At 46.9% G+C, this 288,358-nt stretch overlaps 1 protein-coding gene, 1 long non-coding RNA gene, 1 other non-coding gene and 1 pseudogene across 3 annotated transcripts; 3 read left to right on the top strand and 1 right to left on the bottom strand.

Moving 5' to 3' along the window:
- Positions 1 to 6,869: 6,869 nt before the first annotated feature.
- On the bottom strand, positions 6,870 to 8,792 carry LOC139047076 (piggyBac transposable element-derived protein 2-like; annotated as a pseudogene).
- Positions 8,793 to 49,818: 41,026 nt separating this feature from the next.
- LOC139061296 (uncharacterized) lies at positions 49,819 to 63,682 on the top strand. Its single transcript, XR_011515345.1, has 3 exons — positions 49,819 to 49,938; positions 50,219 to 50,381; positions 63,516 to 63,682. It is a non-coding gene; the product is annotated as an uncharacterized lncRNA (long non-coding RNA).
- A 1,280-nt stretch (positions 63,683 to 64,962) lies between these two features.
- Positions 64,963 to 244,698, top strand: LOC139047075 (calcium-activated chloride channel regulator 1-like). The gene is made up of 15 exons (XM_070521025.1): positions 64,963 to 65,113; positions 79,900 to 79,988; positions 81,013 to 81,310; positions 93,166 to 93,275; positions 95,038 to 95,211; positions 108,327 to 108,454; positions 128,715 to 128,829; positions 131,384 to 131,611; positions 162,132 to 162,419; positions 171,067 to 171,318; positions 174,752 to 174,970; positions 203,362 to 203,632; positions 205,676 to 205,849; positions 207,144 to 207,419; positions 243,955 to 244,698. The coding sequence occupies exons 1-15, from the start codon at positions 64,963 to 64,965 to the stop codon at positions 244,590 to 244,592; spliced, it is 3,411 nt and encodes a 1,136-aa protein (XP_070377126.1). The 3' UTR covers positions 244,593 to 244,698.
- A 6,049-nt stretch (positions 244,699 to 250,747) lies between these two features.
- Positions 250,748 to 250,820, top strand: TRNAS-CGA (transfer RNA serine (anticodon CGA)). Its single transcript has one exon. It is a non-coding gene; the product is annotated as a tRNA-Ser (tRNA).
- The last annotated feature ends 37,538 nt before the right edge of the window (positions 250,821 to 288,358 follow it).

Below are 288,358 nucleotides of genomic sequence, written 5' to 3'. Positions count from 1 at the left end.
CGCCGAGGAAGCCGCCCGAGTCCAAGGACTCGAGGCCGTCACCTAGGCTGGGGTGCTTATGGCCCCACCCCACCCAAATCGCCGGGCATTTTCAATAAAGTTTTCATCATCATCATCGTTGTATAGGCAGCAAAATATAATATCAGTGGACGTGATTTCCCTGGAGTGAATCTACCAATATGATGTGCGCGCGATATGCTATTACTAGTTATGCTGAGACTTAGAGTGTTAGTTAGAATAACCAATATTTTTTGCTCTGATTGAACAGCGGTTTCGGTGGCTATGCCCGTTAAACCATAATAAAGTAGATTATTCCTTCGAGAGGCGTCTTTTGCATCACCGAATCGGGAGCGTAGGAACGCAGCGTCCATTGCTATACTTCAAACCGCTTCAGGCAAGTCAGCGAGTTCATGCTGTCATTTTTCAAAACTACCGGTCTGAAATTATATGGTCGCAAATCTTACTTTAATATCAGATATTGCATCCGCCACCGTTTCGTCCGTGTTTTTAACTCTGTAAAAGTGTCCAACATTGCTTTTTGGTTATCCTCCCTTCATTTAAACATTTGATTCAATCGGATAATGTTTTCTGTAATTTGGTTAATGTGTCCGAATGCTGTTCCCTCGGAGGACTGGGAATACTTTCAACTTCACCGCACAAAGGCAATAACAATGAACAAAAAGGACAAGGGAACCGCTTCTGGGCACAAAGGCACGATTATAAATGGATCGTTAGATATTAGTCTTGATATGGAAAGGCAACTGACCAGCGGAATGAACAAAAAGATACGTCAGGCCATCATTCCTGTCGTGCCCACCAAAGATTTCGTTCGGAGCACCGGCTTTAGGCTGACTCGCTATCGGCGCAGCTAAAGACATTGAAGGTGTGTAGTGGATATCATGGATATCACGTGAGAACTGACCCGTGACGCACACCGCCCTGCCAGAGGAGGGTAACAGCGCACAAAGGCTCGGAAGCTGAGAAAGCACCCGCCATCGCCGCGTCGTCGCATGGGCCGTCAACTGTACTATTGCCGGTGAGGCACTGGTCGACAGGGAGCATCTCAGTTGGTGGCAAGCAGCAGTCGCCAAGATAAGGTGAGACGGGTGAGGCATAGATGTTTGGAACACTTGCTTCTGTGATTACCGAAACGTTGGAGAGCACGCCAACATGACGAGAGAAAGCATGGCATTCCCAGCTGAGGACCAGGGCACCGTTGTTAAGCTTCCGGCCATTCCAGAAGATTCTCAAGGGCTGAATTTACTGGCAGTTTGTATCAACACTAGTTCGACGTTCGCCGAGTTCGGTCAGGATGTTATTGGTTGCCAGGAGCTCATTTTAAGATCCGGGACTTCCGAGAGAAGTTTGGCTTGCCCAGCAGATAATTTTAGCTCTGCTAGCACTGCCACTGTCTCGAGACCAAGGTTCAGTTTAATATCTCCTGATTGCAGCAACAGGAAGCCTGTAACAAGAAAGCACTCACAAGTCTTGGAAAACCAACACTGGGGGCTTGGTAGGTGTACCATAAGGTAATTGCTCATTTTCTTAGCAAATAAAGTGCGTGACGGACCGAACTGCATGGCGAAGAGCTCCGGCTTATCGGACATGGGAACGGCACAGCCACCGAGCCCACAGAATGAGTCGCACGGATACGGTGGCTTTGTAGCTGGCGTGAAGGCGGCTGTCGTCGCTGGTGGTGCTTGACAGGCTTGACCTGTGGCAGCGGAGGTAGTCCCGTCTGAGTCGTTGAGGTGTGGATAGTGTTTCGGCGATCATGCGTCGTAATTACCGCAGGGCGATCGTTTGCGTGGGGCTACGATGGACACGCAACTGACATGCACGATGAAGTGAGGGCAGCCGGAGAACGAAAAGAGCTTCAGTATAACTGCTATGAAAGCATTAACGCCTTACTGCTAGCGCCATTAGCGTTGCAGGAGCAGAAGGATCCCTTCGCTCGCTTGGACTACCTGGTTCTTTGACGGATCCTCGCCACGCGACTCTGCCAACCATTGCACGGGAGAGGCCCCCTCCTGGTATCTTGCCATACCCCCTCTGGGAGCGGCTGAATATCGGGCAGTGATTTACTTAGGCAAACCGTAAATTTCGCGGCCATAGCACGACCACTAACCAAGCTTTTGAATAAAGACGTCGCTTTCCAGTGGGGCGATAATGAGGCGTCTGCCTTCTCGCTTCTAATCGACCTTCTCACAACGCCTCCCGTTCTGGCCCATTTCGATCCTTCTGCGCCTACCGAAGTCCGTACTGATGCAAGCGGTCAAGGAATTGGCGCGGTACTGGCACAACGCCAGCGTAGCCACGACCGTGTTATGGCTTACGCCTGCAGGCTCCTCTCGCCCGCGGAGCGCAACTATTCCATCACTGAGCGTGAGTGTCTGGGTTTAGTTTGGGCGGTTGCCAAGTTCCGCCCATACTTATATGGCCGACCCTTTTCCGTTGTCACAAACCATCACGCGCTTTGCTGGTTATGCACATTGAAAGACCCTACAGGAAGACTTGGTCGCTGGGCCTTACGCCTCCAAGAATATTCGTTCTCTGTCACCTACAAATCCGGCCGACTACACAAGGACGCTGACTGCCTGTCTCGCTACCCGATAGTCGAGCCTGACGACGCCGACAGTAGTACCGCCGACGGCATTTTCTCTGTGACTGCCTTCGTTAACATCGCTCATGAGCAGTACCGAGACCTATCGCTGCGAGTACTCATCGAGCGTCTGCGCTCTACACCTACCGAAGCATCCGTTTGCCGATATGTCCTCCAGGGCGGCATTCTGTACCGAAGGAACTTCCTACCTGATGGCCCTGATCTTCTTCTTGTCGTGCCAAAACATCTATTGCAGACTGAACTCTTTGAGATGCATGACGCACCCACTGCAGGACATCTTGGGGTAACCCACACGTACGATCGCGTCCGCCGCCGCTTCTATTGACCTGGTCTCACTCGCTCCGTCCGATGCTATGTTGCTGCCTGTGATCCCTGCCAGCGTCGGAAAACACCTCAGGTGCTACCTTCCGGTTATCTACAGCCGATCACCGTCCCTGTGGAACCGTTCTTTCGTGTTGAATTATACCTCCTCGGTCACATTCCCACGTCATCCTCTGGGAACAAATGGGTAGCCGTCGCAACTGATTACGCCACCCGATACGCTATTACGCGAGCTACCCCTACCAGTTGCGCCACTGACGTCGCGTCGTATAACAATATGCTAGAAAAAATTCAGAACCAGGCATCGCGCTTCATCACAAGTAACTACGACATATCTTGTAGCATGACCAAGATTAAAGCAGATATTTCGCTCCAGCCACTTGAAACTCCTCGCACGATAAGTCTTCTTTGCCTTTTCCATAGATACGTCCATGATAATCGACCTCATGTGTTGCCGCTTGAAGTACCAGCGCGCACATCACGTCGCCAGAACAATAGCCATAGTTTCATGCGCATATTCGGCAATACACTGTCATTTAACGCATCAGCACTGCCACGTGTCATAACCATATCGAACACTCTTCCTGATAACATTGCGAGCATGACAGATCATGACGCTTTTCGCGAAGAATTCCAAAGTTTCCTGTAGAAACATTGTTTAAGGATGTTAGTGACCAGCTTTCCTTCCCTGTGACTCACATTAGCATTTTTTATTTTTGCGTGCATGAGTATATTACTGTGTTTACGCTCTCTAAACCTTAGCCTAGACAAACATTTATTAAGCTTCGCTTTACTTATCTTGTAAAAGCCTGTATTGATATTTATATTGTTTACTCTTAGACTGCTTTACTTATCTTTTGAAAGCCTGTATTGATGTTTATATTGTTTACTCATGTTGAAACACTTACTTTGTGTCCCCCCTTACCCAATGCCCTTATATGGGCCTGTAAGGTATTTTAAATAAATAAATAAAAAAATAAAGCGTTTATTAATGCAGCGGCCGGTTTGGCCGACATAAGCCTTTCCACACTTCAAGGGAATGGCGTAGACCACTCCTGTGGAACACTTGATGAACGGCTTCTCATGTTTTAGCATACAACATCTTTCATTTAGAGTTGCAGATGCGCGGGCATAACTGTGCCAGCTTCTTGGGTGCCGAAAAAACAACGGGCATCCCATGCCTGTTGGTTACCTTCTTGAGACTTTGCGAAGTCTTATGCAGGTACGGCACAACCAAAGGCTTGTTGGTCTTCCGACGGTCATCGTTTCCTCGTGTTCACAGCTTTAGCTTCTGAACGAGCATCTCAAAGACAGCAATAAAGACCGAATGGGGGAAACCCGCCGCCAAAAGTCTGCTGGCCCGATTCTCAAAACTTTTCTGCAATATGTGCGGGCACAACTTCTGAAGAGATGATTCCAAAAAGTGCGTCGCTATAGCTCTTTTTACAGTTTTGGAATGCGCTTAATCATACAGTAAGAAATCGTTTTTTGCGCGAGGGAAGTAGCCCCAGAAAACGTGTCCGGGGCTACTTCCCTCGCGCAACAAAAAAGATTTGTTACCATGTGATTCAGCACATTCCAAAACTGTAAAAAGAGCTACAGTGTCACATAGTTTGGAATCGTCCCTTGAGAAGTCGTGCCCGCACATAGTGCAGAAAATTTTGAGAGTCGGGCCAGCCGACTTTTGGCAGCGGGTTCCCCCATTCGGTCTTGATTGCTGTGTCTTAGACCCTTCTTCAGAAACTAAAACTGGGAAAACGAGGAAAAGATGACCGTCGGAAGATCGACAAGCCTTTGGTTGTGCCGTACCTGCACAAGACTTCGCACAGTTTCAAGAAGATAGCGAACAGGCATGGGGTGTCTGTTGTTTTTTCGGCATCCAACAAGCTGGCACAGTTATACCCACGCATCTGCTGCTCTAAAAAACGAGGTTGTTAGCTAAGACATGAGAAGCCGTTCATCAAGTGTTCCACAGCAGCGGTCTACGCCATTTCCTTGAAGTGTGGAAAGGCTTATGTCGGCCAAACCGGCCGCTGCAATAATGAACGCTCGGGGGACATGCCCGAAATTTAAGTAACGTAAGGGACAAGTACGCACATTTGGTCGCGCATGTAATTGAATGCACAGGATGCGAGGCTCGATTGGAACAGACGAAGATTCTCGGCGAGAGTGCCGACGCGCGTCAGTTCGGAAGCGTTCCACATACAGAAATATGGCAGCAAGAGCGTAAGCACCCCTTCTGTTTCGCTGTTTGCTGCAGAGCTAGATTTTTTGGAAGCGACTATTTACTGATGTGATAGTTGTTACTATCCCTCGCCTTTTTCTAGTTTTTTGTAATTTTTTCTCGATTTCTTGTTCTTCTGCGCCTGATTCCGTTGACTGCTGGCACGTTTGTTCATCCATGCGCAATGTCATTTTCCCTGATTCTATCACTCCCTCCCCCTTCGCTTCTGCCTTTAACCCTTACATAAGGTATCCGTCTTCCGTCGATGAAATTTAGCTGACAGTCAGCACTTGTCTCGTCCTTGATACTTTGCGGTTGCATGTGTTTGCGCTGCTACAATTTTTATGTCAAGTATGAACCAACTCGCCCAGTAAGAAGTTTTAGCAAATGTACACCGTTTGCCTCACATCCGGGGAGCTTCTTAATTTCTGCTCACTTAGCTTATGTTAAAGGAGGAACTGGTGGGGTCGACTCGAGCCTATCCCCTTCAGAAATTTTAGACGTTTTCTTGTTCCAGATCCTTTTCCGCATTCCGTTGTTCTCGCTTATTTGAGAACAAGAAGATACCCACAGATTCGGTTATTATTACCTTCGCTGGAACAACTCATCCGACAGATCAAAGCGTGACGACTCATTTACCGGGTTGAATCACGGTATCATCGCCCCATTCAGTGTATTAGGTGTTGGCGCTATGGGCATAGCAATAAGAGATGCCGATCAGTTCGTCGGTATCGTAAATATGGAGAACATCACGAATTAAACGATTGTTCATCACAGGAATAATGCTGTTGTCTCTTCAGTGGTTCTCACTCACTGACCATACTAATTGCCCTTCGAGAGCACAGGAGTTACAAATTTTAGAAGTAACTGCATAAAAGAGATGCTCAAGACTGGAAGCCAGTTCTATCATTGCGGAGCGATCTCGCGGGTATGCTGGTGCAGCACACCAACTACCTCATGCAGTTGACTCATCGGTTCATGATGTTATAGCTTTGGTAGTAGAAAGGGCAACGCAGTAGGCAATGAAAAATCCATTTGTAAGCCTATCGGAGTCATTAGCAGAAACGGTTACCACCTACATTAACCAGTTCCTTCAGGTCGTTGCCCCTCCAACCATGGTCTTTAAACTTTGAGTGCCTTGAAATGCGAATGATGCAGAAAGGTACAACCCAGGCTCTTCTAAACTTCGACCTAACGAGACCTCTCCTGTGTGTCATGAAGAACAGGACACTGATTGGAGCTCAGATTGTGGCTCTCAAGGAACGCACTTGAAGATTTGCTCCCGTGCTCTTAGCCCATTAGGGACCAAGAAAAATCTACACGACCAATTCTGTTTATTTTTGTTATACAGTGTCTCTTTAGTGGATAGAGGAAATTCCTTCAGTATCAGGAAAATATCTTCATTCTTTCAAAACTTACAGAGGTGAACTTCATATTGTACGCTGGGTTCTTCCCATTGCAAGGCAAACACTTGCGCAATGCTGTTACTTAGGTGACTGAAACTTGTTGAAGCACTCGTGTTTCGAACAAAGTGTTACCTTGCATTTCACACATGCCCGCATTGATCTTTTGTGGCAATATTGGCAGTGCAGCTGCTTTTCTAATTTATTTCGAAAGTGGCCTCCCCTGTCAAGTACAATGTCACCTACTATGGAGGCTGGCCGTTTGCAAGTCGCGTGATGTTTTGTGCCGACACGCAGGTCATACCGCGTGACATTTTTCTGAAACGCAAGGAGGTAGATTAGGTCATCTGCAACAACTTGATAAATTTTCTTTGCATTCACCACGGCTACGTTTAGCATTTGCGTAAACAAAGGCCACCACCACTTTCTGCCGCGAATGCCAACTCTATAGTGGTTTACGGCTTGATCTAAGAGGTTTACGCCTCTCAAGCCACTGATATAGCTGCTGAACAGCTTCGGTTGCGGAAGATTCACCCTTTCGTGAACTGCAGACGACCACCGCTTTACAAAGTACGTGGTTTCAATACCGTCGTAGTTCGTAGTCATTCTTATAACACTGCTGTCCTTCCACTTTACGTGAAGAACCTCACCGACGGTGTTGAAACAATAAAAAAAATTTTCCTGTGTTCTTTTTTCCATTTCTTTTTTTAGCTGGAAGAGGGGACTTCAAATGGCGGTTCTCGCAAAGAGTGCCTGTTGCCCTAAACGCCTTTTCACGCAGAGTAACAAGAAGATTCCCACTTGTAAAAAAATTGTCGAAAAAGACTATGTGGTCACTAGGATCAAAGATTGCCTCAAGCACAGAGAGAAGATCGCGAGTTCTCAGCAGATTCTCCAGAGATTTTCCACTGTAGGTATCAAAACCATAACAGTAGCCGTCAGAACTGCACACTATCCAGTTGTTGTACCCAAAGCGAATTGGCTTGCCACGCATAAATTGTTTGGAAGGATGGTGTCCAAAATATTTTACCATAGACTCGTCTATACAAAAGTGTCGGTGGAAGATACCGTTCTGCTGAAAGCGCTCGTTCAGTAGGTTCATGAGGGGACGTATTTTGAACATCCGATCAGTCCTCTCCCCAATCAAGTAATTGTTGGGTAGATGCAAAAATGTTTTATCTCAAGAAATCTATTTCGGCTCATGCACTTAGCTACGTAGGGCACTCCCACATCTTCATCAGCGCACCAGTAAAGGTTCTGAGGGAGCCTATGGTACCCAGAGAGCAAAAGAATACCGATGAACCTCTTCAGATCATCCAAATCGAGAGCAAAGCCGTGTTCATTTTTCTGCTTTGCATACTTGCCAGTCTGTATTAATATATGAGTGAGTATTTTATCATTAAGAATGGTTCTGAATACTTGACTCGGAGAATAACCGTTGTTGAAAGACCGCAACATGGCTTTGCGCTCCACTGCCCTGTCAGTTGAATTCTCCCTTGTATATTCAGGTTGATTCCTGGTCATGTTCACGGCAGGAACCTTTGCGCGCTTCAACGCAAGGGCGCAATCGCCATCTTCATCTTCATTTCGATACCAATGAACTTCGAGTTTTCCTGGAAAAAATGGTTTGATGTAAAGGACTTACACGATTTCGAAGGCTATGTCTATAGTCTGTTTCGCTGAAAACAGGAAGCCGTGACATCGGTAAGAACCTGCTCCCGCGCAAGGTGAACTGCACCTGCAAGGTGCATCGGAGTATACTCGGAGACATCTGCTGAAACTGATGCGCATATTCACAGTGCACACTGCTTCCCCCCCCCCCCACACTGAATCACCAACCTTCGTGTATTCCAAGCCCTGTTCGATTATCCCGGCTTCAGCCCCGCTACATACCGTAGAGGCTACTACAGATGAAAATAACGAGGAAAAATAGTGTTTGTTCGTGTCGCGGTCATTGACGCCGAACAAGGAGTATACGCAAAGTGCCTAACTAGGCGCTACCGTACTAAACAGAAAAAAAGTTCTTACCAGAAACGTCATTCACTGGCATAGTACCCATACAGTCTTCTTCGCCTTCCTCTTCATCTGTTTCTGCTGATGGGTCTGGAGGGATTATGACATCAACATCATCCCCAGCTCTCTGAGCAATATCTGCTGCAGCCTCGAGTGCTTCGCTGAGCCGACAGAACAGTTTCTTTCCGCAGAAAAGACCCGGATACATAGTATCGGCTGCCTGCAAGAGTGACTGCCATTGTGCGCACACGAAGTCCCGCTGTACTATAGATATTAAAGCAAGGTTTACTCTCATATAACACAAAAAGCGTGAAAGATATAAAAGTTTCACAGCACTCAATGCTTACTACTGCTCTTCTTGAAGCTATATACAAAGAGGTTTCATGAAATATTAATTATTCTAGCCAGGAGAACAAGTTTACGAAGCGCTTACCTGTTCGGTTGGCGGGAATGAAGATTAGCGATAGTTGATCGTAGACATATACTCCGAGGAGCGCTACGAACGCGCTTGCTTGATTTGGAAGTGTTGCCTGTCCCCCTGCCAGCGGAATGGAGAACTACTCAAAACGAAATACTCATATTCCAATAAAAAAGAAATGGAATTGTAGCTGTACTTTTAAAGGTGCAGTGGTCCCAAATGGTTTAACTTAAACGTTGAACACCTCCTGTCGCACAAGGATCTGCAATGGCACACAACATGAAGACTAAATAGTGCCAGAAAGATATCATTTTCTAAAAGGAATTTCAGGGGATAGCATCCTCGACAAGCCAGTTTTTGCTGTCGGTCTTAAGACAACATAGGTACGCTGAAAGTATAACTGGAATTGCCGTTGCATTATTGTGCTGCTATTGACTTATATTACCTCTGTATGTAACACTCACCGAATATCGTTTCATTGCAAGAAACATGGTCATCAGTAGAAAAGGCATTTCACCTAAATATACCGTAGATTTTGCTTGAACCGTCCCTCTGGTGTTGGCGGCCTAGTTACTTTCATCCCTTAAAAATTGCTCACCAAGATAAAATTGCTTACCAGCTTATGCTGTTAGAATGGGAAATTCTTGCTATAGACATTTTTATTTCAGTCTTTATCCCACTCACTTTAGTTCATGTTTAGTTGAGTTTTAGAGGTATTCTGAATACTCGTGTCCTAGATACAGCAATTACGACCTGTACAAAAGGATTCATTTTTGCCGGGGACTTACTCCAACCATACTTCGGGGGGCACAAGATCGATTCTAGTGGTAAACCTTTGTGGGATTGGGCTGCTAACAATAATTTATCATGAATGAACACATGAACACCGACATTTATTTGTAGTAAGTCTCCCTCCGCAATGGACCTCACCTTCGCTAGTACTATTCTTCTATCCCCACTTCGTGTGCTATAAACTCGGGCGCAAGCAGTGACCATCTTTCTATTATTTTTGAGCTTGTATGCCCAATAATTCAGATTATTATGCGTTTAAATACTGTTAATTTCAGCACATTCAAAAATGTGTTACACATTGCTTTATTGGATCAAGAATTAGAAAACGAAGAATAACTACCATAAATTTATTGCCTGTTTTAAAGGAATCCATAAAAAACTGAATTGACTGTGCCCTTCACTAAAAGCGGGTCTTCTAACCTTTGGTGGAACGCAGAGTGCTCACATTATTACAGGCTGAGAAAAGCAGCGTTGCAAAAACTACTTCATAACCAGTGTCCTAGCAATTGGAGAGACTATAGGTTCGCGGCAGCAACATTTAAAGAACAGTTGCAAATGCGAATGACAACTTTTATTCTGAGCAGTTCGAATTTCTTGCAAAGGCGACCAACAAAAAATCACTTTCTCGATTTCTGAGAAATAAAACGGTCCTCCCGGCGCAAATAAACGTCGACTCTGTCGTTCCAACACTCTGCAAATTTGCCAAGTTACTGGAACATAGTGCTAAATGTCTACAATGTCGCTTTAAGTTGACTTTTCCCAATTACGCTAAGCCGCCTACTCAATACTTCGAAGAGGTTACGATTTCAGAGCTGGAAAATGTACTAAGCGAGCTGCCTAATTAAGAACTCCAGGCTCCGATATCATCACTACTCCTATAAAAAACACCTTTAAGATATCACACGCGTTCTTTACCATGGTAAATCATTCTATAAAGAAGTTCGTGGATTCCCCCGAAATGGAGACTTGCAAAAGGTATTCCATTATTAAAAAAGCAAGGTGCCGTTTACGAATTAGATAATTTCGCCCGTTATCTCTTATATCTAACCTAGTAAAACTCATCGAAAGAATCTTGCATGACGGCAGCGATAATTCGCTGACAGAAAACATTATTTTAACCCGTGCTAAATTGGCTTCAGACGTAGGTGCTCAATTTGGTGTGCCCGTGTCGACCTCGAAAGTCGTATTCATCTGGCTCGATGTGAGAAAAAAAATGTAGCCTTGGTCACTCTGGACATGACTAAGGCGTATGACAGCGTAAATATTTTGGCGCGTGCGTTTAAGAATTTTTGGGAATTTTCGTGCTCCCTACATGGATTTGGTTGACCAACAGCCAAGATGTCTACCACAGGGCTCACTCCTATCGCCATTGGGGTTTAATACTCTACTGAGTACTGTAGCTTTGCAACAAGATGCGCATGAGTACTTATACCCCTATGACACTGCATTTTTTGCTTAATCAGTAGACTTACATGCTTTGTATCAAATGCTACAGTCTCATATGAACCACCTAGAAATGTGGTATGATGGCACTTAGCTCTCTAAATATCAGAAAAAGCGCCATCCTAGTTTTCGCTCAAAGTTTTCCCGTGCAAATTTCAGTTCTTTATCGACAAGACTGTATTCCACAAAATATTTCAATTAAATATTTGGGAGTACACTGAAAAGCTGATTTGGAGTCCACATATAAAACATATTACCTCAAAGGGAGCACGCGCAGTAAGGACACTGTGTAAACTCAGCAGCAATCGAGCAGAGTTGGGTCGGCATGATCTAATTATAATCTATTGCATGTATGTTCACCCGATAATAGAGTTTGGCTACATTTTGTGTTCTAGTGGACCTGCATACGAGATTCCGCCTCTGATACTATTAGAACGAGTGGCGTTACGCTTATGTCTAGGGCCTTCCTAAATTCGTCGCTAACGATATCTTATATAAAGGAGCACGCCTGCCTTCTGCGGTTTCATATCGTAACAGTACAAACTTTTCTAAAGATATATACATCACCACTCAGGGGATAACACTAAGTTTGGTTAATGAAACGGCCTCATTTTTTAACTATCCTTGGTATCGATCAAGTCGCCCTCAAGTTGTTTTCGCTCAAAAACTATTGGACCCATTAAACGTTCACCTAAGCCGAAGCAATCTTACTAAAGTTCTCGGTTCTAGATGTTGAAATTGAATTTGATGATAGTTTTCCAAATGATGCTAAACATCTTCCCTATCAATACTTGCATACTATTCTGGCAGACCACCGCGCACACCTGGATATAATTACCGTTATAGCATCTGATGCTTCCGTCTGTGAAGAAAGGCAGGCGAAGGCGTCGTACCATCTGATCTAAATTCGTCTTTTTTATTCCGCTACCTGACTTCACGCCTAACTTTCAGGCGAAATTATCGGAAATTGTCTTAACATTACGCAAATTACCTCTATCTATGTCATCAGCCATAATTTCAACTGATTTCGTGTATGTCTGTTCGACTATAACCACACCGAAATTGTCAGATTGTTTAAAAACATTTTATTCTCTTCTCCCAAGGCACATCCGTCTCGTCCATTTAGTGTGGTGCCAGGCCACAAAGGTCCAGCTGCGTCCCACGATGGTCCTATAATCCTCATTTTACCTGTGTCAGCTTTCATCACTGATGCGCGTTTCCGAAAATACACAATTACAAATAAGGTCGCACATCATCACTGGCAACGTCGCATTTCCCCGCATATCAGTTTTCCTTGGAACAACAAATGGTGCTCCTCTAGTAAAGTTGATGTAATGATTGCAAGACTACGGTGCCGAGTCCCCTACTGAACTTTTACCTCCAGAGGTCTGGTCTGGCTATATCGCCCTTGTGCCTTTTATGCAATGAGAGTGAATCTCTGGAACACCTATGTTTGAGATGCTGTAGTTTCATCATTCAACCAAAAAGAGTTGCAGAAGAACCCTTATAAATACTTGGCGTGAATTTGACACTTCCTGTAATTATTTCCTTTGGGGCTACCGTACTGGGTTACAGCCACAAAAACGTCTCTGAAGCCATCCGCTGTTTTCTGTGTGAGACAAATGAAATTCCATCCTAGAATTCTTGTATATACAGATTATGTTCACAAAAATATCCAGATAATTGATTATTCATACCTGTAACATTAGACACTTGAAATTCCATCTGCAATACACTTATTTCAAGTCACCCTCAATTACATAAAAAAATAAGAACAAGTACTTCACTGCCCGATTCATGGCCGATCCCCGAGAGTGGGTTGCGCCAGTTCCCCAGTCAAGAAGAACAAGAACCTGCATGGCGAAGAGCAGCGAGTTAGTGGACATTGTAGAGGCAACACCACCGAGCCCATGAAACAAGTCTCACAGACGCAGTGGATTTATAGCCGCCGTGATGTTGGCTGTCGATGCCGACAGTGCTTCACAGGCTTGATAGGATGTCGACCAGGTGAGCGGGGTTTTCACCGCAACAGTCAGGAGATGACAGCCAATGCGGGCATCGTGATGTTGAAAAAAAAAGAAAAGAATGTATTCATTTATTTAGTATATGGTTGTGACTATATTCGAATATCGTGCGGTCTTGCCTAACACGGGGGTCAGGATGGCCTTGCATAACCCTTCGTGGTCATGTGGTCGTGGGCGTCTTCTTGGAAAACTTCTGGAACTTGTGGAAGTGTCAGTGCCTCTCTCAGCTTGTGAAGTCGACGACCTCTTCCCTTTCGTGTCTTTTACTTTGGGTCCTCCACTTTTTATTTATTTATTTATAGAATACCGTCAATCCCCCATGGGGATGTTTACAGGGGTGAGCAACAAGTTACGACAATGAACACTACTAAAACGTTCTATAGAAGAAGAGCACATAACGATTCGAGACTATACAAGAATAGCAGTAGTAAATTCATGTATAATAATACACACAACGAAGACAATGTACATCAATCAGCAGGGAAACTAGAGAAAAAACATGCAGAGTAGCAAGCATCATTCAAATACAAAATGCACCGAACAAAAAGTGTAGGCGAGTGCTTTGCTATCACAAACTGAATGGGGATGGATTGCATTAGCAAAGCAATTTAATTACTTTTATTGACAACTTTTAGGCAAATACAGCATGCTAAATTAATTCCGTAAATTTTGCTACTGTTGGCCGCTCTTTCGCAGCTACATCCAGTGTATTCCGTTCATGAATTGAGCGTGAGAAGAAAGAATAGCGAAACGGATAAATGGATAATCTACAAGTTCCCATGCATGCCCTCTTCTGGTCGGTCTAGTATCACGAACTTTCAAGTCAGTCAGGGTTTATACGGAATAAGCTATGCAATAGTTCGTGTATAAGTTTTAGCCCAAAAAGCTTTGCGGGACTTTCTAGGATAGATAGCACAGCATGCTTAACAGAGCAGTAGGCGAGTCAAGTCGTCCGTATTTGTTAAGGAACCAGGCAGTATTGGCGTATTCTAAAACTAGGCGGACACAAGTGGCGTATGCAAGAAGCTTTGTTTGACTTGTAGAATATGACAAGGCCCGTTTAATGAAGAACAGTTTGTTTATTGCTTTATTTAACACTTGATGAACGTGCTCTGTAGAGATGAGATTAGACGACATTATGAGACGTAGGTATTTATACTGGTTTACGCTTCGAAGTGTCGCATCGTTAAAATAGTATGGAAAATCAAGCTTAGACGCTTTATTTGTAATGGACATGAATATGGTTTTATCAATGTTTATTGTCATTTGCCAATCTGCACACCACATAGCTATCTTATTTAAGGCACAATTTCATTTCACTTAGTCATCGCGGTGTTTTACTTCATTATACAGCATGCAGTCATTAGCAAAGAGCCTGAGCTTCACGTCAGCATGACAGTGAGTTATGTCATTTATAAATAAAAAAAACAAAACTGTAGCTCATATGGTTCCCTGGGGAACGCCTGATAACACTGGAGCAAGGCCGGAAGAGTGAGAGCCGCACTGTACAAATTGGTAGCGGTTAGTTAAGTAATTAATCCATTGGTAAATTGGGCCATCACCTAATATGTAATTAGCATTAGGAGTAGTTTATAGCGCGAGAGGCAGTCAAAATACTTCGAGGATTCGAGAAAAATGACGTCAGTTTGAATGCGCTCGTCAATGCCGAGGGACAGGTCATGCAGTGTTTCGACAAGCTGTGTAACAGTGGATAATCCAGAACTAAAGCCATGCTGATACATGTTGAGGGTATTGGTCGACTCAGCAAAACTAAATAAAATGTTTAATACAGTGAGTTCTAGAACTTTGCTGCAAGTGCAAGTGATATAAATAGGCGGGTAATTAGGAGACGCTGCTATACCTGATTTCAGTACGGGGGTAATTTCAGCAATTTTCCATTGAGCAGTAAGGCAACAGTCTTTCAAATATTCGGTATACATGAGATAAATATATTTGCTGAGTGGCTCCTCGTACCACTTCAAGAAGTTCTTGCGAATTGCGTCTGGACCGCTACTTTTCCTTTCATTGATGCCTGATAGGAGTGAACGGATACCTGCCTCCGATAAAGTAGGTGTGCCTAGCAATCTATTATCCTGATTGTAAAAAGAAGGATTTATTTTTGCAGTACCATTATGAGTTGTGAAAAGAAAGCAAAAATAGTCGTTAGAATCATGAGCTCCAGCCTGATATAGCACATATGGTGAAGCTGGATCAGTCAGGTTTGCACTCATATAGTCCCAGAATTTGTGAGGCGCATTCCTAATAAACTCGTGCAATGCAGAGCCACAGGACTTGTGTTTAGCGTTACGCACTTGTTCCTTAATTATTCTATTGAATAAATTTGCTTAAGAATGGTAGCCTGAAACATTCCGTTGCTTGCTAGTTTTTTGTAACCTCTTGATTTTACGTTTAGTATGAATTATTTCACGCATCATCCACAAAATACATTTGTGAGTTGATTTGTACACATTCAGGAAACCCAAACGGGTTCCTCGAAAGAAAACCTTCACAGTTGAAGAAAAATTCGCCCTGGTCCGGGGCTCGAACCCGGGACCACCACCATTCCGGGGCAGCCGCTCGACAATCTGAGCTAACCAGCGGCTTTGGGTTTCCTTTGTAGCATTGGCTATGGACGTGTGGATGTCTGATTGTCCCTCATTAATTACTTCTCTCCACCTTGCGTGTTTCCGCAGAACTAGTACGTCAAGCTCTAGCCTTTGCTTCGTGTCGACAAATTCGACTTCGCCCTGCCATCCGCTAGCCGCCTCCTTAGCTCATATGGTAGAGCGGCTGCCCCAGAAAGGCAGTATTCCCGGGAATGAGTCCCGGACCAGAACGATTTTTTTTTTCAACTGTGAGGCTTATCCTTCGAGGAACCCGTATGGGTTTCCTTTGTAGCGATTGCTACGAACAGGTGGATGTCTGATTTTCCCTCCCTAATTACGTTTCTCTACCTTGCCGGTTCCCGCAGAACTATTAAGTCAAACTATTGCCTTTGCTTCGTGTTGTCGACAAATTCGACTTCGCCCTGCCGTCTGCTAGCCGCCTGGTTACCTCGGATGGTAGTGGCTTCCCTGGAAAGACGGTGGTCCCGGGTTCTAGTGCTGGACCAGGACGAATTTTTCTTCAACTGTGAGGGTTTTCTTTTGAGGAATCCGTATGGGTTGCCTTTGCAGCAATTTTTACGAACGGGTGGATGTTTGATTTTCCCTCATTAATTACTTTTCTCCACCTTGCTGCTTCGCGCAGAACTAGCACGTCAAATGTACATTATTATTTCTTCGGTTAGCGGGATCTACCAGAAACCTTTTCACAAGTGAATATGCGAAAAATTTTGGCAACCACCTGTCTCATCTATCGTTGCTTTCTTCAGCATAGGAAAAATGGTATAAGTTCTGTCTGGCGATTGAGTACCCTGTAATCTGTGCACAGTCTGAAAGTTTCGTCCTCCTTCGGCGCCATTGTTATGGGAAAGGCGAAGGGCAACACCGCAGGCCGGATTGTATTGGCGTCTAGCATCTCCTGCAATTCTTTCTTCTACCGTTTCTTGCGGTCTCTTGACGTGGTATGAGGTGATTTTCGGATGACGGTCTTGTCAGTTAGTTCGAAAGGCACCTTGTGTGACTTCATCGCTTGTGAATAGCTTCCTATGCATACCATTTCAGGGTTGGTCGTTGCAATATCCTCCGCGCACTCGACAACTTGCACGTTATCTTTTCTACCCTGCTGTGTCTCTTCCCTTGATAGTCCTTCCACTAAAACCGCATTGTCCCAGTATACATTGATTCTTTAGTTTCTTTGTAGCAGGTCTGGGTCGCAGAAAATCGTACGTCACCCACTCTCTCACCAGTACTTCACTCTCTATTTCATGACCTTGGAACTTGATGTCCGCTGATTATGCATTGTCGCTTGCACCCGTAGTATTCTTCCGTTTTGCAGGGGTCTTGCATCTACAATCTTGGTATTTATTAGAGACACAGAAGCACCGCTGCCAACCCAAGCGATCATACGTCTGTTTCCCACTTTGACAGGAATGTGAATTCGGCTAGAGCAAGTTAAATAAACAGTCTTAGTTATGGTCATCGGGTTGGACTGATCACCTTCGTTTATTAGTGTTTTGTCGGCGGAAACTCTTGAGCATCCAAAGGTAGGGGAACAGGGTCGTTGTCACCGTCATTCACCCAACCTCTGGGAGCGCGCCAAGCCAGTTCTCTGTGCTGCCTGCATGGTGGCTCGGTTCTCGCTGATTACGGCTTAACCAATGCGCGCCAGTCCGCCTGAAGCGACTGCTTGAGTTAGCGGTTATATTTTCTTCTGAAGTAGACGCTTTGTCCTGAAAGAGCTCCATGAGCCTGTCTATAGATTTAGGTGATCGTACTTGCACTTGCTTCAGGAATTCTGCGTGCAGTCTAAGCATTATTAGTGCTACTACGCCAGAAGGAAGCATACGTTTGGCTGACTTTAAAAGGCGGCGTTTTGAAAAGAACTAGTCGACGAGGGAGCCCTGCTTGAATTTTAAATTCTTCGGACTGGGTTGCTTTGCAATGTCGTCAATATTTTTTTCCGTCCAGTGGTTCCAAGAGTTGCCAGCTTCTTCAATAATTGCAGATCGTACCACTACCATTCGACGCCTCTTCAGTAACTACACATGTTTGTAATCTTGTCCTTATGAGAGTGCCAGTTATTCTTCCCAGCGGCATATTCATAGAATTCAAGCCAACATTCGTGAGTTGAAGACATGCGGTCCAACGCATCGGGTTCTACAAATTTAGCCATTGGCTTCTCAGCATTTAGAAAGTTTATAATCGATGTCACCAGTTGGTTTCGTTGCCCAATCTGTTCTTGCTGTAGCTGAAGAGCTTTCAAAAACGAGGATCACCTCTTCCGTTGAAGACCGTGATCCACAGTCCCTTCGACGCATCGGTTGAAGAACTAAATCGTGGAAGATCGCCAGACGCAAGTTCACTTTCAGAGCATCTTTTCGACGTAGTTTGGCAGTGTCCATAGAAGCCTTCTCTGAAACCAGGTTCGCGAGTTCTGCCGAGTTGGAGTTCCCGAGGTAGTTGCACTGCTGGCTCATCTTGAGCTTGGTATCTCGAAAAGATTATGTTCTCTGCGGAGGTCTGCGCAAGGAAAAATGTCACCTAGATGTTGGAGTCAGCTGTCGGCTGTGCCAAAATGATGTAGCTTTGCTTGTTAAAGGACACAATAGACGTAAAGCATTGCTATGGAACTGGCGTCCATCTTGGCTATCTTGATTCTCACTTCATTCTCGTCTTCTCCTCTACCCAGGTTCCTGCAGGTCTTCATCTTCTATCCCAAAGCTCTTACTGCTTCATGTCTCTTCTTTGAAATTGTGCCTTTGTACGTTCGCGCCACATTATGCTAGTAAACAAACGCCAACTAGCCCAACCAGAAGTCCTTTTACAAAACGTTTTGTTTCTACAGACCTCCAATATCAACGCTTATCTGGAAAAAAAATCACTAGGACCACGAGCCACCATTGCCACAATACTGGCTGCACACTTTTGTTACTGGGTCGCACAACTAACGATTCAAAGAACCTCTGAGCGTAACGCGAAACCTTTGAAATTGAAAGTATTAAGTTCTTAATAACTCACAAACAGAAAAGTTGCATGGCGCTATATGCACAAACAAGAACATTATGGATATCTCTAATTAGACAATTACGGCCACTTATTACACATCCAATTGGGCCGCATTCTGAAAGCCTTTGGGCCTCGCTGAGGGCGACAAAGCTTGCCAGGCTTACACTACACTCTGCAATAACTTGCAGCTTTCTGTGCCCACGGCTGGCCTTCCTGCCCTTGCAGGAGAAGCCATAAACACGCGAAGAATATCCATTCTCTCTTTCTCCTCACTCTCGCGCCGCATTTCACTGCACTAATTGTTTGTCTTACCCTGCTAGGTTGAACATTTAAGCCACATAGCTTTCGGGGGCGAGCTCCACCACTAGAAAAGTTGGCACCCCCGTCGGCGTGAGGTGGCATGAGGGATGACGTGGACACAGCGGCAGCGTCGGCTGCTTTGGAAGCGCCGAATTGAGCTGAAAACGAAACATTATAGTCCCACATGCACCGCTGTTCTGATTAAATGGTGAGGCTTTACCGCCTTGGGTTTCAACTTGGCAACATTTGAAACTACTATAATAGGTAGTGGCTGCCTTTGGAGGTGTGCAGCATGGTAGGCCACTGCTCGGTGCCGCAGTGCCGGACGCACGCAACGGAGCCTGGTGTCAGCCTTATTCACACGTAGCCGAAGGGAAAGGAGCTGCGTCTCGCTTGGCTGGCGAAACTTAGAACCAGCAGACAGCCATTGGCTGCAATTCGGGTATACACTAAGCTCAGTCGCGAGGAATATTTCTGCTAGGGCGCCGGGACTGCGCGACATTCGGTGAGTAGCATAAAACGCTTTGTGAGAGGGTCGCCCGCGCTCGCTGCCCGGCTAACATCAGGACAGTTCGGTCTATGAACTTGCTGATGCTAGGTACTGGCAAGTTCACTGGAACGGAAGGAGAGCGGTAAGACGGAAATTAAAGAAAGGCCTGGCATATGGTCATATTTGTGTTGTGAATTAATGCACTGGATTGCAAAAAAGAAGCAGAGAGAAATCGAACGCTGAGAAGACCAGTAAACGTACAGTGCAACGCACATTAGGAATATCAATAAAATGTCCAAGAATTTAGAACACAAACAAGGTTGAATCGTCGCGACGGCACATCACAGTCTCTATAACGAATAGTTTGAACAGTTCTGATAGGGTCTTCGCAACAATGGTTGCTACTGTGCTGCAAAATGCTCACATGTGGCGGCCTAAAGCTCACGGCACGTTACGAAAACGTGCTTTCAGCGAAAGCAAAACACTGTGCGCAGACATGCATGCAGACGCGCAGTCGGTCGTTTGCGAATCCCTGCGATCGCTGCAACGAGGCAGCATTCTGTTATGCACCCTTTGTTTACACAGACAACCAACTATAAGAACATATTTCACATAGTTTACTTTCAGCGTTTGCCTACCATTCACGCAAGAAGCCGGTTCGGGAGACTTCATCAAGGCGACCGCGCATAGTGGCGTTCACTGAAGCTATTCGGTAAATAAATAGCATCTGTAAACTATTCTGTGCTTTCAGTTTGGCCGTGATTGTTATAACGACTGTCCAAAGCCTCCCTCATTTTGCGAGTACCTACATAAATTTCCAGGAGGGCTGCCGCGTGGTGTTTTTATTGAGCGCCGAAAGCGACACCTATGAGGAGCGCGCCGCGTGATCCCTCATACTATGCAAGGGAGGCGCTTCCGACAGATGGCGATTCGATAACTTCTCGCCCACAATTCGCCGAAACGCACCCTGTTTGGTTTTAGGCGACGCCTCCAATTCCTCAAGCACCACAACGAAGTTGTTGAGATCCCGGCCATGACGGCCACATTTCGATGGGGGCGAAATGCGAAAACACCCGTGTGGTTAGATCTAGGTGCATGTTAAAGAACCCCAGGTGGCCGAAATTTCCGGAGTCCTCCACTACGGCGTGCCTCATAATCAAAAAGTGATTTTAACACGTAAAACCGAATAATTTGTTTCAGTTTTTGAAGTTCTGCGCAATGGCCTGTTCCCTTATCTAGCGCGCTGCGGTGTGGCATCTTCCTCAATTCGTCGCTGCGCCGAACACTTAGCTCACTTTTTTTTCGCGCCTTCTGAAAAAGTGTTGCCATGCCTGGTGGTCATCGAATGCGCTTTTGAATGTCCCCAGCATCGGGTTCCTGCCCTGCTTGAGCGCCATGGCCTTCACTCCTTTGTGATTCCAGAACGTCGGTAAAGTGCAGAGGTGCCAGGGAGTTTCCCCCACGCCTCCTGGACTTTTGAGGCTGCTTAATCAAGCCTCGTCTCCACAAGGAACGTCCTCCGGAATAGTCACTCTATCTACGTTCGCCGTGTGATTGCTCAATTCTTCCGACGCGATTCGTTCTTTAACAACCTTCAGTAAGTCTTAGGAGCGTTTCGAATGTGGCAGCTCCAAATTAGTCTCTAATTCGTTGGCTAGCCCTTGCTTCTCAATGACGCGGACGCCTCCTCGCTAGCGCTTTCACGTTCCCCCGCTTTCACTAGCTATCTGCTGTGCTTCCTGAGTGTGTGTGTAGCTAGGCATATTCTTCCCTTCGTTGCTGTGCTTTATCTCCGCCGCCACCACCTGAGCCTTGTAACGTGAGACAGCTTGGACCGTATCGTCGCCAAAATTCAGCCCTTTATTCTTCAACAGCATTTCCGACCAATTTCAAAACAAGTAGATATAATGTTTTGACACATTTTACAATATAGCCCCTTCATTCAGCAGCAGTGTGACTCCTCAATCCTCGCCCTGGCTATGGGCAGTCAAGCATTTTTCTGCTCGGCCACTTACCGATCCACGTACATTCCCCGGTGAAATTCTCAGGTTTGTCCTCAGATTGTCGCAGCTGAGTCTGGAAGTGCCTTGTATGGCATTCCATTCACTGCTAGGTCGCGAACATAGGGTCCACGCCATGTTGCGTCGTTGCCATTCACGAAAGAAAAAAAAAACAATTCTAGGCTTCCAACAGCCGATCGCAAGGTGCCCAAACTCGTGGCACCAAAACAGACAACAGGTTTTCTAGCTTGAAACGCATTCTTTGTTTTTCTTTCGTCCTTTGCGGCAGTGTTAATTTGTACTGACTTATCGGTCTGCATTTCTTTTGTGCCACCTCCAGCTTCCTTGTTGTGCAAGGGGCACCGGTTTTTGTCTTTGCTGAACTAAGTGAAAGGCCTAACACGTATATTTAAAGGTTTGTGATGTGCGGCGAATTCATCTGCTAGAACTGTAGCACGTTCCGAGCCTCTTTCGCACAACCTATCTTGAATACACTCAAGGACCAATAGAACCGCTTCTTGCAGTTTAATTCAACAATCTTGTCGTGACAGCCGAATGCATCTTCCTATGAAATCTTGAAAAGACTCCCCTGATGTCCGAGCTTCATCGTGAAAACGACGGCCGAAAGTCACTATGGAGAGCCAATATTTCCTTAGTCACGCAGCTCTTACTTTCTACTAGTCATATGCATCGCCTGTCGTTAGCCTTATAATTATTTCCGCTGCTTCGTCAGGAAGAACGGTCAGAATCTTCTGTGGGCGCCTTTCTAGTGACAACCCCTTTTTCTCGCAGGTTCGTTCAGAAGTGACGAGAAGCAAGCCTATGTCATCGCTCACCTTGTGCGATGGCATGAGATCCCTTATTTTGACTCCTTATTCGCCTGAACGTCTTTCATCGATTGACAGGTTATTTGCCGATTGCCTCGCCAGATCCCGCTGAACATATAGTTCCTTTAACGTTAGTATGCGGGCTCTCTGTACCTCTCATTCCTTTCTTTCTGCAGTTTCCTTTTGATCAGGTCTCTGCTTTTCATCTGCCGCATTTGCACAGCTTCTTGCTTTTCTTTTTCTATTCTTGTCGTTTCTTCTGCAGTGTTCTGTTGAGCTTCTTAGCGCGTTTCTCTACCTCTTCCCCATGCTTCTGAAATTTCGTCCTTGCACTTCTAAATCACCTCAATATGTTGCGGCTTTCTCTGACTTTTCCGGAACTTAGTTCCCAGTTCTTCACAAAGTAATACCAACCCTAGCATTCTCATTTCGACCAAATTCGTGGCCAGTTCCGAATGAGGACTTCTACTCTGCGGTGTCTTGTGGAAACGTTCGGAGGGAGCCTGCATCTACAGAATCTAATTTGCATTTCAGAAAACACACGAGATCAAACGTGACAAACTCTCTAAGAAAGTGAAGCCCTCACGTTCCTGCTCATGCGAGGACGAAGGGTGGGGTATCCTACTGCTGCCAACCATCTGATAGGATATGGATCAGGTGAAGTGGCTCTTCATCGCAAGAATCAGAAGACAGAGAATAAGGCGGGCATGGTGATGAAGAAACAAAGTGTAGACAAGAATTTATTCACTTCAAGGGTATATAATTCTGACTCTGTTCGAGTTTCCAGCGTTCTGCCTAGCACGGGGGCCAAGACGGCATTAAATAATCCCTCGCAGTCTTGTGTTTATCGACGTTCTTTTTTTTGGAAAGCTTGTGGAACTTGTGGAAGCGTGAGTGCCTTTGTCAGGTTGCGAAGTCCACTATCTTTTCCCGTTTTTGTGTTCTACTTTGGGTCCTTCCCTGTGTGTCTCTTTAGGGCGTAGAGGGGTGACGCTATTTCTGCAAAGAGGTTGATTATCTCGACATGTGAAAGCCTGCTGGAATATTTCCAACAATTAACAAGTCCAAGTCCAGGCTGATCATACCAGCATTTTCGATGATGAGGGAAATCATCTCAACATGGGAAATAACACTTGAATATTTCCCACACTTGACAGATCGAGGTCTAGGCTGATCATAAAAGCCTTTTTCTGGAAGGACAGAAATAATTTCGTCATGGGAAAGCACGCTTGAATGTTTCCTAGATTTGAGAAGTCGATCATAAAAGGCTGGAACGGACACCAGAGATAGCGGCGGTGATACCGCCTGCGGAGTTGCAGCGTTGATAAAGGTTGGAGGATGATGCGTCGTAACGCCACAGGACCATCGTTTGCCTGCCCAGTGGCTTGAAGAAAGATTATAGCGGCACCTGTTGTCAGGGATGCACTGTTTGCATTAGGCCGAGGACATAAAAGAAACCCTCTGATAGCGCACTCTTATCGATGTTTGCAATGGAAGAGAGCCATTGCTGTCGTTATTGCGCGCACGCGGGACAAACGCAAAAGATATAATCAAGTATTTCTGGTATCTTACAGTATTCACAGTTTGGGCTAGTATCACTGCAACCTATCAGGTGTCTATAACAGCTGGTGAATGCTCACACCAAGGTAAATCCGCTGCACCATGCTTGTTTGGTTTCTTTTGAGCCCGTGAGGCATGTGGAAATATAATTTCTTGGTCCCATACATGTACCCGCTTGTGTCGTCGAACTGTTTGGGTCCAGGTCTTCATTTTCCCTTTATTTAAACGTCTTTACACCTTACGGGTTTTCGCAAGACTTTTCCGTGAAAGGCTTGTCCTTGCTTAGAATTGACAAATTCGACTTCGCCCTGCCAACTGCCAGTCGCCTGGTTAGCGTGGATGGTAGAGCAGCTGCCCCGGAATGGCGGTGGTCACGGGTTCGATTCTCGGACGAGGGAAAATTTTATTTCCACTGCGAGGCTTTTCTTTCTAGGAAACCCGTATGAGTGATTTCCGTTGTAGCAATTGTTATGATTAGGTGGATGTCTGATTTTCCCTTTATTAATTACCGAGCATTTTAGTGAATTGTATGGCACCTAATTCATTTCTAAAGGAAACAGAGACAACGGCGTTTTCGAAGTTTTAATAGTTTACATTTCCGTCTATCTGAGTGTTTTTTCTTTGGTTTCGTTGTTGTGTCAGTGCTATCTCTATAGCGTTTGCGTTTCTGCAGTGATTGCCTTTGTTTTGGTCAATTTTTATGCGTTATACTGTTTTCGTACTGACTGATGTACAACTCTTGCTTGGTCCCGGAAAGGGTTTGCAGTATCTGTAATTATTAAAATAAAAATGATGTGGTAGCTCGTGGTCAGCAATATTTGGATGCGGAGAAGATTATGCAGGTATGGTGAGGTCAGTATTGTTTTCTTTCTAAATAGATGTGACATCTTTTCAGGCAGATAACTACGCACGATTATGAGCAAGCGCACATATTTTGATTAACAACAACAGTGATCGGGGCGAGACAGATCTGGGGGGAGGGGAAGAGGGAAGCGCACACATGGAAAAACGCAGTTCACTGTTTGTCCTCAGTTAAATTATACAATCAGACTCAGCATTCTACGAATTGCTTGCCGTCAAGCAGCAACCTGTAAAAGCGAAGTTTAAATGTTCTGCAGCTCTGTTGTTTATGAAGATAGTTTCCTTCGCGCCTGTCGAACTATGGCTGAGAAGTCCCCGCCAATCAAAAAATTCGTGCCTGTGAGCTCAGATGCCACTGTAAGGATTCTTGACATATCTTTAAATATTGCATAGTTTCCAATAATAGGTCTAGTTTTGTCTCGTTGGTAGCGATCAAACTGGTGTGCATGATCCAAGCCGTCTGTACTTAACGATACACCGAGTTTTTTTTGAGCAGACTTATACTACTTTTGTCTGCGACTGAAACCAAGTCTCGCGTTTTGCGTCTTGAATACCAGAAAAAAAACTAAGTTCGAACGACTCAGGCGATTTTCTGCATAATTGCATTTTCGTAAGCACTTTCAGTTCATTGGAAAGTTTTGCAAGGCTACCATTCACCTCCGCCATGAAACCTATTTCGTTTGGCTCAGTCAACTGGAAAACATTCTCCAAGGCATCTGCACGAGCCCAAAGGCTGCTCACTAGGGTCTTGATTGTATTCTGTGATGCTCAGAATAAAGAAATTTCGGGCAGAATGGAACTTAGCGATGTTTCTGTATGGGATATAGCCCTTCTAATAGTTTCAAGGGTGGCAGTGAAACTTCATTTGGTTAACTGTTTGAGCTTAACCGGCTTAACCGGCCGTCCTGGACGAGAAAAAATTCAAGAACCAGAAAGCACGCCTTCGCTCATAGCTTTCACTGGAAGCCTTTCCCCGTAAAAATTGCGTTTGCATAAGGTGCATTGACGGAAAGCGGCAACTGCGTGCCTCGTCTACATGTAGCGCCGCACACCGTGGCTCTTCCAGTCGGCGCAATGGTCGGCGCCATGCCTCAGTAGATCACTAAATCAAACCACGTATACAATACAAACCGCGCATACAAATGCGCCAAAATTTCGCGTGTGCGACTGTGCTAACCGCAGATAATTTTTCCTCTTTGAGGCTCCTAAAGCTACGTAATAATTGGAAAACAAAGATATTTTATTTATTTAGTGATCCTGTCAATTCCATCAGTAATTTTGACAGGGGTGGGTTAATAGGTTCTGTAGATATTTGTAAGACAGGCATTTACATAGAATACAAAAGGCTACTTAGTAAGAGTAAAGGATAATGGACCTATGTATACGGCAATGAGCATGGCAAATACATAACGGACAATCAACTTATTTCAATTGTGTATGATATTTTGCAAAAAGAGGAAAAAGGAAGGAAAGAAACAAGCATATGAGATATACAATTCATAGCATAATCCATAATTTCACATCACAGATTTTTAAAAAAACGCGTGGTAATTAAAACAATGATAAACCTAATGATAAAACATCACTCAGTCGTTGCTGGCAGTGCAGTTTTGCCAACAAGTTGAAAAAACGCAAGTTCAACAGAGATAACGAAAAAGATAAAAAGAATGAAGAAATAGTAAGAGTGCGCACCCTCGGAAGAATTATGACTGCCAACATTCACAAGCATTCGTACAGACATTGCAGTCGCCTTTAATAAGCACAATTGGTATATTGCGACCTTGTGCACCCAGTAGTGCTTAGGCCAAGTTCCCAAGATATTCTTCTCCGACAGCGGTCTCGCGTCGAGGCGTTTAAAGTACACTCTAAGTCATGTCCTGCATAGCGTCCTCCGCATAAACGTTACGTTCTCGGTTTATCGCGGATCATCGCATATAAGCGTTCTTTCAAGTGAGGTCGTGCGTGACAAAACGCGGCGGATTCGATGCTCATGGCTGCATGCGCCCAATGCGTAAAACGCAACGTTTATTTCCAGCTCTGCAAATTTGGCACCCAAATAGCGCGCACAAGCTTTGAGAGAGCGTTACAATGTGAAAGCTCCAACGAGTGATGAGGGAGAAGTGGCTAGGGGAGAAACAAAAGCGAAAGGCCAAATTAGAGAGCGTATAGACTGAAAACGAAGTCGTCGCCTGTGCGCGTATAGCTCTGATGGCGGAGCAGGAAGAAAGACTGCGCTGGCCGCGAAGATGCAGCAATATGGCTTGAGCCCGTGGACGCGGCGATTCTTTTCGATGGCAATTATCGGCATTTCCGTGTACCAGCGACAGTGGGCGACTGTGTTCTCGTTGTGAAGGCGTCCTGCCGGGTCGATCTACGCTCTAGGCGATCTGAATGATGTTCAGATCCGCCGATGTTGCCGGAAATCGCAAGAAGCTATTGGAACTTCGATAACTCGTGCGAGTGCCACCGCAGCCCGACAATAAGCAGCGGTGAGCCGCCATGGGCGCTGCATCGTTGGGCCCTGGAGTGTGTCTGCTCTACAGCTGCGAACCAGAGTGGATAACGTAAGTTGATTTTGCGCACCATACTGCGAAATGCTTCATTTCTGCCATTGCATTATTATGAGCCAGCAGATAAAGAGTCTCTGCGATAAAACGTGTGTTGGTGTAGTAATAACGAAGACACCCACATTGAAGTTTTGGCTTGTGAACTACCTACAACTGCAGGCGTAGCTCTGTTTCGGTTTCCTCAGATTGCATTAATGCAGGCAATATTTTTCGCTTGCGTAGCCAAGTATCCTACCTTTGAAATTTCACATTTCACATTTCACATAGTAGGTGCGGGTTCTTTTGCCATAAGTGGTGTAAATGCGGGGTATGACATACTTTTCAGAAGGACGGAGAGGCCGTTGCAGATTTTAAAGGAGCTGTGAAAGAAATGCTTCTATAATATGTAAAAGATAAATTGCTTGTGTACAGGTAGCATGGCAAAATATACCATACTGTCTCTGGCTGACTTATTGTGATAGTCTGTTCTGTTTGCGAGATTTGTTGCAATTCTGTGCACTATGCGGCTTAGTGTGTTTAATTTATATAGAGATACGGTTCCATAAATTGTTGTAGTTTCAATTGTTATCGTATTATGGGCTCTCGCAATCCATTATATACCATTTTTCTAACTGGTACATCAACAAAGAGATCGTAGAGCATATATATAAGCACACACTAGGCGTAATCACTTGGCTAATGCTGCAATAAGTTCCACGACAGTTTCTCGTCAAATGTGAACCCACGCTACCTAAAATTGGATTTAACTTCCAAAGGCCGGCATGAACAGCACGTACAATTTCTCACATTAAGGGGTATATATATATATATATATATATATATATATATATATATATATATATATATATATATATATATATATACAGTAAAAGCTCGTTAGTTCGACCAAACGAAAGTGAAGGAGCGCAACAGTACACTGCGATTTGGAAGCAGTAGGGCATGTCAGAAATTTGGCGTGTCAGAAAGTGATGGCGTGTGCCGCGGGCACACGCCCTCTTCAAGTCGAAACTATGGGTCCGACTGTGCCACACCACCGATGTCCACCAAAACGAAGATTAGACGAGGCTTAACACCATCACAATGAATCGCGACGGCCGATACATCCTAAGCTGAAAACAGAGGTGCACAACCGATGAAGACTGCCGAGACAAAGACGCTGAACATGTGAAGGTGGCGAAGGCCCTCATTCGTTGGTTCTTGATTGCAAGCGCAGCTGCGACGTACTTGATTCGCTGTGTTTTGGAGCTTGCCGTGCCATCTCCACACAACTTTAGCACCTGTAGAAGATTTGCAAAGCCTCCGAGTTTCGCAACGGGCAAGAAGTCTCGGAGGTTACGTAGAACGGAGAGGCGGCAGCCGCCGCTGCCTTCTGGCTGACCCCGCGTCGATAAGATTTTTTTTCGATTTTGCCTTCTCTCGCCGTTCTCTCCGTTTCGGAGGCAATACAGCCTTGTGTGTAGGCAGTAGGCGCGCTTCTCTGGCCGTGTGTCAGGCAAGCGTAGTTCGAATTATCCATAAATTCGAATCATTGAAGTTTGAACTAGCGAGCTTTCACTGTATATATATATATGTATGTAAATATATGTGCTATTTAGATAGCATATATAGGTATATATGAGAGTTACGGTGGCGTAGAGGTACAATACCCACCTCGCATGCAAGAGGACCATGGCTCGAATCCCGGTGCCACGCAATTTTTCCCCGGATTAAAATAAAAAATCAGCGTGTTGATAAAATTAGATAAACAGGCCTGAACCGCTAACGATAACCGATCAACATTGACCAGAATTGGTAACGCACTCCCTCACCAGAGTAGGATTGGCCACCCTGGTCAAGTACTTGGCCACAACCTCCAATATGAATAGAACAATGAAACCCCGGCCCTCAGACTCCAGCGACTGCCAAGCAACTGGCCACGGCGGTGGTCAGACCTGTGATGCAGAAGGGGTGCTAAGAATAGCTGGTTTTGAACAGGCCGCCATTGGAAGCTGAAGCTCGAAACGTTTAACGCTCGAACCTTATCTAGTGAGGCGAGCCAAGCAGTGCAAATGGAGGAATTGGAGGGCATTAAATGGGATAAAATAGGGCTCTGTGAAGTTAGAAGGACAAAAGAAGCATATGCAGTGCTAAAAAGCGGGCACGTCCTGTGCTACAGGGGCTTAGCGGAGAGACGAGAACTACTAATCGGATTCTTTATAATAATGATATAGCGGGTAACATACAGGGATTCTATGCCAATAATGAGAGGGTGGCAGGTCTTGTTGTGAACCTAATAAGAGGTACAAATTGAAGGTCGTATGGGCCTATGCTCTACATCCAGTCATGATGATCACGAAGTCGAAAGCTTCTATGAAGACGTTGAATCGATGAAGAGTAAAATCAAAACACAATACGTCATACTGATGGACAACTTCAATTCCAGAGTAGGCAAGAAACAGGCTGGAGACAAGTCAGTGGGGGAATATGGCATAGGCTCTTGGAATGGAACGAGAGAATTATCAGTATAATTGGCCGAACAGAATAATATGCGGATAATACCTTCTTCCGCAAGCGGCATAGCCGAAAGTAGACGTGGAAGAGCCCGAGTGGCTAGACTAGAAAAGGAAAAGACCTTATACTCTGCGTAAACCCTGACATCATTCAAGATGTGGACGTGTTAGTCAAGGTGCGCTGCAGTGACCATAGAATGGTAAGGCCTCGAAAATAGCCTAGACATGAGGAGGGGACGGAAGAAACTGGTGCTTAAGAAGCTGATGAATGAGTTAGTGGTAAAAGGGAAAATAGACAAATTCCACATCAAGCTTCAGAACAGGTACTCGGCTTTACATCAGGTAGAGGACCTTAGTATAGAAGAAATAAATGACGATATTATAGGCATCATTAAGAAGTGTGCAATACAAGTCGGTGGTAACTTCGTTATACAGGATACCACTGAGGTGCCGCAGGAGACGAAAGATCTGATCAAGAAACGCCAATGTATGAAAGCCTCAAACCCCACAGGTAGAATAGAACTGCCAGAACTTTTCAAGCTAATCAACAAGTGTAAGAGGGCTGACATAAGGAAGTACAATGTGGATAAAATTGAACATGCTCTCATGAACGGAGGCAGCCTAAAATCAGGGAAGAAGAAACTAAGAATAGGCAAGAATCAAATGTATGCGTTAAGAGACAAAGTTGGCAATATCATTACTAATATGGATGAGATAGCTCAAGTGGCTGAGGAGTTCTATAGAGATTTGTACAGTACCAGTGGCACTCACGACGATAATGGAAGAGAGCAATCTAGAACAATTTGACATCACACAAGTATCGCCGGAAGAAGTAAAGAAAGCCACAGGAGCTATGCAAAGGGAGTGGGAAGGCAGCTGGAAATGATCAGGTAACAGCAGATTTGTTGAAGAATGGGGGGCTATTTATTATAGAAAAACTGGCCACCCTATATACGCAATGCCTCATGACCTTGAGCGTACCGGAATCTTGGAAGAACGCTAACATAATCCTAATCCATAAAAAAGGGGACGCCAAAGACTTGAAAAATTATAGACTGCTCAGCGCACTGTTCATTGCCTACAAAGTATATACTAAGGTTATCGCAAGTAAAATCAGGAACACCTTAGACTTCTGTCAACCAAAGGACCAGGCAGGATTCTGTAAAGGCTACTCAACAATAGACCATGTTCACACTATCAAGCAGGTGATAGAGATATGTGCGGAATACAACCAACCTTTATATATAGCTTTCATTGTTACCAGAAAGCGTTTGATTCAGTTGACACCTCCGCAGTCATGAAGGCATTACGGAATCAGGGTGTAGACGAGCCGTATGTAAAAATAATGAAGGATATCTATAGCGGCTCCACAACTACCATAGCCTTCCATAAAGAGAGCAGCAAAATCCCAATAAAGAAAGGCGTCAGGCAGGGAGATACGATCTCTCCCACGCTATTCACAGCGTGTTTACACAAGGTATTCAGAGACATGGATTGGGAAGAATTGGGGATAAGTGTTAATGGAGAATACCTTAGTAACTTGCGATTTGCTTATGATATTGCCTTGCTTAGTAACTCAGGGGATAAATTTCAATGCATGCTCACTGACCTGGAGAGGCAAAGCAGAAGGGGGGGTCGAAGCATTAATCTTCAGGAAATAAAAGTAATGTTTAAAAGTCTCGGAAGAGAACATCAGGTTACGATAAGTAGCGATGCACTGGAAGTGGTAGGGATACATCTACTTAGGGCAGGTAGGGACCCCGGATCCGGATCTTGAGATTAAAATATATTTGATAATGATCTAAACACTTCATATGGGGTATGAAAACAAAGTAGGCAGGTTTTTGCAGTATTTGTAAAAAACTGATTAGCGTTTAACCATTCTACCAAAAGATGGGCATCCTGCTGCATCCTGTCGGAGGCTTCATCATAAGTTTTAATTTTTATCGCTGGGGCAGTATCATCCTTATATTGAAACCGCGTTGAGATCACTAGAAGACAGCTCGTATTATTGACGTAAATATTGAATAACGAGGGTCCTAAAATTGAGCCCTGATGAACACATGTCAAAACGTCCAAAATTGAGCTGTGTAGTGAGCCTAGTTGCACAATTAGGTTCGATGAGTAAAATAACTTTTGAAGAACATGTAAGGACATCTGAAACCATTATTGTCGAGATATTTAATAATAGATTGTGTTTGATACTACCAAAGGCTTTTCGCAAATCAATAAAAAGTGTAAGGACAATGTAATTTTTATCAAATGGTTTGCAGACTAAGTCATGAAAATCCTCGAGTAAGTTTACCGTATTTTTGCCTTTGCGGAAACCAAACTGGGCTGCATTTAGTAGATGGTACTTAACCAAAAATTGTGTAATGCTAGCATGTATAACTTTCTCCATGATACAAGCGAGGGAGGACAAAGTTTCGATTGGCCTATAATTATTATAATCCTTTTTGGAGCCTTTTTTGCGCAATGGTCTTCCACACTTATTTTCATGCACGTGTAAATTTGCCTAGTTATGAAAGTTTCGTTGATAATGAAAAGTAATATAGTTTTAAGTTTGTAAAAATGCATTATGGAATCTCTTATAATAACACTATCATAGGGTGGTGATTTTGTCAATGGCATTGTTTGCAACCCATCCCACAATTCCGGCTCATTGACAGTAGGCATATAGGCTGAATGAATGCTCGAAGACTGCTGTATTGTTCGCGATTTTGCATCCCTGTCTACACTAGAAAGTAAGAGATTCTACAAAGTCGTTATTGAACTAAGTAGCCAATTCTGCTTTGTTTTTATCTGGAAAGGCCAGCTCTAAAGTATCATCAATGTTTTTCTTGGATAGTTTTCTTATGGTGCTTTGCACTAATTTTCATGTTTTTTTACATACCTACTGCATGCCAAATATTGATTTAGCTGGTTCTGTTCTCTTGCCAGTCGTATTTTTGCTGTAATTTTATTTCGCAGTTGGCTCAATTCTTCTCTTTGTAAAAAGACATGAGGGTTCTCATTGCGCCTTCTTGAAAGTTTACTATTGATCTAGGATAGCTCAATAATTTTCTTGTTTATCCAAGGATTTGCCTGATTTCACCGTTTATTCCTAACCTTAATTTTCGAGTTATTGTAAATTGATTTTAGTCGCCCTACAAGCAGTTCTTAAGCATATAGTGATTGTGCTGCAACAGGGAATTCCAGTCATACAACTTAATTGGTTTATCCACTTTTTCATTGTTAATTACAAGCGTTTCTGCAGGTCTTACCTGTGCCATCATTTTACTGTCTTTTAACAACCTAAGTGAAACAAAATAATGATCAGCAACTTTTTCTTCAATAATACAACCGAATGTTTCCTGTTGCGTTACGGTTGTACAGATATGGTCAATGCATGACTCTGTATATTTACTTCCTAGAAATTCTCGCGTATAGCCCTGAATTTTATGCTTCAAGCCAAAATTGGCCAGCAACGGTAAGTATTCACTTCCACCTACTTTAGAAGGTACCGAAATGTCTGTAACCAGGTTTAAGGCTAGGAAGTCTCTAAATCGCACAAACTAACGATTCCTGTTCATTGTTTGAAACGTAAAGTGCTGTAACTTCCGCTTCATCAAATTTAACTTTCAAACATTCACAAAACCAGCAATTGTTCACAATACTAACGCATCTCCACCACGTTTGCCCTCTCTGCACAAGGCATACGATTGATAGTTCTGTATATTATAAGAGAACATTCAAACTCATTGACCTCAGTAAATATTATGACCTCCAGAAAAGTTAACATTCTCCAAGTACATTTGTAACATGTTCCACTTCTTGTGAAGCCTTCTCACATTCAAATGGATCAGATCAAAACTTATACAAGATTCAACTGACACGAATTACCGGCGTATCTTCATTCATTTAGAAAATCAAGTACACTGTCAATCATCACGTTATCTTGCGCAGTTCCGCTTCGTTCTCAACAAGAATCAGAGACACTTTCATTTTTCTTGACAAATATGCGACCGTTACAGACCCAAACATATTTGTAGTGTTTTTCGGTTGCTAGGCGCTATGCCATCCAGCGGAGCTTCTTTGCTAGAGGAGCCACTTTTCTTTTGTTTCTCTCTTGGTGAAATGGACTAATATGGGAGCCTCAGATCTGCTTTGCCTTTAATCCTGTGCACTACTTCGACTTCCCTATTGCTGGGAATGGAGAGTTCGAGTCTCCCTGCATTTGAATATATAACTGCTCTCAAGATTTCGCTCTCATGGCACTCAACCCCATGTATCTCTAAATTATTACGTCTTGAATATGACTATCCTATTCACCTCCATTTCCATTTGAGAAAGTGTACTGCCTTTGCTAGCCGCTGATCCTCCACATCCGTAGTTTTTTCTTTAGCTCTTTTCCTGCTTGAATTTGGATTACTAGAGTTGCAAGCACTTCATCATATATAGAAGACAGCAAATCGAGTGATTTTTCTGTGCTCTGTATTGTTAATGCTTGCTCCTCAAGTTTTCCTTTGGTGGTATCATGTTGAGCCAGCTGCTCCTCCTGTTTTCTTTCGAACTAATCAAAACGGCGTAGCATAGTGTCTAGCTTCGACATGACTTCAACCAAAGTAGGTTGCTCATTGTCTGCCATTAAGTTCTGACGCTGAGAGCCAGCCGCGTCTCCATCGTTCGTGAATCGTGTTTTGTGATTTGCACACTTGGGACACAACCAAATGCGGATGGTTTCTACTCGCAAGCCTTTTAGATTAGTCTTTGTGACACCAGAACATTTGCCGGCATGATAACGGTTATCACCATCACTGCAAAGAATGCACTGGCTATCAGGTGCAACAGCTTTCAGAAATGCGCGGCAATCATTGTTAGACATTGTGAACACAACTTTGTGCAGTCCGGCGGAGCAGAGTTTACATGCAAACACATATGTTGTTCTGAAACGCTGCTCTCACCTACACGAGCGAAGAAAGAGCGTTATGCCGTGCTCACGCCCTCCGGTGGACTGCGCTCGTTGACAATCAGCGCTCGCTTTTTTAAACGCAGTCGCCTGGTGTCGACCACCTGGGATGGATATATATATATATATATATAATGTACCTATCTTCATCAAAGCCGGCCTTGTCATTCTCAGCATGTTAGTTAAACGCTCACCACCCGATAATGACGAACGTAGGTCGTCCTACCGCAATGTTGGGCAGCTTTTTCAGGCACCTGATTCCTATTTTTAATTTTTCCATCAAAGCGTCTGACATTACTTAGACTAGAAATGCATGCGCACATCGTCATCATCATCATCATCTTGGCTACGCCCACTGCAGGGCAAAGGCCTCCCATACTTCTCTAACTACCCCGGTCATCTGCTAATTATGGCCATGTTGTCCCTGCGAACTTCTTAATCTCATCCAGCCACATAACTTCCTGCCGCCCCATGACACACTTCCCTTCTCTTGGAATCCAGGCGGTAACCCTTAATGACCCTCGCTTATCTTCCCTACTCATTACAAGGCTTGCCCATGTCCATTTCTTTTTCTTGATTTCGACTGAGATGTCATTAACTTGCGTCTCTTCCCTCACTCATTCGCTCTCTTCTTATCCCCCTTAACGTTACACCCATCATTCTTCTTTCCATAGCTCATTGGGTAGTCCTCAATTTAAGTATAACCCTTTTCGTAAGCCTGCAGGTTTCTTCTCAGTGGATGAGTACTGGTAAGACACAGCTGCTATGCATTTTTCTCTCGAGGGATTACGGCAATCTGCTGTTCATGATCTGGGAATGCCATCCTAACGCACACCAGCCCATTCTTATTCTTCTGATTATTTCAGTCTCATGTCACAGCTCTGTCACAGAGCTGTGACATGAGACTGAAACGGTTACAGCTCTGTCGAAACGGCGACATTGTCGTGTCGTTCAACCCATCTCGTCTCGCAAAGGCCTTTATATTGGTGGCCGAGTGTGTTTTCCAGTAAAATTTTATGCTTTGGCAACGTGGGGCAGAAGAAAATCATCTGCTTCAATATACCTACTGCTGACTTGGATAGACAGAACCACAGATGTGCTTAAAGCACAGGAATCAACTGCGCTTGGGTCACCACTCAATTTCGAACACAACACCACATAGATCTGACACCATGACGCTTCAGCTATCCCTCGCTAAGCGAACGCACCTGTCGATGTCGAGTTCAAGGGCTCTCAACATTTCTAGAACCCTTTCAGCGAGTAGTTCGCCTAACAGGATGGGCTCAATAACGTTGGCCTAGCTTTCAATACACGGGCCGACTAATTAGAGAAAGTATTTTCGTATCTAATTCTTGTGCACATACTGCTGGACCAGGCCCAACTTCGACTTGTGACATAGAACGGTTATTTAATCGTACATAATGCTATAGAAGCATGCCTCATGCACCCACTCAATAACTTTACCAATAACCTGGTCCTCCACAGAACTTTATCTTCCTAATCATCGTGCTAATAATGTACGTGGCTTGCAGCGATCTGCTTACAAGGTGTTTCTGAAGCTCAGTGCCCCTACTCTTGGTTCGCCGTTTCTTGAAGATCGACTGGCGTTACTATTGGGTAGAGTGGCTTTGTCGGCGGGCTGCAAGCGTCCAGCCCGCCTACACTCCGACAGCTGTCAGTAATAACGTCTGGCCACTTAGCAGGGTCACTTCTGAGAACCTCAAGACGTACCTCTTGCTGTGGTGGTGTCTGCACTTTTCTGTTGCCGCAAAAGGAAGCCGCCTCTTTCGTCCTCTCGAGACATACTTTGTGGGTGGGAACATGATTATTTGAAGCCAAACTAACAAGAAACAAGTGAGTCGGTTCTTGGAGTGTTGTTTCCTGGCGCTTGTCAGTAGAAGGAGGCCCATCGGGGAGGTTTGGCACCAGCTGATCAGCAGTAGTAGAAATCGAGCGTGGCGGACCGGAATTCTGGAACTCTGTGGTAGGGGTCCGGCCGACTAGCATAGACGTTGCTCACTCAGGAACAGGACAGGGCTCGGTTAGCGTCGGTTTCTCAGAAATAGGGAAGACCGAGGTTGGCACCATTTTTACAGGATCTAGACAACGAAGATGAGTCTAACCTTGCTTCTTGCCAGGAAACCGTGATAATAGAGTTGGGAAGTCCTCCACAAAAGGACAGTCAGTGTTATTTGGAGTTTGACACGGACTCAGGGTGGGCCGATCATACTGCTCCACAGAAGCTGCATTCACTGGGTATGTTGTCATCTTTGGTAGCTTCATTTCATGCTATTCTCTTTCTACCTTCACCTTTCGTTTAAACAAGCCACTTTGATGCTTTCGACCGAGCATTTTCGCATAAATGGATGCTAATTGTTCAGCGGGCACATCGTCAGTCCGACTCGACCACAGGTGTCCAGTCCTGGCCGTCCCGATCAATGGCGCACGCTGCCTGGCTGGTCCGTGGCTGGCCGAATGTGGTGCGTCCGCCGGGAGCTCCTCAGGGGCGGGCTCATGTTAGCTTAACCGGCGGCTCAGGGCTGAATCGCAGCCCGCATTCAACTTTATTTTACAGATGCGCGCCGCGTCTGTCTGTTACTGACGCCAAAGCAGGCAATCACGTACGCGTAGACTTTCTTGTACTAATTCCCTCCTTCTCCGTACAAACTCACTCCTTCTCCCGTTCCGGTCTTGCCTTCCTATTGGCTAGGAGCAATTGTCTGTTCTGGGAGGTTCTCGATTTTTTTTTTCGCGTCGTCCACGCAGAGCACCAGAACGAATGGGAGAGGGCGACTCCTAGCGCGGGCGAAGTTACGCGCCTTCCGTCGCCTCTGAGTCATATTTTTCTACTTCTTTCTGGAAAGTTCGGCGGCCAGTCTGACCTGCCTTTTCCTGTCAAGCGCGCGCGAGGCTGCACAGCCACTAGTCAGGAATGGGCCTGGAGACAGGCCTTTGTGTCCAGCTCTGCAACTTCGAACTTCCCCCTTCACTATTCCGCAACCGTAGCCCGAACAGTGAACATTCCATGCCATTCCGCACGAGGACAAAAGCACATGCGACATCTTCTTTTCTTTCCTGCCTAGACTCTGCCATCAGCCTCATCATGAGCTGTTATCGGACTCACCTCCCCCGCCCAAATTACCATCACCCTAAAGAAAACTCTAATGCGAGGGACTTTTGGGTACTGCTGCGCATCCTTTCCATGAGAAGGGCAGTGGCGGGACATGGTGAGAGGTGGAGGGTGGCATGGTGGTGACGAGGGGCAAGGGAGATTTAGGTCCTCATCCCACATTATATCATTAGGTGTCTCTCGTCTCCAGACAGCAACGGACGAGCGGACTGACAGGCAAGAACGAAAACTCTTCCAAGCACTCGCACCACGCATCCTATGAAAGAGGGACCCGCCGGGGTGGCGGGGGTTTGCTGTTTTTGCAGCTCGACAGGCTGTCTCCAAATGACCAGGCAAAACGCACGCAGTTAGATTAGGCGAGGGCCCTGTCTGCTCGTTCTGGGTTTCTCGCTTCAAACATGTCGCTCGAAGTTCCGTTGCCCATGGTTCCATATACTAAGCAGATTAGAATATATGGGCCCCCTGCTCCTACTATCCGAGGGGAGGCCCTGGGATGCAGCCCCATTAGCCACCCCTTATTCCAGCGCTGCTCGCTGGCACTACAAGTGGAGCACTGCTGCCTCAAAGAAATGAGTACCGCTACCTGGGTGTGAATTTCAGCGCACAGCAGGATTACACAGCAAATCACGAGACGCACCTGAGACGAATACCTTAGAGGGCCAGCCAAATACTCCGTAGGAAGTGCTTATCGGGCTTCAGTCATTTCACTATGGTGCGGAAGCTCTGGAATACCGTGCACGTCTCTGCATTGCTGTTCTCCAAAGCAGGCGCTATCCCCACGCGCCAACTGGAGAATGGGTGGAACGCAGCCAGCGTGCTGTAGAGAGACTGGCCCTGGGCTGACATGGAAACGTACGGAAACAAGTGATCCAGGGTAACCTAGGCTGGTCCCGTTTTGATGCTCGCCATGCAAGCAGCAAATTGTCGTACATGATGCAGCCAAAACGCCGGACACGGAGAATGTTTCACTACGGGGACCATAACAGCATCCGCACCACGTGGACGGAAAGGCTGCAGTTGTTCTGCAAGAAATGCGGCTTCTTCGCGAGCCCTCTACATGAGGGGAAGAAGTGAAAGCGGCCAAGAGCAGTTGAGGCCCTGGTACGAAGGACCGAGACATACTTGGTGCCGAGACATGGAGCGAAAGCCCACACTGATTCTCAATAAGAAATGCAATCAAGAGATGAAATGGTAAACTCTATGATAATGGTGTCGCAAAGAGTACAAGCTGGTGCATACAAAGTGGGATACATAGCGCAAAAAAAGGCACTGGGACAATCAGGAACATCAGACGAGCGCTACATAGCGCTTCTTGCGCTATGTATCCCAGTTTGTATGTGTCCCACCAACACGCCCAAACGTCTTCCCTGCTACAAGCCGGTGCTCTGACAACTCTGGCTTACTGCCGACTCTTTGACGACAGCCTCGGAAGTACTATGTTGACTATGATGCGGACCTAGAGACAAACTAAGGCTGGGTCCTGCACAAAAGGGACCTCACACCAGCGCCTAAGACTGCACCACTCAACCGCAGGCGATTGGGGCCGTGATACACCTTCATAATGTCGGACCTCATGTACGCTATTAGACGTTATGTGCGTGGGTCGATAGGCGCACGAGTCTCCAATATACAGAGTGACCCGGTTGGCAAGGTTACGCCTGTGTGAATGCTGGCAGCCTCTGAGAATAGCGCGAATGTAATGGCGTACGATGCTGCACAAGATTTAATTACCCGGGAAGGGAAGGCACATCGGGCATGGCTGCCAGGTGGAACGACACCCAGCCATAACTACAACGAAATTGACACCGCCTAAAGGGGGGATCGGCAGATATATCCACCACCGGATTCCCCTCGAGCCGAAAGCAAACCATGGGTGTCCGCGGGATGCAAACATGAACTGTTACGTCCTCCAAAATTCTATCTTACATATTCAAAGGTCGCTGCAATCCAAAATGTAAATATTATGACGCAGACCCAGCCGACAAGCATCATATTGTGTGTGGTTGTAGGAACAAACCTCCCCCATGAAATTTCCAGCTGCAAACTCCCTTACAGGAGGCTTGGGACTCTATAATAAAATCCACAAACACTCAAACCCAAGCCGGTCTTGCAGACTGGGTGGCGAAACCTTATCTCGGCTCCCACCTCCCCATCACCTCGTCTTTAATAAAGTTTTTTTCATCCTTCTCCTCCTATTCCATCTAATGGTGTGGGCGGTGGCTAAGTGGCCATGGCCATGAGCCGACTCAAGTAAAATCTCTAGATTTTATGCTTTCCTTTAAGTAGAGACATCTGCCTCTTCTCCTGGCCTCGCTCACACGCTGCCGCCGTCGGATGCCATGCTCTTGCTAATCTCCTGAAACGGGGTCTCCGCCGCTTCTACGGACACGCTGACACCGGGGCACGAACCGAGTATACGCGTTACAGGAGGTTGGGAAACTATGTACTGAAGGTGGAAACTAAGCATCGCGTCACTAAAACGTGCTAAAAGGCGGCGGCGACAGATCTGCACAAATGAATATCTTAAATGTGGCAAAAGTGATGCGCTTAATAGGAAAGACGAATGGTCGAAAGCTTAAAACGCTGTGAAGCAGGAGGTTCCAGGCGCTGCTAGACGGCACTTGTGAGACTGGTCGCCCGGACCGCAGAAAATATTTCGCGCAAGGAAATGAGAAAAATATAAACGCGCACTGAAACACTGCTCACTATAATGCGCCTTCAACCTGCCCCGAAGTTCGCTTGTAGCAGTGTGGAAGTGACTGCTAGAGAACACCGTACGGAGGCTGCCAGAAATAAGCGCCGCCCATTCAGATTCGCCGGCAGCGCTTCAGAGCTGGTTGCTACTTTTAAAAAATTGGAGGACGCTTAAGCTTCGCCTTCAAGAGTGGTACGCGATAACGTTCGCGTCGACCCGCCATAGGGTGTAAGACAATGCGCTATGGCGCAGCGATCACTTACGAGGCGCCCAGCATCGGACTTTCCTCCCACCAATCACGCGGTGAGCGCCGAGCAACGCAGCGTTCGGCGCGGCAACGAAACTTGCGCCTGAGCAAGCGGAACGAACCAAAGAACTCGGTGTCTCGGAGGGAGAAACAATCTATGCGAGCCAAACGTCGTGATCGGTACGAACAGCCGGGCCGTGACGCGCCATGAAGGCAGACGCGATCATGGGGCTGAGGACTCGATGGGAGGGTCCTCTATCTCGCTTGGGAGTACCACGCAGAGGCATAACTCCTCGCCAGCAGTACGACACACATCGCAGGGGATGCTTCCCCACCAGACGCTACGGTGCAGCGATGATGTCAGAGGCGTCCCGCATCGGACGCTGCACCTAAGAATCGCAATGTGAGCAGAAAGAGGAACCGCGTCGCCCAAACACAAGGGTGCGAGTTACGCACGCTGGAAGTTGGAAGGGGAGAGAGCGAGAAAACCTTAAACGCAACGGTGCTGGGGCATCCTCGCACCGGTTCCCGCACGGCCCCAATGTGCTCAAACGAGACGAAGGGGAGAAGCGGCTTAGTGGCGCGCCACCTGTCAGGGCAACACCGTAAATTGCGAGGAGGGGGTCCACGGGGTTGGCTACAAGATGGCTCTGCGTGATCTCCAATCGCAGAAGAAATGTAGCGGAAACGTACTTCGCTACTCGTTTAACTGCGACTTCAGTAAATTACATGCTCATAATTACCTATATACACCGCAGTATAACTTTCTACAGCCCGTTTCTAAGGCAACAGTGCATTCACTAGAGGCGCTTTTGTCCCGCTTTGTACCATCGAAATCATGGCTGAGTGGCGGCGTCTCCATCTCACACTCCGGAGACCCTGGTTCGACTCCAACCCAGCCCATTTTCCAAGTTGCTTTTATTTATGAATTGCCTACCGTGACATTTCGCTCACGGCTAATGCCGCCACTGACACCGGCTGTTCTGCGACACGAGTTCCTTAACGTTATGCATTAAAAGGAAAAAAATGTCTAAGGAATTTGTACTCAATGAGTGCAAGACGATGGTGCGCACATTACCGGCAAAACTTGGTGTGCGTGCGAGAATGTCGGTAGTGACAGTGCTGTGCGACTGCGCTTACGTCTGCATGTACTTTCTACTTGAATGTTGTCAGCCAAGGCATCGCTATCTTTTTTTGCAATGCGGTGCCCACCCCGTCACAAATGGCGAGGCCAATAAAGAAAATCCAATGCAATCAGCGTGTAACCTGTACAATCACGCATACACGAGGCAGAACTTTAGTCAACTATAACTAGGGAGCCACCGCGGCGTCTGAAAATATTGTAGCAACAAGTGACCTGCTTTGTGTGTGTATACGTGGTGTTTAGTTGAAGGTAATAAAGAAAAAAAGCTATCATGGCGTATGACCAAGGCCAAACTTTACCTCGTTTTCTTTTCGAAGGCAGTAATGCACTTTGTTTACATAAACCTGCCTGGCGAATTTGGCATCAATCTAAGCATTCTTTATGCTATTTAAAGCCAAAGCTTTACTATGCCAGCCAGCGAGCCATTCCGGCTCGTCGCGCCGTGTGCCTGATGCTGGCATCCGTATGCCTCATGCCATATTTCGTGGCCTACGAACGACGTTGAGGCCCCGTTGCCTAGCAATGCCGCAGCCGCGCTCCAACAGATGGCGCCGCCGCGGATGCCCGCCGCCGTTGCCGCTCGCTCCACCAGATGTGCTCCAATGGGGCAGAGGGAGAGATGTTGCCTCGCGGGGCGTATATATATATAGATGATCGTACAAACTTTGTTTAGTGAAGGCCAAAAAGCAAAGGAAATTAAAATGCCGCCGTTCCGTGGGTGGCCTTCAGGCTGCAGGTCATGGCCACCAGATCATGCCTGGCGGCGACTTCCGCTGGCCAGATCATTAGCCGTAGCTGGACATCCGGCTCCGAGCTGGCCAAAGCAGCCTCCCACAGCTGCGGACTAGATGCATGCCAAGAAGCAAGGGGTGAGTGTTTACGGCATGAATATAGAATATGAGCATAGTCTGCTCGTGGGTGTCTGCAGAGCGTGCATTCAGGAGAGAAGACACTGGGGTGAGTAAGGGCAAGTCGGGCAGGAGAGATAAAAGTGTGGGCCTATAAATGGCGCCACGTGCTCTGTTGGAGCTTAGACAGGGATTTGTGAGGGGGATGGAGGGATAGGCGAGAGTTGCGGTATTGAATTGTGATGTCATGGAAGTTGAGGAGGGAGTCACGCATGTCCTTCCCGTAGTGGAAGGGGCCAGCTTGTTCTGTCAACTCACGAGCGATGGAATTTGCCACCTCGTTGCCAGGATGCCCCGAGTGAGCCGGAACCCAGAGGAGTTGGATACGACGAGAAGGGGGAGGGGAATTCTCAAGGATGCTGAGTGCGGTGGAGGAGATGCGACCCTTCGCAAAGTTGTGGACTGCAGCTTTGGAGTCGCTACGCATGAAACGGGCTGGGGTAGTGGCAATGGCGAGCGCAATAGCTGCTTGCTCTGCGGCAGTGCAGGTGGGGGCAGGTAAAGTGACAACGTTCAGGGGAGAAAGTGTGTGGGAAATGGTGGCAAGGCCGTAGTCGGGGTGGGAATTGTACGGCACCGCATCGACATACACAGCGTTAGACTGTGTACCGTACTGGCGCCAGAGGGTAGAGGCATGTACAGAGCGGCGGGCGGCGTGATGCTCTGGGTGCATGTTCTTGGAAAGAGGGTCGACAGTGAGCATGGAAGATACAGATGAGTGTAAGGGGTGGGTTAGACATGCAGGGGACGCAGGGGTCAAGCGGAGGGAAGAGAGGAGGGCTCTACCAGATGGGGTGCGAGAAAGGCGGTCGAGTTGGGCCGTGCGATGGGCCTCCACAAGCTCTGAAAGAGTATTGTGAACGCCCATTGCCAGCAGACGAGAAGTGGGGAGTAGGTGGGGAGCGCAAGGGCTGACTTGTAGGCATGGCGGATGAGACAGTTCACCTTGTCTTCCTCGGCGCGAGAGAGAAAGAGATAGGGGAGGGAGTAGACAAAGCGGCTGAGAACGAAAGCCTGCACAAGACGACGGAGGTCGTGCTCACGCATGCCGTAGTGCCGGTTAGGGACACGTCGAATACGTCTGACGGCCTGGTGTACGGTGGTACTTGAGTGGGAAAGGACGGCAGTGTGTTTGCCGTTGGATTGGAGAAGGAGACCCAGAATGTGGAGGCAGGAGATAGAAGGGACGGGGTGCGCGTCAATAATGATGGTAAGGGTAGGGGAAGAGGGGGTGGGGGGGCGTGCCTCGAGCCGGGAGGAGCAGAAGCTCCGACTTTGACAGGGAGGAGACCAGCCCGAATGTGCGAGCATGACCCGCAACCACATTCGCGCCCACCTGGACGACAGCCTCCATCTCTCCAATATTCGCGGTGGTTACCCAGAGGGTGATATTATTACGATATCAGTGAGCGATACTCAAGAGACGAGCCGCCGCGAGAACGACGAAGTTGGTCGGTGCCCTTGGCACGAGCGAGTGTCAGCCTGCTTGCCTGGCTCCAGTGTAAATAGCGTGTATATACATCTTTCGTCTGTGTCTTTCCACACGTAACAATATCATCGGCGTAGAAAGCATGGGACAGGTTGGGAATGGCGGCGAGTGCGCATACCATAGGGTTAAGAATGATGTTGAAGAGAAGGGGGGGGGGAGGACGAAACCCGGCGGTGTGCCCTGGTTTCCCAGAGTGAAATTTGGAGAGGTCAGAGGGTTGAATAAAATCTCAGCGGTGCGACGGCCAAGGAAAGCCGTGATATAACCGTGGATACGAGGACCCAGGGTAAGGGCGGAAAGAGCATTTAGGATGACGGAATGAAGGACGTCAAATGCTTTCGTCATGTCCAGTGCCAAGACCGCACGAGTGCGTGTGGCGTGAAGAGGGTGAAGAACTTCTTCGCAGAGCTGGAGCATGACGTCATGGGTAGAAAGGGAGGGGCTAAAGCGAAACATCGAATCCGGGAAAAGTGGTTGTCTTCTAGAAAGTTCTGCAAGCGGTCGAGAACAACGTGATCCAAGAGCTTACCGAGACAAGAGGTGAGGGAAATAGGGCGGAGATTTCGGATGTGTATTGGTTTGCCAGGTATGGGGACGAATGTTACCTTAGCGTGAGTCCACTCGGAAGGCAGACTGCTTTCATGCCAATGTTTGTTAAATAGGCCAGTGATGGCCTCGAGGAATGGGGTGTCCAGATTACGGAGGGCCTTCTTAGAGATTTGGTCGGCCCCCGGTGTGGAGGTGGTGCGGAGCTTATGCAGCGCGGCACGAACCTCGTCCAGGGTGATATCTGCGTCGAGCGCAGAATTAGGGTTGCCAGTGTTGGAAGGGAGAGAGGAAGGGGGTTGGTGCAGAGATAGCGATCACGAAGAGCAAGAAGAAAGTCGGAATCAGAGAGTGGAGATGAGTGAAGGAGGCGCATCACGTCCCTGCGGTGCGTGGCCTTGGAATGCGACGGGTCAAGAAGGACACGTAGGAGAATCCACGTATCCCTCAGACCGAGGTTACCGGCCATGCGCTCGCAGGTCTGGCCTCAATGCTGTCTGGTGAGAGAGCAGCAGTGCTACTCGATGTCCATTGCCAGGCGAGCAAGGCGGAGGCGCAGAGAGCGGTTGTGTTTCTGGAAAAGCCAGCGGCGGTGCAGGGAGTGATACGCCTCCCAGAATTGCAGGAGGCGACTATCAGCCGAGTAGGAGTGAGGAGGGTTGGGGATGCTGGAGGTGGCAGAAGAAACATCCTGAAGGAACTTAGTGGTCCACTGAGAAAGGTCAGATGGAGTTGGAAGCTTGTTGTCGGGACTGGCGGAAGCGATCACAGTCCACCACCTGCACCAGACGCTTAAGGGAGGAAGAGAGGGTGGGAAAGGAGAAAGACACAGACAGGATATAGTGGTCGCTACCGAGAGGGACCCAGGTATTCGTCCACACCGCGTCCGGGATATTTTTGCAGATGGAAAGGTCCGGATTGGTATTCCGTTGTACGCTGGAGCCAATGCGGGGGGGGGGGGGGGGGTTCCGAGAAATCGTTAAGGACGGTCAACTGTTCGTTCTGCACGAAGGTCCATAGCGCCAGGCCCTTCCTGCAGTTCTTGGTGTAGCACCAACTTACGTGATGAGCGTTGAAATCCCCAAGAATTAGGAGCGCGCTCCTGCTCGCGCGTGAGATGGCGTTGCGGAGAAGGAGGAGGAGGGGAGCTGCAGGTGTGCGGGGAGGGCTGTATACATTAAGGACAAAGAGGCTGGCATCTTGCCGCCGCCGGGTAAGGAGTCCCAAGAAGAGGTGAGTGCATTCCGGAACGTCGAGCGGATGCTGCATTGCCATGTAGGCGAGATGAACTGGCGTGGCAACGTTGGGAGGTGAAGGGGAAGCACGGTGGAAAGCAGTGTATTCACGTTGTTTTACTGGGGAGAAGGTTTCTTGAAGCGCGATGATAGCGGGGAGGTCGGAGGGAGGGATGTTCTGGAGGTGGAGCTGCAGCGTGTTCCTCTTCGCGTGGAAGCCGTGGCAGTTTCATTGCCAGAAATTAAGACGCGGGGGGTGTCTGGCCATCTTGAGGCCGGGGTGCCCCTGCTGGTGCAGGGTGTTTGGGAGATGAGGATGAGGGGAGGGGGGATGAGACATTAATGGTCATGTGGGCAAGATCGGCCATGAGAGAACTCTGGCGGCCCTAAATTTTGGCCATGCGGTTGTTAATTTTTGCCATCCAGCTCTGCGTGTGCGTACGCAGAGCTGTAATGGCAGCCATGATGCGTCGTTCATGTGCCTCGAGGAATGAGGCCGTGTGCCGTATGACAGCCTCCATCTCTGGGGTGGGGGCAGGTTCGGTAGGGGAGCGCCTCTTATGTGGAGAGCTGCGGGAGTGGGAGACCGCACGGGAAGACGCGGCCGAAGAGGAGGCGGACATAGGGGTGGGAGGTGGTGACAGTGGAGTCTGGAGAGCGATGGGTTATGAGGTTTGGTGAGGGGACGAGGTGGGGAGGTGGGGGCGCGTGAGCAGTGCCTGCACCTGTTCTTTCAGTAGGGCGATCTCGTTTCTCTGGGCTGCGATTTGATCTTTGTGCTTTTCTTTTCCGCGGTCGGGTGTTGGAGGCTGCGATCGCCAGCTCACCTGGGAAGCAGTCGATGGGGTGTCTTGCCCCGGTAACGGTGGAAATGAGACGGAGCGGTGGCGGGGGCTGCGGACCCGGCTTGGTCGGGAGCTGGATCGTTGACGGGGCCCGATGGGCGGGTGTCCTTTGCGGATGGTGTTGACTGCGCTGGGTTGGATGGCGTTGACTTGGGACTGGACGCGAGTGGCGAGGGACCCCCCGTTCGAAGCGGAGGTTACACGGGTGGGACCACGTGACATGTGTGCCGCTGCACGAGATGCATTTAGGAATGCAGTCAGGGGGGTCCCGAGCCCCGTGCACAGCTTCGCAGCATGTGCTGCGTCCGGACCTGGGCTTGGTACATACGTCGGAGCGGTGACCATGGCTCCAACAATTGAAACAAGCTTCAGCCTTGGGGTGGAAGGGGTGACAGGTGAACAGGCCGCACTTGAATGCCGCGGTGCGAGGGAGTTCTTTTGTGCCGACGATGGTGATCAGAATGGACCAAGTGCGACCCACCTGCCTTGCGTCGGCGATGGCGTGAATTCTGCTGGGATTCATAGCCTGCAGGTCCTCCATTATCTCCTCTTGGTTTTGATTGTCCATAGCGTTGTAGATTTTGCCGCGGAATGCGTCGTCAGGTGCAGTCACATAAGCGGGCAGTGGGTACAGCTGGGTGGCTAGACGCAACTCAGAGGTTCGCACATATTGCCGGGTGCGTTGCTCCGAGGGTGTACTGACGGCGAAAGACTTGTATGGGTTTATGCGTACGCGGTCCTCGGCACGGGTGTCGCCATACTGAACGCTGGCGCTAGAACAGAGTGAGGCAAGGAGAGCCCCATTGGTGGTTGTGCGGAGGTCGAGGCCACCTCCTGGGCGCAAGACGATCCTGTAGTCTTCCGCTGGGAGTCGAGGCAGCGGGACGTGGCGGCGTAGGCGGTGAGTCTTCAGCGATGGCTGGGGTGCCATGGCGGACTTGAGGTGGGCGTTCGTGACTGAAACGGCTTCGTTTGGATGGGTCGCACGGTGGGCTTGGAGCATTCGGGACCAGTGAGGGTCGTCATCAAATTCTTGTTTGGAGATGAGTGCACCGTCGACTATATTTTGCATATCGGCGGCTTCGCGACAACAGGAGCGAGTGTCAGCGCAGCGGACGCTGGTGCGACGCTAGGTGCAGCTGCGCGCTGCGGGCGAGGTGGCTGTTGCGCCGAGCGTTGGGCTTAGCTCGGCGGCCCCGTGGCTGGCCGAACATGAGGCCCGGGAGAAACGTAGGTCGGCGGGTCCGGGCAGATGAGATGTCAGGAGGGTCCTTACATCTCCGGGTGCGGCACGCCGGGCGTGGGTTGCGTATTCACGTACATATATATATATATATATATATATATATATATATATATATAACGTATTTAGTCGTTATGGCGAACGCGAAAGAGACGCAATAACGGCAGAATGAAGCGAGGAAGACACAACGCGCTCAAGAGACGCCAGAAGAACGCGCCGCACGGCTCGAGAATCGTCGGAACGGAGATGCGGCTTAGAGGAAATCGTGCCACGTCCCGGCGTGACTCTTCAACCGCGGAAGAGACCGCTTTGAGGTCCCGATAATATCGGAATAAGACACTGCGTAGAGGCTACCTAGTCGTTACCTAGCCTAGTCGTTAGCTGAGCAGTGTTTCTTGTAGTGTACAAACAATAGAGCTAAACCAAACGCTTAAACACAAGCTAACACCGCAATCGCAGCCATGCAGCTCTTCCTTTCGCAATTCAACTAGCGTTAACCAGAGATAAACCACAGCCAATGTTTTTACTTTTGACACCGTCGGCCATTTACGGTACCAACTTTCGGACAATCCACCCACGACAACGCAGGGTTTTCGCGTAATGGAGCATATAATGCATTAAAAGAACGACGCGAAGTAGACGCATCATCAACGCTCCAATGAGTCGGCTCGGTGATGGAGCCAAGATGACGGTGACGGATCTTATCTGGAAGCAGAAGAAGTGCTTCGGTCGCCTTAATAGCGGGTGCCCTCTTCAATAAAAGAAGCCACGTGGCCTGGCGAGAGCAGCGTTCTTTTCCTATTCGGGCATGTGCGTTTGTAAACTCGGATTATAGCTTTTTCTAGCGTTAATTCAGATGATAGTTCAATTTAAAACTGCGAGAAAGCTGGTGCTCATCAATGATGGTGATGAAATTATGCGTTATTCTGAAAGCAACGCTGATGATCTTAATGCTAAAGATGATTTTAATAGTGGTGAAGCCAATAGCGATGAAACTGGCTGTGATGATGATAACAGATTCCAAAAGTTGAAAGTCGATTCATGCTCTGTCTGTCTTCGGTCAAACGTCGCCGCTAATAAACTAAATAATAATAATAATAATAATAATAATAATAATAATAATAATAATAATAATAATAATAATAATAATAATAATAATAATAATAATAATAATAAGCCGTATTGTATTTCTCAACTCGGGCAGGAAGATGATGTCTTTCATCGAATTCTACTGGACGTTGAATCAGCTTCACACTTTTTATATGTGTATTTATTTCTTCTATCTCTTCAAGGCTGACCATGCATCTCCTTGATTTAGGACATTTTTTTTACTTTAATATTTATTTGTCATCATGTAACACGACTTAAATCTTTGCTTAGTGCCTGCAGTGGGTATGTGGCACTTTTTTAACACAATTATGAGCCTTTATTGCTGCACGATGACCACGCGCCCGGTCGCATCGAACGTTCCGTGATTGCCAAGGACAAAGGCTTCTTAAATCTGCCGGCGTTCTTTCTACTTCAGGGCTCCTCGTTTGCGCTAAGTACTACTGAATTTTCGCACTTTTCGTTTCTTGTTCGTCCTTCCCTTCAGGAACCATATTCTTCAGCTGGGCCTTTCTGAGGTAGCCAGGTTAGCCTGTGCTGTGTTTTCTTCATTCTTTCACGCGGTCGTCACCGCTCTGGATGGCTTGCGTACCTTCATTTCGAACTGGCGTTCGAGCTTTGTGCTATTTATATTTATATGTTTGTTTTTTGCGTGGTGGCCTCAACTGTATACCCGTGTCTATGCTTCACAGAAATTGAAATGCCATTCTTACGCAGAACCCGAACAGACCACAGCTGTAGGCTTACCAAGGCTGCCACAACCTCCTCCGTCCGAACGCCAGCGAGGGTCGTCAATTCAGCGGGGGCGGAATTGCGCACACTGCACCAGGCGACGCCAGTTTCTTAAGCATCTTCGAGTTCCTTGCCTGTCACGAAATCGGTGAGCCACTTTGCACCATCAATCTTGGTTCCGTCAACCCAGCTTGCTGAGTTGACGGAACTCTACCATACGTAAATATACAGATATAATAGCAGTCACAATTATATTTTTAATAGAAAATATCAGTGACAAGTGATTGAACTGTTTTATTTTACCCAGTAACTGGTACTTGTTCCGTGTGACCACTACTGGCAAATTTTAACAGTTTGTAAAGAAATGATGTTTATATTAAGAGCGAGAAGTAATTAAATGCGGCGTATTTCTTAATTTTTGTTGTATGTAAACAGTACAAGAGTTTTCAGAATGTAGGATAGTAGTAATAGGCACGCTTATTCTATGGCTGCTGATTTTGCTACGATTCCAATTAGGTTCGTTAGTATAACGCTTGCAAGCTGTGGGAATATAGCAGCAGTGCATACTCATTCTTTAGGGCGCGCGAAATGTATAGGTGCGTAAATACCGTTGTGCGGTAGGATTTGGTTAGAGGCTTTCTGCATTTCAACTTACCATCCATGTATTGATTGAAAAAAAAAAGATACTGCAGAATTAGCGGTCTTAGTGAAGGCAGACCGTGGTTATGAAGCATGTTCCCTGAAGATGCCTGAGTAGATTACGAGCATCACTTCACACACTTTTTATTTACCATAGCGTGAACCCTTCTTGCCAATGGCATGACTAAAATAATAGACGACTTATCTCCACTGGAGTTGTATAGGTATGCGTGAGAGTTGTGCCACGTGGCCATCTCCACGCAGTTTGGTGAAATTATTATTCTTATCAACGTTGATCCGACCCCTATAAACATTTATCAATCCTGATATGCCATTATCTAACAATCTCGGATTGGCTCTGACCTTTATCAATGGCTATCGGTCCTTATCGACCTTGTCAAAATTCCTCTGCTCAATATAACCCCTTAAACGCATTTTAACACCTTATCAATCCGCGTCATCTTAGTTGAAATGACATCTTAGTTGAAATCAAGTAAAAGAAATAGGCATAGGCAGGACATGTAATGAGGAGGGAAGATAACCGATGGTCATTAAGGGTTACGGACTGAATCCCAAGGGAAAGGAATCGTAGCAGGGGGCGGGCAGAAAGTTAGGTGGGCGGGTGAGATTAAGAAGTTTGCAGGGACGACATGGCCACAATTAGTACATGACCGAGGTAGTTGGATAAGCATGGGAGAGGCCTTTGCGCTGCAGTGGGCGTAACCAGACTGCTGCTGATGATGATAAATAATTATCAGCTATGATATCCCCCATAACTCTTGGCTCCTTATCCTTACCAGCACATTGACGGCTTATCCTTCAGTGTTGCGAGACGCGAAGTGGATGAGCCCTCAGAGATAAGTCACATTGCGGCCGGTGAAGGGACGACCCAACAGGAGGCGCGTGGTGCTACCACCGAGGCGCATGGTAGAAGTTGTGCGTTCGTCACTAAATTTCGCAAAGTCGGAATTTTTCTGATGTCCACAATGCTACAAGACGGCTTTACAAGTTGGCCATAGAGATGGCTTTTCTTGCATCATCACCAAATGTTTCATCAAAGCCATCCTAGAATGTGCTCTCATTTGAAATTTGCCTTAACGCGTATGGCGTTAAGGCAAATTGCTATTTCTTGCTATTTCTCCTCATTGCTATTTCGTTGGCTCCGCCAGTGCAAAGAAATGCGGAGCCTCACCGTCACAAAACTCACCGGGAGCTTTTTCATCACATTTGGATGTTCAGCGCATACAACCGATGATGATGAAACGTTGTGCTCAAGCAGCCTTCATATTGAGTTCATTGGCTGTGTTAGACGGCAAGTGTTTTTTTCTTCGCAAAAGTTTTGAACACAGTATCACATGACGACACGAAGTTTAACACAACATGGCTCACGTATACAAGGTTGTTGCTATCTTTCACGCACTCTCTCATCCTAACAAGAGCATGCTCCTCAGAAATGTCAGCAGTTGTGAGGATTTCCAAAGAAGAACGGCAAGCCTTTGGAGCCTTTACAAAATGACGAACTAAAAAGCCTGCCAATTGGGCCACGAAGTCGCTTTCAGCTTCAGTCAAAGGTTCTAGTTAACCAATGCAATGACTCGCTACTGGCTCTGCTATTTGCCTTTGTACCTCCTTGATTGCTTCAGCAAAGAAGTCTACCAAGTAGGTGCTATCGTCAACTTCATGGTTTAAATTATGTGAAACTTTCTGAAGCTGGCTGACCGACACTATTTTTACAGCATTTTTCAATTAGTATGCACTGGGCGCCGGCGAAACCGTTCTTACTATTGTAAATAAGTTTTCTAGGCAGTCCTGTGCCAAACTGTCTGTAAAAAAAAAAGAAAAACTGCTGTAGGACAAAGTGGAGTTTCAGCACCACTGCTGTTGCCGTTATTAAGACTGCTTGACATGGCCTCCACACTTTCTAGACCCCAATTCCTAAACCTTCCATTATACTTACCGTTACTTGAAGTATTTCAATGTTTTCTTCATCTTTACTCTTATTTGTAAAATTCAAACCGACAACTGGCTGGCGAGGTGTCATCAGTGTGTACCATTTAAATATGAGCTCGGAAAACCAAGTAGTAGTTTCTGCTTCCAATGGTAGCTTTCCAGACTTCTCGGAAAAACTGCACTGTGATTCCTACTTTCATTTTTGTGAAATGTCCATTCGACAGATGCGCAATATTCAAATTTGGAACTACTCGCAGCTGTTCTATGTACAACTTCAAGACAGTTTATGAAGTTTCATAAAGGAGATATTTGTTCCAAAGCTGCAGTGCTCGTGCAGATTTTCTTGGGAGGAGGACTCTTCTTCGCTGCTGTCCGTAGAAAGCATCGGAGCATCTGGTTCTTCTGTTCAGTGAAGTGGTGATGTGGTTTCATTCCCTTGAATTTTAACACCAGCCAAGGGAAGACGAGATGCTGGCTTCTTTCGCTGCCTGGGTGCCGCTGTGCAAGACCAAAAAACAGACTGTCAGATGCTAGACGCGTCACTTTAAACTTTAAACAAAAAAGGGCCTCTGGCCCTATAGCACCTAAGCCTGAAGTCGAAGTGTGTAGGCAGAGTGCTTGATTTAAGAAGCCGACGACCATCTTGCCGCCTCGCCTCGAACTGGTCGTCGTCAAAGTGAAGCTGCATGAAAGAAAAAGTGTTTTGAACGTTTGAGTCATGAGACTGTAGGTACGGAAGGATTGCACTGTGGATACGAGAGGCAAACTGCAACCCCTTTTTATGCCGCTTAGGTGGTATTGTTGCCTAACTTCAAGATAAAATTAAATGTAAGCATGACGGCTGCTTAAACTGCAAATTGAACACATAAATAGAAAGCAAGAGACTTATCTCGCAAATTCTTGAATATTCCGCCGGTTTCCAGCAGTCGCGTTTCACTTGAATTTCCCACTTCTTTCTGCATTATGAATCAAGGCGAAAGCGAAGCCACCTATGACCCTTCTCTGTAGCGGTTCTGCACAAAGGTATGCTGTAGCCTGGCATCGTAGACTTTGCTGCAGTGAAACTGTGACACACGTTTCACTGCACATACCAAACCGTACAAGTCACCCCACCAAATATGACAGCGGCCTCGTCGAAACTGCAAGCACTACACAACGCGACAACTCCAGGCGCGCATACGTGCGTCCGTGTCAACCGCTCCGACACAATATGACCGCGGCGAGGCGCGGGCGTGGTAAAAACGTGTCGCCACCCTGTACGGCGGGAGGCGACGCTGACATCGAGGCACCTTATCGCATCGCCATTCGACACTCCGTTTCATACATCAGATCAGGTGCAACGCCCTGGAAGCTAAAGATACTTTTTTCAGCGGCTGCGTTCGCACATAGAAATAGTTTGCTGTTTCTTGACGCGTTCTTACCGAAAATTTTCTGTATGTAGGCTTCGTTCTGAGTAAAAAAAGAAGGAATTTACCCTCAGGAGCAATTCATGTACTTATACGGCGGCTCACACGTTGTTTTAAATCAATTTAATTTTCGGTATTTTTCTAAATACCGCCCACCGCGGCCGCCTCACGAGCATGCTCGCGCGACCAAACATCGCTGGCGCGCAGGGAAGCATAGCCGGAAACGCGTGGAGTGATACATTTAGGTGGCCGCACTCTTTGCGTAGATTGCACAGCGTTGCACCTGATGTATAAAACGGAGTATACCAGAAAGCTCGCATTCGTGCATAGCATTCGCCGCCAGCGTTTACCGGTAAGCATTACGGTTACATAAGCTGCAGATACTGGGATGTGTGAGAAGCAGTAGGCGATCTTTGGATGCTATGGGAGGGGCGGGGGGTGTTCAACTCTTAGAGGCGAAGCTTAAGCGTCCTCCAAATTTTCGTATCGCCAGTTGAACATATTCGTACGGTTCAGAGTATTCATTTCTGCAAGCGTGGTTCTTTAGCACATGTTATTCCGCCTTCAGCTTTCGAGGCGAGCGGACGTGTTATGGCTCACCGGGCGTGCACCGTGTGCTGGCCGCGGTGACAGGTTCTCTTCTGCACCGTTGGATTATATTTTGCTGCCTACATTGTATTCGGGCGAGACCATTCAGCATGCATTTCTTGCATGGCAATCAGGCAAGAAGATCATATCGGCTTGAAAGACAACTGGTCCGTCGCTGGATTTCAAGATGCGACGTCCACAGCGGGGTGGTGCGAAGGAGACTTAAGACGCTGAGATTGATATGCTGCCGCATCTCTTCAAGTTTGGAAGTGGCACTGTCCTTCATGTGACCCCGTGTCGGTCGCCCCTGCGGTTGAGGTGCCGCAGGCAAGGACACATATGACATGACTGCCAGGCGCCACGCTGTGGGGTGTGCCGGTTTTTCGGATATGAAAGCCAAGAGTGTGCAACTAGTTACTCCCTAGTAAGCGAAACGCTCCTTCCCACAGATGACGCCCAAGAGAATATAATCGATGCGGAGGAAGCTGAGAAGTCTGCTCCGAACAGCAACACCAAGAAACGCGTTCCTTGGCGTTCCCCCAAAGCCGTTTCTTGACGGGCACCGAGAAAGCTGGGCGGACAATGCTTGGCAGCCACGTGTTGAGGAAGGCGGCTGAGGAGCGGGCCGAAACAGGCTGTACGCCGGAGCCACCGCTATTAAGCCAAACAAGTGAAGGGGAAGACATGAACGACAGTACTGAGGCGACTAGCGCAGGAGAGAAAGCAGACACTACCGGGGGCACCAGGGCAGGCGGGAAGCATCGCAGAACGAACATTCCGAAGTCGACGGAGGACAGAACCGAACACAAGATTAAACGCCTGAAGCGTCAGTGACATCGCGTTGCTGGCGCCAAGGGTGAAAAATTATGTCCCTGAAATCAAGTCGGCATAATCGTCGCCGCTTCGGAGTCAGGTTAGTGACAAATAACACTCCGGCTTTCTCACTGCAGGGTAGAGCCACGTTAATTGCTTTACTGCTGGCTCTCGAATAAAATGGGTATGATTGCACCACTTTACCTGCACCATTACGCGAGAACCGCTCAATGTACGGGGTCTACGGCCAAGTCGCAAGCAATATTGGTTCAAAGGCATAATTCAAGTGACAGACTAGGTTAGCAAAGAAGAGGCGGCCGACAGCATAGTCCCGTGATTTTCTTTACGGTACAATGCATGATCCGTACTGTGAGAACATCAGCCCCGTGTGCGTTGTTTTGTTGAAAATTATGTTGGAATTGTCCTGTAAAACGATATTCTTCCACCTTTAGACGGGAATCTTGCCTGTTAAGAGGAAGCTTTAGCTCGGATGCTCATATCTAAATACATGTAAAAGGAGAATTTGTTTTTCTCGGCAACCAATGCACCAAATTTGGCGAAGTTTGTTGAATTCAAAAGAAAAACATAAAATCTAGTGACTTTTGGTTTCAGTTTTTTTATTTAGGTTGTACATTTCTGATCAAAATTGACAAAATTTGAAAATTTTCAGAATACAAAACTGTCAAGTTTACAACTCAGTAACTCAGCAACGAATAATGATGTCACAATTATGTAAATTACATCTAATGGTACATCTAAAACAGGCAAATTGATATGCTGCGCATGAATCTCCAAAAACTTAACATGACAGTACAGCTTTTTCAGAACCCTTGTAAAGAAAGTGACAAGCTTACGTAAAATATAAAATGACAAATGAAATTTCGGCGCTTTCAGAGATCTACTGGAGGCTGTTCACAGAACCGCTACATCCGTTCTGGATGCAGGGCTATTAATTTGCAAACTTGTGCTTCCTTCTTTTTTTGAACTTTGCAATTTTCTAAAATCCTTTTAGCAAATTTCAGGCCCTATATCGAAATTCTGCTTCCACTACACAGTAGAATTTAAATTTATACCTCAAATTCAAGAAATTTTTTTAAAATTGATGCTGAGGGTATCTCAGAAAAACGTTTTTCCGTTTTACATGCGTTTGAATAGGCCATGTTGGAGCTGGGCCCGTGCTAAAGTTTCTTCTTTAAAGCGTGGTAAGAAGAAAGAAGGATATATGTGCCTTGGGGAAGCAGGTGGTTTCTTGTGCAAGAAAGCTGAAACTATTTAACGTGTTTCAGTGATTGTAATATTGACACAATCCCTCGTGATATGTTACAGAGAATTTTAAAGAGAGACCTACCCCTCAATCCACATGACATTTGTTTTTTACCGCCTGAACCCGATTTTGAACCGGTGGACGTTATGTTTTCTCGGACTGCACACAAACTAGCGTAGTCTGTTAGCACATAGGCGCGGTGATGTTAAAGGCCGAACTGCGCATATTTTTGGGGGATGGTTGTGGAAGTACGTGATGTGTACAAGACGATTGTGTGCGATGAATGTGATGTCTGTGTTGGATATTTTACCACACTTTAAAAAATGTGATCTGTGATCACAAACACCTATGCAGGCTTGTAGTCAAGCTGGAAATAAGGGTAAAAATGCTTTTACCCAGTGGGTGAGACAGTCAGCTGCTGCGGCTTAGGTCACTGGTGCGAAACTCACCATAGCTTAAGTTTTCTTTATGTTTTACGCATTGATTTCATTATAGTGATTCACCTTACACGAAAGACAGAAGGATGGAGAGGTTTCCCCGTAGGGTAGGCACATAAATGCTTCTGCATTAAAAAAAAAAATTTGCAGTTTCTTCCCAAAGGCGGTGCATCGATTGCGATAGCAAATAATGAACTGTTATGCGAAGTAACTATATTTGTTTTATCGTCCCTATAACTTCCAAGCTTAGGCCCACTAACTAAGCTAACAAGCATGGTGTCACCCGCGCACAAGCCAACATGAAAACATTTCACTTTCAAACCGCGGAAACTCGCTGTAAGAACACTGATGTGGTGAAACGTGGCAGCAGCAGCAGCAGCAGCAGCAGCAGCAGCAGCAGCAGCAGCAGCGAGCGAAGTGACATTCGTGCTTTTTATCGTTTCCACGCAAAGTGAGCTCCGAGAACACAGAGCACGCACAAAGCTCCGAGCCTCTGACGCGTCTACACTCGGCCCCCCGCGCAGATTGCTCCCAGCATACCGCCGCGCGACAGTGCGCAGCCGCCAAATGCGTGGTTGGTGCCGGCATAGAGCGTCGCCTCACATCCCTCCCTTTCCCCGTGTGCCTCGTAACCTTGGGTTACTTACGCACGACGGAAGATGGCACGCTTCCTCCTTGCTTTCGTCTCTTTTGCGCGGGCGAGACCGAGCTGCTATCGTTGGCTCCGCTTGCGCGCCATCACTCGCACATACCGGCTGGAACCTCACGGCGATGGTGACGCCCAAACCAACGCCGATGATGGAAATTCGCTTGGAATGTCCATATTATTGCTATCGCAATACAAATCCATGCAATAACTCTTCTAGGAGTTCTGCAAGCATGCGTAAGCATTGTGGGAATTGCTCATCTCTACGTAACCCTGTCTCATTAGGAGTGTTAAGAAACTTGATTCGTCCAGTACAAACGACAGCGCTGCGGCATCGCGAACTGGTGCGGATGGCGGCGCAAGGTGCATTGATAACGCAAGCATACTACTGCAGATGGCAGCGACAGGTGTGCCGATTACATTCCAATCATCATAAGCCGTTATCGATCTTTAGTGCCTTCCGTCTCCTTTAAGCAGTGACGCAAATTGTGACTGCTTCAGGTTAATCTGAACCAACTGCGGTCCCGCGTTACTTCCTTACGCAACGTCGTCGTCAAGCCTCAGCTGCATGGAGTGAAGTTTCAACGTGATTGCGCGCGGCACATGCAGTCGCGGACGCTCGCAGCATCGTTTTGAGCCTATGTAGTAATTTACAAACTACAAAGTAGCGCTCTTTCGGTATGATTTGGGTTTGTGAATAGAATAACCGGAAAATATCTAACACATACGCTTACGAATGTTTCTATAATGCGCTTGTAAGATTTCCTTGCAGCCTTTAGGGGATACAGAAGGCGCTGCCGCTAACTTGTAGATGTATGGCAATCGGAATTAACGTTTGCGGTACTCTAGCATTTAAAAAATAGCCCCTCCCTTTCTCGAGCGAGTTCCTGGGAAAGTTCAAGAAACGCAGCCAGCACTTCTGCCGAACGCGCGGTGCGCGGCTCGCTCCCGCTGCCGTTTCTCAACCGCAGCCTGCTCTTCGGGTGAATGAACCAAACGCGATCTTCTCATCTGACTACCGGGCTTGAACTGGCGAGATACGAGGGGTGCAAGGCGAGCGAACAGGCGACCTCCTCTAGAGAGAAGGGACGCCTGTGAGTAACTCGCACCTTGCGCTGAGTCTACTTCATCCATATAAAAATTGCGGGACGCGTAAATTCGCCTTCAAGAGTGGAACGCGACAGCGTTCCCGTCGAGCCGCCCAGGGGTGTAAGACAATGGACTACGGCGCGGCGACTACGCGCCCCGCATCGGACGCGGTGAGCGTCGAGCAACGCAGTGTTCGGCGCGGCAACGAAATGTGCGCCTGAGCAAGCGACGCACGCCTGAGCCTTAGAAACAGCTCGTTTCTAATGCAACACCGCATTCACCAGAGGCGGTTTTGTACCGCTTTGAAGCATCGAACTCGTGGCTCAGTGGTAGCGTCTCCGTCTCACACTCCGGAGACCCTGGTTCGATTCCCATCCAGCCCATCTTGCAAGTTGTTTTATGCGAAGCATATTACTAGAGCTCAACACAGCTCCTCAGGCGCGGCGTTGTCGCCTTCAATACCACGTGACACCATGACGTCACGACAAAGGAGAAACGGGGCGTCAACTCGCGCCGTCGCTCGCGGCGTCGCCTTCAAGGCTAACACCATGACGTCACGACAGAGGAGAAAGGGGGCTCCAACTCGCGGCGTCGCGGTGGTATATAAGCAGGATCCGCAATGCCTTGCGGGATCGCGCCCACTTCGGCAGCGATGCGGGAGTGTGTGCTCACTGTAGCGGCGCTGATGAGAGTGGTGGTTGGCGTTGCTACGCAGGCTACGTATGTGCTAGAGTCGCATTTGGCCTCGTCCACGTATGTGGCATGTTCGTCAGCGGAGTAGGTGACGTCTGTCTTGTGCTTTCAGTTGGCGGCGCCTATCGTGGGGGCCCGGCAGCATATTCTTGGCCATGGGTTTGATGACGAGCTGACTGCACACTCCAGTCGGCAGAGGACCAGTGGGGTAGATGTCACCTGTAGCATTGATGTTAAGACGGTTAATAATTTAACGACCCTATTTCGCATGAGAAAGACGGTGTATCTGTAGTGTCTTGTGTGCCTGTGAGGTTGTTGAGGTTGAGCTCTGTGAGGTTGTTTTTACTACAAGCTGGAGGAGATGCTGTCTGCTGGCAGACTCGTGCAGTCCCACGGTCGCGTTGTACGACCAGCGGATGGCGCTATTTTCCGCCTCTTCGTCTTTGCAGCGGAGGTGGTAATAAGGGTATGTGTAGACAATCCTAGTAATGAGGTAGGCTTCTGTGAGGCGCAGGCGTCGGTCTCTCGCATTCCCCTGCGGCGAGTGGCGATGCGGTGTATTAGGTCGTTGATTTGGTGAGGTGCGGTTTGGGCAACACCTTTTTACGCGACAGCGTTAAGGAGCTCGTGTCGCAGAAAAGCCGGTGTCGTCGGCTTCAGTGTCAGCGTCGTCGCGTTGGCCGTGAGCGTTAAATCTGGGAAGGCACTCCATAAATAATAAAAAAAGCAACTTGCAAGATTGGCTGTTTGGGAATCAAACCAGGGTCTCCGGAGTGTGAGACGGAGACGTTACCACACAGCCTCGAGTTCGGTAGCTCAAAGAGGGACAAAAGCGCTTCTAGTGAATGCGGTGTTGCCTTAGAAACGTGCTGTAGAAAGGTAAACTGCGGTGTATATAGGTAATTATGAGCATGTAAATTACAGAAGTCGCAGTTACACGAGTAGCGAAGTACGTTTCCGCTACATTTCTTCTGTGCTCTGCACACATGCAGAGCCTTCTTGCGCCAAACAAAGAAAGCCCCTCCTCTCAATGTACGGTGCTGCCCCGACGCGTGGCGCGCCACTCGCCCCATGATAGCGTCCGCCTTCGTGGCGCATCGCGGCCCGGCTCTCCGTGCCAATCGTGGCGTTTCCTCGCGTAGATCGTTTGCGTGCGCGGTGCGAACGGGGTGCGATAATGCTATCGCGTTCCAATCTTGAAGGCGCAGAGCGCCCTCCAAATTTTGCATCTGCAATGTGGTGGTAACGCGTTCGTGATTGCAGTTAACTTCCGATCAGCCATTTTTACAGTCCAGTAAACCAAGAAAATATAGATTCTTTGTAGCAGAGTATACTTTAGGCACATATTCTTGATTTTTTCAGGTATAAGGAACGTGCTCCATGGCTTCGAACTCATGTATGGCTTTTTTTTTGTTGCACTCATTACAATTTACTTGTGCAACACTCCAATTCCCCAACAAAACTGGTGCCACGCGGAGGGCCCTATAAATATATAGGCTATTATAACGTGTTCTAGCGGAGCGCTTAACCGGAAGTCTCCCGGGAACTCGCTTTGTAAGCGTGAATATGGTCTGATGCTTGAAAAACGAAGAATTGACGCAACAAGTGTCGTCTCATTTGGTGAGCGTGGGTTAAGCGCAATGGTTTGGACGCTACGTATATGCGCAGCGAGCTCTGCTGCCTGGAAGCTGAGACCAAAAGGGTACGAACGCGCCGATTATCTTCTGCATCGAGAGGCGCCTTCCTCTTGTGGCGCTCGCTTCCCTCGCAGCGCCAAACATAATTTCGCCGATTTCATAGATTGCGGCATCTACGCCTGCGCCTAAAAACACATCCATTGAGAACGGAACCCACAGTTTCTGCACGGGAGGCGGCGAGGCTGCTGCTACACAAAAGTGTAACTGAGGTGGTGGCCTTCTGACAGACGCCCTCCCTCGTTGTAATGCGCGTTCAATTTCCTTCGCAACGGTTTTACTCGATGAAGTTAGACTTAGTTCGAGGAAGAATAACATACGTAATGCAATAATTACAACATATCGCAAATAACGTTCATTACTTTAATCACTTTAATTACTTTAATCAATTTATAGAACATAATGCAATATTCTAGTTGTAGTTAGTTTGTAAGGCATATCGCTTTGGAGCAAATGCTGAGGCTGGCACCGGGATAGAGATATGTGCCATCACACTTGGGATAAACACGCACTGTTTTTCCAATAACGTCTTTGAGAAAACGTTTTCTTATACATTGAAGCACAAAAGTAACGGAACTTCGATTTATTCCGTCGCACACTTGGAAAATTATTACCTTGAAACTCGTGCGATCCTGAGAATTTGCTCCAAGAGGATACGCCTTGCCAACTTAGCGGCTACAATTCGTAAATTAAAATATGTGCGCCCTAGCAATTACCCAAATCCTCAAACGCTGCGTACACCGCTTGGGCGCCCATACCTTGAAAGTGATCTGCAATGTGGACAAAGTGCGTCGAGTGCTGGCAGCGCACACCTTTGCACGTTCATTTCTGCCGCAACCAGCACCTATTTGTGCATATAACGCACGCTTTATTTCAGGAATTTTCTGGATTTATTATTGTTTAGGTTATTTTCATTCTTTAATTCGTAGCTTCGTATATTTTGTGTCGTAGTGACATCTTCCCTCCCTCTCTTCTAAGTGGTCGTCATTTCCGGCTTTCTGTTATCAAGTTGGCATGTGTTTGAACAAGACAAACTGTTCATTCGCACAAATTTTCTAATTGATGTTTCTATTCTTACTTTATTGCTAGTCATTTTCACTTGTGTGTCTTTTATTCTCTTGCTGATATATTACTTAATTTTCGCTAATGTACTTTTGCATTTAGAAAAAACGGTTGTTTTTGCACACGTCAAATAAGCGTTTCACTTTCAGTATTGCCTCAAAGCCTGTTTCATCATTTGGTTCTTGTTTTCATTCCATGATAATGGATGATCATTCATAGAAATCCCGTATCTTCTTTTATCGCGCACACTGCCCACGTGTTCTCTAACTTTCTGTACTCACGCAGCACCTTCCATTTTTTTTTAAATTAAATTATGGGGTTTTACGTGCCAAAACCACTTTCTGATTATGAGGCACGCCGTAGTGGAGGACTCCGGAAATTTCGACTACCTGGGGTTCTTTAACGTGCACCTAAATCTAAGCACACGGGTGTTTTCGCATTCCGCCCCCATCGGAAGCCTTTTTTTTTTTTTCAACTCCGCGAAGTTACAAGACGATGTTGGTAAGATTCAAGCGGTTCTAGTTGGCCGGATTGGAGCGTGTAAACTGCAGGAAGGCGCAGCGTTGATTCATTCAATGTAGCGACGTTCACGGTGCTCACAACGCTGCCTACAGTCAAGTTTGTTTTTCAGTGGAAAACACAAAATTTGTAAAATAAAACGTTGGTGCCGGATACCAAGCGTCATCATTTCTACAATTGACGGTACTCTTACCATTTCCTTATTAAATAACATTTTCGCAAAATTAGTACATCTCGAAATTGTGCAATTTCGTCGAGCTCATTCATTGACGGATTCTGTTTTGGGGCCTAATAATCATTTTGAGTTAATTTTTGTCCAACATGCACCAAGCACTAAGAGTTACTTTATCGCAACAGTCATTACGGATAAAACTGCAGCTGTGGGATTAGCGCGCAGAAGATGGGGCTTAAGGACTACGGTGAAAACTGTTGGTAAACGCATGGTGAAATCATTTTCTTATGTTTTCTTGATTCCGTTACAGAGGGAGCCCATTGTCATGTTCGGGGGTCTACTTCTCGCGTTTGCCTTCTTTTGTCTCGTCTGCAACACGAATGGGCTTAGAGTTGACGACGCTGATGGAGGATACATCGAACTTCGAGTCTCCATCCACCCAGAAACCAGTCCAAATGAAGCGATTGTCGACAACCTAAAGGCATGTGCGAGATTTCATGCTTTATTTTATGCTACCCGTAAAAGAATGTTATTAGATGCGGTACCCAACAACCGTCGGATCTCAGATGACCAATAGCGTTGATTTCTTCTGTTACTACCTTGGTCCTGGTGCGACCTTTAAATATAATTATAATAGGACAGCTGTTACCCATCATGTTGTATTACCTAAGCGTTCGTTGTTTGTTTTACTGTGACAGGTTAGATATCTAGGCATTCTAGCAGAGCATGCCCCATTGTTCCCCCAACCTTAACGCAGCAAGCACATGCTTCTACTTCGTTGGTGTACCTCGCTTTCTAACTACGTTTGCTAAGGCGTCCTAAGCCATCCTGATCTCGCTTCGGAAAGTACAGACCTCCGCTCCGAGTTGTTGTAAGTAGTTTACATCCTGATTTTGTTTTTGCCTCTGAAGTAGCGACACATGGACATATTATAATCAATCGTTACCACTCAGGACGTGGCCTCAGCTTCTCTGAGTCCGTTTAACGTTCTTTGTCGCCATAATGCTTAGTATATTGGTCGCATACTTGACGGTATGCTCCCAAGCTGTTTTCCTCCATTGTGAGTCAATAATAGTTTGTCTGTACTAATAATTTGTCTGCAATAATTTGCCCGAATACCTGTTAAATCTCGCAACCTACTTACTTTCTTTAATGTTCATCTGTGGTTCTTCGAAATCAGTTTACTAGGAGCGTCCTCACTTCAATACTCTTCCAGCCTATATTACCCTGTAGGTCTCCAGTTGTAGTCTACCAGTCAGCACTCAACACGAGACACCCCACTGACCTGCGGTTGCGATCAAGGTTTGGATTGCACATCGGGCTTCAAGCAAACAAGCGCATTTCGAGATGTAATTCATGAAGCGATTATACTTTTTAATATACACCGCAACACTTCCTAACTATCGTATCCACAACTTGTGTGTTTCGCTATGGCTGCATTTCTCTTCGCCTTTGCTGTTGTTGTTTTTTTCTTTGTTTCCATAAATCTCTTGCCATTGTGAAGCCTGTGAAGAAGAAGATCGGCAGGCTAAAAAGCCCCGTTGCCATCGCGTGGCTCGTACCCAGTTCGTTCGCTGGCGGCGCCCTACCTGCTGTTGCTGCGTTGGTCGCTGCTTCTCTACGACCCGAATAAACCCCCTTTGCAATTGGTGGAGGTGCTGGGTACAACCGGAATTCTGGAACTTCGCAACCGGACACTGCAGCCTGTCTTCATTATGCCGGAAGAAGGACCACCGCAACCACTACCCGCTGCCCCAATGACTACCGTGGTCTGCCCCGGCCCGTTGGGTCAACGCGACCCACCCATCTTCAGTGGTACCGAAGACCATGACCTAGAAGACTGGCTCGCTGACTACGACCGGATGAGCATCCACAACCTCTGGGACGACACTAAAAAAACTGAATTACGTATCCTTTTATTCGAGCGGTGTCGCCAGCGTGTGGCACCGCAACCATGAACGTGATCTCACGACGTGGCCAGCCTTCAAAACTAACGTGACGGAGGTATTCGGTCGCCCCGCCGCTCGCACGCTTCGCGCCGAGCAATGCTTGCGCAGTCGTGCGCAACAGTGTGGGAATACATTTACAAGTTATATAGAAGATGTTGTCGACCTCTGCAACCGCGTTGACGTCACAATGGCTGATGCCGAGAAGATCCGCCATATATTAAAAGGCATTGAAGACGACGCCTTCCTGATGCTGTTGGCGAAAAATCCGGCGACAGTCTCTGAACTTGTCAGTCTGTGCCAAAGCTTCGACGAACTTCGCAAACAACGCATAGCCACCCGCCAATCTGCTCCTCAGGCGACTTGAATGCCGAGCTTGGCTGTTTCCCCGGATAACACGCCGCTACTGCTACAGATCATGTGGTTCGTCCGTGAAGAGGTGGCTCGTCAGCTTTCTCTGATTCCCCTTACACACGGGCAGTCGAAATCTCCGTTGGCGCCCACTCTCCAATCTGTCGTCAAGGAGCAGGTAGCCGACCACATTCCACGTTCTCTCCAGCAGGCTCCGGTTGCCGCTCCCCTGACGTACGTCGAAGTCGCTTCGAGGCCTGCGCCACAGGCCTACGGTCCCCTTCGCCCACCTTTGCGCCCGCGCGTATCCGCTCCAGTCCGGCCACTGGTGCAGCATGCATGACCTCAAGAGCATTGGCGCATGGAAGACAATCGCCCGATTTGTTTTTATTGTGGCCGTGCTGAACACGTAGCATGTCACTGTCGCCTCCTTACACCGAACGTCCCCAACAATGTGCGTCCGTATGCACCACGTTTCCAAGAACGCCGCAACTATTCGGACACCTTTGAATCTCCTCCTGTTGTCGACACCGCATTCTCCGCCACTCGCCGTTCACCTTCTCCTCGCCGCCGCTCGCTTTCCCCCATGCACCAGCGTCGGAGCCCTTTGCGCCAGGAAAACTAAATATCGCAGTTCAGGAGGCGAGAACTGCGGTGCCAGCGAAATGTATAAGGCCTCACACTTCCCCGAAGAACGTTATTGAAGTCGCAATAGAAGGAACATTGACGTTAGCACTTGTCGACACCGGCGCTGCACTTTCAGTGAGAGAGCCCGTATTTGCCGCAAGATAGGAAAAGTGACGACGCCGCTTTCGGGACTGTCTCTTCGAACTGCCAACGCGCAGCACGTCAAGCCTTCCGGCGCCTGCACTGCTCGTGTCGTAATTAAGGAGGTCCTCTATACCATAGAATTCATCATGTTGCCATCATGTTCACACGACGTCATATTAGGTTGGGACTTTCTCTCCATACATCATGCGATCATTGATTGCGCCCGCGCCGAAATCGAGCTGTTTCAGTTTTCGACTGATATTATCACTGACCATAAGGCCCATTGCGGCAAAATCTCTGTTTCAGAAGACACCATTATACCTGCCTGGTCTTTCACCTTTGTCAGCATCTCTTGTGACTATGTAGATGACGGCACAGTACTCTTCGCTCCGTCTGAACTCTTAGTTCGCCGCCGTTCACTACCACTGCCGTTCGCCGTCCTCGAGTTCCAAGCTGGCGCCTCTCTAATATGCGTCTCAAACCCATCGGCGGAACCAATTACTTTACGCCGCCATGAAAGCCTTGGCAGAGCAGAGCCACTGACCTCATCTCCAATATTTGACACGATGGACGACTCCACTTATATTGCTGCTCTCAAGGCATCGCCTCCTCTGTAACTGCCGCATTCTTTTACGCCAGCTATTGCCAGTGACCTTACGACAATGCAGCGCGAAGAACTTCTTCGCTTGCTCCAAGGCTTCTCTTCCTCCTTTGATGGCCATGCAACATCACTCGGCCCCACAACGACTGTTTCACACACTATCGACACTGGGAGCCATGCACCAATTCGACGGTGTCCCTACCGAGTATCGGCGACTGAAAGACGCGTTATCAATGACCAGGTGAATGATATGCTCAATCGCGGTGTCATCCAGCCTTCTAGTACCCCTTGGGCATCACCAGTCGTCCTAGTTAAAAAGAAAGACGGCACCATACCATTTTGCGTCGACTATCGAGGGCTTAACAAGATTACCCGAAAGGATGTATACCCGTTACCACGTATTGACGACGCACCTGACTGTTTGCAAGGAGCGGAGTTTTTTTCCTCCTTAGATCTCCGCTCTGGCTACTGGCAGGTGCCCATGGCTCACGCTGACTGTTCTAAAACCGCGTTTGTAACACCAGATGGCTTGTATGAATTCACTGTGATGCCGTTCGGTCTCTGCAAGGCGCCCGCCACCTTCGAACGCATGATGGATTGCATCCTGCGTGGCCTGAAGTGGCATACTTGCCTCTGCTACCTAGACGACGTTGTCGTCTTTTCCCTGATTTTCCGACCCATCATCGGCGTTTACATCAAGTTTTGACCAGTCTCCGGAATGCTGGTCTCCAGATTAATTTAAGAAAGTGTCGATTTGCGGCTCGAAAACTGACTATCTTAGGCCACGTTGTCTCCAAAGAAGGCATTCTTCCTGATCCTGATAAACTTCCCGCCGTATCGTAATTTCCGAAGCCCACTAACTTGAAAGCACTACGCAGCTTCATTGGCCTATGCTCCTATTTTCGACGTTTCGTTCGCAATTTTGCTACAGTGATCGCAACACTTAACCAGCTTCTTCAAGGCGACAATGAACTTTCTGCTTGGTCGGAAGCCTCTGATGATGCCTTTACGACTCTTCGTCACCTCCTCACGTCTCCGCCAGTCTTGCGCCATTTTGATCCAAGTGTACCTACAGAACTTCACACTGACGCCAGTGGTGTCGACCTTGGTGCTGTGCTCGCACAGCGCAAGAACACTCATGCCGAATACGTAGTCGCTTATGCTAGTCGCGCCCTCACGAAACCTGAGGCCAATTACTCAGTCACAGAAAAAGAGTGCCTCGCTATCGTATGGGCTCTTCAAAGATTTCGTCCATATCTCTACGGTCGACGCTTTGACGTGGTGACGTATCATCGCGCTCTTTGCTGGTTGTCCAACCTGAAAGACCCGGCGGGCCGCCTCGCTCGGCAGGCCCTCCGAATCCAGGAATATGATATCCGTGTTGTCTATCGTTCTGGACGCAAACACTCTGACGCCGATGCCCTCTCGCGCTCCCCAGTTACTTCAGATAGCAGCGTTTCTACTTAGAGACATGACATCTCACCACTTGACATCCTGGCCATGGCATTGGAGCAACGAAAAGACCCATGGATCGTCATGATATTCGACTTTTTGTCAAATCCTCTGGCAACTTCGGCATCTCGAGCGTTACGCCGACAGGCGAAGCATTTCGCAATCCGCGACGGACTTCTATACCGCCGCAACTACCACAATGACGGCCGGAAGTACCCTTTAGTAGTGCCTCGCCACCTACGACAAGATTTATGCTCCGCTTCTCATTCCGACCCGCAGTGTGGCCACGGCGGAGCGTCAAAAACCTACACATGGCTTCGCCTACGATATTATTTGCGAGGGATGTACACCTTCGTCCACAAATACGGGCGCTCCTGCATTGCCTGCCAGCGATGCAAATGTGTCCCGCATCTCTCCACTGTACCTCACCAACCACTTCCCTGCCCAGCTCAGCCATTCGACCGCGTCGGCATTGATATATACTCTTCCATCTACTGGCGCTGGCAACCGATGGATTGTTGTCGCCGTAGATCATTTGACACGGTATGCTGAAACCGCTGCCTTGCCTGCTGCATCAGCAAAAAACATCGCCTCGTTCATACTAACCAACTTCGTTCTCCGCCATGGCGCCCCTCGTGAACTGTTGAGCGATGGGGGCCGCGTATTCCTCTCAGACGTCCTGCAGTCACTCCTATCTGAATGCCAAATTATTCACTATACTACTACTGCTTATCATCCACAGACCAATGGCTAAACAGAACCATTCAACAGAACTCTTGGTGACATGCTCTCAGTGTATGTTGCATCTGACCACTTCAACTGGGATCTTCTACTTCCGTTCGTCACTTACGCATATAACACTGCCTCTCAAGCCACTACTGGATTCTCGCCATTCTTTCTGCTTTACGGCCGCCATCCCTCGAGCACCATTGATACTGTTCTCCCGTACCGGCCGGACCCTGCTGAATGCTCACCTGTTTCTGCGATTGCTCAGCACGCCGAGAAATGCCGACAACTGGCCCGTTCTTTGACGTCTGCTCAACAGTGCCGCCAAAAAAAGCGCCATGACCTCAATCCTCCGCCTCACCCCTTACCCGTCGACTCACTCGCGTGGCTTTGGGTCCCGCCTGTTGCTGCTCCTGGCTTTTCATCCAAGCTCCTCCCGAAGTACCTCGGGCCCTACCGCGTGCTTGCACAAACATCACCATTGAACTTCGTGGCCGAACCCTTATCGCCATCTCCCGATCTCCGTCGACGAGGGCGAGAGACTGTACACATCGACCGGCTGAAGCAGTACTACGACCCGCCCACCTCTTCCTAGGTCGCCAGGATGGCTACTCTTCAATTGCGGGGGTGATTGTGACGAAGAAGATCGGCAGGCTGAAAAGCCTCATTGCCATCGCGTGGCTCGTACCCAGTTCGTTCGCTGGCTGCGCCCTACCAGCTGTTGGTGCGTTGGTCGCTGCTTTTGTACCACCCGAAAAAACCCCCTTTACAAGCCATAAAACCAGGTATCTCTTCGGCTACCCGAGGCGCATCCCGGCCCTGCATAGAAGCAGTGTAGTAGAGCTTTTGTTGAGTACCATAACACAATTTTCTAAGGCTAAATATAAATCTTAACGCCTTCCTTTCCTGTGGAAAGTATTGGCCAGGCGTTGCATATCAGTTTCCTTCTCTGCATACAAACCAATGCCATTCGCATGAAACTAACTTTGGAGCTGTTGCTCTAATATCCTGCCTGCCTGTTTGTATGGGAGAATGAACCGATGCTGAATAATTGCAGCCCCTTTTCCATCCTTACTACGTATATTTTTGCGTACCTTTGTACTTTGTTCCTTGGATATTTGAGCTTTCTAATCACTTCTCATCGCTATTCATTCAATGCAAACAGCATTTTCTAAGTAAATGTCCTTAAAAGCTGTACATAGTCATCGCCTAAGCATTCTTGTTCAAGAATTTCCACAAAATTATGCGGTTCGCCTTATATTATGCTCCAGTAATGCCCAGAAAAACCATTTTAAAGGTCTTCTTTTTCAATTTCCTGCCAGTGGCGCTGGCATAATGAGCATAATGGTAGTGATGATGATTTAGTGGGAGCCCATTAAAAACGGTGTGGTGACGAATAGTTACGAAGTTTGCTTGTGGTAATCAGTTATGCTACTTACGTTTTTCATTCTATCATTTTTGTATACTGGTTCTTAACCTTCTTGCTCTTTTCTGAAAACTTCTATATGTTGTACGGCCACCTATCCTGTAATGAATCCGATCGTATCAATCAGCTTCTTGCTTCTTTTTCAACAATAGTCTAAACCCCTGTTGCTTATATCGACTGCTGACAGCTTTATTCTTCCGTCCACTACAGACGCTTCTGGATGGTACACGTTACCGGTAGGTCTCACTGGGTGAAGCCCTTCGCATTCCAGTAGGATGTGCTCAGTGGTCACCGGAGTTTGCTGCACCATACACATGCCTCATCTAGTTCTTAATATTTGCTTCGGTATCTTTTCTGCGTTATTTTTTTCTCATTCTCGAAAATCTACACGATCATTTTTATTTTTATGTGCATCGAATTCAGTGCCTCTGTTTCTCTCTCTCTTTATCCAATGTTTATGGTTGTCTATTTACACTTTCAATGACCTTCTACTTGGTTGCCAACTTTAATGAACTTTTACATCATTCTGTGAACATGCTTTTCAGGGAGGGATACTTATGCACTTTAGCCGCAATTTCTTTGATCGAGGTTCCTAAGTCTTCAAAATGAATTTTTCTCTGCGCTTCTCTGTCTTCAAACAAAGACCAATCTGTGTCAAATATCCATTTTAAGCACAGAGTGACATTTGGCAACTGTATCGCTTCCGCCATTACCCCTTTCCATATTCGATGCACCATCTCATATTTATTGTGGGCTCCAAGTGCTCTTATGTTTCCTTTTTGCTGCATTGCACATGCCTTTTATTTTCAGATTACCTTGGCGGGTACTGCAGGAAATCTTTTGCTTCGTTTCTGTATACGCACAGACGTTTATACTGCTTGAATATTTGTACAACTTGCTGTTGAATTGACACTGCGTAATTACTCTTGGCTTCATTGATGATCATAATTCCCGATTTCTCTGTGCTAAATTAAGGCCTAGATTTGTCGCAACGTTGTCATACATATTCCCAAGTGCACAAATGCATTGCATTGTCCGCAAGTAGTACTATGTCGTGAACATGCATCAGTCTGGGGACCTTCAGCTGTACCATTTTGCCGTCATTAGGCATATATCATAAATATACCCTCATTCACTGTTTTCCAGTCGCGTTTCTGTGCCCTTAACATAAGACGTAAAAACGAATGGTGAGAGAGGGTGGGTTGATTGATGGATGGGTGGATGGGTGGGTTGATTGATGGATGGGTGGATGGGTGGATGGGTGGATGGATGGATGGATGGATGGATGGATGGATGGATGGATGGATGGATGGATGGATGGATGGATGGATGGATGGATGGATGGATGGATGGATGGATGGATGGATGGACGGATGGACGGATGGATGGATGGATGGATGGGCGGACGGATGGATGGACGGATGGACAGATGGACGGACGGACGAGGCTCAACAATATAAATTGGGCGGTGGCTTGCCCCACCTAGCCGTCAAAAGAAATTTGTTTCTTACTTTGTGGATGGTGAAATTTGTGGGATCTCCCACGTGCTGTTAGGATAAAGGAAAGATGGCACTGTAGTGCAATCTATCGCAAGGGTATTTATTGCAACTTTCATACACTAATCCCTTCTAGCCGAATTACTATCCTCTGAGCATGTTGATAGGCGCGCGTCAAATCTCGCAAGCCCAACTCACCACGACTGGATATCGAACGCGTATGTTAGCCCCATGCCGGACACCAGTGCCTGGTCGTTCTCGCATACCGTGATGCTAACGGTGGCGTCGAACGATCGTGTTCGTCTATTCCGGTGTCCTGCTACAAGGCCTCACGAGGTGGTCTCGCAGTGGTACGGATTGGTGCACGTGCGGAATGTCCCGGTCACGTGCCGAAGCCGAGCCAAAAAGGAAGAGTTTACTCGCTGTAGCGCCCGACTAACCCCGTCGCTAGGCTACGTTACCACCGCAACACTCGCGCCATCTCTCGTAATATACTGAACCACTCCGACCGCCACTGGTGTTTATGAACGGGGATAATCCTGATTTCATGAGATGGGAGAGCCATGTGGGGAAAACATCACTAGGAGATGCACGAGATTCGAGCATCCCCACATATTTCGCTCTTTCCTTGATTTTAGCCACCAGTCATATAACCTGCGTTGGGTATTTCTACCCACTTGAAGTAAAATTTTCCTCCGTAGTTCCTAAACGCCAATGCTTTGAAAAAAGTCAGCCCCATTGCTTTGAAATGTATATTGAGGCTGCTGATAAGAAATTATCAATTATTCTGCCTTTTCCTTCCCCTCTCCACAAGGACAGCATAATGGGGTTATCCCTTGGTACTTCGATCGGTGCCCCTTAGTTTGCAATACTCCCGTCCTGCTTTCAAAGAACAAGTAGTTTTCCCTAGAATTAGTGGGAACATTACCATTGGCAATATTCTCTATCAAAGTTGTCTGCATTCACACTGATCATTTTGTCTGAATCCCTTTATTCCCCGTACCCCTCGCTGTTTCTTTAACCTTTTTTTTTTAACCGATGATTCTCGGTGTACCGCAATTGCTGTCGAAATAGTTTTTAGACAATTTACTTGTTTTTACAAGTACAAGTAGCTGTACAAGTACAAGTAGCTTTAAGTACCTCATGTACAAATAGCTGTAAACGTTGCTAGCCCACCGCACTCCCCCTTTTCTCAATTGCGCCTTCCAGCTTCCCCGCCCTTGAATGATTCCCATCCCATGTGACCCTGTACCACCTTACTTTGTGTGTTTCCGTGTGCTCTCAAAGCAAAGCTACCTACTCCACGTTGCTTAATTCCCAACCTTTGTCGAACTCTGATCTAATGCACAGGAATGCATTGCCGAAAGTTATAACCATCATCCCTTTCTAATCCCTCTCACCACTTCGTACCTATCATAGTTCCACAGTGCCATATTTTACATCACAGCTGAGTCCCAGCTACTTTTATTCTTTACATATTTCTCATGTTCCGTTACGCTCTCAGCCCGACTGCTCATCCATACGCCATGATATTTTACCGATGCCCTACCTCCAGCGGAACCTCCCGTATTCTATACTTGCCGCCCTCATTATCATTCATAATCAAGACTGCCAATTTTTATTACTAAACTTCAAACCTAATGTATCTCCTCTCTTTAGTGCAGATGTCCATAATTCTACGCAACTCTTCGTTGTTGTCAGCCATTGTCAGTAAATTATATAATCTACGTATACCAGTCTTGGTAATGATTCTTCAATCTATACTCCTTGGAGGAAAAAAAGAATGGTTGAAGCCAAGTCCACTGCTATAATTTGGTTTTTGATCCTTATAGCTACAACATGAGCAACAAAGACGGTTTTCATAAAAAAGGCGCAAGACACGAAGACGAAAGGAACACATGCAACAGGACGCGCGCTGAGCCCTGTCATATGTGTTCCTTTCGTTTTCGTCTTTAGCGCATTTTTAGGAAAACTGTCAGGAGAACAAACTCGCCCAAAGCTAAGGCATTGTTGCATCAAGAAAGGTGATAGAGGTTCCCCTTCCATAAGCCCCCACTGGATCTCTATTGGCTCAGATGCCATTTCCTCCCGATTTCATAAGCACCTTCTTACTTTTATTGAGATTTTTTACAATATTGGCTACTCCATCTTTCACATCTAGTACGCACTTTATGTCCCACGAGTGGTCTTTCATTGCATTGTCATAAGCTTCCTTGATATCCATAAATGCCACCCACAGGGGCCTGTGTTCCTTTCCTGATTTTTGTAGAAGAATGTATACACTGCGTCGAGGACAACCGATTGCCCTCTAATCACCTTTGTTTCCAGAAAAGATTTTGCAGGCTCCCCAGCATCACCTAGCCCGCAACGCATGCCTTCAGTCTGTCTTTTATAGTCTGCATGACTGCCCTTTAAGCCACTGAATAGCTGTCATGGAATGCTAGTTGTCAACGGCGGCTTCTTCAAGCTTTCGCTTATACGCGCCCAGCAGCGTTGCCGGACTTCGCCTCGCATCTTCGTGTGTGGCTCGAGCTCTTTGCGAACCTTTATTCTGTATCAACTCTCCTAGTCATGTTCATTCTCCGTAGTCTTCACAAATCGAGCCTTTTACAGTCAATTATTGTGTTGCCCACTACCTCTCTTAACGTTTCCTAAGATTTTGGGCCCACTGACTTTATTTCTATAATTGGAACGCCATCATGACATGTGGACTTGTCACTAAGAACGCTCTTTTCTGCACATTTCCTCTCTTATTGTTGGAGTGGAGCCACTTCGTTACTAGTCTATCTTCGTCATATGAAGTAGATTAAACGTTTCTTTCTTCAAATTATTTTGTCATCCTTCTCTCAGGATGACTGTCATTTGTCTGGGTGCTTGTCATTGATAGATGCATGTCGTTGAGAATGCCAGCCATCTTTCCAGGATGCCTGTCATTTTTCAGTCAGGATGGATGGATGGATGGATGGATGTTATGACTGTTCCCTTTGGAACGGGGGTGGTGGGTTGCACCACCAACCTCTTGCAATTATACTGCCTAATGTCCTACCTAGGTTGAAAAATAAAGAAAAAAGAAGAGAGAAGAAGATGAACTCACACAACCAATTTCCCGACCCCCTAGTGTGAACTTTGCCTTCATACGTCTCAGTGTTTTGTCGTTTCCCTACTTTTCTTTCACTAAGTTTCCAATTGCCTCTTTTCACTATTGGGGACATGTTCACTTTTCCCCTGCTCTGGCTGAATCCAACGACTATAAAGAGGCCAGTGGTGCCGAAATCGACCGCTTAGGATGCCGAAGCATGTCAGCGCGACGTGGTGGCGCGACGCTGAACCTCAAGTGAGGCTAATTTAATAGGCACTGCGCATGTGCCTTCTTGTATTATTCGTTGGCTTGACGTTGCTACACGCGCAGTGCGACGAAGTTCCCGGCACACGAGCTTGAACAGCGTGGCACCATGGGGCGCTGATATGCTCTTGCCGCATGTATGCAGAAATTCGTTGCATTTTCTCTCACCTGCAAAAATCTGTAAGGGAGCCCCCATGCGTCTTCCTTTGCAATAAGCAGGTGCATGCTCGCAGCCATTGCGGGAGAGGAGGGAGGAAAGTTTTATTGTACAATGTAGTCTGGTTTACAGAACGCTTTCTTGTCCAATTATAGTTGACGCTTTTTGCACAGTCATACGCAAGCTGATGCGGACGCGTAGCCTAGCGGGTACTAGGAGTCGGTGCCTAACTGTTATGGAAAACTTGGGATGGGCCAGGAAAAAGGGTACTACAAAGAAAGAACAAAAATTTGTGCAGTTCGGAGGTGGAAGGGGATATTGAAGAGTTAATTCATTTGGTCCCGTGTATTCAAAGACGAGTAGGCAGGCCACGTCCGCGTCATTAGGCTTATGGTGAAAGCCGCGTCACATTCTCAGTAGCTGTTCGAGGCCTGCTGCAGCAATGCGCAGAGAGTTCGGCATGTAATAGCTAGTACAATTGGCGAGCAGTAGTGTGAATCATTTTATTGTTGAAAATGTGATTCGGTCGACTAATGTCGTCGTGCGAAGTCTGACTAATGGAATAATGCGGGATCCAGTGATGGATTGCAATTTACGCTTTCTTGGTAACAGTCGACCGGCGCCCAAAGTGCCATCTGATGCACCGGGTAGTGAGGCTGTCGAGAGTGCACCAAATGCATGATATCCGTGCGACCATGTTGAGGCTCCCAGCGACAATACGGAACTTGTAAGCATCGTCAGCAAACTCTCGTAAGAAATCCCCCACCATATCGCTATCCGACATGCGTGGATTTCACGTGTGCGGAGCTTTAGGGATCGATGCGTGCCGTGCATGTGTCTCCTGACACTTGGGCCTTCGGAAGTGAAGTGGACTCCGTATTTTTGTGATCATGATGGTTTCATCCTTTCGGCACAACAGTTAGTTGGTCTCATGTCAACTATTCTAATGACTTTCTAACTGGACCAACAAGGTGTCAGTCGAAAATAAAAATAGAATATTGGAATGTTGACTAGCTCCCTCTAAGTGGTTGAAAATAATATTTAAATAAGATTATTCAGAAATTCTACAGTTCTAAAATTTATTGGAATAAAGTTCGTAAAAGTACGCAATTAAGGAATCATTTCGATTACAAGGGCTCTTAACCGGGCACCCAATGCACCTTTCAGGGGCGCTCTCGCATTTTGCCCCTTAGAAATTCGACAGCCGTGGACGGTACTCAAAACGAGTGACGCCGTGTTTCGCACCACTATGCTGTAGCCACTGAACCACCACGCGGAATAGCGGTTGTATCATATCATTCATTGCCAGCGCGCCAGTCTGTCACCGGTAAATTCACCTGACTTGGTCGGCAAGACGCACGGACATGAAAGAGCAGCAAAGTTTTTTTAAAAAAAGGAAAGAAGCGGTCTCAAACATCTTTGCCGATTGGTGGCTAGCAATTCCACGAAAGATGCTAGGAATGCTGCATGTTTGTTTATGGATGACTAGCCGAGATGATGGACTGGGTGGACAGCTGCAGTAATCAGCCACTCGCATTAAACAGTGCTCTCGTTTATTTCGTTGCCACATCTACTCTCAGCTTTTGCAACATTTTACGCCAGTGCGCTATTGAGGTGTTCTGGGCTTTTTATTTATCAGCCGTGGGTAATTACGCTGTGTCATCCTTGAGCAACGTATATACTTGTGGATATAGGGTTACTGTCGTAGTGTAAAGAAGGTTCGCATATTGAGGGCGGAGGAAAGCGGGCAGAGTACAACAGACAAAAAAGGAAGACGTCAGAGCGAAGATTGACCGAATATATCATGCGCTAACACACTGAAATTTCAATACTTGTCTGAGATTTTGCAATGTGCCTGAATGATGTGCCTTTTTTGTCAGCGTCACAATTGCCTCTCCGTGCGGTGCAGTCGCGCTAATGCCCGTTTGACACACTAAGCCTCTCGCAGCAGCTCAGGTTACTTTCTTCATCGACGAGCCAGGGCCCAGAGCGAGTACCTTGCTAGGATTATGTTGCTTTCTAATTGTGCTTGGCGCTTTTCAACACACGCATGCTAAAGTAGAGGTAGTGAATCAGTGTAGTCGCCTGATACCTTTGTTTTAAGCGAAGTATCGCTTGCTTCATTCGAGGGACGTCACTGCAGGCAGGTTGTTCTGACCTCGTTTAGTAAAAATACAATAAATTAGTGACTGGTGGTACAGTAGAAGCTTTGGCGTCAATAAAACAGCCAACTGCTGTAAACATTAGGGCACAGTCGCACTCATAGTTTACTCGTTTCAGAGACAGCCAGCTCTTTTGAATCTTTTGGCGTGTGCGTGCTGTTTAAGTTTCTCGTGTTGTTTTGCTCGTGACAGCTTGAGCTTTGAGGGTTTGCTTTGGAATGTAATGTGTTCAATATCAGCTTGCCTTCCGCAATACGTTTCTCATGCAGCGAAGGTTGCGTAGAAAGTGCAGTGAAACTTTGCGACCTGGTACCACCTTTATCGTCGACGCAGTTTGACCACGCTTTAACATTTATTTACCGGAGTACAAATGACACGGTCGCATTAAAATAGAGGAAATTACACAGACGTTTTACGTGGGAGTGCGTGAGACTTAGTCTCAGTTGAGGTTACAAACCGGGCTTGGCTCCCTTACGGCCGTTAGCAATTTATTCAGAACCGAGAAATGGTCATACGTAAATGCGCGTCGGCTGCCACAGTATAAAATCATGCCATTGCCGTCGTACGGCTGTCGTCAAGGAAGTCGTCGTCATCTTGCTGCAGTCGGCACACACACGTGCGCTCGCGTCCCACATACGACTGGTTGATCTACGCAAATATATGTACGTTCGTCCATCTGGTAAATCTTCGCAGAACCCCAAACAATTCTGGATAGCCAACTGCATGCAATATGTTTTGTGTAGCATAGATTATTGTTTGGCGTGGGTTCTGCATAATTTTTTTTTCATTGTGCGAGGATTGCAAAGAAAGAAGAAATATTTTTTTGATAACACTCTCAATTATACGCGCTCGGTCCCATTAAAGCAACTGATACTAAATCAAGTTCGCATCTGCCTGCCTTTAAGGTGTCACATACAAAATCGGAGATTGGCACCTGTGTCCCTTTGTTCGTGGCGATTATTACACGTCATCGAGCAAGTAATAAAGACAAGGGTATCGACTTAACGCAGGCGCCAAGGACATAAAGCCATACGTGTTTTCGGTATCGAACCACTAAAACATTATAAGTGGCTGCTTGGAAGTTGAGAGGATGAAGTAGATGTCACGTGCCGTTGGTTTGGGGAGACGGCTTCACGAAAATAATTGGAGCAGCGAACGCATTGAAGAGGACAATGCGGCGGGGCATGGTGCACCAGATGTCTAGATCACAAATGCAGTAGGCAGGATGGCGTGAATATTCAGCGTAGCAATAAGGCCACCCAAATTATCCGTACAGAGGACATAGGAACGTCAAGTGGTAGAAAATATGGATTCGAAGCAGCGGCGCAGGGAAAATGCATAGTGAACACTCATCGGAACAGCTTGCCCTAACAGAAATGACACTACTAAATTTTGCAGAGATATGTTGTTATTGATAATCTTCTATATGCTGACAAGAATGCCTCATATTTAAATAATTACTGCCACGTTTATTTACTGGTAAAACCCACTTTAATATAATGATTTTTTGGTGAAACATTCACCGATGATTACAATACTCCCTAATTCGAGATTTGAGCGCAGCTCCATATGTGTATTCATTTCACTATATGCTGAGTCGAAAAATGAGAGAGACATGGATTGTACGTAAAGTCCATCGGCAGAGGAAGCACTTCACCAGTGTCGTCGCACTCATTTGTCAGTGAACTGGCTAACCCAATTGCGCATTAGGATTATTTTCTTACGCGGTAATGATAGTCAAAAACGACACAGTGTGTATAACTGTTAGGTACAAATTTTTCACCTTGTTTGGCCGAACTTGTGCCCACAAAAAGTACTATGCAATTCGTGTCGCTCATACAGTCAGATTACAGACTCTATGGCGCCATCGAGTAATCATGGGCGCCACTTTCCTCCTCACTTTCACTCACTTGCTCTGCTCCTCACTATTTAGCCACACGCTCCTTCTCTGCTTTCTTCATGCTAGTGTTGCGCCGTCCTCGTCCACTTTCCTGCCTGCGCAGTCTTTGCCATCGCCGTTGTTTCATCTCCAGTTGCGCTCCGCGTTCGCATTCGTTCGGTTGCAGCGACGCTCGCCGAGGGGTGCCGACGCTCGCCGCCGGAACGGACGCTTGAGAGCCGTGCTCTAAGATGCGAGCAATGCGTGCTCCTCATCGTATCGCGAGCCAGCAGGTTATCTTATTTATTAATCCGGCGGTCGTTGACAATACCGCAGGTGAGTGGTGTTGAATTGCCCCGCTTATCACGTGACCCGTCCTGGCAGAGTACGTGGCCCCGTTGAAGGCAGCTGAGGAACCGCTACGATTGCGACCGTCCAGGCGGGTGGCTACCGTGTTTCAGGCCGTGCACCGTGTTTGTTTCGTATGTTCTGAAACCGTGAGATTACAGTCAATTCCTGTTAACGCCAACTATAACAGGAGGTAAAAAAAATCGACTCAGTTTACATTTTGGGGTAAGGAATGAGCTATTTAGTTCATTAGGGAAGTAATAAATGTCTTCTTTGAGGAAGCAATTAGCAGTAGTTGGAACGTGCGACGTAATTGTTTAACGGTAAAGGCTATCAATACATGTCAAAGGGGTAAATATTCAATCTCGGCTGGTATCCATCTTTGTTAGACTGTATGTGCCAGAATCAACCCGTATTCAGGGGCGCATTAAACTCTCCAGAGGTGGCACTTCGGGAGTAACGCAACGGAGAGTGCCTTGGCCATGGTAGTATTGCCAACGCGGCACGGTGAATCCGATGCTCCATAGGTCACAAGGAGGATGGCGGTCGCTCGGTGCGGAGCTGTAGTGAACTGGGCTATACATGGCGAGACAAAGCTCTTCGTGGAACCGAGAAAGAAAAGGGGGGGGGGGGGTTGCGGGTTGGCTTTCAGTAATAAGCACCTCATCACAGAACCGGGTTTACTGGATGGATCTGGGCGTTACCCAAAGGTCGGGGCGTATTGGAGGCGCGTTAGTGTATGTCATGCCTATGCTGCACTGATGTCGCGCGTTGCTACATATACCGCATAAAATTTGTCACATTTGTTGCTCGCTAGGCCGCTTTTTTTCCGTCTGTGTACCACAATAGAGCACAGGATTTTGACCCCTAGCCTTTGCGTGTGTGTTCTTTAGCAGACTGTGTTTTGGTTGAATTTTCCGAACGTTTACAATCACTAATGATTTCGTTTTTTTTACCTTGTTACCACTTCCCCAAGAAGGTCCTTACGACATTAAAATATGACTGGATAAAGGAATCAATCAATCAACCAATTAATCAATAAAATAGGTAAACGAATGAATCAACGGCGCACCAACACCTATGCAGTTCGTATAGTTACTAAGCTCAGTTGCGTCTTGCCAGAACAAAACCCTGTTTTTTAACTTGCAGGCCCTGCTACAATCCTCATCCGAGTTCCTGCACGAGGCCACTGGTGGTCGAGTTTTCCTCAAGCAAGTCGTCATTGAGTTCCCGGAAACGTGGCCGGAGCGGAGCACAGCTCGAAGCGTGCCAAAATTTGCCTTCTCAACGAGCGATGTTCGTGTTGAAGCTTTTGAAAGCGTTCGCAAGGGACATTTCTTCAGCACAAAGCTACGAGGGAGGTGTGGAAAACGCGGTGATTTCATTCGCATTTCGCCCCACGTCCTGGCGGAGGTGAACGCAACCAAAAAGGCCCTCAGCGACGCAAGTACGAAATTTTCCTATCCATTTTTCAGCAACAAAACAATAAAAACATCATACCACTACTACTACTACTATAATGCTACTAATGCAACTACTACTAAATATAATCAATCAACTGATTATTATAGAGTCCAAGAACAATTATAGATCTTTCCGTACTGGTTCACATAAACAATTTTATTAATAATAATATTAATAAATTATTTCTGCCTAAAGAAATACAGATGGGGAAGCTGCAGAAAAAGCTGTCATAAACAACTTGACATGGCTGGAACAACTAAATGCAAAGCAGCTGCTACAGGCTATTCAAAGCAGTTCATCGCACACATCACGGCTTCATGCTAAAATAAAAGTTAACAGAGTAGCAAAAACATCAGAAGACCAAGGAAAATCATATCCGCACTTATGTACGGAAAGAGCAAATTACTTCATTAGAAGCATAATTACGCATGTTTAAGACCATCGTGAAATAAGATGCATTGAAGGACACAATGTATGACAAGAATAGTGGAAAACAGTATAAATTCAGCAAACAAAAGATTCTATATGAAGCTTAAGCACATCCAAAGATTCCTCCATGGTACATGCCTATAATTATGGTGTTTGCATGGAACCATTGGCTGGTAGGGTACAAGTAAACAAGTTGAGGTTAGCTAATCCGAACGCGTTGAGTAGGGACGAAGTGTATCTGGAGGTGCTCTCTGTGGGGGGGTCTCGTAAAAAGGCGTTCTTTTGGCACCACCTAGTTTTCAGGGTGTCTGCAATGGTAACTCTTTTTATTTTCTTGCAAGTTTGCGAGATGTCTAATAGGATTTATAATATTGCTGCGCGATATTCCCACGCACTGAAACACGGATCCTGCCGAGCATGGCACAAAGTGCCATAAAGACGGGGAAGACGATGATCAGAGCAACGCTCGTGTTGTTGTTCTACCATCTAGCCTGCAGCCGTCTCTCTCCATATATATTTTGTAAATGCAATTTCCTACACCTTTTGGCTACTCTCAACCCCAAGGCATTTTGGTGGGAGGTGCGGGCTACCCACATGGTACAACAAAGCTCCACAGCGTCAAACGCTTGCCTTCCTCTACAATGGCGGAAGAGAGGTCGGCGCCCACTAAGGCGACTGCAAGGACAATGGTCGTCCTGGCTCAGCTAAAAACACAGGCACAATCTGCGCGACTGACAATGTCGACATCGAGGACTGGCTACCCCTGTACGAGCGTGCAAATAAGAATAATCACTGGGATAAGAGAAGCATATTATCAAACATATTATGTTACCTGAAAGGAACAGTGAAGGTGTGCTTTGAGAATAACGAAGACGCAATTGGCAGCTATGATGCATGCAAGGAAAAGATACATTCCTCCTTCGGCAAATGTCCAGGCAGAAAGGCAGCAGCAAAAGAAGGAGCTGGTATATTGTGAGCAGACAGCGACAGAGTTGTGCCTGACTTTACAGGACGTGCTTGCCTTTTGCCGCAAAGCCGACGACAGAATGACGGAGTCTGAGAAAGTGGGCCACGTGTTAAAGGGCATAGCATATGATGCCTTCAATCTGCTAAGCTGCAAAGACTGTGGCATCGTCGATGCCATCATCCTAGAGGGCAAGCGCTTTGAGGCCGCGAAAAGTCGGCGCATTGCTTTTCATTTCGCTCGACTTCGGAACGCTGCAGCAACGTGGCCGTGCAAAGACGTACGTGAGCAGTCGGCGCCGCTCACCGTCGAACACGGGAAGATCATCCGAAGTGAACTTGGGCGCTATAAATAATACTATTCCAAACTTTTCTATTCCGATTATGCCATCAGCCCTCCTCGATTGGTCAAAAAAGTTTTTGGGCAACCCCCCCTTCACCTGTGTGTCACGTGACGTCACGAAAACCCCGATAGCTCCTCCATATGGTATGACGTGTAGACACTGATTATGCATGATTTGACCGAACAATTCCTGATTCGACGCCTTTTCGCCATTTGCCTTCGGCCATTGGCCAAACGTTTTCGGGCGGCACCCACTTTACCTGCCTGTCACGCGACGTCAGAAAACTGCGAAATCTCCCCGCCCCCCGTCAGAGTGACGTGTACGCATTAAAGATGCATTAATATGCTGAACAAAACTGAATTTTTTTCAGAATAGCCGCAGCATGCCCCGTTCCTAAAGGAATGACAGATAGCCGCCGCCGATGGCTTAGGCACTGGCTACTCGCACTTGCCAGAGAGGATAGGTTTTTTTGCGTGTAATAAAACTTTTTGCTTGGCCGTCTAACGTTTTCGAGCACTTTCGGAACGTTTACGCCCTCGTTCTGCCTACTCTTCTCTACGGAGGATCTGTTTTAGCATCATCCTCAAACTTCCTTTGCATGCCGCCTCGATTTCGACGAGCCACCGTATACTAAGGAAGGGAAATCGGACCAATCACAGACGAATGCACCACCCTTTTCATTCGGTCATCGATTTTCTGTGCAGTTGCTCATCCCCATCGAATCCCTCTCCACTTGATCGTGATCCTCACCTCTTGTGAGCCAATTAGATAAGACAAGCCGCTCAGTGTAGGTATTGTTATTCGTTCTTCAAGCAAACAAAAGTGACCTCCTGTGAACGAGGAGAGCGTTTGGTTGCTCCGTTGAGACAACCCTCCTGGAGACCGCCTGATGCTTGCGTCGGCGGTTAGCAAATTTGACGTCAGGAGATTGGAATAAAAACACATTCGAATAGTTTTACGTTATAGGGCCCCTTGACGCTGTGTCTGCTGCTTCTACGTGCGGCCGTACCTGTGAAAATAGCTCCCATATGGTGCCTAGCCCAAGCTGGCGTTCATCAGGAGCTCTCCAACGCTGGCCTGGAGCCTTTATACGCCGCAGCTCCTTACCAGCCGAGCAACCATTGTCCGTCACTTTCGCACGCCCAAAATCCAATTGCAATACTCGCAATCCAGCAGAAGGGAGGACTGCTGATGACCGTCCCATTTGCTTGAACTGCCATCGTGTAGGACGCGTGGCCCGTCATTGGTACAGCCGGTGGTATTGGTATCCAGAGCCGTTTTGGTACAACCGTCGCCCTGACATGAATCGTGGTCAATTTCTGCCCTACCGTGAGCTTCCCCAAACCACCTGGGACGACTTTCCCTCCATGCCGTATCGTCGCTCAACCTCTCCACGTGGTCACCAATCTCGTTCGCCATTGTTTCATCGCCAATCATCTCACTCACCCCAATCCCGTCGCTCTACATCGGTGATTGCGCAACTACCTCGGGAAAACTAGACGATGCAGGTCCCAGAGGTGATGGTGCATCGACAACTCGCCTGCGAAATCCACTGACCACACTGCAGACCAGAAAGTACCTGATATACGTTAAAGTGCGTGATGCACATGTTTTTTCTCTAGTGGATACTGGGGCTCAGATAACAGTGTTGAATTTGGAGCTTCGTCACCCTCTTAAGAAGTTTCTAACTCCACCTGCAGTACCGTTACTTCGTGTCACCGATAGCGGAACATTTCCCTCGCTAGGGATGTGCTTCGCTTGAATAACTGCTGCTGACCGATCCACAAGCGTACTACGTGCCGTGCTTGACAAGTTCTCCCACGAACTCATCCTCAGTATGGACGTCCTCCATGCCCATTCTGCTTTAATGAGTGTGGAACCGTCTTTCTTTAGCTACCTACCTACCGTGCTACCATGACGCTCCTTCTGCACGCCAAGCGCGCTCGTGCTCAGTGGATTACGTTCGCGTACCTCCTCAAGCCTTTAGGTATGTGAACTTAGTCTTTTTCTCCCATTCCCGATGGCGATTACATCTTGACACCGATTGTTGACGTCTTACTCGCCAAAAGCGATGCTCTGCCTCTCACCATTATTAGAGTTGCGGATAATCGAACGTCTCCACCCATATTGGACTTTAGCTAGTGCATGCAACCTATCCCAAGCGGCATGACTGTAGCCCACTCTCTTCTATCGATGAGTGTGTCGTTTCTGCATTCGTCACCGACGCATCATTGTCTTCGGCCTCTTGCGCTTCCTCGCACAATTCCTTCGACGGTGATACTGACAATGTGATAGCGTAGAACCTCCTTCCTGCCCAGGCAGCCCATATGCGGTGCACATTGCAGTCCTACCACCACATCTTTGACTTTACTGACCATCCTTTGGCACATACATCTGTGGTCACTCATAAGATAAATATTGGAGACGCTAGCCCAATCAGACGACGTTCTTATCGCGTGTCCTATGCCGAGCGAGAAGTCATACAGCGTGAAGCCAACAAGATGCTCCACAAAGATGAGAGTGAACCTTCATGCAGTCTATGGGCATCACAGGTTGTCCTAGTCAGGAAGAAAGATGACAGCTGGTGATTCTGCATGGACTACCGCCACAGAAATTAAAGCCTGTTTCACATGCAAGCGAAAATGCTCGCGAATCCTGCCGCCGCGCCGCAGAAATCTGTTTCGAGCGGCGGCGGTGGCACTAGCGGCGGGAGCGGCGAGGTTCGTGCAAGTTGGAATTTCGTCGCAGCGGCAGAGCGGCAGCACCGTTTCCGAACGGCCAGTCTCGACACGTGACCAGTGGAGGACTAGTGTGGGAAAACCTGGGCAAGGAGGATGTTTATTTACTTGCTACACGTGGTACGGGCAACATGCCAAGAGAGCTTTTCAACGAATTGATAATTGCTAAACGCAGGATATGTATTTATAAAAGAATGATTCGATTGGCAGGGACAAAGCCATGCTTATATTGGTAGTCGCAAACTACCGAAACTGGCTGAAAGTCCCGTCTTTTTTGCCAGCAACATTGATATTCGCAGCGGCTGAAAACGCGCGGCGGCAATCCATGTGAAACGAAACCTCGCGAAAAGCTTCGCAGCGCCGCGCCGCTGTTCGCTCCATTCGCTCAATCGCTTGCATGTGAAACAGGCTTAACGCGCAAGGACGTCTACCCTGTGCCGCGGATCGATGACGCACACGACTGTCTACACGGCTCTGCCTACTTCTCTTCTATCAACCTGAGCTCAGAATACTGGCAGATATCCGTCGATGATCAAGCCCGTGAAAAGGCCGCATTCGTTACGCCCGATGGGCTTTGCGAGATTAAGGTAATGCCTTTTAGACTTTGTAATGCCCCCGCCGCATTTGAAGGGATGATCGACTCCCGCCTTCGTGGATGCAAATGGTCAACATGCCTCTGTTACCTTGACAATGTAATAGTCTTCTCACCGACAATTAAACGCCATCTTAGCCGCTCATCGGCAGTTCTCGAAGTTTTTCGGCAAGCAGGCCTTCATCTCAGTTCTGCCCAATGCCGCCTTTGCCGTTGCAAAATCACTGTGCTTTGCCACCTTGCGAGTGCTGAAGGCGTGCAACCTGACCCAGAAAAAGATTGTTTTGTCAAACACTTACCTATGCCACGTTCCACTAAAAGGTTGTTTCACATGGCGCGATTTTCGTCGTTCAGCGACCGCTGCGACGTCGTGGGCTCTGCGCGACTGGATTCTGAGAAGTTGGTCGCGCCGTCGCTGAGTCGCAGCAATCGGCTCGATGTAGGCGTGGCAATGTGTGACGAAACAAAGCGCCCTCAAAATAGGCGCTTTTCTGTTTTTTCTACGCGTTGGTAGCGCTGTGGAGCAATGCCGCGCGCCAGTTTTAGCTATGTTTTAATAGGCAGTGCCCGCCAGCGTTTGGGGCTTAGGAGATTCATAAACATTTTTCGCTTCTTCCGCCTGTACGATTCGTTTAAAAGGAGAAGCCGCACGCAATCCCACTCCGGAGAAGGACGCTGTTTCTACATAAGGCACATACCCAGTTCATCGCCACCATCGTCAACCTCTTCGTCGCGACAAATTCAGCTAGCTACGTGTACATGCACATTCAATGGTAGCTTAATTGTTAATCGACAAAAGCAAATACTCATCCAGGAAAAAAAGTTGTGGCTACCATAGTAACAAGGAAACTAGGGTATACTAAACGCAACCACCCCACCGATGCCGCACAAGCCACATGCTTACATTTGCGATTTGTACAGCAGCTTCTCACTCACCGTACATGCAAGCTGTTGTGAAGTCTCAACGCTTTTAAACGTTAAAAAATGACGTACCTATTTTATTACCGAACAATAATGGGACAATTCAAATATTTTACTAGTTTCCATGTTTTTATTTAACGATGCAGGCATGGATACTTCGTGAGCAGGAGGCAGCCTCGCGCATCGCTGCGACAGAAATCGCGCTGTCGCAAACGCATGTGAAAGCTGACGGCAAAAATCGCTCTGCGATATGCGCTGCAGTATGATTTTTTTCGCCCCAATCGCGCCATGTGAATTACCCTAAAATTGTACGGAGATTTGTCAGCTTCTGCTCCTATTTTCGACGTTTTGTGAAGCACTTTGCCAACGTTGCCCGTCAACTTACGCAACTCTTGAAGAAGGAAACGGCGTTTACATGGTGTCCTGAACAGGCCACTGCGTATCACACGCTGACGATTTACGTCACCACTCATCGTCGCCCATTTAGACCCATCAGCGCCCACTGAATTTCGCACCGATGCCAATGGACATGGCATCGGCGCCGTTCTAGCCTAGCAGCGAAATTAAGGCCGAGACGCCTCATCGCCTTTGCCAGTCGCCTTCTTTCCTTTTCAGAGTAGAAATTTTCGTTCACTGAGTGCGAGTGCCTCGCACTCGTTTGGGCTGTCGGCAAAATTCAACCCCACTTGTTCGGCCGCACCTTTTCAGTCTTCACAGACCACCATGCGCTTTGCTGGTTGTCTTCCCTCAAAGATGCGACTCGACGCCTTGGTCGCTGGGCACTGAAAATGCAAGAATACAGATGTGATGTCACTTATAAGCCTGGCAGACTGCCCCAGGGTGCTGACTGCCTATCCCCTCATCCAGTGGATCCCCCCGTCTTGTCACCGCACGATTCGGAGCCCTGTGTCTTAGCGATATCGGATTTCACCGACATACGCAACGAACAGCTCCGCCATGCCGATTTGCGGTCAATTATCCACCGCATACGCTTCCATCACTGGGCCCCTTCGCTACAATTATTCGTGCTTCGTGACGGAATCTTATACAGATGCAACTCTAGCTACGATGGCCTAGATCTTCTCCTGGTTGTTCCCAAAACACTCTGTTCCACTGTTGTCGAAAAGCTTCATGACGCCCCCACCGCTGGACATCTCGGAGCAACTCGCACGATCGCGTTCGGCATTGCTTCTTCTCGCCAGGCCTCCACCGCTCTTTGCACCGATACGTTGTTGCTTGTGAGTGCTGCAAGTGCCGCAAGCATCCATCCGTGTTGCTACTAGCCGGTCCAGTTTAGCCCATGGACATTCCCGGTGTCCTGTTCTATGGCGTCGGCTTTGATCTCATTGGGCCATTCGCAATATCCCTGACTTAGAACAGGTGAATTTCCGCAGCTACGCACTACGCGACACGATGCGCTATGACGCGGGCACGGCCGACAAGTTGTGCCACTGGCTTTGCAGGATATCTCATTTACGACGTTATTATTCACTACGGCGCTCCTCAACAGCAACTGACCAACCATGGTCGCTCATTTCTGTCTGAAGTCGTCGACTACATTGTTCGTTCGTGTTACCATACGTCACAAGCTAACCACTTCCTACCATCCACAAACCAATGGGCTTACCGAGCGCCTGAAGCGCACGCTGACCACAATGCTTTTCGTATACGTTTTTTCAGACCACCGTGATTGGGACGGCACCTTGTCTTATGTGACATTTGCCTAGAACTCGTCACACCATGACACCACTGGCTTTTCCGCTTTTTATATCTTGTTTGCCCGCCATTAAACATTGCCCTTCGGGATTATTTTACCATCACCTGTGCACCCAGTTACAGACTACGTCCGCGTTGCAGCTTCTCGGGTTGAAACGGGTGGCCAGATTGCATGGAATCGTGTCTATGTCTTCCTGTTATCCCAGAAGGCCCGATCTGATCGTTATCACAGAGCCGTTAATTACTCTTCGGGCTCTTTGGTCCTCCTCTGAATGTCTCCGCCACGTTGGCATGTCGTCAAAGCTTCTTTCCCGCTGATCCGGGCATTATAAGCTCCTACGCCAGATCACTGACGTCACGAATGACATCGCTGCATGAGAGTCAATCGTCTGGCGCGTCCGCCACTGATATCGTGCACGTCTCCTGACTTAAGCATTAGGCTGCCGGACACGATCGTACTGCTGCTTAAGGGCCCAGATGGCGATCTCGCGGGTGGGGGTTTGATGTTACGCGCTATTCCCCGCGCACTGAAGCACGCATCCTCCCGAGCATGGCAGAATGCGCCAGAAATACGGTGAAGACAATCAGAGTAGCGCTCGTGTTTTTCTGCCATCTAGCCTGCAGCCGTATCTCTCTGTATATATTTTGTAAATACAATTTCATATCCCTTTTGGCTACTCTCATACCCATGGAAATATTTTTCTTTCTATTTTAATATGAACCCTCAGGCTATACTGATACACATCAAGGATTTTGACTATACCCATTTCAAGCAAAGAGCGTTTGGTGGTTGCTCCATGGTTTGCATTAAAGACATTACGAAGGAACTCTTTTTTTTTTTTTGCAAGATATGGTGTTTCAGATGAAACATAGGCGTGGCAGATATGGTCATGAAAACCATGTGAGGTTGGAAAGCAGAAAGGAACAGGGAAACACACGACCAGGAGCCGGACGTAAAAGGGAGCTAGCCATACACCATGATAATCAACATTAACCAAGCAGAAATTATAAAATACGAAATATGTCAATAGAGGCAGAAAAACTGTTGCATGCTTTTTCGAGTGGAGCCTAGGGTAAGTATATAATGCAGATAGGACGTGCGGCAAACCCGGAACGTTGTTTTTTTAACTTATGGGTGGTAAAATTGCACATCATCAAGAAGCTTCGGACAATATATAATATTATGGAGCGCCATATACAGGAACAGAAAGTCTGATTTTACACATCTTGATCATAAAATTGTGAGTTAAGGTATATTTCAGAGGGCTGGCTAACGGTCACCAGAAGGGTAGTAACAGTTTTTGAAAATATTTATTTGAAAGCATACACTTAGGTGAGAATTGAATTTCTAAGTACCATCCCACACTCCAGAAGCATGCTCTAATAGTGGAAAGCACCAAGTAGAATAATATTTCAGAAAGGCAAGTGGGGAGTGGAGGTCATCGGATATACGACAAACAATACAAAGAGGGCGAAGGGCACGCTCTTCCGAATATTTCACGTGTGACGAGACGCTTAGCGTTTTGTCGAATTGCACATCAAGACATTTCATCTCATCGACCCTGGACAATGGAGCACGACAAAAGGCATATGAAAATCTCACATGGGGTTTTTTGCGTATAACATCACCAAATTTTGGAGGCACTTACGAGGAGCTTACCGTCTCTGCACCAGTTTCAAAGCGAAAAAAAAGGCATTTATCCAGGTCAATGTAGTCGTCAACACTGTTGACAGCGTTAACCAGCTTTAAGTTGTCAGTACATAGAAGTAATGAAGAGCGCTGAACTGCTGACGTAGTCATTTAAGAACAGTACGAATTGTTGAGGGCCATGAAATGATCTCGGCGGAACCTTGCTAGTGATCTCTAAGAGCTCTGTCTATTAATGCCAATGAAGGACGACCTTTTCTGATACTAGGACAGTGATGGAATAAGGTATGTCCATTTGCATGAGGTTTGTAATGAACAGCTCATGAGAGAAAATGCTCTATTTAGGTCGAAATAAACAGCTTCTAATTTGCTCCTAGTATGTATAACAATGGAAGCATGGGTGATAATGTTTGCAAGTTTGTAGTTGTGAGATGCCCTAGCACAAAACGATGCTGTTGATGTAGAAAATGCGCTTATCACGAATATAAAGCCGCAAATGAAATCGAATTTCGAGCACTTTTCACGCAGCGCGGAGGATAGCTATAGAATGGTGGTTACTAACGACCCTTACAGCACCCGATTTGCGTACGCGCACTACCCATGGTACCTTCGGATATTCAAGAAACGTACGAGCATTTAGGGAACTGTTATATATGCTTGTGAGCAAAGAGACAATTATGCTTCCATGCATCTTATAGAGTGCGCAAGGATGCCGTCAGCACCAGAAGAATGGGATGGTTTGAGGTGCTTCATATATTTTAAAAGAATGTATTTATGGACTCATTGCGTACCCACTATGCTGCATTGTTAGAGAAGGTTACTTATGGTTGAAGTGTCTTGAAAACTAAACGCATAATATAGATGTTGTGCACGGGCATCAGCAGTGTTGGAGACAAAACCAACATTTCCTTCAAGGCACACATCTTCAGCGTTCTTTTTACAAAAACCGAGAGCCCACGCACCTCGACAAATATTGTGAATTACGTGCCATGATGGCTTCGATATGTTCACTGAAGTCGCACTGACCAATGTTATATGAAATTATTTAATGGTATGCAATCTATCCATCATCGTTTATTTCCCGTGCCCAGATACAACCCTATTGGATTAGGGGGGGGGGGTGCACTCATAATGAAAGAATAACAATGAAAATCTGCCTGCGAATGTATGTTTAAAAAAGCAGAATGAATAAAACGGAGCATTGTGCAGAGTACGTACCAGGCGCCAGCAAATACTATAGAAAAGAGGAGAAAGGTACTCGAACAACGTGTGAACTCTGACACAACGTAAAGCCCATTGTAATAATAATCGACCATTCCCTAAATCATTCAATCAATCATTCATTCATATAGCGTACCCAGTAACAAACCTTAGGACCGAACGCTGACACGCGCACAAAAAACTAAAATAAAACATACTGCATGGCATAAATGTACAGAAAACAATAAGCACAATTTTAAAAGAAAAACGGTGTACATACAAAAAGTGCAAAGCGTATATTGTAGAAAACAGAGGAGCGGGCCAGTTAAACTGCGAAACTGTGAGTTGTGCGATACTATTCCACCACAACGCAAAGCTCGGAAAAGAACAATGGCACCGCCTTATGAAAAAGTCCGAGATTTGGAAACTAGGTGTATCCGCCACGGTTGCTCAGTGGCTGTGGTGTTGGGCATCTAAGCATGAAGTCGCAGAATCGGATCCCGGCCATAGTGGCCGCATATCTATGTGGACGAAATGAGAAAACAACCGTGTAACGTAGGTTTACTTGCGCGTTAAAGAACCCCAAGTGGTCCGAATTTCCGGACTCCTCCACTACGACATTCTTCCTAATCAGACCGTAGTTTTGGCACGTAAAACCATGTAATTTTATTCGTTTTAACCTAGGCTTACCTATAGCTCCGTATTTTAGGGATGGTGGCGTGTTCGTCATGACAGGCAGGAAAATGTAAAGGTGTATATTCGCTGTTGAGCATGCACGGTAATGGAAGCATGATATAAGTCACGACCTTCTGATTTGTGAGGGTACCGTGAAGGGAATTGTGAGGAGAGAGAAGGTCAGCGCGATGACGTTGTCATCGATGTAAGGGCAATGGCAATACCCCAACAGTTCTAGAACAACAATGTGGGGATGGCATATGCTTGGCTATGTTTTCTGGACCGAATCTATAATGTGACTTTTCGATCTTCAAGTGATAATCCAAACGGTTGAGGCGTATGCGGGCTGAGGAAAACAGGCAGTTGTATACAACTTGAGGAACGGTGTGGGTGAATTTAATTACATCTGTAGTCGGCAAGTATACCCAAGCAAGGGAATATGACATTGTAACGCGGTTAAGAGGTATCAGAAAAGTCGAAGGTCTAATCGCCAATATTAGCTGTGGTCAAGCGCATACAACAATGGCCCTCATTGTACACTCTCATTAGAAAAGGCCCCTCACAAAGGCACATCTTTTCAACATTGTTGACTCAAATTCGCTTGTATTTCAGCCTACGCCTTCGTGAATGAGTGGGCCCGTTTTCGCTATGGTGTGTTTTATGAGTATGGGCGCTTGGGACACAAGACCTACCCAATGTCCTACTGCCCGTGTTGCAATAAGGTGAGATTCCGGCGTTCGATTCTTCGTTGTAGCGCACTGCATTGCTTCCATATTAAGTCACGTATTATGTAATGAAAGGAGATGACCTAGCCAAATCTTTGTTACCTCTGTATAAAAGCGTGTACTGGCACCATATCAATCTACTGACTTCCAATAAAATTCTCTCTGACAATAGACTTAGATTTATTCTTCATCGCAAGGCAAACCGTTCTTTTTACAAAAACCAAGAGCCCACGCACCTCGACAAATATTGTGAATTACGTGCCATGATGGCTTCGATATGTTCACTGAGGTCGCACTGACCAATGTTATATGAAATTATTTAATGATATGCAATCTATCCATCATCGTTTATTTCCCGTGCCCAGATACAACCCTATTGGCTTAGGGGGGGGGGGGTGCACTCATAATGAAAGAATAACAATGAAAATCTGCCTGCGAATGTATGTTTAAAAAAGCAGAATGAATAAAACGGAGCATTGTGCAGAGTACTTCCCAGGCGCCAGCAAATACTAAATCGAGGTCAATCTCATGTATACTGATCTATGGCCTCTAATGGAGGAGCTTTCTTCATGAAGCTTACAGATTGTTGCGTAACTAACTGACTCATTGCAACCGTCACTAAACTGTCGCGTATGGCTTTATCAAGCTTGAAATGGCACCGCATATTATGCAGTTTAAAGAGCGCCCAAAAACGCAGAGCACGGGACAAGCGCTGAATGCCAATACCTTTATTGAAGGCCGCACAAATATATGCCATTCGCAGTGGGGTAAAAGTCAGAAAGGAAGAAAGGGAAGGCGAATCATCACAAATAAACTCTTGCTGCGCATGAGCCACAACCGTAAAGCTACACAAAGTTAAAATAGAAAATGCGACACAATCCAAACAGATTGACTTCTAAAGAACTTGAGTTCCTTATCGCGAAGAGACAAAGAAGTGGGTGCTTACGCAAGTGGCTCCTGACTGACATATCGAAAAGGCCCCAAAGATTTCCGTGACAGTCTGATCGCTCGACTTTCTCAGCACACGTGCGTCTTCTAGGCGGGGGGAACAGCCACCCTAGATTGCTACCTAGAATACTAGATAGCAAGATTACTAGGTAGCTACACTACTACCAGTCTTGATCTTGACGCTGCAAGATATGATCGCATTTCGAAGCTCGACCATAGTTCTCTGTGAAGCATGCGCAAAGTGGCACGTCTTTACTTCAGTTTGGAAGTGGTTTACAGAACGTGGAAGCTGCAGGATGCCTTACCCAATGGGGAGACCAAATGACGCTGGAGAACTCTTCATGAACGCCGCATCCTTTATTCAGCGGTAGCGGATTTCGCGCTATGAAGTGCATGAGCAAATGTAATATCGCTGGGATGTATCACACGCCAAGGTAAAATTAAACTTTCTAATACTGTCATTATTCAGATAGCTAAACGTGGAACTATATTCCTTTGCGCAAGACTATTGTGCCTCTGTATACGCATCGTACGTTCGGATGTTCTGCAAACGACTTGTGAGATGAAGTAGAGTTATCTTGTCACACGTGCGTCGAGCTTGAAAGCAGCCTCCTGATATTCCATTGCTTCAGTGAGAAATCCGTGGCACAGTGATTGGAGGAAATGGCACGCTATCCTAAATCTCGTTAGGTCTAATGTCACGTAGACTCAAGGGCTCTTTTTCTGCTATGCGCCATTATCGATCATTCGTCAGCCTGACGTGTCTGTGATTTTTATTGTGCTACCACTTTATGTCTTGTTTTGCTTCCAGGAAGTGGTACGTTGGAACTCGTGCTCGGATAGGATTCAGCATCGGATTCTAAATGAAGATATGTGCGCCTTTCACGACCACTGTTATGCCACTGAAGATTGCGTCGTCGTGGCAACTCAACCAGAACATGACCCCGTTAAATCATCGATCATGTACCTGCCACGTCTCGAGAATGTAAGTTTTCTGTAGTTACTTCTATCAGCTCTATAGTTATGATAACTTCCCTAATGATCGACGGAACGTTTGATAGAGCATGCTATTTGCCTCCTGGAAGATAAACAGAAAACGGATTCTATCATTTTTGTGCTTTTTTTATTCTGACTTTTAAGAACTTCACATACAGCCAGAATGCTTGAAATGTGTAAAAACAACTTATAACATGTGTTTAAGACGATTATTGCTACCGCACAAAATGCCTAATACGTTTAGTGTTTGCGCATCGTATCACGTGTACATGTGAAAGGCCGGTCCCGCTGCGCTTTAGTCTGCGCGGCGCAGTGTAGGAGCCCATGATACCAGCCGCTGCGAATATGCTCTCTCGTAAGCGCACTGCGTCACTGCTGATATGAACTCACTGTCAATTACGAAACACCCTAATGTGAAATTTGAGCGTTGATTTATACATGTTTTCATTTCTCAACGTACTGGCTGGCGCGGTTAATGTCGTGTGCGGCACTTTGCAAACTGAACGAAGTTTGGAGCGACTGCTTCGCTAATAGGGGGATCACGTGAAGCAGCGTGTGGATAACGCGTGGGCGCAATACATAGCGGCCGCCGCAGAGAGATTCCAGGTGGCGTGCGCTACTCTGGCCTCATCTCGTAGGAATATTCAGTGCAGTGCGCGACCTGCACGGCACCTTTGAAGGTTCCACCATACTCTCTTCCACCTCTTACTGACGCATTATTCTGCTACCTCCTCCTCCTTCGCTGTCATTCTCGTGCTCTCTTCGCACTCTCCGCTTTTTTCATCCGCCATTGCGCTCCGCGTTCGTATTTCATCTGCTGCGTTCGTCCGCTTGGTTACACCGGGAACGTCGACACGTTGACAAGGCTGCCGCGAAAGAGGCTCTTGTGACTCGCGTTCAGACATCTACAGAGGCGTACATTCCACGCAACCAAGACCACTTTGTTTTTTTACCGCAAAGCTGACGACGCGAAGTCTAAAGCAGATGAAGTGCGTAATACTAAAAAGAATCGCGGATGACGCTTTCCATTTGCGTGCATTTGGCAACGTTTCCACTATTGATGCAATCATAAAGGAATGCAGTCACCTTGAACAAGCTAACAGCCGCCGTATAACGCAGCACATCACACAGGTGCAGGTGCGGAGACATGTGAGTGCCGATGGCGTCAGCTCATTACCTGTGACGATGTGAGCCGCATTGTTCGCTGCGACCTTGAGGCCGTCTGTTCGCTAACCTTCACCGCGACTTCTCCAGACGGCCAGCAACCACGCTGCCCATGATTCAGGCCGTTGTCGTTAATTCGAGGACATGGGTCTCAACTTCATGTGTTCGTCAACTCAATCCAGCGTTTCTCTGTTCTCTAGTGGCCCTCTTCGCATCGGCCACTCCTTTTCTGCCAGATATCGCAGGCCATCCGAATGGTGTACCCTCAATTAAAAGTCTATATGCTACCACTGCAGTCGCATTGGCCATGTCGCTCATCACTGCCGCAGCCGATGGCCTCCACCAAGTCGGATTATGTCGGTACTGATTCCCACACCTTTGGATGATGTTTATGTCTGTGTTTTATGTATGTGCTTACGTCATGCATATTCACATGAATGATTTAGTCGCAAAATGTACCTCCTGTGGCCATGCGCACACCCCAGTAGCACTCATTGCATACTCTCATTAGAAAAGGCCCCTCGCAAAGCCGCATCTTTTCAACAGCGCTAACTCAAACTTCGCGCATTTCAGCCTACGTCTTCGCGAATGAATAGGCCCATTTCCGCTACGGTGTGTCTTATGGGTAAGGGCGCTTGGGACACAAGACGTACCCATTGTCCTACTGCCTGTGTTGCAATAAGGTGGGATCCCACCATTTGATTTGAAATTTCATTCACGGCGGTTGGCATAGTTCCCTATGCCATCCGCCATGAACCCATTGCCGGTGATGCCCCAGCTCTGACCCTTCGCTAGGGTTGCTCACTATCACCTCTTCGCCTTCAGTCTCGTTTGCCCGCACCCGTGGCTAACTTCGCTGCCTATCGCCCCCCCCCCCCCCCCCCAGCCGGAAAACTAAGCACTGCAGCTTCAGAAGTTGAAGCTGCGTTGCCGACCCAGCCCTCGAATTCCCTGCTCACATTACCTACGAATCAAAGCCTTCTTGACACCGGCGTTGACGGCTATCCTGTGACTGCATTTATCGATACAGGAGCCCATATTTCTATGATAAGTGCTACCTTCCGATGACGACTTAGAAAGCTGCTCACCTCAGCGCCGGCAAGAGTTGTCCCCGTTTCCGATCGCCATACTGTCCCTATCTCTTGTATGCACATGTTACGCATCAACATCACGGGCACCCACACTCCTGCCCTCTTCACCGTGATTACCCATTGCCCCACGACCTAATTCTCGGACTCGATTTTCTCTGCGCGCGTTCCACTCTTATTGACTGCTCTTCAATGCATTACCCTTCGCCTTGAGTCGCTGAATTTCGCAGAACCTTGTAACCCGCCCCGTGCCACTTGCGCCCCACCCGCTTAGCCGCCTTTCACCAAAGTCGTTAGATTGCATTCAATTCTCGTCTTACCCACCTGCTCCTGATGGGAAGTACCTCGCCCCTCTTTTTCCCGACATTCTACTGCAGTATGACATTACCGTGCATCACAGTATTCTGGCTTTTACAGGTAACCACGGGGTCGCATTCACATATTTAACTTTGGATTGGCAAAGCAAATTCTACCACAAAGTATTTGCCTTACCTGCAATAATTATCTCGGTGACCATGAAGTGGCGACTTTATACACTGATGTTTCTTCCGAGCTTAGCAGGCCCCTCACGCCAGCCTCGGGCATCTATCCCATTATAAGAAAAAAGTTGTGGCACGCCTGTTCTTTACGCAGGCTGAAAGCCTTGCGAAGTTTAATTGTCCTAAAGAGGCATTTTCGACTTGACGATCGCCTTTTAATATTGTGCTCAAAGTTAAGCTTAGCATTCATATTGGCGATGCTAAGCCTATTGAGCGATGGCCATATCGAGTTTCTGCGTCGGAACGCCGCGTAATTCAAAGTGAAGTGAACAAAATGCATGACAGAAATTTATTTGCCCTTCTTCAAGTTCCTGGGCGTCCCCTGTGGTGTAGGTTAAAAAGAAGGACGGCACGTGCTGCTTCTTTGTAGACTAGCGTCATCTGTGTAAAATTACTGAGATATCTACCCGCTCCTACGTGCAGATGGCGCCCTTGATTTCCGCCACGTTTACAGCTATTTCTCTTCTATTTATCTTATATGTGGATACTGGCATATTGATGTTTACGATATGGACAGGGCAAAAAACCGTTCATAACGCCCGATTGCCTATATCAATTTAAGGCGATGACCTTTGGGTGATGCAATATTCCGGCCACCTTTGAGCGTATAGGGGACAGCTTGCTCTGAGGTTTTAAATGCTCCATATATCTCTGCTACTTCGATGACGTCATCTTCTCGCCTACGTCCGACACCCATATTGAGCGTCTCACAACTATACTTCATTGTTTTTCGAAAGGCGAAGCTCAACTTACCCCGTGAAAATGTCGTTTTGGCCTCCATCAATTTGTTGGCCTGGGGAATCTCGTTGGCGCTTCCGGTGTACAGCCTTATCACGGCAAAACTCGCGGTGTCCGACATTTTCCGGTTCCGAAGACAACCACAGACTTTCGCAGTTCTGTAGGGTTAGGCTTGCACCTTCGTCATTTTTCTGGCAATTGCTAGACCCCTCACTTGTGAGCAAGGGCGTACAGTTCTCATGGAGTACTTCAGAAGCCGCCGCTTTCTCTCGTCTTACAACTCTTCTCAGTTCACCACCCATCCTTGCCCACTTGGACCCTGATGCCCCGAAAAATTACGCGTAGTTGCTTGCGGCCATGCCGTAGGTGACGTTCTACTCCAGCGTGAGCAGCACAAGGATCGCGTTCTTGCTTATGCCAGCCGCCTCCTATGACCATCGGAGCACAACTATTTGATTATGGAAGGGGAGTGCCTTGCTTTTGTCTTGGCTGTTTCGTAGTTCCGCCCCTACCACTGCAGTCGTCCTTTCTGTGCAGTTACTCACCATCAAGCTCTCTGCTGGCTCTCATTCCTAAGAGATCCTGCAAGCCGGCTTGGTCGACGTACTTTGAGGATCAAAGCATTTTCATACTCTGTGGTTTACAAGTCTGGCCGCCTACACTGAAACGCTGTCAGCTTGTCGCGTTACCTTGGTGACGAATCTGACCCCTGAAATACCGACTATGCTGTTAGCATTTACTCAATTTCTCAATTCTTTGATATCGCCGACCAGCAACCTTTTGACGCCCACATAAAAGCACTGATCGACTATTTTGAACGTTCTCTGGCCGATGCTACTGCACATCTATTCGTGCTCCGCGACGGTACTCAGTACCGTCATAATCTCCATCCTGACGGCTCTTAGTTTCTACTTTTGATACCTAAACACCTCCGCTCTACCGCTCTGCAAGAGCTTCACGACGCAGCAGCGACGGGACGCGTCGGCGTATCTCGAACCTACGATCTAGTAAGCCTCCTTATTTTTCTCCAAGCCTCCCCCGTTCCGAACGACGTTCTGTCACCGCGTCCCACGTATGCCAACGACGCAAAAGCCATTCCAGCTCCACATTGTCACCTGTAGCCATTCCATATAACCGCCGAGTGCTTCGGTCGTGTCGGCATATATTTTCTCGGGACCTATCCGGAATCTATACATCAGGGAACAAGTGGGTGGAAGTGAATGCGGCCTACTCGACCCCATGTTCAGCACTTCCTGCTGTACGATATCGTTTGATGCGTGATGCTCTGGCCCAAATGATCACATTCGCTGGCGGTGTGTTTCTCTCCGAAGCCGCTGATGACGCCACACCTGTCTGCTCTATATAACATGGACTTATCAATGGCCTCACTGAGTACTTCAATTGAACCCTTACAGACATGCTATCGAAATAGATTTCAGCCGACCACCGTGGCTGGGACGTTGTTCCTCCTTAGATTACCTTCGCTACAACTGTTTCCATGTCAAAAATGCTGCCCCTGTTGCACGTTTTACGACGACCAGAATCGACGTAGCGATTGGTACAGTGCTTCCGGCCATATATATATATATATATATATATATATATATATATATATATATATATATATATATATATATATATATATATATATATATATATATATATATATATATATATATATATATATATATATATATATATATATATTGACACGTGCACTTGTTTGTCTTTATCAGGCGACACGTTTTACCGCCTAACAAGTATTATCGCACAGCGCAGGACGCGCCTGCATGTATCGGACGTTTCTGGAAGGTTATCGATGCTTCCATTCGCTGTCTGTAACCGAACCTTGTATAGTCTGATCACGTGTGTTCGCGACGCGAATAATGTAGAACTTTGTGGAAGGCTAGCGGGTCCCAACAATTACTTTGGAAAATTCGATGACGGATGTATTAAAGCCGACGCGCTTGACCCGCAGATCAGGTTTTCGACGATCGCCGGCCGTGTTCGCCGCTATCGTTGTGCTATAATTGTAGCCTGTTTTTGTGGGCATAGGTTGGCCCAATAATAGTTATTTTTGTCTTTCACAGCATTGCTACCGTGTTCTTCAACGTCACCACCACCTGACAATATATATATATATATATATATATATATATATATATATATATATATATATATATATATATATATATATATATATATATATATATATATGTACTTATCTCTATCGGGCGACCACGTTTCACCGCTTAACAACTGTAATCGCACAGCGAGGGCCGCGCCTGCATGTATCCGACCTTTCTGGAAAGTTATCGATGCTTCTACCCGGCTGTCTGTTGTCGCCGAACCTTGTGTTATCTGATTTCATCGCGTAACGCGAATGGTGTAGAACTTTGTGGAAGGCACGCGGGTCCGAACGATTAGTCTGGAACATTCGACGACAGCTCTATAAAAGCCGACGCGCTTGACCCGCTGATCAGATTTATGACGATCGCCGACTGTGTTCGCCGCTCTCGTAGTGCTTTAAGTGTAGCCTGTTTTTTGAGCACAGGTTCGCCCAATAAAAGCAAGTTTCTGCCTTTCACAGTATTGCTACTGTGTTCTTTGACGTCACGACCACGTGACAATGAACATATATATATATATATATATATATATATATATATATATATATATATATATATATATATATATATATATATATATATATATACAGATACATATAAATAGCCAAAATCAACTTTGATCGGGAGAACCTGTGCTCAAAAAACAGCCTACACTCATCACACTACAACCGAGTGATGTTTAAAAAGTGTCGGAACGATTACAAGCCCATCAAAGATATGAAGACTTGCATGATGCACAACAATCATTTTATGCCGAAACAAGCATGATTCGCATTTTAGACAGGTCTACTGAGGCCTAGTTTGCCTAATTTATTACGTTTCTTTTGTAGTACTGCTGAGAATTTGCTTTACACTTAATCGTCCGAAAAAAAATAGAAACAAGACTTGAATTGTAAGAAAATTACTTGTCTGGGCTGGTTGGAGAATCAATAGCAGTTCCTCTAGATGTAAGCGTATTTTTTTGTAAGTCGTGCCTCACTCAGGAACTGATTTGTTATTACTTGCTGTATTCCGATACTGTTATGTGGTTTGTCGTGCCAGGCAACTACTGCTTGCTCATGAACCGAATTTTAGCTTTGTGATAACTCTTATATTGATAAAGACGTTTCTACCATGCGAGGTATGTATCTCTTACACAATTCTGAACTTCAGTACGTAGGGGCAAGTATTTTTCCTTTGTATGCCTCACTGTTTGGACCTAACAATTTGTAGATGTTGTACGCACGTTTTTGAGCATATTGTTACGTCCAAGCGCGTCAAAGGGACGCGGGAATCAAGAAGAGAAGGGAAGAGGAGAACGAAGACTGTGCAGCGGCCATTCCTGTTCTTCGTAGCCTGCCGTTCCTGCTCTCGCACGCCTCAATAAACCCCTTTTCCCCGTGCTTGTAACAAATTGGTGGACGGTGCGGGGTACACCTCGTAACCACGGAGCCTACGCTGCTACAACTTCGCCGAAGCCGTCGACTTGCCGGACTTCCGCCACCCTCACCTGCCATGCCTGAATACGCCTGCCAGATTCCCGAAGGATCTGACGCGGCTTCAAGGCCAACACCTGGTGTTCCGTGGCAGTACTACCGGGTGCCACTCACTTTCGGAGGAAAAGCCGGAGAAGATGTCGACGAGTGGCTCACGAACTACCGAAGGGTGAGCCGATCTAACGGTTGGAACTCGACCGCACAATTGTCCAACGTAGTGTTTTCCCTCACCGACACAGCGCTCGTCTGGTACGAGAATCACGAAGACACGCTCACTTCATGGGAGCTTTTCGTCGAGGAGATCAGAGCGTGTTTTGGAGACTCTAGCGCAAAAAAGAAACGCGCTGAACAGACGCTTTCGCAAAGAGCTCAGATTCCCGGCGAGACATGTACGACTTATATTGAAGAAGTGCTGAAACTGTGTAAAATAGTCAACTTTCAAATGTCTGAAGATGACAAAGTTGGACATTTGTTAAAAGGAATAGCCGAAGATGTCTACAATTTTTTGATCGGCAAGGAAAGTTTGGATTCCGTGTCTGACGTCATTCGCCACTGCAGGACCTTTGAGACGCTGAAGATGCGACGGATAATACCGAAGTTTGGTCGCCTGGCTAATGTCACGACGGTGGCAAGTGTAGACCCGAGCTCGTGTGTTGACCTTCCATCCACTATACGGCAGATTGTTCGCGAAGAGTTGCTCCATCAAGAAGAGATGTACCGTTGCACACCCGGCATCACTGGCGCGTACTCACCACACGAGACGAGAAACACGGCCGTTTCGACATCATGGCAACCCACGGTTCACTCAGCGTCCATCGAGTATAGGTCTACCCCACAAACGAGAGGGACCATGAGCTATCAAGGTCATGACTACGACCAACGCCCACGCCACACGCACGCCTCCCAGCGGCCGATGCCTAGCCACGATGAATGTCACCCACCTGCTGTCTATGCAGTCGACAGCAGCATGCGCGACTACTTGGAAGAACATCGCAATTTGAGGCATCTGCCGGTGTGTTTCCAATGCGGTGTCGCGGGCCACATAGCGAGGTTTTGCAATCGTCGCCCAACAACGTGGAATGGTCGATCCGGATCTTCAACAAGGCCCACACCTCCTACGAGGACTACTCAACAGCCGTACACCACCTCTTGGTCAGCTGGCGTCCCTCCCGGCAACGATTACTGGCAGAGAAGCTTCCGGAGCCGCTCGCCGGCATCTGACAGGAGTTTGACACCACCGCCAACTTCTCGTGCGCCACGTTTACGTCAATCTCCATCGCCAGTGCGCCGCTCCGCCTCGCCTTCACAACCGGAAAACTAGCTAGCGCGGCCGATGGGGGTGAGGTCGCTCGACACGTGCTATCGACAGAAATGCCCCCTGCAGTTGCTATGATTAAGAACAAAGTGCATGTACTTGTTGATGGTGTTTCTACAATGGCTTTAGTGGATACCGGAGCAACTGTATCCGTAATGAGTCTCGGTTTTAAAGGTCGGTTGGGGCGTAAAGTTGTATTTCGGTGGGACCAGGCTGCAACGTTTTGTGGAGTGAGCGGCGAGTCGTTGCGCCCTGTTTGTGTGTGCACTGCTGACGTATCCTTGGCTGGTGGAGTTTTCGCGACAGAGTTTGTAGTTATTCCCCGATCGACGCACGAAGTGATTTTGGGCATCGACTTTTTGCGACAGTGTGGTGCGACCGTCGATTGTCGCACGGGGGAAGTTTGCGTCGATGGCCATGTTTCGTCCGGTCTCTTAGAGGAGACTTGCAGTCAAGGTGAACTTTGTGTATCTGCAGATACTGTTGTGCCTGCGTCCACCTCTGTGTGCGTGCCGGTTGTGTGTCGCGGTGAAGTTCCAGACAGTTTCGATGCCTCCGTAGAGCCGATGCTTCTAAATTGTATGAAGAAGAACGTTTTTGTCCCTCATTGTGTGGTTTCTATTGGCAACGGGCGTGCTGGCTTGTGGACGGCCAACTGCTCAGCAGAACCTGTCCTGCTTCCAGACGGCTTGAAACTCGCCTACTTTACAGAATACACGTCTTCGTCCGTAGCCGTACTAACAGATACACCGTGTGAACCTGCTGACCTTCGCCACGTTTCAGACAAAAAGCTTCTGTCTATGATAAACAAGTCACTCAGCACAAGGGAGCGCCATACCTTGGTGGATACGCTTTCTAAGCATCTGTCAGTGTTTGACTTTGCGCAGCCGGACAAAGCGTTCTCGATTCCCGAGTCACGAACACGCCATACTATTGATACGGGATCTGCGCGCCCGATCAGGCAAAAGCCTTATCGCGTGTCGCCTAACGAGCGGAAGATAATCGGGGAACAAGTGAGTGACATGATGAAAAATGGAATAATACAAGAGTCCTCGAGTCCTTGGGCAGCTCCGGTCATACTTGTCAAAAAGAAAGACGGTAGCTGGAGATTTTGCGTCGATTATCGAAGATTAAACGCCGTGACTAAGAAGGATGTCTACCCACTGCCCCGGATTGATGATGCAATTGATTGCCTGCATTCGGCCTCTTATTTTTCTTCAGTGGACCTGCGCTCAGGATATTGGCAAATCCCGATACACCCGGCAGACAAGGAGAAAACAGCCTTCATAACCCCGGATGGATTATTCGAATTCAATGTGATGCCATTTGGGTTGTGCAACGCTCCAGCAACCTTTGAAAGGTTCATGGACACAATTCTGCGTGGGTTAAAGTGGAACATCTGTATGTGCTATCTTGACGACGTTGTTATATTCGGGCGCACATTCAATGAGCACAATACGCGCCTGGATATTGTCCTCGACTGCATCAAAAACGCTGGCCTGGTTCTGAACTCCAAGAAATGTAACTTTGGTGACCGTCAAACCCTTGTGCTGGGTCATCTTGTTGACAAAGACGGTATCCGGCCTGATCCCCTCAAGACGGCAGCTGTCGAGGCATTCAGTGCACCGCAGTCAGTGAAGCAACTTCGTAGTTTTCTGGGTCTTTGCTCTTACTTTCGCCGATTTATTCCTGGTTTTGCTGACGTAGCTTATCCTCTGACAAATCTGCTACATAAAGACGCCCGGTTTGAGTGGACACCCGAGTGCGATTCTGCATTTCGTCAATTGAAGTTCCTGCTGACCTCCCGACCTATCCTTCGCCACTTCAATCCTACTGCGCCGACAGAAATCCACACAGATGCTAGTGGCGTCGGTCTGGGTGCCGTCTTGGTCCAACGCTATGACGACCGTCAGCACGTGATTGCTTATGCAAGCCGCTCATTAAGCAAACCTGAACGGAATTACACGGTCACAGAGCAAGAATGCCTCGCTGTAATCTTTGCGGTTCAGCGATTTCGCTCGTACTTGTACGGACGCCCATTCCAAGTCGTCACAGACCACCATTCCCTGTGCTGGCTTGTCAACCTTCGCGACCCTTGTGGTCGCCTTGCGCGCTGGGCTTTGAGGTTGCAGGAATATAACTTCACTGTTTCCTACAAGAGTGGCCGAAAACACGCTGACGCAGACTGCCTTTCCCGTATGCCGCTTGCCACGACGGACTGCGACGCAGACGATTTTGATCATCTCGTCGCTTCTGTGACACCCGCTTTTCCAGATATTGATGCATTCAAAACGGAACAACGGACAGACACTAAATTGGAGCCACTCTTTACTTCTGCCCATTCAAGTGCAACAAGCAGCTACTGTGTACGTGACGGGCTCCTGTACAAAAGGAACTACTCAAGCACGGGTGCACGCTTCCTTCTAGTGGTGCCGGAGAGTCTCCGGCCAGCAATCCTTCAGGCTATGCACGATGACCCTACCTCCGGGCACTTAGGCACTGTGCGCACACTTTATCGCATTCAAGAACGTTTTTACTGGCCCCGGATGCGACATTCGGTTGAGTTTTATGTCGCCAGCTGCATACAGTGCCAACGTCGGAAACGCCCAACCACTGCCCCATCTGGTCTCCTTCAGCCTGTGCCGCCTTCCAGCTCACCCTTTCGGCAAGTTGGAATTGATCTGTTAGGCCCTTTTCCAAAGTCATCTAAGGGGAACCGCTGGATAATTGTCTGCGCCGACTATTTCACACGCTATTGCGAGACGGCGGCTATACCATCAGCAACTGCCACCGAAGTGTCGCTTTTCTTACTTCACGCTATTGTTCTACGACATGGACCACCTGGCGTTATCATAAGCGACCGGGGACGTCAATTCACGGCGGATATAGTGGAAGAGCTTGTGCGTTTGTGTAACTCGCACCTCAGGCACTCGACGCCGTATCATCCGCAAACGAATGGCCTCACTGAGCGCACTAATCGAACGATCACAAATATGCTTTCCATGTATGTTGCGTCCGATCACAAGAATTGGGATGAAGTTCTACCGTTTATTACTTACGCATACAACACCGCCAAGCACGAGACAACCGGCTACAGCCCCTTCTTCCTTCTATATGCTCGGCCGCCCCAGTATACGCTGGACACCGTCCTCCCTTTTTACCACCACGACAATCCTACGGTCGCCGATACGCTGTGCCTCGCTGAAGAGGCTCGGAGACTTGCGCGTCTTCGGACTTTGGCATCACAAGAAAACTCCAAAGACCGCTACGACGCACGACATCGGCCTGTTACATATAACCCTGGTGATCTCGTTTGGCTTTGGACTCCCACAAGGAAGCGCGGTTTGTGTCAAAAGCTGCTGGCAAACTACGATGGACCGTATGTTGTCATCGACAAAGTCAGCGAAGTGAACTATACTCTCGCGCGCCTCACGAACACTGGTAGACGTTCTGCTAGGACACAAGTCGCGCATGTCGCAAGGTTGAAATCATGTACGCCACGACAAGCTAGTTGACTCGCCCAGGGGGCTTTGTCTGCGAGGGGAGGTATGTTACGTCCAAGCGCGTCAAAGGGACGCGGGAATCAAGAAGAGAAGGGAAGAGGAGAACGAAGACTGTGCAGCGGCCATTCCTGTTCTTCGTAGCCTGCCGTTCCTGCTCTCGCACGCCTCAATAAACCCCTTTTCCCCGTGCTTGTAACAATATAATTGTTTCGTAGATGTTCGCACCGTCCGAGTGATGAGAATAAAGCTGTATCGCAACAAATGGTACCATTACGTAGACACTCCAGATATTGTTTGGTATTCTTGAAGAAGGCAGGATACGTGGAGTGCAGTAATGTATTTTTTGCCAAAATTTGGCAAGCAATGCTAAAAAATTATAAGATGCTCAACTTGGGCTGAAACAAAGTGTGTGCTGACCTCTTGGCATTGAGGCTTGGTGCTAGTGTGTTCTGATGATTCTGTCAATGCTGCTTACATAGGACCCACTGACAATCTATAATCGGAAATTTGTGAACGTTTCGATGCATCTTAACATTCAAATGCGAAGAATCATACCGGATACAGTAATTCAGGTAGTAGCTTGTATCTGTATCTCAAATACTTGCTGCCCAAGTAATTTCTATCACGATACAATTGAAGTTTTCTTTGCCCAGCCCTGCTCACCGCGCTCTCCGCATTCCGCGCCTGCACAAGAAAGTGTGGCAGTGTGAGAGAAGGATGGTAGTGGCTTTTCAAGCTGGAACTCACGCCACTGCAATTAACAAACCAAAGAGTAATTGACTTACATGTATATCCACCTATACTACGGCTTCAAATTTTCTGGTTAACGGCTGTGTCGTGCACAAGAATTACGCAGAGAATTAACAATTGCCTATCAGGGATCATCAATTAGTGACATAGACCATTCAACATGCATTTTAAATAGAAAAGAAATAGCCTAGTGGAAGCGTTCCACTAAAACTCTGCATTGGCAATCATCAGTTTTGGTTTTTATGCAGGTTATTAAACCAGGCAGCAAAACAAAATGCACGCTTTTGTTTCGATTAGCAAAAAAAAAAAACATTTGAAATAAATTCATGGGGATCACTTCAAGGGCGATATTCGTGTCATAGCTCGTGATCTCCATTGCTGACAAGAGTTTCTTGGTTTTCAGATAAAGGATTTTTGTAACTCGGAGGACAAAAGCCACAGACACAACAAGTTTGCACCTAACATGCACAACAAGATGTGCAATGGCAAGCCCACCTGGGACGTCATCAAGCAGAACGAAGACTTCATGGGGTACGTATGCTTCCTTCACGATGACGAAGTCATTGACGCAGCAACGTGGAAAGTTGGGCCAGTTGGAAATCATGCATTTTTGGGTCAATGCGAGAAACCATGGCAGCGCAAAAAGGAAAGAAACAGCGGTCGGCCTGTGTCCTTGGCTTTGTTTTGATTCAAAGAACAAATCAGCGACGCAAAGGCAAACCTACCTTTGGCACAATGATCTTTGTGGCCTGGTGGTGTCGCAGCGTTTATAACCGTAAATTTGTACACAGAAAAGTTTATTATAGTAAGCTGAATTTTTCATTAATTATGGAAACATACAGAAGGGTCTTAGCTATCATTCATGAAGCTTTACTAAACGTCTTATTCGCGTGCGCAATAACGAACAGATGTACGATGCGTGTAGTCAAGTTAAGCAGCCACAGTATCTTCTACGTCCTGAACAGCTCTTTGAAGTAATTACTGGACTTTTTGATGTTTGTAATTGTTAAGATGATCACCAAAATCAGATCAAGGTGAAAGTGGTAGCCACCATTTCCACAAGCGGACTTGCCTTTTTCAAGGAAGACACATGCTTTCCTCGCCACAGTCTATACAGGTAGGGTTCTTCTGACGCAGAGAGGGGTAACGCGTGCGATTGCCGTTACGAGCGAAGGTGCGTTAAGTAACTCCGGAGGTGCAGAATTGAGAATAAAGGAATGCTGTGCAGAAGGTCTATGACACGGCAGTCTGGCAGCCGATGGGTCAACGGCGTGCACACCATCCCTCTATTACCGGCTGCGCTGGTGGTCATGGGCTAGTCTCTGAAAGATATCACATAGGCAGTGGCAAAAACCGGGGCTCATGAAAAAGACAGTATACAGCAAATAACTGAAATGAAATAAATAAATAAAAAGAAAGCAAAAGGCAAGAAAGAAAATACCACAATGTGAGCAATCCAAGTATCCTTGCCTATTGCTTAAAATTTAGCATAGCGAGTAGATTCTAAAGCTCCCTTCGAAACGTTTATGCCTACTGGTTGCAATGTTCTGAACCTACGAATATGGTATTATGAATAAGATGAGTCTCTGTATTTTCTTTCTCGTTCACAACGGAAATTTGTCCGCAAGATTCAAAGTTTAAGTTCATCGTAGTTATGACCTGGTTGGTTGAAATGTTTGGCGACGGCTCTAGGAAGCTCTTTAGCTGTGTCCTGAGGATGTCCATTTAATCTGACATGCATTGATTGTCCCGTTTTACCGATATATTGTTTCGTAGGGAACGAACATTCAATTAGGTGCGCCACATGCGATCTTGCACAAGTAAAGGTAGATTTGACTTCGTGGGTTTAACTATTTGCGGTACTCTTAACTTCTATGTAACATTGAAGGTGCCTACAAGTTTTGCACAAGGGGTTATATTATGCTTTCAATACGGGGGAATGATGTTTGCTGACGTTTGCGGGCACTAACATGTGTTAAAATTTTTATTGCGGCGATAGGTAACCCGATAGGTAATCGGGGAATGCTTTTCTGGAACGCTCGTTACTTTATAATATTGGCAGCGTTTTCCTAGGATGGTTGTTCATCTTTGGGAGAGCATTAGAATATTTTGTTATCAACGCTGCCAGTTTGTGAGATTTTGGTGTAGGCTATTCGTTGCTAACTCCGGCTACCTCTCCAATCTTGACGCAACATCAGATGATCCATCAAGAGCAACTTACCGGATAGTTTCTTTCTGCTAGCTTTCTATGAGGTCATTTAGGTTGTGGATATAATCGCTATCTTCGCTGCAGATTCTTCTTATTCGTTTCGCTTGCTCGACAAAAATTCCTTCCTTGGAGTGCCGCAGGTGATGGCTGTTGTAGTCTAAATATTGCTGGCTATCTGTACGCTTCCAGGAAAATGTCTTTCTCCGTTTTCCGTTTTCTATGTAGACCGTCGTGTGCAGGAAGTTGGTTTGACTATGAGAGTGGGCGCACACTAAATTCAATACTTGCGTGAAAGCGATTGAAATGGCTAATTAACTCTGTTAACGCGCTTGCGCCTTGTTTCTATATTATAAATATATCGTCAGTGTAACAAAAATTGGTTTGTAGTTTTAAAAGGCAGGATTTCAGCAGGTCTTTTTCAAGCTGCCCCATGAAAATGTTCGCATACGGGGGAGCGAATGGTGTTCCCATGTTAGTGCCGAAAGTTTGCAGGTAGTGAATAGAATGTAATTTGAAATAGTTGAGTGTGAGAACTAACCTAAGGACCGACAGGTAAACTTGAGGAGCGTGCGCTTGGGGATTGATTGCGATGGCTTTCGATACGGCTTCAATTCCTTCCCTCATGGGTATGTTAGTGTAAAGGGCTGAAACATCCAAAGTGACTAGAATAGCGTGGTTTCGGTTCGTGTTGATGTCGTCGATAATTCCAAGGAAGGGCGGGAAAAAAGACAGCAGGGTGGGGGGGATGTTTGACAGGGGTTTATTTAGGACTTTACATTGCCTCCCGGTAGGTGCCTTTTTATTAGACACAATACGGCGACCTGGGATTCCTGCCGTAATTATTTCTTCGGAAGGAACATTATCTATTTGAGGAAGAAGATAAAAGCAGCCTGCCACTTTGTTCTTTTGTGTCATGAAGAAATATTGAGGGGTCGAATGGTATAACGGTTCAGAAGGGAACCAGTCCACTTGGCTTCATCTGATTGGTTAAATAAATTATGGGGTTTTACGTGCCAAAACCACTTCCTGATTTTGGGGCACGCCATATGTGGACTCCGGAAATTTAGACCACCTGGGGTTCTTTAACGTGCACCTAAATCTATGTACACGGGGGTTTTCCCATTTTTCCCCCATCAGAATGCGGACGCCGTTGCCGGGATTGATCCCGCGAACTCGTGCTCAGCAGCCCAACACCATAGTCAGGGAGAAAACACGGCGTGTTCAGCTGACTTGGCAAAATTTTGCTCGCGTCAATGGCCGTCAGAGACAGCGAGGTGGCACCGGAAGTTATGCTCACGTCACGCATCTGTCAATCGTTTCCAAGGCGAACCCAAATTTGGCTGAGAGTGGAAATGGCGAAGGGGTAGTCTGCTTTAGGTTCCGTTGGTGTGTCTTGGCTGTTGGCTTGCGACCCAGACCGCGCTGACCGGTCGCACCACCCGGAGACACGCGGGCGTCGCGCGCGCGTGCGTTGGTTGCTTCGGAGGCTATTGTTTTTTTTTTTCATCTGCTTGGCGTTTCTCTTTCGCTGTCGAACACGGCTGGAATGTGATACGCGTTCGAAGAAGTGATGGATAATGAGTTCCACCACCCCTGCCGGCTTTTTAAGTAGACCTTTTGCAAGCTACAATATCAATTGGAGGAGACTCGGGTGCAAGTGTACGAGGGGTCATTCCACGCAGACGAAGCAATTTGGCACTGCGGTTCATCGCCACCGGCCTGCAGCTCCCAGAGTTCGGTAGGAGGCGAACCATTAATCTGAATGGCCTAGATCTGTCCACGAAGTTGCTATCGCAATTACTCTATTGGTCGGTAGAAGGGCTGGGTCGGCTTTCCCGTGACCTACATTTCAAAGGAAATGCCAAGGAGATATTCGCATGGTGAGATCAAATTCCCAGTGCGATCGCCAGCATGAATAGCTCGCACATCGCTGTTCGACAATCAGAAGGGTTCAACCTGGGCTGCTCCTGCGCTTCCTTCGTTAGGCTGATAAAAATATACAGTCGGGGCGGGAAGATACTCTGGAGATCTCTTTTTTTTAGCTGCCCTTTTATCTCTACTTCGGGAGTGCCGCACTTTGTTCCTCAATTTGACGGCGTAGCGCGCACCGTCAGCACCACGCTCTTTGATTTTACTTCGCGCAGGCAATGCAGGGCCCGTATACCAAAATGTTCGATTTCAAGTTCCATTGTTTCTACACAAGATGTGCCGTGGGAGAGACCGCAGGGATAGCGGCAGCGCCGACGGAGAGCGAGTCATGACCGAGCCGATGACGAAGGGCGAAAAAAGAAGGGAAATTGATATATACGGCTAGTAAAGTTGACCCTAAAATACAGTTGACGCTTTTGTCGTGTTCGGTACGTTACGAAGTGCTGGCAGCGCCTTCCTATCGCGTGCATTGTGCAAGCTCCTGGTAGCAGAAGACATAGCGCTGCGCTCTGCCAACTCATTTACGCTTGCGGCACCGTCTGTCGCCTGAAATAGAAAAAAACAATGACATAATAAATTACTTCTCCACTGCGTAAACGCTCGGCACCACACGTTTATACTTTACAACTTGCCGTACAATTTTTAACTTATATTTTATATTTAAGAAGCAATCAGAAACTTTCTGCACTTCCTAGGTTAGCTTGTCATATGATGACATACACTTCTCAGGTAGCGCCCTGTCGTTTATTGGTCGCGTCCTCCTCTCCCTTCACCTCCGGCTTGGGAGTGGAACCTTTACTGACGTAAGCGTCGATGTGAACGTTTCATTTTCCGAACCGTTATAATATTTAGCCCGAGAACGCGGGATTAGTTCACTGAACAGGAGCTTGGCTATTGTGCTTTGCACAGTTATATTGTATTCTGAAGTTAGGTTAGAGTCGTGCTTTCTGTAATGGGTGGTGTTACTAAGTTGGTTGGAGGCCTCATTCTTGTGCTTCTTTATAGGCCAGATTACGATACTGCCGCCTTTGTCTGCTTCTTTTGTTACAATACCATTCTTTTCCGCAAGTTCCTTAATGATTTGGTGCTTAGCGGGGATAAACTCTTTCCTGTCCGGCAATGCCGCGGTGACTCTAAAAATTCCTTGGAGATTAGCTTTCGGTATAAATCCAGGTCTCGGCACTGTTCTGTTTCCCCTGTCCACGTCCTCTATGGTCTAAGGGAGTTTCTATCCTGTTTTCCTACTTCTAGCCTATCGAAAAAGAACTCCTTAATGGGCGTGCGTCTTCAAAACTCTGTTATATCTCTGTGGAGCTCGTGTTTGTTTACTGCGTTATTTATAGGAGAAAACGCTAGACTACGTTTCAGGAGATCGAATTCATTGGGGCTTAGACTCAGGGACATGGGTACTACGCAGCTGCAGTGCTCTGAATTCTCCCTTGTAGCACTATCGGAGGAGCTATGTGCTTTAGGAATTACAATAATTTTTTGGGGTGCATCAGCAGCTCTAACATCTTTGTGTTAGTATTGTTCTAGCATTATTTGCCTACCTAGTGTGGACGAATTGTTGAAGTTCCCTTTTTTTTCCGGTTCAGATAAATTGATGCCGTCCAGCTGATTAGTAATTATCCTAAGTTGTTCCTTGCAGACTTTTTCCCGAATAGAAGAGTATAGAAGATGATAGAAGAGAGCGATGCATTTTGTAGGACAAGATGGGACTTTAATAATAGCCTGGAGAATAAAGATCCGAGGGCACACCTAACCTTAATTCTGATACCTTGCGGGATTTTCCGCTGTTCCGTGGAGCTAGTGTCAGCTTTTAGGTGACATCTGGGATGTGTTTGGCGGCGAGTTCGTGGAATTGCAGGAAAGGGCGAGATTCGCTATGTCGTGTGGTACCCGCCGTGTGCAGTAGTCATTTGGGTTTGGTTCGCGCAGACGTCCGGGGTGAAACATCTTGAGGTGGAGTATTTTGCGGTTCACTTTCTTGTCGAGGCCTGCATCGATTTCTGTGTGTCTGTTTGCTTTTTATTCTATGTAGCTCCTTGCCTGAAGGCTTCACTGGTGGTTGTGGGCTTGCGTGTGAGTGGGTGTTGCCCAGGTGGTGCTGGCTCCACGTCCACCGTCTTTGTAGACGCGTCTTGGTTTCCACCTTCGGTGGAACGTGCGTTCGAGCTGGGGTTGAAAATTTCACGTGTTTGTTTCTGTGATGTATCCGACAGGTACGGAGGCATCACTGCTGTTTTTGATTGCGTCTATTTAAAAGAGTTCCTGCGCATATACTTGATTTTCTTTGCAATTACCTTGACACCATAGAAATTATGATAGATAGCGGTCCCAGGTGAGCAGAACATCGGGGTCCTGGTGTAATTCAGCCAGGTGCATGACATCCACGATTTCGTGTCGGAGAACCCTACCTATATATACTTTGCCAAGAGACTCTTCTGTCGCCATTAGCTGCATCGTTGGCTCCTGATTTTACATTGTTCTTCTGTTGCTGAACCTCATGGTCCGCGCAGGTCATTATATTAAGGGGGTAGAGAAAGCATATATATATATATATATATATATATATATATATATATATATATATATATATATATATATATATATATATATATATATATAATTAGGGGTTGCATATCCAGATGATAGCGTTGGGCGCAGTGACTGGGGAAGGAAAAGACAGCGGGCGAGATGAGTGCCGGCGAAGCGTATATATGTTTCCATACAAGTCGTGTTAACCGTAGGAATACTATGTGTCACTTCATTTTTGGTGGCAATGTGACAATGGTGGTTACGGACACGCTCTCAACGCGCGAACATTGAGAAACAGTCCGTTGATGCCCTATCCACAGCTACTAGTCGTCCCCTTGTACGGCGGCACTCTACGGTGCGAGGCCTATCTCATGCAGCTGGCAACTCTCCTGACAGCTAACGGCTGAGACAATGCCAGAAAAGTGCAAGCAGTAGCGCTGACCAGTTATGGAGCTTTTATGCAGCCTGACATCTGGTCATCACGCATACTTCAGGTCACTGACGAGAATCCCTGCCGATTTGTGTGGCAAACCGTCACCGACACAGCTTCGCTACACTTGTCTGGCATACCGGCACGTGAACCCGGGCAAGTCATTCCAGGAGTTGGCTGCAGACGTTCAAGGCCTCAACTCGAACGCGCCACAAGCGCTCCATTTAGCACGCTGAACTTCTGCTTAACTGAGACTTTCATCGACGCTATACAATATCCAGCTTTTCACTATTGGGAGCGTACTGGTAAACTACAACACCTCCGGGCAGCAGTTACTTCATCTTGGAGAGACCGTTCATTGGTGAAACACTCGCAACGTGTCCCTTCTGTTCCAGCGAGAACTACGACTACCGGAAAAACTTAAGTCAGCATTCCGAACAGCCAGTTGTACTCAAAGAAACCTTTGAGGCGCGCTCCCACCAGAGGCACCACCAACGTTTATTTGTAGATCCTGATGTCGCTCTTTTTCAACAGTATCGGTGGCACGACAAACCAAGAAAAGGTTTCTCCGAGGTAGCAAAGATGTTCTAGTATCTTTTGTTTTTGCTGCCGAAGACATGGATTTATTGGCTTGCCTGCAGTTACGCTCTCATTGCCAGCAGCCGCCACTAGTTCTTTTTTTCGGCTGCGGCAATTGGACACCATGTTTTCACTGATGTGCATGTTCGGGACAACAGCTCAGACTTTGGTTGACAGAGAGGCCGCCGTCAGTGTGTGGTACTCGACATAAGCACCACGCGTGCATAACTTACTTCAACCTTACTCCGTAGCACGGCATGTCTCGTCCTGAGAGACTGGTGTTAAAGAAGCCGGAGGAATCGCCCTGAATGTGAGCGCCATCAAACAGACGCTTCCCGTAGAATTCACCTTTGCATAGAGTACCGTTGGGCCACTTGTCCTCGGCGGCGGGTAGGGTAGATAAACAGCGTGTAATGAAGAAAGGAAGATAATGACCTACCAATCATCATGAAGAGCGGAGCGCACGAGATCGATACTCGAACACCACCATCTGGTTCTCCCGACGTACTGTTCCGAGGTAACGCCTGTTTGTTGGACTCGTCCAAAAAATCTCCTTACATTTGGTGGATCGTGCTGGGTAGGCATATGACCGGCACCCTGGAACTCCAATGCCGCACATTGCACTCGACCATGCAAACTGACGCTGCCCAGTCGCCACCATCTCTCCCAGCCGCCGTTTGCCTCGGCCCGGTTCGCCAGCGAGACCCCCCAGTATTTTCGGGTACGGAAGACCAGGACGTCGAGGACTGGCTGTGTCGGCCTACGAAAAAGTTAGTGGACCCAACAAGTGGGATGACACTGCTAAGATGAGTACCGCGAACTTTTACCTGGCTGGCGTGGCGAAGCTGTCGTATACGAGCCAGGAATCAGAATTTCAGAACTGGTGCCCGTTTAAGGAGGCAATACCTGCCATTTTCGGTCGCCTTGCCATGCGGAAGTTACGCACCGAGAAACGGTTGCACACACAGGCACTGGAACGAAATGAAACTTTCTCTGCCTATATTGAAGACCTAATCGATTTCTACAGGCACGCCAATGCATCAATGAGCGAAAGTGCCATAATACAGCATATTATGAAGGGTGTCGACGAATATGTCTTTCAAATGCTTCTTCCGTAGTCTCCTGGCGCTGTGTCTGAAGTGGTAACTCGGTGGCGCAGCTATGACGAATTGAGAAGGCAGTGGGCTCTCACACGACGTTCATCTCACACGTGCAGTCAACCAGTCGCTGCACTGGACATCGTGCCTGACCCGTCATACCTTCTCGCACAAATGAAACAAATGGGGCGTGAGGAGGTGGCCCGTCAGTTGTCGCTCCTGCCGTTTGCTCAGCGTCAGGAGCTCCCACAGCAGCAACAACTGCAGCGACCAATCCGGTTGGTTCCCTTGCTTGGACACGTCATCCAAGAACAGATTTCTGAGGCCATGTCGGTGCCCATTCAGCAGCAACCGGTCGCCGCGCCTCTTAGTTACGCTGAGGTAGTAAAGCGGCAGCAGCTTCAACAGCCCTCACCGTCCCATGGTGTGCTGTATGCTGCAGCCCCAATTCAGCTGTCCGTGACATGGGCTTCTCCCATCACTGCAAATCCGAGTCCCCAAATCCGAGTCCCCAAAAATCCGAGTCCCCAAACAAGCACGTCTTCACGTGACTACCCGCAACCCACGTCTCGTTGCCCACCTTCACCCCATCGCCGCTCCTTGTCGCCCATGCGTCCACGACCAGCCCCTTGAAAATAAGGGGAACTAGCCCCCCCCCCCCCCTCCCAGTTCGTGAGACAAGAACTGCGCTGTCGAAATGCTCCAGGCCTCGAACTTTGCCGTGGAATATCGTCGAAGTTTATGTAGAAGGCACCCATACATATGCTCTTGTCGATACCCGTGCTGCCGTTTCTGTTATAGACGTCACAATTTGCGGCAAGCTTCGGAAGGTGACCACAACTCTTGACATGATGCTCCTACGTAGAGTGAATGGAGCCCTGTTCGGCCTTTAGCTGCCTGCACTGCTCGACATATTATCGCTTAAGAGCACTACATTGTTGAGTTTATCGTCCTTTCAAACTGCTCGCACGTCATTGTAGTTGGCTCGTACTTTCTATCGTACAATTACACCGTTATTGATTGTGCCAGATTTGAACTTGAGCTCTTCGCGTTGTGTGACCAGTCCCACAAACCCACTCATCAAGCCGCACACAAACTAGTCGTAACAGAAGAGACAGAAATTCCGCCGACAGCAGCTGTTTTGCTTCCCGTGTTCTGCGATGGCATATCTGATGAAGCTGCAATCTTTGAACCGTCACGCCTCCTTCTAAGTCAAAAACGACTTCTTCTGCCTTATTCGATCTTCTCTATTTCGAATGGAACAAGCGCTCTCTGCTTCATAAATCCTCTTTTTACTCCATCAAACTGCTTAAAGGTGAATCCCCTCTGGGTTGCGTGCAACAAATTGATATCGGACAAATTTTTCCCGTGAGGCAAGATTCAGCTCCAGGCGACCTCGACGTCGTCAGTGCTCTTAATCTATCTGATGTACAAGCTGCCTACCTATTTGATTTGTCGATCGCAGACGGAGTGTCACAATTTGAATGCTCTGCTCTTCTCCAGCTGCTCTACCAGTTCCGCGACTCGTTCGATGTTGCCCAACGTACCTTTGGCTGAACTTCTACCATTGTTCATAACATCGACACCGGCTCCAACTCGCCAGTGCGACAACGCCCTTACCGTGTCTCCACCGCGAAACGTCAAGTTATTACCGACCATGCTGGGGATATGTCTAAACGCGACGTTATTCGCCCTTCACAAAGTCCGCGGGCATCCCCTGTAGTTCTCGTTAAAGAAAAGGTTGGATCGATGCGCTTCTGCGTTGATTAGCGGCGCCTAAACAAGGTCACTCGAAAAGACGTGTAACCTTTACCCAGATATGACGATGCTCTTGATTGTCTACAAGGTGCCGAGTTTTTTTCGCCGTTAGATTTGCGTTCCGGGTATTGGCAGGTGCCTTTAGCAGATGCCGACCGTTCAAAGACAGCCTTCGTCAAGCCTGACCGTCTATATGAATTCAATGTCATGCCCTTCGGCCTCTGCAATGCGCCTGCCACCTTCGAGCGCATGATGGACTCGGTTCTACGGGGTTTGAAGTGGCACATGTGTCTCTGCTACCTCGACGACATTGTTGTGTTTGCGCCATATTTTTCAACCCTTATCGAACGCCTCAACCATGTCCTGATTTCTCTGAAGACCGCTCAGCTGCAACTAAATCTCAAGAAGTGCCGCTTTGCTGCTCGAAAACTTACAATTATCGGTCACGTCATATCAAAGGATGGTGTGCTTTCAAACCATGCTAAACTACGTGCCGTGACCGATGTCCCGGAACCGACGACCATAAAGCAGTTACGAAGCTTCAGATAGTTGTGCTCCTACTTTCGTCGGTTTGTGCGCAACTTCGCCTCTATAATTGCGCCTTAGACCCAACTTTTAGGCAACGCCTCCAATCTCTCGTCATGGTGTTCTGAGTGTGACCAAGCCTTCTCCAACCTTCTCTGTCCCATGACGTCACCACCTATACCGCGTTACTACGATCATACGGCCGCAACTGAGGTGCACACAGACGCCAGCGTTGCCGGCCTCGGTGCTGTTCTCACACAACGAAAGCCTCGGTTCGCAGACTATGTCGTCGCATACGCCAGCAGAAAGATTACCAAGGCTGAGTCAAACTATAGCGTCGCGGAGGAAGAATGCTTGGCAATAGTATGGGCCCTTGCCAAGTTCCGCTCTTACTTATATGGCCACACGTTTGATGTAGGTACGGATCATCATGCATTATGTTGGTTGTCTTCTTTGAAGGATCCGTCAGGTCGCCTTGCCCGCTGGGCTCTTCGACTTCAAGAGTTTGACATCCGCATTATATATCGTTCCAGATACAAGCATGCCGATGCTTATGCACTGTCGCAGTCACCACTATCCACCGAAACTGCGTCCATATCCACTATACACCATCCATTGTCAGCTCTTGACGTCGCCACCATCTCCTCTGCACAGCGCCACGATCCCTGGATCGCTTCGCTTCTCGACGTTTTACCCGAGGCACCCATCCTTTCGACCACTCGAACACTGCGACGCCAAGCTTTTGCACTTCAGCATCCGTGATGGCCCCTTGTACCGGCGCAACTACTCGCCAGATGGTAGGAAGTGGCTCCTAGTTATCCCTAGAACGCTGCGCTCTACAATCTGCGCGTTCTTTCACTCCAGCCCGCAGTGTGCTCACGGCGGTGTCATCAAGACCTATGAACGCTTACGGAAAAAGTACTACTGACGTGGAATGTTTCGCTTTCTCGGCAAGTTCATTCGCGGCTGCCACGAGTGTCAGCGACGAAAAAAACCACCGCATCCTGCCGCAGGTTCATTACAGCCCCTTCCATGCCCAGGCCGCCCATTCGACCGCCTTGGAATTGGCATTTATGGACATTTACCTTTGACCATGGCGGCAAACGAATGGGCTATCATTGCTGTCGACCACCTGACACGATACGCCGAAACCGCTGCTCTTCCCACGACGACAGCACGTGACGTCGCATCTTTCATCCTCAAGCGTTTTGGGCTTCGAAACAGTCCTCCTCGCGAACTCCTCAGTGACCGTGGCGGCATATTTCTCTCCGATGTAATTCAAACACTTCTCCACCAGTGCAATATTGTACATCGGACGTGTACTGCCTTCCACCCTCAGACGAATGGTCTCACTCAGCGGTATAATCGGACACTACGGGACATGCTTGCGATACATGTTGCATCTGATCAATCAAACTAGGGCATGGTACTTTCATTTGTGATGTACGCGTACAAAACTGCTATGCAAGTCACAACCAGGTTTTCCCCCTTCTTCCTTCTGTACGTTCGCCAGCTGACGCACACTATCGACATGTTGCCGCCATACGCACCAGATGCCTCAAAGTGCACGCCCGTGTCGGAAGCCAGCCGTTCCGCTGAAGATTGCCGACAACTATCCAAGCGCTTTACTACAGCCGACCAACAACGCCAGAAAAACGCCCGCGATGATGACCACTCTCCTGCCCCAACATTCGCTCCTGGAGCGCTTGTGTGGCTGCTTGTACCACCTCGCGCCCCTGGCTTTTCGTCCAAACTACTCCCAAATTATCATGGTCCCTACCGCGTCATCGAGCGTACTTCTCCCGTAAACTACGTCATTGAACCTCTTACGCTACACGGCGACCGTCGTCGACGTGGACGTGATGTGGTTCACGTAGACCACCTCAAGCCGTACTTCGACCCACTTGTCCCCACCTGTTAGATCGCCAGGATGGCTCCACCTTTCTCGACGGGGGCAATTGTAATGAAGAAAGGAAGAGAATGACATACCGATCATCATAATGAACGGAGGGCGCGAGATCGGCGCTCGAACACCCTCTTGTTCTCCCGACGTACTGTTCCAAGCTACCGCCTGTGTGTTGGACTCGTCCAATAAACCTGCTTACAGGTGAATAAAGCGCTCTCTTATGTCTGCGTCACGTATTCGCCACCAGTTGCCTGCCTGAAGTAACAGATGCCATTCTTTGTTGTTTAAGCGCCTATCTGTCTTTGTTCCTCAACATCACCACAAAATTATCTAGCGAAATTGAATTCGGCAGCCTTGGTTTGGGATTTGGAGGGGTATTCTTTAAGAGTCCACCTTGTGGACTGTCCATTTCGGCCGCAGCTGATGTGCTGATTGGATGGAGCTGCGCGAGCGAGGAGGAGATGAGCAGCCCCAGCCAATCAGCAGCGGTTGAGATCGAGAGTTTTCTAGGTGGACTCTTACAGAATAATCCGCCTGGATACCCGTTCTGTTCGCGCGCGAGATTACCGGTAAGATCTTGCTCGAATCATCTGCGCGTTTTGTGCCGTTCAGCGACACTTGTCGCCACGGAGACTCCTCGCTTGCATGCATGGTCAAACACATGTTTTTGTTCTAAACGCTACCACCAATCCAGTCAACCGCATCGCGGCGAACGAATCGGTGACGCATCTGATGTTTTTTTCGTGTATTCACCTGAATGGCGCCAACTACTAACGCGAAGCCGGTCGCTTTGCGTACTAATGTCCTCCCATGGGAGCTACTCGACTTGGGCGCGAAGCTTTCGAACACTGTATTGGAATCAGTAAAAGAATTGGTCATCAATACCGTTGCTGCATTGCACCCTGAGCAGAAGAAATTGGCTGTCCGCGGTTGTGGAGCACCATATTGTCACGGAACGACATGAGCCTGTCCGCCATCAGCCGAGCTTTGTAACACATTCCAAGCACCATATTATAAAATAACACTTGAACGACATGTTCAAACTCTCGTTAATATATAACGAGGTTCTCGAATCCGGCAACATTGATGCCTTCAGGTAGCAAGTGTGGGTTTATTGACCAGTTGCTTCCACCCAATAAGATAACGTCCTCGTGACGCATGTGGCAAAAAGGACGTACCACATCCGAAGCCAAGGTCTGTGAGTGGTGGCGCTGGCTAACACTCCCAGGGTGCTATTTGGACACATAAATACCCCAAAAAGTAGGTGGGTAAACGGCGCCGCAGTAGCTCAACTGGTACAGCATCACACGCGAGGTCCGAAGGTTGTGGGCTCGGTATCCACCAGCGGCAAGTTGTTTTTTTATCCACTTTAATTTCCACTTATTATCGTTTCCTTATTTCATTTATTAAGCACAAGTAATTTCCCCTATGTTGTCCTTGGTGTCAGTGTTTGTTGGCTTCATATAATATGTTCAAGCAGGGTACTCTATCCGTGAGCTGGGATCATCTTGTTTGTTTAGATTATAGAATGCTGAACACCGTTGCGTGAGTGAACATCTACCCTTGATGCGTCTCGATGATCCCCTTGTCCAAAGGAGGCGTGCTATTTTACAACCTTAGGCCTGCTTTCAGGCTACTGGCATGTGCCAACGTGGCATGTACCATATGCGCGGAACGTAGGACGTGATGTTTTTGCGCTGGATTGAATGTTAAATTCAATTGACTTTTACGACTGGTGCGAGAGCGCTTGGCATGTTGGTCAAATAACAAAGCTCAGGTGGTAACAGTATAAAAACAGTCGGTGCAGTAGTATGGCTTCCACGTTCGTTCATTCATTCAAATAACTTTACTCAGTGCCCTGCGATTTGGTGGGGTGGGCCTGGACCCCGCCTATGTTTCAGCCAAGGGTTGTTGGCCCTTGGCAGCTTCCTCGGCTCGCTGGACGGCCCAGAGTTGGTGCTGCAGGTCCGAGCTGAGCAACGCAGACTCCCAGCGCGAGCGGAGGCTGTCGCTGTTTGAGGCTGCATCGCCGTTACCCCGTATTACAGCCGTACATTCCCATAGGATATGATCCAGGGTGGCTATAGAGTTGCAATGTGTGCACTTGTCGGTTGGGTATAAATCTGGGTGTATTAGGTGCATGATAGCTGGACTCAGATATGATCTGTTCTGTAACTGCTGCCATTCTACAGACTGGTCTTTGCTTAATTTTGGGTGCGGTGGCGGGAATGTTGTACGCCTCTGCAATCTATGGTGTTGTGTAATCTCGTGAAATTCGGTCATTCGATCGTCCCACTCCCACTCATTGGTAGTCGGTGAGGCGGGGTTACCCGAGGCTCGGTCTGTAAGTTCTCGAGCCATGCGGTGCGCCACCTCATTGCTTCCGTCTGGTAGTATGTGAGCGGGTGTCCAGATGAGATCGATATTTTTGTCGCGGTTATTAGCTAATTTCAGGAGTCGTAGTGCCTCTGGGGAGATTCGACCGTTGGCGAAGTTTCGTATGGCGGTCTGGGAATCACTTATAATCACGCCTGCTGGTGTTTGTGCTATGGCTAGCGCATTAGCTATTTCCACTGCGGTTTCTGCATGTGGCGTGTTAACTGTAGCGCTCGTCATGCATTTTCCCTCGTAATTTATCACCACTGCTGTGTAGGCGCGCTTGTGTCTGTATCTAGCTGTGTCTACAAATGTGGTGTCCTTGCTGTTACCGAATTTCTTTTGTATATTGCGTGCTCTGCTTTCGCGTCTACCCTGATTGTGGGTAGGATGTATATTCTTGGGTATCGGAGGGATGGTTATCATGTCTCTGATGTGCCTGGGCATATCTACTTTGACGCCATGTTGGGTATGATACTTTATACCTAGGCGATCCAATATTTGCCTGCCGGATTTAGTTTTGGACAGGCGTTCGTACTGTGCTATTCGTCGTGCCTCGATTAGCTCATCCAGTGTATTGTGGAGACCTAGCTGCAGTAGTCTATCGTTGCTGGTGGTGATGGAGAGTCCGATTGCTTGCGTGTAGATTTTTCTGATTAAGCAGTCTTATTTGTATTTTTCTGATGAGTACCATCGCAGGTACGGTGCCACGTATACTATACGGCTTATTATGAACGCTTGGACTACTTGAATCAGATTGCCTTCTTTCATCCCACTATGTTTGTTGGCTATTCGTTTAGGTAGCCGCATGATTTGAGATGTTATATTGGCGAATTTGCGTATGGTCTCTCCATTGTAGCCGTTATTTTCAATGGTGAGGCCCAATGCTTTGATCTTGTCAACCTTGGGTATGGGCATACCTTCTGCCGTAGTTAGCTGAATTTCCGGATTGTGTCGTTCCTCGTAGTTGCGTGGTTTTCGGCCACGTCGCGACAGTACATAAATGAGGAGCTCAGATTTCTCTGCCGAGCACGCCAGTCCGGTTCCTGCTAGGTATTGTTCAACTGCTTCTATGGCACGTTGTAATGTGTTTTCATCCTGTCCATCCTTGCCATCGCTCACCCAGAGGGTGATATCGTCGGCGTAGATGGTATGATTGAGGCCATCGATTTCCTGTGACTTTGCTGGTAATCCAATAAGAGCCAAGTTAAACAGCATCGGTGATATTACTGAACCTTGGGGTGTACCTGTGCTTCCGATCTGTAGTTCTTCGGAGTTAAGCTCCCCTATCTTAATGTGTGCCTTCCTGTTGGTAAGGAAGTCTCGTATATAACTGTATACTCGCTGGCCTAGGCCTACCTCATTTATTCTATTTAGTATTGTTTCGTGGGTAACACTGTCAAAAGCTTTCTGTAAGTCCAATCCTAGGATAGCTTTGGTGTTCCGACCTGTGTCATCTGTAATTTGATGCTTAAGTTGGAGCATTGCATCCTGTGTGGCCAAATTTCTCCGGAAGCCCAACATTGTAGCGGGGTGAACGGCGTTATTCTCGAGACAGTTGGTGAGTCTCGTTAGGACAACGTGCTCCATGAGCATGCCCACACAGTACGTGAGTGAAATGGGTCTCAGGTTCTCCAAATGTAGCCGCTTGCCTGGTTTAGGTATTAGAATAATCTGGGCCGTTTTCCATTGTTGTGGTATTGTACCGGATTGCCAACATTCGTTCATATACTTGGTAAGTTCTTCTAGAGAGGCATCATCGAGATTTCGGATCGTCTTTTTTGTTATTCCGTCCAGTCCCGGCGCGGATTAAGTGTTAAGCTTTTGTAGAGCTGCTCTCAATTCCGCCTCGCTTATCTCTTCGTCTAATTGTCTGTTTTTGGTACCTGTGTAATCTGGGTGAATTGTTGGCTTAGCCCGAGATAAATACCTTGCGGCTATCTCATTGACAAAAGCTGCTTCAGTTTTGTCATATGCATGTAAGATTATGTTTATGTTTTGCCTGTACGTGGCTTTACTTTCCTCGGGATCCAAAAGGTGCTTGAGGAAGTTCCACGTTCTAGACAATCCTAATTCATTATCCATATTGGTGCATGTTGCTTCTTATTGCTGGTTACAGAGTTGTTGTGCGTATGCTTCTATATCTCTGTTAAGCCGGGCCAGCCTGCGTCGGAGCGTCCTGTTGTGTCTCAGAGTTTTCCATCTCATCAAGAGACCTTCTTTAGCTTCCCACATATGTGGGAGTTTACTGTTTACCTGTTTCATTTGCGCGTCCTGGGGGATTACTTGTGTGGCTGCGTTAAGATCCTGCTTAAGCTGCGTGCTCTAGTACACGATGTCTGTGATAGTATAATTTTTCCTGCGAATTTGTCTGAGTTTGTTCCAGGCTACAATTTTCAGCGGTTTGCCCTTAGATTTGCTTGGCCCTCTTTTAGCAGTGATTTCGAGGATGTTATGATCGCTGCCTAGATCCTGTTGGGCGTTAATCCATTTCGCATCCTTAATGTTCTTTGTAAAGGTGAGATCTGGCGTAGTGTCCACACTAACACTAGACTCCCGCCACGTAGATGCTGACGGGTCTGTGATGAGGGTAAGGCCCTCTTGTTGTGCGTCTAGCCATAGGTGCCTACCTTTGGGCTTTTCAAATTTGTATCCCCATGCTGCGTGCAGAGCATTGAAACTCCCCCAGTCACTAAGGCTCTGCCTTCTGTGATAGTGAGAGTCTTGTGGAGAAGTAATCGGAAATTAGGACGTTTGTTTCTTGGGTTACTATAAACATTAAGGAGAAATAGACTTTGATTGTTTTTTCTGGTAGGTATTAACTGGATTATTATATTGTCTACATCCGCAATGCTTGTATCATGCTGAACGACCATGTATGTACGTTTGACTAGAATGCTGACAGCTCTCGTCTCCCCGTCGGCACTACAGAATGATCTATAACCAGATAATTTGACCTTACAGTGTGGCTCCTGTAGCATTATGACATCAGGATGTTCCTTATTGATTAGGTGTTGACGTAAGTGGGATCTTTTTCTATTGTATCCGCGACAATTCCATTGCCAGATAGTATAACGGTCGTGTCGATCCATGGCGGCAGTTACAGTTTTCCAGCTCCCTCCACCGTTGGTGTCGAGGGTTTATTATACGGTTTACTGGTTGTTTTGATGGGGCCGCCTCCACTGGTTTGTGGTCTCCAGGATTTCATACGAGATTCAATGTCGGTAAATTTTGCAGCGATTGCGTTAAATTGTTGTTGTATTTGCGTCATAATAGCCTGTGTAACTTGCTGGGTAATTGGCGCACCCAGGTCTTTAGAGCTTGTATCTATGATGTCTAGTTTGTTTTCTAGAACATCAATTTTGCTTTCAAGTTCATTCTGTATTTTTTCAAGGGATTTAACGGACTTGGTCTTTTTAACTGTGGTCGTCTCGTTATCGTCCGTGGCCTTGCGCTTGGCTGGGGTGTTTGCCTCTTCCATATCTGCCTCTTTTTCCGCAATAATATCTAGTGTAATACCCCGCCCGTTTTTAAGAGTAATGTTTTCTTTCCGCAGTCTACTGTTTTCTTCTTCTAGAGCGACAATCCACTGATGATGTTCTAGCATCATTTGTTTCACCTTTGCTAGTTCTTTTTCTAACTCTCTATTTCTAGTGTTAGGCGCAGCCTCTGCCTCCGCGCGCGCCCGGGAAGCTACGCCAGCCCAGCTCACCTGTGATGGGGGTCCGGTGGTGTAGTCGCAGGCCCTTGCTGTTGCCAACGGTCTGTGGTGGCTTGATTGGGCTGCCATTGCGGGGTCGGGACCTTCACCTTGGTCGGTTGCCGGAGCGTGATCTGCTTCTGGCTCTTCTGTTCCTGCTGGCTGTACTTCGCCTTCTTGGTTTATCGCCGTAGTTTTCGCATTACACTTGTTCTTCTCTCCGGGCACGTTCCCATCTTCGTCTTTTGACGAAGTATGGGATGCGTTACCTTGCTTGGCATCGTTTATCCGCAGTCGGGTGGTCTTTTTCACATAGTTGGCATTCTGCTTTGGATTCTTGGTGCCGCAACTCCGGCAGATTTTATCAGTAGGATTGGGGCATACGTCCGCTCGGTGACCAAGTCTTCCGCGTTCGTAACAGCATCGAACGAGCTGCGCATCGAACGAGCTCAGCTCGTTCGACGCGCACTTTTTGCAAAACAATTTGGCTTCCACAGCTTGTTTTATATTGAAGATAAATTTGCTACATTTGTGCACACCCCAATAAATGCAGCAATACCATCGCAGCCAGAAAACAAGCGCAAACATGTAAAAAACGCGAGGGAAAAATTAATCAGCCATAGGCACATGCCGACCTAAAAATTGAGCACCACTCTCCAGGCACTGTTTACCAAACCTAAATGGTTAACAGCCTGCACAGACGGAGACAGAGTGAGGAACAAAGCTGCTCGGCGCTAATTAGCGCTGTGTCCTGTTCTTCCTCGCTCTGTCCCCGTCTATGTGCGTTTTCAACCCTTTAAGGTGCTTTTCCAAATAGTGCACCGAAGTATCCTTGCTTATGAAAAGTTTAATCAAAACTGTAATTTTGGATGCAGGGGCAGTATGTTTAATTATTTGCTGGCTCTAGGTTAATGCATGCTCGGTCGCTTAACGCGATGCAAAAAGAAAGTATGTATCCAATCGGTGTTCAGATGACACAAACTGAAGCTGATTAATACGAGCGCTTACAACATGCGTTCCATGCACAACAGCATTTCTAACCATCACGATTACCTGCCTGCCAGTGAAGATGACCAGACGTGTTCATCCCCAACCGCTGAACCACGCGACTGTCAATTATACTTTCTCCTTGATCGGTTCCCTTTACTGTGACACTGTTTGCTAGGGAACCTAAATCCAAGCACATGACTACCATACAGACTGTGCTGTATCCAGGGCCGCCGCGCAACCTAGAAGCTGGCTGATCCTGGAAATAATGAGTTGTACGCTACACCAGTTTACTGGGCGATACACTTACAATGGAGATATACGAAACCCGCAAACTTAGGAAAGTCGGCTAGAAAGGTTTCTTTTGTTGGAGGAATCGCGCTCTTGGTGACGTACATTTGTTCCAAGAGCATATATATAGATAATTTTTTACATCACTGCGTCATTCCATAGAAAACAAGGCCTGCAGCCGTGACACCAGGAAAAATTGTGAGAAAAGGTGCTGTGTTCATATGTGTGACCTTTCCGGCAAGAGAGTAGCCGCATATATCAGTATCAGCCACTAAATCATAGTCATGGTCATAGTCAGTCAAACTCAGGGTTCGCAAAAAAATCGCTTTCCATGGTGGCCACAATGCTCGTGGCGCTACTCATACTCACCTGCCTTAACCTTTGTTGGCCGTTATCACAATTTTGCAATGTCGATATCTATTACTGTCAAGTGACAGGTGCACTGTGTTTTCATCGTTGCCTTCAGTCTTCCTCCAGCCAACATGTCCAAGCCCGTCGTGGTGGAATTTGATGAAATTCAGATGAAACCTCGAACGAGCCTGCGAGCTGTCCTGGTCCTTGACCTTTCCAAGAGTATGAAGGTGAAAGCTTTTGCTCCTTGCGGTATTTCATAATAGTAACTTTTCAGAATATTGCGCGAATTGAAAGGAACGAGTTCGAATACTTCAAGTGATATTCTAGGTAGGTTAAGCGATTACTGGTCAGTAATTTCACATCATGAAATATTCTGCGGAAATATAAGCTCGAATAACCTTGTTTATTAGGCAATCTTGTTTTTCGAGTATACGTAAAGCGGTGTCCTTGGTACCGTGCCTGTACCTCATACAAGTGGCTGTAAACTACCGTGCTAGAGCAGCGATACCGTAATCTTTTATTTTTAAGGCTATCACAGCAGCGTCTACGCAGGCACATCGGCCGAACTGAACGACCCTAGGAGTAAATAAAAGAGCGAGCACGCAGTTTTCTGGCACTCAGTTACCCACACATTCCTCTGCGCAAAAAAGTGTGAGCTTTGATCTTGCCTAAGACTTTACGCAGTGCCGCGGAAGCTTACATAGTGGTGAAGCTTTAGGCTAATAATTCAATGCGATAGAAAAAAGGAAATTCTCTTTCGCCTTCGATGTGGGATCACGCTCTAAACGTTTCGACAAAATTTGCGAACCGTGCACCTCACGGAGAGGTTTTCCAGAACAATATCTCATGGCGCCAAACAAAGCATTTGCACGAAGAACTTTAGAAACGACTATCAAAAGAAGATTACAAGGCAGAATTCTGTAACGTCATCGAGTCGAGTCTCATGTCTTTACAAAGGCTGAATGAAATGTGTTTCCATAATTGCTGTTGATGCAGAAGGAACTAGGGTTTCTGGACACCAGTGGAAGATAGCGCGCATGATTGATTACATATATCATTACACGCGCGGAGTATTGATTGTACTTCCTAAATGTGTCAGAAAAATATACTTTATTGTCTTGGCAGTCGTGTGGGCAAGTGTAAATGAAATTGTAAAGGTTAGCGTGCCGAAACCATCATGTCCCTTCTATAGACATCATAGTAAGGTCGCTTCAAATACATTTGCTTACGGTGGCCCTTTCACGTGCGCCAACGTGATTGATGGTGAGACCCCGTGATGGGTGCAGGAGTCTCATGGCACAGGGCACTCTTCAGAAGGTAAGAACTCTCGACTATTCCTAAGGGGCACGTTAAATAACCACCGCTGCCGGAAATTGTGCCCATGACGTCGTCCGCTGCTGATATCGAGGTAGTGGGTACGAGGCCCAGCGGCCGCTGAACAGTGCATCGCCAGGGCGCTACAATGACAGGTGTTTGCTCTCATTTTCGGCCTAAGTTGTGAATTATGCCCTATTCACTGTTTGGTGGGAATGGATGAAGGTCACGTTATTGAGCAATGTGTTCGTTCTCTGTACTAATAGTCATGTAAAATTCTTCTCAGTTTTAGCAGCCAAGGTATAGATTACAAAAAAAAAATTAAATTTACCCTACATTTGGTACGTCTGCCCTAATTTTTCCTATTGAGGTACTGACATCGAAGTTGATTGCGCTGTTCTGGACGTGTGATTTCTCCTTGCGTTACAGAGAAGCCCTTTATTTGGTCCCTGTGCCGCCGTTGTCGGAGTTCACTAAAACTATCATCATCAGCAGCAAAGAATCGAGCGTCGTCCTCACTGCAGCATAGAGTTTTGCTGTTGTTGTCATGAGGAGGCCGCGTATACCGGGGGTATGAGTCATTCATTGTGTTACGTGACGGACAGACTTAATTTTGCAGCCGTTTAATTTTGAACATTCCCAAACGACAATACCGCGCGGATGCTGCTAACCACGCCACAGAGCAAACTGAGACGTCGAACGCAAACGACAGCAGCAGACTGCCGTCACACCGTCACTGACGTCGTTCTCTCCGTCGCAGCCAAATGTTCATGTAACCTCACTAAGAAACACAAAGACGTCAATTATCAAAACAATTGCCGCACCCGCATCTCCAGCGGTGAACCTTGCGCCCACTACGAGGAGCTTTGGATTAGGGGTTCCACACATTCCATCCCAGGTAAAACTATGGAAAGGCGACGAGTAGTGCGTACTCCTCAGGAAAAAGCTGCCTACCGCGCGCGTCAGCGAGAATTGACTCGTGAACGAGTTCGTCATCGTAGGGTCGGTACAGAGCTGTGCGCTGCAGAAACCTCATGCGCAAGAAGTAAGCACTGGGAGAACCTTAAAAAAAAGAACTCCTAATATATGCTCACCACGCCATGCACGCAAAAGCAAAAATTAGCCTAAAGAATGGTGAAACAAAATATTTAGAGCACAGCCTGCTTGCGAAGTTTTCCTTGCGTGGTGTTCCACTCGGTGTAACTGACACAGCTTCGCCTTTGACCGTCTTCATGGACTGCAAAGGGCGGTGATTTTTTCGTCTATAACTGCCTTTAGAGCTACACGTAGAGGTGCCTTTTGTCCTTCTCGTTAAGCCGCATGACCTATCCCCGTTTCTTTTTTATTCTGTAGGGAACTTTCTGTTGCAATAGTGATGCCCAATCGAATTAAATCAATTACGTACCGCCCTCCTAGACGACCGCGTATGCCGGACAATTTCTGCATTTCATGCCGTCTACGTTGCAGGCACACAAACGACTGGAAACCCTAAAAGATTTTCTCGACGACTTCCTCCCGACTTTGCTCGACGACTTCGTACAGCTCGCCATTGTCACGTTCAGCAGAGTCGCGAAGGTCCTGCACCCCATGATGGCTGTCAATCACCAAACGGTAGAAGGCTTTCGAGATGCTGTGAAGAACATGTCGGCGGTGGCCCGTACCTGCATAGGGTGTGGACTTCAGCGCGCTCTGGAGGTACGCATTTATGCAGTCTTGCATTACCCGTCTTTTCAAAATTCAAGCAGGAGATGTCCAATATCAACACCGATATTGTTAACAATTCCAATAGAAATTAACAGCGTTTGCCTCAAACGATAACTACAAATATCGTTTTCTTAAGCCTGGTAGTTCTAATTACTAATAAAGAAAGCGAGCGCTTCCTCTATGTACGGAAAGCAGTAGCTAGCCTGACGCAATAGACCAGACACACGAGTTCTCATTGGGTTTCTTGGGCATACCTCACGGGGATTAGAAATGTACTTTCCCAAAACCAACACTCACCCGGGTAAAATCCGTCATATTTGCTTGGTAAACTAGGGTCTCTGCACTATTGTTTGTGCAGTATTATTCCATGTCGATGCGCAGCAGTTGTATTGCTTACCGAGTTGCAAGATCATCTGCCACGTCGTACAGCCCGCGGTTGAATTCGTACACTGTCTTTCGCCTGTGTTACAATTTTGAAACCTTGTATTACAAGGTACTCATCAGGAATAGCTTTTTACAGCATTTGGGTGGATGTTTATATATAATAATTGTAATCCTATGTTCGGTAGGTAGCGGTAAGTTCAGTGCATAATTACTCCTTCCTTCACTACGAGCACGCTACAAGCACCCAACACCGCGGCCAGCTGACTTAAAGCGAAGGTCTCTGCCAGAAGGTTAGATCGCCAGGGTAGCGCGCGTTTTATTATGATAGCAATTATGTGGACAGCCCAGGCTCATTTCTGCAGTCGGCGTCGCTGTCGCCGTGAGGTTCCGTAAAAGTGCAATTGCGATAAAAGCATTGCCGAGCGCGCTTTGGTGTATATGCGGTTTAAAGCGTGCGATGGTGCGCCGGCGATTGCAGCTCAATCTCGCACACTCAACCGCGGAAAGCAGGAAGGAATCGCGCCCAAAGCTTCAGGGGAGGGTGGAGAAAAGGGAAGGCGTGTTCTACTCCGGGCAGCGCGGGTGGCCGAGCGCGCCCGGCCGCGTATACTGAAAATACATTCCGTAGGCGCCGGTGGGATGAGGGGGGGGGGGGGTGCAGTCAGAGCTGGGTGCCTGTTGGCTCTCGCCGCAGGCCACTTCCGCTAGCATGGCGGCCTCAGGGGACGCGGTTTCCACCGTTGCCGGCAAAATTTAGGTTTGCTTACGCTCCTCCGCTGGGCTCCCGCCACGGTGAACGCGATACAGTTATCTGATGCAGCAGTCGGCACTTACACCGGTTTGGTGATAGGAGCGCGCATCACTTGCATCGTGCTGTATGCAAGGCACGTGAAGCAACTTGAAATGCTTCATGAAGCGTCTGTGCAACGTTGCGCTAAGGCTGTGTGCAGGCATTTGACAACACTACACCTCGATGCCGAAAGCCGCGTCACTCCGTTTTCAACGACGCTGAAAAAGCATTCATGCGTAATGCAGACACGCGCCAGCGAAGTGGAAGAAGACGGCCCCGTGATCAAGAGGCCATGTGTTGATGAGAGAACAATAACGACGACACGGTAAGGTTGTGTTGCAGTTCCAAATGGATATTTCCGAGAACACTAGCACGATCGGGTAAGACTTAACGCTGTATACGTTACGCGCACTTGTCCAAAACAATTCCGCGCCGCACAGACTTACTGAATTCATACCACACCGAATGAGAATTGTGCATATATTTTCAGGTGTGCGTCCATAAGCCTTCAAAGCGTGCTTCAAACCATAAGCACTTTCTTGCTGCCTGACCATACCTCTTACCTGACTTACCTGACCATACTAGCGTTCTGGAAAATATGCACTTTAAATTGCAACAAAGGCTTGCTGTGTCATCGTTATTGTGGTGGCCTCAACACATAGCTCCATAATCTAGCCGCCGTCTTCTTCCTTCTCGCTGGGGCGCATGTCCACTTTCCACACGAGTGCTTTTTTACCGTCATTGAAACTGGATCGCCAGGCTTTCGAAAGGCTGGCGTAGCGTTGTCAAAGGCCTGCACACAACCCTCCCGCAGTGTTGGACAGCCGTTTCTTGAAGCATTTCAAGTTGCTTCACGTTCCTCGGATACACCACAAAGGAAATGTCTGGCGCTCCACTAATCAAATGAGTGTCAGTGCCCTCTGCTGCATCGCATTAGGCGTGGTGCCAGGCCATCGTTGGAGCGTAAACAAAACCTAAATCTCAGAGGCAAAGTCGGAGGCCGTGGCCCTGGTTGCCGCCATCATAGCGGAAGTGGCCTGTGGCGAGAGCCAATAGGCGCGCAGCTCTGAACCCCCTGCGCCAAGAGGATACGTTCTCCATACACGCGGCCGGGTCGGTGTATCATTGAACCTATGTGCGACGAGTACAGAATCCGTGCCGCACTGTCCTTTCGCGGCGTACTTCGCGTTAATAAGGGCAGCTGCGCGAAGGTCTATTCGCTCGCTGCTGCTGCCGCATTCCCGCGCTTACCAGCGTTTTGACAGTGAGTTTCGGCGGTCAGCGAGTGAGATATCTTCACGTTGGCTTCTGCAAACGTGACAGCATGCTTCGAAATGTGTAAGTATGCCTATGTTCTCGAGCTTATATGGCCGGTAACATGTTATACGGCCGGTAACAAGTTCACATTGCTGTGGACTAATTTGCTGTCGCAACTGATCCTTCACCTTTCGGGCGAAACTGCGACTTTTTTTACAAAGTAACGATTATTTACTTGTTTATTTAGTTACAGTCTCAATATTTCCACGATATTTCCACTCTCACTTCTTAGACATAGTAGACAGACATATGATTGATGAAGTTGTGTTTATACAATGAACCATGAATTATGTACATATGTGCAACTATTTTAATACAAACTAATTTCGCATGAACGTTAAATGTATATCTCTATAACGATATTTGTTTCCACATAGTAGACATCGAAAATGCAAAGTATCTTCAGTACACTGGCTACATATTCGTAGTGAAATGAACAATGGTAAAAAACGATAAACGTGCAGAATAACAGCACCAATTTTCGATATAATATATTTAGGTGAACATGTGGATGATTGTGAAGGAAAATAAATATTTTAGTCAACATATCATATCTATAAGGTGAAGAAATCAGCTTCTGATAGCGGGCTAGTTACTGATATAGCTAGTTAAACTGGCGCAGAACACAGGGAAACAACGCAAAATATAAAAGTGTTGTTAGAGCAAAAGTAGTGCATTATATGCATGATCATAGGGAGTTTTGTGGGATGTAGAAAAGGAAACCTATGCTGGGGCGCCTAGATTTAGTTTTTTGTGTTGGTGTAGGAATTTTCCGCAAGCTCATTTTGCTCGAAGCGTCGATGTTGCGTGTTACGATTAGGAATGCGCTTAGTCGAGCACGCTCGTTAAGACTAGCAGTGTCCTAAAGCACCCGAGGTGTAAGTTGATCATTTGAAACTGTCGGCACCTACATTTCACCCAGGCGATGAGCTGACGTGCTGAAAATTGGAGAGGTTTGGGGAGATCTTTGTGTTTCTAGGTTGACCGAAGATTGCGTGGTTTAAAGTTATGTCTTTATGGATAACAGTAGGTTTTCTTGTGAAGGTTTCTCAAAATTCGAAAGAATTGGAAATGTTCTCACATACAAAAAAATTCGATGCATGAAGTCTTCTAGGGTTCGATGAAAAGGACATTTATCTAGCGTAATAAATTAGGAGGGCTGCCCAGTTAAAAGCAGTCTGCTAAGAGTTGCTGAAGAAGCGCGTTATGAAGTTGCGTACCGTACCACAGCGGCTGTGTCATGTTCACCGCATTGGTACAAGGACCGCTAGGTGGTGGTGCATTGCTGGTGCGAGAGGACGGCTAGAGACCGATTAAATGAACCAACAAGGGACCTCGGAACGCTATAAGGCCTGGCTTGATAGATCGTAGATTTTCATTTAGGTGGATCAGTTGTCTCCAGGCGTTTTTCTGCCGAACACCAGCCGCTTATTTCACGTCACCGACCTTCAATAAGTTGAGTTATCTCATGGACACTGGGGCAGAGGGGTGCGCAATCCCTCCTACGCTGGGGGACCTCCACTGACGCCTCACAACCTCACCTGTTACCGCCGTGAACAGTACGAACATATGGGCCTACGGATAAAAGCCTGTCACCCTTGACATTGGCTTGCGAAGAACACCCAGAGGGATCGTTTTGATAGCGTGAAGCGTATAGCAATTATTCTTTTGGATTTACTCAGGCATTTAAGGCTTGTGGTCGATTTCCACCGTAGCCGTCTCCTGGATTCCGAGACTAACCTATCGGTTGAAGGCGTCACATCCCGTTCGCCACTCTTGCGGCGCGTACAAGCACATGCCAAAGCCTCACCATCATGTTCTTCATTTCTCGAAGAGTTTACAGATCTCTTCCGTGTGCCTTGTATTGAAGAAGTGGTGCGACATGACGTAACCCATCACATTGGGGTTTAGGTTGTACCAGTTCTTGCAAGTCCTCATCGTCTGGCTCCGTACCGTTACTAGATGGCTCGGCAGCAAGAATTCGAACATGCGCTCGAGCTCGGATACGTGCGCCCATCAACTGGCTCATGACCATCACCGCTACACATGGTCCCCAAGCCCACCGTTGACTGCAGACCGTGCGGTGACTACTGCACCCTCAACAAATTGACAGCACCGGATCGATACCCCATCCCACGCATTATGGGCTTCCCACGTTGCTGCATGGATGCACAATATTCAGCAAGATAGACATAGGCAAGGCATACCACCATATACCTCTTGAATCTTGCAACGTAGCTACGATAGCTATAAGAAGACCTTTGGCGTGCTAGAGTACTTTGTGTTGCCATTCTGTCGGCGCAACACCGCACAGATGTTTCAACGATTTCGTGATCAGGATCGCCGTGGTTGCGCTGCTGTTTCGCATACATCGACGACATCCTCGTCTTCCGCACTTTAGCAGACGATCATGCACTTCACTTGCGCCAAGTGTTTGACCAAATATGGAAGTACGGGCTAGTCGTGAACGGTGCGAAGAGCGAGTTTGTTGTCAGTGCACTCAACTTTCTTGGCCATCGCGTCGATGCCCGCGTGATATCTCCTCCTGCCGTTCGTGTAGAAGCTATAATGCAGTTTCCACTACCTGCGACCGCAAAGTAACTAAGACAATTCCTTGGGCTTACCTATTATGATTGGCGGTTCATTCCTCGCTGCGCTATCAGCTTGCGACCACTTAACGCACTCTTGTCCGGTCACATAAAAGCAAACGGTCCCATCTCCTGGACAGATGACGCCGAGACGCCTTCGAGTTCCATCAAGGAAGCTTTCGCCAATGCGACTCTGTTTGTACATCGCTTACAGGTGTTTGTACAACACCTCAGACGTCGCGCCGTTGGTAAAATGCTGCAGCAATCGGTCCATAGAGTGTGGCAGCTGGTGTCATGCTTCTTGCGAAAGTTCTGTCAAAGCGAGCGCAGATACAGCACTTTCTCTCGTGAACTGCTGATGGCCAACTGGGCCATGAGGCATTGCCAGCGCCTCCTCGAAGGTCGGCAAATTTACATCCTCGCTGACCACAACCAACTCTGCCCACGCTGCCCGTGAGATTTGCTAACTTGCCTACATATTTGAATTCACGAACGACATTCGTCATGTCAGCGGCACAGACAACCCAGTCGATATTGTAGCTATGGCCAAAGCACAGCGAGAGGACAGCGAACTTCAGGCTTTACGACTGAAGGATAGTTGGCTCGAACTTCAAGACGTCCAGTTTCCAGACTCTGATATTGCCTTGGTTTGCGATGTCTCTGCAGGTTGTCCTCGCCCCTACGTTCTGTCACAATTTCGCCGCACTGTTTTCGATGCCACACATTCCTTGTCACATCTCGGTGATCGTATAACTAAACACCTTGTTGCACGATACCTGTGGCCACGCATGATTGTCGACGTCCGACGCTGGACATGGGCTTGTGTCCAGTACCAGCAAACGAAAGTTTTGCGCCACACCGCCAGTCCGCTGGGAACATTCTGGCCTTCTGACGTGCGTTTTAGCCGCGTGCACATTGACCTGGTGAGTCCTTAACAAGGCTCCCAGAACAGAGCCCTGTGGAACACCTCATGTTACATTCACCGTTGAGGACAAAGTGGAATTAAATTAAACGAATTGCGAGCGAGAGTTAAAAAAGCTAGATATCCAGTCGATTAGTAGAAGATTACTTAAAATTGCGTTTAGTTGACTCAGCAGCTTGTGTATAACCGTGTCGAAATCTTTGGAAAAGTATAGAGACAGCGCATCAGTTCGATTGCCAATATGAAGATTTATAGCAATGTCATCTGAAACTTATACCGGTTGTGTTGCTGTGCTGAAACAACGACGAAATCCGTGTTGTATGTTCAAGATAATTTTATTCGATTTGAGGTGTTCTATTATGTGCTTCTGTATGATATGTTCTAGTAGTTTTCCGGAATTGGAGGTAAGCGATGTAGGTTTATATTTAGAAAAAATTGCTTATCACCAGTCTTATACAGAGGCAGGACCTTCGCTAGCTTCCAAGAATGGAGGACGATGCCTGAAGTCAACGATTTGGGAAATATGGCCGCCAAATGACGTGAAGATAAGAGAGAGTATGTTACTAGAAAACTGTTTGGAGTATTGTCAGGACCAGTGCAATAATTTATGTCTAAATTGAGAATCAAGTTTAGGATGCCGTTTTCACTGATACCACATCGCCGGTAGAAATGTTAGTATTAGTATTTGAACTAGTATTGATTAGTATTTGAAATTAGGACGGCCCACTAAGCTTCAACAAGGACACTCCCTCACCAGAACAGGAATTGGCCTCCCTGGTGCAGTATTCGGCACAACATCCCTAATTAAATGATCTCCTCAATGAAATGGCCCTCAGTCCCCAGTGGCTGCGGAGCACCTGACCAAGGCGGTGGTCAGACTTGCAACGCAGCAGGTGGTGCTCAGAATATATTGGTCAGGACAGGCCGCCAATAGAAAGTGACCCTTGCAACGTTTAATACCGGCACCCTCTCGAGCGAGGCAAGCTTAGCAGGTATTCTCGAAGAACTATCGGACATTTTTTGGGATATTATCGGCCTTAGTGAGATTAAAAGACCAAATGAAGCTTACACATTGCTGAATAATGGCCAGGTGCTCTGCTGTAGAGGTCTCCCTGATAACAAGCAATACGGGGTAGGATTCCTAACCAATAAAGACATAGCGGGCGACATTGCTGAATTCCACAGCATCAACAAGAGATTAGCAGTAGTCGTAAACTCAATAAAAGGTATAAATAAAGATAGTACAAACCTACGCTCCAACGTACAGTGACGACGGTGAGGGAGAAGATGTTGAATTAGCGATGAGAAAAATGCAAACGCGGTATACACTAGTAATGCGGTACTTCAATGCAAAAGTGGGGGAAAAGCAGGCGGGTGAACAGGCAATTGGCAACTACGGTGTAGATTCTAGAAACGCTAGAGGTGACATGCTGGTAGAATTCGCAGAAAGCAATGAGCTAAGAATAATGACCATTTTTTTCAGGAAACGTAGCAACAGAAAATGGACCTGGAAAAGCCGTACTGGTGAAACAAGAAACGAAATTGATTTCATACCTTCTGTGGGTCCCAGCATAGCGCAGGATGTTCAAGCAACAAGTAGGGTAAACTGTAGTGATCATAGGTTAGTGAGGGCCAGGGTACACCTCAATTTAAACAGAGAAAGAGTAAAATTTGTCCAGAAAGAACAGGTCAATTTAGTGGCAGTAAGGCCAAAAGCAGACATATTTTGGCTGGTACTTGCAAACAAATATGCAGTCTTAGAACAGAGAGATGTTGATGATGATGATGACATAGAGGTAATGAATGAAACCGTAATGAGGTTGGCTTCATAGGCAGCAATTGAAGTGGGAGGCAAGGCACCAAGGCAACCAGTAGGCAAGCTCTCCCAAGTAACAAAGGAACTAATAAAGAAATGACAAAGAATGAAAGTGTCCAGCTTAACTGAGAAGATAGAATTCACGGAACTGTCAAAACTAATGAACAAGGCAAAAATAAATGATATTCGAAACTATAACGTGAGAAAGAATGAAGAAGCCGTAAAAAATGGACGCAGCCTGAAATCAGTGAGAAGGAAACTTGGCATAGGGCAAAGCAAGATGTATGCACTGAAAGATTAGCAGGGTAATATTATCAGCAATCTCGAAGATATAGTAAATGCAGCGGAAGAATTCGACACTGAGCGTTACAGTACCCAGACGACTCAGTAGCGCTCCATTCAAACAATAATGAACAGTTTACAGAAACTCCTCCTACAACTAGAGGTGAGGTCAGTAAGGCCTTGCAAGGCATGAAACGGGGAAAAGCGACAGGAGAGGATGGAATAACAGTCGATTTATTCAAAGATTGAGGAGACATAATGCTAGGAAAACTGGTGGCTCTCTATACGAACTGTATATCGACTGCAAGGGTCCCAGAAAACTGGAAAAATGCAAACATTATACTAATCCACAAAAAGGGCGACGATAAAGAACTAAAAAATTATGGGCCCATTGGCTTACTTCCAGTATTATATAAGATATTTAATAAAATATTCTGCAATAGAATAAGGACAACACTGGAATTTAGTCAACCAAGGGAGCAGGCTGGCTTAAGGAAAGGTTACTCTACAATGGATCAGATCCATACCATTAACCAAGTTATCGAGAAATCCTCAGAGTACAATACACCTCTCTTAATGGCTCTCATAGAAAACTAAAAATCATTTGATTCAGTAGAGATACCAGCAGTCATAGAGGCATTGCGTAATCAAAGAGTAAAAACCGCTTACGTAACTTCCCTAGAAAGCATCTGCAGAGATTTCGCAGCCACCTTAATTCTACGCAGGAACAGTAGAAACATACCTATAAAGAAAGGGGTCGGACAAGGAGACACAATCTCTCCGATGCTATTCACTGCATGCTTAGAAGAAGTATTCAAGCTATTAAACTGGGAAGGCTTAGGAGTAAAGTTCGACGGCGAATACCTCAACAACCTTTGGTTTGCCGATGACAATGTTCTAATCAGCAACAATGCCGACGAGGTACAACAAATGACTCAGGACCTTAACATGGAGAGTGTAAGAGTGGGACTGACGAATAATATGCAGAAGACAAAGATAATGATAAATAACCTGGCAAGGAAGCAAGAGCTCAGCATCGTAAGTCAGCCTCTAGAGTCTGTGGAGGAGTACCTTTACCTAGGTCAGCTAATCACAGGGAACACAGACCATGAGAAGGAAATTCAAGGAAGAATAAAAATGGGTTGGATCGCGTACGGCAGACATCGTGAGCTCCTGAATGGAAGCTTACCGTTATCATTGAAAAGGAAAGTATACAATCAGTGCATTTCACCGGTGAAGACGTACGGTGCAGAGACTTGGCGGCTGACAAAGAAGCTTGGGAACAAATTAAGACCGCGCAAAGAGCGATGGAACGGAGAATGCTAGGCATAACTTTAAGAGACAGAAAGAGAGCAGTTTGGATCAGAGAGCAAACGGGCCTAGACGATGTTCTAATACACGTTAAGAGGAAAAAATGGCGCTGGGCAGGTCATGTAATGGGCAGACTAGATAACCGTTGGACCATTAGGGTAAGCGAATGGGTACCAAAAGAACGGCAGCACAGTAGAGGACGGCAGAAGACTAGATGAATTGACGAAATTAGGAAATTTGCGGGTGCTATTTAGTCGGTTGGCGCAGGACAGGGGTAATTGGAGATCGCAGGGAGAGGCCTTCGTCCTGCAGTGGACATGATTAGGCTGATGATGATGATGGTGGTGATGATGATGATAGTATTAGCGAGAACCGGGAGAGAATTGTTGTCATGCGTGAACACTGATTGGAAGTAGACATCAAAAGCGTTGGCTATATCGGAGGGATCAGAAATATAGCTATGTCATCTAGAAAATTGCAGCAGTTTTAGTTGGCGTGATAGAAGTCCAGAATTTGCGCGGCTTTGAGCGTAATAATTGTACTAGTTCAACTTGAAAATAAATGTTTTTAGCTGTTTTCATTTTGATACGTAGTTCTTTCTTAGCAGTGTTAAAAGGAATGATAATGTCTGGATTACATGACTTTTTCAATGGGCGAAGATGACGAACACAATGTCTTATTTGCGGTATGCTGCGATTCATCCATGGAATCCTTGGATTGCTTTTTTTAGTCTTGAGGGGAAGAAAATTACCAATGTGTAGTTTTACGATGCGCTCAAATGCATAGATTGATGTGCCAATGTTATCATGTAGATCAAATGCTTGGAAAGAATCAAAGTTAGAAGCTAAAATGTCTGGTAGCGTATCCGTCCTCATTAACCTCTGCCAGAGCTTTGACGAGCTGCGCTGCCAACACCTATCGCCCGCCAGAACATTCAGAACTCCGATTCCGTCTCGAGCATTGTGTTTTCTGCCGACAGGACCAACTCGACCCTCTCACAGCATATCAAAGATTTTATTCCTGAAGAGGTGGCAGCTCTCGCTGCTGCCTCACAGTGACGCACCTACGGCAGCTTTGCCTCCAATGCTGCAGCACACATCCGGACTCAGATATCGGAAGCGCTTCCTGCAGCTCTTACGACCCCACCACCCGATCCTATGAGTGTGCCACTGTCCCATACCGAATTTGCCACTCATTTGCCACTACGTTGCTCCCGCTCAGTTATGCAGCCGTGGTTCCATGGCCACCTGCGCCGACAGCTTCCTTTTCATCGCCCGTGCATGCGACTTCATTTCCAGTTGCCCGAGAGGCACCATAGTTTTTTCGTCCTACCGAGACGTGGTGCACTATAGAAAACCGCCTATCTGCTTCGCCTGCGGCATTGCTGGCCATGTGGCGCGCTTTTGTCCCAGACGCGCCTCAACTACGCGTACCACCATTGACACGACCAGCTACGCGTCACGATACGCCACCACGGCTCCATTTCACCGCGATGTCTTGATACTGATCGCCGATCAGAAACTGGGCGTTCCCCTTTTCGCCGTCGCCGTTCGATTTCACCCCTGCGTCGTCGAGCTCCCACTGAAGAGGGAAACTGACTGGTGCAGTTCCCGAGGCAAGAACTGCAATACATCAACGTTTTCAAGACCTCATTCTTCGCTGCAAAATGTTATTACCGTTTTTGTAGAGGGAGTACCGGCGCTGGCACTAGTCGATACCGGAGCTGCCGTTTCCCTCATTCACGAGAACCTTTGTTGCAAATTACGAAAAGTGACTACAGCTCCCTCTGGCCTGGCGCTCGCCACTGCCAGCGCACAGGCGAATTCACCCTTCAGCTGTATCCACGGCACGTGTCGTCATCAATGATGTTCTCTACATAACCGAGTGTTTCGTGCTACCATCGTGCTCTCACGACATCATCCTTGGCTGGGATTTCCTGTCACGTCATCAAGCTGTCATTGAGTGTTCGCGTGCAAAAGTGTCGCTTTTACCACTATGTGAATCACTGCTGACGAGCTCTCATCACTTTGCCGACAAACTCATGGTTGTTAACGACACAACCATACCCCCTGAGTCGTCGACGCCTGTTGTCCTGTCGTCTGATGCCGCGTCTGACGCCACTGTAGTGTTCACGCCGTCCGATTTGTTTGCTCAGCCCAAAGGCATTGTTATTCCATTTGCCGTGCTAACTATAACATCTGGGTCAACTGTGATTCCTGTCACCAACTACTAGCAGTACCCGATCAGCCTACTGCGTGGAGAGACCATAGGATACTTCCAGGCTGTCGACTACGTTGACGATCTCGATGTTCCTACCGACTCCCTCCATCACACTGACGCCATCGCTTTGGTCTCAGACTTATCACCTTCAGTGGGTTTTGACAACGCCATCGACCCTGCTCTTTCCCCATCTCATCGCCGCCAACTTCTCACTCTCCTTCACAAGTTTCTCTCTTCTTTCGACCGTCATCAGACATCATTGGGCCGAGCCACTGGTGTTTCTCACATCATCGACACCGGTTTCCACTCCCCCTTGCGGCAGCGCCCGCATCGTGTCTCTGCTGAAGAGCGCCGAATCATCACAGAGCAAGTGGACGATATGCTTAAACAGAGTAATTCGTCCCTCTCAAAGTCCCTGTCTTCACCTGTTGTATTGGTAACAAAAAAAGATGGCTCCATTCGCTTTTGTCTCGACTACAGACGCCTAAAGAAGGCAACGAGAAAAGACATTTATCCACTGCCTCGGATCGATGACGCTCTCAACTATTTACAGGGCGCAGAATATTTCAGTTCCTTAGATCTGCGCTCTGGGTACTGGCAAGTTCCTGTGGCCGAACCTGACCGTCCGAAAACAGCATTCGTTACACCCGACGGCCTCTACGAGTTTAACGTCATGCCCTTCGGGCTGTGTAATACGCCTGCTACTTTTGAGCGTATGATCGACACCATCCTTCGCGGCCACAAATGGAAGACCTGTTTATGTTACCTCGACGTCATCGTCGTCTTCTCAACCGATTTTCCGCCACACCTCGCTCACCTGCATGAGATTCTGAGCTGTTTCGCATCTGCCGGCCTACAGCTTAACCTCAAAAAGTGCCGTTTTGCTGCGAGCAAGCTAACCATCTTGGGTCAAGTTATCTCAAAAGACGGCGTCCTCCCGGACCGAGACAAGCTCCGCGCAGTTGCAGGCTTCCCAAAGCCCACGTCTATCAAAACCCTCAAAAGTTTTATTGCTTTATGTTCCTGTTTTCGTCGCTTCGTACGCAATTTCGCATCCATCATGGCACCCTTGACAAGTTTACTTTCCGCCAGTAACGGCATAGCAGCGTGGTCACCTGAATGCGATCCAGCATTTCCGCAGTTGCGCCACTTGTTGACCTCGCAGCCGTTTCTTCGCCCCTGCGATCCTGATGCTTTCACGGAAGTTCATACTAACGCCAGCGGAGTTGGCCTTGGCGTGGTCTTAGCGCAACGGAAAGCTGGCTATGATGAACACCTCGCCGCCTATGCGTGCTGTACTCTAAAGAAAGCAGAATTAAATTACTCCGTCACAGAAAAGGAGTACCTAGAGATCATCTGGGCACTAAGCAAGTTTCTCCCATACCTTTACGCTCGTTCTTTCGCCCGTCGGACGCTTGGGACGTTGGGCGCTTCCCTTGCAAGAGAACGACATGCGCGTCATGTACTGCTCCGGTCGCAAGCACTCCGACGCTGATGCGCTCTCTCGCTCGCCACTGACGCCTGATATAGCGTTTTTGTCACCTTCCTCGTTCCCACTGTCACCGTTGGCCATCACTGACATGCTCACAGATCAGCGCAAGGACTCAACACTTCTAATACTACTTGACTACCTTGCCGCTCTGTCTGCCGTCCCTTCGACACGAGCACTGCGTCGCCAAGCAACCCACTTTTCCGTGTGGGACAACATTCTATGTCGCGGCAAGTATATGCCCGACGGTCGCAAATGGCTCCTTGTTATACCTCGTCATATGCGCTCTGACATCTGCGCGCAATTTCACGCTGATCCCCTCAGCGCTCATGCCGGCGTCCTGAAAACTTACACACGGTTGCGCCAACGCTATTATTGAGGAGGCGTGTACAACTTCGTGCAAAAGTACATTCAGTCTTGTACTACATGCCAACAAGGCAAGATACCTACCCAGCGTTTAACAGGACCGTTGCAGTCGCTACCGTGCCCATCTCGTCCATTCGACCGCGTCGGCATCGACCTCTTCGGCCCGCTTTTATGTAGCGGGTGTGGAAATCGGTGGATTATTGTCGGCGTAGACCACCTTCTCGCTACGCTGAGACTGCAGCTCTGCCAGCAGCGACCGCTCGTGACGTTGGTTTCTTCATTTTTCGCAGTTTCATTCTTCGCCATATGGTGCTCCCCGAGAACAAATGAGTGATAGAGGCCGTCAAGCCCTCCTCGTTGAGTGCAGGATAATTCACCGCAAATTGATCGCGTACCATCCTCAAACCAACGGTTTGACCAACCGGTTCGATCGCACTCTTGGCGACATGTTGCGGATGTACATCTAATCCGATCACTCCAACTGCGGCACCGTACTCCCTTTTGTTACGTTCGCATACAACACCGCAACGCAAGCGACCACCATCTTCTCCCCCTTTTTCCTTATGTATGGCAGTGAGCCTTCATGCCATACATTAACATGCCCATTAGACACCATACTGCCGTACCAACCTGACGCTACAGAGTATACTCCACTTTCCGAAGTCGCCAAATGTGCTGAAGATTGCCGTCATCTGGCACGCGCCCTGACTAGTGAGACACAAGCACGTCAAAAGACAAGGCATGACCATGCTCATCAACCACCGCACAACTTTGCTCCTGGTTCTCTTGTGTGGCTTTGGATACCAGCCCACGTTCTTGGACTTTCTTCTAAACTCCTGGCGCGTTATCAAGGGCCGTACCGTATCATCAAGGCCACTTCACCGGTCAGCTACATTGTCGAGCCGCTCACGGTGTCACCAGACCTGGGTCGTCGTTGCCGAGAGAAAGTACACGTCTACCATCTGAAACACTATTACGACCCACTCATCTTCGCACCCCGAGTCACCAGGATGGCTACGCTTGAATCCCGGGGCATTGTAATGAAGCAGACGCACCCGTGTGTACGTGCCGACAGACGAAGAAGAGGAAGGACTGTGCCTTGATCGCGAGTGAGCCCCGTGCTACGGACATCCCTTGCAGTGTCTACACCTAGCGTTCCACAACGTTGTGAACGACAATACACATCGCCGCAATATATATATATCTATATATATATATATATATATATATATAGTCACGTGGTGGTAACGTTGAAGAACACCGTAGCAATACTGTGTAAGACAAAACTAACCTTTATTGGGCGAACCTGTGCCCACAAAAAGAAGCTACACTTACGGCACAACGATAGCAGCTAACACGGTTGGCGATCGTCCAAATCTGATCAGCGGGTCAAGCGCGTCGGCTTTTATACAGCAGTCGTCGAACGTTCCAGACTAATCGTTGGGACCCGCGTGCCTTCCACAAATTTCTACACCATTCGCGTCAGGCGATGAAATCAGATAACATAACGTTAAGCAAATAGAAGCATCGATAACTTTCCAGAAACTTCGGATACATGCAGGCGCGTCCTGCGCTGTGCGATAACACTTCTTAGGTGGCGAAACGTGGTGGCCCGACAAAGATAAGTATACGTGTCATTACCCCCCTTTTAAATAGCTTCGACCCGATGCTGCAAACAAATGAAAGTAATAAAGAAAAGCACTCGTAGCAAAGAAAACAACAAAATAAGGAAGTTCGTCAGCATCCGTAAAAGGGTCCAAGGCGCACCACGTGGACCACTTCAGATCGTGCGCCTAGAAGCGCTAGTTCTAGGTTGCAGCAGTAGGCTTAAACAGGTCGGCGCTATATTGAAACGGGGAAGCAAGCACCGCTCGTCGTGTTCTTCTCATTCATTACCACCATGCCCATTGCCAAGTGCCTTCAGTACAATCACTTCCCACCGAAAGAGTAGGCATCTTGGCGACCTAAAGACAGGAAAGCACAGGGGGTTCATGGCACTGCTTGAGCCGGGAGACGTAGACAATTTCCTGGCCGCGACGACGCTGGTCGGAAGGCGCTTCCGTTGGGTCGATGAGGTAGTTGAAGGCGGATGTTTGTTTCAATACCCGATAAGGACCGTGGTGCTTGGAGAGCAGCTTAGAGCAAAGGCCTGGAGGAGTAGAGGGCACCCACAACCAGACCAGCGAGCCAGGGGTGAACCACGTAGCCGCAGTAGATCAATATTGGCGATGTTTTTGGCGCCACTCGTCCTGGGATGTGAACGAATGAGCGAGCTGGCGACATTCTTCGGCGTAAGCAGCCGCTCTAGAAACAGTCGTGCACTCCTAAGCATCTGGTCGCTAAGGCAGAATCGTGTCCAAAGTGCATAAAGGTTCGTGTCCATAAAAGAGAAAGAAAGGGGAGAACCCCGTGGTACTTTGCGTCGCGGTATTGTAAGCGTAGGTGAAGAAAGGCAGAATGCGATCCCAATTCAAGTGGTCAGAAGAAACATACGTGGCCAACATGTCACCAAGGGTTCGGTTGAAACGCTCTGTCATTCCATTAGTTTGAAGATGATATGCCGTGGTAGTGCGGTGAATGATGCGACACTCCTTTAGCAATGCTGCAATGACGTCTGAGAGAAAAACGCCACCGCGGTCGCTCAGTCATTCTCGAAGTGCTCTATGGCGTAAAATCAGATTTTGAAGGATAAAACTGGCGACATCTTTTGCTGTGGCAGATGCTAGGACTGAAGGTTCGGCGTACCGCGTGAGGTGGGCGATAGCAACCATAACCCAGCGGTTGCCTCTTGGAGTGTTGGAAAGCGGATCGTATAGGTCAATGCCGACGCGGTCGAGCGCGTGCACGGGGCATGGTAAAGGTTGCAAGGGGCCGTTGGCATGTTGAGGCGGCATCTTGCGTCGTTGACATATGAGGCAGGGCAGGACGTACTGGCGAACTAAGCGATACATACCGCGCTAGTAGTACCACATACAGAAAATGTGAGAGTATAGACAGCTCTCTAAGTATAGAAGTATTACTTGAAAATGTTAAGCGTGAAAGGTGGGACATATAGGTTTCCCTGTGTATATGAAGTAGCTGTGATCCTCATCTTAGAATTTAGGAGCTTCCACTTCCTTGTGTATTTCCTATGTGATTTTGTATTCACGTCATCTATTCTTCTTTTGTGTTAAAATTCGTTTCCAGTTTTGATTTACAGAGTAGCAAGAGAAGTTGAGCTTAGGTCGCTATCTTGCGCAAAGATCCATTCAGCACGCCACATTTACCTAAATTGTAGAGGCAGAAAAATTTATTGAGAAAATATATTTTTAATCATGCAAACATTTAGAAATAGTTAGGTGGTACCTCCCTGAAGGGAAACTCCTACAGATGCGTAGCATTACATGGCGGTCAAAAATAATAATAATATATGGGGTTTTACGTGCCAAAACCACTTTCTGATTACGAGGCACGCCGTAGTGGGGGACTCCGGAAATTTTGACCACCTGGGGTTCTTTAACGTGCACCTGTATCTAAGTACACGGGTGTTTTCGCATTTTGCCCCCATCGAAATGCGGCCGCCGTGGCCGGGATTCGATCCCGCGACCTCGTGCTCAGCAGCCTAACACCATAGCCACTGAGCAACCACGGCGGGTTACATGGCGGTCAGGGTGGTGCGGAATGTGTTATGCACTGTAATGATGTGTGTATGGTTATGCTGGTGTAGTCGGCGTTCTTTATTTACATTGATCTTTATGGGACCTTAAATGCCAAAACCGTGATGTGATTATCAGGCGCGGCGCAATGAGGTACTGCGGATTAATGTTTATCACCCGGGTTTCTTTACTGTGCCCCAAATGCACGGTATACGGATGGTTTTGGCACTTCGCCCCCATCGAAATGCGGCTGACGGGGCCGGGATTCTACCCCGCGTCTTTGAGCCTAGCAGCGCATCGCCTTGGTTAGTACGCCATCCCAGCGGGTACATTTATTTACGCATGCGTGAAAATTATGTGGAGAGAGATGCATACATTTACAGACCCCTACTACGGCTTACCGCATGCGTTCGTTTTGGTTCCAGGCTATTTAGTTTTCAGCCTGAACAGTCGGCTGTAAACCTACCCCATACGGCTTGCTATTGACCTTTTACTGGAGGCTTAAGCATTTCTTGTCATGGTGTAACACCTTACTACTCCCTGTGGCTTATGAAAAACGGGGAAAGTGGGCGGGCTTGTCGAATAACCTTTACTGATGCGCCTATTGGTGTCACCAACAATGGGTCCTTTGCTACATTATAGAAGATGGAAGCTATCAGCTGCACAAAAAATTGAGATTAAACAGCACATTCTCGCCATAAACTTGGAAAGAGAATTTCTTCCTTGACGTCAAATTTTTGACTAACTCACCATATAATGAATGCTACGAATCGACATGGTTCAAGGAAGCTCCACGAGCCCCTCGTCCCTACAAGCTGAGAGAGATGATAGAGTTGTTACCCATCTTTATAATGTAAAACAATAAATAGATCAAATGTTCCGTTCGCGCTAACAAAGTCATGCATAGGTGGAGAGAAGCAAGCATGTCTAGTACAAGAACATAGCGCCTAAGGAGGGTATGGTAGGGTAAATTGTACATGTTAGCTCTAACATATTGCTTTAGAAACGGCTGCAGATATTCGTACCAAATTTCACGCGCTTAGAAAAGATGCTCATGGGTACAAGACAGACACCTTATGTCAGATTGTTTACCTTTGGTGTGGCCCACTCCCGAAATTGCAGCGTATTTAATTATTTGATGTACCTTTTCTCTGCAACCACGCAGAGGATTGTGATGATATTACACACTGTGATTCTAAATAGCCCTAGGTTATAACTGAACTAAAAAAGAATATCATATCCCCTTTGGGGTTCCTACCAAAAAATATATATCGCTGCGTGCACAAAGCCACAAGGGGGGTTCCGTGCAGTGTAAATTTTTCCAGTGTTATCATTCATACCACGAGATGTTTCTTTAGTTCTGAATATTTGTGACTGGATGTAGTACATATGCACAAACGAACACTAGAATGGGATGAATACTTTCTGAGAAAAGGTAGATTGAATTTATTGCTGTCTTCCATGTGTAGGCGCTGACAAAGTTTTCTTAGTGCAGCGGCACCAGGTGAGTTTGTTGAGCTACTCATTGGTGTTCTGCGTTCGTCCATGAATACGTTTGCTCAGAAGACCGATTACCTTTAAAGTTCTCATTCTGCTCTATTTGCTGGACGACCGTGCAATCATATGGGCAAGTAACATGTTTAAAATTTGAAACAGAGGCGACCACGACCAAGTCAGCAAAAGCAACAGTTTTACGTAATAGTCCTTTTCGGCAAAGGACTATTACGTCAAACTCTTGATTTCGAGTTGTTCACAAATTCGACTCCGCCCTGACATCGGCTACCCACCTGGTTAGCTGAGATGGTAAAGCGGCTGCGCCTGAAAGACGATGGTTTCGGTTTCAAGCACCGGACCACGACAAATTTTTCATCAAGTACGATGCTTTCTTTCGAGGAACCCGTATGGGATTCCTTTGTGGAAATTGCTACGATTGGGTGAATGTCTCATTTTCTTTTTATTAATGAATGATCTTTTATTACAAATCGTTTACTTACCACATATAGAAGCCAAAAAATAAAAACCACGCCATAACGAAGAAAACCGCGAGCAACAACGATGAGCACACCTGCCTCCGCTCGCCATTTTTAAACGCCAGGGTGCGCTGTACACTTCGGTGTGACATTTAAACTGCTTTGAGCGGGCGCACGAGATCGCGCTTCCGCAGGTTTGTTCCTATTAGTGCAGTCGATTTTTCTGCGCCAAAATTGTAAATTCGATTTTGGGGGGTTTACCCTACCACCACCATCATCATCAGTATGGTTGAACCCACTGCAGGGCAAAGGCCTTTCCCATACTTCTCCAAATACCCCCGTCATGTAATAACTGTGGCCATGTCATCCCTGCAAACTTCTTAATGTAATCCGCCCACCTAACTTTCTGCCATTCCCTGCTGCGCTTCCTTTCCCTTCGAATCCAGTCTGTCCCCCTTAATGACCATCGGTTATCTTCCCTCCTCATTATATGTCCTGCCCATGCCCATTTCGTTTTCTTGATTTGAACTAAGATGTCATTAACCCGCGTTTGTTCCCTCACACGATCTGCTCTTTTCTTATCCCTTAACGTTACACCCATTATTCTTCTTTCCATAGATCGTTGCATCGTCCTCAATTTAAGTAGAACCGTTTTCGTAAGCCTCCATGTTTCTGCCCCATACGTGAGTACTGGTAAGACACAGCTGTTATACACTTTCCTGTGACGAATAATGGCAATCTGCTGTTCAAGATATGAGAATGCCTGCCACACGCAACCCAGCCCATTCTTATTCTTCTGGTTATTTCAGTCTCATTATCCGGATCCGTGGTCACTACCAGCCCTAAGTAGATGTATTCCTTTACCACTTCCAGTGCCTCGCTACCTATCGTAAACTGCTGTTCTTATCCGAGACTGTTAAACATTGCTTTAGTTTTCTGCAGATTCATTTTCAGACCCACCCTTCTGCTTTGCCTCTCCAGGTAAGTGAGCATGCATTGCAGTTGCTCTCCTGAGTTACTAAGCAAGGCAGTATCATCAACGAATCGCAAGTTGCTAGTTGCTAAGGTATTCTCCATCAACTTTTATCCCCAATCCTTCCCACTCCAGGTCTCTGAATATCTCCTGTAAACACGCTGTGAATCACATTCGAGAGGTCGTATCTCCCTGTCTGACGCCTTTCTTCATTGGGATTTTGTTGCTTCCTTTATAGAGAACTATGGTGCCTGTGGAGCCGCTATATAGAGCTTTCATTATTTTTACATATTGCCCATCTTCACCTTGATTCCATAATTCCTCCATAACTGCTGTCGTTTCGAGTGAATCAAACGCTTTTTCGTAATCAATGAAAGCTATATAAGATGTTGGTTATATTCCGCACATTTCCCTATCATCTGGTTGATAGTGTGAATGTGGTCTATTGTTGAGTAGCCTTTACGGAATCCTGCCTGGTCATTTGGTTGACAGAAGCCCAAGGTGTTCCTGATTCTATTTGCGATTACCTTAGTAAATACTTTGTAGGGAACGGACAGTAAGCTGATTGGTCTAAAATGTTTCACGTCTCTGGCGTCCCCTTTCTTATGGATTAGGTTTATGTTAGCGTTCTTCCAAGATTCCGGTACGCTCGAGGTCATGAGGCATTGTGTATATAGGGTGGCCAGTTTTTGTAGGACAATGTTCCTACCATCCTTCAACAAATCTGCTGTTACCTGATCCTCCCCAGCTGCCTTCCCCCTTTGCATAGCTCCCAAGGCGTTCTTTACTTCTTGTGGCGTTACTTGTGGGATTTCAAAATCTTCTAGACTATTCTTTCTCACGTTATCGTCGTGGGTGCTACTGGTACTGCATAAATCTCTATAGAACTCCTCAGCCACCTGAACTATCCCATCCATATTAGTAACGATATTGCCGGCTTTGTCTCTTAACGCAATCATCTGATTCTTGCCCATTCCTAGTTTCTTCACTACTTTTAGGCTTCCTCCGTTCCTGAGAGCATTTTCAGTTCTATCCACATTATAGTTCCTTACGTCAGCTGTCTTACACTTTCTGATACACTTAAAAGTTCTGCCAGTTCTATTTTAGCTGTAGGGTTAGACGCTTTCATACACTGGCGTTTCTTGATCAGATCTTTCGTCTCCTGCGATAGCTTACTGGTATCCTGTCTAACGGAGTTACCACCGACTTCTATTGCACACTTTTTAATGATGCCCATAAGGTTGTCGTTGATTGCTTCAACACTAAGGTCCTCTTCCTGAGTTAAAGCCAAATACCTGTTCGGTAGCTTGATCCGGAATTCCTCTAGTTTCCCTCTTACCGCTAACTCATTGAATGACTTCTTATGTACCAGTTTCTTTTGTTCCGCCGTCAAGCCTAGCCTAATACTAGTTCTTACCATCATATGGTCACTGCAGCGCACCTCGCTGAGCACGTCCACATCTTATATGATGCCAGGCTTGGCGCACAGTATGAAGCCTATATCATTTCTAGTCTCGCCATTTGGGCTCCTCCACGTCCACATTCGGCTAATGCGCTTGCGGAACGTATTCATTACCCGCATATTATTCTGTTCTAAAATTCGACTAATAACTCTCCCGTGCTATTCCTAGAGCCTATGCCATATTCCCCCGCCTGGCTTGTCTTCAGCCTGCTTTTCGCCTACCTTGGCATTGAAGTCGCCCACCAGTATAGTGTACTTTGTTTTGACTTTACGCATCGGCTATACAACGTCTTCATAAAAGCTTTCGACTTCCTGGTCATCATGACTGCATGTAGGGGCATAGACTTGTACCACCTTCAATTTGTACCTCTTATTAGGTTTCACAACAAGACCTGCCACCCTCTCGTTAGTGCTATAGAATTCCTGTATGTTACCAGCTAAATCCTTATTAATCAGGAATCCTACTCCTAGTTCTCGTCTCTCCGCTAAGCCGTGGTAGCACAGCACGTGCCTGCTTTTTAGCACGTTATATGCTTCTTTTGTCCTCCTAACCTCGCTGAGCACTATTATATCCCATTTACTACCCTCTAATTCCTCCAATAACACTGCTAGACTCGCCCCACTAGACAACGTTCTAACGTTAAACGTTGCGAGGTTCAGATTCCAATGGCGGCCTGTCCGGAGCCAGGGATTCTTAGCACCCTCTGCTGTGTCACAGATCTGACCGCCGCCGCGGCCAGTTGCTTCGCGGCTGCTGGGGACTGAGGGCCTGGGTTTGATTGTTGTATTCATATAGGAGGTTGTGGCCAAGTACTGCACCAGGGTGGCCAATCCTGCTCTGGTGAGCGAGTGCGTTACCGGTTCTGGTCACCGGGGTCAGGCCGCACTCCAGGCCTGTTATGCAATTTTCTCAACACACAGTTTTTTTTTTCGCGGTGGAAAATTGCGAGGCCCCGGGAGTCGAACCACGGTCCCCTTGCACGGGAAGCGGATACTGTACGACCACCGCAGGAGTTGTGCGCCTCATTTATCCTACAGTGGTGCCTTCTTTGATCAGTCAAGATGGACCAATCTGAGCTCGGTTAAACCGCAATGATGGCACTCAACTAGAGAAACCTGGTATTTCTGACCTGCACATGTGGGGCCATACATATTACAGAATAGTTTTAAAGGGTCTCCCCGTATGGCGATAAAGTAAAAGAAGACAATACTAAAAACGGGGGGAAAAAAGGAAAACAAAAAAGGAAGAGAACATGGCATTAGGATGTGACCTTGGATGTTGCCTGGGGAGATAGCTCGGTCGGTTGGTCCGTCAGACCCCTGGTTACACTGAAGCGCCATAGCTTCTGTCCAGAGCCTCATACTTACGTGGAAAGAGACTGGTGTTGTCCGCGATGGTCGATGGTTGTCCGCGAAGGCATACTTTCTTGGAAAAATGGCCGCCCGTCGATAAGAGCGAACTCGAGCGACTCTAGGGACTAGGAAAAGCTTAAACAGGTGCGAGCGCGGCACGCTTAGCGTGGGAAGGTAGCCCGAGTAACAATCTCAAGGACTGCTGCTCACGAGAGCGAAATACCTTTGTGTAATTATAACAACCCTAATGAGACTACTACCGAAAAGAGAACGTCCCAGAGGGCTGTACTACGAGTGCTATGACTGATAATTTCCTTGTTATATATATATATATATATATATATATATATATATATATATATATATATATATATATATATATATATATATATATATATATATATATATATATATATATTGTAAGAGTTGAGGGGGACGTCGGGATGAAAAACTTGGGAGGTTTATTTACATTATTTACGGTGAGCGTATATTAACAGTCATAGCGTCATTACGGGCCGGCAGCAACTCGTACGCTGCGGCCCGTGGCAAGAAGCTCGAAAGAGATGAATCAAGGAATGCTCTCGGCCGGTGTCTTTTAAGCCCTTCGGTGTCTCGAAGACACGTCACGTTTGACTCATGGGAGAGCCCGCTCAGGTAACGCCATTTTCGGCCAATCGGCGAGCCTGCACCAGTGTCGTCATTTTAGGCCAATGGTAAGCGCCCGTGCGATGGTGTCACACCCGGCGGAGAGGGTCACTGCTCCTGTATTTGTCCGGGGGCTTACTTCTCCCTGCGGTCTTGCCTTGCTGACTTGCAATGCGCCGTCACAATACGCGGATGGGGGCGACGCTGCCAGGTTTTCACGGCGCATTAGATCCGTCTTGCTTCGGGACCCACTTTATCGGCAACAGTGCCAGGCTCTCGCTTCACATTCTGGACGAGTCAAGCAGTGAATAGCTCCACCTGCGGCACACGAATCGGGGGCAGCCAACTTGTTTGCATGTGCCGCTCCTCAGGAATGTGGTATCCGTGCTTCTGCGCTCCTTAATTAGCGGTGGTGCTATTCGATGTGGTCTGGTGAACTCGAAGTAGGCTCAGGAAACGGCCCCGTATATAACAGCTCGTCCTCGCCCGGGAAGTTCAGAATGGCCGGTGAACTCAATTCTCTGGCCATGAGGAATGCTGACAGAACCTGCAGGGTTGTGGTGTCGAGCCTCGTTTGACGAACTACGGGATCCTGGGCCTTGGAGAACGTACGTCAAACAAACAAAACAACAGAGCGCTGCAGCACCTGTAAGGCAGGCTCTTCAACCCTGACTCGCCAGGCTATTACTGAGTCAAAATGAGCCCTCATTTTTTATTTCCCCAATTTTGACAAGGCAGTTCCAACCACCTTTCCAAACCGCTATCCATATCTCCTCGAATGCCGACAAGACCAGAGTGTCATTGTTGTAGTAAAACAATGGGTCGTTGCCGTTGCAAACAATGAAAACCGCCAAACTTAAGTGGCCTAACTGCTCGAACAGCATGTTTCCAACCTATCGCAGTGGCGTACTTATCATACGTATTGGCGCCACTGAACAGTCTGGTCAATTTCACAAGCACGTAATCACAGGCGCTCCAGCTTTGTGGTACTACGACGCACACTTGCGTCGTAGGCAAACTTTTTATTACGCCTACTGACGTGTCTTTCTCTAGTCCGTACAAGACACGTACCTAAACGAATTAAACTTGTGTTACTTACGCACTCCGCAGAACCCTTTTAAAAATGCGTCTCCTAATTAATAGTTCTAAGCACGCTCACTAAAGAAGTCACAGTACGGCTGCTCTCAACATACACGAGCAACCCAGTCATAAATCTGCTTCCTTCCGTCCACACAAGACACGCGCTAATGGAACTAAGAACGCTTCTCAGTGCAAATGATGCACTTCCTGAAAACCTACGCGGTTAAACTTAGAAAATAAAAACAACGCATAAAAATGGGTTAACTAAAACACACGTGCGCTACGATAGGCCTCTCACCGACAACCTTGACACTCAGGTTACTCACACACAAAAAAAGAAAGCCTATCTACTTATTTATGAACACCTCGCGAAACTACATGTTTACATAAAACACCTCTTTCAACTCTCGGAGCATTCTCAAACCAAAACATAACGCTCATACCTTGCATACTGAAAGTAACTGTCTCAAATTGCGAAATCTTCAAATGCTAAAAAAGAAAAACGCACCACGTTTCACTTCTACGGAAGCTCTCTTGGCCTCCCGTTCCAAGCATTTTCGACTGACTCATAATTTTGAGCCGTACTCGAGGTGGTCGCGGTTTGAAAGCTACTCTGGGTACCAATGAACAACAAAAGGGCTGACTCACTATTAGCTCCCCCAAGACGTTACAGTCTCCCGCCAATTTGCGTCCTGGCGCCCCTCTTTCCTCACAAACTCGAGTGACCGCGTCGCTACTCCCAAGCTGGTCTCGTCTTGCCACCTTGCGCTTCTTTGTACTACACGCTGAGCTTCGAAAAGAACAACGGAACGACAAGGAATTTGACTGCCCCGTGCCCTTTGTCCGCGTCCGTGCAGAACATGCTTCTCGGTCTCTTTTTGACCTGTGGCTCGACCGTGCGTGATGCACACACGTCGTCAGTGACGACCGCACCTTCCTTTTCGTCGCGCCCTGCCCTTTTGGGTCTCTCGCCGTCTTTGGCGGCGCTACATTAGTCACCGCATTCCTATCTTTAGCGCGCTTCTTTCTGCGGCGCTTTTTCTGTGAATTCTCTTTAATGTCGCTCACGGCGCCTCGTGCTGGCCGTTACACAACTCATCGGCCCGGATTGGTCTCTTACCCGCACAGTCTGAGTGATTAATAACTAGATCACCCCTGTCTTGGCTAACTAGACTGACGGAGAGCCTCACCGATCCCTGAACAATGCTATTGTCTTCCCTTGAGCTGCGAAGCTCGCCATCCTGAGAACTACTCTCAACTGCATCGTCCAGCTCGCACTTTACTTCGACACGCAAATCAGACTTGACATGGGTGCTCGCGTCTGTCGAGTCAGCAGTACTCTCTACTTCGCTAGCAGCCTCGCTAACATTACAAGCGACGCACACTCGGTAACTGTGCCAATTCATTCGCAGCTGGCCTAGCTGCCTCTACAGTGCTCTGTTGGCACAGCACCTCGTCGTTCGCACTACGACCTTTAACGGCCTCTGCTGCTACTAAGGCTTTGATAGCTGCTAGCACTTCGAGTTTACTTGTCAACGTGCTGCTAGTCTCGCAGGTACTGCTACTTCTCTCGGCTTTCGACTGAAATCTACTATTTACTTCCTGCCATTTTCGCTGCGTCAAGCCTACAGATTTCTCAAGCCGTTGTTGATTTAGTTTGATTGCCTGCTCTAAACCTTGAATCTCTTCGTTCAATGTATCAATGTACTGCCTCGTTACTGCTGTTAGGCCTTCTTCCTGAGAAATTCTTTTCAGTTCCTGCCTAGCTTTTTCCTGTTCTTGCTTAAATTCTTCCTGTTCTTGCCTAACTGCTTCCTGTTCCCGTTTTGTGCTTAGAATTCGGTTACCCGTTTGTTCGATGAACTTCAAATCGTTGTTACTTTCTAGAACGGTTTTACGAATCTCTGATTCCTTAAGGTCCTTCCTCTACATCTACCTCGATCTCCTCACACAACCACAACAGGTCAGCTCTCGTCAAAAACATTAGGACCATGGTCGCTACTTTAAGCTTTGGCTCTGCTATCACACAATACTTGTTGCGATACCCACGCAAATCAAAATACAAGTAAAAGATCCAAGCGAATCAAATCCAAAAACACAGAGAAATTGAAGCCTGGTAAATTTTACAGCCAAAACCAAACGCTTACCCAATGAAACAGCACCATATCACCAGTCCTTCTCCGCCGTACCCAGTCAGTTGTAAGAGGTGGTCAATCCCAAGTCGCCTCCAACTTGATCAGGATACCGGTCGGTCACCATGTGCCAACGTCCGTCAGCTGCCGTTGCTGTCTCCGAGTCGTAGGCCGACTTAGGAGCCGTAGGCTGATCTCACCGCTGTCATTCAGTTGCAAGAGTTTGATTTGATTTGATTTGATTTATTGATTTCCATTTACACACACACATGTACAGAGGAGTGGTAAATGGAGGTGGATGAGGGAAAAAAGCCGCACCGACGCGGCTTGAGGTAACCTCATCCCCTTAGGTACAATATGGCTGCATGGGGTTACACATCAAGCGCCATATAAATTACATTTTATCTAATGGCCATAAAACATTGCAATTATATAATTTATGAAAGAACAGTGAAATGTTTCCACAATAACAATGCAAAACACACTGCGGCATTGAAATAAATAAATGATATACACTTGGTAACAGACAAAAAAAGAGGAACATAACACACATTATTAATCATTAACAAACGTGCTCTGAAGTGAAAGCAATAGAGTTTTAAATTCTGACAGTGATAAATCCTGTAAATTGAAACCTGCTCTGTCGTATAAATTCAGTAATCTTGGAAGGTTGTTACACAACATTTGACAACCGTAGTTAGTTCTAGAGCGCGGAACCTTCCAGACTTCAGGTGTACGAGTTGAATAACGGTATGAATTGACGGATAGATTTGCAAGTTCTACAAGTAAAGTATTGTTACGTTTGGTATTAAAGTAATACTCGCGTAATAGTCTGCAGTTATAGATTTTGTGGGCTGTCGCAATGTTGTATTTCTTGAACAGGTTTTCAGTATGGGAGGCAAACAGTACATTAGCGATGACACGTATTATTTTCTTCTGCATACGAAATAATTTACTCAAGTTACATTCAGTTGTGGTGCCCCATACAAGATGCCCATAATGTATGTGAGACACGAATAAGGCATTATAAATTAATAATTTTACAGAGACGGGTAAAGTATATCTGTAGCGATTTAAAACACCTGTTTTGCGGCTAAGTTTTTGGAGTACAAAGCTTACATGGTCGTCCCATTGCATGGTACTCGTGAAGTGTACCCCTAACACCTTTGCAGAAAGAGTGAGTTCTATATTTGTGGATCTATACGCTAATGTTAGATCTGACGGAAGATGACTCATGCCTTTGTTATGAAAAATTACGGCCTTTGTTTTCGCCGTATTTACTTTTAGACAGTTCTCAGTGGACCAATAGGATAGGCTGCGCAAGAAGTCATTTGCCATGCTAATTAAATTGGTAAAAGAACCGGACGAGATGAAAACACTTGTATCATCTGCGTAAATGATAAATTTCGCCTTTTCGTAGATGGAAGTAATATCGTTAGCATATAAGTTAAACAGCAACGGGCCCAAAATGCTACCCTGTGGGACGCCACAAAGTATTTCTTTGGTTACCGATGTATTGTGGCCTACAGAAACAAACTGGCGTCTGTTATTAAGATAAGATTTTAATAATTGAAGTGGAATGCCTCTAATTCCATATTTCTCTAGTTTGTAGAATAAAATGTTGTGAATAACATGATCAAACGCCTGTGTAAAGTGGACAAATATGCCTATTGTTAATAGCTTATGTTCGAAGTTCTGTAATATAAATTCCTTTTGATTTTGAGTTGATGAGGATGTCGGGATAAAAACTTGGGAGCTTTATTTATATTATTTACAGTGAGCGTATATTAACAGTCATAGCGTCATTACGGGCAGGCAGCAACTTGGACGTTGCGGCCCGTGGCAAGAAGCTGGAAAGAGATGAATCAACGAATGCTCTCGGTCTGCGTCTTTTAAGCCCTTCTGTGTCTCAAAGACACAGAAGGGCTTATGTTCGGCCAATCGGCGAGCCTGCTCAAGTGTCGTCATTTTCGGCCAATGGTAAGCGCCCGTGCGATGGTGTCACACCCGGCGGAGAGGGTCGCTGCTGGTGTGTTTTTCCGGGGGCTTACTTCTCCCTGCGGTCTTGCATTGCTGACTTGCAATGCGGCGTCACAATAGGCAGATGGGGGCGACGCTGCCAGGTTTTCACGGCGCAATACAGCCGTCTTGCTTCGGGACCCACATTACCGGCAACAGTGCCAGGCTCTCGCTTCACTTTCGGGAAGAGTCAAGCAGTGAATAGCTCCACCTGCGGCACACGAAGCGGGGGCCGCCAACTTGTTTGCACGTGCCGCTCCTCAGGAATGTGGTATCCGTGCTTCTAAGCTCCTTAAATCGCTATGGTGCGATTCGATGGGGTCTGGCGAACTCCAAGTAGGCTCAAGAAACGGCCCCGCATATATATATATATATAGTCATCTCACATATGGGATTGAATATGAGCGCTGTTGCTTTGTTTCTGTGTGTAGTAGTTAACAGAGCGAGTTTAAGAGAGGAGCAGACAAAAAAGACAGGAAGATTTCTGAAGCATAATTACAGCGCCGTGGTTTTAAAGTGCACCCGCGGTGGAGGAACGGAAGGAGATATAAATGCGCGTGGCCATGATACGCACGCGAAAAACTGCCTCAATAAGTTTAGAGAATTGAGACAGAGTTTCGTTAACAACTGAAAACATGACAATCAGCACTCGAATACGACGAGAGAGATTATTGAGACCTTGAACTAAGTATGGTTTGCGAGAGAAATGCTTGTAAGTATTGAACTTTTTTAAAGATGAGCAGATATGCGCTGACCGAGAGGACGGCGTCCGCACGAGACTACACCAGGTACCTTACTGAGACATGATGCGCTCTGTGGCTGGAACAAAGCCCCCCTTCTCTGCCAGCCAAGCGCAGATAACGTGCGTTCGGACCGCTCAAAGTTGCGCAGCCATGGTTTAGTTTGAATCGAGCGAACTCGAGCGGTTCTAGTGACGAGGAAATGCTTAAACAGCTGCGAGCGTGGCACGATTACCCTACCGTGCCTCCTTAAAAGGCTTTAGCCATGCATTTGGCGAAGCCATGTTGATCATGATGTGACGGTACAGTACGTTTCTGCTATTTGTAAAAAATAGGCTGCATGCAAAAATGTCAAGCGATAAAAATACGCAGGACATGCAGAAGCAGAGCCGCAATAATTAAAGCGCTCGGCCGGTTCCAGGAGACACAACGGAAGTGGTCGATCATCAAATCAACTCTTCTGTGACCGCCGCGTTAGCCTTGCGGCTTTGACATTGCTAGAGTCATGAATTTATCTGAATCGGGGCAGCCGCATTGCGACTAGGGCGAAATAGGAAACGCACGTGCGCTGAGATTTGGGACACGTTAAAGAACGTCACGGCGTCAAATATAATCCGAGTCCGCCACTACGGCGTGCCACATAATCCGAGTGTGGTCTTGGCAAGTACAGCCCTATAACCCAAATAAATTGTAATACTTCTGCCACTATGCAATATGCCATGTGAGGCAATGACAACGCTCAACCCTTTCAGAGGTTACAAAAATATGGCGCATCACAGCGCCTCAAACACCTCCCCCTGTGTTTCTGTTTGCTAGGCAGACAAACAGCAGTGGTGCACGCAAGGTTACGTTTAACATTAACTCAGCATTCTAGTGTCACCCCAAACGTTGTAGAAATTAAGCTTTAGCCTTCATCGCCACCGCTAATTATCGTCAATCACAGCATCCAGCACGGAAAGCTTCGCTTACATCGATTCCCACTGTGAGTAGGTTCTGCATAATTTTTGTTATGCGCAGGTGCTGAATACTTCCAGCGAGACTCCAGAAGGCGCAATGATTGTGCTTTTGACCGATGGCATGGAGAACGAGTTCCCCTCCATAGACGACGTCTGGCCGCAGCTGTTGGCGTCAAAGGTCCAAGTTGTGACTATGGCGATGGGTGAAAATGCCCAAGATAGGCTTGAGGAACTGGCTGCAGAAACGAAAGGCCAAAGCTACTTCTTTCCTGATCCCCTTGAAAACGCATTGACGACCTACATCGAAAGCGCCAACAGTGAGGCGCACGAGCGCACATATCATCAGTCGGTCAGTATCCTGTTACTTACGATTACACCATGCATCATGAACGGTATTGGATGTCCAGTTGCTTCAAAGCCTTTGTGCAATGTTTTCGCCAGAGGGAGAAATCTCTATTCAGACAAGCTCTCAGTGCCACTAGAGAAGTTCGATAAATCTAGGTGCTTGTTCATTTCGTGTGCCGATAGATCTAAATGAAGCACACAGTGTCCACTTGTAGCGCAAGCAGAAAGTGAGTTGGGCATGTCGAAGGTAAAGTGAGGCGCAATGATGCCAGACTTGGGTTTTTTAGACATGGTTTTATTTGAAAAAAGTAAGACATGGACAAGAGAATAAAAGTTACGGAGAGGCACTAGCCACTAATTTTTATTATCCCCGAAGCTTCACTTATATAACCTCAGGCATGCGAACAGGAAGAATCACGGGTGAGTCACATTAGGTCATATTTCCGCCTAAAACCATTCTTATAAGCCATGTACCAACTAGCCTGGTAGCAGGAATTACTAGTGATCGGTGTATTTGGTGCGAAATAAACAATAGTATATCCGCGTTTTCTCTCTGACTAGAGGTCTTATATCAAAAGCGCTCTCTTGGCAGAAGCAATTGTGTCAACGATTACACACGCTTGAAGGTCAAGAACCATTGTTCCTGTGTCCTGAAGTGTACATGTTATTTACTGTTTAGCAAATAATCCGAAACGTTTATGTTCATCTCTGCCCGTGCAGGACTGTAGGAAGCACCTACTAATCACGGTATTGCAAGAAGAACATATCGCGTGGTTCCGCGGTGCTTCATGCATGCGTTGTGCAGTTTTGTCTCACGTATTGTCAACGAATCAAAATTGCAGTTCAATTAGAAGCTTTCAAAAAACACTCATACAAGTGATCGAAAGCTTCAGACGGTGTGCTTTTACAAGCGTACAATTTGCGCCACTGTCCCATGAAAACTATTGCTGCCACGTAATTAAATTTGGTGAAAACCATTGAGGGTTTGGGTGGGATTTAAGATATATGCATGCGGGAACACAGAAGATGGGTTCTGATCTGTTGCTGTGCGCGGAAGGAAAGCCCGTTTTTAACTGGACATGGTTGCGCTTGCTTTATGCTACGCTACCTGACCACTTGGCGAAGATTTAGTGATCCTATGCATCACCCTGGAATGCAGCCTATTATGTCGGCCTACCTCTTTAACAGCCACCATAACCAAAAATACCAAGAGTTGATATAGACCTTCTGTCGCGCCCCCAGCAGGACCGTTCTATCTTCAGCGGAACAGGCGCACAGCCTACTGATACAGTCGTCACAACGCATGCACACGTGCTCTAACAGGACGTCGACACGGCTCTCAAGCCAGACTCTTCGCCGCCGGCTCGACGCGGTCCCTCGTTGGTCCGCGTCGTCGTTTGGTTGTGCCCTTACGCCGTCGGCAGTGCCCTCATCAAGGGAACTAGTTGTTGCCGTTTGGCAGGCGGGCACTGCTAGTCTCGCCAATTCTCAGCGCAGGCTACTCAAGGAATAAGGTAATGTGCTCCTGCCGGAAGCGATCCCAGCCCTTCTCGCTGCAAGCAACGCAGTTCACCGCAAGCTTAGCCACCCTTAAACGAATGGTTTCACACACTTAAGCCTTTGCTCGCACACTACGTGGCATGTTGATTATTCATGTCGCCTTTGCCCACACGCACTGAGGCATATTTTCGCTATTTGTTAAGATTGCCTATAACACGTCTAGACAATCTGCCACTCAGTTTCAGCCATTCTTCATTCGGTTCCCACAAGGGCAGTAGTGCACACTAGACCCCTTGTTACCCATCTACCACACCTTTCCTAATGCCTACAATGGTGTCTGATGTGACGAGATGCGTGGAATATTATCGCCAGCTGTCTCGCACACTTATTGCCGCAGCTCATTGTCGCCAGCAGCGGTGACATGACAATAACCTGTAGACGCAACCTATTCCAGCTAACTACCTTGTGTGGTTGAGTACCACGCGACAGCCTTGGCCATGCTTCCCAATGTCTTCTGTGATAAGAATGTCAATACCGCATGGTAGACCACACCTCCTCTGTCAGCTACATAGCTGGCCAAATAGTCACACCACCCATGCATCGCGGTCGCGACACTCTCCATTTCACCTGACTTAAGCCGTACTGTGGCAGTCATTCCACCTGTCCCATGAGTTACCAGGACGGCTCAGCGTATCTCCCAAGGCCTATGCAACGAAGAAGATGCGCTTCTGGCCTGTTGGTGGGCGCGTGATGAGAGTTGGCACGTGTGGCCGCCAGCCCTTCAACGAAAACTACAGAGTGCATAGTGGTACACGCGGTTTCAGAGTGTCAACCAGTACTTAAAGGACACCGTTTTGCAAAGGCATCGATTGTTCACTTCGTGACTTTTTTCTGATGGAGATGCTGGGTACGTGAATCGTCGGAGCGTATCCTCTACACAAGTCTGGCGAGTAGTTGGCAGAAACTACGCCACTACACTTCATGGACTCCAGCCACGGCACGGTCTGCTAGCTGAGCGTGCGATGACACTGTATCCACGACTTTCCATGATTACCACTGAAGAACAGTGCATCGTCAATCCCGGAGGCCGGATTCATTTCATGGCGGCGCTTTGAAGACGCGAACGATTGCCTTGAACACTTCGGGCGTCTCGCCAGCTTTAACGACTGGAACCGAGGGTACAAGCTTCGCAGTGTGCATTTTGCTCTCGAGGATTCAATGTGGACGTGGTTCGAGAATCATTAGGCGGCGTTGATATCGTGAGATGAATCTCGTCGGTAGTTTCTCAATGTTCATTCCAGTGCTCACTGAAAACAGTAATCCTAATAGGCGCTTCTGGCGAGGGTTCAAAGCCCGAATGAGAGTTTTGCCACTTATGTGTAAGACATGGCTCAGCTCTTCAGACGGACTTCTGGGCACATCTGCGACTGAAGAGAAGAAAGTGTGTCCCCTAATGCGAGGTGTCAAGCAATACGTTCTTGCTGGCCTCATTTGCAACCCGCCGACAACATTCACAGACTTTCTCGCCGAAGCGACAACCATGGAAAAATAGTTTCAGCTGCATGCCAGATATAACATCGACGTCATGCTTCCAAGTAACCTCACTCCCGTTGCTCTCGGCAACGTCATCAGTACATTGCGGGAAGGGATCACGGCTGTTATCAAAAAAGAAATCCCGAAGTTGTGGGCAGCCCACCCGTATTGCAACTTTCCATGGCTGAAATGGTTCGCGCTGAAATCAAGTAGGCCGTCCTAGTTCCTGAATGGTACGAGACTCCACAGCAGCGTCCTCCATTGTACAATACCTCTGCCTTCACACAACCCGCTGAACAAATTGAAGTAGGCTTCATGCCTCGCAGCCCGCCGGCCCCTGCTGAAACACGACTGAGGAGCCGTGACGTTCCGCGAACAGCGGACCACAGATATTTTTGTTATCACTGTGGTGATGCTGCACATAATTACAGAACGGGTTCCAAACGCCAAGTAGGTATCCTTGAGTTCTCTCCAAAAGCACCTCTTCCGTGAATCGTAGAGATCGACAACTCCTCCGCGAACAGTCGTAATTCGTTCGAGTAACGGCGGTATGAACACCGTTCTTCGACACCTGGTTGATGCCTATGCTAAACGCAGCCTTACCTAGTGGCGCTCCAAGGCACCACTTGCTCAGCCCTGCGCATAGGGAAAACAGAGGCCAGCGAACTCAGCAGGCGAGGTCACTAATATTAAGTGCACTGAAGAACCTTTATTACGACAAGGACGCCAGCAAGGTGATCTGGAGACACAGTGAAGTACCGCAAGAGAAGTGGTAATGTTTGATATTCCAGTAACTGTAGACGAAGAAATAGCACCATTAACCGACACTGGAGCACCTTGGCCAAGAGCACCGACGTTGCTTGTAAGCTAAAAAAAAAAATCTACCAATGGATTGGGGTCAAATATTCATACCGAATTAAATCCCCTGGGTACGAATGAATATTCACGGCTTTACGTACGTCGGAGATTTTTTTATCCTGCCTAGTTGTTTTAGACTAGATTCTTGGTATGGTCTTGTTGCAGACTAATGGAGCCACCACTAATTTTTGCGAGTTGCTGGTAACATTTTCCACGGTGCACGCCATGGAAAGGAGTAATTACGACAGGCATGACAATGCCTTGCGCTTCGTCGACAGCAACACGTTATCGCCCAGAAGTAGCGCGTTAGTCCTTGTAACCAGCGGTGTATTCAACGAATATGGGGACATTGCCGAGGAAAATACTCGGCTGCTGATCCATCTTGAAATCTCAAGGCATTCTTTAGCTGCCAAGGAAGCGATCGATAGTTCTGTTGGCGAACTTCAACAACGAGTTTCAGCACGTCCTTCAGTCACAGCTGGAGCGTTCTTCAATAAATTTGCTGATCTCTTTGACGTCGATATATTAGAAGTGATATCACCGGGCATGACAACTGCTACCAGCCTGAGCAGCCGCCTTCTCATTATTGCATGCTTGTCGGTGCTACCAAATCAGCGGCTGTTAGGACACGTGAGCGAAGTCTTGAGTGCTTCTTCACAGAATCCGGTGCAGCGGGACTCCGTTTCGAAACTCCGTATTTTAACGAAGAAGACAGCAGGCCGAGTTCGTCAGTATCCATACCACGTGTTGCCAATGGAACGAAAGGTGGTTAAACTCAAAAGTAAAGAAATAGAAAATAAAGACGTTATTCACCCTTCGGCTATTCCGTGGGCGTGTTCCGTCATTCAGATAACAAAGGACATCTGCGTCGACTGCGGATGGCTTGACAAAGTCACCAAATGCAATGTTCCCCTCCTGTCACGGATTGACGATGGCTTGGAGTATCTACTTCATGGCCAATTCTTAACCTCGTTATAACTTAAGTCAGGGCACTGGTACCTCAATGTCTACGAGCGTGAGCGCGAGAACACTGTATTTGTGACTCCTGAGAGGCTATGCGAATTTAAGGTCTTCCCATTCGGCATCTGTGCCGCCACGACTCGTGGAACTGAAATGGCAGACCTGCCTGGTCTACCTGAACGATGTCACTGTGTTTTCAAGCACGTTTGAGCAGCAGATGGTGTGTCTGATGAGTGTTCACAATGCTATCAGGAAGAAAAATCTCAAAATCAAGCTAGAAAACTTTCGATTATGTTTTCAGGGACTCAAGTCTATCGGTCACGGGATCACGCCCCGGGGCATTCGGTGAGACCATAAGGAGTTTGCTGCCATCGCGGAGTTGCAGCTTCCTCAAGACAAGAAGGCTGTTCAGCGGTTTTTCGGCCTCTACCCCTGCTACCGTCTTGTTCTTTTTTTTTAATTCTCAAAAATAATTAAACTTCTACCAGGAATAACACGAAATGATGTTTCTTCGTGTGTAAGAAAGAGCAAGAACAGGCGTTTACAGAGTTGCGTAAAGGACTTGAAGCAACTCCGGTGCTCGCGAAGTTTGGCAATGCTCCTCAAATTGAAATTCACAAAGACGCCAGCGTTGTCAGGCTCGAAGCCATTCTTGTTCAATAGCGTGATGGTACGGACCGCGAAACTGCGTTCCGCGAGCTGTTGTCGCACAAAGGCAGAGGCTAACTACTCGACCACAAAAAGGAGTACTTTGTAATCGTTTGGGTAATCAGTATGTTTCAATCCTCCTGTATGGCCGGCCTTTTGCAGCAGCTAGCGACCGCCATTTGCATTCTTGGTTTGCAAATTTCAGGAATCCATCAGACCGCCTCTCTCGTTAGAGCCTCCGCCTTTAGGAGTACGAAATTAACATCGTCGATCGATCTGGACAATAACACAGCGAAGCTCTCTGCCTGGCACGTGCTTTGACTCTGTTGACTTCCTTAGACTTTTAAAAAAAATTGCTATTTTTTGATGCGGTTGATTCGATCCGGATGTCTGGCCTATAGCGTGTGGACAAAGAACTTATTTCTCTTATCTGGAAACTTCCAGTGGCTGACGAAGTTATTCCACGCTCGCTGCTATGAGGACCGACATCCTATTGCCTGCGGAGAAACCTACTCTGCAAGTGAAACTGAAATGAGTGAAGAAACGTTCCTTACTATCCTCCTTACGGCAATGCGTGAGCAAGTTTTGCAGGCATGTCACACCTGTGCCGGACAATAACTTTTCTCCGCAACAATAGGGCACATGCGACAGAAATATTACTCCGAGCAACAATTTTTTTCTCTTGTGCACTACGTGAAAGCTTGTCATGACTGTCGGCGGCGTAAAGTACCAAACATCAAATCCGCTGGTCTGCTCCAACCTCTGGACCCACCGACGTGTGCGATGGTCTGCCAATTGAGCCACCGCGGCGCCGTTTCTCCATCCACTTTCTTGAGTATCCCAAGAAAGTGGATCTCACAACCTTAGCGTAATGCAAAGGTAGTGGGATCGCTCCCTACCAGCGGCAAGTTTTTTCTTCATCCACTTCAGTTAGTCCACTTCTCATGCCTTGAGGAAGCATGTGTGGGTTTATTGACCGGTTGCGTTCGCCCAAAAAGATCACAGTCTCGTGACGCCTGCGTCAGAAAGGATGTTCCACATCCACCGCTAAGGTTGGTAAGTTGAACCCTGGCGGACACTCCCAGGGAGGAAACATTTATACCCAAGAAAGTGGATGGGGAAATGGCGCCACGGTATCTGAATTGGTAGAGCATCGCACACGTAATACGAAGGTTGCGGGATCGTTCCCCACCTGCGGCGAAGTTATTTTTTCATCCGCTTTCATTTCCATCAATTTATCATTTTGATTTGATTTATTAGGCACAAGTAATTTCTCTTATGTTGTCCTTGGTGTCAGTGTTTGTTGGCTTGTTATGATATGATTTATCATTCATGTCTCTTTGAGGTACTCAGGCTCTTGAAGGCATTTATTTGCTGCAGTGATAGTTTTATGTAGCATTTGTTGTTCGATTGCCTAGTTCTTTCAAGGATGGAGCCATCAACCAACAAATGCGTAACGGTATAACAAAGGTGACTATGCATATAAGCCCGTCGTTCATGTGTGCCCTGACTACAGCGGCATGAACGCCTGCACAGATTGGTTGCCGAAGAATATGGACGCCTCCACGAGGTACATTATTTTGCCGTCGCCGACGAACGCATCCTGCAATTTGGCTGCGCGATAACACGTCGCGCTCCAATCTGAATCTTTGTATAGGCTTTGATTGTCCGACCACTATGCACCACTGACTACCACGAAAATTCGCGGAAGAGCCAAATACAATCGCTCAAAAATGTGCAGTTTCTTCCCTAAAGCGACGCACTGAAATACATAACGTTGTGCTCGAGCTACTTGGACGGCGCTTCCACGATACGCGGGGTCCACGCACTGGCGCACGCGCCTTGGCACCCGAAGAAACTGCTCCGTTGCAGCAAGAACATGCATCAACTTAACATGCCCATATGCAGCGTATATCGGCATTTCAATGAAAAGCCTAAAGACCAACTACCTGGCGAAGCCCACAACCCTATGGACATGGACATACCTCTCTCCCCCCGGCCCTTCCCCTTCCTAAAAAGGCAAACAAAATTAGTTCCTTCATTCATAGACATTTGAAATAGCACAACAGCAACACGAAAATCAGCGCTATTTGTAAGCCTGGTACGTATAGACTAAGGTATTCGCGGGGCTGTCGTAGGGAGCACCGCCGACAGTGGCTCACACATGGAAGCTGCAAGACGTGAGGCCGTGTCGTGTCAATGTTGCATGCACACAGCTGTTCAGCAGGAAGGCTATTATTATCGCAATATTGTGAATAATGCTCACAATGCGCACAGGCGTAGAAAGGCTTAGCCCTGCGCTCACTCCGCTGCATTGCTAATTTACTGCAGTAGGGCGGCGTATGCACTTGGGCTTTTTTCCTTTTTGCTTTTCCTTTTTGCAGTAAAGCGCACTTCGCACAGGTCGTAACTGTTTAGGGCGCTACGTGCAAAGGACGAGTGAGGTGCCATTGATATCGCGAAAGCACACTAAGACGGATGGTGGGATGACAGCGCCAACTGAGTGAACGAGGTTTTAGTGTCTACATAATTTTTATAGCCAATATGAGTGCCAATTGCGAAGTGAATAATACTTAGGTATTTTCTTTAGTCTATTCGTGCAAGTTAGTCATCGTTTTCACATCACTATAAACGAGGAAAACAGGTTTTTGGCATTACAAAAACATTATAGCGACGTTGCTCTACGTGAACGTTAGTTACGCGCAAACGCTTAGAAGCGGCGAACGTTCACAAAGAACACTGCGTCGTCGCAGCACAAACAGAAAGGGCACGGACGCGGCGATTGCCTTCACCTGCACGCGCTTTCCTCCTTCATCAATCGCTTCTTTCGCGGCTTCAAACGTGATCTCGCAGATTTCACAGAGGGTTCATTTGCGCTTACCGCTAAATGTAAGCTTGGGTCCAGAAAGTCTGCAAGGTTAGCAAAGATTATATGTTGGAGTAATTTTCAGCTGGTGGTTAAAGGCACGGGACGGCAATTCGTAGGCGAGCGTTTGTTGCCGTTGCTGCTGCACAATGTTTCTTATTTCATGTGCAAACGTAGGAGCCAATGTGTTAACTGACGGCTCACCAGAAACGTCCGCTCATATGATAGGCAGCAGAGGTAACCGTTCAGTAATGAAGGACCTTCTGGTGGTATCTATCATTTTCAGGTGCTTATTACTCCCAATGAAACTGCGAAATGTAACACCAGTGAATCGGTGGTCGACGGCGAGGGTACCACGGGCACCTACCACCGTGAATTTGCGTCACAAATAGCAGCAGCCAAAGCAGGTGCGGAAATATTACAGTCTGCTAATGACGAGTGCTTTCAAGGTGAAAGATACTACCCGGCATTGATCCTGAAGAGCATCTTTGTCAAAACGCTCTACCCCGACAGCGAGCTTTCCAGCGAGCCCATACTTGTAAGTACAGGTTTTCGACCACAGAACGAAGAATATCCATAGAGGCAGTTGAGATTTCTGCACGTATTTTCTAGCCTATTTGGTTGCACGACAACGAAGTGCGTTACCACGTTTTGGAGAATTAGGAGAAAGATTTAGCTGAGAGCCATCTTTGACTTTCGTATTCACATGTACGTAATATTAAGAAATCCCCTTTTGAAACAATCGCTCCAGCGATTTGAACATTATTTGTGACATTTGAGAGGGGAAGCGAAATTGTAGTCACTAAAAAAAATCTATATATGGCTTCATGTGTTCTTAATGTTTCCAATAACTGGTGTCTTTCAAAACAATTGAAGCGTCTTGAAATATACATTTCTGTCAGTCTAGACAGAAAATAGATCGCTGTCTGTAAACAGTGCCTGTGCGTCGCAAGTGAATACATTTCATATTAGTTTACAGATTCCGTGAAACAGCTACTAGCCTTATGAATGTTTTGCGAAATTCCAACCCACATATTAGCGTTATAACTTCGGTGGGTAACATTGTAAACTTGTGTGGTTTAGATTTGTGATCCGGACGGTCAACAAAGGCGCAGGACTTATGTTATTTCGCGGGCTTTATTTCAGGTTTGGAAATAACTTTTAATGTAGCATGTATAGAAAACAGAATGCTGGATCGAAAATTTTTCAGGTAGCTCAACAACTTTCTCATAAACACGTTTGCTCTGTGTAGTAGTCTCGAACCCCTTCTAGGCAAGGTTGCAGCAATTCCTTTTTAATATTTATAGCACTTACTCGAGCCTAGTAAGGGAAATTTCTGAACAACAAAATGAAAAAAAAAAGATACTATAATACATAACAGAGAAATCAAGCAACGTTCAACCAGTGCAACAAGCTTAATCATGAACACGTGGTCACTATCGCTAAGTGTAGACATAAACAACATCAGGCAGACAGCGAGCACCTTCGCCTAACTCTTTCGCTACCACGCCCACAGAAAGCGATCTACTTGATCGACAGTTCTTTCAAAGCGTTGTTAAACATTTCCATTGGAATTATTCTATACCAACACCGCTATACACCATCTGAAATGCTGACTGAACTTGAACTATTTCTCAGATCTGACGATTTTGCGGCCGATTGGGTAAAACATAAAGCTTCCGTTGAAGGTATCGTCGAACCTAGCGTGTAGTGCTCACATACTCAATGAAACGACGCAAAACTTGTGGTTTGGTCGATTCCCCAGCGCCATTTTTGTATGAGAGCAGCAGCGAATATACACAAGCGTCTCTCGAGTTGTCAATTTTCCGATCAGATGTATCGCCTCTTTCAACGATGTTTCAAACGAAGGTATACGCTCATGAGTGCGTGTCATCTTGTAGTTTGTGTTCGACTAATATCAAGTGCAACATTATTTTTTCGTCTGTGGGTTGCTATCATTCATCCGTGCTTCATCAGCATGTGTACAAGTATTACGCGAAATCCTTTCCTTCCTTTCGGCTTTCCACTCACACAGAAACACGCAGTTGATCCCAGACCGACCTTCGGCCGTAGCTTGGCTATTACTCTGATCTCTTACATTGCGAATAGCTCCTTTGTGTACTCTTGTGCATTACTGTGGGTTTTGGTGCAAAACTTCAAATTACTGTATAGCACTGTACGGGAACTAAACAAAGCATGTGGAGGCTCCAGGACTAGTTGAATGCACACAAAAGCACTTTGCTTGCACAGAAAAGCTAATCGAACAAAATATCCAATTATGGCGAGGCTATTGCATGCTTCCCAAAACTGACAACCATTGCTTCGCGAGCGTAAAAAGTGCCGCATATAACGAACTAGGTGTCTGTTGCAAGGAGTAAAAACAAATGCTCCCTGAAAAATAGAGAGAGAGAGAAAAGAATTTAGAGAACGGCAGGGAGGAAAACCAGAGGTAGTTCCAGTTAGCTACCCTTCAGGGGGGAAGGGTTAAGGGGGTAATAATAGAGAGTGGAAGGGGAAAATAGAGTGGAAGAGAAACGAGCATGAACAAAACGGCCGCCTACCGCTGTAGACCAGTAAAGGGCTGCGTGTCTAGTATTGACACCAACAAATCTTAATGATAATTTCTTGGTGTATGTGATCTAATTTACAGAATTCAGGAACTGGGAAGCAGGCGCTTATTTTGTATATTTTATCTTTTACTCGGTAATCTGTGTTCCTTGAGGTGCTTCCTTGAATTTTCACGTAGAAAATGCGAATAACTATCTGAGCAGTTATTACTCCTTTACATGCATTGTAAATGCTAAATATCAAGCTTTAATTTTAACTATCGCGGTATACGTTGCGACTATTGTCCTGAAATCAAACGTTAAAACAAACGCACCAAAAATGAGCGCATTACTAGCGGTAACGAAAGAGCTAAATAGTTCCAGAGCACACTTGTTCCGGGAAGGAAGCTTGACTTGAAGATGTCAATTCTTGTCGTTTATCAAACACCTTCTTAAAGTTTCCGAAGAAATCAAGCAAGTCACCATAAACTAAACATTGCTCTCATAATTATTTGCCAGTATGGGCGTAATGCTTGTTTATGTGGACTTTTAGTTGAAGATTTCTTAGCAAACATTAGAACGTTTCTCTAAAGATAGAAAGGATTCAACCCGTCATGGTTGCTCAGAGGCTATGGTGTCACGGGATGGAATCCCGACCACGGTGGCCGCATTTCAATGGGGGCGAAATGCGAAAACAACCGTGTATTTAGGTTTAGGTGCACGTCAAAGAACCCCAGGTCATCGAAATTTCCGGAGTCCTCCACTACGGCATGCCTCATAATCAGAAAGTAGTTGTGGCACGTAAAATCCCATAATTTATTTTATTTAAGAAACAATTGACGATACAGTGTTATGTTTATAGAGGCTCAACATCCAATGTTTTCCTCGGCATCACAATGTGTCCACCATTGTGTTCGGGGGTCGTCGCGAAAACTAGGTATTGTACATCACCCAGAATGCCTAACTCGCCTCATCCACGACAAAAAAAAATAAATAAAATAAAGCTTCGGTTTTCTTAAACAAATTACTTTGTGCAAATATATCATGTATTGTGCACGTCTGTGTGTGAAGACAGCATACATTTATTATGTAAGTATTGAACTAAATCTCACATGATTTCACTTTTGAAAGAAGCATTTGCTGCTTTTATCATAATGAACTGTGGTTCCCTTTGCATCCTGTATTATATGAAAATATTTGTTTTATTTTAGAAAGCTCTTCTCTCATATATTTGTTTTTCTTTTGTTAGACGGTCCTTCGTTTACTGGTACCGACGATTCTGTTGTACAGAGGTGGCTATATTGTGCACTTCTCTCAAACCGATCTGATAGGCAGGTTTTACCCACGAATTTCATCTGTTTCAGGGATATAAATGATTGTATCATATTGAACTTTAAATTAACCAGGATTGCCTTCGTCTTACAGGTGATGTACGAATCAAAGGGCTTCACCGGAACTATTCAAGAAACTTTCCTTCTTGATGACGCCTTGGGAAACAACACAATCGTTAACATTAGCCGCCAATCCACTAGAGGCTACTCACTCACGGCGTGGCTTGTTGACCCTACAGGAAAAAGGTGTCAGAATTGTCAGGAAGTTGAGAGCGGCCGCGACAAATCACTTACCATCCCAAGCCCAGCAACGGTATGCCTGTCCTCTTACGAACCATGATTGACATAATATGCAGGTTACTTTCGTTATATGATATTTATTTCTCTGCAGCCGCCTCTATTGACTTACCAATCATGGCAATATCGTAGACGTAGTGTCCTTTAGACAAATGAATGACCAAAGCCATTTTGTTAGGAAGGGAAAGCTCTGGGCTGCTGCGAAGAATTAGGTGGGAAAGGTATATATGTTCCTCGATTGTTTACTGAGGCACACATATATCTCAGTACCTGGTCATTTGCTTTATGTCGAGTGGTTTTACTAGGTGTATATTCAGTTCCGTCACCCTCTCATAGGCTGGTTGACCCTTCATACACTACTCGAACAAGCCACTTTGTCTGCCATATGTCGAGATGGCTTCATGTCTTTCAGGGTTAGTTTACATTCACTTTCCGAGAGTTATAATGTCTCATGCAGTAAGTGTTTAATGTTGGAGCTTCAATTTGAAAAAGCTGCGTGAATCGAAATAAAGTACTCGAATTCTGCTCTGCATGACTCCTGACAGTGCGTGCAGAAGGGATAGGTGTTCACAGTCGTAGCTTTTCTGGTTTGGTGCCTTTTCACAAGTATGTACAGTGTGCCTGCAGCGGTGGCCATAACTTTCACAAAAGAAACATTGTCCATGCGAGTAAGACTGTCTTTGCCCTCAAACAAGTGGACCGAGGTACCTTCTGCTTTAAATTTGGTGCGATGCAATGCATCAGTGCTCTGTTAGGAGAGCTTCCGGCCCATACCTTTAGGTGTATATTTTGGTAAGCAGGACATGGCGGGGATCGGATCGGATTGGAAAACATTTATTGGGCTCTAGAAAAGAGATCTTCGTGGCTTCCTACGGCCTCTTTCATCTTCTGATGGACTCTTCTGTCTTCAATCACAGTGTTGGTGCCCTAGTCCAAGGCTCCACTGAGTATGCCCAACCCGCGAGCTCGCTCTACTAGGCGCTTTTGGCCGTTCAAGCTTACGCTGGAAAGCATACTCTCCCACTGTTCCGCACACGGGTTTTTATTTTATAGATAGTTGGGAACTCAATATTTTGACACGCCCATGATATGTGTTATAGATCTGGTTTCTCTCCACACCATGGGCACTTAGCCTCATACTGTCTAGGGAAAATTTTATTGAGAAGGTTTAGATTCGTAAAAGTACCCGTCTGCAGTTGTCGCTATGCAACAGCATCCTTTCTGCTTAGATCCTTATCGGGGGGTGGGTACTTCAGTCTGACCCCCTTATAATAATTTAGGATATCTGAGTAGTCCACGGGTACTGACTCGGGTTCCTCAAGGCTGGATGTGTCGGACGCCCGGTTGGTATGCCCTCGAGCTATCCTATCCGCCTCTTGGTTCCCTGTTATGCCAGGGTGCCCTGGTACCCAGATGGCGAGGAAATGGTGTGTGCCGTGATGTAGGTATTATCAAGTCCACCCGCTTGCGAGCTAAGTGCGAAAGTGGCTGCGTGTTCCCCATCTGTGCTTGTGTGCGGCGGTGTGCACAGAATTTCACCATTTGAATGTCCTGTATTAGTTTTAGCAATTTTCTAGTGTCCTTGGCGACAGCATCACCTGTCGTAGGCTCTGGTAATTCGGCCACCGCGTTGTACGAGTGAGTAACGATCTGATAATTATTTCGCGCACTCTGCTCTGCAATGTGTCACATGTGAATTGAAATGGTGCTGCCCGCTTCCAATACGGCAACTGTTCTGCGTGTAAATTTGCACCCCTGAAAAGACGGCGTGTGTGATAGCCACTGTGTTGGGTGCAGATGTGCTAAACCAGGCCATGCTGACTATTTCGTTTCTGATTGCAGCGTCCACTCAGATGTCAATGGTGTGGTACGGCATTCCTAGTTCCAATTACTTTTCAAATATATTTCGAGATTCTGTGTTTCGCATGGCCATACAGTGTTCTTGCTTCCGTATGCCCAGTGGTGCTTTCCATGGCCGCGATGTGGGGAATTCTGAGGGCCCCGGCTCTGCGTGCCATGCCATAATCTGTTTTCCCAAAGTCATCTTGTCTAAGCAGTATCAATTTTGTATTTGTGCTTCATCGAGTATGTCCCGAATGTGTGGTATGATTAGCAGCTTGAGCAGGTCCTCGTTCCTTGCATGATTCGCTAGCCCAGTTATCGCACGAAGGGTTGCGTTTTGCAACTTTTGGATATCGCCAAAGTCTTCTTTACAGAAGCCGTGAATTGATGCCCCGTAAAGAATCCTTCCAACCATTGCTGTTTTGGAAGCGTTTAGCACGCTTTCTAACGTCCTCCTCCATACTTGCTTGATATTTGTGCAAACATATGTAACAATGGTCTCCATTTGTGCTTCAGTGTGCGAATCCATTGCTAGGAGCTTTTTGCAGCTAGGAATTGATGCCCCGAATAACCAAATTGGTCCATTAGTCAACGCGTGATCGCTTTGGCCTATGTGTAGCGTGATGCTTGCTTACATTATTAATTTTCTTTCTGTTTACGTTCGTAATTTTCGTCTGCTGTGGTGACAATTGAAGTCCGAGGTTATTTAAGGTATCAGTAGGGCTGAGCATGGTTATTGCAGTTCGATTTGCATGACGTGCACTTCCCAATAATATGTCGCTTCCATCCGTACCATTATTTTGTTGGCGTAAGTATAAAACGGGCTACTGTGTCTCGCTCAAAACTCTGTTCCACCCGTGTCATGGCCAACTCGAATAGCATATACCCGAGGATATAGCCATAGGGTACTTCACTATACGCTTAGCAGGACTTCGTACTCCATCCCAGTGCCTTTCCATAGAGCTAGATTTGTCTGCTTTAGAGAAAGCTTTGGATCCAATTCTATGTTCTTTGGCTTGGTACCTGGCTGCTAATGCTGTGGGATGACCTATTGTTTCGCGTTGCTGAATGCTTTACGCATATCTACTGCTAGAATACATTCAGACACCTGTTTGCGGGACTTGCGCTTAATCACTTTGCGTAGCAATCATAGGCAGTCATGTGCGCGCATGTTCGGCCGGAAGCCAGCCTGCATGGGCTGCAAACCAAGCTATACTTGTTTGATATAGTGTTGTTGGCTCGTGCTTAGCATTCCCTCTATCAATTTGAAGATAGGAGGCGTTAGAGCTATGTCGCGTTGATTAGTTGAATGCGTGTGGTCTTTCCAAAGCGTCGGTATAGGGTATATGAGAAATCTGGCACTAGTTCGGATTCCCAGGTTTCATTGGCAGTTAGGAGCTGTTCTTGAGCGTCACTGCGGAGGTGGAATCACTGTCTCACGAAACTAATTGAGGAATCATAAAAAAATTAGCAATTGATCGGTTTTTTAAATGAATCCCCTGCAGTCCTTCACACGATGCTCATCTTCAATACGTATGCTCCTAAAAATTTTTTTCTCCTCCCTTCTTTTTCTTTGTGACGACATATGCTGCGACACTGACAATTCCCTCATTTTGCGTATTAGAGGAAAAGGCAGTGTTATAACCTACAAGCACAAGGCTGACAAGATTGTAGCTGGTAAATGTCGCTATCCTCGCGCCTGAGTCATCTATGAAGCGCATGATCTTATTGTAGCCAGGACTAGGAAAATACACTTGGGATAGCGCAAGTAAAAAAAAAAAACTGAGAAATCATCCACAGCTGATGGCTTCGCTTGACCATCCTAATTACCCGTCACTGTCAAGCATCACAACTGTCGTTTCGATTCGTCGGCTAATATCTGCTAGAGAGTTTGCCATTTAGACATAGACGTCTAACTGCAACGGACAGTAGCCGACTCTCTTTACTTGAAAAGGTGCCGCGTCTGTAACAAAATGACGGTGAAGGTTGATTTTGCTTCTATTACAGTTAAACCGACGCAAGTGTTAAATTGAACTGATCTGTTTTTATGTTTGTAATAAGTATACAATCCTGAGTCTCCCATTGTCAGTGATCTCGAGTTTGTGTTCATGGCCTCCTTTGGCTCTCGGCAGCCTGAACGTGTTGGTGAGCTGTCTTGAACTACATTTCGGTTTTCCGGTTGCACACCTGCGGTGGTTTTACTTGTACATGAAAGCTCCCGCGTCACATCTGGCTGGTACAATGAGTGCAAATATAAATGCTAAGCCACAACAACACAAAACTCCCAGAGAACGTAGGTGGCCATTTATAAGAGTTCCAGAATTTTCAAAAATCGCCTGAGGCCGATAGCATCCTTCCTGTCCTGTAGCTGGACTATTCGAAAACGCGGACAACAGCAGCGTACGAAATCAAAACACCCATTGAAAAATAAGCATAAATTCGCTGCCTAACATTACAATTAACCACATTACGACGCATGCTGCGATTTGCGAATTGTAGCCAGTGTGACTGCAAGATGTATCCACTTGAAATGGATGTCTAGGACGACACGTGTTTATAGGTATTTCCCAAAGCGTGGGGCGAAATACATATCTCTTCCAGATACATTTGCGCTTCAATGAATACCATAACATTTTCATAAAAATTAGGTGCGACAACAAGGAATTTTCATGGTGGGTTTCCCAGCGCACATCTACAATCTGGTTTGAATCTGCAAACTCACTTGACGTCGAATCGCCTTACAACGTCACCAGCTACAATTCATAAAAGGCCATGTGTGCCATAAAGTAATTAACTGTGGAGTTGTTTGGTGAATTACTTTGCTCACCTGAATATTTGTTTCCATTTCTCGTGCAAGTAATGTCCGCCTATCCAGTAATACATTTCTATGGCTATAATTATGTTATGTGCACTGGGCAATTCTTAAAACTTCATGAAATCTTAAAAGTTCTCACGCCCTATATTCTGGAAACAAGGATTCCCTTTCTTTAAGAGAGATGCATCACTATGCTTTGCTTTCTCAAATTTCTGTTCTCATCATGGGTCGTTGCATAACGGAACTAAGACAAATAGGCTTTTCAACAATATATTTAGGCACTATATTTATGAGGCTTTTCCTTTCCAATTATTAATAATGATAAATTCTGTGCTGTCACGAGCCAAAACCACGATCTGATATTACGTTTATTATATTATTAGTAGTCAGGCACATCTAAATAATTCTGATCTTCTAGGGTTCCTTAACGTGCACCTAATCACATGTCCACGAGCACTTTTTTTCGCATTTTGCATGGTTTGAAATTCGTCAACCAAGACTGTGATGGAAACCAATACCTTGAGTTCACTTTCTGACACTCGCATAGTTTGTGTCTTCTATTGTAAGACTGTTTCCGATCACGTGCTTCTTATCATTCTTATTCTCACAGTTGATTTGTATCCTAATATATTGAATATATTACCTTTAGCTATTGGGAAAATGCTGTATTTATTCACATTGTTTTGCCCTAAATCTTTTTATGGCACGGCCCAGCTAAAGCCTTCAGGACAAAAGTTGCGGAAGTCTTTTTTAAAGTCAACCTCCAAAACCAGTAGTGTACACAATATGCATCAACTTTGTGTTTTGAACAAATTTGTTAGCGAAACTGTGGTAAAAACGACTAGTTATCTGTTGGTCTTGAAACTTGTTTTAGTATTGCTTTACTGTAAGTGCTTAACGTTTGTTTTAAGGCGGCATGTGAATATTACAATGCAGGTAATCGAACAAACTACGAAAATTATAATTTTGCCCCGAGTGCAAAAACTAGATTCCTGCTGTCCATCGCAGCGCCCATTTACGTGTTCTGACACAATATGGTGGCGCAGCCGAATGTGTCACCAAGCCTTTACGGAGAAGCGTAGTATCGAGCATCCCTATCGTGACAGATGTCGCCTGCTCTGATCGCACAGCTACAAGCAGCTCCATAAGCCATCGGCCAAATCCAAGAGAATCATGCTGATTGTGCTGCGCATATGTATACGTGAAAGAAGCGAATAGAGGAGCAGGTGTCCTGATTACGCAGCGCAAGGTGCTTGAGAACGTGGAAGTATGCGGCTTGGAAAACTGCAAGCTGAACGACAGGACACCAAAGCCTTGTCGAGCAATGTAACCACAAGTGACCATGTTGAAGCTGTATCTTGTTTCGCTGCATCGCCTGTAGTCGTACAAAATGACGGCGAAATTGTCTGAAGCCGACAACCATGATGTCACTGGAATTGTTATCCCAAATTACGTACACTCACGTTTATGATGGTGCGGAATATGAACAAAATGTCTCTTGTGAATTTTTGTATTGCTGCGGAGCGGCGTGAACTAAATCGACACGAGCACTTTCCGCACTAAATGTGAGGTGTGTTTGTGTCGCCTTGACACGGGTATTGCAAATGCATCCAACGCTAAGATTGGCTTACACATTACAGAACTCTTCTAAAGAAGCTAGGTGGAGTACCGATTCCCCAAATTGGATAGATTCGCTGCATTTCTCTGACAGCCATAGAGATGTTGATCGTTTAAGTAATGCACCAATATAAAATGCCATAAAGCCTTATAATGCGAAAGCGTGGTTGAAGGAGGAGTTTTAGGGAATGCGGGATGGAAAGCCAAGGTCATATTTTCTGTTGCACCTTTCCTGTTGCAATGGCTTTCGTCTGCGCAGATAATATGAACACATAAACAACCAGCCTGATCTGTTCGCTAGCCTAATTCTCCATAATTGCTAACTAAATCCCTTCACGTGAGCCCTTGAAGATAGGGAAACAAAACGAGGGATCAGTAATTCAGTCGGTTCAGTCAGACATGGCACGCAACATGAACACCCTCTCATTTCCGCCAAATAAAACAGGTTGTAACTTATAGCTTGATCAGGACAATGGAAAGCATAGCTCATAGAGGCCATAACACAAGTTTCAAAACTTGGTTAAGATAACTTTTTTAACAGACACTGGGTTTGATCCAACTCATTTAACTTCACAAAGATTTTCATAACGTAGCGCTCATCATCATCATCAGCCTGGTTACGCCCACTGCTGGGAAAAGGCCTCTCCCACACTTCTCCAACTACCCCGGTCATTTACTAATTGTGGCCATGTTGTCCCTGCAAACGTCTTAATCTCATCCGCCCACCTAACTTTCTGCCGCCGCCTGCTACGCTTCCCTTCCCTTGGAATCCATTCCGTAACCCTTAATGACCATCGGCTATCTTCCCTCCTCATTACATGTCCTGCCCATGCTCCTGTCTTTTTCTTGATTTCAACTAAGATGTCATTTCCCCGCGTTTGTTCCCTCACCCAATCTGCTCTTTTCTTATCCCTTAACCCATTAAGGACCAGCGTGACCATATGGTCACGGTAGGCTGCACAGTGGATTTCAATTATTTAGATTAACAAAATGGCACCAAAATGGCCTTTGACGTGCAGTTTGACAGATTAGGGTTCCCTTTATGGATACCAAGTGGGAGCAGCTGTCAGTCATTTTGTGGGAGTCCCTCGCAAAGGCGGGAATAAGTGTTGCTCTTGGAGTAGCGTTGCCATACATTGCTCCAAGGCGTAAGCGTGTTTTTTTTTTCACTACTTTTTCTCGACTTTTCTAGTTTTTCTCAACTTTTTCACTAATTTTGTCGACTAATTCAGTGTGACTAATAATAATGTTTATATGGCCAGCTATTTCAGAAGTGCAGATTAGATGAGTTTACATCTTTTTTGTTCACATTTATATTACATATATATGTGTATATATGTTTTTTTTGTCTGTCATATGTGAAACGTTTTGTAGCTTCTTTACGCACAACTACTCACTTTTTATGCATTCTTGCAAAACTGTGTATATTTTTTTTTGTTAAATACACGCGGCTGCTCCGCGCTGCCCATGTCTTGTGATCATAGGGGGCAGGGTGTTTTTTCAAGCTGCACTTGCAGCTTTTCTTCCCTGTCTCCCCCGATCTATTGGAAATAAAGATATATTCATATTCATATATTCATACTTCTTTGGGCAATAGTCAGATATCCTTACCTCCGTATTGTTCTTTGAGTATGTGACCTTCGATGAGCATTTGTGAAAGACTAATGTTTGATTTATCCATGAACGAGCGTGTTATCTTACGCGTTGCCATATGGTCACGCTGGGCCTTTAGGCTACCTAACTTTTTATTTTTTTTAAACTGCATTTTCATCTCTTGCACGGCTGCTGGCGTGTTCTTGCAGTGGTTATTTCTTATTTTATTGTCTGAATAGGTTGATATTGTAAGAAATAGCGAAGATAGCCGGAGAGGAAGCTGACGAAGTGTCAGTGATTTATATCGAGCCGCCAGAAGCTCTATATAAATGCGCGGAAAGCCTATCTACTTCGGGAATAAAGTATGGTGCCTAAATGCCAAGAACAGATACCTTGTAAACTTCAAAGTGTATCAAGGCAAGCAGGGGATCCCGGAACATAAGAAATATATGAAAAGGACTTCGGAAAAGCTGCGGTGCCACTTCTTCAAATGGTGGAAGAACTCGCAGCAGAGACGCACGACTTTCCTTTCTTTTTCTATTTTGATAATTCATTCACAAGCATGCAGCTACTCAGGCATCTCAAGGCACAGGGCTACGAAGGCACGGGCACACTGAAGTAGAACCGTGTTCCCAAAGAGTGCCCTATCACTCGACCACAATTCGTCAAGCGCCAACCTAGCGGGCACGGTGAGCCCGTGCTGAGCGACAATGGGATTATTGTTGTCCGCTGGATGGACAATTCTGTAGTAACGATCGTAAGCACCATTCACGGCGTAGAGCCAATGTCATCTGTAGACAGCTACTCTCGTGTTGAGAGGAAGTGAATCAAGGTGGCCCATCCAAACACTGCTGCTCAGCACAAGTTTTAAAGGAGGTACAGACCAGATGGATGCAAATGTAGGCGTCTATAGGATTGCAATCCGTGGCAAAACGTTGTGGTGGCCTATTTTCACTTGACTTTGTGATGTATCTATAAGCAACGCTTGGGCCCTAATTCGTAGCACAGGGTTCAACGTCATGCAGGTGGAATTCCGCAAGCAAATTGCACAGAGTTACCTGATGCGATGGGACAATAAGCCTTGACGACCTGGTCAACGCAGAATACCAAAGACTGGTGATGTCCTGAATGGTACGCGGTATGACCAAGTGGCCCTCTTTGTTGCGCCAATACCTAATGGCAAGAGGTGGAGGTGTGCATGAGAAGATTGCAATGGCGTGGTACGCACACAATTCACAAAGTATGATGTCGGCATGTGTATTCCATGATTTAAGCCATATCACATTAAATAGGCGCTCGACTATTCGCTATGTAGGTTTTTTGTGATGTTTTATGGCTTGAAATAAATGTTTTTAACTTCGCGTATTTTGCTGTAGCGTAAGGGCCCAGTGTGACCATATGGTCACGGGCTATATTTCGAAAACTAATAAGGCAAGAGTAATAAGTATATTTACATATGGCTCATCTACACCCTAGATCCGGAATGCCTCCATGACTGCTGAGGTTTCGACTGAATCAAACGTTGCGCTCAATTTCGCTAAATCTGTTCTCGGCGGCATTTGTAGTGCTGCCAGAACAACGACTGACATTCGGCCCCTTTCGTGAGGCACAATCATAAAGCTAGAGCACTCATATAGGTAATATATTATGACAGGTTATCCACTTATTACCCACCCACTGCAAAATTTGTCTACACGTGGCCCATTACCTCGTCCTTGCTGTCACTAATCATGAAGAAGCTGACCCGTTTCGTTCACTGTGTAAACCAGGCGAACCAAGTATGCGAATCACGCATAAAGAAAAGAACCAGAACACGGTGGCTAAATAGTTATTCCCAACGCGTAGATACCAGGAAGACGTTTCGTTCTCCCATTGCTGGCGTTCCGCCGCGCAGTTGCGCGCTTTTAACGAGAGGTGGCGCCACGCTCTATGGGTTGGCGTCACGCTCCATAGAAGCTCCGCTCGCGCGGCGCATCTATGGGTCGGGAAGGGCCGTTCCAATGGGCGGGGCTCAGCAGCGACTTCTTGTTCAACATTTCGGGTATGAAAATTGAATTACTGTGACTGCTAGAAGATTGTCACATGTAGATGTTAAACATATTTCACATCAGTGTCAAGTAAATCATAAACGCGGTTGCAGTACCGGCGCAGGACCAAGCAGAAAGAAGAGCGATCAGTCTGGTTCGGTAAACAGGCAAAAATCAAGGACGCCGCGTAGTAGAGACACGAGTACGCATATCAACTGTTTATTTCACCCTAGCTGTGGGCAAGTAAAATTATTACGCATTGACTACTTCCTCATGAAGAACAACATCACGGCTTCACAGACTTGGCTAGCTATAGCTTCAACACTTCAAGGGACAACGGTTTCTGCTCAAGAAGCTTTGTCACCCTGTTTCTGTCTGTCACTACAACGGTATAGTGCGTGAAAACGGGCTTCATAAACATCTTTGCAATGAGATGCACAACCATCTTTCATTGCTTTTCGTCACACTTTTCGGATCGGAGCAGAAGTTCTATGACAGCCCAGACCCTTCTTTCAACACAGACTTCTAACGGCTTAGGAATCGAGATTGCGTTGTTGAACATGGTATTAGAAAATCTCCCAAGCCCTTTCGGAACATTTACCAGCTCCTCGCTCGGGTAGAAAACTCCTCCTTGGTTCTGGTGAGCGATGAGACCCTGTGGGGGATTGTTGCTTTTAGGCGCCTGCAGGAGTGAAATGCAATTTCCGCGTGGGATTCGCTAGCTTGCTGCGCGAACGATGAACCGTCCTGTTAAAGCTAGACGGGCCACGTACGGGTTTGAAACGAGTGGCATTGTGCTGGTCATACAGTTTCTCTTCTGCTACATTGAGAAGTTTCTCCATCGCTTCGATGAGCGGGTGGTACTGCTGGTTAGCTGCAATTAGTTTTTTTGGCTGAGAAAGAGGATGAACTCTGCACGTTGCTATCACTCGAAGTAGCAACAATTCCACTCTTGAGCATCTTCTCCAGCCCGTATACAGCACTTTTTTACATCCACTGCATCATTGCAACCAACACTTCTGCGCAGGAATCCAAACAAGGGTTCAATTGGGTCACTTGACATTTTTCTCATCAACAGAAACTCGAACTTTCTGACAAGAAGCAGACGTCCAATGCACTAGACATTCGACTTCGTTGTTATCACGAGTGCATGGTAGATTTCCTTTGTGAGAAATTTCTCAGGTTTGCTCTTCCTTCTGAGTTGATCCATGTAAGCGAGCAATTCGAGTTCAAGCGATCTCAGTCTGTTATCATCAACACATGTGGACTGTCGTGCGTCAGGATCATTTCGATGAATGTGCTTTACAGTTGCTCACACTCATGAGAGTAAACCACTTCTCTATGATTTTCATGAAGTATATTGATGGCCCTCCTTTAGTGAAATCTGCATCACAAGTACGGCCAGCCTCGTCCTTCAGGTAGACTAATACTGCTGTTACTGGAGCGCTGAACAATTGCATGGCTGACCGCACATTCGTTTTTTAAATGTTTGGGGGATAGAAGTGCTTGCCACGTATGGAACCGTATCGGCCCTATTGTTGAGTGGCACTCTGTACAATGTCTTCAAATACTTGGAAGATATTTCTTGCGAGAAATCTATATCGTTCGCCAGGAATTGCGATCTTATATTTTTCACAATGTGACTTTGGTCCAAGGCAAGGAATAGATGTTTCGTTGGATTAGAGCGATGAGGAGCAAGTGTTTCACAATATATCCATCGCAACGACTTTCATACGTTGGTTGCCGGTGACGATACCCATGACACCAATTCCCACATCTTCTACTCTTCGGATGACGCGGTGAATGTAAGTGGCGAAGTAGGTGAGAACTGAAATCAGCTTCCCCAAGAGAAGCGTCTGTTTGCCTATGATATTCTAGCTTTTGTTGGACTCTCATTTTATCCACATCAAGTCCACATGTTTTAGCATCCGCTCTATGTAGCGATTCAAGTTCTGCTTGCAGCCGACAGCACAGCAATTCACTAAATCCGATTTCTCGAGATATTCTGCCAATATATTTCTGCAGCGTATTTCGACATGGAAATTTCAGCAGCGCCTTGGACCTTGGATGTTCATAGGCCTTGGCAGACAAGTTTCTTAGAATGATGCAATGTCTCACTGTTAGCTCTGACCACGCTGGTCGTTGCTTCTTGAATTTTTTATCTGGTCCAGAAAAAAAACGTCGCCTTCATATTTCCCTCTTCCGCACGGATGCAACTTCCAAAAATGCGTTCACGTAGCTTTGCTTTTTAAGTTTTTGAAGCTCTTTCTTGTAGGAATGTACAGTCCTATGAAGCATGTCATTCCTTTTTTTGTGTGTGTGCGCGCTGTATTTGTCGCCATCGTTTCCGTTCGACAAAAACGCTTGAAGAGCACGCTCTTGTGGACGTCTGTACACCGTAAGAGCGCGTTGCATAAACATTGGTCTGTGGCAGTTCCATAAGATTTGAAAAATTAGCATCTGCCTCACCTGTGTCCTTGCGACTCCGGAGTCGCTACGTTGATTAACAAACACCACGCTGCACTTTCATCTGCGTTGATGAAGGAACATTGATATCCAACTTGTCTTCCGTTGTACGGAGTGCGTCCACTTTCACTGCTTAGAGAGGCAATGCTTCATGTAGCCATTCCGCTGGTACTCCCATCAACCGAGCATAGCTTTGACGAACCGTCTGTTGATGGCCCTCGCTTACGTTTCCGAATGCTGGCATCACTTCTTTTGGTTGCGGGAGCCTTTCTCACGTACGAAGTGTAGCCAGAGAAAATGCTCTGCACAAAACCTACTTTCAGCTGCCGGTTCTTGCAGTTATCCTTGAAGTCTGATGTGTTGAAATGCAGGCTGCACACTACCGAACAATTGGAAGTAGAATTTGGCTCCTAGTCCTTCCTGGAAATCGCTTAAAGCCACCGTGCACGTGCGTTGATGCCGTCGGGTATCTCGTGAAACGAGACATCTGGCTGCTTTTTACGCTGACTCGGTGCGCACAATGGCACGCAGCAATACCGCATAATTGCAGTATTTAGCGTTAGAGAAGCCTTGAAAAGCTTGGAACAAGCAAGCAAGCGCAATTAGCACACCGCAGCGCACCGAGTGCGGCACACTGTCACTGTAATTATGACAGCCTAACGGTATGTCTCACAATGCTTATTAAAGGCCCTTATGACGCTCTAGACCGGTTTAAAAATGCGTATTTACCCCGCCTTTCGAATCGTTCAGTCAGTTTGAGGTTAGGGAGTTTGTCTTGCTGTTGTGTGGCCCAATATGGGCGACTACAGCAAAGCGAAGGATGATTCCAGACGCCGCTGTATCGGGCAGTAACTGGAAACGAAGGCCGCACGTCGGTTCCGCGAAGAGGGAACGCGGGAAACACCCACGCTATGGTGGCTAGAAGGAGAGGTGTCAGCATCGGTGTGCCGGAGAGGGAGCAAGAATTCATACAGCAGCGGCGGCGCTGCTGTGAGCCCCGAGATGCCCCCGCACGCCTAGCAGCCTCTTTTCGTTCCAGCCATTAAACGTTACCTTGCGGATTACAACAATTGCTAGTTGGCACACTTTTCTGACGGCTCGCTGCAAAGCGTGTATCGGCATTGAAAACTATGCTTGAACTTGCTTCCCTGTATGTTAGCTGCGTGCGCCGCTGGCACCTCGAAATATTGGAAGATAGCGAATCAAATTACTTGCCGTGAGCTTGTCACCAAAACAACGTCCATGCAGCTTTTGCTTTGATGCCGCAGTGTTCATGGCGTCTCAATTCAGGTAGTAGCATCAGCAACCATACTTGAACGCTTTATTCTGACGACTTGCACATCAAAAAGCAAGGTCTATTTTGCACAAGCTTCAATAAGCAAGACATATATTTTGACACATTCTTACAATTGAACTTCTAAAACACTATCAAAAGAAAACAAAGAGAAAATATGCGTCAATGTAGGGGAGAACTGCAAGTTATACAAAACTCAGCTAAAAGAAGTAAATAAGGCAAGTAAAAAGAACATTCAATATGCCATGCCAAAATGGGCATACACACATGGCATTGAGATTAGGTTGGCAAACGCAGATGCAGTCACAGACCAGTTTACGAAAATTGATTTCTATCTATGCCAAGCACAGCCAGATTGTGAGATCAAATTTGCTTATGGGACCTTTGTAACAGTGTGATTAAGATATTACTAATGAGTCACAACAGACAGCAAAATGTGGGCAATGAGCAACATAACATAAATAAGAATACCTTCTTCGCTGAGTTCACGTTATGAAAGTTAAGTATTACGCCTCAACTTCAAGAACTTCATCTTTTCTCTCTTTTTTTTGATTGGTCGCATTTTCTCCAGCTACAAGAAAATGCATCCTTGTCCGTGTGAAGAAGCGAATGGTTTGATTCGTTACTTCCACTTTGCTGTGCTCACAACCGACCATAGTTAACCTCTTCACAGACAGGTAAGACATAAGGTCCAAGATGTTATCAGTTTTCAACTTGTTGAAACTGAAGCAATAGGTAACAGCATCCTCCATAGCTTTGACCAGGTCTGCTAAGTACTCATACGGGTACAGGAGGCCACCTCTATCTATGTAACATGTGAGGCATGACTCTGCCGGAAGCAAGCTCGAGTCCTCTGTGTGAAGCAACAGTCTGCTACATTCGTTGCACTTCGTCTTTTTCAACAACTTCCGGGCCACATAAGCACTGACGTAATAGCTGATCCGGGAGTCACTTTTGTGCCCAACGACTTCTGCGTGGTCAGGGCTCTTAATACCAGATGGTATACAGTTAGCAACGAATATGTAAAGAGGCCTGAAAATGCGACAGTAAAAGTACAGTGACACTCAAAACAATGCCGCCCGTTACCATGGCTGTTTGCCAGCCTAATGGCTACGAAAAAAATGCGGGCTTGTTTTGGCAAGACGCCGGGACGACAATGCGAGCAGTGCAGAGCAGCGTAGAGGCGTAAATCGTTTCCAGAGTGAGCTGGTGTCGATGCTCGTAGAAGGGTTTTAGGTCCACTGGTGAATCTCGCCTGCAGGGCCGCCATTGTTTCTTGCTCCACCAGTGAAGTTGTGCACAAGCAGGGTCTGTTTGTTGGGATACCTTTAACTATTGAAGGCAGTGCTCCTTTGTGGAAAAATAGGTTTTCAAAGAGCGTACAAAACCTTCCACGTTTTCTTCGAGCTCTGAGCCCTGCGCAACTACTGATGGGTGGTCGGCTAAGAACCAAGCTTCCTCTTGATTCCACCAAGCTGACACCCCAACTGCCGGATCAACAGAGCCTTCGGAAGTTCGAGGAACAGTACTGGAAACATCAAAGGAAAGATTTTGACAGACGTCACGAAGTGCAAGAAGTGGAATCACGGGGGATTTCCACAGAATCGCCGTCGCTAACATGCTTGTAGCTATGGACGATGACTCTCTCGTCGAAGTGAGCCTCGCACACAACGCAGTTCTTCTCTAACGGCTTGTCAACACGAGAAATCCCGCAATCCCAGGCCCTGCGTCGTTCATCGTCGACGGCAACAGCGAAGAGAGACGCCTTATTCCCTTGTTTGTTGGCCAAAACATACCCCGCTTTGTATTCAGGTGCAAAATGCGGGTGCTTTCGACGGATCTCGGTAGCGATGTGCGCGCCGCCCCGCGGCGGCATGAGACGCCAGCACGCTTCCAATCGCGGGGCGGCCGCCACGATGCTGACAACCTCTCCTTCTAGCTACCATACCCACGCGTGGAAAGAAATCGGATCAGTCGCTTCGCCATGGAAGAGGCGCAAGATATGCACCCTCGCTCGGAACAAAAGGCTAGACGGTCCGAGTGAAGGGGGCGTTCAGGGAGACCGGCGTGAAGATAAAAGATAGGGGGTGCTTGAGGTCGCGGCCACCGCTAATGCCCATGCGCTTCCCACATGTCCGGTCGATCATCTCGGTCACGGAAATTGGGCGACGCGACACTGCCCAGCCGGTTTGTGTGTCAATGTTTGGCATCCGCGTGCGCTTTCTGAGAATGTCTGTGAAAACGGCGGTAACTTTATGACCACTTAGCCAGGTAGGACCGATGGATGCTTTTTTGTGCGATCGCCATCGGGTCCCAATTATGGTGCTTGGATTTTAAGCGGACCGGGCCACAGCTGCGCGGGGGATTGAGTTTTCTCAGTACAGGCAGCGCAGCCCGCTATCGGCAGATATTAAGTACACCAACCGTGGTTTCACGGAAACATTCTCGGGCAGCTTGCGTGGCGGCCATTTGCAGGAGAAAGGGGAGGACATCAAGGGCCGATACTTGGAGCCTAACGTAGGGGTGAGGAGATGAAACGGGTCTTTTAGCAATCCTATCTCCTGGCGAGTTGCAAAGTGTGCCACTGTTTCCACCAGTGCTGTCTGCGACATGAACGTGGTTGTGCTATTTCTTGCAATAATGTGAACTCGTACGTGTGACTGGCTGGTTTGCGACCCCGTTGTGGAACTGAGGGTTTCAAAATTCATGTTTTGGTTGTGTGGGGGGACTGGAGTTCGGGCGTGGACTCAGACAGAGGCCTCTGCGTTTGAATAAAGCGTCTCTTTAGCGAACAACGACCCTTCTTTCACGCTGCCACCGTGAACTCAAACCATCGAGGGGCGCCGACTTCCGACTTTAAACACCTTATCTCTTTAACTAGTGCTGAAGCTACCAGAGGATAAAGGAAGATGAAATGAACCTGTTGCCTACACGTTAGACATACCGTACCTCTATCTTTGCTCAAATTTGAACAAGGCGCCTGATTCAGTTCATCAAAGAAACTGCAGAAACAAACTGGGAACCTTGTATGACGAATGGAATTGAATTCTTGGGTTTTACAATTGAAAACTTTCTTCAGGGGGATGGCCTAATATGAATAAGCGGTCTGAAATAACTGCGCTTGATGGAAAAAGCGTAACGGGAAATTTGTGACGCCCGGAATTTCACAGCGCCAGCTTTTCCTACAATGCTAAAATGTATGGCGCACCCTGTTCGTCATCTGCTACGGCTTCTCGCGGCGAGCCACGAAGGACAATCGTCACTGCCGAAGCAGAAGATACCTAACAAACACGTTACTCACGAGGCTAATGCATTAAAACTTAGCCTCAGCTGCTCTGTTCGATTTCGGAGCATCCAGCTAAAAGTGCCTGCTCTGAAACGTGTAAGAAGGAAGGGAGGTTCTGATGACAGACTTTGCCTGACCGCGGTGGCGCAAGCGGCTCCCCTGTCCTGCCCTTGGTGAATACGCCTGAGCGTGTTTTTTTCTGAGCGCAGATAGCCCGATATCATGCAGATGGGTTCAGCAGGTACGCTAGGCCCAACCTACGGTGAAAGCGAAAAATATCTGCAAAGGTAGCTGGGGAATGCCAAACTGTTTGCTTTTGAGCCTCAGAACCTTTTATTTACTATTTTTTGCAAACTATAGAAAGCGAACCCTCACGAATTACATGAGCTTTGTTATCGGTGCGGTAACGTCAATCAGCGGTAGGTTTCCTGGGGTTCTTTCATACACATCCAAAGTATAGCTGGGTTCGCAGCAGAGTACTCCAACCAAAACGCCATGGCGGTCGTCGCAGTCGCGGGTTCGCAGTCCACCTCTCCGCGGCCGCATCAATATTCCCCACGCAACCCGAAGTAGGAGAAGAAACGGCCATCGCTTTGGCCTACACGGCTACCAATGCACACTGCATCATCAGTGATTCAAAAGCGGCCATTCGCAACTACGCAAGAGGACTGATAGCACCCCAAGCGCAGAAGATTCTCTCTGGCACTCCTCCCTCAAGGCGACGCCGCGTGCAGATCATCTGGGCCCCTGGTCACTCGGGTCTGGCTGGAAACGAAGCCGCCCACGATGCCACCCATGCTCTCGCACACCGGGCGCATCATCCTTCTTCTGCGTCTTCCGATCCCGACCAGCCCTCTATTCTGCATCGCGGTCACGCGCGGGACCGAATGGTCACGTTCAGAGAAATACTCCTGCACTACCGCAGAGAAAGGTTACGACACCCCAGCACACAAAACATTGACTAAGTCTCAATCCACCACTTGACGACTCCTTCAGAAACGAACTTTTCCGAACCCCGTGCTTTAGAACCGCATGTACCCGATGCATACTCACCACTCTGCAAAGCGTGCAAAGCCCGCGCCAACCTCGATCATATTATCTGGCAATGCCCCAAAGCCTCACCCACCAACACCTCCCGCACTAACACACGCATCATTAGTGCGGCCGAGCAGTGGGAGACATTGCTGCTCAGCTTGGACCCAGAGGAGCAGCTCTGGGCCGTCCGGATGGCCGAAGACGCCGCCAGAAAGCAACGACTGGCCGCCGTCTGAGGAAGGCGGGATTGGGGGTGTTACGTTTCGCCTACGACGCGCGGTATAGCCGGCGCGGATGCAACGGACGCCGAGGCTTCGCTCAAACCGGCGGACATTTTGGCCCGTTCGGAGCTGCCGCAAAGCCTCCCCGCCAAGCGAGTCCAGGCGTGTTTCGGGGCCACGTGTCTTCGTGTGTGCGTGTGTGTGTGTGTGTGCCCACGCTTGTCAAAGCGCGACAGCCGGGGAGAGGAGCTCCCCAAGTGTGAAGCGACGAGGTCTGACCGGCGCCGACCCGGCTTATGCGTCACTACACTCGTCTCAACATGTCTCTCAGCTCGTCCGTGCCTCGCTGTCACGTGGCCTCGACCCGTGACGTTCCCTCTTGCCCTCAACTCCGAGAGTATAAGAGCAGCTGCCCCCGGACGCCAGGAGAGAGGCTCCGAATTCTTCGGTCGAGAAGCGTGCTCTGCCGTCTCTGCACTTCGGTCGACCTGACCGGCCGCTCTTTTGCGATGCTAGAATAAACAAGTTGTTCTGCTAGCAGTCGACTCATGCTTTGCTCGGACCTTCGGATGCTTCCAGTTGTGCCCCAGGCCGCCAGGCCAACGCTACCCTTGGGGCTTGCGACCCATTTGCAACAACTCGTGCCAGCTGTGCGACTGCAATAACGGGTGTCAGCACTGAGGTTCCAACAGGGGTTAGTCTCCCGACCCCCGCCACCCCTTAACCCCATCAAGGACACAATAAAGTTCTATCTCTCTCTCTCGTTTATTTCGGGTTGACTCCATAACACTGCGATAACTCATCAGTTGCGTACAAACTGCGCAAAAATGAGGCTTTATGTGAGTCTTCCTTATTTTGTTATAGGATACAGCTATCCGCAAAGGCAAATGGGAAATGCGGAAAAACGAAAGTGGACCAATTGGAGACGCCGGCACCACCCTCTTTATTCGGTTATCGATTTTGAGTTCACTGGTTCCGCCCCTGCACTTCAGCGTGCTCCTCGCCTCTTTTCAGCCATTAGATCAGACGTGCCACTCAATGTAGGCAATGTTATTCGTTTTGCAAACAAACAAATGTGACCTCCTATGAACGAGGAGGGCGTTTGATTGGTCTGTTCACACAACTGGTGGGTCACCGCGCCATGCTTGCGTCTGCGGTTACACGGATTTGACGCCGTAAGATTGGAGAAAAAACGTATTGGAATAGTTTTACGCTATGGGCCCCAATGCGCAGTAAATGCAACCTGCGAAATTTGTAGTACGAGCCACCGAATTGTAGCGAGAACCAGCGTGTGTGCAGCACCCTACACGGGGCTCCAGCGTCATACCAGCAAAACCTGCGTCTCGTCCAGCGCCAATGTTGGAATTACTCCCAGCGAGTGCCCACGTCGCCATTACAATACAGTGTCAACAAAGGCACTGGTTTTACAATGGAAGGCACTGGAAGACACTGTTCTTTTTTCAGCAGGGACGAGTTTCAGAAATACCATAATACTCTAGTTCTGCAGTCGTTTTATTAGGTTTCAACTAAAGACGTGATCGCGAGAACCATATAAAAACGCATTGCTATTATCAGACGTTGGCCGAGAAATGAAAACAAAACGTACTGTTCGGAGCAACACATGCACAAAATCGTATCAACAAGATTACATTGTGCTCTCCCCAAAAATCATATGAAACGCATTGTTATGCCTGAATGTCAAATGTGCCTCATTTTGTCTGGTTCGTCCATAAATCACGTCATGCGGTTACAATGTATACTCGCACTTGCGTGGTCTCCACACTGTAAAGGTTGCTCAGTGCAAAGCCGGTGGCAGCTCGACCACCGAATACCTCCGGCAGTATTGGCATTAAATCTGGCCAGGTGATAAAAGTGGTGTCATGATTTCGGAAGCACAGGTTCGCCAAGTCCGTCAAGTTATATCACCTTAGTGAGCATGAAGTTGTCATCCCGGACATTATAATTGCTCACAAGTTCATGTCGTGATCGAATCATCCACGCGTTCGTCGTCTGTTAGACTAAATATAGCAGGCTCACATTGACAGACGGCGCCAGAAGAAGCAATAGCCTCGGCTACGAGAGCAGCCTGGGACGGTCGCGGATGAGTTATTGTAAAAGCTGGTGCTATTGTCCAGCGGCATAGTTCCAGCATGGTAAACAGGAATCCAGCACCTCCGCAAAGCAACAAGGGGGGGGGGGGAGGGGGGAGGTAGCCTAGGAGTTAGCGCAGTTTTGTAGCAGTGGCCCTAAAATGGTCAGTCAGAGGTATGATGAAGCACGCCAGAAAGCACATATATTACCTTGGCCATCGTTTCTTGTAGGAAATAAATCAACAAATAATAGGCCATTTCACCTTCATATCACAGACAATCGTGAGAGATCGATTGGTGTTTCTTGAAATATGGGTCAAAAAGGTTCGTCTCGACTATTCCGTTTGTTTTTCCAACTTCATTCTTCAAACCACTAAGCAGAAAAATGAGGGCGTACCTGAGCACACCTATGTTGTAAATGCGAAATTATTAATGTGCAATTGAATGGCGCTGATCCGTCTTTCAGTGTTGCGTTGTGAGTAATGTGCGATGGCGTTATGCGCCGCCCGAGCCAGGAAGCCACAGAAGCATGCAGGGCCAGTGCCGCATACGGCGCCAGCGCGGCACGCTACCGACGCGATAATGGTGATTTATTGGGATTCCCTTTAAACGGGGGCGGTGACAAATAGTCACCTAGCCTGCTTGGCTTACGCAGATGGACTATACCAGTATTTAATTGTAACGCTCTTGTATACATCTCGTTATTCCTTTTTTTTCTTTCAGAACTTCTCTGTCTACCTTGTACCGCTACGTATGCCTCTAACAAGTCCGGCGGTATTACTCTCTTGCCCGCTTTTTTTTACACGAATCCTCTAAACATCTCTTGCTTCTCTTGACTACCGACAGGTTCCTCCTTCCATAAAATTTAAATCCAAGCAATTTTGGAAGGTGTAAGTTACCTACGGGTCTCCCTGAGTTAATCCCTTCGCATTTCTTTAGGGCGGCGTTAGGTGTCTCTGGATTTTGGCTGCAGCATACACATGCCTCATCAAGTTGAGAATATGAGCTGTGGTATATTGTTGTGATTAAGAAACCGGCGCGAGTCACAAATATCACGACACTTCGCTTTGCGTTATTGTTGAAATTTCCCCTTCTAATTTCGTTTTTTTCATTCTCGTAAAACTCCGCGGTCTTTTTGTTTCTATTATTTGCATCAAATTCACTGTATCGCTCCCTTCCCTCCTGATTATTCCTGGTTGTCTACTTACACTTTTAGTTATCTCGTGCATGGTTGCCAACTTTCTTGACCTCTTCCTCCATTCTGTATCTATGCTTACAGTTACAGATATTGGCAAACTTTAGCCGCCCGTGTAGTTTCGTATGTGTTCCTGAGGTTTTCTTCAAAAATAATTTTGCTTGCCGCTTCTCTGACTTCAAAATAGGCCAAATCCATGTCACCCTGGACTGCCTCATTTGTGGTTTTACCATGGGCTATGAAAGCCAAGCCGCCCAGTGATCTTTCGTTAACTTCTAGCCTCGAAACGATATCCGGTTTTAAGCTTAAAATTGTATTTGCGAACGTTAGCGATGGCACCATTAGTTCTTTCCGAATTCCATGCGCCTCCTCATACTTATTGTCGCTCCGAATCGCTCTCTCTTTCATAATTGGTGCATAGCGCTTCTGATTTACTTTCACATTATTTTTGGCAGTGCTTGAATAAGTATTTCTTTTGTATGTGTTTACGCCACGACATGTTTATTGCTTGACTGTGCGTTAGACATGCTGTTTAATGACACCACGTAATTACTTGTCCCTTCATTAAATATCATTTCCAATTTCTCTGTACTAAATTCAAAGCCTAGATTTGTAGCTGGGTTGCCACAGATATTCGTAGGTGTCTTTAAATCTGTTGCATTGTCCGCTAGTAGCACTACGCCGTCCCCATACATCAGTCCGGGCACTTTCTGTTGCGCAATTCGTCCATTACAGATGTAGGATAAATCAAACCCAGATTCGCTGTTTTCCAGTCGTTTCTCTATGCCCTTAGCACAAGGCGTGAGCAACGATGCGACCACGCCAAGTGGGTAACCAATGGAAATTTAGGTGCCAATTGGGTGCAACAAACGAATGAGGCCGGAATTTTTGCTCAACGGGCCATTTGACGTTTTCGCATAAAAATAACTTTCGAATGCCTTGTATTAGACTGGCCGAAAGGGTGCGAATTGTGCTTCCCACTATCGGTATGGGCAGTGGGCGCGGGAACATCGCTGTCAACATGTCTCACACTCCACGCTTTTGCGCATTACAGGTGTTCCTGCCGCTTTTCCTGCTGTCAACCACAGCCTTGCCTCCTGGTGAAACTGAATGCCCTTCCAGCCCGATACCATTGACGCCACTCTGCTATCAACCGCATTACCCCTACTGTACTGCTCCGCTCGTCATCTCCGCCTTCTGCGCATCATCCAAGTCTACGATGACGTCACCAACCACAGTCGATATAAGAAGGCGCAAGTGCGACAGTTTCTTCAGTGGGCGCGGGACCATCACTGTCAACATGTCTCACACTCCGCGCTTTTGCGGATTACAGGTGTTCCTGCCGCTTTTCCTGCTGTCAACCACAGCCTTGCCTCCTGGTGAAACCGAATGCCCTTCCAGCCCGATACCATTGACGCCGCTCTGCTATCAACCGCACTACCCCTACTGTACTGCTCCGCTCGTCATCTCCGCCTTCTGCGCATCATCCAAGTCTACGATGACGTCACCAACCACAGTCGATATAAGAAGGCGCCAGTGCGACCGTTTCTTCAGTGGGCGCGGGACCATCACTGTCAACATGTCTCACACTCCGCGCTTTTGCGCATTACAGGTGTGTAACGTTTTTTCCATGTATGCCAGAAGGAGCGACGACCGTTTCCTATTATTGTTCCCGCGCCCACGAGTGCTCTGTGATATTGCTGTTGCTGGTTTTTCAATGGGTGTTTCATTACTATGCTCTGGAGATATTGAGTCCAACCCAAGACCCCGACTCGTTCTCAGTCCTTGGCTGAACTGCAGTCCTTGCCTGACGAGCCAGGCGAACAGATGAAAGTCATATTTCATATTCTAAAAGATCTTCAGGCTCGATCCGTGCAAGCAGCAAAAAGCCAGTCCGATATGGTCACTGACATTAAAGCCATCAAAGCCAGTCAAAAAAATATCGAAATCAAAATTGGTGCCATCGAAAAAAGACTAGATGACCTAGAAGATAAAACGGACTCACTTGACCAAATTGATCACGAAGTAGCCACCATCCAGACCTCGGTACAGTCGCTGTCAATCAATTCTGCTTCTTTGCAATCATGGCAGACTGAACTTGAAGATCAATCACGACGCTGCAACCTCATTTTTTATGGATTAGATGACCACCGGGAATCGTGGGCTGAGTCGGAAGAAAAAATGAAAGTAGTTTTGGCTGGCGCACTTGACATCCTTCCGGATACAGCCATTGAACGCGCTCATCGCCTAGGTCAATATTCGCCAGGTAACCAACGTCCGATCATTGTCAAATTTACTAACTTTAAGAAAAAAGAGACAGTCCTCTCTGCCCGGAAAAAGCTGAAGGACAAAAACGTCACAGTTAATGAAGATTACTCACCTGCTACACGCCACGCTCGAAAGAAATTAACCGTGTTTGCCAAAAGTGCATCCGACGGAGGTCCGTATCGGCTCCGATATAACAAATTACTAATGAATAAGAAATACTAGATGTACGATCCCGAATCTAATTGCGTTAACGAGCATACGAAGCAACCACCATCACATGATAGTCATCCTACTAACTCTGTTAAACAGCACGCGCAGAAACCGCCCTCAGCTGATAATCCCGCCAGTTCGGCTCACGGCAGTCCGTAGGGACGCGCGAGGGGATGTGGACGCTCTTTTTCGCAGATATCCGTTCTTTTTACTAACATCCGCAGTATCATCAGCAAACTTGACTGCCTTAACTCCGCCATCGACACCTGCAGCGCTGATATCATAGTATTAACTGAAACCTGGTTACGTCCTGAAATTCGAGACCACGAACTTTTTCTTATTGCAAATAATTTCTCTATCTATCACTGCGATCACATTGGGCGACAAGGAGAAGGAGTACTGCTCGGTACCACGAAAAATTTCCCTTCACAGTGCATCCACGTCAACACCCCTTTAGAAACTGTCTGGGCATGCGTCGCCCTAAATCAAAAGAAAGTTATTATTGGAGTCTGTTATCGGCCCCTACCTATACACAGAACTTCGTAAATGAATTACACGATGTTGTTAACATCGTTTCATCCCGTTACCCAAACTGCCCATTACTTTTGCTTGGTGATTTTAATATGCCAAACATAACCTGGTCTAACACTGTCCCCACGATGCACCCACCTTCCACGCTAGCTAAAGAATTTTTAGAAATGTGCTCCGTTTTTTTCTCTCGGACAGCTTGTAACTGAACCGACAAGAACCACACACTCTGCTGCTAATACCCTTGACCTTGTTCTCGCTTCACAGCCCGACCTAGTTTCCAACATCACTCGCGTTCCAGGAATGAGCGACCACTCTTTACTCTTTTTTCACTTAAATCTCGCACAACCTAAACATACCAAAAGGACTGTAACCATCCGTAATTACAACAAAGCAGACTTTCATGCCATTAATAGAGAATTATGTTCATTCCTTGATGTTTTCCTCCAGGATTTCGACAGCCGTACAGGAGAAACTAACTGGGCAATCTTCGCAGAAAAAGTTACTTACCTAACCAACAAGTACATTCCCATTCGCATCGTAACTAGCAAGTCAGACGCCCCCCTGGTATAATGCTCATATAAGACGGTTATCAAATAAAAAGAGTCGATTGTACAGGTCAGCAAAGTTTTCCTCGAGTGAAGCTCGTTGGAGTGCCTACCGATTGGCTTCAAGCGAATATGTGTCAGCGCTAAGAGACGCCAGAAACAATTTTTTATGTCACACGCTGCCTTCCATCTTAACAAATGATGCCAAGAAATTCTGGCGCGTTATTAATGAAAAAGATGATGACACGATAACTCTTGTAGATAACTCTGGGAATACCATACCCTGTGACCATATCGCATCCGTCCTCAATCAAACATTTATCCAAAACTTTTCTGTAACCTGTAATGTTTCCCCACCCACTGCACCTTGTTATGATCACCAGGCTATGTTTCCAACTACAATTGAACCCTGTGGCATCGAAACCGTGATTAAATCGTTGCGTCTCTCCTCTGCTCCTGGTCATGACCTAATTTCCGTGAAATTTTTGCACAGCACTGTTGTTTATTCATCGATTTTACTAGCAAAACTTTTTCAACAGTCGCTTGAAACAGGATACCTGCCCATTGATTGGAAAGTCGGTAAGGTGATTCCACTTTATAAATCAGGTGACAAGCATTCTCCTCTCAATTATCGGCCTATTTCTCTAACCAGCATCCCATGCAAAATATTAGAACATATCCTATATTCACAGCTTGCTAACTTTCTAGAGTCAAATTCATTTTTTTCAAGTTCACAGCATGGCTTTCGGAAAACATATTCTTGTGAAACGCAGCTGGCTTCCTTCGTACATAACCTACACCTAATTCTTGATACTCGTTCAATGGCGGATTGCATTTTCCTAGACTACTCCAAAGCTTTCGATAAAGTGTCTCACAAACTGCTACTTCACAAACTACAGCTCATGAACATTGACCCCAAACTTCTTGCTTGGATTGAGTGTTTCCTTAAAAACCGTTCACAATACGTGTCAGCTAATAATCTTAACTCTCACTCAAACCCTGTCCATTCCGGCGTCCCACAAGGCTCCGTTCTCGGGCCTCTTCTTTTTCTAATCTACATCAACGACTTGCCTTCTACTGTTTCCTCTCATATCCATTTATTTGCGGATGACTGTGTAATCTTCAGAGAAATAACAAGCAGTGACGATGTAACCGCTCTTCAGACTGACCTGAACGCTATTTCATTGTGGTGTAAAACATGGCTAATGGAACTTAACATCACAAAATGTAAATCACTTCGTGTATCAAGAACTTGCAACAGTATCCCCACTTATTCCTTAGATCATGTCCCCTTAGAATCGGTAGGCTCATACAAGTACCTTGGTGTACACATCACTTCCACTCTCACTTGGTCTGCACATATCACATGCATAATTAACGTTGCTAATCGTACGCTTGGTTACATCCGCCGCAACTTTTCTAAAGCGCCCTCATCCCTCAAACTGCTGTTGTACAAAACGTTAATACGTCCGAAACTAGAGTACGCCGCATCCATCTGGGACCCTCATCATGAAAACCTAATACATTCACTAGAAATGGTCCAAAATAAATCGGTTCGCTCCATTCTTTCCAACTATAGCAGGACCGCTAGGATATCTTCAATGAAATCAAGCCTTAATCTACCATCCCTAGCCTCACGTCGCAAAGCGTTTCGTATCTGTCTGTTCCATAAGAAGTTTCATCATCCACACCTGCGTAGCGAAATAATCCCTCCCCCACGTCACCTATCATCTCGATTAGATCATGCCTACAAGGTCGGTGTCCATTTTGTAGAACTAACGCTTTCTTCCAGTCATTTATACATCGTACAGCAGCAGAGTGGAATCACCTTCCCGCACTGACAGCCACCATCAAAGATTACCAGCTTTTCAAGAACACCTTAGCTAACATTGTATGAGTAGACACACTCGTTAACTTTTATTGCAATACTGCTCTTCCTTGTATCACATTTCCTATTTTTTCTTGTTTTGTATGCCTGTAACCACTCCCCTCTCCAATGCCAATGACCCTGAGGGTACACGAAATAAATAAATAAATAAACGACAGCCGGTGAGGACACTATGACCAGGGATGAGCAGATATGCAAAAAGACGATTAAAAGTAGGGTAATCACAAATGCAACACCAAACAATCAAGCTACCTTACGTATGTAAAAATTTCACTTAGGATTGAGAGAGGGCTACGCGTCTCCTTGTCTTTACGGGAGCGATTTGAAAGGAGTATCGGGCCGCGTAGGGTATGATATTTTTATTCAGTCTTTTCTAATTATTTGTAAACTGAAATATGTTGAGCGTAAGAGACTTGAACCATATTGAATAACTGTTATCCAACGTGTAAACGAGAACCTTACACAATGTAACAGACGACAAATATTTTTACGAACAACAAAATGCAACACAAATGTTTAGGTCTGCAAATTTTGGCTTTCGTGCCCAATTTGAAATTTGTTGGTACAATTACCATAGCTTGAATTAACAAATTACAATTTCCTGTACATCAGGCTTTCTCAGCTACACTTTCAGCTGCAGTTGTGAGCTTGGCTAAGCAGTGTTACGGCTTGCGACGGCATTATTTGCGAATATTTTCCCTATAATAAAGAAACTTCGACGAAAGAACATTTTGTTTCATTCCTATCTTTTTTTAATGTTCCCAGTGGTTTATATATAGTTACTTTACTGAATCAATCTCTTCAGTAGTACTTATTCCTGCTGCGATAATGACCCCAACTATGTTTCTGTGTAGTATCTTATATTTCACGGTTTTCTGTCATGCTTTATATAGGTCCGTTTTACAGGGATTTAATATCTGTGACGCGCAATTGTCGAGTTGTCTTTCAATTTCCTTTTTCGGTTGCTCTAGAAAAACCTGGCTCTTTATTTGCACGCTAGACTGGCGCCTTCCTTAATGATCGACATTTTTTTTAGTTTCCTTCAATAGATTGCAATAAATTAGGTTGCGTGAATGTTTAATTGTTCACTATATTCACGTTTACCGTTTCTGTAGCAGTAATGGTTCGGGTAAATAGCTCTGCTTATGTGAGATATATTCACCCTTATCTAATGCTCGACATTTTTGCGATGCATAATTGTTTACTCAATGTAGTGGTTCTAAGTTCCCTGACAATTGCATGTAGTCATACATTACCTCTAGATTGACTGATGCACGTTTCTATGTACTTGACTATTGCATATATTACAGACAAAAGAAAGGACTTACTATATAGTCTGTGATGATTCAGTTCGCAAAGAGCGCTTGGCAGCGATTTTTCTTCGTACGTCTTCGATGAACTGACTGATAAATTGACTGATTGATCAAATTATTGGTTGAATGATTGATTGGTTGAGTTATTGATTAATCGGTGTACTTTTCTAGCCGGGTACATGGACGCTTCAAGTGGAGAGTTCAAGCAAGGGACGAGTCGTTGTCAACATCCATGTCGTGTCCCAAATCAAGGATCTGGGAAATACGCCGATAGTGGCTTTGTGCCAAATGTCGCAGACAGTGTTCAGCCAACCAGAGGATGCCGTTATATTTGTTGATGTGATGAAAGGCAGCAACGTTGTCCTGGAGGCAAACGTAACGGCTGTGGTCCATCATACACAACAGCTTAGTTGCCCTGTCCGTCTGCATGACGACGGCGAGGGTAAGGACAACTTGGTATTGTGTTCTTCCATTTATTCGTGGGAGAGAGCGTTGTACACTTTAAAGAATGCTATGGTATTATACGTGTGGTTCAGTTAACACGTATTAGAAAAATAATGCTCATAAAACGCAAGCAGCACTGTTATCACGAAAGGACGAAACATGTGCAGTTAACCTTTCTCGCACGTGCAGGGACTTTAGTGCCGGAAATTTCTCATTTCCGGCACTAATGTGCACAAGTACACGAGAACTTTAATTGAGCTAAACCATATGATCCAGCCTTTTCAAGTAGTGCGATATCGTGCGTATAAACAATGTCGCGCAGACCACGCGCGCTCGCTTAGTGTATTGCTATGAGCTTCTGCGCCCGATGTCGCAGGTACAATACCAGCCATGGTGGCCACATGGTAGTTGTGTTCTCAAACAAAGGTGCAGGTTGCAGAACCGCGGGTGGTAAGAATAATTTGCCCGATAAGGTTTGCCGCATACCGTATTCTGATCGTTGTTGAAAATAGACTGCAACATTTTTGTGTTAGTATTAAGGCGAAAGCCTCAAATTTTTACGTTTCATCCTTGTGTTGCGCTGTTATTAAGGAATTCATGAGCATGTACAGTGGAAGACCGATGGCCCCGGTTTCACATCCAAATTATATGTGCACACTCACAAAGACACACTCACACAACTGTTGCAAGCGTGCAGAGCATGAAGCATTATGAACACGACGACGCTAGAGAGGGATGAGGGCTAACTTCCAACTAATGTTTATTGTAAAATCACGCAACTTGTACACTTTATCCGAAAAATTAGACAGCAAAAAGACCAGGTGGAAAATGGTGCTTGATGCAACCAAACAAATAAAAAGTTACAGGATGAAAACACAGATCGAAATCCCAAGTGCAAGCAAAAACAGCCCATTACTATTGCCAATCGTGTGTGCCAGCTGTATCAAGAAACATTCCCTTTTTTTTTTTCTTTCACCGGAGAGATTGACAGCTTGGCTATCGAAGCATGCTCTTCCAGTTCCATGCCATTGAAAAACAATGCTTGTTTCTTCGAAGGAAGTCGCTTACGCAGTTGGTGACCACAATTCTTCTTTGGAACGCGTGCGCCGGCACCGAGTAGAAAAGGATGATCGGAGAGGGTGGTGTATGGTGAGATCAGTCGCATCTGGCTGGCATTGAAAAAAATACAAGAGGCAATAGCTGAGGAGGCTGCATGTGCCTCCTATATTTGTACGTAAGGCGACTCCCGCCACATTTACTGGAGCTGGCGCTTCAGAGCCAGCGCAAAGCTGGCCTGCCACAAAGCCAGTCTGCAACGGCGGCGAGCCTACCATATGGGCGAGGCGGTAAATTTTTATTTCTTCCTTCCAACGCTATAATACATTACATATTCCTATCTAAAATTAAAGCACTCATAGCTATCTGGATAGTGCAAGCAGTCCAATTTAGGTCTAATTGACACCAGGGGACGTATTCTGAAACAATCCCCTTTTTCGGCAGTGTCACTGTCAGGCGCGCTGATTGGCGCGTTTAGCAAAACGGGATGACGTAATGCTCAACCAGCCAATCAGCTCACGCTTTTTTGCCAAAGCAGCCAATCAGCGAACTCCAATGGTGCAGGCATAGCCAAAGCGACAGTGTCGCCGAAAGTGACTGGTTCAGAATATTACCGAAGTCATCGACCAGCCAGTGACTGACTGAAAGCAGTCGCTTTTCGACCAAAGTGATTATTTCCGGCGATATAATACGCTGCGGGTAGCTTTGCAACGAACTTGATCTTGCGACTTCTGGGACTTACCAGTGGTACTAAACCCTTCTACGTTTTTTTCGAGCATGCGTAATCGTTGCAAACTATTATATATATAGAAAGAAATACTTTGCTACTGATGATTCATTTGCAAGGCCACAAAGCTAGTGGAAGTCTGGAAAAAATTGCTCTGACATGACTTTACCTCATATCGACAAAATTTAAACAAACAATTGATTCAAAGTTATGCCTAACTGATATTGTATTCACGGGCTCTTGGTACTAATTTTACAGATCCTGATATCATGGCACAAGATGGTACGTACAGCGGCTACTTCACCCAATTCACCGGCCAAGGGAGGTACTCTGTTCATGCATACATTTACGGTGACAACAAGACTCGACATGCATACCGTAGGCCCGGATTCCCTCCTGACGCAATTGCTTTGCCTCCGGAAGACAGCCCAGGTGGGCTGATAAAAAAGTCAAATTATGGGGTTTTACGTGCAAAACAACTTTCTGATTATGAGGCACGCCTTAGTGGAGGACTCCAGAAAGTTCGACCGGGGCTTCATTAACGTGCACCTAAATCTATGTACACGGGTGTTTTCACGTTTCGCCCCCACCGAAACGCGGCAGCCGTGTGTTAGCTGACCAACCCTGCATTTCGGTCTATTGCGTATTCTCTCGCATTGCATTTATTTCGCGAAAACTGGTAAAAGGGACATCGATACATTAGGATAAGTGTAAGTGGTGTTCTTTCTGAGAATCCTATTTAAAACATTGAACCTGATCTAAGGAACTTGCTACAGTTTGCGCCCGCTAGAAAAATTCTTCAAGATCGAAACTCCCACGAGCAGCAGAAGAAAATGAGGCAGTGAACCAGCCGTGTTCATACAGACTGGGAAACATAGCGCAAAAAATGACGCAGGGACAAGCAGGAACACAGGACGAGCGCTAACTTTCAGCAATTGATTTATTGCAGCTGCTGAGTATATATACACGCATTGGGACGCCACTGCAATAGACACACTAAAGGGAAGGAGGAAAACAGTCATGTGACCACTATGCCCCAAAATTCAAGCTCTTTCCTTGATAAAAGTACGGACGGCGTGCTAACGCACTAGTCACCTGCTCTGGCTATCTCAGCTGCTTCCATAATTTCCCTCGTAATCTTATTCCTGTGGCGATAGACAACAACAGTTTGTTTTAAGAGCGGAAAGCATGGTGCCTTCGCGTTACATTTTCTACTATGGGCATTCAAAACATTTGCGCATTAGCGGCCAGACAATGACCGCTGACAGCTTCTAAACATTGACGCCTGAGGGCATGGTGGAGACTATCATGTATGACAGACACTGCACAACTCATTCCTACATGCTGGAATGCTCAAAAATAAGCTTCTATATTTACTTGAAATCTACACCATATCTAGCAATAATATGCACAGGTACCTTAACTCTCGGAATGGATTTTTAGTATTTTTCATCTTCTCAACACAAAGCTTGCAATAATGTAGAGAAAACGTTCGAAAACAAGCAAGGTATTCCAAGTAGGAACCCTTCACGCAGGACACGTATACCTGTACATAGCTCCGTCATTTATCGCATTCATTGTCTGCAGGTACTGTACGTTTGTTTAGTGTCACGTACGAGTTGGCCCCAATCGCAAACTTAAATGTTCTCTTCTGTGAAACCATCAGCCTAGATTGCCGTACCTAAACATTGTCGCGGTAGTAATACTTTTTCTATATGGTTTGCAGCACCACCGAACCCTACATGGCAAACGGAAATTAAACGAGCGCCAGACAACTACACGTTCGTGGATACCCTCCTGGGAGAACAGGAGCCCACAGCTCCATTTCAAAGATTCACATTGGGCGCTTACTTCAAGCTCACCAGCAATCTGCAGCAGAAGGACGTTCCTCCTGGTATAATCTGGGACCTTAGAGCTGTGAGTGGGTACGTGGAGATCGACAGGACGCCTGTCGTCTGTCTTACATGGACTTGGCCGGGCGCGCACATGACACAGGGAAAAGGTGCGTATCGTCTGAAGCACACATCTGGAAGTTTAGAATAAGTATCATCAGAACACTCAACAGGCGCATTACGCCTCACAATAGGAGTGAGCCAAAGCTTTTTTCTGGGCGTGATTAGAGCGTGGAACAGTTCATTCTAACAAATCATGATCATCATCAGCCTGGTTACGCCCACTGCAGGGCAAATACATTTCCCATACTTCACCAACTACCCTGATCATGTGCTAATTGTGGCCATGTTGTCCCTGCATACTTCTTAATCTCATCCGCCCACCTAGCTTTCTGCCGCCCCCTTGCTTCGCCTCCCTTCCCTTACAGTCAAGTCGGTAACCCTTAATGAACATCGGCTATCTTCCCCCCTTAACACATGTCCTGCCCATGCCTATTCCTTTTTCTTGACTTGAACAAAGATGTGATTAACTTGCGTATGTTCTCTCATCCAATTTGCTCTTTTTTATCCCTTAACATTACACTCATTATTTTTCTTTTCATAGCTCGTTGCGTCGTCCTCATGTTAAGTAGAACCCTTTTCGTAGGCCTCCAGGTTTGTGCCCCGTAGGTGAGTACTGGTAAGCCACAGTTGTTATACACTTTTCTCTTGAGGGATAATAGCCAACTACTGTTCATTATCTGAGGATGCCTGACAAACGCACACCAGCCCATTCTTTTTCTTCGAACTATTTCAGTCTCATAATCCGTATCCGGGGTCGCTACCTGCCCTAAGTAGATGTATTCCCTTACCAATTCCAGTGCCTCGCTACCTATCGTAGACTGCTGTTCTCTTCGGAGACTGTTAAACATTAGTTTTCTGCAGATAAATTTTTAGGCCCACCCTTCTGCTTTGCCTCTCCAATTCAGTGAACATGCATTTCAAGATGTCCCCTGAGTTACTAAGCAAAGCAATATAATCAGCGAATCGCAAGTTACTAAGGTATTCTCCATTCACCCTCATACCCAATTCTTCCCAATCTAGGTCTCTGAATACCTCCATGCTGTGAATAGCATTGGAGAGATCGTGTCAGCCTGTCTGACGCCTTTCTTTATTGGGATTTTGTTGCGTTCTGTATTGAAGACTACGGCAGCTGTGGAGCCGCTATAGAAATATTTCAGTATTTTTACATACGGCTCGTCTACACCGTGATTCCATAATGCATTCATGACTGCGGAGGTGTCGACCGAATCAAATGCTTTCTTGTAATCAATGAAAGCTATATATAAAGGTTGGTTATATTCCGCACATTTCTCTATCACCTGTTTGATATTGTCAATATGGTCTATTGTTGCATATCTTTTACGAAATCCTGTCTAGTCCTTTGTTTGACAGAAGTCTACGGTGTTCCTGGTCCTATTTTCGATTGCCTTAGTAAATACTTTGCATGCAACGGACATCAAGTTGATCGGTCTACTCTTTTTCAAGTCTTTGGCGATCCCTTTCTTATGGCTTAGGATTATGTTGGCCTTCTTCCAAGATTCTGGTCCGCTCGAGGTCATGAGTTATTGCGTATACAGGGTGGTCACTTCTTCTAGGACAATCTGCCCACCATTCTTCAACAAATCTGCTGTTACATGACCTTCCCCACCTGCCTTCTCTCCTTGCATGCCTCCCAAGGTTTCCTTACTTCTTCCGGCGTTACTTGTGGGATGTCTAATGCTTCTACATTATTCTCTCTTCCATTATCGTCGTGGGTGCCTCTGGTACTGTATAAGTCTCTATAGAACTCCTCAGCCACTTGAGCTATTTCATCTATATTACTAATGATATTGCCGGCTTTGTCTCTTACCGCATACATCTTATTCTTGCCTATTCCTAGAGTCTTCTTCACTGCTTTTAGGCTTTCTCCGTTCCTGTCAGCATGTTCAATTATATCCATATATTACATCATTATGTCAGGTCTCTTACGTTTGTTGATTAACTTGGAAAGTTCTGCCAGTTCTATTTTAGCTGTTGGGTTAGAGGCTTTCTTACATTGGCGTTCCTTATTCAGACTTTTCGTCTCCCGCGCTAGCTTACTGGTATCCTGTCTAACGAAGTTGCACACTCATTAATGATGCCCATAACATTGTCATTCGTTGGACCAACACTAAGGTCCTCTTCTTGAGTTAAAGCCAAATATCTGTTCTGTAGATTGATCCGGAATTCCTCTGTTTTCCCTCTTACCACTAACTCATTGATCGGTTTCTTATGTACCAGTTTCTGCTGTTCCCTCCTCAAGTCTAGGCAAAGTGGAGTTCTTACCATTCTGTGGTCACTGCAGCGCACCTTGCCTAACACGTCAACATCTTTTAAGATGCCAGGGTTAGCGAAGGGTATGAGGTTTATTTGATTTCTAGTCTCGCCATTTGGGCTCCTCCACGTCCACTTTCGGCTATCCCGCTCGCGGAAGCAGGTATTCATTATCCTTATATTATTCCATTCTGCAAACTATACTAATAACTTTTCCCTTGCTATTCCTCCAACCTATGCCAATTTCCCCCACTGACTTGTCTCCAGCCTCTTTCTTGCCTACCCTGGCATTGAAGACGCCCTTCAGTAAAATGAAATTTGTTTTGACTTTATCCAACGCCGGTTCCATGTCTTCATAGAAGCTTTCGACTTCCTGGACATCATGACTGGATGTAGGGGCGTAGGCCTGGACGACCTTCAATTTCTACCTTTTTATCAGTTTCACAAGAAGACCTGCCACCCTCGCATTAATGTTATAGGATTCCTGTATGTTACCAGATATGTAATTATTATTCAGGAATCCGACTCATAGTTCTGGTCTCTCCGCTAAGCCCCGGATGCACAGGACGTGCCCGCTTTTTAGCACTGTATATGCTTCTTTCATTCTCCTAACCCCACTGAGCCCTATTATATCCCATTTACTGCCCGATAATTCCTCAAGTAGCGCTGCTACAATCGCCTCTTTAGATAAAGTTGTAACGTTAAACGTTGTCAGCTCCAGATTCCAATGGCGCCCTGTCAAGACCCAGAGATTCTTAGCACCTTCTGGCGCGTCACATGTCTGACTGCCACCGTGGTCAGTTGCTTCGCAGTTGCAGGAGACTGGGGGCCGGGGTTTGGTTTTCGTATTCATATAGGAGGTTGTGGCCAAGTACTGCACCAGGGTGGCGAATCCTGCTCCGGTGAGGGAGTGCATTTCCGATTCTGGTTCCTGGATCACGCCGCACTCCAGGCCTGTTTATGCAATTTAATCAGTACGCGGATTTTGTTTTATCCGGTGGAAAATTGCGCGGCATCGGGATTCGAACCACTATTCAATTGCATGCGAGGCGGATGCTCTACCTCTACGCCACCGCTGCATTCTTCTAACAAATAGTGCAAGATGACAGGTTGCTGTCTAGAATGCCGAAGTATTTCAGTTGCTAACGAGTCACGTGTGTTATTCTATTTCTCAGTACTATTTGTTATGATTGGTCGAATGTTGGAGCACAGCGAATGTTAAAGACTATAGGAAACGCCGGGAAACATTACTTTCATATGCGGCATCGGCAACGTGCTAATGCTAAGGTTTCTTTTATTTATTTGCCAATGGCAACGTGCCACTGGCAAATAAAACGCTAAAATAATGAAACGCACACGCATAAATTGAGTGCTTTCTTTTATTTTTTCACTACAGTGACTAGTATGCGGCTGTAGCCATCATATGTCTATTTTCTGTACATATGTACTCTCCAGCTTACATGGTTTGTGCACTAGTTAGCAGAGTACCCTGACAAGAGAGAGAGAGAGAGAGACTTTTTATTAGAAAAACAGAGAATTCTGGTGGTGCGCATACAACCGCTGGCATGCTATTCTGTATAGGGATGGGGAATGGGATTAAGAGATTCCAGAGGAGAGAGGGAGAAAAAGAGAATAAAAATAGTTATGGAATGTCTAAATGGACTGCACACTAATATTTACAGGTGGCATGGCGGGTAAATTTAGGCGTTTGTATATGAAATGTTCAATCTTCAAAGCTTTGCTATTAGGCCAATTTCTGACACGTATTTGAACAATAAATCCAAAGCCCGCCGCTTGTTAAAGGGCCAGGCATAGAACCTAAGATGCTGGGTAATTTTAACGGATCGTGCAAAACATGTACATTTGTTGCTCAAAAATTTGTCTCTCGTCGCGGTACTCATGACATTCTAGTAATATGTGCTCTATTGTCTCTAGGTTGCCACAGTTATCATAGTAGGGTTTAGTGGTAATCCCTACGCGGTACAGATAATTGTGCCTGTGTGCCACGTTCAGTCGAAGACGATGGTACAATGTCTCGAAGTGTCGATGAAGTGGTCGCGGAATTTTCGGGCTCATTTCCGGGTCAATGTGACGCACAAAATTATCTTGGTGAAGCGGCAGATTTGAGATGCGGTCTTTTTCTTGATTGGCATATTTTTGCCATGATTGAAGCGTTGGCTTTTGCAAAAAAATATTCTTCAGAAATTGCGGTATGGGAGTCCATTACGGTTGGCTTCTTCCACTTTTTCATTTCCATCTGAGCAGAAACCTGCCCCGTGGCGTCAAAATCGCACTTTATGCGGACGACATCTGCATTTGAAGCGCGGCGCGTTCCCACAGTACTACACAGCAACGTCTCCAGAGAACGCTGGCAAATATATCGGCCTACCTAAATCCAAGGGGTCTGAAATTGTCCCCCTACAACAGCGCTGCTATGGCTTTCACACTTAGGTGTATAGAGAAATACCCACTAGAGTTGGTGGTCGCACCCTTCCCTTACGTCAAGATGCAAAAGTTTCTTGGAGTGACGATCAATAGGACTCCCTTGATCGCCTCAAGTGAAAAAACTGAGAATTCCTCGGCGTCGCATGTAATCTGATTCTTAGCCGGATCACAATCCTGACCTTGATAGCAGAGCAAAGGCTCCTCCAGCTATGGCTCCTCCTGAACCGGGCCTGGCGTCTGCGGCGGGCATCCATGCGTGTATACTCGGTCCAGTTCGAGCTCTGCCGTACTCGTCCGGACCGCTCAGTGCTTCCTACGACGCCTGGATGCGCGGAGGTTGAGCAGGTGGAAGTCCGGAGCGGGGGTACCTGGTTGGGCAGAGCACTGAACGGTGGCAGTCTGAGCACAATCCGCGATGGCGCTCAGGAGGTCACGGCCATCGTCCAGCTGGCTGCGCTGCTTCCGGAACAGCACCAGTCTGTGGCGTAGTATGTTCTTGACCTAGGCCTTCTCCCAGACCCGGTGCTGATACCGATAAGGAAGTCGTGAGACCTCCAAGTGTCCGGAGTTGTGGCCCAGGAATGCGAGCACTGCTCGCTGGCAGTGTGAGGTTCACGGCGTACGCAGGTGGGCTCCCCGGTCTGCAAAATCAGCAGGCCAGCTCGGCTGATGGCGTCTGTAAGACCGTAGCCTCGGCAGGTGCAACCGCGGCTTCCCAAGTCCGTGTGAGGTGTTGAAGTAACCGCACAAGACTGCATGCTCACAGAGGCGAACGGCCAGCTGGACGAGGCTGGAGAGATCCCACGGCTTTCCTTGACGGATGTTGATGCTCGCCACAGCCGTGTCATGGCGGTCAAGGCGTACCGTGACGACGCACGTCTCCAGGGGTCACCCACGATGTCAGAAACAGATAGAACACATGTGCCAGGGTGCTGCAGACGTAGATTACCGTGCGTGGTTTCCCTGGCGTGTGTGCTCAATCTAGGCAGGGTGCCGGAGTGCAACTGCTTGCAAAACAGTTGGTGGCGCCCGAGTAGCCCATGTAGCCAGGGAGCCGTAGGATCTCAGCCGCGGCGTATACCTCATGCAGTACGAGTACGTCAAAGTCGCACTGTAGGAGGTACTCGCATTGTTCTCCGTGCCGCCACCGCAGCGAGTGTACATTAAACTGGAGCACTCTTGGGCGGTGGTGGGGCCTCGATGGTTTGCTCCCTTGCTGATTTTGGGCTGATGGCACGCTCCCGCATGGAGGCAGAAGGCTCGAAATGGGCTATCAGCAGGCAGCATCTCTCCGATTGGCTTCAGTGTCAGCTGCAAGTTCGCGATCAGCTGTTCGCGGCGGTCTGGACAGGCCTGCGGTGATGTGGCTGATGCCTCTGTAGTTGTAGTGGCGGCTTCAGATGGTCCGGCTCGAAGGGTCCCTGGGGCTGCTTTAGCTGGCTAGTCAGGAGGGAGGATCTGCGACTGGCACTTTTGTGAGCGACCGGTTAGGGCCTGTGCATACGAGACCAATGCAGAGGTCTTCGCGTGTTGTGTTTCTTCCCACACAGAGGCCCGGACGACACGAGAGAGGGGAGTAGGGGCGGCCGCTATGATGGGTGCCGCGCTGTATTCTTCCTGCCACCTGGTTTAGGTAGGAATATTTGCAGGGTGATTGCCGCCACAATTGTTGCAGTGGGCGGCATTTGGGCAGCGTTCTTCTTGCTCGTGCAACTTCCCACATTGACGGCAGCCGGTGGGTTTGTCGCAGGTTGCAGCCAAGTGCCCATAGCGGCCACATTGCTGACAGTGCAGTGGACTCGATCTTCCAGACCTCATCCGGAAGCATATTTTGCTTTCCGCGGCTGATTCCACGCTAACGAGAGAAAAAAAAGGGTGAGGAGGACAGCCTAACTCCCGCCGGACGTCCTTGCACGCTATTCCTTCTCGCCACGAGGTCACGTATTGCCTACGCGGCTCTTCCCATTACTGCCGCCAACCCCCTACTAAACAGCTGTCGCGCGCACGTGGTTTGCGGATGTCAGGGCGTGCCGCGCACTGCGGGTTTATTTCGATGGCGCCTTTCAAGCAAGAAGTCGGGATGGCAGCACTATAAATTTTCATTTAGTGAAGTTCACTAGGTTTGAGGATTGGGCGAGTTCGTATAGCATTCTAAAACTGGTTTACAGCGCAGGCTCGGCTTGTTTCTTTCTTTGTGTGTTGTGCTGCACCAGTTCTAGACTGCATTTAGGGTACGAGCGTTTCGCTACTTCTGGCGCTAGATGCGTGCAACTCTTCAAAAGTGCCCTTTACGTTACATGACGTGTGAGTGGTGTATATTCCATTTTGACGATTGCATTACGCCATGCTAATTCACAATTTAGTTGTTTCGCGTATGCGGCTTCTAGTCGTGTTCCTTCGCGCCGCTCCGAGTGCCAACTGTGAATTTGTTGCCGGACGGTGTTCAGAATTTTCACAACTGAGCAACTCAATAACGCTGATGCGTCCTGCGTCGACGTCGTTCCTCGCACACAATCTGACGCCACGATTCGGATGACTCTTACTGTGTTCGCGCCAACGAAGAAAGGACGGCACCGTACCACGTGCGTGAATGGTGCAGTCATTGCGGGTGGCAAGTATGCTCAAGTCCACAACACCGGCGAATGAGGAAACGATGTGTTGTCGAGGTACAGTGTACTGGTATTGCATATAACCGAGGCGCGTTCAGAAACTGGGAGTAACACTGAGAGGAATGTGTTATCCTTTAAGTTTGGGGTTTAATAAATTTAACGCTGTGCGACCATATCTCGGATTCGGGAAGTGACCGCCGAAACGAGCATATCATGCTCGACGGCGTCGCTCACACAGCTCCCGCTTGATTTATCACTCGAGTACTCACACGGCCGCCTTACCGAGCTAAAGTTATGCATTGTGCCATATAGTCGTTTGATTAGGAAGGCGAATTGACGGAAGCGCATATTTGTCCTAAATAATTGTTGTTTTAATTATAGCATTTAAGAATAGTGTGGATATCAGAAGCTGTTCTCCGTCGGTGCACTTCACTCGAGTCGAGGGCGCAATTTCGAGGCGTTTCTCGGCGGAGTGTTCACGAAACGCAACGCTGCCTTGAGTGATGGAAGCCCCGTCGCCTTGACTTGGCTGAGTCGAGGAGAAGCTTGAGCTGAAGGCGTATTTAAGAATACGGGGTTTAGGCTTACAAGACAGCATAGGGAGCCATGATACGTCACGACTCGGAACGGGCGGCCATAGAGATAAGGTCGGCACTTTGCAAGTGCCGATACGACGGCAAGACACTCTTTCTCTGTAGAAGTGTAATGGGACTCGGGTAGCGATAGGGTGCGACTGGCGTAAGCTATGACTCTTTCGCCATTCTCCTACCGCTGGACGATCACTGCACTCAGACCGACGTTACTGGCGTCGGTATGAATTTCCGTTTCGGCTTCCTCGTCGAAATGCCCAAGAACAGGGGGTGGTGTCAGGCGGTGTCGAATCCCAGCGAAAGCCACTTCCGGTTCAGAGCTCCAGTTGAATGACGTGTCCTCTATAGTGAGACGAGTAAGTGGTTCGGCAATTTCAGAGAAATTGCATATGAAGCGCTGGTAGTATGCGCACAGCCCCAGAAACGCCGAACGCTTTTCATGTGGATAGAAGTCGAGAAAGCAGCTACAGCGGAAGTTTTCTCGGGGTGAGGACGGACGCATTCCGCACTCACAACATGTCCAAAGAACTTCAGTTCTTCATGTTCATCAGTTCCTCATAACTGAAGTTATGTTTCGGAGGCTTTAAGGTGAGGTTGGCCGATCGAATTGTCTCAAGCACTTGTCGCAGTCGCTTAATATGTCCGGAGAAGCTGTCTGAATGTACGATCACATCATCCATGTAGACGAGACAGGTTTGCCATTTTAGGTCGGCTAACACAGTGTCCATCATCCGTTGGAAAGTTGCCGGAGCAGAGCACAACCCTAACGGAAGTACTCGGAACTCGTAAAGTCCATTCGGGGTGACAAAGGGTCTTCAATCAATCTAAATCTGCCAGTACCCACTTTCAAGTCAAGGGAGACAAAATACTTGGCTCGCTGTAGCCGGCCGAGAGAGTCATCTATGTGCGGCAACGGATAGACGTCTTTCCTTGTGCCGTTGTTCATTTTTCTGTAATCAAACCATAAGCGGAGATTTCCGTCGTTCTTCTTTACTAGGACAACCGGTGACGGCAACGGATTGTTTAAAGGTTGAATTACGCCATCTTTTTTCATCTCCTTGTTGCTGAATTGCTTCGCGTTCTTTCTACGAAACACAATGCGGCTGCTGGTGAATAGGAAGTGCATCGTCGTAAGTAATTGTCCTGTGCTGCGTGATTGGCGTCTGACCGGCTTTAGACGATCGAGCGAAGCTCTCCTTGAATTCACGAAACATTCCTCGCAGTGCCTCTTTATTGCCCTGCGACAGCTCGTTGTTATGTCGGTACTTGTAACTCTTTCTTCATCGCTGCCGCTTTCCTCACAAGCGAAAGACTCAATGACTTCCTCCAAGGCTTCAGCGTAAGCGATGGCAGTTCCAAGGAAAAGGTGTCGGTGCTCATTTGTGAAGTTGGTGATCAAGACGTCAGCGTGGCCATCCCGTTAGTCAATAATTCCTCGAGCCACGCTTATTCCGAGGGTAAGTAGAAGGGAGACGTTGACCCTGTGAGTTCTCCACCTTCTCAAGTGCCCTCGGATGTTACCAAAATCATTACACTAGCACGAGGTGGTATTGTGATGCTATTGTCGGAAATTCGAAGGGCGACTCTGTGGCGACAGGAGTCTTGTGTCGTCGCTTTCTTTTTGGAGAACGACATACAGCGTCGGCGGAGGTCAATGATGGCGCCATACTCTCGAAGAAAGTCTATTCCAAGTATCACTTCACGGGAGCATTCTCGGAGAAAAAGGGAACTGATCATGAACGTAAAATTTTTAATTTGTACACGATAACTGCACACACCAAGTGGTTTGAAGATATGTCCGCCAGCTGTCAAGGCGTCAAGGTGTCCAGGCGTCACCCAAGGCGTCATACCTTCCTTTCAGCTGCTTCCTAGTTTTCCGGTGATAATCGAGGAGTCAGTGTCAGTATCTATTAAAGCAGTAACATTTCGTCCGTTGATAAGCACAGGCATGTTCACTGAAAAGTTGGCTCGAGCCTGAGACGCCGGTGTCGTCAAGTTTCCGTCGGTCTGAGGTCGCGTCGTTTGGAGGTCTTGCGCACGTCGAGTGTCAGCGCCCTCGACTCGAAGGGTCGCTGACGTTAGTTTTTCAAGCGAGGGCCGGACATCGTCCTAGCGACATCCGACTTCCACCTCTCGGATTGGATGGCATGGTGATGGCGATGTTACTGGTGCCTTGATGACGGTGGCGCGCGCTGTCTTCAAACACCGGTGGCCGTTGTCCGAAACGGGGTCGGGGTGACTTAACAGGAAGCCCCTTTAGGCCAAGACGGCGGTACTGGCACTCTCGGTTTACATGATTCACCTCAACACAGTGGTAACAGAGCGGTCGTATGTCGGGCATGCGTCAAATATCCAATTTACGTAGGGCTGGTCGAGTCACTCTAAAATAAGCAAGCGCCTGCTCTGACTGAAGCATGGCATGTGGTGCGACGGAAGGTAGCGGCACTGGCGCAGGGATAGGGTGCCCGAATGCGTCGGCATAAGTCGCACGCAGGTATTAGCTCACGGTAGGAGGTGTCGCTGGCTACGGGACGGTGCCTCTTAAAGAGTCAGCTTATGTTGTTTGGCATGGTTGAGTCGAAGTCGAGCGCCTGGAGTGATGGAGCGGCCTGAAGCAATTCTTCGGAGCGTAGTACGTCGAGTGCATACTACGCTTCGTCGGGCACGATGCTAGCTATTATGTTGGCTGACGGCTGCTGCACCTGATGCAGCTCGTCGGGGACTGTTGATCGAATAATCTCGCCAAGCGGCTCGACGTCAGTCGAGAGAGCTCCTAGTCCACTGGTAGCAGTGGAAATATTCATTGTTGATCGTACTAGTGGGAGCGCTTGTGCAGGAGCTTCTCAATGGTGACGGCTTTAGTCAGAAACCCTGCAACCGTTTGTGGTGGGTTACGAACGAGTCCACCAAAATGCTGTCCTTTCACGTCTCTCAACAAGTGACGCAGCTTCTTCTCGTCATACATGGTAGGATCAGCTCACCTCAAGAGACGAACCATGCCTTCCGCGTACATAACCACACTCTCATCAGGTTTATGAATGCGAGACTAGAGGGTTCATCTTGCTCACTCCGGACGATCGAAGCTAGCGTAGGTGTCAAAGAGGCTGCGACAGAACTCACGCCATGATGTCAGAACATCTTCGCGATTCTGCAACGACGTGCGATCAATATCCAAAAGGCTGAAGAAGACGTTTCGGAGCTTCGATTCGTCATCCCATTCATGAAACTCCGCTAGGGGCTCGAAGTCCGCCAGCCAGTCTTTCTCGCCTTCAAGAAGGTCACAATGGAAGGAACTTGGCACGTGCGGTTTTCGCAGCGTGTAATGATGCGGTAACGGAGCAGCCATCGCAGGGTTAGTTGTGGTAGTATGGGATGGAGTATCCATATTGCAGACGTTGTCTATGTTCTCGCAGGTAAAGACACAAACTTAAGTGCAAATTCCTGGATTCATGGCGGGCCCGGTGTGCTCTCGTGAGCGCCGGTATCGGTCTAGCGTTCCTGCTGCTGGGAGGGGTCTGTTGCATGGGTCGAGAATACGCAGCACCTCCACCAGAGAAATGTCACGTTGAATTGTCAGGCGACTTCCGAAAGAGGCCGTTAATGTCCGAGTCGCCGAAGGGGCAGCGCAGCACCGAGAAAAGAGCGAGGCGCGAGCCCGTGAGCCAGCCCGTCTCCGTCTTCTTCTCGGAGCAAGGAGCCCAAGCGTGTGCAGCAAGCGCGTTACAATATATAAATATATGCCTAAAGGACAGGCTTAACAGGTCCCGGTCTCGTCTATAGGAAAGATATGCGCGATGTGAACATTTGAACGCAAAAACTTCTGTCGTTACGTTTTTGCCATGGCCAAAATATTTGACAATATATATATATATATATATATATTGTATATATATATATATATATATTGTATATATATATATATATATTGTATATATATATATTATATGAAATAAAGTAATCATAAATTAATGGAAATTAAAGTGGATGAAAAAACAACTGTTACCGATGTTACCGTTGGAAAGAGCATCGCACGCGACATGCGAAGGTTGTGGGTTCGGTTCCCACCTGCGGCAAGTTGTTTTTTCATCCACTTTATTTCCATTAATTTATGACTACTTTATTTCATTCATTAAGCACATGCAATTTCCCCTATGTTGTACTTGGTGTCAGTGTTTCTTGGCTTCTAATTATATGACTACATATATATATATATATATATATATATATATATATATATATATATATATATATATATATATATATATATACATAGATATATAGTATAAGCAGTCGTATACTTAGGCGAACCTCTGCCCAAGAAAACAGGCTCCACTTAAAACATAACGACAGCGGCAACAGCGTGTGTATAAGCGAATGTTACGTACAGCAAGACGACATCCAAGGTCTTGTGTACCACGTCGACGTGCATTGCTAACATGCCGGCGAGGGCGTTTTGGACACGCTCCGTACAACCGTTCGTCTGCGTGTGGTCTTCCTGTGGTTCACCTGGCTTTATCGCAGAATGGGTTGGGTGAGCTCGGCTGTAAAGGCCGTTACTTTGTCGGTGATCTTCACATCTGGGACTCGATGTCATAGCAGGATGTTCTCGACGAAGAATTTCACCACTTCTGCTGCACTATCATTCGGCAGAGCTTTTGTTTCAGCGATGCTGGTGAGGTAGTCCGTCACCGCGGAGGTCAATTTTTTCCGGATGTTACCGTTGGAAAGAGACCCAGCAAATCCATCCCGATCTGCAGAAATTGTCGGTAGAGAGGCTCGGTCGGCTTCAGTAATCATACTGGCGTTGTTGGCGGTGTCTTTCGTCGCTGACACTCTCGGCATTTCGACTAAATGGGCGACGTCGGCGGTCAGGCCCAGCCAATAATGCATTTTCGGTATCCTCGATAGCGTCCGAAAGTATCCGAGGTGCCCAGTGGTCGGATAAGTGATGCAGGGCGTGCTGTATTTCTGGGCGCAGCCTGTCACGATTGGGAGTTCAATCCCATCGCTCGAGATCCGTTGCCAAGATTGGAGTCCGGCATGAATTCGAAGGTAGCTGGCCCATGCCGTCGTCCAACTTATCCACGCTGAGGACGTTGATGAAGGGAAGAACTGCTTCTCATCGAGAACGAGGAATATGGGTTTATTTAAAGTATTTAAATCAGTCTAACATGACTGCTTGAGAAAAAGAGTGTCAGTCCAACATGACTGCACGAGAGAACTGTATCAGTCTAACATGACTGCTCAAGAGAAGTGTATCGAGCATCTGCACAACAGCGCTTTTTATACACTCGGTCCGCCGGCGATACAAGGCGGCTAATGATCGTTTACTCATCGTCAACTTGCCGCCGCCCCGCAGAACAGTTTACGTACACAAAGGCACACACATTCCGATGCCCGACACCGGCGTCGCAGGGGTGACGTTCCGGGAAGCATCGGAGCCAATGGTGGGTAGCTCGCTGTCTTGCGTCCCGATCGGGGCATGGTAAGCAACAAAAAACGGCTTTCCCGCGGCAGCTTGCTCATGCGTAGCAGATCAGGTCCGCGCTGGAGAGCTCCGGCACCATAGTTCGCCCACCGAACTCGTTTCGTCACGACGGCGATGGGGCTGGTGGATGGAGGCGGTTTTCAGCACAAAGCCCGGTTCTTCGAGCGCCTCCTAGCTCCAGCGACGGAAAGTGGGGGATGCGCGTGTTGTCCCCCAGTCGTATGGTATGATATGGTATGAAGAACTTTATTTGGTCCTGAAGGTCAACCATAGGTTAATGCGGGCCACTCCCACGTTGGGACTGTCAGGCCGAGCCCTTCAGCCACATCGCGGGCCTTCTGGACTGCCCGTAATTGGTCAGAGAGTGATTCGCTGTGCAGCATTTGCCGCCACCATTCTTCTTCCTTGTCACAGTCTGTGAAGACCGCGGGGCACTGCCAAAGCATGTGGTCAAGAGTAATGATGCCATTGCACTTATTACAGTTGATTTGAATTTCCCTCTCAGGATAGATCCTGTTAATAAAATCTGGACTTGGGTATGTTCTTGTCTGTAGCAAACGTAATGTGACAGCTTGGGCTCTGCAAAGCTTACCGTGTGGGAATGGGTACTCCCTTCTGCTTAAATAATAATGCTTCGTGATTTCGTTGTATGTTAATAATCGATCCCTGTGTTCCCCGGGTGAAGTGTAAGTTGCTCGGTCTTGAAGAGCACGGCTAGAAAGTCCTCGTGCTGCTTCATTTGCCACCTCATTGAGGTTTCTCCGAGCTCCGTCCACAACCCCCAGATGTGCAGGAAACCAGCGGATTTCAATCCTCTCACTGTTGACCTTCTCTAGAAATTTTGTTGCTATCCGTGTCACATATCCGTTGGTAAAGTTGCGTATGGCTGTTCTAGAGTCGCTGTAAATATGTGTCCACCCATTAGCCCGAATGGCTAAGGCGATTGCTACTTGTTCTGCTACTGTTGGGTCCTTGGTATAGACGGTGATGGCATCCCGTATGTTACCTTGAGTGTCTACAACAACGGAGGTATACGCATCCTTATTTTTAACCCAGGCAGCGTCAACGAACACCGCCTGCTGCTTATTTTGATCTATGTCTTGAAGGAGTGCCTTCGCCCTTGCCTTCCGTCTCTCAAGGTTATGTGTCGCGTGCATGTTCCTAGGGAACGGGGTCGTTTTTATTGTTTCTCGTAGTCCCGCTTGCAATTGTGTTAATAATTCTCCTTCGTTGGTGGGATTGTTAATTTCTACGCCAATTTCTTCAAGTAGCGCCCTCCCAGGTCGTGTCCCCATTAGTCTCTCCTGGTGGGCCACCTGCTGAACCTCAGCTATCTCTTCTAGTGTGTTATGCAGCCCTAGGCGCAATAAGCTATCGTTAGCCGTGCTGATGGGAAGTCCTAGTGCAGTCTTTATAAGTCGTCTGATTAAAGCGTTTAGCTTGTTCTTATCAGCCTGTGTCCATTGTAGCATGCCAGCCACGTACGAGAAGTGGCAAAAGGCGAATGCATGTACCAATCTTATGGCACTGTGTTCTCCTAGCCCCTTATGCTTGTTGGTAACTCTACGAAGAAGCCTAATGACTTCTTCTGACTTGTTAGAGATGTGTTGTATCATCCTGCAATTAGATCCATTCGCTTGCAGGAGAAGGCCTAGAACTCTAATAGTCTCCACCTGCCTGATTGGTTCTCCATTCTTGGCATATATTTCAATGCGGGGTTCTTCCTCTGGGATATATCCGTTCGGTTTGCGCCCACGCTTACTGCTCCGTAGTACCAATAGTTCTGATTTCTTAGCAGAGCAGTTCAGTCCCATACACTCAAGTGTTGTTTCTACCACATAAATGCTTTCCTGTAGTTTGGTCTCTGTTTGTCCGATGGTACCTTCGGCACTCCAGATTGTTACATCATCTGCATATATAGCAAAGTGGATACCCTCAATCTGCGCGAGACCTCGAGCCACTTTTGACATTGCCAAATTAAATAACATGGGAGATAGGACGGACCCTTGTGGTGTCCCACGATTCCCAAGTTCCAGAGTTGTCGATTGGAGTTCGCCTAACCTGAGACAAGCAGAACGGCCACCGAGAAAGGCTTTAACTATATTGTGCAATAGTTTACCCAATCCCATCTCCGAGAGGATGTCCAATATGGCCCTGTGCTTGATGCGATCAAAGGCCTTTTCTACATCGAGGCCTAGAAGAGCTCTAGTATGCAGCGGGCTAGCAAGAATAAGATGATGTTTGATTAAAAGCATTGCATCTTGAGTCGAAAGTCCAGGACGGAAACCGATCAGGTTATGCGGAAGAAGATTTCTGTTTTCTACATACTTAGTAAGTCTATTGAGTATGACATGCTCCATGGTTTTGCCCAGACATGATGTTAACGATATGGGTCTTAGGTTATCTAGATTTAGTTGCTTGCCTGGTTTGGGAATAAGAATTGTGTTAGCAATTCTCCATTCCTTTGGATAATCACCATTTTTCCAGGGTTCGTTGAAATACTCTGTTAAATATGTTATAGATTCATCGTCCAAATTTTTCAACAGCCTATTGGAAATGCCATCTGGACCGGCAGCAGATCTACTGTTGAGGTCGTACAGGGCTGCGCGAACTTCGCTTTCTGTGAAGTCTTGATCCATAGGCTTACAGTCTTCCCCTGTATATTCAGTCGTAATTGGGTGGCAATTTTTGCCTTGCAGCTCGCCATTCTTAACAGCGCCTCCATGGGCCGAAAAGTCTCGACTGTCTAGCGCTGACAACTGCTGGGCAGCAAGGGAACAGCTGGTGGTCAGGGGGCGGGGGGGGATTGATGTCTTGGCTCACAGCGACCACTTGTGTAATAATGTCACCGCCCCAAAACATCAAACAAGGACAGGCAACTGCAAAATGAACCCCACAACACGGCTCTGCGCCGAGATGACGTGCATTGGCTCTCACTTTAGACTCGCTAGGCTTAAAAAAAACACAAGTGCAGAAACAAAAAAATGCTGCATTTCGCTTTGCCAATTTCTGAAGCAAATTCCTGCTGACAAATTCAGCAATCATGGAGGGAATCCTACTAAATGAGAGGCGATCTTCTTCGCTTAATAAAATTAACACTTGTAACCCTAAAATTTAGGCGGGACCCTCAAACGCAGAATTCAAACTAGCCTGCTGAAACCATCCGCATTGCTATGCAACTTTCCCTTCTTATATCTAACGGAGAGGTTGTACTCTTGGAGAGTGAGGCTCCATCGGAGCAAGCGACCATTTTTGTGTTACATTTGATTGAGCCACGTCAGAGGACAGTGGCCGGTCTAAAAGATGAACTTCGCGCCATACAAGTAACACAACAACTTCTGGGCGGCCCAAACTAAACAATCACATTCCTTCTCTGAAGCGCTGTAGGCTTGCTCCCTTACATTTAGCTTACGGCTGGCATAGAGGATAGGATGCTCCTCGTTACCGTCGCCGACCTGACTAAGTACCACGCCCATACCTCTGTCGCTTGAGTCGCATTGAACTATGAATTCCTTTGTGTAGTCTGGTGCGCGAAGCTCAGGACGAGAAACCAATAGCGTTTTCAAACTTTGGAAAGCGTTCTCTTTGTCCTTATCCCAGTGTACGTTACTCGGTGCTCCCTTTCGGAGGGCGTCTGTTAATGGACTTGCCAATTGCGAGTAATTCGGAATGTACCGTTGATAGTACCCCACAAGTCCCAAAAATGAACGAAGGTCTGTTTTCGTGCGCGGCTGAGAAAATTCTCCATTCGTAGCTATTTTCAGCTCGGCCGGCCGTCTCATGCCTTGACCGACCACATGGCCCAGATAAGTAACCTGCGAACAACCAAACCTACACTTTTCCGCTTTCATCATTAAGCCGGCTTCCCTCAACCGTGAGAACACCTGTTTGAGGTGCGATACGTGTTGTTCCCAGCTGCCCGAAAAATGGCCACATCATCAAGATAAGGCAAGGCGAACTCCTGCAGGTCTTTTAGGACAATATCCATCAATTTAGAGAAGCTAAACGGCGCGTTCTTCAGCCCGAAGCTGAGAGCGAGAGGGCGAAAAGTGCCCACAGGTGAGATGAATGCGGCATAGCGGCTGGCATTTTCTGAAAAGGAACTTGCCAGTACGCCCGCACGAGATGTATAGTTGAAATGTATTTAGCAGCGCTAACTCTTTCAATTCGATCGTTTCTCAATGTTGGGTATCGGGTACAGCTGATCCCTAGTGATGGCATTTAACTTCCTGTAGTCCACACACGGACGAGGGTCCTTGTTAGGGGTTTCTACGAGTATTAGCGGTGACGTGTAGTCACTCTCAGCGGGCTCAATAACTCCCAGCTCTAGCATGCGCTGTATCTCTGCCTCCATAATCTCTGTGTCTTGGAGACACCCTGTAAGGCTTTGATCTTACTGGTTCGGTTGATGTCAGCTCAATTTCATGCGTTATCAGTTCGGTTCTACCCGGCCGATCGCTGAATCTGTCGAGATATTCCCCTAATGCCCCTTTTAGCTCATCTAGCTGCTCGGTTCTTAGAGCGTGCGAGCTTACCGAGTGTTCTACTACTTCTTATAGGCCGATTTCAGAGTTGGAGGTCGCCCTATACTCCTTAAACTTGGTACTAGTGCCATCCGACTCTTTGACGGTATAGTTAACGGCTCCGCTTCGCTCTACATACGACTTCATCAAATTACAGTGATATATCCTCACTTACTTCCTGCGACCGGGCATTCTCAAAGCATAGTCAATATCTGAAAGTTTGTGCAACACTTTAACGGGCCCGTCCCAGTGAACTTCAAGCTTGCTCTTCCTTGAAGGTTTGAGGATCATTACCTGGTCTCCAGCGTTAAACGTTCGAAGCCTCGCATTCTTGTAATAGAATTTGGCATTCTTTTGAGCTACGCCCATGTTCTTTCCCACTAGTTCTTGGGTTGCACTTAGCCGTTCCAGCAAATTTAGCACGTATTCAACCACTGTTGGACTCTCGCCTCTTTCCTCCCACATCTCTCTTAACATTCTCAGTGGAGAACGGAGTGTCCTCCCATACACTAGTTCTGCTGGTGAGAACCCTGTCGCTTCATGTGGAACCGTTCGCAAAGCAAACAAAGTTGCCGGCAGGCAGTTCTCCCAGTCCTCCTTGTGCTCGTAACAGAGCGCACGCAAAACTCACTTAAGCACCGAATGCCACCTCTCTACAATGTTTGGCTGAGGGTGATAGACAGAACTGTGTATTAACTTTACCCCGCACTTTTGCAAGAATGTGGAAGTCAGTGCGCTCGTGAATACTGACCCTTGATCTGCCTGAATTTCGGCTGGAAAGCCAACTCGTGCAAACACTGTCAAAAGCGCGTCTACTACTTCGGTGGAGCTGAGCTCTTTCAAAGAGATTGCTTCTGGAAATTGGTAGCCGGACACAGCATGGTAAACAAGTACCTGTAGCCCGATTTTGTTTCTGGAAGAAGCCCTACCATGTCTATTACAAGTCGTCTCAAAGCCTCTGTTATTAAGGGCACTGCCTTCAGTGGAGCTTTCCATGTCTCTCCTGGTTTACCAGAACGCTGGCAGGCGTCGCATGATCTTACAAAGTTTTCTACGTCTTTGAAACAATCAGGCCAGTAGTATTCCATAAGCAATCTTTCCTTTGATTTGTTTATGCCTAGGTGGCCGGACCACCCATTTCCATGAGAAAGACTCAAAAGGTCCTCCCTATACCTAGTAGGTACGACTAACTGATCTAAAATCCTACCCTTTCGATCTCTGTAGTGCCGATACAACAATCCTCCTCTCTCATGTATCGTCACGTTGCGCCTAGCAATGCCTTCTTTAGCTGTGTCACCTAATTTAGCTAAGCTCTCATCATTCTTTTGCTCAGCTGCCAGTGACTCTCTATCCACACGTAAGAGCTGATCAAAGTTCTTTGAGGGCGGTGATAATAACGACCCTTTCTCGCTTGTGAGTGCATCAGCTTGCTCTTCCTGCAGGCTAGAACTTTGACACTCTAGTGCTACGCTCTCATTGAGCTGGTCAGCTGGCAGGCTCTCCTCAACTGTTATTTTGTCCCTCGGGCCTAGCTCGGATTCGGGTATTGAACTTATCCCCTTTTCTGCTTCCGCTGGAGGAGCTTGTGCATTTTCAGACGAAAGCGCCGCGATCTTACGAGCTTGGCCTCGGGTCAATGCCATTACTATGCCCTCTCCCAGTTTGAACCCTCTGTCACTCAGTAACTGATTCGAACGATTCGAAAAGATGTGAGGATACTGCAGTGACAAAAATTTGGAAACTGCAGCTCCAGTCTCTAGCTCCCCGAATGGTCCACTGATTTTGACTTTGGCCATGGGCAGACACACGCTGTGTTCTTCTACAACCTGTTTTATCCACGCTACTTCTCCGGTGAAGTAATCTACCATCACGTAAGACGGATGGACAATGTCCATCGTTGCGGCACTGTCTCCTAGCACTCGGCATGGTTTTCCATTAACTGGCAGGTTGTGGAGATATGGACTTAAAAGTTCCATATTCTCATCTTTTTCCTCCACGTAGGAGAAAACTACGCTAGACTTCTCGCAGTTTACAGCTATATGTCCCAGTTTGTGGCATTTGTAACAGCGAACTGGTCTAGGAGATTCGAATTTTCTTTTCTGTTCTTTTTGTGCGGTTTCTCCGTTAAATTTCTCCTCGCTCTTTTCTGCGGGCTTTTCCGCCATGTCTACAGGCTCCGATCGTCTAGTCTGCGCACCCCTTTTGAACGGAAATGGTTTCCGCGGTCCATTTCGACCGTCCAAGTCTCCGTCCTCGGCGTTCAACTTTCTACGGGTTGCGTACTGTTCGGCTAATTCGGCCGCCCTTTCCGCAGTGTTTACATGGCCTCTGTCTTGCACCCACAGTTTCACAGCTTGGGGGATGGTTTTGTAAAACTGCTCTAGACACTTGCATTCAATGATTATGTCTCTGCTGTCGTACGCTTCCGCGCTTTTAAGCCACTCGACTAGATTGGCTTTTAAGTTATATGCAAACTCCGGATATCCCTCGCTATCTTTTTTGCCTGTGCTCCTAAACCTTTGCCGAAAAGCTTCGGCTGAAAGGCGGTAATTCTTCAGGAGACTAGCCTTAACTTTTGCATAATCATATGCATCCTGTCCACTCAAATCAAATCAAATCAAATCAAATTCTTTATTTTCCAGAACAAGTTTTGTGGTTGACAGGGCTAAAACTGCGGTCTGCAGCTTGACACAGGCCTGGACACCATATTCAAGGCAGGACTTGACCTCGACGTGAATGTCGAACCGTTAAACAAAAATGTACAGAAAATAACAGTTCATGAGAATAAGAATGCATAATAACAGATATAATGCTTATATAAGACCAGATAAAGATGATACCAGATATATATATATACAGAAGTAGATATATATATATATATATACACACACACATATACACATTCCTACACACACATATATATATACATACATATATATATGCACATATGCATGTACATACATGAAATCACTTATGCATGCACAGAAACACATATAATACATCTGGAAAAGATATCATATTCTATAAACACTACAATGTGAAATACAAGCAGTCACAAGAGTATTTAGCTTCTGTTAAAAAAAATAAAATGAATGTACGTAGCTGCACAACAATAGTGGTACGTATGATATTTCTTTTTTTTAAGAAAAGAGCTGTTGAAGTAATGCTAGTGTGGGCTCTACTATATCTTTGTATTTATTTAGGATTATTGGAAGATTATATTTCAAAGACTGCAGTTTGTAAAATGTACGGAAACTCGGAATTATCCAAAAATCAAGAGAACGTGTACGATCATTGGTATTTTGCTGAAGCAGTGCTATTGTACTAATAAATTTTTTAAAAGTGGGTGAAGACACACAGAATGAACACAAAACGCGAAATTCATACATATGCTGTATTTTCATAATGTTGTACAACCTAAAATAATATTCTGCGGAAGATAAATAATCGATATTTGCGATATGGCGAACAACTTTCTTTTGTAATAAACAAATCCTCGTAATATTCCTTTGTGTAGTGGTCAACCATACGAGGCTACAGTAATTAATATGAGAAGCGAACAATGCAGAATAAATTTGTTTTTTGGCTTCCACTGGGAGAATTGCACGGCAACGCGATAGAGCTCCTGTGGTCATTGAAAGTTTTTTGCATAAGTTGTCAACATGCGAATCCCATGTGAGATTAGAGCTAAGTGTTACTCCGAGAATTTTATATTCACTGACGATTTCGATCCTGTGCCCATCGCAGTATATATCCTGTTCTAAATTGATTACTTTATTTTTTGCACGGAAGAAAAGTACATTGGTTTTAGCTGGATTAATCTTGAGGCAGTTAGAATTTGACCAGAATAAGAGCTTCTCAAGGACCTGATTACATCTTGACGCTAGATCGGCTTCATCAGTTCCGGAGAGTAGGATAGTGCTATCATCGGCATATATGACAAATGTTGAGCTTGTGTCAATACGGACAATATCGTTTATGTATACGTTAAACAAAAGAGGACCTAAAGTACTGCCTTGAGGTACACCACATTTTATATCGAGGGGAGATGAATGGTAATTGCCGATGTACACAGTCTGAGTCCTGTTGGCTAAGTACGAACGGAATGGTTCGAGCTGCTTACCGCGAACCCCGTAGTCCGACAGTTTTATTATAAGTATGTTATGGTTAAGTGAATCGAATGCCCTACTGTAATCTACGAAAAGACCGAGGGTTATGCGTTTATTTTCAATGTTTTGTAGCACACTTTCTTTAAGAGTTAATAAAGCTGTTTCGGTAGAGCGTCCTTTCCTAAAACCAAACTGCGCGTCGGAAAGATTTATTTTGTCAAAGAAGTAAGTCAGTCGAGAAAACAATATTTTTTCTAAGCCTTTAGAAAAAATTGGTATCGCAGATATTGGCCTGTAATCTTTTGTCTCATTTTTATTGCCTCCCTTGTATATGACTGTTACCATGGATCGTTTCAGTGCGTCAGAAATTTGACCTGACTTGATAGCGAGATTGAATATGTGGGCGAGCACAGGTGTAATGTATTCGATAACATATTTTATGGGCTTTATTTGTAGGTGTTCTATATCTAAAGCCTTGCTGTTCTTTAGACATGGAAATGTTCGATAAACTTCAGCTTCACTTATATCATGCAGAGCAAAGCTTTCAGCAGGGCAATTGCTTGACGGTCTGATAACCTGTAGGTTAGTATCTGGAAGGGCGTGGTCTAGAAACACTTGGTTGAAATGATCAACAAGCGCCTGGCCGACTATTTCGCGGTTATTGTGCGCCAACTTTGAGGGCGTTTCGGTATTACTTTCGCGACCGAGCACTCTGTTTAGCACTTTCCAAGCGGCGTCAGGTTGCCGTTTCTTTATATCAGAAAACAACCGCTGATAATATCGTAATTTTGCCGACCGTAGCTCGGCGTTCAGTTTATTTCTGAAAGTTTTAAAATCTTTCAAATCAGACGGTACTCTTGTACGTAAGAAGGTGTGAAATAATTGATTTTTCTTATAGATAGCTTTCCTGTTGGCAGGAGTGACCCAAGGTTTTCTTATTCTTTTTGATAGTTTGAAACTTGTAAAAGGAAAATGTATCGCGTATATTCGCTGAAAAATTTCAATGAACTTAGAATACGCATCGTTCACGTTCTTTATTCCTAATATAACAGACGAATCCTGAGCAGTGATGTCACGCTTAAATAAAAGTAAAGCATCGTCACATATATACTGCACTGTGATTGCGTCCCTTCGACTATTCTCGTGAACTTTGGGGAAGAAGAAAATCATGAAGATTGGGCAGTGGTCACTTATGTCACATGCTATGGTTCCTGCATCAGCGACTCTAGTTTCCGCATTGGTAATTAACAAATCAAATGTCGATGAAGTTAGTACAGTGATGCGTGTCCGTGTAGTGATTATATTCACAAAGCCTATGGAAGAAATGGTGTTGTCGAAATCATGAGCGCAAGTGCTAGCGTCAAGGGTATATATAATAAAGTCTCTACCACAAATGAGTTTCAGACTATTTGAGGAAACAAACTGCAAGAAGCTTTCAAAAAAATTCATAAATTGCCCAAAATTCCCATTCGGTGGACGATAATCGACAGTAATGACGTCAGCGTTTCGTTTCAGCGTTAGTACCTCTTAACAGTTTGTGATGCATGTATAATCTGATATTACTTCATATTCTTCAGAAGCTTTAACATAAATAGCGACGCCACCGCCCCTACGACTACTGCGATTGATAAAAAAGTTTTTGTATCCATTAAGACGGAGCATTGCACACCCGTCATAATACCATGTTTCAGTAAGCATTAAAATACTATACTGAAAAGAGAATTCATCTAGGAAATAGGCAATCTGGTCATGCTTAGCGAGAGCAGAGCGTGTGTTAATATGCAAAACAGAACCGTACATAGAAGAACTTGGAAGAATTTCGTAGGGCAACGCAAAATCGTGGTAGCGCATTTTGAATGCTTAAAGTGTACTCAGAAAGAGGGGGGCTAATTACACCGATGTTATCTTATTGAGGTCGTCTTCACAAGTTATGGATATGGCACCAGAAGTGTCTGACTGCCTCGCAAAAATCCTTCCGTTATAGGTCCACACGGATCACCACTGGCAGTCCTTCTTACGCCTGATAGCCATACTGAGAAGTCTCTTTAGTGTAGGACAAAGATGCTCATTTACATAGATAGGACTTGAGCTGCCAAGTCCTAGGCAGTCATTAGTAAGCCGGGTTTTTCTCGCTTTCCTAAATGTCATGTCGCGCTTCGACCGGGACTTCAATTGCACGATAATGTTAGTTTTATCCGGATTACGCGTGCGGACGTGATGGCGCGTCTCGATATCGCACTCACTGATCGGTTCTTCAATAGCATCTTCGATAGTGGACAATATGGCAACAACACTTTCATTTTCTCTCTTAACGACTCCCTGGATTTCAAGATTCGCATTCCTAGAATACTGTTCAAGATGAACTACCTGGTTCTCAAGCTCGCCATTCTTTCTTTCCAAGGAAACGTACTTTGCCTTGATCGCCTGGTTCTCTTTCAAAAGCTGAGTGTTTTTTGCTACTTCAGCTTCAAATTTCTTCTTTAAGTCGGTTATTTCTCTATGCGCGAATTCGATGCTCTGTGCCATGTTTCGCTGCTCATTCTTCAGATCACAAATTTCATTGCGCAGGTCTCTCTCGTACGCTTCGCGTGACGATTTCAATTCTATCTTGAGATCATCTTTTAGTTTCTGAAGGATTTCGTCTTTCGCTTTTGCAAACTCTTTTGACATCGTCACACAAGCAAGGCGAGGCACACACTTGGCAGCAGCGAGAAGAAGGAAAAAAAAATAACAAAGAGAACCTAACTAACCTGCACCAATGGGAATAGCAGGCGTAAGGCGATGCACACCAGGGTCGTCGCCACTGCCAAGTGAATGCAGTAAGCGCAAGAAGGCTCCTTTTGTAGCTTCTGGATTGGGTGACGTCAGGCCTTTGTTGTGGATATCAGCGCCGCCGATGAGTGCGGCGCCTCCTGTTGTCGATGCGTGCCGAGTAGCGTGTCAGGTCACGTGGTCTCGGCCGATGCTGACGCGGCGCACAATTGCGGCTGCGCAGAGACAATCTGCACCAAAGGAAATAGCAGGCGTAAGGCGATGCACACCAGGGTCGTCGCCACTGCCAAGTGAATGCAGTAAGCGCAAGAAGGCTCCTTTTGTAGCTTCTGGAATGGGTGACGTCAGGCCTTTGTTGTAGATATCAGCGCCGCCGAAGAGTGCCGCGCCTCCTGTTGTCGATGCGTGCCGAGTAGCGTGTCAGGTCACGTGGTCTCGGCCGATGCCGACGTGGCGCACAATTGCGGCTGCGCAGAGACAACCTGCACCAAAGGAAATAGCAGGCGTAAGGCGATGCACACCAGGGTCGTCGCCACTGCCAAGTGACTGCAGTAAGCGCAAGAAGGCTCCTTTTGTAGCTTCTGGAATGGGTGACGTCAGGCCTTTGTTGTAGATATCAGCGCCGCCGAAGAGTGTCGCGCCTCCTGTTGTCGATGCGTGCCGAGTAGCGTGTCAGGTCACGTGGTCTCGGCCGATGCTGACGTGGCGCACAATTGCGGCTGCGCAGAGACAATCTGCACAAAAGGAAATAGCAGGCGTAAGGCGATGCACACCAGGGTCGTCGCCACTGGTCTTAACTTTTGCTTAATCATATGCATCCTGTGCACTCAATCTGGCGATTACTTCCGCCGCCTCACACGGCAACATAGACAGCAACCGCTGTGGCCATGCACTCGGGCCGAAGTTCATCTTTTCGCAAGTCCTTTCAAAATTGCTTAGGAACAAGTCTATGTCGGTATCGACCTCAAATGGCTTTAATAGCCTGTCCATGCGGTACCATTCTGCCTCACTTGATCGTCCCAGAGTGCCCTCACTTCCTTGAGACAACTCCAAACGTTTGCTTTCAAGTTCAAGTTGCATTTTTCTTAACTCGCGATCTTTATCGCGTTCCTCTCTCTTTTGTTCTTTTCTCTCTAGTTCTTCTTTCTTTTTCAGAAGTTCAAACCCTATTTCAATTTCTTCCTCACTGGCCTTTTCGGAAATTAGCCCCAATAATTCCGATTTTAGCATTTCGTTGCGCACATCTAGGCCAAGTTCTTCACCAACAATCAACAACTCGTCTCTCAGCAGTGTCCTTAACTCCACGATTGCTACTTTACTGCCTTGATTCTGCTCTCTAAATTTAGTTAGGAAAACACAGCCTAGCTAACACTCAACAATCTAGCTTCCCTACTGTTCTAAACAGAACAACCACAAAATGAAGCCTAGAGAGTCAAAGCAAGAACCAAGCACTCACCGCAGATACAGCACCATGTCGCAAAGTCCATCTCACCGCTGTCATCCAGTTGTCAGGATTGGAGGCTCAATCCTATCGCTCGAGATCCGTTGCCAAGATTAGAGTCCGGCATGAATTCGAAGGTAGCTGGCCCATGCCGTCGTCCAACTTATCCACGCTGAGGACGTTGATGAAGGGAAGAACTGCTTCTCATCGAGAACGAGGAATATGGGTTTATTTACAGTATTTAAATCAGTCTAACATGACTGCTTGAGAAAAAGTGTCAGTCCAACATGACTGCAAGAGAGAAGTGTATCAGTCTAATATGACTGCTCAAGAGATGTGTATCGAGCATCCGCACAACAGCAGTTTTTATACACTCGGTCCGCCGGCGATACAAGGCGGCGAATAATCGTTCACTCATCGTCAACTTGCCGCCGCCCCGCAGAACAGTTTACGTACACAAAGGCACACACATTCCGATGCCCGACGCCGGCGTCGGAGGAGTGCCGTTCCGGGAAGCATCGGAGCCAATGCTGGGTAGCTCGTTGTCTCGCGTCCCGATCGGGGCATGGGAAGCAACAAAAAACGGCTTTCCCGCGGCAGCTTGCTCATGCGTAGCAGATCAGGTCTGCGCTGGAGAGCTCCGGCACCATAGTTCGCCCACCGAACTCGTTTCGTCACAACGGCCATGGGGCTGGTGGATGGAGGCGGTTGGATGGAACGCCTCCTAGCTGCAGCGACGGAGAGTGGGGGATGCTCGTCTTGCCGCCCAGTCGTAATTGGGTGGCAATTTTGCCTTGCAGCTCGCCATTCTTAACAACCCCTGACGGAACAACAAGAAGGTAGTTGGCGCGCACTGGGGAGAAGTACTTTACGAAGAGGTTGCTTAAAGTGAGAACGAAGAAATCCTTGCCTAAATCGCCTAGGGTCAACGTTGGTGCGTCCTTCCAAATACTCGACGAGGCTTTCTAGCCCCTGGTCTGCTCGTTGCTAAATGTTCCGCGCTTATTATTCTAAGAAAGGCGTCGTTATCTTTGTCATCTTACGGCGACGTGTGAAGCGGGGCGCGTGATAAGCGATCAGCCTCAGAGTGCTTTGTTTGGACTTGTGCACAACAGTGATGCCATATACTTCCAGTTTGAGGCTCCACCGCGCCAAGGGTCCACTCAAGGGTCCTTTCATATCGCTACCCAACACAAGGCGTGATGGTCGCTGATGACTTTGAACGACCTGTTGCATATCTAAGGGCAATTTTTTCTGTAGCACAAATCAGGACGAGGCATTCCGTTTCCATCATAGAACAATTGCCTTGTGATTTCGACAGCAACCAGCTAGAGTAAGTCATCACCCGTTAAAGTCTGTATTTCCTCTGGACTAGGATGGCACCAAGGGCATCAGTGTGGATCTCTGTATCGGCATCCTCGTTGAATTGCGCAAGTACCCATGGGGACTGCAAGCAACGTTTCTGTTCTTGAAATGCGTCAGCCCAAGGTGTTTCTCACTCGACAACACATTTAGTCAGACGTGTCAGCTACTCAGCGATCCGTGGAAAGTCCTTGCAAAACGCCCGTAGTAGGCGCACATGCCAACGAATCTTCGCGCTGCCTCGCGATGGAAGCGGTTTTCTGCGGGTCAGATCAGACTGCAAATTCGCTAATGACAGAAGCTAATCGTAGGCAAAGCAGCACTTTTCCAATTTAGGCTCAGCCCTGATGACTTGACGGCCTCTACTGCAGTCAAAGGCCGCCTAAGGCGATGGTAGAAATTTCCGGCGTAGACGACAACGTCAACCAAGTAAACATGACAGGTCTACCACTTCAATCCTGCCAACACCGTGTCGATGAGGTGCTGGAACCTTGCAGGTGCCAATCACAGTTGGAATGGCATGACTTTGAACTTAGAGAGGCCATCTGGCGTGATGAGGGCGGTAGTGTTGCGATCTGTCTTGTCGACTTCTAACCGTAGGGTGCCTCTACGGTTATTATGCCATGGGTTGCGACTGGTGTTTGTTGTATACTTGATGACGTTGAAAAGCGCTCTTTTTATCGTCGGAGAAGACATCTGAGCTGTTGGTGCCTAATCATGGGGAGCCTAGGATTTATGTTGAAACCTGGTTCGGGAGCAAGGGTCTTAGGATTACATGCGGCAGAATCCGAGACTGCAAGCGCATTGCTGGTTTCCACAATTTCCTCGGTGTATACGATTGTGGTACCCTTATTGATGTACATGAACTCCTGGCTGAAGTAGGTTATCATTACTTCCGCATTCCCTTCATGCAGTCGAGCGATCGCTCTTGCGACGCATATTTGACGCCCGAGCAATAGACGCTGGTCGACCTCGATGAAGCCTTCTGTGTCTGCGGGTGTTTCGGTGCCGAGAAAAATGAGAATGCTGGAGCCAGGTGGGACACTCACTTGATTTTCAAGCACACTCAAGGCGCGGTGACTACGACAGCTCTCCGGCGGTATTGCTTAATCTTGTGACGGCGCTATCTACTTCGACTTCAGGTCGATGATTGCGCCGTTTTGGTTGAGGAGGTCCATGCCGAGAATGACGTCTCGTGGATACTTTTATAGGCTTACAAGGTGGCAGGGTAAGTGCGGTCATGAAAGCTAATTCTTGCCGAGTAGATTCCAGTCAGGCCTTATGAGTTGTCCTCCATCGGTCGGAATTTGAGGGTCTTCCCATGCAGTCTTAAATGTCTTTAACTGGGCGGTGATGGGTCCATACATGACGGAGTAATGCGGTGAGTGCGTGGCCATCGAGAAGCACGTCGAGGATGGTGACACTTTATCTTGCATTGAGGTTAGGACTTGGCGTTGGATCACGGTTGCACCGCGTTGACCCGTGGCTGATGCGTGGCGTCGTCAGGTCGTCCTTCGTCGATGTATTCTCTGCTTCCAGACTTCGATGGGTTGGCAGCGTCTTGTTAACATGTCGTCGACAGAGAATTTTCGGCGTCTTCGTCGGTGGCGTAGAATATTCGTCAGTTCCACGAACTGCAACCGCACTTTCACCCGTTGCTGCTTCTAGTTTCTGGATATAGGCTTGCAGACTGGCCTCGAGCTGGGCCAGTCTATGGTCGGCGCTACGGCGACAGGTAGCGCCCTGGTGAGGGAGAATGGAACGGTCGTCGAGAACTCCTCTGAGTGGCGGTGATGTAGTCGGGGTTTTCGTGTGCGCTCTCCCCAAACATTGGACGCGGCGCGTTGACTGCGAACCGTCTTAGTCCCAAGTCACGGTATAGCCACGGGCGGTGCATATGGCCGGCTTCTCTGCAATGCTAGCAGAGTGGGCGCTGGCCAGCGGCTTGCCGAATGTCCGTCTCCCTCGCGTAGCTGCGCTGGGCGACGGGTGGATATGCTGGCGGCGGCGGCGGTGGACGATGGTATCGCGACGTTACAGGGCACTCGTGCAGTCCCGGAGGCGGTCTTTGACGGAGGCCTACGGCGGCTAAGGTCGTTGCTCCCGGCTGGTGTTGCGATGCTTTTGGTTGCACTTGATGTACTCCAAGCCATCGCGGAACCTATTCTTCAGCAATGTCGGCGATTGAGAGCACTTGATTCTGCGACGTTGGAAAAAGCTTCTGCAGTTCCTCCCGAACGACCGCTTTGATCGTCTCCCGCAGGTCGTCGCTGCCAAGTGCTAGACAATAGGTGTAGCTTGCGCTCGGCACTAGGCGGTTATTTATTCGTTTATTTATTTATTAAAATATTTTATTTATCCTCAATACTGACAAAAGTGAAATACATGGTAATAAGCGAGCACGTACAAATTGCGTGTGAATAAGCCAAACAAGGAACGCGAAGGAGCAAGGTAAGAATACATAAAATCTAATATAGTTATAACATGTGCAGGAGACATGCGCAGCAATACATAGAATACATCATGAAAAGGACAGCAAATGGGAGCAAAAATAACAGTAAACATCTTTAAGATATGGAGCAGGCTTACAAGTGTTGCAGACCATATCATGTGAATAAGACTGCGTTACTGATTGTTTGATATGGATTCTAACCATGCTATGAACTGAGATAATGAGTCTGCAGAAATGACTGAAGGATCGAGGCCATCCCATTACCTTATCACGAGGGGGAAATAAGAGTACATGATTGTAAAATTATGGCATAAGTATTCTGTTAAAGCTTGCAGATATTTGTCTCGATGCTCGTGACTGCGAAAAACATGTATTTTGTTACGTCTATCTTATAATGGCTGTGAATCATGTTAAATAAAAATTTTAGCCGTGCGTGTCTCACTCATGATGATAGCGTCCCTGAACCTTATATAGCCGCAAGGTTCGTGGGTGAATCTGGGCGCTTACACTTGTTCGAAATAAGCCCCAGTGTTTTTCTGTGCAGTTTTTCCAGTTTCGTTATATTAGTTACTGAGAGGGGAAACGAAACTGTGCTAGCATGCTCCAAAACAGGTCTGAAGAAAGTAGTATACGCCAAAAGCTTAGTCGACGTGGGTGCGATGGGGAGACATCTTCGTAGATAAAATAGCTGGCGTAATGCCTTTGAGGTCACGAAGGCAATGTGTGCGTCCCATCTCAGGTCAGCAGTTGGAGAGATGCCTAAAAATTTATGCTGCCGAACTTTTGTTAGCATTGTGCAGTTAATAAAGTACGGAAAATCGTACGGTTGTTTTTTTCTTGTCACCGTCATGCAAACAGATTTAGTTGTGTTTATCGTCATTTGCCATTCTTTGCACCATTCGTTTAACTGCTCTAGTGAATTTCTAAGCGAAACATAATCTTCGTATGTGTTAATTCTTTGGTAAATGACGCAGTCATCAGCAAACAGTTTGATGTTAGAGTAAATTTTTCTGGCTATGATCGTTAACGAAAATTAAAAATAACAGTTGCCCCAACACGGTTTCATGGGGGACGCCTGATGTGGCAAGCACTGTCGCAGATTCCACATGCTGAAATAGTGCGAATTGTGTTCGGTTTCATAAGAAATCTATTACCCAGTCTAAAATTGCCCCATTCCCAATAATACTCGCAATTTTGTTAACAATTTACTGTGGTATACGCGATCAAATGCTTTCTAAATGTCTAATCATGTTAAATCAGTCTGGCTACAGTTGATGTTAAGTGCAAGGTCATGCAAAACTTCCGTAAGCTGCGTGACGGTTGACAATCCATGGCCGAATCCGTGCTGGTGTGGCCTTAAAGTTGCGAGTGTCAAAAAAAGTTTGTTAGCTGTTTAAGGATGATATGTTCGAGCATCTTGCAAGCGGTGCTAGTGAGAGATATTGGTCGATAATTGGAGGGCAATGAGGTATCTCCTGTTTTGTGCATTGGGATTATTTGAGCATTTTTTCCAGTGGTTGGGTAAAGATGATTGCAATAGAGTTTTTCGAAATATCAGGCTCAAGTTTCGCCTGCACCACTCTGCGTATCTCTTTAGAAAATCGTTTGGAATGTCATCTGGTGCGCAAGATTTTTGAGGGTGAAGGTTGAGGAACATGTTAATGGGACACTAAAGGTTACAAGTTAAAGGTATAAAACAATGCTCTAGAACATTAGGCGCCATTATAATCGCGAACAGAGCTTTAGTAAGCGAGAAATTGAGGTAAATGCATGACACAATTTGAGACCGCCAGCGACATTCTGGTTGTAGCCCAATGACGAAGGCACTCCTCATCATAATTTATATCACTAGTACTCAACTACTCGTAAGGTTATAAGACAGAAGAAAATGCTGCTCGCCTACTTCTGTTCGATTCTAAGAAAAAATTACAATTTGAAGTTACCCTTCAGTAGTACGAGTGGTCGAAAGGTTTCGTTTTCGCTCGACTCTGCGCGCTCGACTCTGCGCCGCGCACTTTCGAGTTTCAGTTGTTTCGTTATCACGTCGTGCTGAATTGGCTCTGCTGGCTCGCTAAACTTGCGTTAGGAAGAAGCAGCGAGAATGCCACGTCCATGTGATGTCGTGGGATGCACGAACGATCGGCGGAACTTGGCCAAGGGCAGTTGCAGCGGCGAATACAACGGTACTTACACTGTGTGCCAACGAGTCAACCTATCCGTTCGAAGTGGTTAAGTGCCGTACCTCTGCCACAGTGTGTTCAGCCGAAAAATCGCGTAGTGTACGTGCTGCACTTTCGTCCAGAGGATTACGAGTTCAACGCCGACTTGCTGAAGCCGTGTGGCGTGGCTTTCAAAGCAATGCTTTCCTGTAGCGCTGTTCCGTCGGTCTTGCCTGCATTATCCGAAGCGCAAGAACAACTACAGGTCGAAGAGTAAGTGAGTGAGTGAGTGCGTCATTTGGTTTTCACGAAGGAAATGCTAAAATTTGCGAATATGTACAGCCATGACATACAGTTGCCGTCGTAATAGTACGCAAGGACGCCGGCAGCGCGAGCCCTCAGCAGCAGGTGACGTTCATCAGTGTTCGAATCGATTAACACGAGCCCGGCATCGCGAGCCAATATGCCTTTGTCAGAGTCGTCCATCGCAACGAGCGTCAAAGTTGGCGTCATAAAACAAAGAGCCGGCGTATCGTCGCACGCTGTCCCTTTCGCTAGCCACCATAGTTACGCTGTCGCGTTGCTGTCGGCTCGGTCTTGGCTTTGTTTCAGGCCGCAAGTTTGCGTTTTGCGCAGAAAAGCCGTAGCGCCGTCTGCGGGCGCCGTTTTCCTCACCGATAGCGCAACGTAACTATGAGACGAAGACGTCACCACTCCTCGATCGGAGGGCGGGCGATTTGAACTGCGCTAGAGGCACGAGGACACTTCAGAACGCATTTTCTCTTAAAACAAGTCTCTTCTTCGCACGAAACAAGCATTTCGAGGTTTCTGGGATCATATTTCAACAGTCCACGTTGACTTAGTGTTAACTTTAGTGTCCTTTTAAGGATACCCGCGTCAGATATGATTAGTGGATCGATGCGCGATGTTGAACTGCTAGTCAAGTCTGAATGGTTGCTGTCACCTTTTGTGAAGTTCGAGTGAAAATAGCTATGTACGCATTAGCGTTTTTTTTCCTCAGGAGACAAGTCCGATACTAGGTGGAAATGGTTCCAGAGTCGCTGATGTCAGAAAGTTAGGCAGCGTTACATGAAAATAATGTTCCTTGGCTTTCTTGGCTTTCTCTCGAAAATGTGCCACTGCGCATGCTAGTTTGTTAGTTTGGGATGGGCATGATCCATGATTTTTAATAGATTTATGCATCATTTTTACATGACGTTTGGCGTGGATGACGTCCCGAGTTATCCATGGGATTGTACTTTGTGGTCGCTTGTTATTTAACGGAACATAGCTACGCAGAAGGAAACTAAATTATGAAAATTAAGCCAGGCTTTGTTCACATCGATTGACAGGTTGGAGGTTATTCAGAAAAGACTTGAAATTCGTGCGCAGGTTGGGTTAGTATGCGGGCGTCATGCGCCGTCTTGAAGTTGGGTACTGTATATGTATTACAACGCGTTCTGAGCATAGCAGTATGTTGTGGCCTGAAACGCCTTCAATAATTTCTTTCTGTGCTTGGTGCCCTGACAAATGATCACTGACAAGTATAAGATCAAGGATATTCTTTGCTGAAAAATATCCTTGTCAAGAATATCCAATTTCTCAAGAAGATGGCGTGTGATACATAGTTACATAGTGCACGTCCAGAAGGGTTAGGTCACCCGTAAAGATAATTCTAGAGTTATTAGCATACCGGTCTAGAAAGTCATAAATGGCAGAAATGCTTTCATCACCCGAAGAGGGGCTTCTATAGAAGCAACCCACACAAATAGTAGTATTGTTGCAAAGAAGCCTGCAAAACAGGCTTTCACACCGGACACATCTGGCAGCAAACAAATGGGAGGTTTTTCTTTATCACAAGAGACACGCCACCACCACGGGAACCCCGATCTTTGCGAATGACTGACTAGTTCGGTCGCATGATTTCATGGCTGCAAATATCCGGTGAAAGCCACGTTACCGTGACAGCGACTATGTCAGGCTGGCGATCAGTTAACAGGTTTCCGAAAGATTTTATTGTGTTTAATAACCCATTTGCATTTACATTTATTATTGTTAGTTGTCTTATCGAGCTCTTCTCCGCGTCATTGGCAGGCTGCTTATTTTGCTTGATTCCGCTTCTTTTTTAAGGGGTACGTTTGTCATTGGTTTCGTCGTCCCAAACAAAGGCGCGACTGTTGATGTACAGTTTGCCGAACGCGAGGGAGACTTTGTCGGGTTTGACGCAATTTTCTTTGGCACTGTTGCACAGTTTCTTCCTATAGTCACGAATTTTAGGAGAAAAATCTTCCCCAATGGCAAATTTTAAGCCTTTAATTTAACAATATTTTTTTCAATATTGCCGATTTGTAGTGAGAATTTAGAAGTTTAATCATTACCGGCCTTGTCTTTTTCACTTACGGTCTGCCTAACCGATGTATGCGTTCTATAGTAACTGGGTCCATCTCGAGGATATCTTGCACGATACCTCTGCTAACTGTCCGCTCAAGACTGTCACTCGTTTCTTCTTGCGATTCCGGTATGCCATAAACTATTAAATTAGCTCTACTGCTTCTGTTCTCAGGACATAGATTTTCTTCCATGGTTTCTATTACGCTACTCATGCGGGAAATGTCGCTGTGAGAAGATTGTACTTTATTTTCTAGAAAAGCTATGGTAACTAATTTGGTCCCTATATCTGCAAGACTTTCTCCCTTTATTTTTTTTTATATCGGCAGCAATTTTTTATTCAGTTGCTTAACGCTGCCCTTTATACTTCAATGCCGGGGCTAGTTTCTAAGTCTCCTCATAACAGTAGCCGCTTCTATAGAAATACAGGTATATGAAACACCCCGTGACATAGCTGCGGGCACGGCAGCACTACGCAAAAAGCGGTCGCTAGAGCGAAAGCATTTTCCAAGCGGTCTTCTAACCTGCTCAATGAAGACGAGAGTATTAGTGCGCCACATGCTAGTAGTGCCGCCGTGCCCACTGTCGATGTAATGCCCATGCGGGATATATAGGCCACACTTCTGTGGAGGCGCTGGCACCGGCTGATGTGCTGAACTGTCAGCGCACGTTCCTTTGTCCGCATATCCAGCGTCTTCTCAATATTTGTGGTGTCGGAAATAATTTCCGCAACGGTATTAGGTGGGTTGCGTATCAATCCGGTCAAAAGCTCTCGCTTTAAACACCACATCAAGAAGCGAAGTTTTATTCTTCCGGCATTTCTGGGTCGGTGTGTCGGAAGAGGCGAGTCATCTCCTCCGTAAAGATCGCGATGTTCAAGTTCGGCAGCAGCATGCGGGTTTCCAGTAAAGCTTGCGCTCGCTCTTTGCGCATGACGCTCGTGAACGTCTGCACAAAGCCGTTGCAGAACAGGTCTCATGTAGTCAGGGTCGATTCCCGGTTCTCATACCACGTCCTTGCCGCGCCTTCTAAGGTGAACTATACATGCCTAAGCTTGTCGTTGGAGTTCCAGTTCTTGAATGCAGCAACCCGTTCATATGTTTCCAGCCAGTTATCAAAGTCTTCAAATGATGATCCAAGGACTTCCGGTGGCTCCCTGGGCTGTTGAATTGGCGACGAACTTTCTGGTCGTCAAAGGCAAAAGTCCGTGCTCCGGGCCTAGTCCTTGCAGCCTGCGGCTACCTCGTTGCTTGTTGGCAACGTTGGTGCTTTCTTCTGCGTTCGGGCTTGGGCCGCGGCTTTATGGGGACGTCCGATATATGAAAGCAAAGCACCTTCACCATATGTCACGTAGTAGTGACGGTAAAGAAAACAGTAGCAAAACTGCGAGTGACGAAAGTAGCTTGTGCTGGGCAAACCTGTGCCCACAATTGTGGGGAACACAGTCCGCAATCGTCGAAATCTGATCTCCCGGTCAAGCGCTTCGAATTTTATACACAAACCATCGAGCGTTACAGAATAATCGCTGGTGCTCGAGTGTGTTCAAGAAAGTTCTACGCCATTCGCGTCGTGCATACATTGAATCCGGTTGCATAAGGTTCAGTGACAACAGAAAGCGGATAGAACCATCGATAACATTAGAGAAACTTCCGATACATGCAGGCGCGTCCCGCGCATAGCGATAAGATTTACGCGACGGTGAAAAGCGCTCGCCTAAAAAAGATGCACAAGTCCACGAATGAATATATATATATATATATATATATATATATATATATATATATATATATATATATATATATATATATATATATATATATACGTCGGTTACGGCTATGAAAACATGTCGCGACAGCGGAGCGAGTATTTAATCTTTCGACGATCGAGTAAGCTAAGAGGTGTTAGCGTCTCTTTCTTGATATCAACGCCACGTCATTCTAGGTGACAGCTGTCTTCTGTACTTTCGATTACAGCTGCGGGAGTGGAGATCAGAGGTGGCACTGACGAAGACTACCTTCAATCGCACTTCGATAGCCATGAGGTGATGTCCGATGTCCGGAAAGGCAACCTTCAAGCCCTCCCCCCCGGTTCGCGGCATGAAGTCACCATTGCTCTTCCCCGCAACTGGGTGACGTCGGCCGAAGGCGTCGACTACAGGCTGGAGGCGTACCTAGCGGCACGTGTTATTAACGCGGAAGGACTGAAGTCGAAGCTGTCTAGTACTGTTCGTGTACCATTTCAAATTTCAAATTTTACTGCCTTTTTGATAGAAGGAGGACCTGGCACCACCACGCGGACAACTCGGCAGCACACGAATCCTGTACCAGCAAGGACAGCTACCGAAACGCCTTACGAAGACAAAGACGCAGCAACGACCACAACACCGGCCAAGGTAGAGCCAGGCATTGATCCGGCAACAACAACCACAGCAGGTGTGGGGCATCCGAGCGAGAATGACAAGCCATCCGTCATCACTTGGATTCTGCTGGCACTGGTTGCTGGATTTGTCGTGGTGTTCATCGCAGTTATGCTGCTGTACAGGGCGAGGGAGAGCACCACTACTGAGGATCAGGGCCTCTCCACAAACACGCAAACAGCGACAACTATGTGAAGTTCAGAAGTACAGACCGTGTGTGCTTTGTTTTTAAGAGAACATGAAACTGTGTGAAGCTAGAATACCGCATGGTATTTGTGACCAAAATAAACCACTGAGTACTTTTGACAATGCCACAAATCATCTGAAACACTCGATAGCAGGGCTAGGCGATCCTTATACAATTTCCCCAACTGCTTCTTGAAAGCCATGAGCAGTATCGTGGTTTATTCTTACTTATCTTCAAAAAAACTACAGTAGTAATTTCTTTGTTTGCCTTCCCTGCAACACGTTCCAGATAATAATGGCGCTTAGGTTAAGGGTAGAAGGAACGGATCACTACGGCTGCTTTCACTTTGATGGCTTCGCTCAAAATGGTCACGTAACCCACGCCAACGAATTAGTCGAGCTATCAGCGTGCGGAGCTCCCATTCAGCCTCCCTTCTACGATCTTGCGTCGAGCGCATATGAACTCACGTAAGGCCATTCTACATTAGCAAATAATGCGTTCATTGATTAGTTCCATTGGTCACTTCAGTATACATATTGCGAAAGCGGCAATATTGGTTGTGACTAGAAACCGCATGTCGCTTCATAGAAATGCAGTATTATCAGAACGGTGGTATCCGTCGTCTGTATAAGCCACCAAATAGCCCGGCATCCTAGCCAAAAGTGCCTGCATCCTAGCCAAAAGATCCGGAGTTGCCAGGGAAAGTTATTTTGCGTGTGTTAGGCTGTCCCAGACCGATCAACTATATTCGCAGACTCTAGATCGTGGCACGGCCGAACACAACAAAGACGTAAAGGGGAGAGCGGTCATGATTGATGCACTCATTCACTTTGTTATACTACTAAAACTTGGTTTCAGGACGCAGCTTCATTGCCTACGATAGGGGAGGTATGCGGCTTGGTATGACCTTATTTACTAAGGGTCGGCTGATCCACTGAAATAGGTTGGGGTTCGTAAAGTACAACGTACGCCCGTATGCAGCACACATTTTTACTTGTCCGCATGTCATAGTTGGAAATTGTGGTCGGAAGAATTACGCGGAAGTTCGCTTTAAGCACATCTCAAGCAATCTTGCAGCATTTTCGTATAGGAAAAGATTCAGCAGAGCGTGTGTGACGATGGCGGCCAACGGCAAAGCGTTCAACATTGAATAAATATAGCGCCAAAACCTTCCCAACAGTTGAAATAAGGTAAGTATGAAGAACGTGCTGCAGCGGGACTCCTCGTTCGCGCTTCCCTAAGAGCACTCGGCGCCAGGTTTATTTGGTGGCGCCGCAAGCCTGTGCAGGACCACCGAAATGCGTGGCGCGCTGGTGCGTACGAACGCTGGTAAACGCCTATTGTGGCAATCGAGTCTCTCTATCGCATTTCTTTCTAGACACGCTGTCCCATCTCATAGGGCTGTCAAGAAATCCATGTGTAACCTCTGAGACAACAAGTATGATGCACCAGGGCCTGCCGCGAGGCTGAGAATCGTTCCATGGTTTGCCGAGCACCTAGTGGCACACACTCGGTGACCCAAGTTGGCGAGATATTGTTTCAAGAGAGGCACATAACGAATGCATTCATGGCACAGCTGGCAAAGGTGTTGGCGTGAAAGACATTTTCAAAGTGGCACATACGCGGTGTGTTTATGGCGCAGCCTGGTACGCATCGTTTTGCTGTCGTTGAGCGACCACTCTTACGTGAGTACGATTCTGCTGAGCATCGAATAAATGGGAACGAGTTTTTCCTGTGCCAATTACCTTAGTTACTGATGTTGGCGTCATTGACTCTCATTGAAGAGCGGCACACACGTACTGGCACACTCAGTGACCCATATTGGCATTAGAAAGGTTCATTGAGGATCACCGCAAACTAATTATCTAATACCCAATGTTCGAAGTCGGCATCAAAGAGTATGTCGTTACAGCGGTGCGGTATGTATACATTGCCGTATGCTGAGTGACCTCACTTGGCCGATGGTTAGTCTCAAACCCTGTTCCCTCCGCTCAGCAGTCCGATGCGCTACCCATGCGACTACAGACTACCAAGTGACCCTGGTACGCGGGAAAACGGTTAGATACATGTATACATATATACATAGAAACAAACAAAAAAGATAACCCCAAAAAGTGCGTGAAGTACCCTTAATATGAGCTGAACGAAATAACGCATTACAAAGCTGCCAACAGCTCAAACGCCCCCCAAACTATAAACTTGGTGTTGCAGTAAAAATTAATGCACATCAATGACTACTAGGGTGAGCAGTGACCTAATTTATTATCTTCAAGATGCCTTAAAACAGAAGGTTGTTCACGATGTTATTTTATGGAACGACTGTTACTACTTCTGCCGGGGAGGCAGATGAAGTTGTAATGACGGCGACGTGGTGCGGAAGGTCGTTCGGCTCTTTAGCTGGGCGATGAAAAGGCGACTAGGAGGGGACAGGGAGTGCACTAGGGCGAGGAACATTCGGTGGTGACCTGTGTACAGAGGTACGCGCGAAGGTGGCAAAATGTAACCGCGTGTTGAAGCAAACAGTTGCAGAACTTACAGACTAATGATAAGCTCGCGATACGGTGACGGTGCAGTGACAGGTCCATACCAGAATCTACAGTTAATAGTGAAACGCTGATATCATAGCATGACGAGTGGATCTATCTTACGGCGCGATTCTGTATGGATTCTGATACATTACTGAGGTAAATGTGGTGAAGATTGCATGCGGGTTAGCAGTAGATCGATAAACGACGCAATCGTCAGCAAACATATGAACATGAGAGGAAACAGTGTTAGATGGTTAATGTATAGTAGGAACAGAAGGGGACCTGGAACAGAACCTAGAGATACGCCTGATGTTACAGGAAGAAATTCTGAAGCAGTGTTGTACTGGCGGGCTTTGATCGGCTACTAAGACATTCTTTCATCCATGTTAGGACGTTAGGTTTGAAGTGGAAGTGAGAAATTTCAAATAATAAGCCTTCATGAGCTGCCTTATCAAACGCTTTTGCAAAATAAAGAAAGACGATATCGGTTAGTGTTACTATCGAGATTTAAGTGTAGGTCACGAAGAAATGTAGCTATAATTTAGTGCTAAACGACAGATATTTACGGAAGCCATGTGTGAAGGTTGAAAAAGTTACTATTGCCTAGGAAACTAAAAACTTGGGAGTATACGACGTGTTCTGTGATTTTTCATAGGGCACTAGTTATTTATATAGGATGATAGATTAAGGGTGAAATATGACTATCTGATTTGTAGAGAGGAACGACCTTGCTCTTTTTTCACAGATTTTAGAGGGTGCTAGATGGTAATGGTCGGGAAAACCAAAAGGTTACACAAATCGCACAGGTGCCCTTCCTGTGGACCAACGACCGACCCTAGTGGAACGCCGGATTCAACAGGAACCGTGTTAGTTGTGGAGTCATTAGTTACAACAAATTGGGACAAGACGAAAGGAACGATTGGATCCAGCTAAGTACTCCCGGGTAAATGTTGAGTGTGCTTAGATTGCGTAGTAGCAATACAAAGCGTAGTATACATTGCGTAGTAGTATACAATGTATACTACAGTAGTAGTATACAATGCGTAGTACGATACATTGTCAAAAGATTCTTCACCACTGGGTGATGAGGATCGTTTATGATTATCAATCAATGCGGATATTTCATCTGGTGAAAAAATGCTACATGCTACATGGTGGCATGGAATGGAATGCTACATGGAGGCATTTTTGAAACAGGGGAAGCAAGAAGACGCACGTGTGGCTCGACACTGAAAACAGATAAAAAACATTGTTAAACAGTTTGGCAATGTCGAGGTCGGACAAAATTTCACCATCTATCTAGATTTTGATACCAGGGGATGACTCGGGATATGTGACTTGAAAGAATTATTGCGGTTATTGCTGAGCAGCCAGAGTAGGTCTGAATGGACAAAAATAGTGCTTCTGTGGCCGGATAGCTATCACGTAGGCGGGTTCAGATACGTATCTTCCCCTGTAGCTAGGGCTTGGCCTCAGTTTAGCGGAGCGCAATGTACGTTTCTTCTTGTTTTCCAGTCTTTTAGTGCGCTCTTGAGCCATGGTCTATTGCGATTAGAGCATAGTTAGGTAGTTGGTATAAGCTGGGTAACGTGGTTAGTCGTTTTCTTTTGTTAGAGCAATCAGTTGTCTTGCATCGAGCGATTTTGGAAACCTCATTCCAATGATTGGTAGAATGCAAGTAATTCGTTGTTTATCGCGACATAATTGTCTTTTTCATACAGGTGGATTGTTTTCTCTTCCGAATGAAGTTCTGTAGCTGAACAGCTGAAAACAGGATGTATTGCATTATCAATACCTTTTTCGCGTATGTAGTTATAGAGGGCATGCTTTCAGGATTATTGATTAGTATGAGATCAAGGATGTTAGCAGTACCGTGAGCATCTCGCGCTGACTCTCTTATAATTTGGGAGAGGTTAAAGTTAAACCAAATATCTAGGCATTCTTTAGCGCCAGTGTTATTTGTAACTACGGTGGAATAATTTGAACAGTTGACATGGCGGTAATTGGATTCCCCAAAAAGCAAGTTGCCAGCGTTCGGGATTTTTTCTTGAATGATTCAAAATAAATTATGGGGTTTTACGTGCCAAAAGCGCTTTCTGATTATGAGGCACGCCGTAGTGGAGGACTCCGGGAATTTTGGCCACCTGGGGTTCTTTACCGTTCACCTAAATTAAGTACACGGGGGTTTTCGCATTTCGCCCGCATCGAAATGCCGCCGCCGTGGCCTGGATTCAAACCCGCGACCTCACGCTCAGCAGGCTAACACCATAGCCACTGAGCAACCACGGCGGGTTCCCGAAAGAATGATCTACTTTAATATGGTTTGACGGGCATAGCCACCAAGTCCACTGTCCACTTAGGGCAAAAAAAATTATTTGAAGTTCTAACATTCTAAGATGACGGGGGAAGTCAGGATAACTGTTGCGGGACTATAGCAGATGCCGAGTAGCAGTAGCTTGCGTTTAGCGCGAGAGATGAGCTAAATAATTTCTGGATAGTTGCCACATAGACTGTGAATACCATTAGTTTTTTTTTTTTCTGCGATAAGGATGCGAGCACCCTGTGTACCCTGTCTATCTTTACGGAAAACATCAAAGTTCGGTAGTTCACTCAGAACATCACTGTCACTGATTTGATTACTCAGCCATGCTTCAATTAGTCTGAGGACATCACGGCCAGACGAAGATACAAGATAAGATACTTGTTAAGGTTTAGGTTGAAAGCTTTTTATGTTAGTATATGTAACACTGAAAAAGGCGCTCGTGCAGCAAGCGGAGTACGGCGAGATGATTGCTGATGACAGATGATCTGATGACAGAGTTGGATGTTTCAAAAAAAATATAGTGCTTAGGACCTATGCATAATGCATTAGAGCGAACAGAAAAAAAGGAATCAGTAGGCGTCTTGCAAAATGGAATAGATGTTCTTACGCGTTCTTTTAGGAAAATCATTGCCAATACTGTAGAGTGTTTATTTATTTATCCACTTGTATATTTCTTTATTAATTTGTGATATCTTAGATATACGTACTTGTACATTGCGGAGGGGAAGGGCGAGAATACATTCCAAGAGTAAAAAAGTACAGGATTAGTTGTATCATAAGAAGCCAGCAAACACTGACACCAAGGACAACATAGGGGAAATTACTTGTGGGTAATAAATGAAATAAAGAAACGATAAATTAATTAAATATAAAGGGGAACATTGTGCAAAGGTTGTGGGTTCGGTTCCCACCTGCGGCAAGTTGTTTTTTCATCCACTTTTACTTGCATTAGTTTGTCGTTTCTTTATTTCATTTAATACCACATTTAATTTCCCCTATGTTGCCCTTGGTGCCAGTGTTTGTTGGCTTCTTATGATATGACTTATAAAAATCGGGCCCCTCAGTTAACCTCCTTTCTTCTCGTTCATTACATAACGAGGGCCTTGAATCCGGCTACATTTATGCCTTCAGGTAGCATGTGTGGATTTATTTACCAGTTGCCTTCATCCAAAAAGATCACGTTCTCCTGACGCCTGCGGCAAGAAGGACGTTCCACGTCCGCTGCGAAGGTCTGTGAGTGGTGGCGCTGGCTACCACTCCCAGGGTTCAATTACGACACATAAATACCCAAGAAAGTGGATGGGTAAACAGCGCCGCGGTAGCTCAATTGGTAGAGCATCGCACGCGAAATGCGAAGGTTGTGGGTTCGGTTCCCACCTGCGGCAAGTTGTTTTTTCATCCACTTTAATTTCCTATAATTTATCGTTTGCTTATTTCATTTATTACCGACAAGTAATTTCCCCTACGTTGTCCTTGGTGTCAGTGTTTGTTGGCTTCTTATGATATGACTAACAAAAATCGCGCCCCTCGGTTAACCCCCTTTCTTCTCGAGGGTTAGTTGTAAGAATTCACAGTGCAGGGAAGAAAAGAGATAAAAAAGCGGATAATGTATTCATAACAAGCAAGAAAGCGACTTATATAATATGAAAGTACAGGAAGAGTACACTTTACCAAGCAGACAATGTTCACTAAAAGTACGTAATTGCGCCATTGGCCATCATACTTTGTTTTATCTTGATCAGTGAATTCTTGTAAAGAGTGGGGCCTCTCATTCAGTTATACTTTTGCCAAGAACACGGCAGCTTGAAAGGGGCAGTCATTGAGGGCGTAGGTACGGCAACTTGTTTTAGAACGAGGAATCAGCATAGATTTGCATTTATTGATGTTAAGTTCCACGAAACAAGTGAGGCACGAATTAGATATGCTGTTGAAATCGGATTGAAGAGTAGTGATATCAGAGGCATAGGTATTTTTCGGTATATAACAAAGCAAATTGTGAGGAAATATCATCAGGTACATCTTTATTATATATTAAAAATAACAGTGGACCAACGACAGATCCTTGTGGAACACCGGATTCAACAGGAGCCGCGTTAGTTGTAGAGTCATTAGTCACGACGAATTGGGCCAAGACGAAAGGAACGATTGGATGCAGCTAAGTACTCCAGGGTCAATGTTGAGTGTGCTTAAATCGCGTAGTAGCAATACATGTTTGACCTTGTCAAATGATTTCGAAAAATTCTAAAATATGCAATCAGTTAAAAAAACACCATTAAGATATACATGTAAGTCGTTAGGGAAAGTTACCAGCTGGGTCTCTCAAGAAAAGAATTTGCGAAAGCCATGTTGACTGATAAAGAAAAAATCATTTTCTTCAAGTAAGTTGGCAGGGTTAGAAAATAATTTGCTGCATTATTTTGCACGGTATTGGCGTAATCGATATGGGCCTGTATTTAAAAAAATTCTGAGTCTCGCCATATTTGTGGTTCACAATATCTTGGTTCTCTTTGAGTCATGTGGCAAGGATGAAGACAGATGCCTGTGAAAAAATGCTCTCTAAGATGATAAACACTCACTATTACTTTTTAATAATCTCGTCATGATGTCATCTACTCCGCAAGAAGACGTAAGCTTAAGAGTGCCTATTATTTATTTTATGCCAGTAGATTTAAAAATTATGGAATCCATATGTAAAAAAATTGCAGCAATTTAGCTTGGAAGTTTGTCATCATGTGCTGAAGGAGTGAGAGCTTTTATAAGCGCATCATTTAGAATTGTAACGAAGTGCTGCCAAGGTATAGGCTCACCGGAAGGCATGCTAAGTGAAATATTTTTCAATTAACTAGGCCTAATTACATTCCAGAAGTTTCTTGGATTATTTTTAAGCGTGCTCGGAAGGGTACCATAAAAAATAAAATATAGTATTCATTACCGCAGATAAGTAGGCCGAGGCAGCTTCTTTTGTAAGCAGACCATTTAGCCTGGCTTTGCATCCGCTTAGCTGTGCGAAAAAGTCATTTTTTTCTGTTAGATAGGCGTTTCAATGATTTAGTATAGCACGAAGCGATTCTATTAGACAAAACGCGCCTTTTCGGGATAAACTTGTTGACGAGATCGTGCATTTTATCTTTGGATATATTCTAGATCGTATCCAGTGAGCGCTCAGCAACATTAGGCAGGAAATTATCAAGAAAAAGAGCAACTTTGTAGTTCATAGCGGTGAAGATGCCGTTTTTATAATCACGAATGGTTTAATGCGGTTATGGGACGGTAGACATGCCAGGTTAATGGAGAAATGCAAGGCGTCGGGATCGCTCAAGCCGGGTGAATGTGTGACCTTAGTTATGATATCTGTTGATGACGTTAAAACACGATTTAAAAGAGATGACGTGGCGTTCTTTACAAGTGTAGGGGAAGTAACGACCTGAGCCAAGTTGAAATCAGCAGGTATGTTGACAAAACGCTTCGATTCTGCGGAAGTTGTATTTAATAAAGGACGCCTGCCTGACCAAGAAATGTTGTGGAAGTAAAATCGCCCATAAATAATAATGGCGCTCCGGGGAAGCAAATCCTTACCTGGCACTAACAATCTTACATGCTGTCGCAAAACGTCGGGGCTGATGATGGTGTTCGGTAACAAACACCGATCACAATCTTATTGAAATGTACAAAAACGCAGCACCATACACATTCAGTGTTACATGATATGACTAAAAGAAACAGTCAAAGCATTCATAACAGCAGTTAAAGCACCACCGCTTAATATGTTAGCGCGATCGGTACTGTAAACATTATACTTTTTTATTACAGAGGAAGAACTCAAAGTTTTCTACTTCACTCGTCAATCACGTTTCGGGTAATGCAATTATGTCGGCATATAGACATTTGTTAGGCTGCAGAGATCATCTTTGTCAGGTAAGAAGCTACGAATATTTGTAAAAAGAACCGGTAGTCTTGATATTATAGGATCGATGACCCTGCCCTTGGCGTTATCTTATGGGCGCGCTGTTGGATAGTTGCGCCCTGATCTTAAGGGTAGAAAAGACGCCGCGGCTCATCTGGGGTTCTACCTAAAGGCTTTAGTTCATGGTCCTTTTGTTCAATGGTGTCGCAGCCGTAGCATTCTCTACCAATTGGTAGCTTGTTATATGTTAGCTTAAATGATATAGTCTGACTTCCGTATTCGGTATGGGTGTTTCTAGCGTGACGTGTTGCGAGACTGAAATATTCACTAACAGAGATACTGATTTCTTTAACATGGAAAGTTCGATAAAGCTTTTTCTTTCGTTGTATAGGCAGCAAAATTTATTATCAGTGTACGTGATTTCTCTGGAGTGAATCTAACAATATGATGTGCGCGCGATAAGCTACTACTAGTAATACTGAGACTTAGAGTGTTAGTTAGAATAACCAATATTTTTTGCTCTGATTGAACAGCGGTCTTGGTGGCTATGCCCGTTAAACCATAATAAAGTAGATTATTCCTTCGAGAGCCGTCTTCGGCATAATTGAATCGGGAGCCTAGGAATGCAGCGTCCTTTGCTATACTTCAAACCGCTTCAGGCACGTCACCGAGTTCATGCTGTCATTTTTCAAAACTGCCGGTCTGAAATTCTATGGTCGGAAATCTTACTTTAATATCAGATATTGCATCCGCCACCGTTTCGTATGTGTTTTTAACTCTGTAAAAGTGTCCAACATTGCTTTTTGGCTATCCTCCATTCTTTTAGACATTTGAATCAAATCGGATAAACTTTTCTGTGATTTGCTTAATGTGTCCGAAAGCTGTTCCCTCGGATGACTGGGATTACTTTAAGCTTTACCGCACAAAGGCAATAACAAATAACAAAAAGGACAAGGCAACTGCTTCTGGGCATGGAAGCACGATTATAAATGGATCGTTAGATTTTAGTCTTGATATGGAAAGGCAACTGACCTGCTGAAGGAACAAAAAAGGTATGTCAGGCCATCATTCCTGTCGTGCCAACTAAAGATTTCGTTCGGAGCGCCGGCTTTAAGCTGGCTCGCTATCGGCGCAGCTGAAGACATTGAAGGTGTGTAGTGGATATCACGTGACAAGTGACCCTTGACGCAAACCACCCTGCCAGAGGAGGGTAACAGCGCACGAAGACATGGAAGCCGGGAAAGCACCCGCCATCGCAGCGTCGTCGCAGGGGTCGTCAACTGTGCCATTGCCGGTGAGGCACTGGTCGACAGGGAGCATTTCAGTTTGCGGCAAGCAGCAGTCGCCAGGATAAGGTGAGACAGGTGATGCATAGATGTTTGGAAAACTTGCTTCCGTGGTTACCGAAACGTTGCAGAGCACGCCACCATGACGAGAGAAAGCATGACATTCCCTGCCGAGGACCAGGGCGCCGTTGTTAAGCTTCCGGCCATTCGACAAGATGGTTTCTGCGTTGCTGCTGCTTCAAGGGCTGAATTTATTGGCAGTTTGTATCAACACTAGTTCGACGTTCGCCGAGTTCAGTCAGGTTGTTATTGGTTGCCAGGAGCTAACGTTTAAGATCCGGGGCTTCTGAGAGAAGTTTGGCTTGCCCAGCGGATGATTTCCTTTGTTCTGCTAGCACTGCCACTGTCTCGAGACCAGGGTTCAGCTTAATATCTCCTGATTGCAGCAGCAGGAAGCCTGTAACAGGAAAGCACTCACATGTCATGGAAAACCAACATTGGAGAATTGGCAGCTGTACCATAAGGTAATTGCTCGTTCTTTTAGCAAATAACGTGCGTGACGGACCAACCTGCATGGCGAAGAGCTCCGGGTTAGCGGACATTGGCACGGCACAGCCACCGAGCCCACAAAACGAGTCGCACGCATACGGTGGTTTTATAGCTGCCGTGAAGGCGGCTGTCGTTGCTGGTGGTTCATGACAGGCTGGACCTGGGACAGCGGGGGTGGTGCCGTTTGCGTCGTTGAGGTGTTGATGGTGTTTCGGCGATGAAGCGTCATAATTGCCACCGGGCGATCGTTTGAGTGGGGTTTCGATGGACACTCAACAGGCAAGCACGATGAAGTGATTACAGCCGGAGAACCTGAAAGCTTCAGTATAACTGCTATGAAAGTATTAACGCCTTACTGCTGGTGCCATTAACGTTGCAGGAGCAGAAGGGTCCCCTCGCTCGCTCGGACTAGTTTGTTCTCTGACGGATCCTCGCTGCGTGACTCTGCCAACCGTTGCACGGGAGAGGCCCCCTCCTGGTATCTTGCCATACCCTCTATGGGAGCGGCTGAATATCGGGCAGTGATTTACTTAGGCAAATCAGACTGATGTCCGTTTCTTCTCCCGCAAGGCATGCACTGCCGTGTCGGCTACTCTTGCACCTCATCATTATTCCACTGAACTTCTCTTGCGCAGCAGACTGAGCAACCCTCCTGTAGCCCTGGTACCGTCTAATGCGGCGTCAGTTCGAATGAAAAACCCCTGATTCACTTAGGAAGACATTCAGAAGGTGACACCCTACAGCCAACTGATCAAAGAAGTACCGATCAACTGTTCCCGAGACCAGGCGCGTATCGCTCACCTTCTCAAATGTACACCTTGTCATAAAAATTGTAACAGCGCAAACCCATGCAACCACAAAGAATCAAGGATGAGACACAAGTGCTGACTGTCAACTAAATTTTATTGGTGGAAGACGGATACCTTATGTAAGGGGGAAAGCCGGAAGTGAAGGAGGAAGGGAGTGATATACTCGGGGAAAATGGCTTAGCGCATCGATGAACGAACGTGCCAGCAGTCAACGGAATCAGGCCCAGAAGAGCAAGAAAACGAGAAAAAACTTGAAAAAAACTACAAATAAACTAGAAAAAGGCGAGGGATACTAACATACAATCAAATCAGTAAGCAGTCGCTTTCAAAAAATGAAGCTTTGCACCAAAAAGCGATAGAGAAGGGGTGCTTCCGCACTTGCTGCCATATTTCTGTAGGTGGAACGCTTCCAAACTGACGCGCGCCGTCGTGTCGGCACTCTTACCGAGAATCTTCATCTCTCCCAATCGAGCCTCGCATCCTGTGCATTCAATTAGGTGCGCGAACAAATGTGCGTTCTTGTCCTTTAAGTTACCTAAATTTTGGCGAGTTCCCCCAATTGTTCATTAATGCAGCGCCTGGTTTGGCCGACATTCCACACTTCCACACTTCACACTTCGCCATTCCACACTTCAAGAGAATGGCGCAGACCACTCCTGTGGAACACTTGATGAATGGCTTCTCACTGTTTTAGCAGACCACGTCTCTCTTTAGAGTTGCAGATGCGCGGGCATAACTATGCCAGCTTATTGGGTACCGAAAAAACAACGGACATCCCATGCCTGTTGGCTACCTTCTTGAGACTGTGCGAAGTCTTGTACAGGTTCGGCACAACCAAAGGATTGTTGGTTTTCCGACTGTCATCTTTTCCTCGTGTTCCCAGATATAGCTTCTGAAGAAGGGCCTCAGATACAGCAATCAAGACAGAATGGGGGAACCCCGTCGCCAATAGTCGGCCGGCCTGATTCTCAAAACTTTTCTGCATTATGTGAGGGCGCGACTTCTGAAGAGACGATTACAAACAGTGCGACGCTATAGCTCCTTTTACAGTTTTGAAAAGCGCTGAATAATATGGTAACACATCCTTTTTTGCGCGAGGAAAGTAGCCCCAGCAAACGTATGTGTCTATAGCAAACGTATTCTTGCTATAGACATATTTATTTCAGGTCTTATCCCACTCACTTTAGTTCATAATGTTACGTGTAGAAAGACACAGACGGAAGAGGCTATTTACAAGCTATTTACACTGGACTGAAGCCAGAGCACCAGGCCGACATTTTCTCGGGTCAAGGGCACAGACACACTTCGTCGTCGTTCTTGCGGCGGCTCGTCTCTCGTGTATCTACCGATAATGTCGTAATACTATCCCCCGGCGGCAAGAGCGCCGTCACGGTGCTGTTAAATATCCAAGGCACGTGGAGATTTAGGGCTTGAGTCGGTTCACGTGGACAATGTCACTGGTTGTCCCACCGGAGGACGTAGCGGGCGTGGCTAGAACAATTGCATAGGTGACATCAGTCACTTCGCGGAGCACGCGATATGGGCCGGTATAACAGGAAAGCAGTTTCTCACAAAGGCCAACTTTACGCAATGATGACCAAAGCAACACGAGGGTGCCGGCCGCAAAATGGACATCACGGTGACGGAGGTCGTAGCGTCGCTTCTGTTTGTCTTGGGAGACTTGTAGACGAACGCGCGCAAGTTGACGAGCATGGTCAGCACGTGCGATTGCATCACGGGCAGAAGTTGAAGCCGTGGTGGATGGAAGCACCGTGTCAAGTAGTAGCGTTGGTTCGTGGTCATACAAGAGGTAAAACGGGGAAAAGCGGGCAGCGTCAAGACGGGAAGAGTTGTATGCAAAGGTAATGCAGGGTAGAACCAGGTCCCAGTCACGGTGGTCATCTGAAACGTATTTGGATAGCATGTCTGTAAGGGTGCGGTTCAAACGCTCAGTGAGGCCGTTCGTTTGGGTGTGGTAGGAGGTAGTAAACGTATGCTGAGTGGAGCAGGCCTCATGATGTCCTCAATGACTTTCGCCAAAAACGTACGGCCATGGTCTGTGAGAAATTGACGTGGAGCACCATGCATCAAAATTATATCATATAGAAGGAAGTCCACAACGTCAGTTGCGCAACTGGTCGGAAGAGCACGGGTTACGGCGTAGCGGGTCACGTAGTCCACCGCGACTGCAACCCACTTGCTTCTTGAGGTAGATTCCGGAAATGGGCCGAGAAGGTCTAAGCCGACACAATGAAAGGGCTCGGCAGGGATGTCGAGCGGCTGCAGGTAACTACAGGGGAGCTGGGAAAGCTTCTTGCGTCGTTGGCAAAGTTCACAAGCGGTGACGTAACGTCGTACGGAACGGGCGAGGCCCGGCCAGAAAAAACAGCGACGTACACGGTCATAGGTTCGAGATACGCCGAGGTGTCCTGCCGTTGGTGTGTCGTGAAGCTCTTCTAGAATGGTTCAGCGGAGGTGTTTAGGTATGACAAGTAGGAACTCAGAGCCGTCCGGATGAATGTTACGACGGTACAGAGTACCGTCGCGGAGGACGAAGAGTCGTAGAGTGGCATCGGCCGGAGACTGTTCAAAACAGTCGATGAGTGCTCTGATGTAGGCGTCATGACGTTGCTCGTCGGCGAAATGAAGCAGCTGTGATACAGAGAACACGCAAGCAGCACTGGTAATACGGAGGAGTCAGGATCGTCAACAGAGTAACACGACAAGCTGTCAGCGTCCTGTTGCAGGTGGCCAGACTTGTAGACCACAGAATATAAAAATTCTTGTAGCCTCAAAGTCCATCGACCAAGCCGGCCTGTAGGATTTTTTAGCGATGAGAGCCAGCAGAGAGCGTGGTGGTCAGTGACTACGGAAAAAGGGCGACCGTAAAGGTAAGGACAGAACTTCGCAACCGCCCAGACAGCAGCAAGGCACTCTCGTTCCGTAATGGAATAGTTGCGCTCCGATGGTGCTAGGAGAAAAAGTGCAGTGGTGGCGTAGAGGTAAAACACCCGCCTCGCGAGCAAAGAGGTCCGTGGTTCGAATCCCCGTGCCGGCAATTTTCCACGGGATAAAAAAAAATCCGCGTGTTGATAAAATTGCGCAAACAGGCCTGGAGTGTGGCCTGATCCCGGTGACCAGAACCGGTAACGCACTCCCTCACCAGAGCAGGATTGGCCACCCTGGTGCATCACTTCGCCACAACCTCCTATATGAACACAACAATCAAACCCCGGCCCTCAGTCCCCAGCAGCTGCGCAGCAACTGACCACGGCGGGCGGCGGTCAGACCTGCGACGCAGCAGAGGGTGCTAAGAATCACTGGCTCAGGACAGGCCGCCATTGGAATATGAACCTGGCAACGTTTAACGCTAGACCGTTATCTAGTGAAGCGAATCTAGCAGTGCTATTGGAGGAATTAGAGGGCAGTAAATGGGATATCATAGGGCTCAGTGAAGTTAGGAGGCCAAAAGAAGCATATACAGTGCTAAAAAACGGGCACGTCCCGTGCTACCGGGGCTTAGGGGAGAGAAGAGAACTAGGAGTCGGACTCCTGATTAATAAGAATATAGCTGGTAACATAGAGGAATTCTATAGCATTAACGAGAGGGTGGCAGGTCTTGTTGTGAAACTTAATAAGAGGTACGAAATGAAGATTGTACAGGTCTACGCCCCTACATCCAGTCATGATGACCAGGAAGTCGAAAGCTTCTATGAAGACGTGGAATCGGCGATGGGTAGAGTGAAAACAAAATACACTAAACTAATGGGCGACTTTAATGCCAAGGTAGGCAACAAGCAGGCTGGACACAAAGCAGTGGGGGAATATGGCATAGGCACTAGGAATAGCCGGGGAGAGTTATTAGTAGAGTTTGCGGAACAGAATAATATGAGGATAATGAATACCTTCTTCCGCAAGCGGGATAGCCGAAAGTGGACGTGGAGAAGCCCGAAGGGCGAGACTAGAAATTAAATAGACTTCATACTCTGCGCTAACCCTGGCATCACACAAGATGTGGACGTGCTCCGCAAGGTGCGCTGCAGTGACCACAGGATGGTAAGAACTCGAATTAGCCTAGACCTGAGAAGGGAACGGAAGAAACTGGTACATAAGAAGCCGATCAATGAGTTAGCGGTAAGAGGGAAAATAGAGAAATTCCAGATCAAGCTACAGAACAGGTACTCGGCTTTAACTCAGGAAGAGGACCTTAGTGTTGAAGTAATGAACGACAATCTTGTGGGCATCATTATGCAGTGTGCAATGGAAGTCGGTGGTAACTCCGTTAGGCAGGATACCAGTAAACTATCACAGGAGACGAAAGATCTGATCAAGCAACGCCAATGTATGAAAGCCTCTAACCCTACAGCTAGAATAGAACTGGCAGAACTTTCGAAATTATACAACAAGCGTAAGACAGCTGACATCAGGACGTATAACATGGATGGAATTGAACATGCTGTCAGGAACGGAGGAAGCCTAAAAACAGTGAAGAAGAAACTAGAAATTGGCAAGAATCAGATGTATGCGTTAGGAGACAAAGGCGGCAATATTATAACTAATATGGATGAGATAGTTCAAGTGGCTGAGGAGGTTTATAGAGATTTATACAGCACCAGTGACACCCACGACGAGAATGGAAGAGAAAATAGTCTAGAGGAATTCGAAATCCCAAAGGTAACGCCGGAAGAAGTAGAGAAAGCCTTAGGAGATATGCAAAGTCGGAAGGCAGCTGGGGAGGATCAGGTAACAGCAGATTTGTTGAAGGATGGTGGGCAGATTGTTCTAGAGAAGCTGGCCACCCTGTATACGCAATGCCTCATGACCTCGCGCGTACCGGAATCTTGGAAGAACGCTAACATAATCCTAATCCATAAGAAAGGAGACGTCAAAGACTTGAAAAATTATAGAACGATCAGCTTACTGTCCGTTGCCTACAAACTATTCACTAAAGTAATTGCAAATAGAATCAGGAACACCTTAGACTTCTGTCAAGCATAGGACCAGGCAGGATTCCGTAAAGGCTACTCAACAATGGATCATATTCACACTGTCAATCAGGTGATAGAGAAATGTGCGGAATATTACCAACCCTTCTATATAGCTTTTATTGATTACGAGAAAGCGTTTGATTCTGTCGAAACCTCAGCAGTCATGGAGGCATTACGGAATCAGGGTGTAGACGAGCCTTATGTAAAAATACTGAACGATATCTATAGCGGCTCCACAGCCACCGTAGTCCTCCATAAAGAAAGCAACAAAATCCCAATAAAGAAAGGCGTCAGACAGGGAGATACGATCTCTCCAATGCTATTCACAGCGTGTTTACAGGAGGTATTCAGAGATCTGGATTGGGAAGAATTGGGGATAAAAGTTAATGGAGAATACCTTAGTAACTTGCAATTCGCTGATGATATAGCCTTGCTTAGTAACTCAGGGGACCAATTGCAATGCATGCTCACTGACCTGGAGAGGCAAAGCAGAAGAGTTGGCTTAAAAATTAATCTGCAGAAAACTAAAGTAATGTTTAACAGTCTCGGAAGAGAACAGCAATTTACAATAGGCAGCGAGGCACTGGAAGTAGTAAGGGAATACATCTACTTAGGGCAGGTAGTGATGGCGGATCCGGATCATGAGACAGAAATAATAAGAAGGATAAGAATGGGCTGGGGTGCGTTTGGCAGGCATTCTCAGATCTTGAACAGTACGTTGCCATTATCCCCAAAGAGGAAAGTGTATAATAGCTGCGTCTTACCTGTACTCACCTACGGGGAAGAAACCTGGCGGCTTACGAAAAGGGTTCTACTCAAATTGAGGACGACGCAACGAGCTATCGAAAGAAGAATGATAGGAGTAACGTTAAGGGATAAGAAAAGAGCAGATTGGGTGAGGGAGCAAACGCGAGTTAATGACATCTTAGTTGAAATCAAGAAAAAGAAATGGGCATGGGCAGGACATGTAATAAGGAAGGAGGATAACCGATGGTCATTAAGGGTTACGGACTGGATCCCAAGGGAAGGGAAGCGTAGCAGGGGGCGGCAGAAAGTTAGGTGGGCGGATGAGGTTAAGTTTGCAGGGACGGCATGGCCACAAGCAGTACATGACCGTGGTTGTTGGAGAAGTATGGGAGAGGCCTTTGCCCTGCAGTAGGCGTAACCAGGCTGATGATGATTATGATGATGGTGATGATGATGCTAGGAGGCGGCTCGCATAAGCAATAACGCCATCCTGACCACGTTGACGCTCGGCTAAGACGGTACCTAAGCATGACCGCTGGCATCTGTACGCACTTTTGTAGGGGCATAAGGGTCGAAGTGGGCGAGAACTGGTGATGAGGCCACAAGAGTGACAAGACGAGAGAAGGCGGCAGCTTCTGAAGTGCCCCACGAGAATTGTGCGCCTTTGTTCAAAAGATTAGTGAGGGGTCTAGCAATTGTCGCAAAACCTGGAACAAAACGGGGAAAGTACGAGCATAGTCCTACAAAACTTCGGACGTCTGCGGCTGTCTTCGGAACCGGAAAATCTCGGGACAGCGCGAGTGTTGTCGGGATCAGGCTGTACTCCGGAAGCATCAACGAGACGGCCCAGAAGAGTAAGTTAACGGTGGCCACAGCGACATTTGGATGAGTTCAAGATTCGCCTTCCGAAATACATCAATTATAGTTGTTAGACTCTCAAGGTGAGTGTCGAACGTTGGCGAGAAGATGATGACGTCGTCGAGGTAGCAGAGGCATGTGGACGATCTGAAAACTTGGAGCAAAGAGTCCATCATACGCTTAAAGGTGGCATGGGCGTTGCATATTCCAAACGGCATTACTTTAATTTGGTATAGGGCATCAGGTGTGATGAACGCGGTTTTTTCTCTGTCCATACCGTCAACAGCATTCTGCCAATATTCCGAATGGAGATCAATAGACGAGAAATAGCTGGCATGGTGCAGGCAGTTAAGGGCGTCGTCTATACTTTGGAGGGGGTAGACGTCCTTCTTTGTAATGCTGTTCAGATGACGGTAGTCTACACAGAAGCGCCACGTGCCGTCATTCTTCTTAACCAACACCACAGGTGACGCCCAGGGACTCCATGAAGGCTCAATGATGTTTTTATCGAGCATTTTGTTCACTTTATCTTGAATTACTCGATGTTCCGACACAGAAACTCGATACGGTCGTCGGTGAATAGGTGCAGCATCGCCAGTAAGAATCCGATGTTTGACCGCGAGTGTCTGACCAAAAGGGCGATCGTCGAAGTCGAAAATACCGCGGTAGGGTGATAATACTTGGTAAAGGTCTTCAGCCTGCGCAGAAAACAGGTCCGTCGAAACCATATTCTGTATCTTGGGATCGGCCGCCGAGGCTAATACCTTCTTGCGAGCCTGCTAAGCTCGCAAGAAGCATCGGTCGATAAAGTGGCCACGTTATGGTCGCCGAGACAATCAACGTTGGCAATGCAAATACCTTGCGGTAGAATTTGCTTTGCCAATACAAAGTTAAAGATATGCATGAAAGTGCGGTTCGCAGTAATAGTAAGTATAGTGTGAGGCACGGTAACGTCATTATGTTGTGGAATGTCGGGCAGAGCAGTGACGAGGCACTCGCCATCAGGATCTGGTGGGGAAGACGACAGTTCAATAAGGACTATTGATTTTGGCGGCAGGCGAAGAAAGCCGGTAGGGCGTAAGCGGCACTGGGGTGCGTCAAAAGGTTCTGCGTGAATCGGCAACTCAAGGCGTAGCTTACTGGCAGAGCAGTCAATAAGGGCAGAAAGCGCGGAGAGAAGGTCGACGCCGAGAATTAGGTCGTGGGGATAATGGGCAATCACGGTGAAGAGGACAGGGGTGTGGCGGTCGGCAATGCAGACTCGTGCCGTAGACATGCCGGTGATAGGCACAGTACTGCTATCCGCAACGCGGACGATGCGTGCCGACGCTGGCGTGAGGAGCTTTTTCAGTCGTCGTCGGAAGGCAGCGCTCATAATAGAAAGATGTACGCCTGTATCGTTGAGTGCAGTGACAGGATAGCCGTCAACGTCAAGGTCAAGAAGGTTTTGGTTCGTTGGTAACGTGAGCAGAAGATTTGAGGGCAGAGTCGACAACGCAGCTTCACCTCCAGAAGCTGCAGTGCCTAGTTTTCCGGCTGGGTCCGGGAGGCGATAGGCGGCGAAGAGAAGCGGCGTGGTTGGGGCGAACGAGACCGATGGCGTCGAGGTGAGGGCGAGCAGCTGTAGCGATGGTTCGGAGCAGGGGCATCCGCAACAGTGGGTTCATGGCGGGTCGCATAGGGAACAAAAGGTCCAAAGGTGCGGGAATGAGTGGCGTCATATGTCCAGAGGAGGTGGTGGCCATCGGTTGCGGCAGTGACGAGTGACGTGGCCGATGCGACAGCAATGGAAGCAGATCGGCCTGTCATCAAGGGTATGCCATTCGTACGGGTTGCGGCGAGGTATGACAGAAAAGGACTGCCGGGGACGAGGAGGGCCGGTAGAGAACTGGGGAACGTTGGGTTGCGACGTTGTACACACGGAGTTCAGACCCATGTTCTCAAATTCCCGCCTGACTACGGCCTGAATAATCGCAATCGTGGTTGCTGGCGGATCGGGAGGCGTCGCGGTGAAAGCTGGCGAACAGGAGGCCTCGAGCTCGCGGCGAACAATACGGGTGACGTCGTCACAGGTGGTAGCCTGACGTGGTCGACCCTCACAGGTCGACGTAGCAGCAGTGTTGGGTAGCCGCGTGATGTGGTGTGTGATACGGTCGCTCTTAGCCTGTTCAAGGCGACGGCATTCTTTATTGATGGCGTCGATTGTCGAGAGGTTGTCGAAAACAAGCAAATTGAAAGCGTCGTCAGCGATGCCTTTTAGAACGTGTGACACCTTATCAGCTTCAGACATAGCATCGTCAGCTTTTCGTCATAGAGCCAACACGTCGAGGATGTTGAAACGTACGGCTCTTTAGATGTCTGAACACGAGACGCAAGAGCCTTTCTCGTGGCACCCTTGCGGCCAATGGGTTCGCCGAACAGTTCCTGGAGGTATTCTTTGAAATTGTCCCAACTGGTTATCTCGTCGTCATGCGTCTGGTTCCACACGCGTGGGGTGCCGCCGACATAAAAGATGACTTTGGCGAGCATAATGGTTGGGTCGCACCTGTTATTAGCGCTGGCATGTGAATATAGCTTGATCCATTCGTCAACGTCCTGTCCCTCCAGGCCAGAGAACACACCAGGGTCGCGATGTTGGGCAACCGTGACGACGGGAGCAGTCGGACAAGCCGAAGCCGTTGCGGAGGTGGTCTCGTCATCGGGAGGCATGGTGACAAGCTCGATGTACCGACCACTCCGGAGTTCCGTGGCGATGACAGGGATCGCTCACCTTCTCCAGAATGTTACGTGTAGAAAGACACAGACGGAAGAGGCAATTTACAAGCTATTTACACTGGACTGGAGCCAGAGCGCCAGGCCGACATTTTGTCGTTGTTGTTGTTGTTCTTGTCCTTAGTGGCCGTGGCACATACCCACAGTGGGGGATTGGCCAAGAATCGGGCGGTTTAATTAGGTGCCTAAAATAATAATGATAACAAGGGAGTTAACAATTTGGGCGTGTGAGATTAAAAGTAAACGTTTTGTGTTTGGAGAAAAAAGGAAATAATCAGATGAAAACCGGGTATAAGGCGCGACATTTTGTCGCGCCAAGGGCACAGACCCACTTCGTCGTCGTTGTCCCGGTGGCTGGTCTCTCGGGTATCTACCGATAATATCTTAATAAATTTCCCCAGAGGTATACTGAATACTGGTGTCCTAAATGCAGCAATTACGGTCTGTAGAAAAGGATTCATTTTTGCCGGGGGGTAACTCCAACCATACTTTGTGGGGGTACAAGATCGATTCTAGTGGTAAACGTTTGTGGGATTGGGCTGCTAACAATAATTTATCCTGAATGAACGCACAATCACCCACATTTATTTGTAGTAAGTCTCCTTCCGCAATAGACCCCACCTTCACTAGTACTATTCGTCTATCCCCACTTGGTCTGCTACAACCTCAGGCGCAAGCAGTGACCATCTTCCTATTATTTTTGAGCTTGTATGCCCAATATTTCAAATTACTACGCATTTAAATACTGTTAATTTCAGCACAGTCAAGAATGTCTTAAACATTCCTTTATCGGATCAAGAATTAGAAAACGAAGAAGTACACATAAATTTATTGCCCATTTTAAAATATTTCATAAAAACTGAATTGACTGTGCCCTTCACTAAAAGCGGGTCTTCTAACCTTTGGTGGAACGCAGAGTGCTCACGTCATTACAGACTAAGAAAAGCAGCGTTGCAAAAACTACTTTATAACCAGTGTCCCAGCAATTGGAGAGACTATAAGTTCGCGGCAGCAACATTTAAAGAACAGTCGCACATGCGAATGACAACTTTTATTCTGAGCAGATCGCATTTCGTTCAAAGGCGACCAACAAAAAATCAAATTTTCGATTTCTGAGAAATAAAAAGGGCCTTCCGGCACAAATAAACGTCGACTCTGTCGTTCCAACACTCTGCGAATATACCAAGTTACTGGAACATACTGCTAAATGTCTACAATGTCACATTAGGTCGACTTTTCCAAATCACGCTAAGCCGCCATCTCATGATGAAGACTTCGAAGAAGTTACGATTTTCGAGCTGGAAAATGTGTTAAGCCAGCTACCTAATAAAGAGCCAGGCCCCGATAACCTTACTACGGCTATAATAAAAACTTTTCAGATATCATCACACGCGTTCCTTACCATGGTAAATCATTCAATAAAAATTCATGGATTCCCCTGAAACGGAGTCTTGCAAAAGTTATTCCATTAATTAAAAAGCAAGGTGCCGATTACGAATTAGATAATTTTTGGCCAATATCTCTTACATCTAACCTAGTAAATCTCATCGAAAGAATCTTGCATGATGGCAGAGATGATTCGCTGATAGAAAACATGTTTATCAGCCCGTGCTAAATTGGCTTCAGACGTAGGTGCTCAATTTGGTGTGCCCATGTTGACCTCGAAAGTCGTATTGATCTAGCTCGATGTGACATAAAAAAATGCAGCCTTAATAACTCTGGACATGACTAAGGCGTATGACAGCGTAGGACATGAAAACCTAATAAACGCGCTTCACAATGCTGGTCTGCCAAAATATTTTGGCACGTGCGCTTAAGAATTTTGGGGAATTTTACTGCTTCCTACATGGATTGTGTTGATCAGCAGCCAAGATGTCTACCACAGGGCTCACTCCTACTGCCTTTGGAGTTTAATACTCTACTGAGTACTGGACCTTTGCAACAGGATGCGCATGTGTACTTATACCCCGACAACACTGCATTTTTTGCTGCATCAGTAGACTTACATGCTTTGTATCAAACGCTACAGTCTCATATGAACCACCTAGAAAGGTGTTTTGATGGCACTTAACTCTAAATATAAGAAAGAGCGCCGTCCTAGTTTTCTCTCAAAGTTTTCCTGTGCAAATTTTGGTTCTTTATCGAGAGGGCTGTATTCCACAGATTAAGTTACTTAAATATTTGGGAGTAATGTACACTGAAAAGCTTAATTGGAGTTCACCATATAGAACATATTACCTCAAAGGGAGCACGCGCAGTACGGATACTGCGTAAACTCAGCAGCAATCGAGCAGAGTTGCGTCGGCATTATCTAATTATGATCTATTGCATGTATGTACACCCGATAATAGAGATTGGCTGCATTTTGTGTTCTGGCGGACCTGCATGCGAAATTCGGCCTTTGATTCTGTTAGAACGAGTGGCGTTACGCTTATGTCTAAGGGCTTCCTAAATTTGTCGTTAACGATATTGTCACAGACAAAGCCACAAAAGACTTCGGTCGACGCTACGGATCTCTTTATATAGCGCTGTCCTGACCCCGTCGTCGTTCTCTTCTTCTGGGAGCCACGCAACAAGCCTAGCATGTGGCACCGAATCGCGCCGAGTGGCTGTCAGCTGTGTCAAGGTCGTGGCATTACTCCCCTCCCTAGAAGCATCTTCTCGATGCGGAACATTGTTGCACTGGAGATTGCCACGGGGATACTGTTAAGAGAGACGTAGATGGTGAGAGAGGTGTGGAACTTTGCCTTCAGCGGGAGTGGTATAACTTCAATCTAGAGACGTGAACGACATCGGACAGGCGTGGGCATCAGGGACGGCGAGTGGTGCCTTCTCCTTCAGGAATCACTTCGTATGTGATGTCGCCGAGCCGCTGAACGATCCTATTAGATCCAAAGGAGTGGCGCAAAAGTTTCTCCGACCAACCACGCTGGCGGATCGGTGTCCACCCCCATACTTTGTCACCGGGTCGATAAGTGACATCACGGTTACGAAGATTGTATCGGTTGGCGTCGTTGTGTTGTTCGTAGCGAATTCGCATTCGTGCGACCTGGCGCGCCTCTTCGACGCATCGAGTGAATTCGGCAGCATCAGTGACAACATTCGAACACTAGGTGGGTAAGAGCATTGCGTCCAACGTGGTGACAGCTTCCCGTCCGTGCACCAAGCGAAAAGGGGTGAAGCCGGTAGTTTCCTGAACGGCAGTATTATATGCAAACGTAACATATGGGAGAACGTCATCCCAGTTTATGTGGTCGACGTCAACATACATGGAAATCATACCAGCGATCGTTTTGTATAGTCTTTCTGTGAGCCCATTCGCCAGGGGATGGTAAGCACTGGCTTTGCGGTGAACGGTGCCACTGAGAAGCATGATATCTTCTGTGAGCTGCGCTGTAAATGCTGTGCCCCGGTCGGTTATAACCGCTCTTGGGGCACCGTGGCGGAGTAAGATACCATGTACAGAGAAGGTCGCAATATCATTAGCAGTGCCTCGTGGGAGAGGTCGGGTTTCAATGTAACGTGTAAGGTAGTCTGTGGCAACAGCAATCCAATGGTTACCAGCCCTCGGCGTGGGGAATGCTCCAAGCAAATCTATGCCAATGTGCTGAAAAGAGACCTCTGAAGGTTCCACGGGATGGAGAAATCCAGCGGGACGCATGGGTGGTTTCTTGCGTCTCTGGCAGTCGCGGCATGTCTTCACGTATTGTTTTACGTCAAGGTGAAGTTTAGGCCAGAAGTATTTTTGGCGTATGCGTGAAAACGTCCATGCGAATCCCAAGTGGCCCGAAGATGGCTCGTCGTGAGAGGCCCGCTGGATGTCGTCACGTAGTGAAGAAGGCGCTATAAGGAGGCAGGCGGTTGCGGTAGAGTGAAAACCCAATTTGTAGAGAACGCCATCGCGGAGAAGAAAGGAGGATAACTTGCGGATGGATATACGAGGCGGCTCTGGTAGACGGTTCTGAAGGCAGTCGATGAGGGGCCGGAGTTCTGAATCATCGCGCTGTTGCTTGCTGATGTCTGCTACTCAGATAATGGACATAAATGCGTCCTCTACATCAAAATCACATAGCGACGGTTGAAGTGGAGCATGTGACAGGCAGTCGGCGTCGATGTGTTCACGCCCGGACTTGAACACTATCGTCATATCGTAATCTTGCAAGCGAAGACTCCAGCGTGCAAGGCGGCCAGATTTCCCACACAGCGGCTTAGCAATTTCCCACACAGCGGCCAAGCATTCCTTCGCCGTAGTGGAATAGTTACCTTCCGCTGGAGACAAAGTGCGTCTTGCGTACGCAATGACGCGTTCGGCTCCATCGTGCCACTGTGCGAGGACTGCACCAAGGCCAACGTTGCTGGCATCCGTGTCCGGAACTCGAACCCGGGACAATTGCCTTTCTGGGGCAGCCACTCTTCCATCTGACCGAACCAGCGTCATTTGGTTTCCTTTGTAGCAAATGCTACAAACGGGTGGATGTCTGATTTTCCCTCAGTAATTACTTCTCTCCACCTTGGGGGTTTCTGCAGAACTATTACGTCAAACTCTAGCCTCAACTTCGCCCTGCCATCTCCTAGCCACCTTGTTAGCTCAGATGGTAGAGCGGCTGCCCCGGAAAGGCGGAAGTCCAGGGTTCAAGTCCCGGACCAGGACGAATTTTGTTCAACTGTGAGGCTTTTTTTTTTGAGGAAGCCGTTTGGCTTTCATTTGCAGCAATTTTTACGAACAGGTGGATGTCTGAATTTCCCTCATTAATTACTTTTCTGCACCTTACGGGTTCCCGCAATACTATTACGTCAAGCTATTGCCTTTGCTTCGTGTTCTCGACATATTCAGCTTCGCACTGCCATCTGCTAGCCGCCTGGTTAGCTCATATGGTAGAGCGGCTTTCCCGGAAAGGCGGTGGTCCCGGGGTCGAGTCCCAGACCAGGACGAATTTTTCTTCAACTCTCAGAATTTTCTTTCGAGGAACCCATAGGGGTTCCCTTTGTAGCAATTGCTACAAATGGGTGGATATCTGATTTTCCCTCAATAATTACTTCTGTCCACCTTGCGGGTTTCCGCAGAACTATTACGTCAAATGTACATTATGGTTTCTTCGGTTAGCGGGATCTGCCAGAAACCTTTGCACGAGTCAATACGTGAAAAATTTCGGCATCCACCTGTCCCATCTATAATCGTTTCTATCTTCGGCATGGGAAATGGTATAAGTTCTATCTGGCAATTGAGAACGCTGTAATCTATGCACAGTCTCAAAATTCCATCTTCCATCAAAACCGCATCGTCCCAGTATAAGTAGATTGTTTAGTTTCTTTATATCTGGTCTGGATAGCAGAAAGTCGTACGTCACCCACTCTATCACCAGTACTTCACTCTCTATTTCATGACCTGGGAACTCGATGTTTACTGAGGCCCGCTGATAGTGCAATGTTACTTGCACCCGTAGTACTCTTACGCTATGCAGGGGACTTGCATCTACAATCTTGGTATTTATTAGAGACACAGAAGCACCGCTGCCAAACCAAGTGATCATACGTCTGTTTCCAACTTTTACAGGAATGTGAAGTAGGCTATAGCAAGTGAAATAAACAGTCTAAGTTGTAGTCATCGAGCTGGACTGATCACCTTTGTTTATTAGTTTTTTGTCACCGGAAACTTTTGAGCATCCAAACGTAGGGGAACAGGGTCGTTGTCACCGTTATTCACCCAACCTCTGGTAGCGCGCCAACCCAAGTTCTCTGTGCTTCCTGCAAGGAGGCTCGGTTCTCGCTGATTACGGCTTAACCAATGCGCGCCGGTGCACCTGAAGCGTCTGCTTGAGTTAGCGGTTTTATTTTGTTCTGAAGTAGATGGTTTGTCCTGAAAGGCGCTCCAGGAACCTGTATCTAGTTTTAGGTGATTGTACTTGCACTTGCATCAGGACTTCTGCATGCAGTCCAAGCATTATTAGTGCTACTACGGCAGAAGGAAGCATAGGTTCGGCTAACTTTAAAAGGCGGCGTTTTGCAAAGAACTAGTCGACGAGGGAGCCCTGCTTGAATTTGAAATTAAGCGTGGCGTCCCATCTACGGACTGGGTTGCTTCGGAATGTCGTTAAGAATTTTTCTGTCCACTGGTTCCAAGAGTTGCCAGCTTCTTCAATAATTGCAGATCGTACCACTTCCATGCAATGCCTCTTAAGTAATCACGCATGTTAGTGATTCTGTCCACATTAGAGCGCCAGTTGTTCTTCCTAGTGGCATATTCATAAAATTGAAACAAACTTTCGTGACTTGAAGACATGCCGTCGAACGCACCGGGTTCTACAAGTTCAGTCACCGGCTTCTATGCATTTAGAAAGCTTATAAGCGATGTCACCAATTGTTTTTTTTTTTGCAATGTGTTCTTAGTGCAGCTGAAGAGCTTTCAAAACAAGGATCACCTCTTCTGTTTAAGACCGTAATCCAGAGTCCCTTTGACGCATCGGTTGAAGAACTAATTCGTGGAAGATCGCCATGCGCAAGTTCACTTTCGCACCATCCTTCCGACGTAGTTCAGCAGTTTCCATGGAAGCCTTCTCTAAAACCAGGTTCACGAGTTCTGCCGAGTTCGAGTTCGCGAGGTAATTCCACTACTGGTTCATCTCGAGCTTGGTATCACGAAAAGATGATGTGCTCTGCGGAGGTCTCATCAAGGAAAAATATTAACCAGATGTTGGAGTCAGCTGTCGGCTGCGCCAAATTTATGTGGCCTTCCTAGTTAAAGGACACAATAGACAAAAAGCATTGTTGTGGAACTGGCGTCAATCTTGTCTACCTTTATGCTCACTTCATTCTCCTCTTCTCCTGTAGCCATGTTCTTGCGGGTCTTCATCTTCTATTCCAAGGCTCATACTGTTTCATGTCTCTTCTTTGAAATTGTGCGTTTGTGCCTTCGCGCCACATTATGCTAATAAGCAAACGCCAACTTGCCCAACCAGAAGCCCTTTTACAAAACGTTTTGTTTCTACAGACCCCCAATGTCAATGCTTATCTGCAAAAAAAAAAAATCAGTGGGACCACGAGTCGAAATTGCCACAATACTGGTTGCGCACTTTTATTACTAACAAACAATACGAAGGACCTCTGAGCAAAACGCGATACCATTGAAATTGAAATGAGTTCTTAATAACTCACAAACAAAAAAATGTACAAACAAGAAAATGATGGATATCCTCATTTAGGCAATTACGGCCTCTTATTTCACATTCGACTGGGCCTCAGTGTGATAGCCTTTGGGCCTCGCTGAGGGCGACGAAGGGTGCCAGACCTACGCTACCCTCTGCCATCACTTGCAGCTTTCTGTGCCCAAGGCTGGCCTTCTTGCCCTTGCAGGGGAAGCCATAAACACGCGAAGAATAGCCATTCCCTCTTTCTCCTCACTCTCACTGCGCATTTTACTGCAGTAACTCTCTGACTTACCCTGATAGGTTGAACATTTATGTCACACCTCTATTGGGGCCGAGCTCCACCACTGGAAAAGCTGGCGCCACCATCGGCGTGACTTGACATGATGGACCACGGGGACACAGCGGCCGCGTAGGCTGCTTCCGAAGCGCCGAAGTGAGCTGAAAACGAAATGGTGAGGCTTTACAGCCTTGGGTGTCAACTTGCCAACATCTGAAACTAGTATAATAGGTAGTGGCTGCCTTTGGAGGCATTCAGCACGGTAGGCTTCTGCGCGGTGCCGCAGTGCCGGACGTACGCAATGGAGCCCGGTGTCAGATTTATTCACACGTAGACGCAGGGCAAGGAGCTGCGTCAAGCTCGGCTGGCGAAACTTAGAACCGGCAGACAGCCATCCGCTACAATTCGGGTATGAAGTAAGCACAGTCGCGAGGAATATTTCTGCTATGGCACCGGGTCTGCGCGACATTCGGTGAGTAGCAGAAAACGCGCACTGAGACGCTCGCCCGCGCTCGCTCCCTGGCTAATGTCATGACAGTTTGGTCTACGAACTTGTGGATGATAGATACTGACAAGTTCACTGGAACGGACAGGGAGCGCTAAGACGCAAATTAAAGAAAGGCGTGGCATATGGACATGTTTAGGTTATGAATTATTGCACTGCATTAAAAAAGACGCAAAGGAAAATTGAATGCTGAGAAGACCGGTGAACATACAGTGCGACGCAACTTAAGAAATAATATTAAAATGTTCAAGAATTTAGAAGACAAAAAAGGGTGAATCGCTCGACGGCTCATCACAGTCGCCATAGGCGTTGAAGTCTCTATGAGGAACAGTTTGAATAGTTCTGATAGCCTCCTCGCAACAGTAGTTGCTAGTGTGCTGCCAAATGCTCATATGCGGCGGCCTAAAGCCCACGGCACGATGCGAAAATGTGCTCACAACGAAAGGAAACCATTGTGCGCGGACATGCATGAAGACGCGCAGTCGGTCGCTGCGAATCCGTGCGATCGCTGCAATGAGGCTGCATTTTCGTGTGCACCATTTGTTTACACAGACAACCCACTATAGGAACATACTTCACAAGGTTTAATTTCGGCGTTTGCCTACCTTTCACGCAAGAAGCCGGTTAGGGAGACTCCATTACGGCGACTGCGCGTAGTGGTGTTTACTGTACGTATTTGGTAAGGAAATAGCGTCTGTAAACTTTTCTGTGCTTTCAGGTTTGCCCATGATTATTATGTCAACAGTCAAAAACTCCCCTCGTTTTGAAAGTACCTACATAAATTTTCAGGAGGGCTGCCACGTGGTGTTTTTATTGAGCGCCGTAAGCGAAACCTATCAGGAGCGCACCGCGGGATCCATTAAACTACGCAAGGCAGGCGCTTCCGACAGATGGTAACTCCGTAACTCCTAGCCCCCGATTCACCGAGACGGGCCCTGTTTTGTTTGAGGCGTAGCCTCCATTTTCTAAAGCACCACAATGAACTTTTTGAAGTTCTGCGCAATGGCCTGTTTCCTTATCTAACGCGCTGCGATGTGGCGTCTTCCTCAATTTGTCGCTGGGCCGAATACTCAGCTTGCTTTAATTTTCGCCGTCTGAAAAAGTTTTGCCATTCCTGGTGGTCACCGAATGTGCTTTTGAATTTCCCCAGCATCGGGTTCCTGCCCTGCTTGAGTGCCATGGCATTCTGCTTTCCTTTTGTGATTCCGGAACATCGGTAAAATGCGGAGGTACCAGGGAGTTTCCCGCACCTCCTGGGCTTTTGGGGCTGCTTAGTCAAGCCTCGTCTCCCCAAGGAACGTCCTCCGGAATAGTCACTCTTTCTACATTCGCCGCGTGATTGCTGAATTCTTCCACCGCGATTCGTTCTTTAACAACCTTCAGTAAGTCTTAGGAGCTTTTCGAATATGGCAGCCCCAAATTAGTCTCTAATTCGTTGGCTAGCCCTTGCTTTTCACTGACGCGTACGCCTCCTCGCTAGCGGCTTTTCCACCACTTTCACTAGCTATCTGCCGTGCTTCCTGAGTGTGTATGTCACTAGGCTTATTCTTCCCTTCGTTGCTGTGCTTTATCTCCGACGCGATCTCCTGAGCCTTGGAACGTGAGACAGCTTGGACCGTGTCGTCGCCGAAATTCAACCCTTTATTCTTCAACAGCATTTCCGACCGATTTCAAAACAAGTAGAGATAATGTTTCTACACATTTTACAATAATGCCCCTTCATTCAGCAATAGTGTGACTCGTCAATTTTCACGCTGGCTATGGGCAGTCAAAGATTTTTCTCCGCGGCTACTTGCCGGATTGACGTACATTCCCCAGTGAAATCCTCAGGTTTGTCCTTAGATTGTCGCAGCTGAGTCCGGAAGTTTTTTGTATGGCATTCCATTCACTGCTAGGTCGCGAACATAAGGTCAACGCCAAGTTGTCGTCGTCGCCATTAACGAAAAAAAAAACAGTTCTAGGCAGTTTTTACTTTATAATATTCATATGCATCGCCTCTCATTAGCCTTATAATAATTTCCGTTGCTTCACTAGGAAGAACGGTCAGAATCTGTTGTGGGTACCTTTCTAGTGACAACCCGTTTTTCTCGCAGGTTCGTTCAAAAGTGAATAGAAGCGATTCCATATCATCGCTTAACGTGTGCGACGGCATGAGATCCCTTATTTTTACTCCTGATTCACCTGAACGTCTCACATCTTTGACAGGTTATTTGCCGAATGCCTCGCCAGATCCCGCTGCACATATAGTTCCCTTAACATTAGTTTGTGGACTCTTTTTACCACTCGTTCCTTCCTTTCTGCAGTTTCTTTTCGATCAGGTCTCTGATTTTCTTCTGCCGTATTTTGCACAGATTCTTGCTTCTGTTTTTCAATTCTTTTCCTTTCTCCTGCAGTGTTCTGTGAGCTTTTTTCAGCGCACTTTTCTACCTCTTCCCCATGCTTCTGAAATTTTGTCCTTGCACTTCTCAATCACCTCAATAAGTTTCGGCTTTCTCTGACTTTTCCGGACCTTCGTTTCCAGTTCTTCACAAAGTGATAACAGCTCTAGCATTCTCATTTCGCCCAAATTCATGGACAATCCCGAACGAAGACTTCCTTACTCTACGGTGACTAGAGGAAACTTTCAGAGGGAGCCTGCATGTACAGAATCTAATTTGAACTACAGAAAAGACACGAGATAAAACGTGGGAAACTCTCAAATAAAGTGAAGCGCTCACCGTTCTGCTCATGCCAGGAAGAAGGGTGGGGTATCCTATTGCTGCCACCCAGCTCATACGATATGGATCAGGTCAGGTGGCTCTTCACCGCAATAATCAGGAGGCGTTGAATAAGGCGGGCTTGGTGATGATGAAAAAAATTTATGCAAGAGTTTATTCATTCGCTGGTATAAAATTGTGGCTCTATTCATGTTTCCAACGTTCTACCTAGCACGTGGGCCAAGATGGCCTTAAATAATCCCTCGCGGTCTTGTGTTTGTCGATGTTTTCTATTTTTTTTTGAAAGCTTGTGGAACTTGTGGAAATGTGAGTGCCTTTGTCAAGTTGTGAAGTCCATGATCTCTACCCGTTCCTGTCTTCCACTTTGGGTCCTTCCCTATGTGTCTCCTTAGGGCGTAGAGGGGTGACGCTATTTCGGCAAAGAGTGCAATTATCTCGACATCTGAAAGCCCGCTGAAATATTTCCAACAATTAACAAGTCGAAATCCAGGCTGATCATAACAGCATTTTCGATGATGAGGAAAATCGCCTCAACATGGGAAGGGACACTTGAATCTTTCCCACACTTGACGTATCGAAGTCCAGGCTGATCATAAAAGCCTTTTGCTGGAATGACAGAAAAAATTTTGTCATGGGAAAGCGCGCTTGAATGTTTCCTAGATATGAGAGGTCGATCATAGAAGGCCGGAGCGGAGACCAGAGATAGTGGCAGAGATACCACCTGCGAAGTTGCAGCTTTAATAATGGTTGGAGAATGATGCGTCGTAACGCCACAAGACCATCGTTTGCGTGCGGCCGTGATGTGCATGCAACTGGCATGCACGGTGCAGTGATGATGGCGAAAGCAGGAAGAGACAGAGATAGGTATTTATTTACAGAAAGGTAGAAGGGTCGGCCTGAGCTATAAGTTGCTCTGGCCTGCTGCCCTACCCCGGGGAAAAATTGACGGGGAAGAAAAGGGCTGACGGAAGGTAATGATGATATCAGAAAGAGATGCCTAAATACAAATTCACAGCGTCGCGGCATCTCTAATGCAATGCGTCCTGCCCAGTGGCTTGAAGAAAGTTTATAGCGGCACCTGTTGTCAGGGACGCACTGTTTGCATTAGGCCAAGGACATAAAAGAAACTCGTCTGATATCGGACTTTTATCGATGCTGGCAATGGGACAGAGCAGTTGCTGTCGTTCTTGCACGCACGCGGGACAAACGCAAAGGATATAATCAAGTATTTCTGGTATCTTACAGTATTCACAGTTTGTGCTAGTATCACTGCAACCTATCAGGTGTCTATAATGACTGGTGAATGCTCACACCAAAGTGAATCCGCTGCACCATGTTTGTTTGGTTTCTTTTGAGCTCGTGAGGCACGTGGAAATATTATTTCTTGGTCCGATACATGTACCCGCTTGTGTCGTCAATCTGGTTAGGTCCAGGTCTTCATCCCTTTATTAATAACGTCTTTCCACCTTCCTGGTTTCCGCAGGACTATTACGTGGATGGGTTGTCCTTGCTTAGAATTGAAAAATACGACTTCGCCCTGCCATCTGCCAGTCGCCTGGTTAGCGTGGATGGTAGAGCAGCTGCCTCGGAATGGTGGTGGTCAAGGGTTAGATTCTCGGACGAGGACGAATTTTTCTTCCACTGCGAGGCTTTTCTTTCAAGGAAACCCGTATGGGTGGTTTCCATTATAGCAATTGCTGCGATTAGGTGGATATCTGATTTTCACTTTATTAATCACCGAGCATTTTAGTGAATTGTATGACACTTCATTCATTTCTAAAGGAAACAGAGACAACGCCGTTTCTCGAGTTTTAATATTTAACATTTACGTCTAGTTGAGTGTTTTTTTCTCTCGTTTCTTTGCTGTGTTACTGCTATCTCTAGAGCGTTAGCTTTTCTACAGTGGTTGCGTTTGTTTTGATAAATTTTTTATGCGTTGTACTGTTTCGTACTCACTGATGTATAACTCTTGCTTGGTACTGCATAGGGTCTGCAGTATCTGTAATTGGTAAAATACGAATGATGTAGTAGCTCGTCGTCATCAATATCTGGATGCAGAAAAGATGATGTAGGTATGGCGATGTCACTATTGTTATCTTTCAAACTAGATTATATGGCATCTTTCTTGGCAGATAACTACGCACGAATGGGAGCAAGATGGACATATTTTGATAAACAACAACACTGATCGGGGTGAGGTAGATCTGGGTGGTAGAAGAGGCAAGCGCATGCATGGAACGCAGTGACTGCTATGCCCTCAGTTAACTGTACAATCAGACTCAACATTCTCCACGAATTCCTTGCCATCAAGCAGCAACCTGTAAAAGCGAAGTTTAAATGTTCTACAGCTCTGTTGATCATGAAGATAGTTTCCTTCGCGCCTGTCGAACTCTGGCTGAGTAGTCCTCGCGAATCGAAAAATTCGAGCCTTGGAACTCAGAAGCCACTGTAAGAATTCTTGACTTATCTTTTAATCTTGCATTGTTTACAATATTAGGCCTAGTTTTGTCTCACTGGTAGCGATAAAACTGGTGTGCATGCTCCAAGTCTTCTGTGCTTAAGGATAAACCGAGTTTTTTGGAGCAGACTAATACTACTTTTGTCTGCGACTGAAGCCAAACCTCGCGTTTTCTTTTTTGAATTCGATTTTTCTGCACAATTGCATTTTTCTTGAGAACTTTGATTTCAGTCGAAAGATTTGCAAGGCTACCATTCACGTCCGCCATGAAACCTATTTCGTTTGACTCAGTCAACTGGAAAACATTCTCCAGGGCTTATGCACGAGCCGAAAGGCTGCTCACTAGGGTCTCGATGCTATTCTGTGATGCTCAGATTAAAGAAATTTCAGGGAGAACGCAACTTAGCGATGTTTCTATATGAGATATAGTCCTTGGAATAGTTTCAATGGGCGGCAGTGAAACTTCATTTGGGGATTTGTTTGAGCTTTGATGCAGCGAGTTAACATTCCAAACAACAGCCCACCAAAATTTCCAATAACACAAGGGGGGCACGACACCGCAAGAAAGCAGCGCTTTCCAGAGCTGACACACACCGCGTTCGGAAAATAACTGACCTGCGTCAAGAAGGGGATCTTCGTGACCACTGTCGTTGCAATGGCATGCCCCAACTCGCCCTGGTCTGGTGGTGAATATGTAGTTAATGGGGCTGTCCCTCGCACATAGTTGCTCGATGTTGCCAGATGAAAAAGCTGAATTTATGTCGCAAGGAACGGCTTTTATGAGGTGACTACGAAGAATTGTTCCGCACCATGGGCAGAATCTGGGCGGGTACGCTTTTGTGATAAGCCAGGAACAGGTGGCTGCCGTGAAGCCGAGCTGAAGCGCACAAACGAACCACAGGACGAAAACCTGCGTCAAGAAGGGGATTTTTGTGACCACTGTCGTTGCGGTAGCATGCACCCCATTCCTTGATGGAGTTGGAGTGATTGTGTAGATGTCGGTTCCTTCCTCTGCACCTCTTCTGTATTCACAACTACTAAACAAGTATGAAGGGCCCTGCCGTATCTTCGAATGCACCTCCCCCATCAACTACGTGGTCGAACCCGTTGAACCGCCTTCGGACAAGTGCATTCGTGGACGAGACATTGTCAACGTCAGCGCCTCAAGCCGTACTATAATCCACTTATAGTGAGAGGCTGTTAGGTCGACGTACGGACCCCTTTTCTTTCACGGGGGCAGTTGTAGCGAAGCAGAAGGACGCTATGGTGGGCTTTCCTCTTAGCGCGTTTTCTGGGTACGTCGCTCGTCCTATATATATATATATATATATATATATATATATATATATATATATATATATATATATATATATATATATATATATATATATATATATATATATATATATATATATATATATATATATATATTGTGAAGGCGTGTATTAGTTGCAGACGTTTCGGACCCACCGCTGGAGCAGGCCACGGACGCCTAGCACAATTAGCGGTCGCTGAGCAAACCCACTTTATTGGTTGACCCACCAGAATCTCCTCGAGAGGAAGGCCCACTGTAGCGTCCCCCTTCTTCGCTGCAATTACCCTCGTGAACTTATGTATGTGTGTATACATATATATATATATATTCTGTTCTAAGCTGCCGTATCCTCTCTCTACCTCTCCCACATCGCGATCTCTTTAGAGCGCAGCTTGAGCATCGGAGGCGTAAGAGCGAGTGCAGGGAGCGAAATACGGCGAGAGAGGAGAGAGCGCGAGGAGGAATGTGAAGAAAGTCACTTTGAAGCAGCACAACATGGTGATCAGCTCCGCGCACACCCGGCACCGGCCGTCCTGGAGGAGAAAAAATTCAAGAACCAGAAAGCACGCCTTCGCTCATAGCTTTCGCTGGAAGCCTTTCCCCGTAAAGATTGCGTTTGCATAAGGTGCGCTGACGAGAAGCGGCAACCGTGTGCCTCGGCTATATATACCGCCGCACATCGGGGCTCTTCCAGTCAGCGCGGTGATCGGCGCGATGCCTCAGTACATCAGTAAATCAAACCACGTATACAATACAAACCACGCATAAAAATGCGCTAAAATTTCGCATTTGCGAGTATGCTAACCGTCGATGATTCTTCCCCTTTGAGGCTCCTAAAGCTACGTAATAAATGTAAAACAAAGATATTTTTTTGCAATTTGTGATCCTGTCAATCGCATCAGGGATTTTTACAGGGATGGGTTAGTAGGGTCTGTAGACATTTTTTGCACGGGCATTTACATACACTACAAAAAAGTACTCAGTAAGTGTAAAGGATAATGGACCTATGTAAACAGCAATGAGCATGGCAAACACATAGCGCACAATCAACTTATTCCTATTGCGTATGATCTTTTGCAAAAACAGGAAAAAAGGAAGAAAGAAGGGCAAGCATATGAGATATACAATTTATAGCATCATCCATATTTTCTCATCAGAGTTGTATAAAACAATGATAAACAGTGTGATAAAACATCCCTTAGTCGCTCCTGAGAGTACTGTTTGGCCAGCAAGTTCAACAAACTCAAGTTCAACAGAGATAACGAAAAAGACAAAAAGAATGAAGAGGTAGTAAGAGTGCGCAGCCTCGGAAGAATTATGACCGTTAACAGTCACAAGCATTCGTACAGACAGCGCAGTCGCTTTTAACAAGCACAATTGGTGTATTGCGACCTTGTGCACCCAGTAGTGCTTTGGCCAAGTTCCCAAGATATTCTCCTACAGCGGTTTGCGGTCGAGGTGGTTAAAGTACATTCTTAGTCATGTCCTGCATAGCGTCCTCCGCATAAGCGGTATGTTCTCGGTTCATCGCAGATCATCGTATATAAGCGTTCTTTCAAGCGAGGTCATGCGTGACAAAACGCGGCCGATTCGATGCTCATGTCTGTATGCGGCCAATCAGTAAAATGCAATGTTTATATGCAGCCCCGCAAATTTTGCACCCAAAAAGCGCGCACAAGCGTTGGGAGAGGGTTACAATGTGAAAGGTCCAAGGAGTGATGAGGGAGAAGTTGCGAAGAGAGAGAGGAAAAGGAAAGGCAAAAGTAGAGAGCCTATTGACTATGAACGAAGTCGTCGCCTCTGTGCGTATAGCTTTGATGGCGTAGCACCAGGAAAGACTGTGCCGGCCGCGAAGAAGCAACAATATGGCGCGAGCCGGCGGACGAGGCGATTCATTTTGATGGCAATTATCGTCATTACGTTGTACCAGTGACGGTGTCCGACTGTGTTCGTGTTTTGAAGGCGTCCTGCCGCGTCGATCTACGCTCTCAGCGATCTCAATGATGTTCAGTTGCGCCGATGTTGCCGAAAATTGCGAGAACCTAGTGGAACTTCGACAACTCGGGCCAGAGTGACCGCAGCGCGACAATAAGCAGCGGTGAGCCGCCATGTGCGCTGCTTCGTCGGGCCCTGGAGTGTGTCTCCTGTACAGCTGCGAGCCACTGTTGATAACGGTAGGTTGATTTTGCGTACCATACTACCAAATGCTTAATTCCCGCCATTGCATTATTACGAGCCAGCAGATAACGAATCTGTGCGATCAAATGTCTGTTCGTGTAGTAATAACGAAGACAGGCGCATTGATGTTTTGGCATGTGAACTACCTATATCGGCAGGCGCAGTTCCGGTTCGGTTACCTCAAATTGCATTACTGCTGGCAATATTTTTCGCTTTCGTAGCCAACTGTCCTTTCTTTGAAATGTCACGTGCGGATATTCACTAGGGCTTACGTTTTATCGCGCCGCCAGTAATTCGCGTGGAGCATTCTAAACATGAAATCTTCCTATTTTTATCACCATAGGGGACTTTGTAAAATTAATTCATTTCATTTCGTAGGTTAAGTTTGTCGAACTGCGGCTTTATTTTGAACAGTTTTCTGGTGTGTTACGCACTTTCCTCGTTGTAATGTGTGGATTTGCGTGGGTTTCTGGCTTTTCTGTTGAAAGTAACGAGTTCACTAGAATTCAAAGCCAAATTTAACTCGAAGCTTGTTTAACGCGAAAATAATCATTTAACTCCCACAACGCAGCATCAGAGAAAAAAGTATCGGTATGCGCTAAAACCAGATTTTGCCACAATATCTCTTGGAGAGGAGCAGTACACTCGCTTCTTATAGAAGGGGCGAAGTTCTATGCCACTGGCAAAATTTCAATGGCGCCAGATCTTACATCGAGCTAGGAGTTTCATGTTTTATTGCATACTGAAAAATCAGTGAATTATGTACTTTCACCATTTCATAATGTCAGAAAGCAGTGTGGCATTTCTGAAAACTATGAAAAAATAAAAAAAAACATGTGCATTTTGCTTATGTGTAGTGATTGGTATGCAATGTTGATTTTCGGCTATGAGGTACTGACTATCCACAAAATGGGGAATAATGAGGTTTTTCTTAGCAGCTTTTCTTATCTTTCACGAATAGGCAAGCGCAGTCAACGGGGACTGGTGAGCGAGAAAGGGCGTCAGCGTCCGTGTGTTTGCGGCCGGAACAGTAGAGAACGCGGATGTCGCACTCCTGTAGCTTAAGGACCCAGTGAGCAAGTCGGCCAGATGGGTCTTTAAGAGTACACAGCCAACAAAGGCCGTGATGGTCAGTGACGACATCGAAAGGGTGACCTTACAAATAAGGACGAAAGTTTCCAAGGGCACAAATAATGGCTAAACTCCCTTTATCTGTAACAGTGTAATTAGCCTCGGCTTTTGTTAGAGTTGGGCTCGCACAGGCAACGACATATTCATCGAACCCCGCTTTTCGTTGCGCGAGTAAGGCGCTGAGTCCGACGCCGCTGGCATCGGTGTGGACCTCTGTGGGGGCTGCAGGATCGAAGTGGCGGAGGATAGGTGGCGAGGTTAGCAGGTGGCGTAATGTCATGAAGGCGTCATCACAGGCGTGCGACCAAGCGGAAAGTTCTTTGTCGCCACTCAAAAGCGCTGTCAGGGGAGCACATATGGAAGCAAAATTTCGAATGAAACGTCGGAAATAGGAGCATAAACCCAGGAAACTTTGAAGCTCCTTTAACTTCTTTGGCATGGAAAGTCGGTGACAGCGCGGAGTTTGGCTGGATCTGGAAGGACAACGTCTCGCGATACAACATGGCCAACAATAGTGAGCTTTCAGGCGCCGAAACGAATTTTTTTCAGTCAAGTTGAAGACCCGCGTCAGTAAGGCATTTCAGAACGTGGTCGAGACGGCTGAGATGTGTTCGTAAATCAGCAGAAAAGACAACTACGTCATCCAGGTAGCGTAGACCTGTGTTCCATTTGAGGCCGCGTAAAATATTATCCATCATTCTCTCAAAAGTGGCTGGAACGTTACACGGGCCGAAAGGCATTACGATGAATTCGTATAATCCGTCAGGTGTTACAAATGTTGTTTTAGGTCGATCAGATGGTGCCAAAGGAACCTGCCAGTATCTGGAGCATAAATCCAGCAAAGAAAAGAACTGCGCTCCCTGCAAACAGTCGAAGGCGTCGTCTATGCCTGGTAACGGGTGAACGCCCTTGCGCGTTATCTTTTTCAGACGTCGGTAGGCGACGCAGAATTAAATAGAGCCATCCTTTTTCTTTATGAGAACGACCGGTGATGCCCTGGAACTGTTGTAAGGCTGCACAACGCCACGCTTTAGCATGTCAGCAACCAGGTGGTCAATGACATGGCACTCAGAGGCGAATACTGAGTAAGGGCGCTGCCATATAGGCGCATGACTGCCGGTATCTATCTGGTGAAAAAATGGTCGATGTGCGGCCGAAGCCGGAAGCATGGCTGTCGAAAGAAGCGCTGAACTTCTGCAGGAGAGCGATAAGCTGGCTTCGTTCTAAACATGACGTTCCATCGTCGATGGAGCAGTGGAAAGCGTCGAGGAGTGACTGATCAACTGCAGGGTCACAAATAAATGCGCCAAGGTCCGCAGAAGTAAAAACGGCAGGATCATCAAAGATGCAAAATGTGTCGACTGGTTGAACGAGGCCTCGGCATTCACCGTGAAATAAAGGTAAAGGGCAGGCCGTGGGATTGTCGACGACCATTTTCGTGACGCCACTGCGAAGAGCAAGGAGAGCAAAGGGCAGCGGAGTACATCGCCGGCGAATGAACACCTCAGAGGGCGTAAAGAGAACTGTGTCATCAGAAATAGCGGCGCACGACACAGGCACAAGTAGGGAAGAGCGTACAGGGACGGCATTGTCTTCGGGCACAAACAGTTTAGCACAAGAATTGTCGTTGTCGATAGGCTCAACGTCGGGAAGTGCAGAAAGTTCGAGTTCGGCATGACAACAGTCAATAACAGCGGTATTGTTTGCAAGGAAGTCCCGGCCTAATATTATGTCATGCGAACACGGAGGCAGCACGACAAATTCGACAGTATACAGTTGACCTTGAATTGACCTTGAAGGCAGCGAGAGGCGTTATATTTTGAGCGCTCGCGGTTTGAAGGGAGAAGTCAGAGAGAGGCGTGAAAACCTTTCCTAGTGTGCGGCAGAGAGCGGCGGAAATTACGCATACGGCGGCTCCTGTATCTACAAGTGCCAGGACGGCGATTCCTTCGACAGACACTTTAATTACGTTGGCTGGAGAGGGACGAGGACTTCGGCATTGCGATGTGGACACAGTTCGTGCCTCGGGAACTGCGACCATCAGTTTTCCTGCTCGGTGGACACGAAACGGGGCCGCATCGGAGAAATCGAGCGACGACGGGGAGATGGTGATCGGCGAGTAGAGGCGGTTGGGTGGTCAGGGGAAAAGGAAGAGGTAGGACGACTGGAATGCGAAGACAAAAACGGAGCTGGGAAAGGTGGCGCTCGCCGGATGTTCCGAAGATGAAGCATAGAATGACGGCAATGGCGCGCCACGTGACCAGCACTACCACAAGCAAAACATATTGGGTGGTCATCGAAGGTGCGCCACTGGTGGGGGTAAGGTCCGAGTCGTCGTTGAAGAGTCGGAAAATGCTGTCGGTCGGGTAGCGGCGTATGAGCAAAATGCTGTCGGTTCTGAAGCGGCATAGATGGCGGCAAAAATGTTGGCGGTCGATGCATAGAGGGCGACAAGAGTGTTTGTGGACGAGATCGCGAAACTCCTTCAGCGTAAGCGAGAGGTGCAGTGACTGGTGTCTGCTGAGAGGCTGGAGGAACGGATTGAGACACTTGCTCTTGAATGAAGTCGCGGATCGTAGGAGGCAAAGCGTGGGGTAGTTCCGGGACAGATAATATCAAAGATAGCTGGCCGGCGACCTCCAAGCGAACGAATTCCTGAATTTTTATGAACAGGTCAGCATGGTGGTCGTCGACTCCAAGGCTTGACAGAGAGTCGGCGGGCGGAGTGGGACGTCGGGTGTGAAGCCTTTGCCTGCGCAAGTCGTCTTAATGCTGGCACAATTCTCTCACTTCAGCGGCGATTTGAGGACCCTTCGGCAATAACATTTGAAACGGGTGGTCCTTAATACCCTTCATTATATGTTTGATCTTCTCCTACTCTCACATCGGCGCGTTCACCCGTTTGCAAAGGGGAACAACGTCCTGAATGTAGCTCGTGAACTTCTCTCCGGCCTCTTGGGATCGTGTGCGCAAACGTTGTTCTGCGCAAACGTTGTTCTGCGCGAAGCTTTCGTACTACTCGCCGACCGAAAACTTGAGTAAAGCTGGTCAGACCAACCACGAAGTGAGGTCGGCTTCATGCTTTAGAAACCATAATTTCGCAACGTCCGTAAGATAGAAGGCGACGTTTCTCAACTTGGTAAGGTCGCCCTACTGGTTATGGGCACTCACTCGCTCCTAAGAGGAGATCCAATCTTCAACGCCTTCGTCATCTCTGGCAGATAAGATAGGGGATCTCGCTGGCGCATGGCACCGGCACAAACCAAGGTGGCCGGCGTCGTTGGAGGAGTTGGAGAAGTGCGTTCGTCGTCGGGCATGATGGGGGGTAGAGTGCGGCTCTGAAGTTCCAGGGTGGTCTAAACCTAGCACCTCCACCACTTGCTAAGTGCTTTATTAGCAACGGGGCAGGCGAATGGGTAGCAGTCAGAAGCGTTCGGCAAGGACAGCAACCAAGAGCTCATACCGGTAGCGATGGTGCTTTGGCGCAGGCAGGCTACCCTAATTCGTTACAATATACATATATATATATATATATATATATATATATATATATATATATATATATATATATATATATATATATTGTCACAGACAAAGCCACAAAGGACTTCGGTCGACGCTGGAGATCTCTTTATTGATCGCTGTCCTGGCACCTTCGTCGTTCTCTTCTCCGAGCCACCCAACATGCCTAGCATGTGGCACCGAATTGCACCGTCAGCTGTCAGCTGTGTCGAGGTCGTGGCATTACCCCCCTCCCTAGGAGCATCGTCTCGATGCGGAACATTGATGCACTGGAGATTGCCACGGGGATACTGTTAAGAGAGACGCAGATGGTGAGAGAGGTGCTGAGCTTTGCGTTCAGCGGCTGTTGTATAACTTCAGTCGAGAGACGTGAACGACATCGGACAGGGGTGGGCGTCGGCGACGGTGCGTGGTGCCTTCTCCTTCGGGAATCACTTCGTATGTGACGTCGCCGAGTCGTTGAACGATCCTGTAAGGTCCAAAGTAGCGGCGCAAAAGCTTCTCCGACCGACCACGCTGGCGGATCGGTGTCCACACCCATACTTTGTCACCGGGTTGATAAGTGACGTCGCGGTGACGAAGATTGTAGCGGTCGGCGTCATTTTGTTGTTGGTAGCGGATACGCATTCGTGCGAGCTGGCGCGCCTCTTCGGCGCATCGAGCAAATTCGGCAGCATCAGTGACAACATTAGAACAGCAGGTGGGTAGAAGCATTGCGTCCAACGTTGTGACAGCTTCCCGGCCGTGCACCAAGCGAAAAGGGGTGAAGCCGGTAGTTTCTTGAACGGCAGTATTGTATGCAAACGTAACATATGGGAGAACGTCGTCCCAGTTCTTGTGGTCGACGTCAACATACATGGAAATCATATCAGCGATCGTTTTGTTTAGCCTTTCTGTGAGCCCATTCGTCTGGGGATGGTAAGCAGTGGCTTTGCGGTGAACTGTACCACTGAGAAGCATGATATCGTCTGTGAGCTTCGCTGTAAATGCTGTGCCCCGGTCGGTTATAACCACTCTAGGGGCACCGTGGCGGAGTACGATACCATGTACAAAGAAGGTCGCAATATCATTAGCGGTGCCTAGTGGGAGAGCTCTGGTTTCAATGTATCGTGTAAGGTAGTCTGTGGCAACAGCAATCCAGCGGTTACCAGCCCTCGACGTGGGGAATGGTCCAAGCAAATCTATGCCAACCTGCTGAAAAGGGATCCTCGGAGGACCCACGGGATGGAGAAGTCCAGCAGGACGCACGGGTGGTGTCTTGCGTCTCTGGCAGTCGCGGCATGTCTTCACGTATTGCTTTACGTCACGGCGAAGGTTAGGCCAGAAGTACTTTTGGCGTATGCGTGAAAACGTCCGTGCGAAGCCCAAGTGGCCCGAAGATGGCTCGTCGTGAGAGGCCCGCAGGATGTCGTCACGTAGTGAAGACGGCACTACAAGGAGGCAGGCGGTTGCGGTCGAGTGAAAACCTAATTTGTAGAGCACGCCATCGCGGAGAAAAAAGGAGGATTACTTGCGCATAAACATACGAGGCGGCTCTGGTAGACGGTTCTCAAGGTAGTCGATGAGCGGCCGGAGTTCTGAATCATCGCGCTGTTGCTTGCTGATGTCTGATGCTGTGATAATGGACAGAAATGCGTCCTCTTCATCAAAGTCGTTTGGCGACGGTGGAAGTGGAGCACGTGACAGGCAGTCGGCGTCGGTGTGTATACGCCCGGACTTGAATACTATCGTCATATCGTATTCTTGCAAGCGAAGACTCCAG

The sequence above is a fragment of the Dermacentor albipictus genome, chromosome 6 (assembly GCF_038994185.2).
Source record: "Dermacentor albipictus isolate Rhodes 1998 colony chromosome 6, USDA_Dalb.pri_finalv2, whole genome shotgun sequence".
NCBI lineage: Eukaryota > Metazoa > Arthropoda > Arachnida > Ixodida > Ixodidae > Dermacentor > Dermacentor albipictus.
Note: the sequence above shows the minus strand (reverse complement) of the source record. Positions and strands in the feature narration are given on the sequence as shown.

Coding starts and splice junctions, on each gene's coding strand:
- LOC139047075 (XM_070521025.1), top strand. CDS start 64,963: ATGACTACCGTGGTCTGCCCCGGCCCGTTGGGTCAACGCGACCCACCC. Junction 81,311..93,165: donor AAAGGCCCTCAGCGACGCAA/GTACGAAATTTT, acceptor CTTGTATTTCAG/CCTACGCCTTCGTGAATGAG. Junction 93,276..95,037: donor ACTGCCCGTGTTGCAATAAG/GTGAGATTCCGG, acceptor TTTTGCTTCCAG/GAAGTGGTACGTTGGAACTC.